General features: G+C 44.6%; 5 protein-coding genes across 10 annotated transcripts; 3 read left to right on the top strand and 2 right to left on the bottom strand.

Annotated features, from left to right (window-relative positions):
- Window positions 1-7380: 7380 nt before the first annotated feature.
- LG04H13orf46 (linkage group 04 C13orf46 homolog) lies at window positions 7381-17475 on the bottom strand. The gene is made up of 7 exons (XM_074331497.1): window positions 17063-17475; window positions 13224-13275; window positions 12392-12611; window positions 12251-12298; window positions 11127-11174; window positions 9852-9919; window positions 7381-7548 (listed from the first exon to the last, which is right to left on the bottom strand). Exons 1-7 carry the CDS (start codon window positions 17388-17390, stop codon window positions 7482-7484), a joined length of 831 nt encoding a protein of 276 aa, XP_074187598.1. The 5' UTR covers window positions 17391-17475; the 3' UTR covers window positions 7381-7481.
- Window positions 17476-18786: 1311 nt separating this feature from the next.
- On the bottom strand, window positions 18787-141146 carry RASA3 (RAS p21 protein activator 3). Its single transcript, XM_019742076.2, has 24 exons — window positions 140989-141146; window positions 101936-102053; window positions 78342-78445; window positions 66533-66627; window positions 60541-60617; window positions 48540-48620; window positions 48081-48153; window positions 45073-45149; window positions 42591-42695; window positions 40840-40996; window positions 40319-40467; window positions 39459-39573; window positions 38492-38566; window positions 37475-37598; window positions 35839-35945; window positions 34925-35002; window positions 32344-32421; window positions 30962-31035; window positions 30009-30115; window positions 29304-29386; window positions 25824-26032; window positions 24536-24639; window positions 21786-21969; window positions 18787-20351 (listed from the first exon to the last, which is right to left on the bottom strand). The coding sequence occupies exons 1-24, from the start codon at window positions 141041-141043 to the stop codon at window positions 20276-20278; spliced, it is 2505 nt and encodes an 834-aa protein (XP_019597635.1). The 5' UTR covers window positions 141044-141146; the 3' UTR covers window positions 18787-20275.
- A 32225-nt stretch (window positions 141147-173371) lies between these two features.
- On the top strand, window positions 173372-191100 carry CFAP97D2 (CFAP97 domain containing 2). Of its 4 annotated transcripts, none has more exons than XM_019742044.2 (5): window positions 173372-173535; window positions 178245-178325; window positions 179276-179394; window positions 182790-182981; window positions 190355-191100. In XM_019742044.2, the coding sequence occupies exons 1-5, from the start codon at window positions 173446-173448 to the stop codon at window positions 190359-190361; spliced, it is 489 nt and encodes a 162-aa protein (XP_019597603.2). In that variant the 5' UTR covers window positions 173372-173445; the 3' UTR covers window positions 190362-191100. The 4 variants fall into 4 exon arrangements, with proteins under 4 accessions (XP_019597603.2, XP_019597602.2, XP_074185671.1 ...); XM_019742043.2 differs by having other exon boundaries at window positions 173379-173535; window positions 190352-191100; XM_074329570.1 differs by having other exon boundaries at window positions 173391-173535; window positions 182799-182981; window positions 190352-191100.
- A 13901-nt stretch (window positions 191101-205001) lies between these two features.
- Window positions 205002-235701, top strand: CDC16 (cell division cycle 16). Its single transcript, XM_019742114.2, has 18 exons — window positions 205002-205208; window positions 207470-207524; window positions 207627-207724; window positions 208662-208700; window positions 209033-209173; window positions 210951-211110; window positions 212096-212187; window positions 212684-212817; window positions 213635-213714; window positions 214801-214850; window positions 215786-215859; window positions 217420-217545; window positions 218592-218744; window positions 220153-220216; window positions 228897-228958; window positions 230026-230161; window positions 231955-232045; window positions 235217-235701. Exons 1-18 carry the CDS (start codon window positions 205161-205163, stop codon window positions 235474-235476), a joined length of 1863 nt encoding a protein of 620 aa, XP_019597673.1. The 5' UTR covers window positions 205002-205160; the 3' UTR covers window positions 235477-235701.
- Window positions 235702-244334: 8633 nt separating this feature from the next.
- Window positions 244335-261651, top strand: UPF3A (UPF3A regulator of nonsense mediated mRNA decay). 3 transcript variants are annotated; one of them, XM_074329573.1, is made up of 10 exons: window positions 244335-244602; window positions 245864-245970; window positions 247848-247954; window positions 250021-250119; window positions 250244-250354; window positions 254172-254227; window positions 254318-254464; window positions 255611-255771; window positions 257780-258074; window positions 260428-261651. In XM_074329573.1, the coding sequence occupies exons 1-10, from the start codon at window positions 244399-244401 to the stop codon at window positions 260578-260580; spliced, it is 1440 nt and encodes a 479-aa protein (XP_074185674.1). In that variant the 5' UTR covers window positions 244335-244398; the 3' UTR covers window positions 260581-261651. The 3 variants fall into 3 exon arrangements, with proteins under 3 accessions (XP_074185674.1, XP_074185673.1, XP_074185675.1); XM_074329572.1 differs by having other exon boundaries at window positions 244336-244602; window positions 254318-254476; XM_074329574.1 differs by lacking the exon at window positions 244335-244602 and adding an exon at window positions 245524-245586 and having other exon boundaries at window positions 254318-254476.
- Window positions 261652-266843: the final 5192 nt, after the last annotated feature.

Consider the following 266843-nt stretch of genomic DNA (forward strand, 5'->3'; position numbering starts at 1 on the left):
GTAACCAGTGAGCCACTGGCCACTAATATAACTGCTATGGCTACCCTAGCAGAAAATGGGGGCTAGCAAGAAGATGGTGGCTGAGCTAGGAAGAGCGGATTGCAGCTAGCAAGTGAGGTTGGTTGGCAGAGAGAAGTGGACAGCAGGCTGTAGATCATGTGGCTCCTGTTTCCTGTGTCTCTAACCCAGCTGCCAGCGAGACTACAGTGGTATGACTCCCCTACCTATGGCTCCGTGGGTGTTCCTTTTTGGCCTCACCATGTCCTGCGTTCTTATGTGGGGAGCGGGACCAGAGACCCCGCATGACACCAACCCTTGCCCAGGGCTGGAGTAGGGCGGAGGAACCTCGGCCTGGGGCATTTACAGGGGAGGAAGAAGGGTACTTGGCAGCAGAAAGCTTAAGTGGCCCCAGCACGATCACATGTCTCCGAGTTGAATGTCGGTTGCATTTTACAAACAAAACCAGCTGCTGAAACAGACATGTGGGCATCTAAGAAACCAAGGAAATCACATTTATTTCCCAATTATTTATTTAGAAAAACCATGCCAAACAGAGGCTGGAGCCCAGATTATAACAGAGCAATCTGGGTACTGAGGGAGAGGTCCCGCTGCTGAGAGGCTGTGTCCCTCGGCCCAGAATTGGACCACAAGGTGAGGAAAACAACGGGATGGAATGTCACGGCCCGTGTGTGGACAGAGAAGTCTCCTTCTGACCTCAGTCTCCCTCCCTTGTCTCCCTGGGACTGCAGGTCCCTGGACCTAGTCACTGGGATTGGCACTCCCTCCTGCCTTGGAAAGTAAACAGCACAAGACATCAAGCAGATTTCCCCGGTCAGCCCTCGGAGGGCCTCACAGGGGAGGCAGCTCCAAATCCAGCACGGGGGTCAGGCATCTTTGGCGACTGAAGGGCCCACGTGGTGCATTCTGACTTGCTGCTGGGGTTTGCGGCCTGGCCTGGGGACGGTCCAAATGACTCCTCCCCTGGGCGTTGTGTGTGTTTGGCCTGAGCAAGCCTGCTCCTTCCTGGGCAATTCCCCAGGACAGATATTTGCAGGGGGCTGGGGAGCAGGGGGAGGGGTCCTTCCCAGGAAGAATTCTGCTCTCAGCCTGCCTAGACTCTTGGGGTATGGACTGGAAACCCCCCTTCCCAAGGTTGCTCAGGCAAAGTTAACGCACTGCTCCACTGGTTTGGGATGCGATGGCAAAGCAAGAACACACACCCCTCCTCCCGCAGATCATCGTGGAAGGTCCCCTACACACAGGTGCTGCAATTCCCAAAGCGGGAGGCCTGCAGAGCTATCTCCTGGAGATAAAAACCTGTCTCCTGACAGGTGAACAGCAGGGAAGTTGCTTCAAAGCAAACAAGGTGGTGACTTGATAGAGCCGAGGGTGCCACCTTAGATGGAGATTTCCTCTAGATAGAATGTGAGGGACAGAGGCAGCTAGCATCCCTCAGGACAGAATAGCTCCTCTGAGGAGAGCAGAGGCTCACCTTGTCCTGAGATGAACCAGGAAGGCAAGTGGGGAGCTTTAGCATTCTGGGTCCTGGGTTTCCTTTGCAGGCAGTGCACATGGCTTGGGGCATGACAGGGCTGATTTCCCAGAGGTCCACGGGTTGTGGGTGGCTGTAGGGAGCAGTGAGGATGGAGAAAGGTGGGTATCGGGTATTTTTTAAGAACTGCATGTGGGGACAGTGGCACAAAGGGTCTGCCTAGGTGGGGTCTCTACTGACAGAAATGGGGGACTGGAGGCCAGTGGAGTTGTCTGGCCCAGCTTGGTGGGAGGTCTTGTAATATGACCCAGGGCTCCCGGCCCCCTGGAGGCAGCATAAGGACTGTGACCAGGCACCCTCAGTACCTGCGCTCCCTGCCTCTGTGCACCTTAGCTTTCTCATCTGTAGAATGGGATCATCCACTCCCTGCCTACTCATATGTCTCAAGGCTTTGTCGGAATGGAATCCATCTAAATCCTGTTCCTTTAGAGGGTGCCAAGCCCCCTACTCCCTGCAGAGAACTCTGGTCTACACAGACACATTTGTCAGAACCAGAAATAACTTTTCCCTTAGACCAGCTCACCCTGGCTGTGTCCTGGGCCCTGGCCGAGCCCATCGTGACCCGAAAGTTGATAACAGGCAGCAAACATCCTGCTTTATGTACATCGCTCTTCCTTGAAAAACCTGTCACAAGTCAACGCAGAAGGAGGGGAAACCCTGGGGGAATCTACTTGTAGTCAGTCCTAATTAGGTTTCCTATAGCTCCACCCACATTACTTACCTTGTTGACCTTTTTTTTTTTTTAAGATTTTATTGGGGAAGGGGAATAGCACTTTTATTGGGGAACAGTGTATATTTCCAGGATTTTTTTAAATTGGGGAAGAGTAGTGTGTTTTTCCCAGGACTCATCAGATCCATCCAGGTCAAGTTGTTGTCCTTTCAATTTTAGTTGTGGAGGGTGCAGCTCAGCTCCAGGTCCAGTCGTCCCTGTTAGTTGCAGGGGGTGCAACCCACCATCCCTTGCGGGAGTCAAACTGGCACCTTGTGGTTGAGAGCCCGAGCTCTCCAACCAACTGAGCCATCTGGCCACCAGGGAGCTCACCTGCAGCTCATTGACTTCATTCTAGTTATGGAGGGCGCAGCTCACTGGCCCATGTGGGAATCGAACCGGCAGCCCCATTGCCCAGAGCTCGCGCTGTAACAAACTGAGCCACCAACTGAGCCACCTGTCCGCCCCTCGTTGACTTTTAAATGCTAGAAAAGTCAGCACCTGGAAGACCTCCCTGACCCAGCACAGGGGTCTCCCTCTGCTCCTGTCCCCAGGATGCCACTCCTGCCTTGCCCCTCCTTCCAGGGCACATGGGTGGAATTCTCAGGGAGGCATGTCTGCGAAAGGGCAATGGGTTTCACAGGGCAGGAGGAGAGAAAGCAGGACACAGGAGTGCCTTCTCTACCCCCCAGGCCCGGGTGGGTCCCAGATCCTCAGAGCACGTTGCCATTGGAGGCCTGTCAGCTCTGTGAGCCTCTCCCAAGGCCTCCGCAGCACCCAGACTTTCATGCACTGGCCAGGCCTTACTTGGCTCCCGTCCTCCTCCAAGGCAGGCCTTCAGTGCCCCAATGTCACCGGGAGCCAGGGACATTGGTGACACCAGGACACATAAGTGCCTCAGGATGTCAGCAATTTGAGGGAGTTTGCTTTTGTTTTTAGTTTTGTGGAGTGAAACAGCTCAGGTCATGGTGGAAAGGATCTATTTGTGGAGTGGGTTTCCACACAAGCCAAGCATCATCAAGCCTTTGGAGCAGGGGCGTCCAAACTGCGGCCCGCGGGCCAACTGCAGCCCGCAATCCATTTTTAATTGGCCCACAGCAAATTCCAAAAATATATTTAGTTTACTTAAATAAACCAGGTGAGGCAATACATACTTCACCTCGAGTGAGTGGCCCAGCTGTTTGTGTATTTTACCGCATATGGCCCTTGGTAAAAAATGTTGAAAAAAGTTTGGACGCCCCTGCTTTGGAGGCACCCAGGGCTTTCCAGATAAGAGTTGCCAAGGAGATCGTCTGTCTGTCTGTTCTACAGAGCTCGTGGGGTCATGGGTCATGAGATCATGGGGCAGGGAGAGTCAGTGGCCTGGGTACTTGACCTTTGGGTGGGTGACATGTATAAGTTCTGAGCCCTGAACTGGTGGGGCTTGGGCGTCCAGTGCACACAGGCCCTGGGTCAAGTTCCTCCCACCCTCGCCCTGCCCACCAACGGATGGCCAACAATGAATTTCAGTTCTAGCCTCTCCTTTAGTGAATTAATTAAATGAGAGTTAAAATTCTCTGAGTGACCAGCATCACTCTGCTGCCTCCTCTTGGTCAAAGAGCTCAGACCCTGGTGACTTCCAGACTGAGAAACAGAAGTTGTGAGGGAGCTGCATCAGACCTACCACCAGAGGGCGCAGCTGGGCAAGCGCTGCCGCTCATTCAGCGTTTCTAGAAAGGGGTGGGCTTCCTGCCGTTGCCACATCCCTTTTATATCGCTTTCCTTGGAGGCAGCAGGAAAAGACTAGAAATAAGCCGCAGTAGCAGCAACAGCATGTGTAGCTTGGCGCTCGGGGAACAGCAACCTCTGAGGGCAGCAGCCAGTGGGGGTGCCCTCCTAGTGACTGGATTGCCCTCGAGTTCCTCAAGCCGCTCCCTCCACACTCAGAAACCAGGCACCTCCTGTGCACCCCGCTCCCCATTTCCTGGGCAAGAAAATAGGTATGATATTAGACCCCGTCTTGCAGGTTGTTGTAGAATTAATGATTTTAAAACATGCAAAACTGCTCAGGACAGTTTACTGTGCCTGGAGCAGAGCAAACACCTCCTCTGCTCTCTAAGTGTTTGCCATTGTTGGCACAGTTGTCATGGCTGTTTGTCCTTTCTCCATATATATCTAGAGAGAGAGAAAACATTTCAGAGAAACATATGAAAATTCTATCAGTGATAATCTGAAGGTAATGAGATGACAAGCTAAACACTTTTTGTTATTTCCCACATTGCCTATAATGAAAATATTGGATTTGAGGGAGAATAATAATATGGGAAAGAATAAGCTGGAGGCATTGCCATGGGGTGTTTGGGAGCCGCAGGAAAGGACATGCATTGTAACTGGTGTTGCTCCATCAGTGGAGGGAACTGGAAGTGGCCGAGGCTGCCTGGGGGCTGCCTGGTCCCTGCCCAGGGAGGGCTCTATTAGCCTCTCTCAACCCCCAGCAGGGACTGAGGAGGAAACTGGGCCAGGCCTGGGGCCTGGGGCAAAGGGAGCCACCACTACCCGGGACCACTGGCTAAGCTTGTTTATGACGGAAAGTGCCACTGGGTGAGCCTGCCTCAGTGCCCCTCCTACTCCCACCCCGTAGGCTGGGTTGATGGGGGACCCAGAGGAAGGAGGAGTCCAGGAGAAAGACAACTCACAGGCAGCCTGGGAAACTTGGCTTCACCCCTCCCTAAATTTAAATGGCCATTTCATTGCCAACTGTTGTGGCCTGTGCAAGAGGTGTTCCATTACGCCCTTGCCTGGTCCACTCCACCTTGACCTCGCCTCTGCGCTGAGATGGGGCAGAAGCAGTTCTGATGGCACCAGGGGCGCTCAGGCTCGAGGCTCTGGTTTCCCTCCTTCTTTGAAGCAAACATGTAGCTGTGGTACATTGTGTCACAGGCGGTGAATAAACAGTTTTCACTGCTCTGTGGGCGGACAGATTCCTCAAGGTCATCTGCTCTTTCTCAGCTCCGAGGCCCACCTCCTCCCCGCATCACCCTTGGGACTGGTGCATTTCTCTGGCAGAAAGGAGGGGTGGGCTGAGCAGGGCTTCAGTCATACTCCTCAGTTAGCAACTGCTCCGTGGGAGCCTCCGAGAGGGCAGAAGGGGCCTTGGCCAGCCTGGGAGCTCCTAGAGTAGAGTCCCAAGACTTTTCTTGCATATCTTCTCCCTCGAGGGTCTCTGGCTTCCAGGGCGTCCCTTGCCCACTGCTCAGGAGCTCAGCATGTGAGCAGGAGGCATGAGCCATAATCACCGCACCTACAAACCAGGCCCCTCTGGGCTCCTGCGGGCAGTTCTTCCCACCCAGGGCTGCCGTGAACTAATTCCCCCTGCAGACACCCCAGAATGATATAGAGCAGCACAGGCAGAACGTGTTTTGGAATGAGGCCAGCCATACGCAGCGTCAAGAGATGGAAGATGGACAAATGGATGGAGAAGGGTGACCTGGCTGGGGCCAGTCACCCTCCTGGTCTGTGGCCGAGGGCTGGGTGCAGAGGAACTAGAGGACGGATGCAGGCCAGGGTTGCTCTGTGGCGAGGGCCCAGGGAGCTGGGGCTCAGTGGCCCCTTCTTCCTGCACTGGCCAAGGGACAAACCAGCTCTTTCTCTAGGAGCTTCCTGGGTGCCTTCCTAGTTGGCAGCAGTTGGTGGTCAGGCGCAGGGACCAGGGCCTCATGTTGCTTGACAGCTCCTTGTCCAAGAAGACGAGCAGTGGCCCCCAGCCCTCGGGTGCGATGAGCACATGGCAGAGCAGCCTTTTCTGTGACCTGCTCATTTGTCAGTGTGTCCACAGCTCAACACCCCTGCCCAGGAAAGCTGATTCCTGGGGCCTGATCTCAGCATGCTGTTTCTGACTGTCGCTGAGCCTGTTTTCATCTAGACAGAGGTCACAGTTGGGGAGGACTGAGACAACAGACCCCTCTCATCCACGTGGGAGGGATTTGAGGGTTTCACCTGTGTTCTCAGGCCTCCGGGCCCAGATTTTCCTCTGTCTCAGAGATGCTGCTTGTCATCTGCTCACGCCTTCCTGCACACTCATGTTGTGCAAGTGTGCTGTGTGTGATATGTGTGCACATGTGTACACATGTACATACACGCACACATGTGCTGTGTACAGAAACGTGCGTGTTTGTGTGTGCACATGTATGAGTGCATGTGTGCACATGGTCGCATGTGAGAAAGTGAGTGTGCGTGCTGGGTGGGGCCTGCTGGGACACGTCTTACAGGAGAAGGCGGGGCCACATGTTCTCAGTCTTAGGCTGAACCACACGGAATTGCATATATTCACCCACTTGGCCTATGGCAGGTTGCCGAGGCCGAGCCAGCTGAGCAAAGGAACTCCAAAGCCCCTAGTCAAGTCTCCCTTTGTGTGGCCCTCTGCTCCTGTTCATTTGTCCCCTGTGAACAGCATCTCCCTGCACCTCGATTTCCTCTGCCTGGCCCTCTTGGCTCCCAATTGGGGTCTATGTGACATGTGTTACCAGGACCTCCTGCACTCAGTTTTAAGGATGTCTTATTTCCAGCAAAGCCCAGCCTCCAGGGCCTCAGGGAACAATGTGCAACGCACCTCAGGTCTCCCAGATTCGCCTTTCATTGGGACAGGACCCCCGGGTGATGTGGGGCCGACCTTGAGAGCCATCTCCAAGAGTAGAGGCCACTCTAGGCCTACGGGGGATTTGACTGCTTCTGGGTGTTCCCAGGTTCTGAAGGGTCATGTGCCCGTGATCTGGGAGGCTCAGCCATCATGCCACCTATCCCTGAGCTCACCTCCCTTCTCCAATTGCATTTCATGGAACAAGATGCACAAAAGGAAGGAACAGGGATCCATTGAGAGGGGCCGAAGAGAGAAAGCATCTTCTGTTCACTCTTTATTGTGTCTCTTTAAAAGACGCATTGTCACTCACCCAGTGGGTCAGTGATTCACATCCGGGTCATTGGTGCCCCTGAAAAAGTTTCGTGTGGCACGTTTTTTAGGGTTCCTTGTCTGCATCACTCAGCCCTCCCTGGTCTGGCCCACCCCAGGAGACAGGAGTGCAGACCCTCGGTTACAGGCCAGAGGCATGGGTCTTGATGGGGACTGAGGAAGTTGGGAGGAGGTCAGGCAGACAGCCTAGCCCCCTCTATTCTACTTCCTGTCACCCCAGGCTCCCCCTGCCCATCCGGCCTGTCTCCATGTGCGAATTACCTCCTCCAGGACTGCTACACACTCTCCTTCACCTTCTTTCTGGTGGAGTATGGAATGCAGCACACCCAGCTGGTCCTGGTCCTGGAGGCCAAGAGGAGGGAGGGGCAGTGAGAGAGGCGTCCCCTGCCCGGCCAGGAGGCCACAGGTTCCTGGAGTGCAGAGCCCCGGCCCCATGCAATACCCCTTTAGCTCCAGACACATGCCAAAGGGTCTCCGCTCCAGCCTCTGCTGTACCCACTTCCTCACATCCTGGGGAGCCCAGTGCTCGCCTCTGCAACTTTAGGGCCCAGCACACAGAATTGGATTCCAGTGCAGAGCCAGGCTTGCCTCCCCACCAGATGCCCACTGCAATGGCTTTTGTCCTCTGTCTCGGAAAGCCTGAGCCAGAAGGGCCCCTTGAAAACGAGAGACCTAAAAGGCCAGCTGAGCCAAGCTGCTTGCAGTGATCCTTAAGTGAGGTATCCCCGGTGATGGTTACCTACACCCAGCCCTGCTCGTTTCCAGAACATCTTAGCCTGTGCTTGTTTCCCTGTGAGGTGGTAGTGGGGTTTCCACTTCCAACCAAGGCTGCCACAAGAATGAGGTGGTGGTCCCCCTCCCTTGGCATGGACCACCACAGCTCGGTGACAAAGCATCCCACTGGACTGCTAACAGGCTGCTAGTGCATGGATGCCTGCCCCAGCCATCTGAACTGGCCCCAGAGGGCTGGACAGGGAAGACTTAGCTCTGAAGTAAGTGAGATTGCAGGTGAGCAGGACAGCAGGACAAACAGGTGACTCCTGCCACACGCTGTAAGTGTCCAGGCCAGGCCCTCTGGGAAGGTCCGCCAGAGACCTCCTTGCCACCAACCTAGTGGCTTCCAGAGGCCAAGGTTTGGTTCTCTGGGTGCTGACCCGTCTCGTAGATTTACTGGGGCAGCTGAGTCAGGGGATTGGGGTTTGAGACCAAGAGACCTAGAGGGTGGACCCGGGATTGTCTGGCCCTTGGGGCAGAAAATAAAGCCGCCAAGCTGTGTCTGGTGTGGCCGAACCCATCGCCATGTCCATTAAGAATTGAAAATATAAAGGTTTGCTTACGATAAGACTACCTATTTTAAGCCTTGATTTGGGAGTGTGACAGAGCCCTCCTCATAGCTTTCACAGCATAAAAGCTGATGTGACTCGCTGTGTAAGTCAAGATCAGGAAAGAGGTGGATCTTCTAAGTAAAGATGGACTCAAACTTCCTGGCAGAAAGTGTCTCCCCAATACATACAAGTCTGGGGGGGAAATGTAGCAATAATAACAATTGCTGAGGGGGCAAAAAGGGCTTTGGCCGGCCTGGGAGCTCCCAGGATGGAGGCTCGAGACTTTCTCTGCACATCCACTTGCTCAAGGTTCAAGTGTCGTTAAGCAATGGGCTATAACGCTACAAACATTCATAGCTGGCTGTGCAGAAAAAGAGCACCCACAGAGGAGCCCATTTTCATGAGCGTGCCTGTCTGTGCGTCCCCAGGTCCAGCCTTTATCCTGAATCTAAACTTCAAAAGCCATGTGCTCCTGTATAGTCCTCACTGTTTCTGAGAGGTGGTACTTGGGTGATTCAAACTTTTCCTCTTAGTTGGACTGTTCCACAGTGTTTATTTTAAATGACCGTGTATCCATCTTATAAAACAAACAGAAAAATTTTTCTTTTAAGAAAATTTGCAAGTGAATAAACCAAGATAATAATGTACTTGTTAATAGTGAGTGGTGGGAAGTTGAAAAAATTGCTATTTTCTTCCTCGTGTGTCTCTATATTGTTTAAATTAAAATAGACCCATGGGTCCTTGGGTGGCATAGAAGTGAGTATCTCACCTTCTCCTAGACCCTTCATGGCCTCAGGAAGTGGGGATGCGTTTCCCTGGCCGTATACAGTCTCCACCCCAATAGGGTGCACGTTGTCAGGACACACATGGCCACTGCTCCAGCTGAGGCCTGGCCTGCTTTGCTGAGAGACCAGCCACGTGTGATGGGTCCTCCCACTGCCTGCAGGGCCAAGATCTGCGACCTCGCCGCCAAAACCCCAAACTGAGAAGCCGGTACAACTCATACGGTGACTCCCCACTCTCACCTTCCCTTCTTCCTCCCTCCTTTCCCTTCTCCATATTCTGGTCATTTTGTTGGCTGATGGGATGGGGAGAGAGGGCCTGGCTATAGACTGAGGTGGGCCTCAAGGTAAAGGTTGTCCCAGACCCCTTAGGCAGTTAGATCCCTTGTTGCCTGCCTCTCACATCCTCCAGACTCAGTAAATGCTTAGATCTCTGCATGTGCCCAGGAGAAGAGGGAAGGCACGTGAGCCACCAGAAGCCATGGTGAGGAAATGTACCCCCCACCTCCCTGAGTGTGAACCCATGAATGTCACTCACTCGTCTTCTGACAAATCGCCCATGTCCATCTGGGACCTCTTCTCTTCTCCCATGGCACACATGACCACCTGTGAAAGCGAAAGGAGCAGTTTAGGGCATGAAAGTGGGAGACGGAGTCAACCACAAGCACCAAGGTTGGGCCTCCTGAACCTGTCCAAAGACCGGATAGGGGCATGGAGACGGCACTGGCCCTGAGCGTCCCCCCACGAGACAGGGCACCATCAAGTGGAAATTTCCAATTAGGGGATCCTGACCAAGGAACTGTGCCCTTAACTTGGGCGACCGTGACCTCCGGACTGTAGATCAGGAGACATGGGCCCTTAGTCCCAAACCGCTCCAGGCTGACCCTCTTTGAGTCCTTAGCACTTGTGGGGCCCCCATGATAACCTCGTCAGGGGTTAATAACCAGCTCTCTTCACTGTACAGCATGTTTTGAGGGCAAAAAGATACAAGGTGCAAGCTGGAAAAAAAAATAAGCCCCAGGCAGAAGCTTAAATTTGCCAAGAGATAACTTCAAAAAACTTCTAAAAAGATGACTTCTTACTACAGCAAAGAAATGGAGAAAGACATCCTAGAATATTTGTGTTAAAAAGACCTCCCAGAGAGGCCACTGAGTCAATCACTTCTTTTTACGGACAATAATAATGATGTGACGGTGATAATGGTGACCATGGTGATGGTGACGATGACGATGGTGATGATGATGGTGGTGTAGGTAGTGACGGTGTGATAATGATAGTGATGATGATGGTCGTGGTGATGGTGGTGGTGGTGATACCTAATACTGAGGCTTCGTGGGTACCAGACACGGGTGTGAGTGCTACTAAGACTCTCATTTTCCAGATGAGATAACTGAGGAGCAGAGAGGTACGGTGACTTGTTTGAGCATTTTCTGGCAGAGCCAGATGTGGAGGCCAGGTCTCCTCACTCCTAAACCTGTGCCCTTTCTACCACCCCAGCATAATCCCACAAGAGGTTTTCAGGGACCATGGGCATCCCAGGGTTGACCCAGGACCTAGAGTCTCTGATGGTGCTGGAATGAATGCAGGCTGGAGTGAAGGAGGATGACAAAGAGGCAAGGGTCCTCTCCAGCTCCCCGCCACCCCCAGGCTAATCCTCAACACCCTGGAGCTTTCTTGATGCTGCTGGTCCCATCTCTGCCTCACCCTCCAACACACAAGTGCATGGAGCAAGTGCCCCGGAAAAGCCTCATGGGCCCTAAACAGAAGCATTTCTGGGTGGGTGGTTTGGCTTTGTTGTGTGAGAGTTTTTTACCTCCTCAGCATGGCCTCCGAGATCAATCTCCACAAACACAGATGGTTTCTGTGAATGGAAACCAAACAGATGTGGATGAAAGCCTGGGTGAGCTGGGTAGAGAGTAGACCTCCTGGGAGGTAGACTGGGATCCCAGCCCTGGGGCAGCCGGGGTCTGAGCAATTACCCTTGGGACCACCACACACTGGCAATGCTCAGTGGGGGCACCTGAAAAGCTGGGTAAAGATCTGCTGGCAGTGTGGATGGCAAGGTATCCACGGGCCATCTGTGGCCAGGGAGAAACAGGGCCTCCCCACTTCTCCCACCTCACCTCCCATCAGGTCCCTGAAACCCCAGAGGGTCTCTTCTATCTTCACCCTCTGAGCATCAGGGCCTCCGGGTAATAAGGTCATGCCCAGAACTGGGGCAGCCCCTCCATGTCCACCCCAGACCTGCTTAATTGGGGAGCACCTGAACTCTGCCTCCACAATCCTGGGGCCCTACCTAACGGGGTCGGTAGATTCACACTGAGATGTGAAAGGACCCAGCAGCTCAGCTGCTGCTGCCCCAAAGTTGCTGCGTGGGCACCTTGGCTCAGCCCGGAATGTATGTGCAATGGTAGCACTTTATTCACCACTAAGAGAAGTATTTTGGGGGTGGGTGAAAGACTTCCCAGAGTCCCTGGAATCACACCAATGTGTTATAAATTCCAGTAAAACACATCCACCAACCTCTCCATTCTGTACCACATGGATTGGGAAGGAGAATGACAGCCACCTTCCCTCAGAAAGTGCTCTTTGCCAATTTCTACTATGGCTGTGATGTGTCATTGACCAATGCATCATGGCCTGGTACTTGGTGATGCTTCCCTGGGCCGAGTGGAGACCGACATGCCTCCCGTCAGGGACCCACATGCCTTTAGCAGCTGTACTATTCGGGGTTAGGATTCTCCAGCATTGGGCCAGGAGCACAGAGCTTGGCGCGGAAGGCTCTCTGGGGGTCAGTGTAGGGCTCGGTCCAGCTTGTACTGTAGCCCTGCCCAGATGACGTGGGGCCATGTGTCCACAGTGTGCTCATGGTCCAGCCGGATGGTGCCTCTCGGGCCTCCCCATCTGACTTCTGTCACCAAAGTAAAAAGCTCTTGCCTCTTTTTCCAGAAGGTCTTCCACCTTTATGGACTCTGACTCCTGTTCCTGTAAGAAGACACCAAACAGGTAAATAAAGGCGGGACTCCGACCGGAGGGGATGGCAAGCAGTACATGGATGTTAAAGGAGCAAGGCCTGACCTTGGCCTCCTGGAGGCATTTGTCCGTGTTCTCTCCTCCTTCCAGCTCCTCCTCACCACTGGCCTCTGAGTCGCTCTTCTCAACCTCTGATTCCATCTTTCCACGCTCGTGGTCTGACTTTCCAAGGCCATCCTGATTCTCTTCCTGATTGTCTTCCTTGAGGTTTACCTGACTATAGAAATGGAAGCAATGGTTTGGAATAGGTGTTGTGGAGACACAGCTTCAAAGTGACACCTTTCTCCCTCTTGGGCATCAGGCAGCTCTGAGAGCAGCTCCAGCTTGGACACATCGGCAGAGAGGGTCCTGGATGTGAAGGGCCTTCCTCCTTCCGGAGGCCAGGAAGGTGGGTAGGTGGACAAAGGCAGAGCTGGGGGCAGAGAGGGATGGCAACGTGCAGAGGTGCCGAGGACGGGGCAGTGCTACTCAGTTGCTTCTGTGCACAGTATAGCACCTCCAGGTTTTCCCCACATGACGCCTCCAGCAAGCTCAGAGATCTGTTAGGTAAGACAATACCTCCTTCTGGAGAGTTGAGTGGGAATATTTGCAGAGGCAGCCATCAGCTCCACGACTCTGGGGCCACAGTGCAGCTGGAAGGGCTGCCTGGGAGGTGGGTGTGGGGGAGGGGAAGAGACTTGCAGCCCTGAGACCCACCTTGGTTTGTCCTACCTCAAACCTCCCATCTGAGTCCCCAGGATCCTCCCAGGACACCCCAGGACCCCTTCAGGGCCTCCAAGTCTCAACTGTGGTACTGGCCCCATGTCCTGCCCCCACCGTCTCCTGTGACCTTCTCATGTCTCTAGAAAACCACCTCTGCTGGGAAAAGCCCACTTACCACATGGTATCTTTGGCATCGCTTCTCAGGTCTTTTCCTTGATCTTCAGATTCTGAGGAGGGAAGAACAGTGTTTGCCATCGGCCCTTCCATCATGTGGGGTGGGAGTGCCACTGGCCAGGGCCCCCGCTCAGCCCTGCGAGGACTGGTGGGACCTCCCCACAGAGCACTGGGTGCTGGACTCCCTGCAGCTCCAGGCACACAGCAGGGCTCTGTGTCCGCCCAATGACTAATGGTTATGACTAAAGTCCGTCTGGATTTCCATCAGGACAGGTTGTCCCCGATTCGCTGCCCACTCTGTACAAACCCCCTACCCACATATAATCACTCCAAGACCTCTGTCCTCTGTAGGCAGAACTTGGGGTGAGGTGTAGGGCATTGTCGTTAAAATAAATGTGCAAGACCCAGGGGAACCCCCATACTGTGAAGTCCTGGTCCCAGCACACTGGACTGCCAGCAGCAGAAGCAGAGGGCAGAGGTGAGAAACCCACCGGGCAGGCCTCCTCTGAGGGGCATTGCTAAGGGGGTTTTAGTGAGTCATTTTTCCAACGAAAGTGCTGATGACACCAGCTAGTAAGGAATTTTGTCCAGGTGTGAGAGACAGCAGGGTACCCAATAGTTCAGAGACGCTGCCTGGCATCCAGGGAGCACTTCTTCCAGCCCCAGCCTCTTCTAAGTAGCGATTGGCAATAAACAGTTAAGATAAAACTGCATTTTGGTGACTGTGGCAGGTCAGAGTATGAGCTTCATGAACTATTTTTACTGAGCACAGACAGACTTCTTGTTTCTGGGAGCTTGCAGAGCAGCAGAGTCTTCAAAGAGGAGTGATTCAGGAGGAGGTTTTCATAACCCTCTTTAGGATCTAAGAGCGAGCCTCCAAGGAGACTTAAGGTCATTGATATTCCAGGTCCCATTTCTGTGTGGCCACATCTGAGCCTGGAATGGCTGAGATGACTGGTTCCCCTGCTCCGCCCACCGACCCCCCAACATAACACAACTCACATCAAGGACCCAGGATGCAAACACAGCAAACGAAGCTTGAAGTAATGCTTTTGATGAACGACCTGACCTGGTGAGGACACCTCTGAGCAGCCCCTGTCCTGGAGGGGTTCCTTTCAGAATTTGGTAGTTGTAGCAGCTACTCCAGGCCTTCCTTTCAGTGTTGTTTTGGCGCACAGGCCTCAGGGGTGGGGACAACTGCCCGACAGAGGAGGTGATGGCTGGCTCCCAGTAGGTGCCCTGTTCCTGCTTCTCTAGGGAGTTCCATCCGGCTGGTCTTTCAATTCTCTCGTGCTGTCTCTCCCCTGGAAGATGTCCCCTGACCTCTGCCGTCCTCCAATGCCATCCTTCCTGGGGACCTGGGGATCCCTGCCCAGTGTTAAGTGACCTGCTTGGAGGGAGCTTTTCGTCACGGCTAGGCCTCCCTGGTGCTCAGCACACACGGCCTTGGGCTTTGTCATTCGGGCACCGTTCCTCGTCTCTGACTGGTCTGAGTTCCCTGAGGATAAGAACTAGGCATTCGTCATCCTCCTCATCTGCAGTACCCACGCAGGATTAGGGGATGTTTGATTTGTGGCTGTGCTGTCACCAAGGCAGAGACTGGCCATGCCAGAGACAAAGCCCTGACGGCAAAGGGCAGGGTGTGAGGGAGCGGGTGGGACAATTGTGTCTTAGAGAATATTTTAAGTAGTGCCCCCTTATCCAGTTTCGCTTTCTGAGGTTTCAGCTACCCAGGGTCAATTGTAATCTGAAAATATTAAATGGAACGTTCCAGAAATAAACAATTCCTACATTTTAAATTGTGTGCTGTTCTCAGTAGCATGGTGAAACCTCTCACTGTCTCTCCCCGTCCTGCCCAGGACGTGAATCACCCCTTACCCCAGTGTATCCACACTGTGCACCCTACCTGCCCCTTAGTCACCTGGTAGCTGTTTTGGTTCTCAGACCCACTGTCATGGTATCGCTGTGCTTGTGTTCAAGTCACCTTTACCTTACTTAGTCACAGCTCCAAAGCACAAGAGCAGTGATGCTAGCAATTCAGAGACGCCAAACAAAAGCTGTAAAGCGCTTCCTTTAAGGAAAAAGGTATGTGTGTACATATACAGGGTTCGGTACTACCCACGGCTTCAGACATCCACTGGGGGTCTTGGGACACTTCCGCTGCGGATAAGGGGGGACTACTGTAGCTCTCAAGACACCCCTCAGGGAAAAAAGACACAGTCCAGCCTCAACCTCCGATAAGAGGACTGGAATGATTCAGAATCAATAGTTTTTCAAGTGGGGATTAAAAAATCGACTTCTTTGGGAAACTCTTCAGCAGCCCCTTAGCCCACGTGTGTGCGTGCTTGTGCTTGCGTTTGCCTGTTTTAGAAGATATGGGGCTGCCCCAGGCAGATCTTCAAACGCTGTTCCTTCTTATATTATGTGTCTGGCAAAAAGAAAAGAATCAGTCAAAAGAGAGACGTGATTTTCCCTTCCCCACATTTGACGATGTGGACAGCAAGGCCTGTGTCAGCTTTCCCTGGCGTGTGGCTGGCGAGGCCTCCTGCTCTCCGTCCTGCAGGCTCTCGAGCTCCAGAGTAGGCTGACCCACTCCAACATGGTCTGGGAACCCCGGTGCCACACAGAAGCCTCCTTGCCATCCATCCAGCCAGTTTGGGGAAGTCCAGGGGCGCTGGGTAGGAATGTCCAGAAATGGTGAGGACTGTGCCTTCCCTCTGACCCCTCACCTTAGTCCCACCTTGTGCGTGGCTCATGGCCCACATTCTTTGAGACATGCCCTTTGTGTCTACTTGCAGTATTTCCTAAGCAGACGTAGGTTGATTTCTTCTTTTGGGAGATTTGCTCCTCTTCAGTGAGTCTGAGAAGTGTGGCCGTGCTCAGAGCTTTAACACAAGGAAGGTGAACACACACAGCTGCCCCGGCGCTGCTGGCTGGCCCGGCATCGCCGCCTTCTCCTCAAACAACAAACATATCTTTGGATTTTTACACTAAAGAAGAACAAATATTTTCACACCTCTACCTCTTCACATCGCCCCTAGGGCTTGAACAAGCAAGCTGTATTTCCTGCTTACTGTGTTTCATTTCTGCAGCCTGATCAACTTCATAAAAGCCCATGTGCTGGTGTGAACTTCCCAGAAGAACCAGACTGCTAAGTGCTCCAGCAAATGACTGAATTAGTCACCGCAGACATTCATCCCACTCAGTGTCCTGCTGCACTGAAGAAACTGTCACGAAATGCCTACGGTGAGGAAGCCCGCGTTAGCTGGCATTCAAGGCACAGGTCCACATAAGGACTAGGGCGTTTCGGGGATGCATCCCCATTTTGGCCACACCATGGCCTCGCTTGGCATGTTTAGAAGTATCCTGGAGTGGCGAACAGGGCCCAACATAACGTATAAACCTACACGCTTTACAACTTAAAAGCCACATTGGTGCCAAGTCTGACCGATAGCACCATCCCCCAGAGGTTCACCGCTGACCCCGTGCTGTGGGAGGTGCCTGGTTCCCGGAAGCAGGAGGCCAGACTCAAAGGTAAAATGCTTCATTAGAAACCTGAGCCACTTCCCATGCAGGCCTTCCCGAGGCAACAATATTTTCCATGTGTCCAGTGACATTGCAGGCCCACGGGGCTCCCTAGGTCCCTGTCCTCATCCCCTTCCTCCTGCCCCCAACAGAACTCCCAGTCATCCATCCATAATGGGTGTCTGGCCCCGTCGGAGCCCCAGCCGGGTTCTGTCGCCTGAAAACTTCAGTGTGTAACACTTGCCACCTTGGCCTTTAGGGTTTTAAGCAGGAGGGCTGGGAGGGACGCGGCTTGTCACCCACTGTGCCCCCTACCTAGCTCCTTGCACAGCTTCCGGATGCTGCTCGGAGGGTCCCCCTTCTGGTGTAAGCCGCCCATGCTCCTGCTCCTCTGGAGATCAGCCATCTCGCTGGCCTTGAGGTGTCCAGAGGCCACCTCCAGAGGTGCCCCGGGGCCCGGCCGGTGCCTCCTATGCATGGTGGTGGCATCCTTTTCCATCTTTCCCTTCCCTTCACGGGAAAGAGGAGGAACCTGGCTCTCAGGCACGCCCTCAGATGGAGGGCATGGCTTCCAACCTCTCTTGCAATGAGCAGTCTGAGTGTGCCCAGGGATGTCCCAGTTGCTAAGTGTCCCCTGTGACATCACTGCAGTCAGAGGTCAGAGGTCTGAGTTCAGCCCTGCACAGCCCTTCACACAGGCTTTGGGTTTGAAGAGTGGGTCTGCTGGGTTCCCTTCCTTCTGGGCCATCATTGGTCTCGCCACTAGAGAAGGCAGAGGAAGAGAGGCCAGGCAGGCCAAGGGGCCTTCTGGTAGGACACCGTGGCACTTCTGGTACTGTGTCTGCTTCGAGCCTTTGGATGATTTTTGAATATTTCAGAATCCTTCTTTCCCTTTCAGGACAAATATGGCACAGACCAGACTCAGGCAAATGGACAAAGGACTCTACTGGAGTCCTGGAGAGGGGCTTCTGGTCCTTCCGCTCCCTAGGGTTTTCTCCTTTCAAGCCCTTCCATGTCTTCCCACGGTGGGCAGAACTTCTTAGCCCTCGATTCCCTCTGCTGGACCCGGTCCTGTGTGTGAATCTGGCTCCTCCATGCTCCTTGGGACTGCCCTGTGGTCCTGGGGTGAATGCTCAATCTGGGCTGCCCGGGGCCATGGCCTCTCCCTCACGGGCAGGCACCCCTGCCTTGACGCCTGTCGCCCCCACCCAGCCCACAGTCGCTCCTGTCCAGAGCAGACAGCGGGGGCTGGAGAGAAGCAGCAACAGCATTTCCCTCCCCAAGTCCACGGCCCCGGGGAAGGAGGCTGACCTCCACCATCCTAAGTCCTGCAGCTACAGCATCCCCAGAAACGTCTGCATCTTCTCAGAACTGATTCAGGTTCAAATTTAAAAAAAAAAAAAAAACAGTGAAGACCAAATGGAGAAAAGAAAGGAACAAGGAAATGAGAAAATGCACTCTTGCCCCTGGGGTGGGATCTCCCCCCAGAACCCCCGCTGTGCATCTAGCTTCTCCCTCTCTACCCCTCTGGGAGGGACAACAGCCTCTGCTCAATGGCACTCGAGGTTCATCACCCTCTGCTCCTCCACTCTTGGGAAGCTGGCCTGTCTGGTCCTCAAGCTCATGGCCCACTGTTGTGCTCTCAGACAGTGGCACACGATGGAGCCTGTCTTTCCCACCCTCCTTGAGCTGGACCCTCATCTCCTTCCACACTGGAGGTTCCCAGCCGTACCTTCCGATGGCCCCTCAGTGCCCGACCCCACAGCTTTCCATCCGAGACTATCACTGTTTCCAGGTCAACCCAAAGCCCCACCATTGGACCTCACCTGTAAAAGAAACCTCACCAGTCATCAGAGGGACCTCACCTGTCATTAGGAGGTCCTCACCTGTCATTAGAGGGACCTCACATGTCAGAGGGACCTCATCTGTCATCACGGGAATGTCATCTAGCTCCCTACCTTCCTGGCTCCACCACACATGCCCCATCTCCCACGTGTGCAATTATCAGTGGGCACTCCTAGGAAAGAAGCAAGTCCACAGAAAGAATAAAACATCTGTTTTAATTGTGCAGTAAAATACATCACAAATCATTAGTATCTTATAAACAGAAACATTAAGTTACAAACCCATGTTAAAAATTTCAGTTTGATACAGCCTAACAGTTGTGTATCCCCAAGTTGATTTTTGTACCAGTTTACTCCAACATTATTGCAGTAAGTCAGGTTCCTATCTGCCATCTAGATTGAGTCTGAAGGACAGTACTTGCAAACAATAACAGAGATGGGCACAAGGGGACAAGGTCCTGCGTGTTTGGACAGTGCTTTCCAATGCCAGCGCCTGCAGCCATGAGGACTGTGGGAAAACGCAACAAACAGCCCCCACCCCACAGAAAGCAGCCTCGCCACTGCCCTGACAGCTTCTAGGGGCTTCACAGAAACACAGCGCACGTAATACTATTCCAGAAGTCTAAGGGTGTCTGCACGGCCAGGCGCCTCCCATTGTAAGCTCAGGATTTCTTCCCTTGTTCAGTTTTCTTTGGAAGACCTGTAACTGGCTTCCCTTAGATGTACCCCATTCCCTTTTCTGCCCTACTGTAGCACTTTCCCCTTTAACAAGCCCAAGTTTGGATGGTCTAAGTTACTTTGTATCAAAGACATGATTAAAAACATTAAAAAAAAAAAAAAAACAGCTTGAAAATGATGCACATTTCTATTTTTAAAATCTTCCCCAAAACTCCACAGGGGGCGGCAAATGTGGATTCTACTTGTAAACCCCACTGACAGCAAAACAACACAACTTGTGTTTGAAGTGGGGGCTGCGCAGACGCCCAGGTCAGCCTGTTGCCAGCGTAAGGGGCATCTGCAGGCTGTGGGTGCGTCTCAGCAGCAGGCAGGACTGGGCCTCTCACCTCCAGGAGAGAAGTCTGGATACCACCGCTGCCAGGAACGCTCTGCAGCACCCCGTACCCCTAAACTATCAAGAGCGTTCTCAAATTGGGATCTCCGCGCAGTTCTGCACATCCCAGCCACAACCCTGACCCTCCAGCCAGGAACAACACCAATATCAAAAGCTGAAACCAGGAGGCCATTGGCCCGTGGCCACCGGGACAGCAGGTTCATAGGAAAAGAGTAATGCTTGTATGTCCCGGCTATGCTGAAGCAGAACATTAGAGTGCCAGAAGGCTCCTGGTGCGGGCACCGAGGAGACCGGCAGAGGCAGTAGTGCACACGACACAGAAGCACACGCTCTGCAGAGGGCGAGGCCTCGCCGGAACGGGTCCAGAATGGCCAGCTCAGGGCACCTGCCCACCAGCGCGAATAAAGTGCATGAAAACCATGAAAACGGCTCCTCGAGAGTCTCAGAAGTTCCATTAGCTTGACCTTTGTTATCTACACAAGCAGATGAAGTGTGGATCCCTTTGCTCACTTGCTCTGCACTCTGGTCTTTCTCCCCCTCTTCCGTTCCAAACACGGTGGCTTTCCTTGTGTAGTTCATAGCGCCATCCTGGGATGGGACGTCCTGCAGGCTTTAAATGGAATGGGTGGAGACCTCCGATTGCTGCCTGATGTAGCTTTGGAAACTTTTATCTCCAATGGGGTGTTCCCTACAAAGGGGAAATGAGAGAGGAGAAAATGAGGCACAGCCTCCCTCCATTGCTGGGGTTCATATGCACTTTTTAAGAGTCTTTTTCCTATCTATCTATGTGAGTTGTATTCTTTGTAAGAAATATGAGAAATTCAGACAAGCAAAGGAAGAATTAGCCTGAAGACGCTTCTGGAAACACCCCTTCATCACAGTGTATATAGGTCATGTGTGCACAAGGGAGCATGCGCGTAGAGCACATGCAGTGCACACGTGTGGAAACCGTGAGCTCCAGGGGGGCACGGTGCCGTCTGCTGAATGCCTGGTCCCCAGGGCCATGCCTGGTGCCTCAGGCGCTCAGTCCTGTTAGCTCCCTGAGCACTTGCACAGCTGCTACCACAGGAAACAAGACCCAGCTTCACTGGCTGTTTTCAATCCATGGCTTTACTATGTTTTTAAAAGGCAACATTTTTAGAACGTTAACGGGGACTCTCAATAGAGGGGTGTTGACGAGGGTGTGGAATGTGCTGTGCATGTTTGTGGAGTCAGGACAGATCACCTAGGAGCAAAGACAGGTCAGCAGCACCTGGTAGGCACTTGCTGGGTGCTCAGCATCCGTGAGCAACCTGATCAAAGCAGGCAACTCCCAGAGCCCTCTTACTTCCCTTCCCAAACCGGAAGGAAGGAAGGAAGGAAGGAGGAAAGGAAGGAAGGAAGGAAGGAAGGGGCAGGGAGGAGGAGGACGTGCCACCACGTGGGGCTGCCCCGTCCAAGACTGTAGGAGTGGGGGGCTCTGCCATAGTGGTCCATGGGCACACCTACCAGATGGGGAAGTCTGGCAGCGACGCCAACGAGGGCAGCCTCTAAGGACTGTTCTAGACCTTAATGTAATTTAACCCAAAGTTCCAACAGCTCATGAGGTTCTCATTACCCTCCGTTCTTAGAGCAGCAGGAGGGACACAGATTGGCTGACGTGTCTCTGGGTGCAGGGCGAGCAGGGGGTGAAAGGGACACAGGTGGCCCGACTGAGTCTGCAATCTCTTAACCCGCACCCCTCCCTCACAAGATGCAGATGGGGGCCAGTCTGGAGCGAGCTCGAGAGAGGGAAAAGGTGCGGAACTTCCTGGGGGCAGGGTTGCTGGCCCAGGAAAGCCTAATTTTGGAAGTGAATGTGTTGCGGAGGCAGGAGGGCAGAGGTCCAGGACAGTCAGGCGGTGGGAGGAAGGAGGAGGCAGGAAAGGAGGATGGCAGAGAGGTGCTGCCCCCAGGACACTGCCCGGGAGAGTCAAGTGAGGCCTGCTTTGAAGGAGCCAGGAAGCCTGCTCAGTCCCAATGCTGCAAACAGGTGGCTCTCGGGCAGGCCTGGCACTGCATACCCCTGGGGCTCCCTGCGGCCCCTTCCCCAGCTACCCACACCCTTGTGAGACCCGCCCAGGTGACCGGGCGCCATACTCACTGGCTCCCGTATTTGGTCTTCTTGAACTTGTCCCTTTTATACTGGGCGTGTTCCTGCTCCAACGCCGCAACTCCCGCGATGACCTGCTTCAGGGTCTTGTAGGTCTCCTGGGGGTCATCAATGACGAACGTGGAGTACTCCTCCTGCTCTGGGCCGTCGTACACAGATCTGCTCCCACAAGCCTCTGCAGCGCGGGGACAGGGCCGGAGGCAGTGTGAGTGGGAGCGCCCACACACGCTGCCCCTGGCCCTCATCTGAAGCAGACTCCTCAGGAAAAGGCTGACCACTCACATGCAAATGCACCCGGAAATAGCACCCATTCCCATCAGTCCAGCCAACACTGAGCAGAATCCTGTGGGGCTAGAAAGCCAGGGCTCAGGAAACTAGGTTTCTCAGCGTCTAGCGCCGAGCGGCAGGGTCCCAGCCCTTGTCCCAGGGGACGGGCATCCGTCCACACCCCACTGGCTCACCAAGCCACAAACAACAGACGTCTATTCCTGGACACTGGGCCAGGCTGGCTCAAAACCCCGTTGGGTCACACACTGGGTCAGTCTGGGGAGATGAGCTGGAGGATGTCACTTCTCGGCCCGTCTGTGCTAGCCGTTTCCTAAAACCTCTGTCACCCCCACCTGCTCAGCAGGTAACTTTCTCATCTCACTCCTGGTAAAGACCATGCAGAAGCCTTTCGTCATCCATAGGGAACACCCAAACACCTGAGCTGGGCCCTACACTCCAGGGCCACAGACAGACTAGGTGGGAAAACAGTACTTTGCAGGGCACCTGGCCCAGGTGAGCCAGCATCAAGGGGGCTCCTTGCCCTAGTTCATTAGCACAGAAAGCGCCCATGTCCACTTTACTGTCTTTACTTCCTAATAAGAATTGAGAGGTTTCCCCTTCCTACTCAGGAGAAATCTCTCAATTCTTATTGAAAAATCCCAAGTCTGTGCAAAGGAAAATTTCAAAGAAAAAGGGAACGTGTTACGAGAACGATAAGGTGATGAAAGCACGAGGGATAACAGAACAAAGAAGAGGAGGAGGAGAGGGGAGATCGGGCCAGGGGCCCCCAGAGCACCGACTGTGAGCTCAGCCTTCCTTCTCTTTCAAGCGAAGCACAGGGTTATGGTCTCTGGAGACAGGTTGCCTACATTTCCTCCCCAAAGCCACTGCTTGTTGTAACTGCTTGCCTTTGGGCAAGTTACTTCAACTCCAAAGCCTCAAGGAACCCTTCTGGGGAATAGGGGTGCTGGCCTGGGGCCCAACAGAAGTGTGAGTCGTGGGTGCTATTGTCATAAAAATAGAGGGAGAGGACTGATGCAAAGGAATGCCACAGTCACCATGGACAGGTCAAGAGGGCTAAGACCTGACTAAGCAAATGGTTGTGAAACATGTGAAAGGCCACAGGAATCCTCATTGCCGGGACATGTGCAGTGTTAGCAGGGAGCAGGCTGACAAGGGGCTCTGCAGTTTTCTACAGCTTAGATGTAGAGCAGGGATCATTGAAGGCTCTGAGAGAAGGGACGAATGGTGGTGCTAGTGAGAAGGATGAAGATACAGGCAGCTAAGACCCAGCCCTTCTCAGCTCCAGGCACTGTGCTCACTGCTTCATGGGGTTTATCTTCACTCAGTCTTTGAACGGACCCAGTGGGGTTGGTGCCACTGCTGCCCCATTTCACAGAAGAAGAAATAAGGGCTTGCCTGGGGTGTGACTTGCCCAATTTGTCTCACAGCGGATGCTAAAGCCGCTTCTGAATTGAGGCCTGCGAATCCCTGAAGAATCCCATCCCAGGGCACCAAAGAGTGTGTTTGGGCCGGTGAGCGATGGGGGAGGCCCAGACCCTGGGGGAGGTCTGAGGACCAATGGTGAGTGAATAGTTTTTAGTGTTGAGAACGTGAAAAAGGAGGAGTCCATAAGCCACATTATCAGATGCAAAATTGTTGACTGGCTTGTTAAATAGATTATGAGCTAAGCTCAGGGAAGAAGAGAAAATAAAACTGGCATCAACTAGAACGGATCACAATAAGCATACTGCATTTCCTCTTTAGTAAGGTTTAAAAAACCAAGGCTTCGGGAAACGCCAGAGTGTGTATGTGCTGATTTCAGTAAGGCAACTGATACACTTCTATGCAACCGCCCATGAGCAAGGAGCAGCACTGCAGACTAGACAACGGGTAGTTTCCGCTGACCATCCACGGTCCCAAGTACTGGATGTTCCCCCAAAGAGATTCCTAACCTGCAGAAAGCTTTTCCCAATCAGTGCTATACACGATAACACCGCACAGACAACAGAGGCTAGAGGGGTTTGCAGGCATATCTTGCAGATACTGGGGCTCCGTTCCAGACCACCGCCATACAACACATAATGCAATAAAGCGAGTCACACAAATTTTTTTGTTTCCCAGTACATACAAAAGTTATGTTTCATTGCACTCTCAGCTATTAAGTATGCAATAGCATTACGTCTAAAATAACAATGTACGTGCCTTAATTAAAATTATTTTATTGCTAAAAAATGCTACCCAACAGCTGAGCCTTCAGCAAGGCATAGTCTTTTTGCTGGTGGAGGGTCTCACCTCAACATTGATAAAAACATATCTTGGAATCGCAACAAGGCGAAGCACAATAAAATGAGGTATGCCTGTACTGGGTCATCTCTGCAGAAAGCTCCATGTGTCATCGGGACCCCTGCCAGGCATCCTCAAAGCTGCCTGTGATCTTGTGTGACAGAGGCTGGACCTCATCCTGTTCTTACCTTGCATCTTCTCAAGTTTGCTCATGTACAAGTTGAACAGGGAGTAGATGCGCTCCGTCTCTCGGTCCCCGTCGATGTCCAGCTGGATGTTTGCTGGGAGGCCACTGCTCAGACACGGTGAGAGGAGCGGAAAGCACAATGCGATTAACCATGATGTTGATTTTTTTTAAAGATCACTAAAGACAATAGAGTGATCTGACATTGAACTTATCCCCAACTGGGGCTGGGACATTTGGTGTGGTCTACGAAATGGTTCATTAGCGTTCAAAAGTAGCCATCCAGTCTTGGAGAACTGCAGGTCTCGCATTACACACAGATCTGCCAACGCAGCACGCAAACAAGGCAGATTTATTTTGCCATGAAAAGAAATAACCCACAATAAAAACAGCTCTGACAGATGAACTTGGGCCGTTCTCCCTGAAGGGTCAGTTGGCTGCCCCAGTGGGGACAGACGGGTCCCTTCTCCTGCCCAAGTACGCAGCAGTGGCCCTTACACCTGACACGGTGCTCAGCCTCTGGGGAGACAGGCTGGGACTCAGTCACAGACTCCTGGGCGGGACCCAACAGGGACTTATGCTGAGTCAGCTCCTGCATCTGTGAAGCCGTGTCTCCTGTTCCCACCTGAGAGCTTTGGGGGACTCGTCACATCCACAACCACAACAAATAGCAGTTGTCACTGTTCTCAAAGTCTCTGGGGCACATGGACCGGCTAAGCACCCAGCCAGGTTTGAGGCACCCAGACCTTCTAGGACTGGCAGAGATGAGCCTCTAATGATTCTCAAGAGGCCCAGGTGGGGCTGGAAGAGAAGGGCTGCCTCAGTTTCCAAAGGAGGGAAGGGTGTATCAGTTGGAGAAATTAAAGGGGGTGTGATCAGGAGGGTGGAATACTTTCAGACTCTTCTTAGAAGAAACAAGACAGGAAAACCTGCCCCTAGGGGGAGGTCTTCCCTCTGCGTGGAACCCCCTCCTTCACTCCCCACCCTGTCCCTCCCTAAGGATGGCTCCAACTCCCAGCAGGGGCAGAAGGACCCCAGAAGACTCAGAGCTCTTGCCAGTCTACACAGAGCCTTCGTGAGGAGGTGCCCAGGGCCGCTCTCTGATGGCGGCTCCTTGATGACTGAGAACAGCCTTGGAAACAGCCTGCATATGTGCAGTTTACCGAGTGGGCAGGGGCTACATTTTAGCCCCAGCTTGACCCCTTGACCAAATTTCCTTGTCGACTGCACAAGCCGGGTAACTGTTTGGCTACACTGGGAGGGTCCAAGAGGCTGGCAAAGCACAGACCTACCCAGTGCAGGGGGAGCAGCCGGGGGCCGTGTCCGAGGAAGCCCTGCAGCACAGCCAGTGGCCGTTGAGGTAGGCGGAGGGATGGTAGACGGTGAGGCGCTTCTGGTTGCACTGGCTCACTTTGGTGAGGATGTCGATCCAGGCCTTGGCCTCCACGCAGTTGTTGGCCTGGATGTACAGCGCGCGCTCAGGCTGGATGACCTGGAACATCTGAGGAGACACAGCACGAGCTCAGGAGGGCCGCCTAGCAAAAGCTGCTGCCGGCAGCAACAAGGCTCACTACCTTTATGCCTATAAGCCCAGGGGCTGCAGTGGGAGGGTCTGGAGCTATCCAGAGCTTAGACAGCCCAGGGGCATCAGGAATCTCCATGTGGAAAGCAAAGGAGTTGCATGGATTATCTTCCCCATGGGACCTACTGAAGTTGACTGTAGCTGTTACATAAATTCACAGCTCATCCTGCTCACTTTCTTGTCCTCATTTCCAGACCTGCCTCAGGGCCTTTGCATGTGCTGTTGTGACACTCCATGTGAAAGGCCCCTTCCTTTCCCATGAACACCTTGGTGACTCTTCCTCCTCATTCCAGGCACGTTTACTTCTTTCATGAGGCTTCAAGCCTGCACTGCCTTTCCTATTTATTATTCACTCAACAAACATTTCTAAGTACCAGGTACTGTCCTAAGACCTGGGAACACACACAGTGTGGACCCAAAATAGTTTCTGCCGTCATGAGCTTCCAGCCAGCAAGAAAGATAAAGTGAACACACAGTGCGGGGGACTGATTGAGGGTGAAGCCTAATGTGGGATCAGTATAGAACCCTCTAAATAAACAATCCTCCAGCTGAGATCTGAGGGTGACTAAGAGTTAATTAAGCTGAGTAGGGGAAAAGCAAGGATGAAAAGTGTCCCAGGCAGCAGGGACAGCAGGTGCACAGGTCAGCAGGGAAGGTCGGTGCTCCCAGCAGGAGCAGGCCAGCTGCACACAGAAGGGGTGAGCAGGGGAGGTGCGCAGACAGAGCCCTGGGAGACTCTCAGGCTGGACTTGTCTGAGGGCATGAGGATGTCACAGAAAGACGACGGCTGGGGGAGAGGGTTAGCACTTTTAGGGGGGTCTAACTTATGTTGCTTTGTACACCTGAAACTAATAAAAATGTTAAAAACAGAAAGATGATGGTTGCCTTTTCCAAGGGGTGGGGTACTATGCACGGAGAGGAGAAAGGAACAGGATTTGATGGGTTCTGGGAAAAGGAGTTGGGAGTCCAAGTTCCTGAGTGAATAGCCAGGGCTCATTTCCAGAGTCTAAAGTCCCTTGTCCCGTCTTGCACTATTGCACAGGCCTCACACGGCACAAATCCGTGTATGGCCTTAGTCCCCAATGGAGGGAGAGTCTTCAGAAGGAGGTATTTTGTCCTGATTGTCTTCACAGGCTAGCCTCTCCAACAGGGCTTGGCACACACCCAACTTTCAAAAATGTCTCCCGAATGCAACAGGACGTTAGCCTAGGAGTGCCATGGGAAGCTGGCTCTGAGGAAGGCAGCAGGAAAAAACAGACCGATGAATAACGATGCTAAAATTAGGGGATTATTCTAAACCTAAATTAAGGGCCTGATGGAACGAAACAGCTCACAGCTGCTTCCAGGACGTTTGCCACACTTGCATCCTTCCGTGGACGTCTGGGAATGCCGCCGACTAAGGGCACAGTGGTCCCAGCCCCCCATCCTGGAGAGGGTGAGGTGCAGACACACGACAGGATGCTGCCTGCAAAGGAGGCAGGCAGGCCTTCCAGCTCCTGGAGCAGGTGCAATGGTGTTAATTAACAGCACTCAGGTCCAGGGAAAGAAAAATCCACATCTGCCACAGGGCCACGTGCTTGCCAAAGAAATGGCCTCAGATAGTCCTGGGGGATGGCTAGGAACTGAGTTAAGAAGACAGGACAGGGTGAGCAGGAACTGCTGTCTGCTGACCAGGGGGCAGGATAGAGCCACCTGGTTGGTTGGTGCAGTGCATGTTGCCCACTTTGGGCCACGGGGCCATTTTCCGACCCGACGGAGATGCGAGGTCCTCGAGACTATTCAGTCCCGTCCCAGCCAGAACAGACCCACAGTGTCCCCCACAGACCTAGTGCGGCCTTAGGCACCTACTGAATACCAGACCATTGAGCTGTGTCAGTGAGTGAGAGGCAGACAGACTCAGGAGAGGGAAGAGGATGGGTGGGAGCCTCGGCCAGTTCCCAGGAGGCAGAGCCTGACTCGGGGTCCTGTTGGATAAACCAGGAACTTGGCACGTCGCAGAGCCTGCCGAGTGAGTGAGGAAATGCCGCTCCATGCAGGGAGGCAGTGTGCTATGGAGAATGCTACGGGCCATCCTCCCAGGGCAACAGGACTCCAGCCTCCAAATAAAATGGGGCCCTGGGCGTCCTTACAGTCCTAACAAATAAATGAACAAATTGTCACAGGGGAGAAGAGAAAGTACGCACAGTAGAAAGCCAAGAAAAAGTGGCGAGGGAGTAATGGAGTCAGAAAGCCATTGTAGATGGGGAAGAATCTGAGGAGGAAAAGGATACTGACATGGTCCACAAGTCACTGATTAACTACAAGCCACACCTCCTGACACCATGCACCCGGGGACGAGGCACCTCAGGTTCCTGACAAAAATTCATCACTCAAACCTACCCGGCCGACCATCTGACATACCCAAATTGATGTATGTGCACAAAAACTGGCCTGTGTGCTTCAAAAATGCCAAGGCCACAACACAGGGGAAAGGCTGAGGAATGTTTCAGATTAAGGAGATGACAGAGAACTAAATGGACCATGCGACCCTGGTTTGCATGCTGGCCTGGGAGAAAACAACGGCTACAGAGAACATTATTGGAGCAACTGGCAAAATTTAAATACGGACTGTGGGTTAGTAAGACTACTACATAAGCGTTGGGTGTCCTGATTTTGGTAACTACATGTGGTTATATAGAAAAATGTCCTTGTTTATAGGCAGTACACGGAAGCATTTATGTGGTTCAGAAAAAAAAAAATGTATATTACACCTGGAGCAAGATGAGGAGGGAGCATGAAGGCATGTGCTCAGTAAATGGGACAAAACCAGTGATTCTGGGTTAGGGGACACGGGAGGTCCTTGGTCTAGTCGTGTAACTTTTCTGTTAAGTTTAAAACTAGATCAAAGTAACAGTTTCAAAGAAATTCCACACAATCCCAGAGCCTGTCCCTGGTGTCCTTTAACAGAGGATTCCTGGATCCCTGGAGCTGCCAGAAAAGCCACCTTCCAGCAGGTTCTGCCCGACCTGGCTGCACCAGGCAGGGACAGCGAGCCAGGCTGCTTTGCTCCAAGGTTCAGATGTAAAATCACACAGAGCCATGTGAACACCCAGGTCATGTGGGGCCCCAAGAGGAGAAGCAGGGGAGGTGGGAAGTTAGTGGAAGAGGAGGGAGACAGCCCCGAAAGAGTGCCTGCAGATGGGACACTCACATTCTTCATCTTGAAGGATTCCTCTTCCAGTTTCTCCACTGCCAGAATGTTCTCGATGGGAATGCTGTAGAGAGGCTGGTCTCCTGTGGCAGAGAGCGGTTAATGAGCCGATCGGCCCAGAGGTAAACGCCGGTTAGGAGGAGGTGTTCAGGTTTCCCCTCCTCAGGTGAGACGGTTAAGAAACTGACAGACCACAGGCATGAGGGGGCCGAGGGGCAGTGGTTAGAAAAGGCCTGAGGAAGGACCCTTTGTGTCCACAGAACACCTCACGCACTCGCTCCCAACAACACCCATTGTCTGTATCTATCACGATGTAAAGCCTCTCATCCCACACGGTCTCCAAGAACCATTTTTTTATGGGGAAAAATTACTTTCTTACCATTCCATGATCTAGATGGGAGTCATTTCAGATCCAGGAGACCACAGCCAAAATGGGACAAGGCTACCACTGTCCGGTGAGACCCCGATTCCTACCCCCGAAGGTATGGGACCTGCCTGGTCCTCTCCACCTGCCACCCAGGCCCCCCTTGTAGACGTCTCTTCTGCTCTCGTTAAAGAAACTGCTCACTCCGAGGGACACACCTTCTCTACTCTCAGTTTCACTCTAGAAAAGCAGACGGTAACCCCAACGGGGCTTAAACAAGGCTCTGGTCCCTCGGAATACAGCTATGTAAAAATAAGGAAAAAGCAAATTTGTCTTGTTACCTTTGCTTTTCTGGTAGGTAAATTCATGGTTTGTCAGGCGGAACCATCTTTTCTTAAAATTCTTCATTCCAAAGCGTTTTCGTCCTTGCGCCCTCTTAATCATGAACCTGTTGTGAACAGGACACGCTGATGGGTGAATGTCCTACGGCTCGGAGGCATGTCCCACAACCCCCTCCCTGTCTGCTGCCCAAAGTCACATCTGCAAAACAAAAAACTTGCCGTTTTTGTATTTGTGATACCCAATGCGGACTGTGGATTTTCAATATCTTATAATTTTATTTCCAAGTGATAAGGTTAACAAATCAAAAGGCCAATGTGTCTACGTTAGAAAAGGTTAGCCCCTGTGCTGGTATTAACTTTAAATTACAAGGTGGTGATATATTCCTAGTGGACTTATCTGACCGCCAACAAAGCAGCCAACCCTTTCCTATCTCCTACACTGAAAATATGGGCAAGAGATGCTCTTTAAGAGAAAATGCTGGCAGCAGAATCACAGAGCCATGCAGGTGTGTTTTGGAAAGCAGAGACCAGCAATGTGAAATAAACACTTATTCTCTGGAAGGTACTGAGTTGTAGTATCTCCTGACCAAAGATGCTTCAGGAGTGGGGCTGATGGAGGGAAAGGTGAGGCCTTGAACATAGGCCTGAATGAGCCCCCTGTGCAGAAATGCCTATTAAGGGGTCGCTGTCTCTCATTCCTCTTTCCTCCCACTGATGCATTTCTGTTCTGCGAATTCAGCAGATAATAAGCACAGAGAAATGAAAGTAAACAAGCCATGTTTAACAGGCCCTGGTTTAGTCTTGGGCAGTTTAAAAGTGATGGACGAAGGCCATGCTTCTCCTAGGTCCCGATGGCCCACAAAGGGTCTGGGTGCCTCCGACCTGGGAGACCACTGGCCCCCCCGCCCGCTGCATTTCTCTCCTGCCTGCCCAGTGGCACTCGCCGGCCTTACCCTTCCTTAAGCAGGATGGGCTGCTCCACGCTCTTGGGGTCTCTTCTCCCAGAGGACGAGATCAAATCTAAGAACTGAAGTGGGAAAGAGACCAGACTATTAAAAGGGGAAATGGCACACTTGAATACATTCGTTCTTACACAGAAATGATGCTACAGGATACTTTGTGCCCCTTTCTGACACAAAGGAGGGAGAAGAATCTGGGAAACAGGTGCCAGGGCAGTGGGTTCTTTTTTGAAAATCGTGGGGATCTTGTGTTGGTCTCCACTGTGGCTGAGAAGCTTCTAGCCCCCACCCAACCTCCTGCTGGCCCCTTGAGGGAAGGTCTCACTGCACTCTCAGCTGTTACTCGGCCTGAAAGGCTGCCAGCCTTCAGGTAACACCTGGAGGTCAACCTGTATTTTAACAGGTGACCCAGAGAATGCATCTCTCATGGAATTTGAAGCAGCACAGGCTTTCCTCCCTGCCATCCTCATCTCCCCGGAGCCCTTGCCCTGGGGTTTGGCCCGGTGGGGGGGTTCCCTGCTCAATTCAACTGTCCCAGGGCCTGTCTAAATTCCTTCTATCAACTGATGGCCACCTCCAGCTCCTCTCCTTTCCTTCTCTTCTAGACAAGGGTTTTTATGATTTCTGAGCAATAAACATTGTATTTCCCCGAAAAGAAGACCTAGCCGGACCATCAGCTCTAATGTGTCTTTAGAGCAAAAATTAATATAAGACCCAGTCTTATATTACATTGTATTATATAAGACTGAGACTTATAGTAAAATAAGACAGGGTCTTATATTAATTTTTGCTCTAAAAGACGCATTAGCGCTGATGGTCCGGCTAAGTCTTCTTTTCGGGGAAACATGGTATGTGTGGTTGATTCTAAACAGAAGAATAAAGCAAAGCTTTAGGATCCAGAAATTTATCCCCAAGCACTGTGTCTCCAGGTCTGGGGTACCAGGGCTCTGTGACTGTGAGGCATTCCACATGGGGGTGCGGGCGGTGGCGGGGGCTGGCACCAAGAGCTGATGGCCGGGGTGGGACAGGACATAAGAATTTGTGGAACAGGGGCAAAATTCTATGAAGGTAGAATATGCAGTCATTTAGAAAGAATGTAGACCTAAAAAGTAAAGCATGAGAGCCCCCAAATGTCAGATTCCGAACAGAAGTGGTGCGGGAGAAGGTTGCAGCAGCTCCGGGGGGAACAGAGTCCTGGCACTCACTGGGGGTCGCACAACACTGCAAACGGACCAAGTGTTCTGAACTGTGTAAAATGGCTAATGGTCGATTTTATGTTTTGTGATTTTTTTTTTTTTTAAAAGCAACTCTGTTTCTTAGAAACAACATATAATACAGGGCACAGCAAGTCTATGTTAATTGATGTTAATACTTACATTTTTTACTGCATCAGCATATTTCTGCTCATTGAAGAATTCATAAAATGCAGCCATGTAGGATTCCTTAAAACTGGCCTAAAATGAAACAGGTCACTTAATGAAGGCCGACAGAGCTCATGGCCCAAATGTGAAAAATCTAGAGGCATGGATTTAGTTACCACAATGGACAAGTCTCAGTTATGATAACTAAACAAAGGGAAGATGCTCGGTGCCGCTGGGTAACTGTACAGGGTATGAGTGCTGCCCCCGAAGGTTACCAGGTACAACAGACCTTAAATCACAGAAGCATGCTACGAAGATCAGAGAAGATGAATTCCACTTAAGCTGTGTTTTGAAAAGCTAACTATATGGGGGTGGGGTCCTCGGTGAGCTCTTTGTTACAAGTGACTCACTTCCCCGTGTGCTCAATAACATCTGTGCTCCAGGCCCACAAGCTTACACTGCACCCAGATGTCGTTGCTGGGATGGAGCCTTGTCTCTGAGCCGGAGGCAGGGATGGGACTCCGGGCAAAGCACAAGAACTCAGGGAGGGGCCTTCAAAACAACCATCCCTAATGCCTCATCCCATTCAGCACTGTTTTCATATTTAGGTCACTTCACTATTTCTGGATGTGAAAATGAGGTGGGTTTTGTGCAGGCTTCAGACCCAGCAGGTGCCTGTACATCTGAGCTTCCAGCAATAAAAACGGGTTGACTGATGGAGAAAAGCGGTCCGTGCACGTTAGCCTGCCTGTTAGCCACCACACACCTTTCACTCTACTCTGATTCAGAGAAAGCCCAGTGTTTGCACTGAAACGGGGCTGCTTCCCTGCAGGGACGACACCCTGGTTCACCCAGGGCTCCACCAAGAGCACAGCGAGGAGGGCTGGCGTGGGGGCTCTAGTAGGGTGCTGCTCAACCCTCTCCAGGCAGAAGGGCAACCCTCTGCCTGGATGAGCCCGTGCAGTGTCGGAGCCAAGCGTGGGCTCCATCCCTAAGGAGCAGGCCGCCTCGGTCTGTGCATCACTATCTGTACCTGCGGGCCCCCAACATCCCCAAAACTGCTCATCAAGAGGCACGTGCTTGGGGCCGCTGCGCCTGAGGCAGACCCTCAGGGGGCCTCAGCACCAACATGCAGTATGAGGTGAGCGACAATGAAGGGGACACACAGATTTGTCACCAAAAGGGGTAAAATGAACAGGGAGCCCCAAAAAGGAAAGGGGCGTGCTGCTGGCTGCGTGTGGATGAGCCCTACCTGCCAGCGGCTCAACCTTCCTAAGACATGGACATCCTCAGGTGCTCAAGGTTGAGGCCACTGCAGGCTCGCGGCAGCGGGGCTGCGCCAGCGATGGCAGCTCAGTCCCTGACTCTGCACACGGGAGTGGATATGTTACCTGTCCTACAGGTGACGGCGACATCCACGTGCCATTCTAATTTCCTCTCAAAAAGCAGTTTCACAGCTAAGCAGGGTAAGGGGCACTTGAAAGGTGCTGGAATATTCTATCTCCCAAGCTGGTGGGTGGGGCTGTCCGGCTGGTTTTACTGTTTTTTTGTCTCATCTTTTAAAATGTTTTTCAATGACATTCAATATTATGTTTCAGGCGTACATGACAGTGGTTAGCCATTTGTTTCACTTACGAAGGGATCCCCCCAGTAAGTCTAGCACCCACCTGGCACCATACATAGTTATTACAATATTATTGACTATATTCCCTATGCTGTACTTTATATCCCTGTGACTATTTCGTAACTTTCAATTTGTATTTCTTAATTTCTTCACCTTTTCAATCCATCCACCAAACCCCCTCCCACCTGGCAACCATCAGTTTCTTCTCAGTATTTATGAGTTTGTTTCTATTTTGATTATTTGTTTTGTTTTTTAGATTTCACATATAAGTAAATCATATGGTATTTGTCTTTCTCTGTCTGACTTCACTCAGCATAATATCCTCTAGGTCTATCCATGCTGTTGCAGATGGTAAAACTTCATTCCTTTTTACGGCTCGGGAATATTCTACTATATCTGTGTATCACACTTTCTGTATGCAATTGTCTGTCGATGGACACTTAGGTTGCTTCCATATCTTGGCTATCGTATATGAAATGTCCTTCTTTGTCTCTTGTTATAGCCTTTGTTTTAAAGTCTATTTTGTCTGATAAAAGTATCGCTACCTCAGCCTTTTTTTCATTTCCATTTGCACGAAATATATTTTTCGATCCCTTTACTTTCAGTCTGTGTCTGTCTTTCAACCTGAAGTGAATTTCTTCTAGGCAGCATATGTATGGGTCTTGTTTTTGTCTCTATTTAACCACTCTGTGTCTTTTGATTAGATCATTTAATCCATTTACATGAAAGTAATTATTGATAGGTATACAGTTATTGCCATTTTATTATTCATATTTTTTAATCTTTTTTTTTTTTCTTCCTGTTTTTCTTAAAGAAGTCTCTTTAACATTTCTTGTAATACTGGTTTGGTTGTGATAAACTCCTTTAGCTTTTTCTTGTCTGGGAATATTGTCCCTTACTCTTATAACTGCATTAAACACACCCTTTTTCTTTTGTGTTAAAAAGAGGAGACAATTACAATAAATGACTTACAGACTTTGACTTGGATAAGCTGCCAAGAGTTTGAATCGTCTTTGAGATAAGTGTCAGCGTCCTAGACGTCTGTGGGTCCTATAAAACAGGAACGGGAAAGAGAAATGCAAGTTTCGTTTCAGTTTTACAAAAATGTGATTGACCCCAGAATTACACAGCCAACAAAATGAAAGACAGCACCTAAAAGCTGGCACGAGCATGCTGCCCGTGAGTAAACAATACACATGCAAACACTAGATCTGGAAAATTTCACCCAGACCCTTGTACTCCGTGTGGTCTGCCGCAGGATCTCAGGCCACTCCAGAGCCCAGACCCCAGCCTTTCCACAAGCTGCCAATGGTTCCCTGAATAGCAAGTGTGAGAAGACCTGCTGGAAATCAGCATTCTGGGCCAACACACAAAAGCAGCATCCTTGCCTGGTTACCAACCCCAGTTCTGCGTCTCCCACGCCACCTCTCTTACCTTCACATGGTTTGGAAGTTTACTTTCACACCAACAAAAAAACAGGGACAGGTCCATCACCCTCAAATCCCCTCACCCTGGGATCTCACATCAGATCCATGAAAGCTCAGAGCTTGGCACATAGTGGATGCTCAATAAACATTTTTTGATGGCTTAAACGACTGAATATGCACCAGATCATAAATACTCCATTTTTCCCAGGGGGGAGGGAGAACATAATAGCAGCCAACTGTTAAAACCCTGGTCACACCTTCCATGTTTTCACGGATACAACTTAGAAAAGTCACTAAACCTTCTTGTAGACAAAGTTATGGGCACGTGGCATTGCCTTTCCCACCTCCACACACCTCACAAGAGACCCTGGCCCAAGCCCAGGGTCACCGGCTGATACAGGAGGACTGCTGGTGCAGGAGGGCTAGCTCACCAGTTTATAAGGGCTGATGCTCACTTACCGTGTGGTGAGGTGTGAGCTGGAAGAGGTTGGGGGACAGAATGGCAGGAGCGAAGAATCTAAGGAAAATGAAGCTGCTCACAGCCGTGTACCTCACGTCAAGGTCATCTGTGGCCAAGACACAGAGAGAGCCAACTCAGTGGGGTTTTCTGGAGATAACAGCAGCGGACCTGGGGAGAGGGCTGCAACCCAGAGCCTCTGCTCCTCCCGAGGGTCTCGTGGAGGCAGAGATACTCGCCTGCAACTGTCTCCTAGACCCTACCATGTCTCTCTCTCTCTCTCCCCCCTTCTCTGTCTCTCTTCCTCTCTCTGTCTCTACCTCTCTCCATCTCTGTTTCTCTTCCCCCCTCTCTGCCTCTCTCCCCCACCCCTCTCCCTCTCTCTTTCTCTCTCCCCGTCTCTGCCTCTCTCCCTCTCTCTTTCTCCCCCTCAAGGTTACTAAAAGCTTAGCACCGTCTCAGCTGGGCTGTAACAGACAGTGCCCACTCACCAGGCCCTAGTGGCATTACAGGGAGATGGCTCATTAATGGATGGTTTATACTCAGCTAGGGTGGGAGGATATGGTTTGTTTATTATTTATTTAATTCTATCTTATTCCTAAGAGAGTCAGAGGCTTGGTGTACTTGGTGACTGCCCCTTCCAGACACTAGATGCTCTTGGGTCCTGGAAGAGCCCAAGCTCTCTGAAAACAAGAGAGCTGGAAGCACACGGCCCAGGCTCCATGGCTGGAGGAGGCTGAGACACCCCGGTGGATAGCGGGAAGGGGCCAGAGCTCACCTCCGGGGCCTTCTGTCGGGGCCCCAGGGACTGCTCTGGGGGCTTGGAGGCCAAGGTTTCAGTGGTACCCCAAGGCAGCAGGTCACAATTGGGTTCATTCACAGGTTCCCAGGGACGGATGGAGAAGGTTGGCAACGGTGCCTATTTGACCAGACAGGGGCCAGGCACCCCGTGGCCCCTTTCTTAGCTCTCTGAGATCTGGTCTAAGCTGGTGCACACCCTGCAGCCAGGTCCTCAGTTAATCTGACCATTCCCGCCAAGGCAGGACACCTATACTTTGCCTGAGAGGTCTTCCCGAGTGACTCCTGGTGCCTCCCTGAGGAATCAGCAAAATTAAAAAAGAGGGGGCTCATTTCTGGGACTCCTCCAATCCCAATTCCCCAAAGGGCTCATCCTGTCTTTTTTGAAAACGCAGCGAGGCAAAGTTTGATGACACAAGGCGCTGAGCAATGCCGCGATTGACCTCAGTTAAGAAACCAGCAGGAGAACCAGGAAGGAAGGGTGGCTTCTCAAACTGCAGAGGCCCAAACTCAGACGAGTTAGCACTCTGTCCCGAATAAACCACTGTGACAAAACTTGGCCAGCTGGTCTTGTCCAGGCATGGGGCACTGATGCACCCAGGGACAAATGCAGACAGGGACGAGGGAACACTGCCCAGCAGGACACAGACGGAGAGCGATGCTGCGTGGGCACTCTGCTCTGCCATCTGAGCCCTGGCTCAGCAGCTGTGTGAGCCGTCTTTACAGGGACTCAGAAACATCACTTCTTTGCTTTAAGGCATCCGGCACAGAGGAAGGGAAACACCCAGGGGAGGGCTATGGTTATTTTCTGTTGCATGAACATATCCACAGAGGACTCACCTTGGAAGCGTTTGGCAGCCGCCTCCCGGAGAGAAAAGAAAATGTCACACATGACAGTCGGGCAGCTCACCCCTGACTTGGTGATGACGTTGAAGATACGGTCGACGTACTGCCGCAGATTCTCCTGCAATGAGATGTGGGTGGGACACCCCAACAATGCTCATTTGGACCCGACTCTCTCCCAAGGCCGCATGGAGCACCACAACTACACTGGGGAGGGAGTGAGCCCCAGGCCGGGGACTGACTCAAAGCAGCCATAGGGAGCCGTGGCCGCAAAGGATAATACTTTCCATCACGATGAAAAGACACCCCTCTTAAAATATGAACTGAGTAGTTATAATAATTCATATGGTGCAAACAGTTGGAGTTCTAGGGTGTGGGGAAAAGCCATGTTGTGTCCCCGCCTCCATCCTGACCTCATTAACTGACCATAGAGGTCAAATTCATTGGACCGTAAGTCCCCAAAGGAGAGAACTCTGTCTCTTTTCTTTAAAGACATGACAAAGACTTTGCATGATCTGAATGAAGAAATCATAAAAAAGACTAAAATATTAGGGTGAAGTGTCAAAATCAGTGAGTTCTGCTGTTTTAAAAAACAGGACTCAGCTCTGAAAACAGCCTGGGGTGGGCCAGGTTTGGGACCTGCGTTTGTTGAGAGGAAGGGAAAGATGGACCAGGAAGACTGGTCAGGATGGTGAGGCCGCCTCCACAGGGGGCTTCTGGGTATCCCAGGGAGAAGGGAAGGAGCAGGAAGAGAGTGTGGCAGGCCATAGAGTGAGGCTAGTCAACAGGAAAGAAATCAAGAGCAAAGAAAGATGGTGGCAAAATTGGCGGCAACAGTTAATCTCTCTACCTCAGCCTCCAGTGAGCACCCTTGCAAAGCATTGCCTAAGTTGGGTCCCCACCCTGTCCTGAATCTTAGAGTGACCCAGAGCGTCTAAGGTGGCCTGTGCCAAAAATGCTCAAGATGGGCAACTGACTCTGGAAAGTGTGAATGAACAAACCGGAACTTCTTACCATGTTGTTTTCAAGGTTTTCGCCATCTTTTAACTTCACAGGGTCAATTTCACAGGATTTGTGGCTCTGGCATACCTGGAAAGAGCATTTGTAACAAGGAGTGAGTGAGGTGGCTTCCAGGAGAACTGATGGGGTGGACATTAGCAGTATCAGACTCAGAGACAAAAGGACATCGTGAGCCTTGTTCAGAAAACAGCTGCCCACAGCGAGCCCCCACGTGGCTGCTGGAAGGAGTGCAGGGGATAGCAGCCGAAGACACTGGGCATCATGCGAGGTCAAAATCCCACGAGGAACAGGACTTTCTTGAGCTAGCTCTGCATTAGCTTATATGGGATCAGGCATCATAAAGCTTAACAATGGTTTTACTTCAAAGTGCTGCCAAGATTTTGCACACAGGTCCAACCAGAATGCTATTTTAAATTTTCTCACATTGCAAAGAGCCTGTTTTTTATGAAACTGTTTTGGGGGAAACGCTGCCTGCCCAGGCAACACATTAAGGGGTCAGGTAAGGAACGCTGAGTCATTTGGAAAGGAAGTATGTTGGTTACTTCAAATGTGTCTGACAACTAGTGAGAAATAACGGAAGGGCCTCCACAGCTGCAGGGGGCTCTAGAGATAACTCTGGACATCACAAATTCAGGAAGACCCAACACGGGTGGGGAAAGAGGTGTCCTCTGAAGAACCGGGTTTTCTCTTGCATGTCCTTCTGTCTTTAGAATGACAGATTTTCTTAAGTATTTTTTTAATTTGAGAAAATGAGGAAGATTCTAGAATACACACAGAAGGTCACTGTAGTGAGGCTGGGAACAAAACTGACATTGAAGTGATAGCTCTTTGTCCAGCTGAATCCTTGTATGCTACATTCTCTGTGAGCATGCATGTCTTTTACGTGGAAATGTGGGCTCCTGGGGAAATTCTTCACCCAGCCACCCCCGGCAATGTTGGGCCCTCAGGGACCCAGACCCACCTCCTCTATGGTGGGCTTCAGGGTGACGTGCAGATAGTGCATCCCTGCCAGCTTCATCGTCTCATCAATGCACTTGGATGTCAATGAGTTGCCTCGGAAAATGGTGTTGGGGTCCCTGGAAAACAGCATTGGGGGTGATTTTTGTCTTCTATATATATAGCAAGGAGAAGGAAGCAGTGTTCTTGAGCGCCCGTCCATTGGATGAAGCAACACGCTCACCCTGAGGAGTCTGCTATCAGGTATTTTAGGAGGAACACGAAACCAGGCCAGACGTTTTGTAGCTGGGGGTCTGAGGGCCCAACTTGCCCCTTTGCGAGGCTTGTTTCTGCAATGAATTAATGCTTCTAAGAACAAAACCTGGGGTCAGCACAGGAGATCCAGCAGGGAAACGGGCAGAATAGGCTGTGCTTTATAACCTCTCTCAACAAGGGTGCGTTCTGGCTCATTCTGAACTGAGAGCACCGGGGAGTGACGCTCAGCAGAAGCCATCTCCACGCAGCAAGCAGAGATCCTGGGTGGGGCAGCAACCTGGTCCTCTGACGTGTGCTTCACACTGAACCGACCCCATTCCTGAGGCAACGGGTGCCACGTTCACCCGCTTCTCGCACACACACATCGGGATTTCCAAATAAAAAAGGTGCATTTTTAAAAACAGTAAGTGTCTCTCTGAAAGAAAACCTGAACCTATATGGTTTCCTTTAGCTGCCCTATCCCTGTGCTCTGATGTTTTGAGGGAGACTTCTGCTGTCTGGGTCCCCCAGACGTCCCTCAGACCCAGACCCATCCCGTCACCAGGCCAGACCCCCCCCCCCGGGGGGGAATATGAGGGGGTCCTGGGCAGGCGTCGCAGCAGCACTTACTGCGTCCGCCGGACCTCGGCATTGGCGATGGCGCTGATGAAGGGCACCACCCGGCCATAGTGCAGGAAGAGCCGCACCAGTGGGATGGCTGCTTCCTGCTTTTCTCTGCAGACCTCGCCCAGGATGTGGGCTGCAGACGCCGAGACAGGCTGTGCAGAGACACAGTGTGACCTGAGGACAGTCCCCTGACCCACAACATAACAGCCCCCCACCAAAGGGAGACGCAGATGTTCCAGGGCACAAAACAGGCCTGGAAGGGCCAGGCTGCAGGGGAAAGTAACCAATCAGGAGAAGGCAGCCCAGGTGCTGGGCCCCAGATGGGCAGGGCCTGGGCAGGGAGGGAAAAGGCTGGCAGATGTGGGGGGCAGCCAGCGGAACAAGGGGGCAGGCGTGGGTCCAGGTGGGGGTAGGTCTGGGTAAGGCGGGGCCAGGCAGGGGCCCAGCTGGAGATACGGGACAGGGGCAGGTCAGTAACTTGCAGGTGGACTGGGCTGCAGGTGGGGGCCCCGGCACAAGAGTACCTCCACATCTGCAGACTTCAGCAGAAGGTCCCGCAGGGGACGATAGTAATCGGAAGAAAAGACATGGTCTTCTGTGTAAACCACATTCAGCCGCAGGGACCCCAGGTCCCCTGGCTTCAGGCTCTTACTGCCGTTGTCTCGGGGCTGCAGGAAGTACCTGGGCACAGGAAACAAGGATAAAACGGTGTGAGGTGGCAGCACCTCCCAGGGGCTGGTCCTCCACAATGGACTCTGTGTGTGTCCAGGTCTAAGGCAGGAGGGGGCTCCAGGACGATTCTGCAGGTCCCACCAGGGCAAGGTCCAGGCGCCTGTCCCCGCCCCGCCCCCCCGGGCTATTCCCCACAGGATGTTTAGTATCAGGGCTGCTTATACCGAGCCATAGACTTAGAAGCTGTGGTGGAAAGAAAGGAGAGGCTGAGAAGGAGGGGAAATGAGTGTAGTAGAGGAAATTCTGCAGTAAAATAATTTACCTGTGAAGATTAACACTCAGCAATGGCTATCAATAAGCAGAGCAAAATTGAAATTATTCTAAGAAACGTGTGGTACAGCTTTTGACATGAGAGGGGATGGTGAGCTTGTGCTGTGAGCGAGGCAGAGGTCACTTTAGTTGTGTTTTCTGACAGGCCACTCTTTTCTCTTTGGTCCTACCCAGTGTGGCCCTGGGGGAGCCCTGTCTATTCTGAGTTTATTAGCCAGGCAGTTAGAGACGCTGTGTGGCTGGAGCTTGTGTCTGGCAGAAGCGCCTGAACATCTGGGGTCCTGGGTGGCCTGCCAGGCAAATATCATAGCCTTGGTTACAAGGTTCGGGGCTGTCAGCTAAGCAATGCCTCCGAGCAGGAACCAGAACCCAGGGGGCTGTGCTGTCCTTGTGGAATTAAAGACATGAATTCCACAGTTTCCTGGAGATAGGAAACCGCCATCAGGCACAACACAAAAATCTATCCACATCTTGAGTCTGTAGACATGCAGGGCTCTGTATGCAGTGTGTGGTGGGGCATGTGACATGTGGCCTATGGTGTGAGATGTGGAGGTGTGACACGTGATGAGCAATGTGTGACCTGCACTTCTCCCCGTCTTGTGTGTCTGTTAAAAAAGGTGCATGAAGTGAGAGGGCCAGTGGCCAGAGTGTCTGCGACTTCGTTGTAATGACATGCACTGTGATCCGACGTGATTTAGGAACTGATCATGGACTAAAACAAAGGCACAAGCAAGAAATAAAGCCATGGGAAGGAGTGACATCTTAGTTTTCTGGAATACGTGAGTGAGGGGTGAGGTAGAACTGGGACCACTCAATTTAGACGAGCAGAATGAAATGGAGATTTGCCTGAAAACTGCAGGCCCCTGCACACCTTTCTGATCGGGTGACACGTCTGACAACAGGCAAAGGTCATGAACACCTGCCTCGGGGCAGAGCCTGGCACGGTGATGTTCTGAGTCTGCCAGATGCCTGCCCTCCACAATCAAGCCCAGAGCTGCTCACGCCCCTGCCCTTCTGTGCTAGGCTCTCAGCCAGCACTTCTCATGCTCTCAGCGTGAGCACTTGCTCCAGGGCCTTGTCTCCTGCTATGCGTCACCTGAAATCTCATCACCACACCAGAGCTCATCAGGACCATGAGTAGGTGGCGAGGGGGAGCTGACTTGTGCCATTTCGCTTTGGCTGCTAAGGGGCAGCTTTGTGTCCTTTGACTTGTTACCTCTGTCCTTCCACCCACCAGCTCACTGACATCAGGCCAGGCGTGCAGTCACCTTACCATGCTTCATAGGAGCTGGACTGCCGCAGCACTTTCAGCGGAATCCTTAGTTCTCCCAGAAACTCATCTCCAAATTTCAAGTTACTGGCATTCCAGAGGTCAATTCTGAAAAACAACGAGCGGTAGAACGACCTAGGGAGGGGCAGCGGCTTTGGAGCAGGATGGAGCCTTCAGCTCCACCACGTCAGTCTGCGTGAAGATCTGCACTGACTAGACACTTAAAATGCGGGACCTGACCCTGGAATGAAGACGTGTATTGTCCCCAGGCTGCAGCAAACAAGAGGAGGTGGAGGCAGAGCCCTGGTGCTGGTGTCAGCGTGAGGGGGGCCTCCTGTCTTTGTAACAGGAGGAACTGCTCCCCTGAAGATAGCAGCATCACTTCCATTTACCCAGCAGATGCCTGGGCGAAGCAGAACCTACTGTTCCTCAAGGCTGGGGAGTGTTTGAGGCAAGAGCGCCCAGTTGGGTGACCTCAGTCTGCAGGGGTTCAACACAATGGAGTGAATAAATGACATCTAGTTTTCCCTGGGCTGCCCCAGAGAATGGTGCCCGCAGGGGACGGAGCAAGCTGCCCAATTTAACAACCAGGATGCGCCCGACCTTCCATCACATGAAAGTACATCTGAGAAGAAAAACTGTCTCAATCCCTCTTTCTCCATCTACACCCAGAACTCACAATCCCAGTGACCTACCAGTGTGACTTGTGACCAAGGCACTCAGACACTCCCAACAGGGAAGGGGAGGCAGTGGCTAGTTGACAGCTGCTACCAAAACACAATTTATCACCATATTTGTGAAAAGTTCCCGCCCACCTTGCTGAAAAGTCTGGTCGCTCACTAATTAACCCTTTTTCCTTGGGTGGAATTCTCACTGTTCCCTCTTATTTGGGGACATGGTGATTATACCTGCCTGACAGATGGAGGCAGACACCATCTCCCGTTGCTAACAAGCAAACATCATGACCGCTCACAGTAAGCAACTTAATCAGAGGTTACTCTATGAGCTAAAAATCTGTCACCGCTTCTCACTACACTTGGCCGTTGAGGGGAAAATTCTAGACGACAGCACCCGCTCTTCGGTTACCCCTGCAAATCCAAGCACGAGCAGTGGACAGCACAGAAGATAAAGAAGTGTCACAGGAACACATGCAGTCAGTACATGAAGACGAACAGTGTCCCACAGCATGTCACAGCAGAAGAGTCTTTAATTTGCCAAGCAACACTTCAGCAATGGAAAAACAAGTTGCCAGGCGCTCTTTTCTTCTTTTCAATAAAAGAAACATTTAAAGACAGTTTAGACTTGTATGCTTAGGAAAAACAAAACAAACTAGGACTTCTCTCATAAATTCAAAGCCCACTCTTTTATAAGCACGTCTTTCTCTGAACAAGAAAGGGGAGCTGCATGTCTGAGGGCAGCTGGTGCACAGCCAAAACGCAAACACGGCCTTCGGACCTTCTGTGGGGACCTTCTCAGACACTCCACTGGGGGTCACTTTGCCTCTGGCTCAGTATTTGACATGGAAGAATTAAATTAACTGGAAACACTTAAAATGGGGCTCAAAACAAGATCTGTGTGGGGAGGCCACAATCCCTCAGGTCTTGAGCCCAGGAGAGGGACGAGGAAAAGAGCCCCAGGGTCCTGCACGCGGGGAAGGGAAGAGCCCTGCCTGCACCCCCATCCGACCCAGAGCGTCCCATGGCCTGGTTACTGCTCAGAGGCCTGGAAAGCTGCTGCAGGTACATGGCAGGGATGCCAGAGTGCCCCCCACCCCAAATGAACGTCTGCAGTATTTCTAGTCAAACCTCATATGCCTCAGGAAACCCTGTCCCTAAGGAAAGTAGATTTTAAACCTGTCCTATCAGAAGCACTCCTACACTTCTCCTGAACAGGGCTAGTCAGACCTGAATGTGGTCACCCTAGCCCAGGACCACAGGAAAGTACACCTGGCTTATGATGTCTCTCCCAGGGTATCTCACACCCGGGGAAGTGCTGTAGGCCAGTGGGGCTTCCTAGGGCCATAGTGGGCCAGAAGAAGGCCTCTGAGTAGATCCTAAAACTGACGCTGATGAACTTCACGCTGTGATGTTCGACTGTGCACACTGAAGGCTGTCTCACGAGGACCCCACGTAGCCGGGACCCGTGGGCTAGGATGGGCGAGGCCACTTGGTGGACACAGCCTTACATGTGCTGAGTGGCAAAAGGTCCTTGACGTTTGATTCTTGGAAGACATTGCAAAGTGAACTATAAAACTGAGTTTGTCCCTTGGGCAAGTGAATGTCCTTTCAGCCACAACCACCCAAACATCTGGGACGATTAGGATTTACTTCAATTTCCGACATCCTTGCGTTAAAATGATCAAGAACACTGAAATTCCTACCTACCGATTCCCCTATTTTTAGAAACAAAACAAAAGACGGACAGGACAGGTGAGTTCAGACTGCCGTCGCCAAGTGGGAACCGCGAAACGCAGATTCTCGCTCACCGGATTTCAAGTTTGTCCACGTCCTCCTCCTCAAAATCAAAGTGGGACTTTCGGCTGTAGCTACAGGGTCTGGTCACCTGGTGGCGCAGAGAGAGGGAGACAGAGTGAGACTGAGCAACTGCAGCTGCGGTGCTAATGACCCCGGGCTCAGGAGAGGAAGCCAGGCATCCCACTCACCGTGGACACTGCCCCACTCACTGTGAAGGAGCAAAGCCTGGAGTGGAGCCCAGTCTCCCGGGAGCTGGGGGTGTGGAGCTTGCCAGGCACTTTCCACGAACTTCCATGTAATCCTCCCAGCACCCACAAGCGCCCTGAGCCCCAGTCCCAAAGCTCCAGAGCCCTCCCCTCCTGACCTCTGCTCCCTTCTGCCTCAAACCAGCTTCCCCTCTCACAGCCTTCACCTGTTGCCTCCACCCTGGTGGCAGCCGGTCCATCTGTCACCCAAGCAGGGCTCCCACCAGCCATAGCCCAGCTGGCCCTAGCCTCATGCCTCATCCACCTTTGGCTAAAGCTTCCGAAGGCCTCCCGGGAGCCCCCTCTTGGTCTCCTCACCCAGCACACAGGGGTTTTTCTACAACCTGCACAACCACCCCACCACCACCACCCAGCTGACCACTGGGTCCCTTCCTCATTCAGGCACACGCTGGGAAGCCTACAAGCATATCTGAAAAGCCACCTCCTCCAGGAAGCCCCCTGGCACGTCCTGCTGCCTGATGTGGCTCACAGGGCCACTATTTTATAAAAGTGTCTGGCTTCCGGGGAGGGGGTGGGGATGGCCACAGGGGTTGGTCTGTTTTCTTCTCTGCTTTATTCCTGCCTGTCACCTAACACATCTGTTGAGTGAATGAAGGTGGCTCTAACAAATTTTTAAATAATTTCCTTTAGGCATTTAAGGGTTTTTACTTAAGACTAACTGTTAACCTGGGGAAAAAATGGTCTGGAGGCTACGTCCTGTTGAAACTCCTGTAGGAGGCCGCCTGTGAGCCAGCCCCCAGCCCACTGCCAGACCATATGCTCCCCCTGCCAGGGGCTCAGCCTCAGGCTGTTTGCCAGCTGAGGCTGAAAGGAGATGAGGAGAACCTGACAGAGGGGATTTGCTGCTAAGCAGGGCTGAGCCCTTTGAGTCAAAGGACATAAACTGCAAATAGGGTATTCCAAGGTCGTATGGTTTGAGGCCTCCAGGGAGGGAGGCGGCCGGCGGGGCTACCCAGCAGCGCTGAGATCCCAGGTCTAAGCCATCCCTGGGCTCCTGCAGGTTTCTGGTCCTGACTATAATTGTACCTGGGGGCCATTAAATTAATCTAGTGAGTTGAGTCCCACGTTTTTAGTGAAACAGAAGCATATGAAATAGAAAATACGCAGCACTCCGTGTGAGTGAGACCTTCGCACAAGTAGATGTAGCTGCTTGAGTGAAGTGTGTGGCAACGTCAAGCCTGTACCTTACTGTGCGTTGCACTAAAAACCAAAGTCTGGGAAGCGCTAGTCTAAGCCATTCTAGACATGGAAGGTTGTTGCTACTTTAATGCACAATTCGTATTAAAAACTTTTCTACCGTTTCTATTCCAGACTTTGTCCCTGCCTTTGGAGACCCAGCGAGTCCCCCTTGAGATCAGCGTGACCGCATCAGCTTCCTGCCTTATCTCGGGTCTCTTGAAAACCATTTTCTTCGCCTGACTATAAAGTGAGAACATCCCTCTGGGATAGAAAAGCGCACTTTTTCTACGCCCTCAGGATCCCACCTCATAGCTGCCGGAACAAGGTCAGCCGGTGGCCTCCTCCACTGAAGGAATATGTGAGCTTCCAGACACGAGGAGGAAAAGGTCCAGGTTCTCTGCCCTTGGTTCTAACTCATCTCTCCAACTTCATTTTCCTAAACTTCCTGTTTTCATCCCAACCTCACTCTACATTCTAGATACAGAATTCCCTCCGGCCTCCCGACACTCCACACACGCACACACCCCCGTACTGGACTCTGCTCAGATGTCACCATTCTGAGAAGCCTGGTCCCACTTCCCAGGCAGGACTGGTGGCTGCCTTGGCTTTCTGGACCCCAAAGCCACTGACTTAACAGTCACTGGACCAAGTGGGACAATCTGCTCACATGTGCTCTCTTCTGCGAGGCTCATGAAGATAGGCGTGGAGGCTTTTGCCACCCTTTACCTATCCATGACCTGGTGCACAGGAAGCGTTCAAGAAACCTTTGTAGACAGAAAGAACACCTGCCTAAACACAGAGGGTGCCAAAAAAATGCATACACATTTTTAAGAAAGGAAAACTGTATTAAAATTGTAATACTCAATATATACTGATAACAAAAGATGAATACAAGTCACGTTTGACTTCTGCAATTACAAGAGGTGCTCAAAGTGGTTGCCATCAGTGTCCAGACACTTCTGATGACGGAGAACTACTGCTTGAGCAACGACCAGTGTCCACTTGTATACATTTTTTTTGGCACCCCTGGTATATTCCAACCGGGCCATCTTAAAACTAAACCAACCATAATTGCTTGTTGTTCGGTTCTGGTCTTCAGCCCTCGTGCCTTCCATCTTACTAATTTTCGTGGCTCACATTCTGAGGGGCAGCCAGGGGCATCTCTGTGCCCGACTTCACTTCCTCTTTTGCTTCAAAACCCTATTTCTAGTGAAACAAGCTTCCCTCCACTGCTCAGAGAAGATGGGGTGGAACGGGCAAAACAAAACAACCCAAACCAAACAATTAGAAAGGACCCCAAAGTCCTAATAATTTGGAAAGTATGAATTTGTCGGTACTCAACTCAAAAATGAGTCATTCTGGAAGCAACAGATGGCCTTTCTTTCTAGGGAGGAGAAATATGTTCAACCCAACCGGCTGCAGGGCAGGAGGGAAAATCTTTTGTGTGGGGAGGAAATCACTCAGAGAACTTTCAGAAGCAAGCAAGTGACTGAGGTCCTTCAAATCTAGACTTTTTGCCAAAGAATCTCGGGTGTAGGGTTTCAACTTAACATTTGTGCCACTGAAATACCAACCTCAAAATAAAACACTTCGTCAAACTGTGGGTTGTTGGTCTTCTTTTTCACTTTCGTCTTCTTTGCTTCCGATCTGTAATCAAGGGAGGAAGAATCAGGATTAAAATGAACACTTTTGATGCCAAATTTCTCAGCCTTAAGACTGAGCTATCAAATGCACAAGTAATTTACTGCCTTTATTTATCTTATAAATATTTCTGTTTGTCTCCAACCCCAGATGGTATGCAAATCAGGAACCTTTACTGAGCCAAAAATACCCAACATTAAGAACATAAAGGCTTTCTTTTTTTATAAAACAATTTTAGGGCAATAAAGGAAACTAAAGGAAGCCAAAACTATACATTCTACCTCACAGCACATCCTGCCTTCGTCTGAGGCATCCGCCCCATCATTCCAGGTGACTGCTACCCACCCTCTAGGGCCAGAGGCTGTGGGCAGGTGAAGGCGATGGCTACTTGCCTGTATGGTCCTGCTAGTGTCACAGTGGCATAAGGGTCACACTGCCCGTTCACAATAGGGAGGCCTTGACACTCGAAGATGCTGAGGAGAGAAGTGGAAGGGAAGGTCAGGAGTAGGACATGAAGGGCCAACAGGCTGTCTCTCAGTGCTACTCCGGGGTCCAAGAGGACACTGTCTCAACAGCTCAGGGTCAAGAGCCACGAATTCTGACCTAGTGTTGGCCACCAACCGCCTGGAAGCTCCCATCTAATAAGGAGTAATGGATGAACTGATTAGCAACCAGAAAACATATGCAGGGTAGGAAGAAGTGTGCATTGCATTCAGTGTAAAGGAGTCTCGGCTGAGGAGGACACGCTTCTGGTAATTTCCATGAACAGTGCAACTGCCTTCACTCCTAGGAGCCAGCCACTGTTTGAGCTTTACACGACTCACACATTGACCTCTCCAACAACCTGACAAAGTTGTACTTTTGTTAAGTGCCTGTTATAGGTGGGTAAACTGAGGCCCTGAAAACTTGAGGGGGTTTACAGCTACAGCCTGTGCATAACCTCCATGCCACACATGCCTCTCAACAGCAAAAGACACTGCCCACCCCCATCCCCACCCCTCCCTCTCGGTCTCAAGCTTTACTCATTCATGCCTGATTCCACCTGCAGGTCTGGGGCCAAGTATCTGGGCTTACGGCTTTGTTTAAATTCTGGAATATAGTTATACTAGCTCTTTGAGTGTCCTTACTAATTCCATCATTTCTGTCACTCCTGGGTCTGTTTCTGTCAAATGTTCCTTCTCCAGGTTGTGGGTCACTGTCTCCTACTACCAGCATGTCAGTTTTGACGGAATGCTGGACATGGTGGATTTCATGTTGTTGGTGTCCAAATTCTGTTGTCATCTATCAAGTAGAGAGCTGCTGGGCTTTGTGCTGCTTGGCAGTTAAAGGTCTCTTGCTTTAGGCTGATCGTGGCAATTCTGGTTTGAAGCTTTGTCCAGGGAGGTGCCAGCAGCCTTTGTCTAGAGACAGGTCAGCCCCACTACACAGGTGTGGCCTTCCCGGGGTCCATGCTGAGTGTCTTGCAAAACAGGGCTCTCCACTGAGCCGGTGGGGATTCAAATGCCTCCCAGCCTCACGAAGGTAGCCCCTTGTCCCACAGCCCCCATGTTCTGCCTCACCCTATGGTGCTTCACCCCCTACACTCACACTGGCTCACGGAGCATCATGAAGTCCCCTCCTCTCCCGAACGTGCCCAAAGTGGCCTCAGACCCTAACTCCAAACTCCATCTCCTCACTCACCTCTGGCCTCTGCTTGGGACACCTCCCTGCCCTATGTCACCAACACGCCTCCAGGACAAAAGCTAGACGCCGAGGTTCACCTCATCTGCTTCCCTTATGAGGGAGAGGGGTGGTCATAGAGAGCTAAGCTGCCAATTGTCCAATGTCCTAAATGGTTCACTCACTCATATAGCGTCCAGCTCTTTAGCTGCTTGTGGTAGGAGAGGGGATCCAGTTCTCACTATTCCAGCGTGGCCAGAAGTGGAAGTTCTAACCCCTATATTTGACCATCAGTTTGGCTACATATAGATGCATAGTAATTTTTCCCTCAAATATCTAAGTGCGCCATTTCCTCCTTGCTGTTAAGAAGTTGGAAGACAATCACATTCTTTCATTGCTTCGTAAGTCAAGTGACCCGAGCTGCTTTGCCCCTCTTGAGAAGCCTTTAGGTTCTAACATTTTACCAGAATATTTCTTTCTGGGTGAGGGGTTTTGTTTCCTTTATTCCTCCTTCATGGAGGGATAAAGAACTAGTGCTACCCCTGTCCTGTACTGGGGAGTTTTCTGTCAATTTTTTCTCTCTCCATTTCTCTACCACTTTTCTTCTGGAACTCCTGTTTGGTCAGGTTGGGCCTCATGGATTGATCCGTTAGTTCTACTAGCTTTCGCTAATACTTTTCAACTCTTTTTCTTTTTACTCTATTTCCTAGAATATGTTTGTGTTTCTCTCTCAGATTACTGACTTGGTCTTTGGTTATCTTCCTCCCTTCATTAACTCATCATTAAACAAATATTTATTCATCCGTTAACTCATTACTAAACAAACATTTGTTGAGCTCTCACATCTCAGGCACATTTCTAGGAACAGGAGTGGAGCTGTGAGAGGAGAAAAGCTCATGTCTGAAGCTCATGTTCCATGAAGCTTAGGATTGTTTGGCTGGCACAGCAGCAAACAGTACAACAATACATAGATACCATGTGATTACTGTGTGAGGTAATGTACGGAGGAAATAAACTAGAAATGACAACAGAAAAATGCAGGGTGGTGGTTGACCCCTTGGGCGGTTCGGGGCCTGTGAGAGAAAGTGGTCCCTCAGGCTGAGGTCTTAAGGACAACAACTCACCCATTATAAGTTGGGGCATAGGGCCCCCAAAGGGCTCTGAGATGGGAAGCCAGAGGCAGGGGTAAGTGCTTGCTCAGGAGGTATGAGGGGAGGCCCATGCTCCCTCGTGCAAATGGTATACATTTAATGTGGACACATTTTTATTACATTCAGTTGGTGAGCAGGAAGAAGGTGTAGATGGTAGGTACATCCCCATTTTGGATCCTTAGAGACAACGGGTTTTCACGGCCAGAAACTTAGATGGCATCGCTGAGCATCTAACAAGAAGCTACTCTTCACACACCTTATGTCTTAGAGAAGAGCTGCCTGGCATGGAGCAGCAGCCACCTAGAGCACCCATTTGGCTACCATGTGGATGTCACTTTCACTTCCTCTCTTAAAGACCAATTTGAGAAATGCTCTGTTCTCTAACTCAGAACAAAGCTGGGCTTCTGATTACAGTTACATGAAGGCATCTCATAGAAAAAGAAAAATCAGTAGTCTACCATCTGGCGTGCAAAGCGCACAAATTGGGGGGGAAACGGTGTTAGCCTCCATCACACCCTCCTCCCGGCAGTGGATGTCACACTTCATTAGCATCCTAACACCTTGCGCAGGATTACAGCTCAGCTGCACAGCCTGGGAGGGAGGGCGGGTGCTCTTGTGGGCTGCTTAGAGCACAGAAAGCCAAAGCTCATTTTATTTGAAAAGGTATATCCACACCTGGTGCATCTGTCTAGGCCTATTCTATGTAGGACAAATTTCACCAACGCTTAGGAATGTTATAGGTAAATAAAGGGGGAAAACACAATATTTACTGCACTGGCCATTCTTATGTCCTGGGAAGGACACTTTGAAATATACCAGGTGACCAAAATAATCAACTAATCTGGAATCTAAAGTACCGGAAATACAATATTTGTATGTATTTTAACTTTTATAGCTTTTGATATTCAACCAGACCGTTAAAAAAGTTATGCCTCACAGCTAGAGTAAGAGCTTGCAGCTGTGAAATCTTGTTTCCATTGTGTTTCTTCCCTGGACATGGGCAAGTCCTGGCACCTCCACTTCCTGACCCACTAGGAGGAAACACAATGTGCCTGCTGAGCTGGGCTGGTGTGCAGGCATGAGACGGAGGTAGTGACCACCGTCGTGGTTGTGTGGTGACAAAGCGCCATCTGTGGTCACCAGCAGAGGGCCCACCTGCTCCCTGCCCAGCTCTCCACCCTTATGTTTTGCTTAGAAAGGCTTCCTGACCTTAGAAAGAGCCACAAATCAAGACCCTGTCAGCTGTTTCTTCTTTTTCTAATTCCTTAATAATAGAAAATAAGATTTTTATTGAATTTGAGATGTGGTTGGAAGCCTGAACCTAGGTAATTTCTCGGTTGGGTGCCCCTCGAGGTGGAGCCACTAGCAGACTGTGCTGCCTTCTCTGGTGACCAGCATCCTGGAGTCTGGCTGCCAAGCAGGGCCCACTGCTCTGACCAGGAGGGGCAGCCCAGTGAGCATTTGCAAGGCTGTCAACAAGTCTCCTGTCAGCTTGCAAAGTGACAGAGCTTGCAAGTGGGAAAGCACAAGAAACCTCACTCTAGGACAAAGCAGGCAGGTACAGGATACCCAAGAGAAAGACTATTTACAGGGACAAGAAAGGAAGGGCTGTGAAAGGAGGCAAGTGATCTCAGCTCCAGCAGTGCTGAGAACCAGCACACGTGTCATCATCCCCCCTTGGTCTTCTGGCACAAACAGCTGCTGCACCAGTGTTCTAAAGGAAGAGACTCAGGGTCCAAAAAAACAGTCACGAACAATCAATTCATCATCAATCCGTAACATGATTCCTGCTCACCCCGGTGTAGACCCCCATGGCTCCAGCACACCTCCGGGTCACACATGTCAAACTACTTAATTCACTCCACAAATGGCTGTGGAACTACTACTCCATGTACAACAGCCTGACCGACAGGCTTACATCCTCCAGGCTTTTCTTAAGTGAAATGAAAGGTTATGTTATGAATGTAATGTGTTAACAGGTCTCTGCCACTAGAATGTACACTCCAGAAGGCCCATCACAGTGCCTGGCACTTAGTAATGGATCATTAAATATTTTTGAATGAATAATTAAAAGTTGTTGTGTTGGGCCGGGCTGGTGGCTCAGGTGGTTAGAGCTCCGTGCTCCTAACTCCGAAGGCTGCCAGTTCGATTCCCACATGGGCCAGTGGGCTCTCAACAACAAGGATGCCAGTTCAATTCCTCAAGTCCCTCAAGGGATGGTAAGCTGTGCCCCCTGCAACTAAGATTGAACACGGCACCTTGAGCTGAGCTGCCACTGAGCTCCTGGGTGGCTCAGAAGGTTGGAGCGCATCCTCTCAACCACAAGGTCGACTCCCACAAGGGATGGTGGGCTGTGCCCCCTGCAACTAACAACAGCAATCGGACCTGGAGCTGAGCTGTGCCCTCCACAACCAAGATTGAAAGGACAACAACTTGACTTGGAAAAAGTCCTGGAAGTACACACTGTTCCCCAATAAAAAAGTCCCATTCCCCTTCCCCAATAAAATCTTTAAAATAAAAAAGTTGTTGTGTTTCTTTGTTGGGAGAAAAAAAAGAAGCATGCTATAGATCCCCTGAGAACCAGCTTGAAATCTAGTTGGAAAGACAAGCCATTCACACATGAACAGGTAACTGTCCAAGGGGGGGTTGGTAGATACCAAGTGCACATACAGACACTAAGAACATCAGGACAGCGGTCACCAAAACACCTGGGCCTCTATCAGGCATCCAGGCCAGTAGACTGGGACATAAGAGAGTAAAACAAGACAAACTGTTGCGTTCTGGCCGGGAAAGCTGTGGTGCGGAAGGAAAGAATGAGATCTCTGGGAGAAAGATGAGGTTCTGGGAGGGTTCTCTCTCTGCAGAACCACAAGAAGGCTCGGTGCTGATGGGCACCAATCAGGCCTAAAGCCTCCTGTTGCTACTTGTGCTGTAAATGTTGCCCACTTCTTACGGCTCCCCCAGCGACCCAGCTTTCACTCACTAATCCAGGCAGGGAAGAGAGAGCTGATGTCCTTCCTGCGATGCAGCTGGGAAAGCCCACAGCCGACATCCGTTATCAGGAACGGGAACAAGGAGTAAGGGCATGAGCCTCCAGCCTCCTGAATGGGGGTTGGGGATGGATTGTAAAAAAAAAAAAAAAAATAGGCAACCTCAGAAAAGGAATTTCAAGAACACACAGGACAACAGGCAGTTTGCTCTTTAGGCCAGCAGGAAAGGATGGGCCTGGCAACAGAGAGGAATGAGCTGGAAGTGGGGAGAGGGAAGGCCTGGAAAGAGAACCCTGCCCAGTCAGAATACCCCTGGGGATCCCACAGTGACTGTCTGGGCCAGGTGAGCGGTGAGGGACCCCAGGGAGGATGTGATGGGTGGGAGGATTGTCTACCTCAGGAGGAACCGCCAGCTGGAGAGAGCTGAGAGGCAGTCCCCAAGATGTTTCTGGAACCTGTGAATGAGACCTTATTTGGAAAAGTGCCTTTCCAGACATTCAAGTTAAGGATCTTGAGATGAAGAGATCATCTTGGATTTAGGGTGGGCTCTAAATCCAGTGACAAATGCCCTCATGTGAGGGAGATTTCACAGACATAGGGCTGTGTGAGGATGGAGACATATGGAAGTGATGCAGCCACAAAGCACAGGAACAAATGCCTGCAGCCCCAGAAGATGGGAGAGGAAGGAAGGGACCCTCCCTTAGGGCCTCCAGAGGGACTGCAGCCCAAGCCAAATTTTAGACTTCTGGTCTCCAGAACTGTGAGAGAATAAATTCCTGTTGTTTTAAGCCACCGAGATTGTAGTATTTTGCTAAGGCAGTTCCAGGAAACTAACACCTGCGATAAGGGAATGACACGCATGAGGGAGGCAAAGACCATGTCCCAGGCTCTAAGCGCAGGCCCTGCTCAATGTCCATCACTTTCTAGTGAGTAAAGTGGGAATAAATCATGGTGCTGTTGGGCAGAAGGGAGGGCATGAGGTGATACTCAGGCAAGGAGAGAAGACTATTGCAATGAACTTGACTTTGCCCAGTTGGCTTCACTTCAGTGTCCCATCATCTCAGCTCTTAATTTCTTCTAAGCCCGTAACACACCACGGGGTTGGCCCAAGCCCTTGCTAACCTTTGAGGCACCAGGCCACGAGGGGAGAGTCCACATACATAACTGCTTGTGTTCCTTTCTACAACCCGGGAAAACGCCAGCATAGAAGCGATTGCTCTCATACTAAACAAGGAAGATGATATGCAGAGACAGTAAGTGGCTGGGCCAATGTCACACAGTTAAGGAAGATTTTGCTAACCTTGGACACCAGGATTTTGGGTCCAGAGCCTTTTGCACCTGATCACAGATGGGGTGCCCAGTGTCTCCTGTTCCATCCCAATTCAGAGCTATTTGTGGAAGGTCTTGGGCATGTGGAATAGACTTATAGAGAGCTCTAAAAAAGAAAGTTATAAAATATAAAAACGACAGTAGTGTTAGTCGGAAATCAGTAGCTTATAAACGCCCACGTTAAAAAAGAAAACAAGATCTCAAATTGATAACCTCAACTCCCACCTTAAGAAACCAGAAGAAGAACAAACTAAACTCCACACAGGCAGAAAGAAGGACATGATGAAGATTAGAGCAGAGATAATGCAATAGAGACTAGAAAAACAATAGAGAAAAAAATCAATGAAACCAAAAGTGGAGTCTTTGAAAAGACCAACAAACTTGACAAATCTTTAGCTAGATGGCCCAAGAAAAAGAGAAGACTCAAATTATTAAAATCAGTAACAAAAGAGGGGGCATTACTAATGACTTTACAAAAACAAAACAGTTTTTAAAGGAATTACAGAATACCAAACTAAATGGAAAGAAACTCTGTTCAGGGGTTGGAAGACTTAGTATTGTTAATTCCCCACGTTGATCTGCACTGAATCTGCAATGCAATCCCTATCAAATACCAGCTGCTATTTTTGCAGAAAATGCTGACCCTCAAATTCACATGGAAATAAAAGAAGCTCAGGATAGCCAAACAATCATGAAAAAGAAGAACCAAGTTGGACGACTCACACTTTCTGATTTCAAAACTTATTACGAATCTGTAGTAATCAAGACTGTGGTACTGGCACAGGGATAGACATATATCATTGAACTAGAACTGATTCTACCCAGAAGCTCACACATTTATAGTCCAGTGATACTCAACAAAATGCCAAGACAATTTGATGGAAAAGAATGGTCTTTTCAACAAATGGTGCTGGGACAACTGGATATTCAAATGCAATAAATAAATAAAATTAATTAAAAAACAAAGAAATAAATAAAACAAGTTAACCCCTACCTCACACCATATATAAATAAAAATTAACTCCAATATATTGAAAACCTAAAGTTAAGAGTTAAAAATATAAAAATTTTAGAAGGAAGACGTAAGTGTAAATCTCTATGATCTTAGATTAGAAAATGATTTTTTAGACAGGTACCGAAAACAGAACCAACCAAAGAAAAAGTAGATAAATTGGATTTCATCAAAATTTATAACTTTTATATTGCAAAGGGCACTATCAAGAAAGTAAAGACAACTAACAAAATAACAGAAAATATTTGGAAATTATATATTTAACAAGTGTCTAGTATCCAGAACATATGAAGAACTCTTACAACTTAATAATAAAAATACTAACAACCCAATTTAAAAAATCAGTGAATTACTTGAATAGACATCCTTCAGAAAAGATGAAGACATAGCCACCGAGGAAAAGAAAGGGTGGTTAACATCTTCAGTTATTCCATTTAGGGAAATGTAAATCAAAACCATTTCACACCCACTAGGATGGCTACAATAAAAAAGACAGCCAATAATAACAAGGGTTAGCAAGGATGTGGAGAAATTGGAGACCTCACACAGCTGGTGGGTGTAAAATGGGGCAGCCACTGTGACTAACAGCCTGGCAGTTTCTCAAAAAGTTAAACATGGAGTTACAATATGACCCACCAATTCTATTCCTAGGTATCTACCCAAAAGAAATGAAAACATAAGTTTGTACAAACACTAGTACAATAGCCAAAAAGTGGAAACAACCCACATGTTCATCAATGGATGATGGATAAACAAAATATGGTATACCTGTACAGTGGAATTTTATTCAGCCTTTAAAGGAATGAAGTTCTGACTCGTGCTACAACATGGAAGAACCTTGAAGACATTATGTTAAGTGAAAGAAGCCAGACAGAAAGGACCACATGGTTCCATTTATATGAAACATCCTGAATAGGCAAATCCATAGACAGAGAGTACGTTACTGGTGCCAGGGGCTGTGGAAGAGGGCTGGGGTGTGACTGCTCATGGGGACGGATTTCCTTTTGGGGCGATGAAAACGTTCTGGAACTAGACAGTGGTTAGTGGTGACGGTTGCACTACCTTGTGAATGTACTAACAGTTATACACTTTAAAATGCTGAATTTGATGGTATGTAAAGGATATTTTTTAGTGAAAAAACCAAACGAAACAATAACACAGGAGGAGGCGAAATGGGGAAAGAAATGTCCTGGTCCCTTAGACACGTCTGATTTCCTCAGCTGGAGAATATGAACCCTGTGGGAGCCTCACTCTTTCTCCCTTACGACATTCCTGTGGGGGGACCCCCAGGACTCTGAACAAAATGCAGTAGTGTGTATACACGTGTATGCTACTGTGTACCAGCATATGTAGTGGCATGTGTGTGGTGCTGTGTACTAGCGTGTGCTCGTGTTTACTAGTGTGTACGCTAGTGTGTGTACAAATGGGTGTGCAAATGGTGGGAGAACTGAGTCCCTCTCACAGCCACAATCCCAATGAACTGCCCTGTGTCCTGTGGGTGAGGGGTACATGTGGGCACACTTACATATGCTGCCACTTCCCAAAAAGTCATGCCCAGGATCCAGCGGGGACCTGGGGGGACAGTCATCACTCAGTCAACAGCTGTGGAGCCCGGAACAGGCTGCCCTGTGGAGGCAGGCGGCTGAGCTGCTGATCAGGGATGGGCAGAGGCCCACGGCCTCCTGAGGTGCCTTCCTGCTGTCCACAGTGTTTAAGGAGCGCCTAGGAGCTCCAGGCCCACCCAACAGCTTCCAGACACATCCCAGCCCCCATGGGGCTGCATTCTACAGAGGAAGTCAGCATGAACAAAGAATGAGGAGATGAGAGGCATCGGGCAAAGGACAGAGCAGCCGAGACCCCCAGCCCCCAAGTCCAGGAGAGCCAAGAGGCAGTGACTGGATGGGGAAGGAGGGGTGCGGTCAGGGAGGCAGGGGACGCGGAAGGTGGTATGGGAGCTGTGGCTCCGAACACAAATCTCATCAGCTGCTTCCCCTTCTCCGGTTGGTCTCAGCAAGCTAAGGCCCTGTGGGGGCCTCCCTGGCCTCTGCTTCTCCCCTAGGCCTCCTCCTCCTCCCACTGGCCCATCAGTCCTGCCCCTCCCCCAGGCCCCAGCTGGTAGCCCTCTCCCGGGAGACTGGCCTCTCCAGAACGATGCCATTTCGGCATGCAGTACGTCTCCTGCATAATGCTTGTTACATGGTGTGTGAGCTGTTTAAAGCCCGTGCCCTGCCAGCATGAGAGCTGGTGCAGTGCTGCTCAGAGCCTACACTAGTCCCCTAGACCAGGCAGGCCCTCAGAGGGACATGCTGCACGAAGGACATGTGTATGGAATAGTGAACAGCTGTGCCTCCCATGGGACGAAGGCCCCCAGGGTGGGCTTGACGTGTCCGAGAACACACAGGGAGGCGTGTCTGGGGCAGTGTGGGCAGAGGGACCCCGGCCCGCTGACCTTAGTTCTTGTCCCTCGTGTGCACACGGGGGAGGGGTCAAACGTCCCCTTGGAGCACTAATGAAAACAGTGTGCAGCCCACGCTGGGGGACACAACCCAGAACGTGGTGACGCAGGTGGTTAACACCCTCCTGACGTTCAGATAGTTGAGCAGGAAAAGTGCCGACAAGAGCCATGTCGGCACACAGATTGAGGAAAGCACTTCAGAACACAGCTCATTTCCTTGCATGAATTTGAACCCAGTTAGATAAACAGTGTCCGTGGGGCCCAGTCTCAACAAGGGCTGCTCTAGCGAGCAGTCGTCTGCAAGGACCCAAGATGGCCCACGCGGCCTGAGGACACCCCGTGCCAGGCTCAGGTCGCACGGCTGGAGGCCTTTCCTCCCAGGAAACACTAGGACGCACGGAACCATCCCAACTCCCACCCTTACATCTTCTCTAAACCAAAGCTCTTGAAAAAAAAACAAAACCAAAATAAATGGGCCTTGGGCACAGCATGCCCCTGTGTTTCATACCAGAACGCCAAGCCCTCAGCCTGAGGTCCAAGTCACCCGCCTCTGGGATTTCGTGTGCCAGCAGTGGGAGTCTGGAAATAGCTGCACACCTACAGTTGGGTGGCTGCTGATGCCAACAGGCGGCCCTGATTTTTAGACACTTGTGTTCCCGGAAACCACAGCCAAGCGTACACTGTAATAAGACGCAGAGACCCGATGATGCGGTGTCCTGCTGAGTCACACGCGGACGCAGCGCTGGGTGGACAAGTTCACCCTCCATCAAACAGATGTGGGTCTGGACGCCACTCTTGGGACAGGGCTCCTGGCCCATGTCTCCTGTGTGTGTCCTCCTGGCTCTGTTCTCTGCCCAGCCTGGTCCATTCTGTCTCCCCACCACTAACCCACACTTTCTTCTTCTGTGAGGCTTGTGATAAACAGCCTTAAGTTCTTTTTTAACAAGGAATAAATCTATAAATAAACAAGAATAGGTAATTCTCTCCTCATAGCTACAGGACCTGAGAGCACTGCAACCATTTTAAGAAGAATAGGAATAACGAAGGAGGAGTTACGGACAAAGCTTCCTGAATTCACCTCCTATGTGTGCCCCAGTCCCCACGTTTCAGATAACAGGCATTGTCACATCCTACACACATACCACACTGTGTCTTTCACCGTGTCCTACATCTGTTCCTGTACTCTGTCCTCCTGCAGGTTCTACAGTGACAGCCCTGTAGCCTGAATTGACCAGCGACCATCTTCCAGCCATCAGGCGATGAATGCAGACTGTGCTGTGGGCAGTTGGGACAGGGCCCTCTTGGACAGTGGCCAATGGGGGATACTCTTTACTGCCTGCTGGCGGGCCAGACGGAATGGCACCTAACGCTGAACTTAGAGTCTTTGCCATCATTGCCTACACCCAAGGAAAGGGCACAGCACCAAGCATTACAGGGTAGAAGGAGCTCTAGGTTCCAGGTTAGAGGTCTGTGCTCAGGCCCTAGCTCTGCCACCTGGCCTCAGGCACACCACTTCACTGTTTCCTCATTTGTAACACGGGAGTGCCACGCCAGCCTCTCTGCCTGAATGTCACACAGGATAACTCTGGCTACTTTTTACAAAAGCCAAATACGCCACCTCTAGGATGAGCGTTTGCTTTATTGAGTACATTAAGAACGTGCCAGAACCTCTAAAAATGATGTCATCTTGGGGAATAAACCAAGTCTGGGAATTCAGATTCATTTGTTTGAAAAACAACAACCTGCCCTACTGCCTGGGGGTCAGAGTTTCTATTTCTGGGCAGACTCGCATCTTACCGTGCAGCCAGCTTGTGGCAGACGACACCGGTGTCAGTGATAACCTCACTCAGCCTCAGCTCCAGGTGGACCTTGCCCTGAAAGGCACAAGGACAGAGGGTCATGGGGGGCATGGCCAAGCACAGTGGAGAGCTGCAATCTCCGTTCACAAACTTGTAGTTCTGCCTGACCCGCATGGCGTCCACCAGCCCCCACTCAGATCCCAGGGACCACGGTGGTGCGTGGCTCCCCCAGAGGGTTAAAGGTTCCAGCCCGTGGGCACACTGGGCTTCCAGTTCCACTGACAGCAGTCTGTTTCAGAAGGAGGAAGTCAAAACGAGCAAGGAAAAGGTACTCGAGAAAGTGCATCCCAAACACGTTTGCTTTAGGTTGTATTCTTTCCAATGACGGGTCTGCAGTCAGACACCCCAAAGCCTCAGGGGTGAGGTTGGAGAACTCTCTGCCTGGACGTCTTGGTGCTTCTGTGTCCTCGGTGAGGACGGGATCAGAGGCCAGGGAATCTCAGTCCTGCTCTTCAGGCAGGAAGTTAATGCTCATGCTTCTAAGGAGGGAGAGCAGAGGTAGCTGGAGCAACAAGGACAGAACTGGCGCTACAGTCTACCTGTGTCTGTGTCTGTGCAAAGGGACACAGCTGGAGGACAAAGCAAATGGGTAAGAAGGACACAACCAGACTATCATCAGGGGCCAGGGGGTCATGAGAGTGAAGAGTAAAAGGGGCCATAAAGAAAATGAGAAGACCCTGCTCCAAAAACAAAACAAAAAACTCAAGTTATATGACTCACTTATATGAGAGTATATAGTATAATGTTAAAATTTAAATTATTTTTGATTAGAAAAGAGAGGCTGAACTGAATAATCTCCAAGGTCCTTTCTGACTAAAACGTCTAGATTCTGCAGCATGGGGAGAGCCTTTGGAAAACTGCCTTGTCTCTGAAGAATGCAGGACCCTGCGATGGGACAGGATGCTGAACGGGGCAGGTAGGACAAATGGGGAGGGTGTGAGCAGGAAGCTCAGCTGGCTCCCCCAGCGGGCTGGGCACTGCTGTCTCTCCTGTACAGCTAGGCTCCTAGGCAGCGTCAGAGACACCTGTTTTGTCTGCCCCACCAGGTGTGCACTACCCGTCCTTCCCGACACCGGGAGCAGCGACTCTCCTCTTCATCCTGCTAGCGCTCCAGCACACTGTCCTGCAGGGCTCCTGTCTCTGCCTCCCCTGTGCCGGACCCACGTGAGATCCTTGGATGAGGTGGATCCAAGGGCCCTGGGGCATCCACAGGAACAATGTGCTGGCCTTTTGCCCACAGAAACCCCTGGCTCTGAACTTAACCTGTGAGAAACCATCTGGCCAACAACAACAGGTTTTTGGATCCATCTCCCCAAGTTACTGCTCTGAAACCTCCCGACTCTTCTGCCTAAGGAAAGCAATTCCCAAGGACCACGCATTTGAAAGAGCACTGCTGTCCTTTCACCTGTTGGACTCTAAGCTCGAAGCTTGAACCACCAGAGAAGCATTTCACCAAAATGATTATGAGAAAAGGATTGGCGCTATCTTGGACATCTCTGGAGGATGAAAGAGAGCTGGGTCATCGAAGGTTCCTCGCACTCGAGAGGTGAGGCGCAGGGAGCACGTCCCACTTAGAGCCTGACCCTGCGTGGAAGCACCACTAGTGTCGTTGGACAAGAGGCACCACAACCCTCTTATTCAGCAAATAAACCAGAACCTAGGATCTGATGAGGAGATAGGTCCGGGGCGACACCTCTCCGGTGTGGGTCTGGGTGCACCCTCTTCACCCAGCCCACCTTGAGTCTCCTCTTGTCCCCTCTGTTCCCCATGCACCCACGTGCCCCTCAAGTACCCCCACTGGGCAGGTACAGTTTTGGAAAGTACATGGTATCGAAAACACCAGCCCACAAGTCCCCCACAAAAGCCTTACTCTAAGCAAACCAGCTCCTCCCTTTGATGGGCTCCAGGATGGCTGAGCTCTGAACCAAGTGGCTGCTCCTGAAGGCCACAGCCGGGCCCTGCTTGCAGCTTGGCGGGCAGCCTCCAGGATTCCCACGAGATGTGGCAGAAGCAGCATCCACGCTCACAACACTGACACAGGAGACCTGACGTGGACGGGGTGCCCCCAGGCTCCCTGTCGATACAAACTGGAGAGCCACCGGCTTCCTCTGGGGAAGACAGGCACTGAGAATCCCAGACCTCGGCCCGGCACACGTGGCAGCAGACTCACCCACACCACTCCCCAGCTCGAGGCAGGGCCGGGGACTGTCCTTTGGGCCTTTTCCTCACCTGCAGGACAGAGTGGCCGCAGGGAGGGCAGGAGCAATGGACGGGCAGGATGCCCAGTGCTAAGTCCTGGACACAGGACCAGGCCACCAGCATCACAACCGTGTGACCCTGGGTAACACCCAGTATCCTGAGCCCAGAGTCAATATCTGCAAAGGGTTTTGACTGGTGTCTGCCACCGGTGGGAACTCTAGGGGCATCTGCTGAGTGACACTGCCTAAAGCAGCTGACTTCCCAAGGGAACCAAAAGCTCTGCCCACACAGAGCCTTTGCGAGTTACCGCCCTGGGAGAGTCCCTCATCTGACAAGTGCCCTGCAGCAGGCTCCATGGTACGGTATTTACCCTCACACGTGTCCGGGCATGGCCCTCCTGGCTGGCCTCGCTGAGCTGTGAGCAAATCCTGAGCCAGTAACTGAGAAAGGTGCCTCAGTGCCCTGCCGGCTCTGCGCAGGTTGCTGGGGAGAGGGAAACGCCCAAAGTGACAGCAATGACGCTGATGAAACTGCTTTCCTGAAGCTCCCTTTCACTGAGCACTGGCCAGGGTTTAGAGCTTTCTGAATTATCCCATAATTCTCTGCACATCCCACAAAGCGGGCACAGTCACCCTCTGCTAAGATGAGGACCCTGAGCCTTATAGCAACTAATAACCTGCCCTCGGAAACCAAACCCAGAACAAAACCTCATGATAAAACAGCATAAGAACTTATCCCAGAACAGACTCCTATAAAGTTTGGTTCTTCACCTGCCTTCTCAAATGCACTGGGTACCAACTCTTACATGGCCTAATTTTTCACATTGGCAGTGGCCATTCAGACTGATACTTTACTAATTCCTTTTAATGGGCTTCTGAGAAGTGGAAGAACATGTCTGGGGTGAGATGGAGCCCCCACTGCAGACGCCCAGGCTCGCCATCCTGTTTCCTGTTTTTCCCACAAGAGGACAACATGTGCACACCAGTAGACCCTGTGACTGCTCATGTTTCCACTCTTAGGACAAACACTTCTTTACCAAGGTGGCAGATATTGTCAGCTAATTCATGTTGGTACCATTTTCTAGTGATTTGGGAGAAGATGGTGTGAGATAAAACAATACAACACTATTTATCACTGAAAGGTCTTCCCCCCCCCCCCCCCCGGAAGCTAACTCAATAGATCTGCAGTTCGTAAAGTCACGTCAGTTGTTACGCAGCGTCACTGACAGTCAGGAGACGACTTACAATGTGGGCATCACACCACCTCCAGCACAAACAACCTAGCCACAAACGCCAACGCCCAGAAGGGCTGAGGGCCACACCCTCCGACTCTGCACAGGCAGGAAATTCGGGTTTTCTAGGCTCAGTCTCTGCACAGCTGGCTTCTGGGCTCACAGAGCACTGGATACAGACATGCTAGTCTGAGCGTCAACCTGCTCAGCCATACACATCGACATAAGTGGAGGGGGAGGAAGGAGGCCTGACCTTGCCCTCTCCTTCCTGCAAGTCCTTAAACCCTTAGGAAGAGTCAAGCTGGGTCCTTGTATGTGGACAGCTGCTGACATGGATTGCTTGGGAAATCCTTCACACAGGATTATCTGACACATGAGTAAAATTCCCAGAGATGATCTGGATATGGCTGCAGGAGTTTGCTGTGATGGTTTGTCTGCATTCTTTTCTGAATATATACTTTCACAACATGTTTACTAAAACAAAACAGAGCACAAAGCAGAGCTCAGTGGCTGCCAAGTGTCCTTGGGGGAGTCGGGAAAGGCGCCCCTGGTGTCTCAGTGAGGGGATTCAATACCAAGAAGTACCAGAGGCATGGAAAGAAGGGAGCCCTTCCTGACTCGAGCATATGTTATGGCAGCCAGCACCGACCACAGCTCAGGCCTTCCCTGCAATCATGTCGTTCTGTTAGCTACCTAGGGTCAGGGAAGGAACAGAAACGATAAATCCTTTTTAATAAAGTGATTTACCAGAGACTTTCCAAAACAGCAATTCCACAAAGAAGCAACACATTTTAAAAATTGTCTTTCCCCCCCATTTCTGTGACCCATTGATCTCTTGTTGACCCCAGTTTTGTGATGCTTTTTTTTTGGACACATGCCTTTTATCGTGAATTATAGAGCAGAGGACTCAAGACACTGTATGCCATCCTCTGCCCTTCTAAAAACCATAAATGTGACATTTCAAAATGAACTGTGGCTTTGGGGGGAAAAATGCACTTTTAAAGGCCAGACTGAATCTAGGAGAGCGCTGCTCCCTTGGAGGTATGACCGCTTTATGAGTGGGCATTTAAGAACTAAGAAAGCAAAGCGCTCATTGTAGAGCCTGGGCCTCAGTGGGGTACCACTGACCACGGTGCTTCCTCCTCCTCTTCAGAGTAATAATGATAGCAATACATTTGCCGCTCATAGTTCACAAACATCTAGGAAACTGGCCCAGCTAGTCAGTATCCCATCTCATAGATAAGAACCAGGCTGAGAAGGACGAGGGACTTGTCCACAGGCACATAAAAGGCGTCAGTTATGACATAGTGAAAAGGAACACAGCACTTTCTTCACTCATTTTAGTCTTTAAGTAGAAGAGCACGCAATTTGCTAATCATTATTCCCTGTGTACTTTTCGTGTGACTTCCTGTGACTCTTTAAGCATTTCAAAATTAAAAGTTAAAAATAAAAAGGGCAAGGAGAAAGAAGTCACACTTGCCAAAAACATCCAACTTAAATATGGGGGTAACACAGGGGGAAGAACATGGTGAAGACACTGGCAGGATGCGTGCAGAAGCCGTTCTGATGACGCTGCCACCGGCTATGTCACTTCAGAATAAAAGTGATGGGGACACTGAGCTCTGAGCCAGGCCTGCCTGTGCTCAGTCACGCACCTCGGCCAAGCCACTGACATCTCCCCCGCCAAGGAAAATGCTCGTGCGTCTCAGCGTAGGAGCCACTGTGCTATCTGGTCTTGGCCCCCAATATGGAAATTACAGACACCGGCTCCGGTTTAGAACAGGCTTAACTGGAAACCACACAAGCCAGGTTCACAAGAGAAGAGAAGATGCGGCCACCCTCCTGATGGGGGTTCAGGCATTCTTTGGCACTCAGCGTGGGGAGTGACCCCGAGTTACGGGCAAGTCCAAGAACAGCCCTTATGGGGAAGAGTTGGGAACCTGGAGCCTCACAGTGTCCCGTGAGATGGGGGAGAAACCCCAAGTCCTGGAGGAAGCTCCTTCCACAGGACAGGGTGGGGGTCAGTCCCAGTTATTGCCCCGGCGAGTCAGGCTGAGCCCAGGATGTTTCACAATGGGAACCTCATCAGAGCGGTCATTTCTTTGAGCTTCAATTAAATTCTCCCTTGCTGAGTGCAGAGAGCTCGCAAACACATTCAGCGACCTCCAGCAAACAGGGACCTGCCGTATGAGGTTCTGTGTGCTGTTCTCACCCCACAGATTTATTTTTTCATACCCATATTTTCTCTTCACCTTTAATTATTGATTTTCACATTGTGTATTTTTAAAGCTGCTTCCATCATGCATGACAAAGTGTGACAATAACCCATTTAATAATAAACAAAATTAATAAGCCTCCACCTGCTATAAATAGGACACAATTTGCTAGTGATCATTCCCTGTTAAGACCAAATCCCTGTATCTATTTCTTTAGCCACAAGCAGAGTCTCTTCCATTCCCAAGGAGCTCCCGTGTCCCCTGAGCCCCACTGACGGTCTCACCTGGACTTCTGAGTCAGCGTCGACGTGCTGCAGCTGGAACCAGGTGTCCCTGTTATGGTATTTCTGCAAGTCTTCCTTCTGAATGGCCACCTTCCCTAAAACACACAAGGCAGAGGAAACACAGTCATGAAAGCGACCCCACAAGGTTCATAAGCAGGAGTCTCTCCATGATCACTACCAATTATTTCAAACAGTATAACCCAAAATAGATAACTGAGCAAGTTGATAACACCATGCTGTCTTCCTTCCAGCAAGATCAATATATGCAACATTTCCTCTTGAAGGTGCCCACGTCCCACCCCATTCATTAGCGGAACACATCTCACACTGAGTTCCCTGGTGGTAGCTGGTCTGCCTGCTCTCACGGTGGGAGCACAGCCTGGGGATGGTCAGGGCCCACCTTTCATGAGCATTTCACTCCCTATATGTTACCCAAGGTGGTTGTAGTGAGGAGGGGGCACTAGATGGGGATATTCCTTACAGACAAGAAAATGGGTCTGCCAGGCGTCTGCACAGCGAACTGCTCAGGACCTGGGAGGAATGTAGCATGGGGGTAAGAGGGTGCGCTCTGAAGGAAATCGCTGGGCCACACGGGCTGGGAGACCGGGCATGCCGCCTCACCATCACCTCCTGCCTCAACCTCCATACTGCCAGCAGGGACAGGGCAATGTCCCCGGCAAGGCTTTGATGAGGATCTTGTGTGTGTGTGCTTGTGTGTGCACTTGTATGAGCTATAGCTTAGCATACATGGGTGTGCATATTTAGGTTATATAGTGTGTGCACACACATGTATGCGTGTTCAGCTTAAATAATGTGCGCACGCACGTGTGCATATGTATATTCAGCTTTCCTAGTGTGTGCATGTTGTGCACGTGTGCACAGTCAGCTTACATAAACGTGTGTGTGTGTGTGTGTGTGTGTGTGTGTGCATGCGCGTGTCAGGCCCACCATCACAAGGGCACACATGTGGACTCAGGTTAGTTCACCACAACAACAGAAACTGAGAATGCAGCTGATGAGCCTCAGCCCTCCTATTGCCCACCTGGGTCTATGAATCAGTGTCTCTCAAAGTAAGATCACAGGCCACCTATGTCAAAACACCTGGAGTTTCCTAAAATGCAGGTTCCTGGGCCCTATCCTAGATGGAGGAAACAAATCTTTGGTGTGGGGTCCTGGAATCTTCGTTTTCACAAGGTCCCAAGGAACTTTTGTAGGCCCCAAAGTTTGAGGGTGTCTACTATAGATCGTTTTATAATCCTTATGCAGGTTTGGTACTTTGGAGCTAGGATTTGAATGAATATATATATAAAATATGCATTATGCATTATATATATACATACATATTTTTATATGCAACTTTTGTTTTCTTGCCTTTCTTCCATTGTTTCTTCTTTCCTAAATGTCCTCACCCCTTGAGGTCCCCCTGCAATGTCGCCTCCTCTTAGGTGTTCCCCTGGGACCTATTCTGTTCCCAAAGGCTCACACAAGACCTTACAGGGGCCCCTGCCCAATCTGTTCCTTGATGAGAGATTTAAGGAAAAGAAGAGAACACTCTTCTGTTTGGTCCTACAGGAGTTCAGGATATGCCACCTCAAAATACGTCGCTTTGCCATAAGGATTATTTGAGCTGGAGACAAATGAGAAGCAACAGATCCAAAACAAAGCCCTCCCAGAGCTTCCCTTTCTAACTACAAGCAGAAACCGCGGAGAAATAAAGGCGGCGCTGAGGCCCGCTCCCGGGAAGCAGTACGGCCACGAAGAAGATGGAAAGTTGGCACCTGCCCCAAAACCTACTCCATTTGTTCCCCCATATATTTACTGTCCCAGTCTGCTACCCTTCAAGGCCTCAAACCTTTTTCCTTCATCTTGTCCCTTCTCTGACACGTATTGTTCCTTCGCTAAGATGCCATAACCAGTCCAAAGTCTACCTAACTCATCGTTGAGGCTTCCCCCACATGATGATGCTACAGGCATTCGTAAGCTGTTTCTCGTCTGTTATCTGTCTTTTTTTTTTTTTTTAAAGTTTTTTTCTTATTGGGGAAGGGGAACAGAACTTTATTGGGGAACAGTGTGTACTTCCAGGACTTTTTTCCAAGTCAAGTTGTTGTCCTTTCAATCCTAGTTGGGGAGGGTGCTGTTCAGCTTCATGTTGTTGTCCTTTCAGTCTTAGCTGTGGAGGGCGCAGCTCAGCTCCAGGTCCAGTTGCCGTTGCTAGTTGCAGGGGGCGCAGCCCACCATTCCTAACGGGAGTCGAACCGGCAACCTTGTGGTTGAGAGGACACGCTCCAACCAACTGAGCCATCCGGGAGGCAGCTCAGCTCAAGGTGCCGTGTTCAATCTTAGTTGCAGGGGGCAGAGCCCACCATCCCTTGCAAGACTCAAGGAATTGAACTGGCAACCTTGTGGTTGAGAGCCCACTGGCCCATGTGGGAATCGAACTGGCAGCCTTCAGAGTTCGGAGCATGGAGCTCTAACTGCCTGAGCCACCAGACCGGCCCCTGTTATCTGTCTTTTGTCAGTCCACTTTACAGAGCCCTGGCCAGAGAACCTCGGTGAGCAGAGAGTAAGATTTCTTCCCTCGAAGTCTTGACATTTTGTTCTGAGGATTCGGTCAACTGAGCTCTGCTCTGGACGCCAGACCCTGTGAAACCAACCCACCAGCACAGATGTGAAGTTGCAAAGGTGAAACAAACATGAAAAAAACTGTTCCAAGTGCCAGAGGGTGACGGCATCCAGGGAGTCAGGACAATTTGCTTCCACCAACACCTGCCTTCAATCTCCATCTATCATTGTGCCGTTCATTATATCAGCAAATTTATATCATCTCATATTCTCAAAGGGAAGGTAACTGTACCTCACACTCCCCATACTGCAGAAGAGGCTTAAGAAAGACTCTGGAATCATTCAACTAGGGCTACTCAGTTCGAGGCCAGGTAATTCCACACAGCCAGTACTTCTGTCCACCTGTGAAGTGGGCACAGCACACGAGCACTCCAAGGGTCAATACCAGGGCCCACGTCCACCTTGTGGCTCCGCTATCACCACACAGAGCCATCGGGAGCCAAATCCTGCCCAGCCACACACTGCATAACTGTTTAAGCCACTGCACGCAAGTCAGCAGGAGAAAGAACAAGAGAGACAGATGCAGGAAACATGTAGTGGACACAGGCTGCAGAAATTCTCCACAGAAATTCAGAGACCCAAGTTACACGCCACTGTAGGATTTCCTCCAACCAGCATCAAGTTACAAGGGCAGGATGGCTCCCTCAGGACTCATCTCAGGCTCCTCCCCACGCCTCGGTCCTCCCCTCACACCAGCACTGCCTTGGTGGGCATCCCGCTGAGGTGCCGACAGTGGGTCCCACTACCTCTGGCCATTCCTCAGCCCACCCCCGTCACTGGGAAGACCGGCCCCCAAGAGAAGACTCCTTCTTCCTCTCTGCTTGGCTCCTGCCAAAGCCCGCACTTTCCTCCCCATGGGAATAGGGTTTTGGATCTTGCAAGAATAATGCTACATGAAACAAGGAATTTCTTGGAATTGAATTGAGTAATGTATTTCATTGAAAAAAGAATAAAGAAATCTTCAGACTCTGTGATTCAGACTCTTATTCAGCTGGATAAGAGGATTACGTTTGAAGTCTGAAATGTTAAGCAATTGCAATGCTTTTATGAACTTTAACTAGACCAGGGAGGAGTCGTGTATTTAATGCTTATATGAATCCCACAACGTACACATCATTATGCTTTATTTTTGGAAGTACTTAATTTAACATTAAGTAGGTAATACAGGAAAATAGTACAAAATTTGAAACATTCAAAAGAATATAAAATACAGCCGAGAATAAGTTTCTCCCCTGCTACACAGCTCCTGACTCAAGCTCACCTCTGTCGCCAGCTTCCAGTTTGTCCTTCTAGAGATCGATCACATTCAAGAATATAAGAATATGTACTTTAAAAAACATGTGTATTAGTGTTTCTGAATGTGTATTAGTGCTTCTAAATTAGTCTTCTGAGAGAATACCTGATCCACAATCATAACATCTACTAAAATGTCTTTGATGTGTCATAATCCACAGAGCTGTCCCAATCTATCTGAGTGACATCAAAAGGTCACTAAACCACTCTGGGCTTCACTTTCTCATTCGGACAGAGGCGGTGCTACCTGGTTTTTCACCACAAAAAACCCCATGTATTATTTTCTCTGATGGGGGTTGTACCTGTCTGGGTCAGAAGAGAGAAGCATGCCCGATAATTCAACAGTGGGCACGTGTTTTAGGGAATCAGGTACAGAGGTGTCAGAGTTTGTGGGTAAAGGTGGACAACCAGGGTGAAAACTACAGGAAGTCTGACTAAGATCAGACTTAATGAGGGATAGCCGAATGCTTCCCCAAGATGGAGCTGGCAGCAGAGACGTTTGTTCTCATCACTCCTGTTCAAACTGGTGTTCTAACTGGTGCACGGAGGTAAGGGAAAGAAACAAGGGCACATAGACTGCAAAGGTAGAAATAAAAGTCTTTATTCACAGAATCCATTGGAAAATCTATAAGAAAAGCTATTAGAATAGGTGTGTTTGGTTAGCAAGACCACAGAATACAAAGCTAATACATAAAAATCAATTGTATTTGTGCATATAAGCAATGACAACGAAAAATTAAATTTTAAAAAGCCCAACAGTCTTTTTCACAAAATGATGCTTTTATGGCTTGAGCTTTTGGTGTTCTATCTTTAAAAATCTTTGTCTGCTCCATCAAAAAAGTACATAAGGATAAATAAAAAATAAGTGTGTGTGTGTGTGTGTGTGCGCACATGTGCACGCGTGTGTATGTGCGTGTGTGTGTACACAAGATATGTATGCTGAAAACATATCACAAAATACTGATGAGAGAAATTAGAGAAGACCCAAGCACATGGAAAGATATGCCATGTTGGAGAGTCTGACTACTCAATTTTGTTAAGACATTAATTTTCCCGAAATTAACCTACAAATCAATGCAATCTCAGTCATTTTGGAAATTAAGAAGCTGCTTTTAAAATGCAAATGAGAATTCAAAGGACCTAGACGAGCAAAACGAGCTTGGAAAAGAACAAAGTTGGCAGCACCCTCACTGGTTACACCCCTCATTCCTAGACTCAAACCCGCAGGGGGCCACACGTGCAGCAGCATGAGCAAAACCTGAAGGTGACTGTGGGCTCCTCCTGGCGTGAAGCCAGCAGATCAGACACAGAACACTGGAGAAGCCCGTGACACTGTGCTCATTTCCATGACACAAATGTACACCCTAGAACTTGGCTTCTCATCCTGGTAACAACATAATTACTAGTCATAACTTTAAATTATTCCTGGAGATCCAGACAGCCACTTATTTTTACAGCTGTAAAAACGATGGTGAAAACATGTAAGTCCAATTGCACACTGACACACCATAATTTTAAAGCCACCAAGAATGGCTAAACCGGGATGTCGCTGGTTATCTTTAAAAATAGCAAGCACCTTAAACAGAATGATTAATAAACATCTTATTTGATTATTTTGAGGGGAAATAACCCCAGAACCAACTTGATCAGTGTCTCTAATTAAAATATGCAAAAATATTTTTAAATTTCCTGTTCCTTAAGATTATTACTCAGAAAAGTTCTCATGTGACTCTAAGGATTAATCAAATTCCTCCTCATTCTAATATAATCTGAGCCAAGTACTAAGACCAGTATTGTATCTCCATATTCACGTTCATCTGTCATCTGGTGTGTCCAATGCAGGCACAGTACCATTGGTAATATGTCAACTGGGAACTGAACAGCTTAGGATTCCACACTTTCGTCCCTCCCTCTCCTGCTTCCTTCCTTCCCTCCATAAACAAACCTTGGCACACCCAGTTGATATTGGATAGAGAGAAACCCGGGCCCTCCCTCATGAAGCTCTAGGCCATGGGAAGTACAATTCAGTGAACATGTGACAAGCAGCAGAAAAGAAAGGTGCCAGCAGGTGAAGCCACGGGAGAACAGCAAAGGGAGAGCTCCCTCAGGTGCCACCTCCAGCTAAGCAGGGTCTCGGGTGGGTGGCAGCAACCACATGGGCATGGGGATGTGGAGAAGGGCCAGAGGTAGGGCGCCGGGCAGAGGAGGCAGTATGAGCCAGGCCAGGGGGCAGGGGGCACCGGGAGAGGAACTGGGAGGGCCTGAGCCCATGTCTAAGGTTGAGGGGAACAGGAAGGACGAATCCTTTGGAAGGGCAGCCGCGAAGGGCTTGAATGCCAAACTAGGAGTTTGGGCATCATCCTGAGGGCAAAGGAAGCCCTGCAGGACCTGAGCAGTGGAGCCCCATGGTCAGATCTGGATTTCAGACCCATCATACCAACGGAGATACCCTGTTTTCCCGAAAATAAGACTTAGCCGGACAATCAGCTGTAATGCGTCTTTTGGAGCAAATATTAATATAAGACCCGGTCTTATAGTAAAATAAGAGTCTTATATTAATTTTTGCTCCAAAAAATGCATTAGAGCTGATTGTCTGGCTAGGTCTTATTTTCAGGGAAACACGGTACATGAGGTATGGCTGCCAGCAAGACTTGGGAAGTGTGCACTGGAAACTTGCAAACCCTTCTTCATCAGCTTCCTTCAGAGTTAAGGATTCAGCTGGGAAGCAATTATGATAGTTCCATCTTAAAATTAAGTCAAACAAGAATTACCGGAGTTCCAATGTGATCTATGCCCATGTATTTCCTGAACAAACCCCAATTATTTCTACTTAAATCGCATCAGTTTCCAAGAATGTTATGTGTTGCGAGTGCAGACTCTCAGACCCTGCCCCTGTCCCACGAATCAGCATCTACATTGTAACAAGTGTGTGAAGCTCTGCTCTACATTGCCATGAACACTACCAGAGGCATGGGTCATTTCTTCATAAGCACCACTTTATGCTACCTCAGCACCAAAGCTGCCTTTACAAGTTTTGAATTTGGATTTCTTGTCATGGGTCAAGCAGAAGCCCACCACCCAGGCATCTTTGCTGGCTTGGGAAATTAGGAAGGGTGGTGGACTCAAGGCGGCTCCTGTCACAGGAGGAACAAGCTACAAGGAGCTTTTGGTAGAAGAAAATGAGTACACTCCTTCAACCAACACGCTTTGCAAAAGTAGGGTGCCCCGGTCTTAGGCCCGCATCTGCCACCCCATTGTCTTGTGTCCAAACAGAGCTGCCATCTTTAGCTGGAAGTAAATCCACTGCAAGCCTCTGGTGTTTAGATGTACATACCCAATAAGAAAGTGTTCTACAGTCACATGGTTCCATTCTAATAAAAGGTAAATGTATGTCAGGGGTTAGAACAGATATAAATGGGGAATCCAGGATGACTCCTGGGTTATGGGTTTGCACCAAGTAAATTCTGAGGCTGACAAATGGTGGACAGTGGTGGTGGAAGGTGGTGGTGGTAGAAGAGAAATAGTAGATCAACAGACAGGATGAGGGCTTGAGGATGGTAGATGGTACGTGATGGGTGGTGGAGAGTGATGGTGGATGGCGGTGGATGGTGAATGGTAAGTGATGAGTGGAGGGTGATGGAGGACAGACAATGGATGATGAACGGTGGGTGGTGGATGGTATATAACGGGAGGATAGTGGATTACAGCTCCTGGGAGGAGATGGTGGTGGTGGGTCATGGAGGATGATATATTGTTCTGATATGTAACTCATTCTTCTGCCATCACCCTTCCTCATCTCATACCACCCTTCACCACCACCACCACCCACATTTTCCAGCCCCATCTATGTACCAACCCCCACAATCTACCTGGTGGTGCAAAACCATAAGTAGGAATCATCCTAGACTTCTCCCTCCCCATCGGCCTGCACATTCAATCAATTATTGTCTCTAAAAACAGACAACGAGGCATAATCTAAAATGAGGTCAAGTGCTCAGTAGCACAGACCTGAGAACCTGGCTGCCAAGGTCTGAGCGCCAGCTCTACCACCTCAAAGCCATGTGACTTGTCTGTACCAGTTTCTTCATCTGAAAAATGCCCTTCCTTACATAGTTATGATGATTAAATGAGTCAATATTTGTAAAGCACCTAGAACAATACCTTGCTCATAGTAAATGCCTCACATTTGTTAAATGAGTAAATAAGCGATATGCACGAGATAATTCAATTTACGTCTCTCCTCCTTTCCTACATGAATTCCTGTAGGACAGTTCCAGAATAAACAGGCAGCACTTATCATTCTTCCAGAGTGAGAGTATGAAAGATGGAAGAAATGACAGAATAAAAGTCAACTCATTGACGCACTGAATGACTCATTAAAGCTGGATGGTGGGTTTAACTTTGTAGGATCAAACACTAATCTCGATCTACACTCATTCAAAGCATTTTTAGCAAGCAACAGAGTTCACTTAAGTCTCAACACATGAATGCCTAATAAAACTTCGATAAAGTTTTATTTTTCAACTAAGCCACCCTAGCCAGAATACAACAAGAATCAACATATCCTGCTCCTGTATAAAGGTTCCTTATTGCCCCGCCTGGTTTTTTTTCATAAGACCTAGATTTGTACTGCCTTGGAAGCTTTATTCACCCAACGTCGATGAGACAGAATAAGAGGCATTGTGATGGCTCAGGGAGATGACTCAGGGGTAGGAAATAAGCCACACGCATGGACTGAAGGAGGACTTCACATGTGGACCAAGATCCTAAAAAAGCAAACGGGGTGAAGGAGAGAAGGAAATGACAGAGCATGAGATCAGAACAGGAGGAAGGGTAGGGGAGGCAGGGAAGAAGTAGGAGAGGGGAGGGGAGGGCAGAGGAGGGGGTTCAAAGGCCCACCACGAAACAACTCAGGAGCAGTGCAACAGAATATGTTTGTGTCACTTTCTCCAGCCCCCATTCCCGCTGTAGATCACAGTGGATCTGATGACTCTGGTGGAAAAGGTGTTACTACTCTCCTTTCCTCTAGTCAGTCCAAATCACTTAGGTTTAGGAATGCTTTCACACTCATACATCCAGTGATTGGTGCCCAAAGTCCCAGGGAAAGCATAAATCTAAAAGCTTGATTAGAATATAAAATGTTGAGACTGGAATTCTATGTAGCCACCTATCACACACCGGGTAGGATAAAAATGAGATTCAGAGTCACAGTGAGATATGGGGTGTTGGGCAGGAAAACCCACCGAAGGGTGTTTGGGGAGGGAGAAGACGTCATGGGATGACCAAAGCAGATGTAAATATACCTTTCTTCTCCCATGTCTCTGCTAACACTGGTTCCCACTTCTCCACAAATATGACAGGAGATGTTTGATTTGTTGGCTCACTACCTGCTAGCTATGCATCTTCAGGCAAGTGTCTTATCCTCAGTGAGCCTCAGTTTCTTCTTCATATAGCAAGTGGAGATAATGTCTACCTCCTGGGATTGATAACAAAGGGTAAATGGCATGCTTTTGTGCCCGTGAAAAGACGCAGCACAGTGCCTGGCATATATAAGATTTCATGTTAGTTTCCTTCTAACTGTAAGAGTCACCCGAGGAACTTGATAAAACTATGGAATTCCAGGTTCAGCCCCAGGAAAATCTGGGTTCACTGGCATGGATGGGGGCCCAGTTACCAGGATTTTAACACACTCCCCAGTAGCAAGGGGAGTGTGCTTGAAGAAAGACAACATTTTGCTCGAGGAAAGATAACACATGAACTTGTCACTGCAGGACTAGTCAGATTTCAGAAAACTGAGATGCATTAAAAAGGCTTCTAGTGTTAGGAGGGTGTAACAGACCACGCAGGTGGAGGCCTGCACAGGTGCACAAGTGGGGTTCTACATGTACGTGTGAATAAACACGTGAGTGTGTTTATGTTGAGATGGATAGAAAGGTCATTGTGGATGATGACAAGTTCAGCTCAGAGAACAATTTGGTCAGATTACGAAAGGTCTTGTATGCATGCTAGGGAGTACAGACTTCCTTCTCCAGGCCAGATCAGGCAGTATGGCCTCAAACTTGGCAATTTTTTTTTTTTTCCAATAAGTTAGGCTCTAAAATGGAAACTCCAGGAAAGTTTCTTCAGATAAAACACAGATTGAATTTCTAAAATGTAATAAATGTAATATGTGGAGGTATTTTAAAAAATCGTCCATTCTTTCAACAAATGTTTAGTGACTGCCACCTGAGCCAAAGGCAGATTTTGGGACAGACACGATGGAGTCATATCTGGGCCCTGACCATGTTTTGAGTTCTTTTGTAGGTGCAGTGGGATACCAGAGGTCAGCTTTAAACTGGGAGGAGGTGCTCAGGGCCCCCATGTAGAAAAGACAGCTCTGGTAGCCCTGGAGTGAAGGGAGAGGTGCAAGGAGCAAGCTCTTAGTCCATGAAGGCTACAGTCCAAGCAAACAAAGGCTCGTTGTAGGGTGACGTGGCTGCCACAGGTACTGAGCTCCAGGTCTTGGCAGGTCAGCTGGGAAGGTGAGAAAGGGGCAGGTATGGGGTTCACCCAGCAATGAGGAACTTTTGGTGGTTACTACGCCTTTAGCATGATGCATCTGAGACAATTATGGGGTCCTCCAGGGCAGCTGGACCTGCAGGCTGAGAGCTGAGGAGGCAGCAGAGAAATTGCCAGAGGGCGTGAGGCTGGGAGACTGAGGGAGGCAGGGGACGTGGCCAACTGTTCTGAGTGATGCTGGGAGCCCTCTGTAGCCTGCGTGGAAATAGCCCTACTGGATGCGTGGGTGACCCCCTCGGCAGGCTGGGCAGTGAGTAGGAGCTGGTCAGAATGCCCCAAGTGTGAGCCAGAGGAAAGTCAACGAACAGTGTGAGTGAGTCAAGGGCACTTCAGATGCAAAGTGCTCTACCCAACAGCTAAGCTCTCAAACGTCTCCCATCCCAGGAAAAGCCAAGGCCACAGCACAAATGGTATATGGTGCTTGGAGTCCAGCAATTACAACTGTGCCCACGTTTGGCTTCTCAATTCTATTTCTGGTGCCACACTGAGCATGAATGCGGCCACAGGTGCACTCCTGAACTCAGGAAGGTTCTTTAATATTCCACACCTCTCCTCCACTGTCAGGCTGGGCCACTCTCTCTCCAGGAGTCCATCACTGAAATGCTAGTTCCTCTGAGAGCACCCCAATACCTCTGAGAGCACCTCAATGCCTCTGAGAGCAACTCAATACCTGAGAGCCCCAGTGTCCCTAAGGCACCCCAATACCTCTGAGAATATCCCAATACTGCTGAGAACACACCCAATACTTTTAAGAGCACCCCAATGCCTTTGAGAGCACCCCTAAACATCTGCGAGCCCCAATGCCTCTCAGTGTCCCAATACCTGAGGGCACCCAAATGCCCCTGAGAGCACCTCCAATACCATCCCATTCTCTATGAGGAGTTTGGGAGTCAGGAAAGGGCGCAGCTTGGGGAAAGGGTGAGGAAACTGCCTTTGCACACTGGCCCCGCAGAGGAGCCCTCAGGAGTCGTTTGAGGACAAGTCTGGGGGTTGCTGTACCCTCACCTTGAAGGAAAGTTCCAAAGCCTTTACTGGCATGTCCTGGTCGCTCCTACATGAGCTTGTGCTGTGAAGCTCCTCCACACGCTGCCAGGGCAGGACTCAGGCAGCATTTCCCAGCCATGGCGGATGCCAGAGCCACGCTAGCCGGGCACCTAGGACCATTTCCTGCCACTGCTCAGCACAGCCAGAAAGGCCAGGCTAAAAATGCTATCTCGACTCTGCTGTCTCAGAACAGAGACACCCCTGCCTGGAAGAGATACCCCACTTCTGCCAGAATGAGACCCCAGTCAGAAGAGATGGAGAAAAAGAAGAAAACATCCATTTAAGTACCTACCTATGATGGAATCCCTCCGGAACACGTCTCTATCGAAAATGTAAAATGACAGGTGACGAAAACTCCGAGGAATTTCACAGTAAAAGTCTTCTCCATAGAAGGGGCTAGATAAATAAATAGAATGAGCACCATTAGATTCTGTGAGGTAATAGCCTTGTCTTTAGTCGTCAGTGGTGAGGCATCGAGGTAGGGCCTGCAGACTAAGCACCGACCTCGGGCACGCAAGTGTAATCTCATTTTAAATGTACCACAAACACGCTATTCTGCATTCCACTTGTGAGATGTGAAATTGCAGTTTCTTAACTGGGGTAAAAAATGAACTCAAGAGTAAGTAGGCTATAAAAATCTTCACAGATGTGGCCCCAGCACCAGAGGCATGTCACGTTAAATGAATGAACTGCTGTGCTGCTTTAGGAACAGCTCAGGGAAACCAGAGAGCTTGACACATATCACGGCATTAACAAAATTATGTCAATTGTGGGTGTCCAGGTTTAGCACAAATATTCCAGAAGTGCTAACCGTTTTGAAGGCCCGGTAGCAGGTGGTAAGCCTCACTCAGCGTTCCAGTTTCAGACAGTACTCCCCTTTCTCCAGAAGTCAGGGTGAAATCCCAATTGGGCAGCCACCTGTGCCTCTGGTGGGGGAGAGGACCCCTTACCCACCCACAGCTCACCCTCCACTCAGACCCCGAGGCTCATTCACCCACAGACAGAACCTCAAAATTAACTGCAAACGCTAATCAAGGGGCAGGAATCCCCGGATTGTTCTGGATGGGGACCGGGCTGGGGTTAGCAGACGCTAGTTCATGGAAATCATAGTGAATGTACACAGAACACAGCACCCACCCGACCTGCATCCACTGGTTAGGAAATGGAGCACGTTACTTCAGCACACACACCTTGTGACTGCCCTGGAATGTGGCATAATTCCATTTTCATGCACATTCATGGCTAAGGTCTAACACAGGAAACATGTAAGAACTAAACAGTATGTTACATTTTGTGAGGAGAAAGAGAGAATATGCTCCTGACCAAGTATGAAAAGGAAGACAGAAAAGAACTGATACCATGAGCGTCTCCTACTGAAAGTTTATTGGGAGTGACAGACATGAGAATAGGAAAGAAACGTAGGGAGAGAGGGACCAGTTCCCAACTAAGAGAGCTCCAGAAACGTATTTTATCAATTCTGAGATGACCTTTCCTCCCACCCTGTATCTTAACATCTTTGAAATCAGAATGTATCCTCCAATCAATGTCAGAAAGTATTGTTTCATAGATTAATTAGCACTGCTTTTCCTTAGTGATGCATAAAATAATGGTACATCAGGAAACTGGCTGGTCTGACAACTCATGTCAGAGACCCAGAAATCAGCCCATGTGCCAATCCTTCCATCTGGAAAGGCAAAGGACCTAAGACATGCTTGAGAAAGGAACAAAAGGAGAGGGCTCACAGTTCCAGGCTTCAAATTTTACTAGAAAGTAATAGTAATTGAGACAGCATGGTCCTGGCCCAAGGACAGAAAGACCCGCTACCTCACACCATACACAGAAATGAACTCAATCACACACCTGAATGTAAGGGTTAAAACTGTAACACTCTTATAAGGAAATACAGAAATAAATCTCTGTAACCTGGAGTCAGGTAAAGATTTCTTAGATATGACACCAAAAGCACAATTTCTGAAAGAAAAATTATCGATAAGCCAGATTTCATCAAAATTAAAAATATTGAAACTTTTATGTTTTAAAAGACACCATTAAGAAACTTAAAAGGCACACTGGGGAAAATATTTGCAAATCACACATCTGATAAAAATAAAAAACAACTTGTATCCAGAATACATAAAAAACACAGCTCAATAATAAGACAAGGAATTCAATTAAAAATGGACAAAAGATTTGAATGGATATATCATCAAAGAAGACAAATGGCCAACAAGCATATTAAAAAAATGCTCAACATCATTAGCCATCAGGAAAATGCAAATTAATTAACAAGATACCACTTCATACCTACTAGGACGGTGATAATAAAAAAGATGACCGATAACAAGTATTGACAAGGATGTAAAAAAATTGGAACCCTCATACATTGCTGGTGGGAATGTAACATGATGCAGCCACTTTGGAAAACAGTTTGGTGGGGTCTTAAAAAGTTAACTACAGAGTGACCACATTACCCAGCAAGACCCCTCCTAGGTATATACCTGAGGGAAACAAAAACATGTGTCTACACAAAAACTTCTACATCCATGTTCATAGCAGCATTAGTCACAAGAGCCAAAAGGTAGAAACAGCCCACGTGTCCATCACGTGACAAATGGAAAAAGAAAATCTGGTAAATCCATATGACAGATTCCTTTTTTGGTGATAAAAAGGAACAAGCACTGATAGATGCTACGATGAACCTCAAAAGCATGCTAAGTGAAAGAATCCAGATGAAAAAACAAAACACGTTTCATATTCCATTTATATGAAATGTCCAGAAAATACAGATATGTATACAAAGCAGGTCAGTGAATGCAGCGAGGCTGAAGGTGGGGCGGGGGGAGGTGTAACGGCTAAGGGCTCTTTCTTACGTGTTCTAAAATGGATTGTGGTGACAGTGACACAACTCTGTATATTTACTAAACATCATTCAATTGGATGCTTTAAAAAATTCCGACAGCATCAAGAGGGCTCTTTAGAGTCCCTTCTCCCAGCTCCTCCCCTCCTCACAGCTCAGCCTCAGAAAGGGAGCAAAAAGAATTTGTGCATTCTGTTCTGAGCACGGGACCCTGCCTCCTGGGAGCCTGCACTCCACTGAGGTGGCCAGCCTCACCTGCATGCCATCCCAGGCCCTGTTCGGAGGCCCAACATGTAGCAAATACACTGAAACCTTGAATAACACGTTTTAAAATTCAAGTATAAGTGGAACCATGCAGTTCAAACCCATGTTGTTCAAGGTCAACTATTAATATATTTTCAATGTGTGGCTGGGAATCTGTGTATGCGGAGGGCCAACAAGTAGTTGTATCAGGATTTGTGACTGTGCTGGGGGTCAGCACCTCTAACCCCCAAGGTATTTAAGAGCCAACTGTATTCAGCCCTCACAACGCCCTCGCAAGGTGGGGAAACTGAGGCACTGGGCAGTTTAGCTTCATGCATGTTTACAAGAAGGAAATAGTGAGGGTTCTGAATTCCAGTGTAGTCTGCAGAATGCACTCTCCCCCCCCCCCCCCACCATGTCCAGGTCCTAATCTCCAGAGCCTGTGCATATGTCACCTCACATGACAAAGGGACTTTGCAGATGGGACTAAGGTAAGGACCTTGAGTTTAAAAGTTACCCTGGATTGTCCAGGTGGGAGCAGTGGAGCACAGGGTCCTCATAAGAGGGCGTCAGAGCCAGAGAAGAACACACGACAGAAGCAGAGGCTACAGTGATATGGGGCCTCGAGACAAGGCCAGAAAACCCCCGACAAGGCCAGGAAACTGATTCTCCCCTGGGGCCTCCAGAAGGAACCAGCCCTGCAGACACCACCTTCAGTGATTTTTGGACTTCTTACCTCTGGGATTGTAGGATAGTAAGTTTGTGTTGTTTTGGCCACTGAGTTTGTGACATTTTGTTACAGCAGCCACAGGACAGTCACACACCAGGCCCGATCCATACAGAACTAGCTAGCTTCTCAAGCTAATGGACGAGCACCTTTCTATGGAGTCAGTAGAATGTGTTAAAAAACAGGACACAGGAGCAAGTATAACATGAAGTGAAATGCAGAAATGCATCACAGAAACAGTAGAAATGAAGGTGTTTTATTCTCCTGCGACCCCACATAGCAGCTCACTAGCAAAGAGGAGTGGGGGGCTCTGGGGTACACGTGCTTTCCCTCCAAAGAGCGGAGCACGGACGATGCTCCAATGGGACCTCCAGACCCAGGCAGACGACCCAGGCTGACAATAGCTTCTAGCCAAGGTCACTAGAAGGACGAGAGGGAGAAAGGGGACAGCCATGCCCCCTGGAGCTGCGGAGCCAGGCCCATGAGGTCAGGCACCATCTACCTTTTCCTGCTCAGACCTACACCTTCATGACAAGACAACTTCGTTTGGCTTTAACTGACTTCACAATTTTTTAAATTTGTCCAGCGACTGGGTGAAGTTTACTTAGAAAATCATTTCTTTGTAACAAAAACCAAAACATCAGCGGGAGATGTAAAATACTAAGCACTTCAGATACGTATTCGTCTAAAAACAACAAGGAATATTCTTGTATCTTTCAATGAAAGCAGAATGCCTGCAGACTTCCACCAGGTGTGACGGGTGCCCTAGTTTAATAAATGCTCATTAAAACAATCCCATTTCAGCATGTTGCCTCCATTGGACTTTTTGCTTCGATGAGCCTTCCTGTGACTCATCTACATTTTGAGGCTACGTCTGATGGCAACAGACCCCACAGGAATGTGATGCGTCGGGTTAACCTCCAGTTCCACCACCCACTCCTCGTGTGACATGCTAACTCTCTCAGTTCCCAGTGATTCTCTCTGTGATGAAGAGCCTAAAACATCAGGAAGATCAATGACATAAGCTACAGGAAACCCTCTGACACTCTGGCGGAAAGACACTAGGTCAGTGTGAGTGTGCGTGTACGTGTGTGTATGTGCATATGGGTGAGCTGTGTGTGTACACATGTATGTGTGCATGCGTGTACACAAATATCCAAAGACACAATCAAACATACACATACTCCTAATAGTACACTATTTTTGCTAATGAGGCGCAATGCCTGCCTGCTTCTCCCGAAAGCTAAAATCACAGTCATGCTGGAAAGCTTAATTAAATTGTAAAGCAGGACTGAGCTTCAGAACACACATTCTCCCCTATTTGGGCCCACGAACCCTCCCAGGCAGAGCCCATCACCACGTCACTCTAGAGATGGTTACATGCTCTACGGCATCATTTCCTTTCCCACAGGGAAAACCACCATTCACCTACAGGCCTGAGAAAGGAAACAAGGGGAAATGGCTTTCCAACTGGAGCGGGGAGTAGGGACCACCTGGGACAAGCACAAGACCTGCAGAGCCTCCAGCAGGGAGTCATTAGAACGAGACGGTGGAAGCGGGGCACGCAACTGTTTTCACAGAATCAACTGCTTCTGTGTTTTCAACGAGACTTCAGGTGCTGAGACACAGCCTGTAATAATTATGAAGTGCTACTACCAGAGATTCAAATATTCCTTCTAGAAGGAGGTCAGTGTGGTCGGCAGCGTGAGAGAAGAGTGGGAAGCTGGGAACTGAGGTCAGGGGTTGGGTGCGGCCTAGACTGGGAAATGGGCTGAGGAGAAATGGTCAGGCCTTCGAAATATTGAGAAGGCAGAGCAGACAGTTTACCCACAGCAGTGACGTGTCTGCAGGTACGTGGGCCCAATGCAGGCTGACCAACAGATAGGTGGTGAGAGCAGAGAGGTGCTTCAATCACCTGTCTCCTCAGGTCAGCAGCTAAGAGCGACAGCAGGCCAGGTGTGAAGGTGTAAGGGGAGAGAGATGTGAACCACCATGGAGGAGAAAGCAAGAGCAGCGGAACAGCAAGTTTGGGTGGGACTGCCTTGCTGAGGGCCCACCAGAGCCCTTACCAAGGGCGGGTTTCTCTCCAGACACAGTGCTATGAAGTGGTCTGGATGCAGAGTGTTTTATCCAGGATGGGGAGGAAAATCAACAGTGTCCCCTTGGGGACCTGAGATGGAAGTTGGTGGTCCTGGCAAGGCCGGACGCACTAATTCAGAGGGATTCAAGGAGGCAGAGTGACTGAGACACAGAAGAACCAGAACATAGTGAGATGAGAAAACAGTCAGGAAAGCAACCAAAAAGCGCAAGTCGTTCTAGTAACCAAGAAGCTGCATTACAGCAAAGCAGAGTGGCCTCAACACAGAAGCATAAGGACGATTTTCACCTTTAGACTTGCCATTAGAAACACCTAAGAGGTTTTGCTTGTTTTACTAATCAGCTCACATCTAGAACAGGATGGGGGAACCCTGACGTCCTGAGGTTCAGAGAATGGAGAGAAAGCTGTGTGTGACCACAGCTACTCCTACGTCGTGTCTTGGGAGACAGGCCCTGAAGCCACTGTCACACAAAAATCAGAACTTCTTCCCAAGGCCTCACAGAGAAGTTACTTGCTTGCACTTTTTTGTTTTTCTAGTGGAAAATATTTCTAGGAAATGCCACAGAAATGGGCAGCCGCAGTCAAGCGCTGACTCTGCTCCTCCTTCACCAATACCCCCATCCCCACAGCCTAGGGCCCCATCTCATTTTGTGAGATTACTACATGGAATTATTTTCACCCCTAAGATTCAGAAGACAATACAGTCATCCAGGCTCAGGGAAGCGACAAGGCACACACAGAGGGTGTGACGGCAGTCTAGACGAAGCATGGGAACCAACCGCAAAGGTCTTGGGGCCATTTATCACGGAGGCTCTGTCTGCAGGGATATCTCCCTATCAACTATGCCTAATCCTTCCCTCCCCCATATTTAGCATATAATCATATATCCCAGGAAGACATTATTTTTCACAGTTGATTCATAATTAGACTTATGTGTAAATATTTAGAATTTCCCCGCTTTTTTACTCCTTTATGATCTGAATTTTGTTTGTTTTTCAAGTGGACACATTCATGGAAAAGAATGCTTCCTTTCATTTTAACTAAAAATAAGAATTTGCTTTTTCTTTTGAAGGATGACAAAAATCCTCAACAAAATATTAGCAAATTGAATTCAGCAATACATCAAAAAGATCATACACCATCATTAAGTGGGATTTATTCCTGGGATGCAAGGTTGGTTCAATATCTGCAAATCAATGAACGTGAACACACCTCATAAACAAAATGAAAGATAAAATATCATATGATCATATCAGTAGATGCAGAAAAAACATATGACAAAATCCAGCATCCATTTCTGATAAAAACTCTCAGCACAGTGGGAATAGAGGGACCATATCTCAACATAATAAAGGCCATATATGACAAACCTACAGCTAACATCCTATTCAATGGGGAAGCATTCTCCTTAAGATCAGGAACAAGGCAAGGATGTTCGCTTTCAACACTTTTATGTAAGACCCGAAACCATAAAATTCCTAGAAGAAAACATAGGCAATAAACTCTCTGATATTGCCTGATATATTGCCTGATTTATTTCTGATATATCTCCTCGGGTAAGGGAAACAGAAGAAAAATAAGCAAATGGGCCTACATCAAATTAAAAGGTTTTTGCTCAACTAAGGAAACCATTCACAAAATGAAAAGACAGCCTACTGAATGGGAGAAGATATTTGCCAATAATACATCTGATAAGCGTTTAATATCCAAAATTTATAAAGAACTCATACAACTCAACACCAAAAAAAATCCAATTAAAAAATGGGCAGAGGACCTCAACAGACAGATATTTCTCCAGAGGACATACAGACAGTCAACTGACTTATGAAAAGATGCTCAACATCACTAATCATCAGAGAAATGCAAATTAAAACCACAATGAGACACCACCTCTCACTTGCCAGAATGGCTATCATCAATAAATCAAAAAACCAGTGTTGGCGAGGATGGGGAGAAATGGAAACCCTCAAGCGCTGTTGGTGGGACTGCAGATTGGTGCAGCCACTATGGAAAACAGTTTGGAGGTTCTTCAAAAAATTAAAAATAGAACTACCTTATGATCTAGCAATTATACTTCTAGGTATTTATCTGAAAAAATCCAAAACACGAATTTGAAAAGATATATGAAAAAAAAGAAAGAAAGAAAGAAAGAAAGAAAAAGAAAAGAAAAGATATATGGACCCCTATATTCACTGCAGCATTATTTACAATAGCCAAGATATGGAAGCAACTGAAATGCCCAGCAATAAACAACTGGATGAAAAAGATGTGGCACATATCTACAATGGAACATTACTCAACCTAAAAAAATGAAATCTTATCATTTGTGACAACATGGATGGGCCTAGAGGGTATTCTGCTAAATGAAATAAGTCAGACAGAGAGAGACAAATATCACATGATCTCATTTATCTGTGGACTCTAAAGAACAAACTAAATAAAACAACAAAACAGAAACAGATTCATGGATACAGAGAAAAAACTGATGGTTACCAGATGGAAGAGGAGTTGTGGGGGCTGGATGAAAAAGATGAAGGGATTAAGAAATACAAATTGGTAGTTACAAAATACTCATGGGGATGAAAAGTACAGCATAGGGAATACTCAATAATATTGTAGTAACTATGTATAGTGCCAGGTGAATACTAGACTTATCAGGGACATCAATTCATAAATTATATAAATGTTTAACCACTATGCTATATACATGAAACTAATATTAATATTGAACGTCAACTATAATTAAAAAATAAAAAAGAATGATAATTTATTGAGGATTTTACATCGCAAAATCAAAACTGGATCCACCAGAATGACTAGAAGAATCAAAAAGATATAACAAGTGTTGGTGAGGACGTGGAGAAATTTGTACCCTCAGGCACTGCTTAGAGGGATGTAAAATGGTGTGTTCGCTTTGTAAAATAGTGGCAGTTCCTCAAAATGGCAAACATTGAGTAACCATATGACCCAACAACCCCACTCCTAGGTATATACCCTGGAGAAATGAAAATACATATTCACACAAAATCTTGTACATACAAGTTAATAGCATTACTCACAATAGACAGTAAGTGGAAACAACCCAAATGTCCATCAACAGATGAATAGATAAACAAAATGTGGTCTGTCTATCCATACAATGGAATATTATCAGTCACAGACAGGGATAAAGCACTGATACATGCTGCAACATGGATGAACCTTGAAAACATTATGTTAAGTGAAAAAAGTCAGACATAAAAGGCCAAATAGTGTATGATTCCATTTACATGAAATGCTCAGAATAGGCAAATCTGTAGAGACAGAAAGTAAATTAGTGCTTGCCAGGTGCTGGGTAGCAGGGTGTTGGTGGGAAATGGGGACAGTTAAAGGGAATGGGTTTCTTTTTAAGGAGATGGAAATGTTCTAAAATTGATTGTGGTGATGGCTGCACAACTCTAAATATACTGAAAACCATAGAAGTGTACATTTTAAATGGGTAAATTATACGGTATGTGAATTATATCTCAATAAAGCTATTTTTTTTTAAAAGAGAATTTTAAAAATGCATAAAGATGTCAGAAAGCAAAAAAGACAAAATTCACATTCTAGGGTTTATCTTCCTAGAGTTTTTTTCCTCTAAAGGTATATGGACAGAGAATAGAAATGGATACAGATAGAGACATATTTTAAAAATAAAAATGAGGGGCGGCCAGTTAGCTCAGTTGGGTGGAGTACGATGCTCGTAACACCAACGTTGCCGGTTCGATTCCCACATGGGCCACTGTGAGCTGCACCCTCCACAACTAGATTGAAACAACTACTTGACTTGGAGCTGATGAGTCCTGGAAAAACACACTTAAAATAAATAAAAGTTTTTAAAAATAAAAAATAAATAAAAATGGGATTACATTATATATCCGGATATATAGTCAGCTTTTTCCTTTAACATCATCCATGGATTATTTTCCAAATAAATTTAAAAAATAGTGGCCGCACAGCACCCGAGGTCTGAATGACCATAGCGGCTCAATTCTCCCCCCATCCTACATTGACTGACAGCTGGTCTGCTCCAACCTTCCCAGTTAGGAGGAGCATGGAGGACGAGCCCCTAGGGTAGGCGGTCTCTGCACAGCTGTCTCATTGTTCCCTTAGAATAAATTCTACTTGGTGGGAGGGTATTCACTATCCTAAGGCTCTGATCCCTCCAAAAAGGGGGGGGGGGGGCAATGTATCCCACACCCTCACCAACGATGAGTCTTACCAATATTTACAAACTTTGCTAAACTGATGGCAAAAAAAAATCTACTGCTTTTATTTGAAAAGTTTAAATTATTGGTGAGGTTGAATATCATATGTGTATGAGTATATTCTGTTTCATTTTCTATTAAATCGCCTTTGGCCCATTTTCGATGAAATGCCCATCTTTTCAGATTATTTTCATGTGGAGAATTTTAATCCACTGAGAACTTGTAAATTTATGTTGCAAATTAAAAGACAACTAACGCACACCATATATCTTTTTTAACTAGAAACACCAAGTTTGTTAACAATATCTGTCATCGACGGGCATGTGCTCCTGCTATTTCAGCCCCAATCATGACATCTCTCAGGACGTCTCAGCCCTCCCAGCTTCAAGGAGAACCCACATGGGGGTTTAAGTAAGTGGGGCCAGCCACACAGTCAATCGTCTTCCCTCCTGCTAGCCCTGCAGACAGAGGACAGAGGTGGGACAAAAGCCCCCCAACCCCAGGCATCAATCACCCCAACTACCAATGTGGTCATCTGGCTGACCTGACGCCCCTTCCGGTGAAAAGAAAAGTTTTCACTTGTCTGTTCATGGGCAGCAGAATTGGAAGTATATTTCCAAAAGTAAAAGGAAACTGTCAGATGATTGGGAGCAGGATGAGTTCTCCCACCCCCACCCTTCTCCATGTGCCTGGCAAGACAATATCTTCTTTCTGGTGGATTCAAAAGGGCTACACAGTCCAGAGCTTCCCTTCCTATTAGAGGCTTAACCTGGGGTATCTCTCCCCACAGGCGCGGCTTTGTCCCCAGCCCAAGGTCAGCAGCAGTCAGATGTGTGATTAATGTCCCTACACAGTTGGCCCCCACTTGCAGCCTTAGGGCTCCAGAACCCTCTTTCCAAATAAAGAAAAAACTGCCACCCAAAGGACTTGGCTTGCCTTAAATACCACTATTTGACAGAAGGAAATTAATGCATGCAGTGGCATCCGCCTCTGAGGCTGGCCAGAGTGACAACCTCTTTTCCCTCAGTAATTACTGGGAGAAGCACAAACGAAGTTTCACAGAATCAAGTGAACTCTATCCTAAGGGGAAAAAAATTAAAAATCTCCTGCAGAAAACCGAGTTGATCTTTCAGGAGTGCTCTGACAAGGGGAAACCATCTGCATTCCTCATTCTCCCAGAGCCCAGATGTGCAGTTGCGTAGTTCAGACAGGGCCCCACTTGGGACCCGAGGAGAAACCTCTGACTTCTCTATGAGTCATTTCCCAGCATCTGCGAGAGGCTGGCATGCCCCATCCCACACCAAGGCTGCTTGCTGCTGCGACAACGATGTTTGCTCATGAGAAAACAGCCGTGAGCCTGGTTTTCCCCCGTTTTGTGCTATTTCGCAAATGTCTGCATCCATTTCCCAACATCTAGGCTCAAGGGAGGAGAGGTGGGGGAGCGGCCAAGCTGCTTCACATTTGGGGTATGTAGAAAGGCTACATGCTGAAGCATAGGGACCCCACACTAAGTCTCTTTGTGATAGGTCTATTCTTAAGATGGTCTTTGTGCCTCAAAGTCTGAACTATTGATACACCACAGAAAAGGCCATAGGCGAGGGCCGAGTGTCCAGGAGCAGTGGATCTGTGGCTCTCTGAGGAAACCCAGGCCTCACTTCCTAGCCCAGTGTGAACTGGAAGCCAAGCAGCCAGGGCCAGTTTTCCAAAAAGGGCACCGATCTCCGATCAGCTCAGTGCTCAGCTAATAAAACATGCATGTGGTTAAGTCATTAACTATCAGCTGGATTAAAATGTCATCAAACCAAATGCTATATTCAAAGGTCCACAGCAGAAGAACTGGGAATGGAAAGGAAGTCGTGTGCCTTGTACCCTCACAGGGACTGTTGGTGCTTGAAGGGTCTGAGTCCCCCACATCTGCAGCAGGCGGTGCTGCCTCTGGCACTGGGAAGACCTGTCAATCAATCCATCGATCAGGCCAGAAAGGAGCCTCCCGCTGACAATGACCCTACAGGCACTCAGAGGCAGGAGGAAAACCTTTTTGATTGCTTCTTAGTCCATCTCTCACTTCCTTTAAGTGATAATTTTAAAACCCCCCAAGCAGCATGGCCCCTTGGCATCTGTGAGCTTTCATTATAAAAGGTTTTGTTTTTTCCCTGAGGTCCCCAGAAAGATACTGCATCTTAGTGGGAGGCAAAATGCTTGGTCTCTCCTACAGAACTCTAACCTTCACTGTATGTCCCTGCCCGAACTATTCACAGCAGCCTCCACAGGGAGGGGGCAACTCCCAGGAGAAAGCCACTCTGTCACAGCAAAGGACAAGATGAAAAAAACGTATGATGTGTCACACAACATCTTGCTAACCTGAAATGGGGGTTGGCGGATGTAGCTGACCCTCCCCTGGGAAGGAGAAAATCTGAGGTCCGATCACAGTTTTGTTCCAAATGCTGGGGTAGAAATGTCCTGTCTGGACCAGCCAGTGGGCTTTTGTCACCTGGGCCAATCACAGCCTGCACTTCAAGGACTCAGCACAAGCACTGGGCCCGCAGGACCTGGCCATGAAGCACTGAAGGGACCACAGTCGCTGCTGCCAGATCACAGCGACACTGAGGGTACCTGGGGGGCCTGGTCTTGAAGGCAAGGCCACAGAATCAGGGTCAGCATTGGGTAGGCATAGGACTAGGGCTGGGAAATGCATTCAGGGAGCTGCTTACGCTATTCCCACAATGCTTGGACCCAAACTGGATGTCTGTGCATCAGAATCAGAGACCACTGGCTGCCCTTTCGGTGGGCAACCTGCAGCTTGTTTTCTAGCCTGACCCAGCTCTGAGGTCAGCCACGTGGCTCAGGCAAGTTACCTGAGTCTCTGATAGGGACTCAGTTTCCCGTCTGCTAAACCCCTACTCACAGGCTTAACCTGGGGTATCTCTCCCCACAGGCGCGGCTTTGTCCCCAGCCCAAGGTCAGCAGCAGTCAGATGTGTGATTAATGTCCCTACACAGTTGGCCCCCACTTGCAGCCTTAGGGCTCCAGAACCCTCTTTCCAAATAAAGAAAAAACTGCCACCCAAAGGACTTGGCTTGCCTTAAATACCACTATTTGACAGAAGGAAATTAATGCATGCAGTGGCATCCGCCTCTGAGGCTGGCCAGAGTGACAACCTCTTTTCCCTCAGTAATTACTGGGAGAAGCACAAACGAAGTTTCACAGAATCAAGTGAACTCTATCCTAAGGGGAAAAAAATTAAAAATCTCCTGCAGAAAACCGAGTTGATCTTTCAGGAGTGCTCTGACAAGGGGAAACCATCTGCATTCCTCATTCTCCCAGAGCCCAGATGTGCAGTTGCGTAGTTCAGACAGGGCCCCACTTGGGACCCGAGGAGATGAGTCATTTCCCAGCATCTGCGAGAGGCTGGCATGCCCCATCCCACACCAAGGCTGCTTGCTGCTGCGACAACGATGTTTGCTCATGAGAAAACAGCCGTGAGCCTGGTTTTCCCCCGTTTTGTGCTATTTCGCAAATGTCTGCATCCATTTCCCAACATCTAGGCTCAAGGGAGGAGAGGTGGGGGAGCGGCCAAGCTGCTTCACATTTGGGGTATGTAGAACGGCTACATGCTGAAGCATAGGGACCCCACACTAAGTCTCTTTGTGATAGGTCTATTCTTAAGATGGTCTTTGTGCCTCAAAGTCTGAACTATTGATACACCACAGAAAAGGCCATAGGCGAGGGCCGAGTGTCCAGGAGCAGTGGATCTGTGGCTCTCAGAGGAAACCCAGGCCTCACTTCCTAGCCCAGTGTGAACTGGAAGCCAAGCAGCCAGGGCCAGTTTTCCAAAAAGGGCACCGATCTCCGATCAGCTCAGTGCTCAGCTAATAAAACATGCATGTGGTTAAGTCATTAACTATCAGCTGGATTAAAATGTCATCAAACCAAATGCTATATTCAAAGGTCCACAGCAGAAGAACTGGGAATGGAAAGGAAGTCGTGTGCCTTGTACCCTCACAGGGACTGTTGGTGCTTGAAGGGTCTGAGTCCCCCACATCTGCAGCAGGCGGTGCTGCCTCTGGCACTGGGAAGACCTGTCAATCAATCCATCGATCAGGCCAGAAAGGAGCCTCCCGCTGACAATGACCCTACAGGCACTCAGAGGCAGGAGGAAAACCTTTTTGATTGCTTCTTAGTCCATCTCTCACTTCCTTTAAGTGATAATTTTAAAACCCCCCAAGCAGCATGGCCCCTTGGCATCTGTGAGCTTTCATTATAAAAGGTTTTGTTTTTTCCCTGAGGTCCCCAGAAAGATACTGCATCTTAGTGGGAGGCAAAATGCTTGGTCTCTCCTACAGAACTCTAACCTTCACTGTATGTCCCTGCCCGAACTATTCACAGCAGCCTCCACAGGGAGGGGGCAACTCCCAGGAGAAAGCCACTCTGTCACAGCAAAGGACAAGATGAAAAAAACGTATGATGTGTCACACAACATCTTGCTAACCTGAAATGGGGGTTGGCGGATGTAGCTGACCCTCCCCTGGGAAGGAGAAAATCTGAGGTCCGATCACAGTTTTGTTCCAAATGCTGGGGTAGAAATGTCCTGTCTGGACCAGCCAGTGGGCTTTTGTCACCTGGGCCAATCACAGCCTGCACTTCAAGGACTCAGCACAAGCACTGGGCCCGCAGGACCTGGCCATGAAGCACTGAAGGGACCACAGTCGCTGCTGCCAGATCACAGCGACACTGAGGGTACCTGGGGGGCCTGGTCTTGAAGGCAAGGCCACAGAATCAGGGTCAGCATTGGGTAGGCATAGGACTAGGGCTGGGAAATGCATTCAGGGAGCTGCTTACGCTATTCCCACAATGCTTGGACCCAAACTGGATGTCTGTGCATCAGAATCAGAGACCACTGGCTGCCCTTTCGGTGGGCAACCTGCAGCTTGTTTTCTAGCCTGACCCAGCTCTGAGGTCAGCCACGTGGCTCAGGCAAGTTACCTGAGTCTCTGATAGGGACTCAGTTTCCCCGTCTGCTAAACCCCTACTCACAGGGTTACGGTGGGTTATGATGCATGGCTCAAACCACTGCACGTAGCTCCCAAAATGTCAGATCCTATTATCTACAGCAGCCGCCTTCCTCTCACCCTGCATGTCCCCCAAATAGAAATCACACGTTCTTACCAACAAATTACAATCAGACCCATCTTTATTGAGGCCTGGCTACGCATTCTAAAGTAACTGAGACAATGATTCTTAGGAGAAGCCAGAGTCACACACCAGCCAGCTGTGAACAACAGAAATGTTTCAAACTCCAAAACCTTCAGAGAGGTCTTGGGCCTGGGGCGACCCTCCCTCCATGTGCAGTAGGCAAGCCAGCCCTCGCCATCCGCTGAGCTTTCCCGTGAAGCTCTGAGATTCCTCACACTCTGACACAAGGCGGGCTCCTGTGCTTTAGGAGAAACTAAGGGAGACATTGAAGCTGGATGTCAGGAAGAGGATGCTTGGAACACTGCAGCCCCACCCTGGACCCAGAGAAGCCCCTCAAGGCGGTCATAAACCCAGGGGACCCACTGGCCACCCCACAGCGAGCTTGGAGCTCCCAGGGCCCACCCCTCTACATGTCAACGTGAGGAGTCCCCAAGGCCACAGCAACTGAGACTACCAGGACCTTGATGTTTGTGGCCGTCACTCACCCATCAAGTTGTGGAGAAAGTCCCTCCCCACTTAGAATACGAAAATCTACACCACTCCTAGACATGGAAAAACCACAGACGGCTCCTTCGGCATAGAATCACCCCGGATGCAAATACCCCTTCACCGGAGACTGGGAGTAAAAAGACAGAAGAGAGAGGATGACGTGGTGGTAAAGAGACGCTCTTACCAACCTCACCCAGCTCTGCCCCTCACTCCTACACTAAAACAAGGCTCCAAGTCTAGGCCATTTTGGTCCAGTGTGAAACACCGTAACTCCATGTAAGAGCGACGCTAATCAGCCCTCTGTCAGAAACCAACATAAAGGATAAAAATAAGTGCTGTTACAGAAAATACATAAGGTCTTCAGAAAATCTGATTTACATACAGCTACCCAAAAAATCCTTTTCACAAGACTCATCCATAGAAACAGCAGTCACAAATAAGATTATGATGACCAACAAGTAGGCCTTTCCGTGAAAACCCACCAAGGACCAGGTCTGTTGTTAGTAAATGGGAATCCTGATTCTCCTAGTCATGCAAATACACTTAGAGGGACCTGTCTCCCTGTGTGGACCACCCCAGGACTATGGGGGAACAGGTCCCCACCTGGAGTACTCTAGCACTATGGAAGGATGGATCTCACCATCTGAGCTAGAGGCCTGCATTTATGTCAAAAAGACTTGGTTTCCCCTAATTTTTAACTTGAGAAATGAGAGAGAAGAGTAAATGTTAGGAGAGAAAATGTTACCTGTATAATAATCTCTTAATTTCAAAGTCAGTGTTTTCTAGTTAACAACTTGGTTTTTGTTAAAAACGTCTCAGAAAAAAAAGTCTGTCTCCCCACACCACAGACTTCCTCCTGTCCTTTCAGATCTAGGCCCAAAGAGTTCACCCCTCTTTAAAAGGGTGGAGTTGTTGAGGTCTTTCTTGGTTTGGTCGTATCTACCACACAACAGTACCACTTTCTGAGGAATTGGCATCTTTCAGTATTGCCAGGAAGACACTCTCATGTCATTGACCCGTATGCTCCTTCTAAATCAGAAGTGTGCACCCATCTGCTTGGAAACAGTCTTTCTTTTGGGTAAGTTCTCAGTAATAATGACAGGAGTTGAGATTCTGTAATTCCTCCCATGTCAAAAAACGAGCCGATGAGTTAGCTCCTCCTCCCTTTGCTCTGGAAAGCAGTTATTTCACTGTCTGGTTTCTAATTTTACGTAAAAAAAAAAAAAATTTGCATACAAACAAAAGAACAAAAATAGTCCCACATAATCCCACTATCCTGAGAAACTAACCACACTGACATTTATGTTCATATATTCCAGATCATTTTTGGAACAATCTCAAATTTTTAAACAAAAGAAATCGTATTATGAACACAGCTTTGTAGCTTGCCGTTATCACTTAGCAGACATCACCAAACTCTGAGAAAGATAAGCACCATTGCAGCCAGAATGTGAGGAGCTGTAAGGGCTTTGCTTTTGGGGAAAGACAAAATGCGGCAGAACGTGCTGTGCATTGGTGGCTTGGGCCAGGAACATGTGGTAGGCCCCTTCCCTTCCAGATGGCAGCACAAATGAAACCAGGTGAGAGGAAGCAGGAGGGAGGGGGCTTCTGGGCTGGCCATGGGGTGGGGGTCCAGGATGGGCTGTGGTTTGGGGGCTCTGCACAGCCTCAGTCAGTGCTGCCACAGGGGAAGGCGAGAGTCGGTTTGGGAACCTTGGGACAGCTCCTCACTTTTTTTAAATATATATTTTGTGGGGATTTTCTAGGGAAAGGTTGCCATAGCCACCTCACAATAATCATTTACATATAGACAACAGGAAATGAAAATACTGATACTTTATGGAATATTCTTGCAAATGACTAGACTAACCCAGCACTTAAGAGCTCTTATTTTTAACTCTTTTGTTCGTGTAACATCAATATGCTCCTTTTACTGGACAGAAGGATGATTTCCTCCATGATGTAACCTTCCCCTCCCAGTTCCCTGTTTTAAAAGCAGAAGGCAGCCTCTCCTGGGAGGGTTGGGGGGGGGGGGGTCTTTGGATGCTCTTGACATACTGTGCAGTCCAGGGCAGGCAGCTGCATCTGCGCGCCCACCCTGCCAACCCAATATTATACAGCCTTTTAGTTTACATAAACATTTAACAAATAATGATTGCCACTTAAGTGACTAAAAACTTATAACTCACTCTCAACATCAGGAAGTTATTTTTCCTAGCAGGGCAGAAACTTTTCCCAAAATCACTCTCCTGGAGAAGGGACAAGGCCAGAGAGAAAGGGCTTGTTCTCCCAAATGTGTCCGAGCCAACGAGTTCTTAAAAACAAATCTGCAACAGATGCTCTCTCTCAACCTCCACTCTCCCACATCAAAAATAAAGAAAAAAGAAAGGAACGCATGAGGGCACTTTTCCTAAGATATTCGCTCAGTAATCAGTAGTGATGCTGCAGACGAGAGTTAATGCTGGGGGACACTCAGCACAGCGTGGTCGGAACCTGGTCTGATCCCACGGACAACCTTCTGCTGGTGAAAAAGAGGGAAGGAAATGTGTGTTCTCCCTCTTCTTTCTCATACACTTGGGCTGCACTTCATGCTGTGTCAGCAGACAGACGATACTGGGAGGCAGCAGCTGAGCTCAAGGCTGACTCTTCTTCGCCCAGAGGTTGTTGGAGGGCGCCTGCTGGAGTGCTCTGTCCCTCGGACAAGGTGCAAGGCCCTGCCAGCTCTGACCAGCAGCCCGCCATGCCACCAAGCCCTCTGACTCTTTTGAGTTCAGAAATGAGGCTCCTTGCTTTCTACAGTGACTTTGTCAAATGAATGATCAAATCTCAAAGGTAAGAGCTGGCCCGGTGGCTCAGGCGGTTGGAGCTCCAGGCTCCTAACTCCAAAGGCTGCCGGTTCGATTCCCACATGGGCCGGTGGGCTCTCAACCACAAGGTTGCCAGTTCAATTCCTCGAGTCCCGCAAGGGATGGTGGGCTCCGCCCCCTGCAACTAAGATTGAACACGGCACCTTGAGCTGAGCTGCCGCTGAGCTCCTGGATGGCTCAGTTGGTTGGAATGCGTCCTCTCAACCACAGGGTTGCTGGTTCGACTCCCGCAAAGGATGGTGGGCTGTGCCCCCTGCAACTAGCAACGGCAACTGGGCCTGGAGCTGAGCTGCGCCCTCCACAACTAAGATTGAAAGGACAACAACTTGACTTGGGGAAAAAAAAAAGGCCTGGAAGTACACACTGTTCCCCAATAAAGTCCTGTTCCCCTTCCCCAATAAATTCTTAAAAAAAAAAAAAAAATCTCAAAGGTGATTCTGAACCTGGAGGAGGCATGCTGGGGAGATGTGAGATTCTGCTCCATGTCAGAGCAAACAGGGAACAGCTGCTTCCTTGGAGGCAACGACTGAACTCTGGGGTGTGGCTGGCTGACAAGTGCCCACGTTGGTGGCCTGGTCCAGTCAGCATCGCCAACCTTGCTTCTCAGGTTTGTCCACTTCCTTCCACTCTCCCAGCTGCAATCTGTGTCTGGACCTTCGTCCTCTTGCCGTGACTCTGGCAGGGGCCCCAGACCAGTCTTCCGTCTCTGGGTTCTGCTCCTCCAATCAAGGCGACTCAAGAATGTAAGCTGGACCTTAACTGTCATCTTCTTACAATCCTCATATTTGGCCTCTACACCATTCTCTCTCCTCTCACCTTTGGAATTTCCATGAGACATATTTAGACATCATTCTCTCTCTATGTCTCTAAACCTCTCTCATACTTTGCCTTTCATTGTGGCTTTGGGGTATATTTCAAATTTACCTTCTAGTTTACCAATTTTTCCTTCAGCTATGTCTAATCAGATATTTAATTCATCCACTGAGTTTTTTATTTAAATTCATGTGTTCCTCATTTCTGGAAATTCTATTTGGTTCTTTTTCAAATTGGTTCAGTCACTGTTTATCATTTCTCACCCTGTTCGTATTTTTCTTTTGTCCCTTATTACTTCAGAGTCATTAAACTATGTTAATTGACATTCTGTAAACTCTGCAGGTCTGATTCTGCTGTTCTTTGTTGTTTCTCAAGGCAAATGCATATGACACTTTATTCCCTTGCCTTCTTTGTGTATTTTTCTCCTCTGAGCTCATGTTCCTTGAAACTTTATATAGGACAATTCTTTGAGACCTGGATTGAAAAAGATGATTGGCTTAAGGAAAAAGAACAATAATGGAGGTATCACACTTCCTGACTTTGGCTTGTACTACAGGGCTACAATAATCAAAACAGCATGGTATTGGCAGAAAAACAGACACATAGACCAATGGAATAGAATTGAGAACCCAGAAATAAAACCACATAAATATGGACAGATAATTTTTGACAAAGAAGCTAAAAACATACAATGGAGCAAAGACAGCCTCTTCAATAAATGGTGCTGGGAGAATTGGATACCACGTGCAAAAGAATGAAACTGGACTGCTATTTGTCACCATGTACCAAACAAAGTTAATTCAAAATGGATCAAAGATTTAAGCATAAGACCTGACACAATAAACTGCACAGAAGAAAACATAGGTACTAAACTTATGGACCTTGGGTTCAAAGAGCATTTTATGAACTTGACTCCAAAGGCAATGGAAGTAAAAGCTAAAATAAACGAATGGGACTATATGAAACTTAAAAGCTTCTGCACAGCAAAAGAAACCATTGACAAAATAAAGAGGCCACCAACTGAATGGGAGAAGATTTTTGCAAACAGTGCCTCCGATAAGGGGCTAGTATCCAGAATATACAAGGAACTCATGCAACTCAACAACAAAAAAACAAACAACCCAATTGAAAAATGGGCAGAGGACTTGAAGAGACATTTCTCCAAAGAGGACATACAAATGGCAAATAGACATATGAAAAAATGCTCAACATTACTAATCATCAGAGAAATGCAAATCAAAACCACAATGAGATATCACCTCACCCCAGTCAGAATGGCTATCATCAACAAGACAAATAATAACAAATGTTGGAGAAGCTGTGGAGAAAAAGGAACCCTCATACACTGTTGGTGGGAATGCAGACTGGTGCAGCCGTTATGGAAGGCAGTGTGGAGGTTCCTCAAAGAATTACGAATAGAATTGCCATATGACCCAGCAATCCCTCTCCTGGGTATCTACCCAAAAAATCTGAAAACATTTATACATAAAGACACATGTGCTCCAATGTTCATTGCCGCTTTGTTTACGGTGGCCAAGACATGGAAACAACCAAAATGTCCTTCGATAGATGAATGGATAAAGAAGTTGTGGTATATATACACAATGGAATACTATTCGGCAGTAAGAAAAGATGATATAGGAACATTTGTGACAACATGGATGGATCTTGAGAGAGTAATGCTGAGCGAAACAAGTCAGACAGAAAAAGCAGAGAACCATGTGATTTCACTGATATGTGGTATATAAACCAAAAACAACAAAAGAACAAGACAAACAAATGAGAAACAGAAACTCATAGACACAGACAATAGTTTAGTGGTTGCCAGAGGGTAACGGGGGCGGGGGGTGGGGGGGGTGGGTATGAGGGTAAGGGGGACCGAATATATGGTGATGGAAGGAGAACTGACTCTGGGTGATGAACACACAATGGGATATATAGATGATGTAATACAGAATTGTACACCTGAAATCTATGTAATTTTACTAACAATTGTCACCCCAATAAATTTAATAAAAAAAAAAAAAGAAGAAAAAAAAAAGAAAAAGATGATTGGATTTGTTTCTGACTGGCCTATCATTGCCTTGGTGACTATTACAAACTACTAATCCAGGCACTACATTAATGTATGAATATTCATGGATTGAGATTTTTCAACCATGGATGTGGCGTGGATTCAGGCTGCAAACTCACAAGAGACAGTTTTTGGTTTCAAGTATTTAGCACTAAGTGGCAGCAGCAACTTTCCCTACTAATTTCTTTTATGAAGTGGGTTTATTTGTCTTCATCCTTACACTATAGAGTAGAGCATTGAGGCTAAGAGCTTCCACAGCCCATCAGGGGAATAGGGGTTTTGCCTGAATACTAAATACTAAAGAAGCTCTTGGAATAATTTTGTGTATGTTTATCTCTTTCTTTGCTGTCAGTTATAACTTTTTGCCTACAGCACCACTCTCCTTATCTGATGTATTAGATAAGCACTCAATAAATTTTCATTGAGTTTATGAATATATTAATGAAGAAAAAAACTAAGCTTATTAAAACTGTCTTTATGGAAAGTGTGAATAATTCGTGAAGGGGTTAGAAGCTCTGGTGAGTTGGGAGTATTACCTCAGGGCCCTCACTAGAGTTAACTGGCTTCTTAGGACAGCGTTTCAGGGGCTACCACCTGATTCTGGCTGTATCACAGATATCTGATTTCCCAGAAAGGACAGTATTACTACATCACTGTTTTTATTTAGCTCTCATCCTCCCTTTCCTGTTCCACAATCACATTTTCCAGTGCCACCAAAACCAGAAACCATAATTTCTACTTCTAAATGTGTCTGAAACATTTTGAAGACAATGGTACCCATTTCTCAACTTCACCCAAAACAGAGGTTTCCAAATGAATTCCCTTCCAGAAATCCTCATTCAGCCCGTCTGGGGAAAGCCCAGCTTTACAGAGACTGACAGTAATTCTCCAAGGTTATGATCCACAGGCCGCTAACATCTACTATTTAAACACAGAAAGGATTTGTCTCACATTAGGCTAACAGAAGTAACCCTTGAGGGTTATAGTAACATCATCATCCCCAATACCATCTTATCATCAACCCAAAGCCAGACTTGCCTCCTGACAAATTCCTCAGGCTTTTCATTTTTCGCCAGCACATTATTTCCGGGAATCTGGAGTATGCATTAAAATAACGCCACAACTGTAGTCGCGTGGCCTCCGAAGCAGCCTTGCCAGCACTGGCAGCAACGGTGCAGATGGAGAATGAACCGTGTCTCCACGTTTTAGGGGCAGGAGATCCTTAACAGTTTTCTAAAAACTAAATTCATTAAGTCATCAGAATGTGTTGTGTGTTCCCACTTAGAAGTATCAATATGCAAAGATAGAATTCATCTGCTAAAAATGTTCTCAAACTCAAAATATCTGTTCGGATGGACCCACACAACCCGTAATTCTAAACCTGAAGGGGGGCTCATTGGCTGCACAGGGGTTCTTCTTTGCTCCACTGACCACTTCGTATAAACAAAACATTCAGGGCCCCACTACTGGCTTTGCTATGCTTCCCCCGGACTGCAAACCACTAACTCCAATCCCACCTGCTGACACGTGTGTAATGCTATGTTCTGCTGCCTCGCCTCCCCGTTCACATTTGTGGTTTCTCTTTTCCTGCCCCTTGTACACTGCTGTGACTTGAGGGTCTATCACTTCCTATCCCTTGGGGTGTGGCTCAGGGCCACAGCAGTAGCATCTCCAGGAAGCTTGTTAGAAATGCAAATCACGGCCCCACCCCTGGCATCCTGGGGCAGACATCTGTGCACTAATGTGTTTATTATACAGCCAACTTCTCATAAATGCTGCTCTTTTTTATCTGAACTCTCTCTTCCTCAAATTCTATCAATAAATGTTTTCTAGATCTCTTGCCTCAGCAGATCGTTACTTCCGTGGCCATCCTCAGCATGCCTCTTTCGGAAAATTTAAAGGAAGTTAGTTAAAAAAAAAACACACAAAGAAAAAGAAAAAAGCTTTCCAAATAGTTACCCTCTCAAAATCCTTGATTTGGACTCTTCTGTTGCAGGATACACTTTCCAGTTCATCTCTAATTAAAAGCACTCAGACCTATCTGGTAGGCAAATAAACAGTGACATACGTACGCGTTAGTCCCTTACGCTGCGCCGTCCTGGGCATTATGAGCATTTAGGGAATATCAATTCACCACCAAGGATGGAAGCTTGTGCTATGACTGTCCTATAAGCTAGAGCCCACATGGCTATTTCCTAATCCTCGCTCAAACTAAACGGCACAAAAAACGGCAAGATGACATTTTCCATATAGAAGAAAACTTATCGGTATCAAATAAAGCAAGAGCAGACATTACCAGAGTGATTTCTCTACGATTTTGGTCCTGAAAACCTCTTCTTGGTCCAGGTTCACGGTACAATAGCAATCTCGCATCTTGTTTGGCCCCGGGTAAGTGGGAAGATTTTTGGCTTCACCTAAAAAACAAGTGTAAGTGTATCATCAACACATCATAGAATTATTTCGTCCCCTTGCTAATCACAGACACATTTCCAAATAATGGATTTATTTCATAGTGATGCACCTGCTTCCACTTTTGTACATTCATTAGATCTTTACAAAGTCTTGGTTTTCTTGCTACCACAAGTCAAAACATTGATGAGAATACCATTTGTACTGTGATTATGCAAAGTGACATACACATTAACCTCTAAAACAAACTGATGAAGTTGGAGTCCATTTGCCTCAGAATTAAAGATTATTTGTTTTGTTTTAACCACATTAGTCCCTCTGATTTTTTTAATGTTTAAATTATGGTAAGATATATATATGAATATAAATTAAAATGTATCATCTTAATCATCTTTAAGTGTACAGTTCAGTAGTGTTAAATATATTTATATTGTTGTGCAACCAATTTCCAGTACTTTTTCATCTTGCAAAACAAAACTCTGTACCTAGGAAACAACAACTCCCCATTTCCTCCCTCCTCCCCACCGGCCATCCCCTGGCAAATGCCCTTCTACTTTCTGTTTCTATGAATTTGACTACTCTAGAAACCTCAAAGAAGTGGAATCATACAGTATTTCTTCTTCTGTCTCTGGGTTATTTCCCTCAGATTAATGTCCTCAAGGTTCATCCATGCCACAGCATGTGTCAGAATTTCCTTCCTTTTCAAGGCTAAATGATATTCCATTGTGTATATGTACTATATTTTGCTTATCCATTTCATCCTCCAGGTCCTTTTTTATTTTGAATTTAATTTAATAGTATTAGATAAAGTTGGGCAATAACTAAGAACTCTTTTTTTTTTATTGACAAGAGTAAATGATGAACTACAGCTGTTTAAAATACAGAGTGATGAGCCAGTTAGGAAAAAGTCAGGAAAGAGAGAACTGCTATAGGCTGTGTCTTCTCTCCCACAAGCCCTTTCCGTCACACAGAAGCCTGATGAAGCATCAAAGCACATTTGAAGAAAAGGGAAGAACTTTCAAGCAAGCCAGCATACCTGGCCAACCCTGCAGAAATGCCCACAAAGTCACAACTCCCTAGTTGACCCTGGGTCTGTCTAGATAGAGATCATTATTAAAACCACAATTGCTGGCATCCTCTGCTAGAAGCTCGAGCAAGCATGAAGGGCAGGTCCAAACAGCCCTGTTCACTTGTGAACTGAGAGCAAGCAGGGATGAATGAGAGCTGGCTTTCAATCCGGACAGCTGATACCCAGGTGAAGTCCATGGAAGAAATGCCTCAAACATACTTTCACCTTCCAGAGCCTTCCTTGTCTCTGAGTGGTAAAGACGCCTGGTCTAAAGGCGTCCACAGGCACCAGACCCAGCACTACGAAAAGGACAGGTCTGAGCACCCAGCACCCTGCCAACAAGCGCCCAGGCACGTGCTGATAATACCTGTTAAGACTACTCACTCTTGTTAACCTACCTCGCTCTTGTTAAAAATGGAAAAAAAGAAAAAAGAAAAACAGAAAGACAGAAAAGAAAAAGAAAAAGAAAACAAACCAAAATCAGCGTAGAAGTTGCTCAGAAGTCCATCTTCAGAGCTCAGTGCTGACCACTCAGCATCAAAGCCCGCTAGTGCGGTCACATCTTTTTTAGCATAACCCCAACAAAAACATACATTATAACTCACGTGGGCAAGTTAGCTTATTTGAAAAGATGTCGGTTTGCAAACCGGCATGCCAGTACCTCCAAAAGGCAGAGATAACCTCGCTTTGACGGTTTTCTTTTTTAACTTTCCATTATTATTATCAGTTCCGAGACCAAGTAGAGCAGCAAGTTAACAGAAGTCATTCAATAAGTGGGTGGATGTTTTCTGTGCCAATAAATGTTATTTCTAATGCAACAACATGTTTTTAGGATTTCTAACAGCACCTGTAGTAATCTGTGTGTGTGATCATTTCCTGCACGTGGCCTAAACAAGAGACCTGCTTCCCGGGCCTCAGATTCCCCAACTATAAAAGCAAGAGGTTTCCAAGGCTCCTCCAGCTCTGGGACTCTTCTAATTCAAAAGATCCTAGATTTATTTTGGGAATCATCAATGATGTATTTTATTGGTTGGTAAGAAAAAGAACTTAACAGATAAATGTCTTCTCATTGCCACTATTCTCCTTAAAATACCTTAACATTCCAATGCTCCCAGAATGTGCCATTTTTACATGAGTTGAGCAAATGAAAACATGGCCAATCTGGTGAGAGGTAATTTGAATCTGAGCCAAGCTTCCAGTCAGTTGTTAAATGTCAAAAGACAGATTCTCTGAAGGCTTCTGGCAGATGTGAAAGGTCATATGTACACATGAATATGCATACAGGGTGAGAGACGAACCCACAGGCAGGAACGGGTGGGGCAGGGCTCAGTGGGCTTCTCTGGAGAGCGAGGGAGAGGTGAGAGGCACGGGAGGAGCAGATGCAGGCGTCCTGGTCACTGGTGCTTCCACTGAGCTGACCCGAAAGGGCAGCCATAGCACACAAGCCACGTCCGAAATGCGCCCTTTCAGCCCTGTCCACTTCTGTTTCTGAAACTGATCATTTCTGCCGTGTGCACAAATCTTTTAACCTCAAAACCAGCCTGACTTTGTTGATTTTCCAGTTGTCACCTTCAGGGTGTGACTTAGGGCTTATCATGTTTCCCTTTGAAAAAATTTTTTTGCAACAAATGAGATATTTAGCTGCAAGTTCCTGTTTCTTAAAAGGAGAAAAAATACTTTATTGAGAGTCCAAAGGAGATGGTCGTTGGTGGAAATACAGAACTGGGATTTCGTTCCTGTTTATCCTCCAAAGAGCCTCAGAACACAAGCCGTAGTAGCTGACACTACTTCAAGGTGGGGGACAGTCAGGATAAAAGAGAAAGAAGAGCCTTCTCTGAACAACAGATGCTTAAAAATGTGAAAACACCAAGTTATCTTGCGCTGGGATGAAGGCAGCCTGATCCACATTCCTCCCACTCCACAGGCCCCCCATCTGGACTGTTACAGAAACATCCTGGTTGCTATGACAATGGTGACACCAGAGAGCCAGCTGGTTGACCTGTGCCAACATGAATAAACCACTCAGACCAGGAGGATTGGGAGCAGTGTCCAGCATCCCGCCCGAGGCCACGTCATCTGCCCAGGGTCCTGACAGATGGGGGCCCCACCTAGGCCAGAAAAGGGCCAAAAGGGCTGAGTTACTCCCAAGTCTCTGCTTGGAGCCCCACAGCAGAGCGGAGGTGGCTGTCCCAACTCTCAGGGGTTGTTTCATCTCAACCATACTCAAAACAGATTTGTTTCTTCCATGTTGATTATTTATGCCAAAGGCTAGAGGCTGCTTCCCTTAACTACATATTATGGTGCCTTTTTATCTCTCTCAGAGAAAAAGCTTTTTTTTTCCTAATAAGTGGAGACATTCACATAAAAATGTAAAGCTGGTCCTCGTATACAATAGGTGCTGAACTGTTTGTTGAATGAATGGATGAATAGAAGACCACAAGGTAAAAGAAAAGTCAACTCTGGTTTCATTCTAAGAACCAAACCAGTAATTATTTTCGTATGATTCCGCCTATAACCGCATCTCCAAAATTTACACTATTCACCAACCATAATTGTCCATGGTAGATCTGATAAAGACAGCAAATTTGGTACCTGATACCATCTCTGAATGCCTAATTTGCTAACAGAAGTGAAAAGGCAGCACTTAAAAAACAGTAACATAAACAGCACTGAAACAGCAAACTCTGATTTCTAATTACAGGAATCAGGCAATGGGTAAGGAAAACAAAGGTTAGGATCTGAAAGCTGTCATCATTCCCTAGCCACCACTGGTAATAATTCCTATGCATGCGCTCAGTGAACTCAGCCAGAAAAACCCAAATCCCCGGGCAGCTGGGTCTCCAGCTTGACCTAGAGAGAGGGAAGAGCCACGAGTAGGCTCCCACACCTCGTTGGAGGGGCCGTGGGAGGTCTCCATACCTCCGCTAGGTTCAGCCCTGATAAAGAAGCCCCTGCCCATCTTGAAAGTCTGGCTTCCCTGGAGGGCACTCAAGAATGCCCTGTGAGCCCCTACAGGGTAGGTCAGGGTCTTCACAGACCCCAGGGTACCCTTGGCAGTGGCTCAAACCCATGTCACCTCCAAGAGGCATCTGATTCGGTTGGCTGCCCTCCAGCACATAACACAGAGGCCAATGTGCTCTCACTCAACCCGCAGAAGAGACGGATGGAGGAAGGAATGAAGGAGGCATTGGAAGGGAAGGAAGGGCGAGGGTCGAGTCCAGGGCTCTAACAGACAAACCACCTTTCTTCCAGCTGTGAGCCTGGACCTGAAGCCAACAGAAATGCCTGGGGACGTACTTGCCGGATGTGCTTGAATCTACCAGGTCTGCACAGCTTTGAAACTTGGTTCTTTCTTACTTAAGTATGGTGGTTTTCAACTCGACTATGGGTCAGCCTCGCTAAAACAATGCATGAACAGGCCCATGAGCCCAGTGCACTAGTCCTGTAAGTGCAATCCCCGTCCTACAAGGAGCCTCTATGTAGGACAGCAGGACATGTGGAAGAATGACCACTTCTAACACTCTACATCTTTAGGCAGTGCTTCAGTCATTCTGATTTAGAACACTGAAGTGGGTCTACGAATTCTGCTGGCCAATATAGATTATTATAACAACATAAAAGTCTATTTCCCCAAAGAGATCAGTTTCATGATTAAAATATTCTACTTCCTTGAATATATTTTTGGCTGCCTTGCTATTTTAGCACTTGATATTAAATACCACAAAACTCCATAAAACCAGCTGAGATTGGATTTCTCAGTCAAATTATAAACAGACTCCTCTACTGCATACAGATTTAGAAGTGCAAAACTGCACCCTGAGCTTTCTGGACCCCCACAGGGCATCACCCCACCACCATCACAGAGAGGACCTCTGCTCCGGAAGGAGCATGGCCCAGGAATAGTTACTTACATCCAGGTTGGATTTCCTCCCATTTCCAAAAAGGACAGATAACATGTTACAGTATAAAAAACAAGTATAAAATATAGCTGTTCAAATGGAAATTAAAAGCTTAAAATATGGTAAAAGGAAAGAAAATTACATCTACCCAACTCCAACGTGTGTGATATAGTGACCAATTGAGTTCTGAGTTTTCCTAGTAGCTAACGTACAGATGGAAATACGGTGGGAACACACAATTCTCATAATTTATTTAAAAAATGAAATCTACCAATTCTTCAGGAGGAAATTCCATTCTATAGCAACTCCATTGCTGGAAGCCTCACACAGGAGACTGGGCACATCTTCTGTGACAATGTCACAAAAGATGCAGAAACGTGCTTTATGTCGTTACTTCTTGTTCAGTCCATCAGGAGAAGTGAGCGCACAATAGGAATTGCAAACCCTGTGAAAGAGTTCTCAGCAGAGGAGGTGGGTGCTAACCAAGGAGGGGCCACTTTCTCTTGCTCCACTTAATTCAAGGCTAGACCTTCACACGCTCAGGACAAATTCCAACTGGCATTTCCATTCCTAATACCACATCTCACAGCCACACCTCACCTCAACTGCCCTGTGTCTCACCTCTTCAGAGCGCTGGTCTGTCAGCCAAGATACAGACGACCCCTAGAAATTCCCATCGCCTCCCACAATCCAAGCAGCATCAGGGATTACCTTGGATAATAGCAATTTCTGGCTGGATAGACAGCCCGGTGGCAGGCTGCCAGTGTGTGTGTGTGTGTGTGTGTGTGTGTGTGTGTGTGTGTTGGGGGGATGGGGGGAGTCGGGGAGATAATTTGGGGCAAAGATTTGTGGCACCTCTACAATTACATAATTGGGCCGACACCCGCCCACCTGGTTCCTGGGGACCTTATGGCCCGCCCCCCACCACCCCCTACACACACCACCACCCCCCTACACACACACCCCATACAGCTTTGGAACTGTGGTCCCCACCTAAACACTCCGGTCTTCTGAACAGGTTACACCCCATGGAGCATCTCCTCCTCCTCCACTGTCCCCACCCCACTATGGCTGTTCCATTACTGTCACTTACGAATAAGTTCCTTGAAGAGCCATACAGACCCCCTGTTCCAGGACAGTCATTAAAATTTGGTGGAGCGTCTTCAGTATTTCTCTGCTTTTACCGAATGATCAGAATTGCCAGGACAGGAGTGGGGCTGGGGGAGGGAGACCTCACAAGTCTAAAGAAAAGTGCATTTTAGGCTCCTAAACAAGAACTAAAAGCCTAACACACTAAGAATGCCAGATCAAAAATCACCCACTTCTCCACTTTCAGATTAATTTTGTAGACAACAGAATAACTCCAGAATTGTTAAGATCTTCAATTTTGAATTGAATTAAATCTATTCAGCACCTTAAAACACACAAACCATTAGCTAACTTTGCTCTCTTTCAAAATCTGGTCTTTTCCCATGGTGGGGGTGGGGGTGGGAATGCATGCTCTAATCTTTTGTGCTTTTCCAATTAAGCTAGAAATGAAAATAACGTTCTTGGGCAATAACTCAATCCTAAATAAAAGCTGTAAAATTAAGTCCAAAAAAGGAAAAAAGACAAGAAAAATTTAAAAAAGGAAAAAAGAAACCACTCGTTTCCTTTTAATTTTTAAAATGTCTTGTATAGGTATTTTTAATTCCTTAGAAACTAAACTTTTGTGTCTCTGTTTATAAAATAATATTTCACCTAATGCTTCATTTTCTGTCTAATGGCTATTAAGACCAAAAAAGAGGAAACCGACCTTCAACCACGCAGGCATTTATTGCTAAGGTGAGGATATTATGGAAACCTCTGAAAGAGTGAGGACCCCTGGAAACTAAAAAGATGAGGGTATGAGCTCTCCCCGGGCAGGCCCTGGGCACTCCCCAGGGCGAGACTCACCAGCATGGAGGCCCCCTGCCCCCTGATCCGCCTGCATGTGGACACTGCATGGGAGGTGCCAGCAAGCCCAGACCACACCAAACAGGAAACGCAGTCGGGGGTTGCAGTCAGGGCTTAGGGAACCTCAGACTAGGACTGCACTTCACCTGTCACTCCCCACTTTCATTAAGAGTGATAATGTGACCCAGAGAAGAACCAGGAAAAGAGAAGAACACCTTGAAAATCGCCTTGGAAAACCACTGGCCAAACATGGCAGAACACCTGGGCTAACAACTGGCGAGCTCCTGGCAGTGGACACCAATCCCACACGGCCACACGTGTAGCCTGCTGTTTTCTCCTGCAGAGGTGTTATTCATTTGTGTGCGTGTGTGTGTGTGTGTGTGTGTGTTTGATTTCTGCTTTTTTTAACAGCTTTATTGAGATAGGATCAGCATACCACAAAACTCAACCCATGTGAAATGTACAATTCAATGCTTTTTAGTATGTTCACAGGGTTGTGCAACTATCACCACAATCAATGTTAAAACATTTTCATCCCCTCTGAAACATACCAGGTTCTATTAACTGTCACATCCCCTTTCTCTTTCCCCCTCACCCCTAGCCCTGGCAACCACTAATCTACTTTCTATCTTTATAGATTTGCCAATTCTAATATTTCATATAAATAGAATCATAGAATATGTGATCTCTGAGTCTGACTTCTTTCACTCAGCATGTTTCAACCACACTGCAGCATGTGTCAGGACATTATTCCTTTTCATGGCTGAATAATATTCCATTGTATGAATGTAGCATGATCTGTTTATCCATTTTTTAGTTGACGGACATTTGGGTTGTTTCCAAGATTTGGCTATTGTGAATAATGCTACTATGACATATGTGTACAAGTTTTTATGTGAATGCATGTTATGAATTCTCTTGGTTACATGTGGGAGTAGAATTGCTGGGTCATATGGTAACTCTATATTTAACTGTTTGAGGAACTTCCAAACTGTATTCCATAGTGACTGCCCCATTTTATATTGCTATCAGCAGTGTAAGAAAGCTCTAATTTCTCCACATCCTCGCTGACACTTATTAGTGTCTGTCTTTTCAATGATACCTTTGCTTTGTATCAGAGAAATACTTGTTCTCAATTTTTTTTATGATGGCCAAATCACGGGGGGTGATTTGTAGCAAGTTTTATTAAGACAGTAAATACTTTTGGCACATGGCCAGGCAGATAATGAAACTGTCTCTGAAGAGCACAGATGGAAGTTCCTTCTGCACAGTGGCAGGTCTGGGATGTATCACTTTGGGTTTCATGTCCCATTTCTGACCAGATGAGCAACCGCCCCAGCCCCTAATCCCACCATGAGCTATTCTGGGTTTATCCGTTCAAGCATTGGCTTTGAAAACACAGAGGAAAACACCTCACACAAGAGCCAGACTTGACAAGCAGGCATGCATGACTGCAAGGGCATCTCTGCTGGAAGCTCGGGTAATAACCACACAAAAATGAAATCCATCTGCTTCCTCTCAGCTCAGCAGAGCTGGCCCTGAGTCGTGGGTAAAAAAAAAAAAAAAAAGAAAAGCCAGTTCCCTTTTCTAGAGAAAATTGGAGAGGTTCCAGAGGCCTGATCTATAACTCTGTTTCACATTTTTATTTGTATACATATTTTTTGTTGTTATTATTCAGTAGTACCACTAATGTATGGTAGAAAATTTCCAGCTGTAGGAGTCCAAAATTAAACGTTAAGAGTCACTAAAAAAGAGTCACTCCATAGCCTCATGCGCAGCCATAGATCCAGTCTCTAGAAATAGCCTTGTTTACGAATTCCTGTTTCTTAGTTCTTTGAGCAAACATTATAAATTTAACAACCTCTTTGACAGTTCTTGGTTTATTAATTTAAACTCACCTATCTGAACACACAGTGTGATATATAGATGATGTAATAGAATTATACACTTGAAACCTATGTAATTTTAAAAACCATTCTTAACCCAGTAAATTTTAATTTAAAAAAAAACCAACTCACCCATCGACTCCCTGCTCTGAAAGACAAATAATTTAAGGCCATGTACATCGCCCACCCCCACCACTCAATTTCTGTTGTTGTACTGTCTTTACATGGTCAAGTATTTAACATTTCATTCTGTTCTGTACCTATTAGCTAACAGTCTTACCCATTTTCTTTATAATTTGATTCTAAATCTTTTAATCCCACAGATGTCCATTTACAACAAGATTGTGCAACTATTTACTATGACTCAGCCCCTTTCAGCAGGGCACTTCTTGTCCCTAGAGTGTTCTGGCCTCTTCCGTGTCATATCCAGACACTACTTCTTATACCGTGTCACCCTTTGCTTCATTCCTTTTTCATTTGGCCTGAGTACCTCCTCCAGTCACCTTATCCTGGGGTACAAGGAGGAGCCATCTTTGCCTGCCCAAGTGTCCTTCTAGTTTGACTAAATAGAAATTCAGGGTTCAAATTAACTTTCCTTCATATCTTTAAGGCAATGCTCTATTTGTAAGAGCTCTTGAAACACATCAAAGGTCCAAATGTCAGTTCTGTTTTGAAGCCTCCTTCACTACAATGACTCTTGTTCCTCCTGGAGGTTTGGGGAGCAAATATAAGCCAACATATTACATACGTGGCAGCATACTAGTCTAATGATTGCTTCTTAAAAATTGGTATTAATGATATACCTTGAGGAGATTATCAGTATATTAAGAACTCCCTACTCTTTTAGGGCTGCAGTTTTTGATTAAGTGAACACACCACGGTCTAGTTAACCTTCCCTAAGAATGGGAACTTTGGTTATTTTCACTCTTTTGCTACTGTGTTTCCTCAAAAATAAGATCTAGCCAGACCATCAGCTCTAATGCATCTTTTGGAGCAAAAATTCATATAAGACCCAGTCTTATTTTAATATACTATAAGACCAGGTCTGATTAATATAATTATATATATATATATATATATATATATATATATATATATATATATATATATAATATAATATAAATAATATAATAATATAATACTGGGTCTTGTATGAATTTTTGCTCCAAAAGACGCATTAGAGCTGATGGTACGGTTAGGCATTATTTTCAGGGAAACACGGTAGTACCAAGAATGCAGCAATAAATAACCTTGTATAGATTCCATTTCTGTATGATAAACAATAAACTCCTAGAATTACAATTTCTGGTACAAAGGGGAATTTGTAATTTTCATATAAATTTATCATATTGTCAAACAGCTCTCCATAGTAGCAATTTACATTCCCACCACGTTTGAAAATGCTGTTTTCCTATATCCTTGCTGGTACTGAATTATCAAAATTGTGGATCTTTGCTAATCTGAGGTGAAAACTGATGTGTGTATGTGTGTTCTGCACTCTTTGTTACAAAGGATTCTTTTTACAGGATCTAATTTTATTCCATTTGTTCGACAGCTAAAGCTATGCCCAGAACACCTGCACAGCTTTCCTGTCCTCTGTTCTGCATAAAACAAGGTCCCCACAAACCAGCCCTGACAGAAGCTGGGCAGACACTACTCTGATGGAATCCATGGAAACAAAATTTAGGGGACCTGAACTCATCTTTGCTGTCAAGTTCTAATTTTTCCAACTGTGTCTGGATCTACTGCTTCTAACCCTAAAACATCCAGCTGTGCACTTAAGGAGCTGAGACCTCAGCTTGACCAGACACCCCGGCATCCCAAGCAGCCCAGATGCTGTGGCGGGTGGGAGGGGTCTCCCCATCTTCCAACCAGAATCCTCTCTGGTCAAGGTGACCTTAAACCCTGACCAGTTTAAGGACTGGCTGTCACCACCACAGTGCAGGTTCCTGGATTCTAGCAGCAAAAATTCTTCATAGTTTGCATTAAGTGTTATTTTGAAGTCAAGGAAGGAAGACAATCTGGAAAATATCAAATTTGGGGAAAGTCGTTATGCATACTGCTGCCATAAGCCACTGACTGGGCTTGATGCGTAAAATAAGATGCCTAACCTGGCCAAAGACAGCCATTCCCAATTTGTGGTGGAAAGAGAATCTTCACTTTCAAGATCTAGGTTTATTTTTCGGAAACAGTCAACATACGATTTCACTCTGCTCTTTTCCACCCTGTATATTTTGATACTATTTTTGCTTTTCTTTCTTTTTCCCACACCATTCTGTGAAAGAGTCCTAGCATGACCTTGAGAAAGAAAATTTCTTAGATGTTAACAAAAGAGTAGAAAAACCATTTTCTTCCTTACAAAATCAGAGCCTGCCATTAATACATCTAGTGAAAAACACAAGTTCTGGAAAGAATTTTGGATGGTGCAGGTCCTTTGTTCATTCACATCTGACCTGAAAGGGAAACTGCCTAAATACTTTCAGATATACTGTGGAATATTCCAGGTCCACCTAACTACTAAAACAAGACCTCACACGGAATTAGCTCTTTCATATGTTAATATTATTCTGGAACTAAATGGGACTCTGACAGCCTTTCCTGATCAAAGCTTAAAATTTTCATATGTAATTTATTATCTTTGTGGTTGATTAAATACACAACAGGTTTAGTTTCTCAAGCAGTTCATATGCTGTAGTCAGGATTATCTTTGATTCTTCCTGGGGGGCGGTTTCCCCAAGAGTGAAGGCAGATATGACACGGCCAGCTTAATGCAGGGCTATCTGCTCACATGACTCCATGTGTAGGTAAGTGTAGCATCTGTGAAGATGCTTGTGTGTAACAAGCCTGTTACTTACTGTGCTTGTGTGGGCAGGCGTGGCATCTATGAGGATGCACGTGCGTAACACACCTGTCATTGGTCTTCTCTAAGTAAGGCTGCCATTTACAAAAGCTCTAGCGATACTCTAACTTTCATTTGCGCAAAGCAGAGAGACTGCTCCCTCCTAACAAAAACGTGTACATGAATGTTCATAACAGCTTCACTGCCAGGAGCAAGCACCTCAAGACGGAAGACAATTGTCAGGCAGGCAATTTCAGGAAGAGCCAGGGGCCAGGCAGGCGTGTGTGTCCTGCATGAGTGCCATGCATGGGTCAGCACAGCTGGGGTGGGGGCAATAAGGATGCTCACAGGAGCCCCAGGCCCCTACCCTGAGGACCTGCAGGTTAACTGTGCATGTGCCGGCCACAAACTGTCCTTGGAGACTGCAGACTGGGCACAGGAACATGTGGCAAGAGCTAGTTCTGGCTGGGAAGGCAATGGCTTCATGTGAGGTTTGGGGTGGTCCCACTGCAGGGACGAAGAAGATGCAGGAAGGGCAGGTGAGATGGAGGCTGACTTAGATCCAGAGGAGACATGAAACACCATGGAATGTTCCAGAATGCAGGCTTTCTTGGGACTGAGGCCAGCAAGGAAAGAGGCAGTTGGAAGGCACATGGGTGGGGCGGAGGCAGGACCTTTGGAGGACTTTATAGAATGAAGTAATAAAAGCTTTAAAATTATTTCTAATGGGCTGTGGGCTGCTCTCTTAGCTGTGGCTCGTATACATGCACGAGAGGAGAAAAACTCAGCATACTATTCCCCAACTGCAAGGAGGAAACACTGTGGAGATTCTAGACCCACCCGCACATCTGGATAGAGTATACCCAGCGTGACTCATGCCACCAGCATCCCACGCTTAGTGACCTCTCCCTCCATGGCCTAAACATGCTGTTTCAATCCCGGCACCAGCTGTAGGAGACCCTCCTCCCCGCAGCCCCTTGGCACTCCAGCATCTCACACAGGATGTCAGAGTTCTCTTTGCTGAGAGAACTCTCAAGAGCTCTTTAAAACTCCAAAATTATTTTAAACATCACCATTAGTCTAATTAGGCAAGAAACACTGCCACGTTTATAAGCTGACTGCACTGGAAGAAAGTGGGCCATTTGAGTGAGACCATGACGAATGAGACCATATTGACACACCTAAGCACCGGATGGTTTTCAACTTTGCTGAAATAAGAAAGAAACTAAAAAGCAAACAAAAGAACTTGCAGGAGACAAGACTCTGATTTTATCTCCCCATTCAGATCATCCTTTTGGAGAGGGAGCACAGCCAGCAGAGCACCACGTGGGACTTGTGTGCCACCCAACCCTCCCCCCGCCACTCTGCACGCCCCCTCCCCTCCAGTCCCTCTGCCCCTTCTCTCTCCTGGCTCCTCACTCCCTCCTCCTCACTGTCTTCCCTGCTGGCTCCCCCTGCCCCTCCCCGCCTCACCCCTTTATGAGATGTGCCCAGCCACCTTATCATTTAAAACAGAGAGCTGTGGAGAACTCCTAACCTCCAGCACGTACACCAGGAGTGAGGGATCCACCACTGATCAGATGCACCAGATCACCCGCAACAATGCTGCTGACCTCACAGACCTCCCCAGGCACAGGCACTGCTTTAGGCTGTCCCGCAACACCCCTTTCACAGCTGGAGAACCGAGGTCCAGGGCGATTAAACACCTGGCCCACTGGCACGAGCAGTAGAGGCACAAACAGCCTCTACTTCTACCCAGGGGTCGTCTGGGCTCCTCACCACGCTGTGGGGTGGCATCGTGGTCAGAAGTCCTGTGTGTTTCTAAGACACAGGCCGATGCTGCTTTCCCCTCTGAGATAAACCTGAGCCTCGGAGGGCCCTGTGGGCACAAACGCACTTACTTCCTCATGCAAATGAACTGAGATTCCCAGAGGATTCCTGACACAGGGCCCATTTCCTTCCACTGGTGGAGGTTCCCCCCCAGGAAGAGCCCTAAGAGACCCGGGTGCTAGATGCCCAGTCCTCAGAATGAAATCAAGTGATCATCCTGAACGTCTAGCGTAAGGCAGGGCTAGGTATTAATGACTGGCCCGGCAGGGTGGACCTTCACACCTGGATGTGGGTCTTCCAGAGTTGGGCTTCTGATCTAAACCATTCCTGCTGCATAGACTCACCAGGACTGAGGGCGGGAGGGGCCCCTGTGCTGGCCTGAAGGGGACAAAGCCCAGCTGCAATGTCCTGCACTGTGGACCATGGCGACACGAGTGATGCTCCCCCTGCCGGCCCTCACACCTGTTGCCCTCTGAGCACCAAGGGATGCGCTGACCCCTCTCCTTTCCACGGCACTACCCAAGGGAGCCACGCGTCATCCTTTCAGGGTCTGGGAGGGGTGCAATCCCTTCGAGTGACGAAACTGAGATCACACAAAACAAACAAACAGCAAAAGACAAGTCTGCGGACTGGCTTCACACAGAAGGTGTATGTTACTCTGGGTTCTCCAGCGGCCAACAGCATGGCCCAGAGCAAGGACCAGAGTCGTTGGAACCCACTCACGGTGTCCTCACATGTCACAGCAAGGGCAACCACGTCCTTCTGAGACAAACACACCTGGCACAGAGAGCAAACTAAATTCACCTGTCGCCATCGTTGCGGTGGTATTTGGCAAAAAGAGAAGTGGGTTTACCAACTCGTTGATGAGAAAAGACTTAAGGGTCCCACAGGATGCTTCGTGGGACCTGTGCCTGTTTGCCTGGCACCTACCGGACTTTCGGTCTGAGTAGACGCTCTCAGAGCAGACTTGGCCGGTGCTGGGGTGTATCCAGAAGAACTTAGTGCCCTCCTTTGGGGTAGCTCTTCTCCAATCAAAGTGCAATAGTCTAAAGGCTCAAAGGCACCAACGAATGCACAAAGAATCCCAGAAGCACACTGGACTTATTCCAGAGACTTCCATTCTTCAAAGGGACCTGCAGGCTGGCTCACAGCACAAGGGACGGAGCCCTGGAGAGAGCTTCTGCCATGGAGGCAGGGTCCACAAGGCTGGCTAACTGCTGAATGTGGCCAAACCTCAAGATGCGCCCATGCTGCCCACAGTCACCCATCACCCAGGCCAGAGAGCACCCTCCCCTTCAAGGGGCTACTGGAATCAACAAGCCCAGCACAGGCCATGAAACCCTGCAGGAAGCCCAGTGCCTCTGGGTTGTTTTCACATGAAACTGCAGCCAGCAGAAATGGACCTCTCTGCCTGACCCTGGTTATCAGGGGATAACACGCCAGGGCACCCACCCCCCACCCAACTGTGGTGTAAGCATCTGGACCTACTTCAGTGAACCCAGCCACAAGACGGTCTCTAATCTGCTGTCCCCTGCGGAGAACCACAAACCAAAAGCCTGATCTGGCCCCTGGATTTGAGTCTTAATGGCAATTTTAGAATATAAGGAAACTACAAAATTAAAACTTTGGTTTTTCCTTCCTTATTTATTATGGTGAAAGATTGCCTGAGAGGGAGAGATCAGATTCTAAGTACAGAGACTGTCGTGTGCTGGTTGGTTCTGCTGCAATGTCCCTTCCTCCTCAGTCCTAAAGTCACAAACATGAGCAAACACAGAAATGTACCAGGTCACCAGCATCCTCTCCAATCAGAGGCCACTGCAGTGACAAGCCCTCACCTGTCCCCGATGCTCAAACCCCAGGCCCTCATTAGAGCACTTTCCTCCCCATCCAGGGCAGGTAGCGGCTGCCCTGCAGGCCTCACCGAGGGGCCTTCCCAGCCCACAGATGAAGGAAAACCGGACAGCTGCAGTGGGCTCCCCTGGGTGGAGGGGGTGGGAGACAGACCCCCACGCGAGAGCCTAAGCCCCCACCCCAGTAGGCTCCCGGCCACATCCCCAGAGGGCCATCAACCATCTGATAAACCTGTCCCAGGTGCTGTCCTCCCACCAAAGGGGGAGGAGGAAGGGGCTCACCTTTTGAGGCTTTATAACCGGTGAGTGGCAGGTTTATTTATAACAGCAGCTGAGGCTCTCAGAGCATAGCCAACAGGTGTTGGTGAGGCAGCAACCCCTTCAGGAGGGGCACCCAGTGTGAGGGGCTGTGGGGGAAAGGGGCTCTGTAGCCCCTCAGACACAAGTGGAGCAGCCCCTAGGCCCCCACATGGGGACAAGGACCCCTCCCCACCTGCCTCCCACCTCCCGAAAAAACACCAGCACATCTAGGGCCAAAGGCTGACAAAACAGAAATTCACGTTCCACATTTTCACTGACCTTCAGCTTGACAGTGTGGCACCTGTTTTTTCACCAGAGCCACACGTGTACAGGAAAAATGAAAGCACCCGCGGGCCTCAAGATTGCTCTTCTGTCCTCCCCTTATGCCTGGCTATGATTTCCAAAGTTGACAGTTCTCAATCTCTTAAAAATACTTTTAAAAGACCATGAATAAATCAATATCTGGGTCTCCTACGGAAACAATCCATAAAACAAAGATTTATGAATGATCAATGTTTCTTATAACAATATTTATGTTGACCCAAAAAAGGAAACAAATGAATGTTCAGCAATGGGAGATTCCGACAGAGTGCCGGCGGCAACACTGAGCCAGGATGTGGGGTCCAAATTGTGACACATGCTACAAAATCACCTATCCTGTGTCTGGGCATACAGCACGTATGGTCAGTGAATGATAGCGCATAGTTCCTTTTAGAAAGTTCTATGTTTAAAATGAAGAGTTTTATAAGGAAACTCATTTTTTTCTATACCTATTTCTAAACGTTTTTAATTATGACAGAAGCACATACTCATTGTAACCAGTAACGCTCCATAAGTATAGTATACAGAAAAACTTTATTATCTTTCTCTCCCGTCAACCAGCCCCACACCTGTGAGCACTAATGCTGACCATTTGGTGCGGATACTTCATGACCTTTCAGTGATCTTAAGAGCCATACAAGGAATAAATGTATTGATATCTGGGAGGGTGGAGTTCTGAACTTGCTTACCAAAATAGGATCATACTGTATACGACTCTTCGACTAGCTTCTCTTTACTACATGACAAGTGTATTCCTGCCTATGGATTTATCTCAGTCCTTTGTAAGAAAGCCAGTGTTTTCCATAGGATGAAGGCACAAACACAGATGTATTCACCCAACTGCTCTCTGAAAACTCAACCTGCCGGCACCAAGTTCAAGCTGCTGCTGCCACCTGGCAGCCCAGGGCACAGCTCCCACACGGAGGCTACTTGACTCTCTGGTGGGGACAGAGCACAGCTACTCCAAGGGGTGAGGGTGCAGGCCCAATACCAGAGAAATGTCGCTGCTGGGGGTCTGCACTTCCCTTCCCTGGTTAGTGGTGGTGGGCCTGGTGGGACATTGTGTATTTCCTCTTCTGTCGTTTCACGGCCCTTGTGCCTCTCGATGGTTGGTTTGTCCTAGTGTGTGAGCGTTCCGGGTCTACTGTGAGCAGGTTGGTCATGAATGTGTGCCACAGACATTTCCTTCAGGTCTGCCAATTGTCATTTAGTGTCTTCTGCCACACAGAAATGTTTAACGCTTATGTAATCAATTCTGCTGTCGTTTCCTCTTCAGCTTTTTCATTGACTGATGACTTAGAAAGTTCTCCCACGTTCCAGAGGTTATTCACAATACTCTCCAAAATGTTCCTGATATTTTTGTTTTATTTTTTCACATTGTAACTTTTAATCCATATGGAATTTGTTGTACATGGTGTGGTAGGAAGTAGTTCTTTTTCAAGATAAACAATTAAGCCAACTCCATTTATTCAAGGTATCACCCTTTCCTCAGTAAACTAAAATGCCATCAGGTTCCCATATATATTTTGATCTGCTTCTGTAGTCTCAATTATATGATTTGTCTATTAGAAACCTAAGAATATCCTGCTTAACACTTGAAAAAGTTGACTACATAAATTAAAAGATGATATATATAAGTAAACATCTATTTAACAACTGTGTCACTTTTGTTAGTCTCCAAGTTATAATCTTATTTCCACGTATTAACATATATACAAAGCAGGCACCTGGCCCTTACACTTTCTGAATAAACTTTTTCTGGTTTAAAGTCTAGCTACAGCTAATAAACCAACATTGAAAATTCCACATGTATTCTTTTTTTTTTTAAATTAAAGTTTATTGTGGTGACAATGGTTAGTAAAGTTACATAGGTTTCAGGTGTACAATTCTGTAACACATCATCTATATCTCACATTGTGTGTTCATCACCCAGAGTCAGTTCTCCTTCCATCACCATATATTTGATCCTTTTTACCTTCATCTACTATCTCCCTCCCTCCTTACCCTCTGGTAACCACTAAACTATTATCTATGTCTATGAGCTTTTGTTTCTTTATTTGTTTGTCTTATTACTTTGTTGCTTTCAGCTTTACATCCCACATATCAGTGAAGTCATATGGTTCTTGACTTTTTCTGTCTGACTTACTTTGCTTAGCATAATAATCTCAAGATCCATCCATGTTGTCGCAAATGGGACTATTTCATCTTTTCTTATGGCAGAATAATATTCCATTGTGTATATGGAAGGCAGTGTGGAGGTTCCTCAAAAAATTAATACAATTACCATATGACCCACCAATCCCTCTCCTGGGTATATACCCAAAAAATCTGAAAACATTTATCTGTAAAGATATATGCACTCCAATGTTCGCTGCAGCTTTAGTTATGGTGGCCAAGATACGGAAACAACCAGTGTCCTTCAACATATGATTGGATAAAGAAGATGTGCTCTATATACACAATGAAATACTATTCTGCCATGTGTATAGTTTAATTTATTGTAATTTAAATTTAAACTGTCTACACCCCTCTTAAAGTACACTACTGCTGCTTGATTAAAACACGTAACTTTAAAGAAAGTTCTCTAGCAAAACTTGGCCTTGCTATACTGTTTCTGTCAGCTCTATTTGGAGTTTTGGATCTACCAGTTGTTTACCTATGAAAACTCGCTCACTTCAGCTTCATGTTGAGTTTTTATCCTTACAAAGTTGTTCCTTTTCCCCACCACTTCTATTTTTGGCCTCCAGAATCTGAGCCGTTGGTTGGTCTAGACGGCCTGTAATTCAATCAAGGGGCAAGTCACAATTTTCCATGAATTATTAAATTCATAGAAAAATCCTCAGTTCTAGTTTCTACCATTATGTCTAAGAAATGTAAAGTACTTTGAGCCACCTTCTGTCAGTCCCTCGTCGCCATAACCCTGGGAGGCAAGAGTCAGGGGACCAGGAGGCAGAGGAATGGAAAGAATGGAGGTCAGGCCAGGCAGAGACAAAGGCGGTGAGGTCAGAGGGCAGAGGGTGGGGGTGTCAGGGGAGGTGGTGGCAAAGGGCAGAGAGAACTTTCCAAATGTTTTGCACAGGGGCCTGAATTAGAAACAGGCAACAGCTAACTCTGTGTGTGTGTGTAAAATGACTGCCTAGAACATCTAAAATACAGAAAAAAATGAGGAAAAATCACACATAAGCCTAGGGCCCTAGCACAGCCCTGTATGTTTTTCTGATACTTTTTACACACCTTTGATGAGTAGATGTAACATTTTGTACTCTGCCTTCTTATAACATGATTCCAGGGGTTTAACTTTCCATCCTCATAACCTGTTCTTTGAATGTCAGCATCGCACGTCAGCACAAAGCATGCAAGGCTATTTCTTTGCATGCCCATGTTCATGCCCCTCGAGACCTGGGCTCCTTTTCCCCACGTGGCTGGGTCTGGAGCTGGGCCTCCCATGACCTGGACATCCACCTGGGCAGGGAGCGGGGCCTCCTCAGGGCTCCTCCAGGAGCTGCGTGTGGCAGCTCCGCTTCTGGCTGAAAGGGTGTCCTGGCCACCACCACCTGCGTCTCAGTCCTCCCCGGGAAGCTCAAAGCTCCAGGCTCAGAGGGTGAGCCAGGTCCTACAAAGGTAGAATGAACGTTGATGTCATCTGAGAGGGGCTCAAATTACTGCTGAGTTTTCCAGAATGGAGCCAAGCACAGTTCTCTCTCAACCAGAGGCTTACACCCATGGCCCAGCACCCAGTCAAACTGCTCTCCTCCGTTGTCATCTCAGATCAGGTATGAGTCTCTCGCCCACTAAGCCTCAGTTTTGCCAGTACAATGGGGACAATAGTGCCTGTGGAAAGCCATGGTTCCTGGCACACTCACAGAGTAAACCGTCAACAATAACAATTTTGAGCCTTTTTATTCCCACTCAACCCCCCACCACCCGACAAAGAGTTTGAACAATCACTGTCATCACCATACAGCTTTCTTGCTCAAAAACACTAGGGAATAACAACACCTGCTGAGCGTACGTTCAGGATCAAGACTAGAGAGGTGTTGGTCTGTCGGGGTACAACCTGACTCTGAGGGCTGGGATCCACAGAGCGCTGAGCCAATGATTACCCCAATCACAATAACAACTATTCAGCTTGACTTATTCTAAATTGTCCCCAAACGTCTCCATAGTAAATTACAGTCTTTCCGTCAAAATCTGATTCCACTAAATTATCACAGTGAATGAATATTCAATTTATCAGAGAGGTATTCCACAATAACACAACTGGCAGCAATTCAACTTAGAGCTCAGGAGAAGGAGGCCGCTGGGGCTGCAACGGGCGAGGGGCTGCGTGGAGAGTTAGAGCACAGCCAGATTCAGAACCAAACGCGGTCTCCACCTCCATATGCTTACAACCTTCAACACGGTCAAAATCCCGAGAGTTTCCCAAGGGAAACTTTTCTGAGAAACTGTCAATTCCTGGGGTCAGACAAGAGGCAGCACAGAGCCAGGCCTGACAAATGAGTTCTCAGAACCTCATCTCGGTCATGGGACGTTCAGCTGGCTTTATTTCAGTCCAAACCACTGGCACTGCGGTCTCATCTTGAGAAACATGTAAACAGCACCAAGCATCTTTTTCTTCGCTCCCTTCAGGTCTCTAATTCAGTCCGTTTACCTCTCTGTTCTTCCCCATCCGTCCACACTAGAACCCTGCTCACGGCCTCCCGTCTCCAACACCAGTTCCAAAGCTCAGCACCAGTCTACACTCCAGTCACGTTTAAATAATCCCAAACCCATGACAGCTCAAGATGACAGGATAAAGCCCACCGACTTTTACACGGTACAAACCTGGGCACTTTACACTCACGATCCTCCTGTTCCATTATCTCCCAAGGAGATTGGTTGTGCGGACACCAGGCAGAGAAGTGACATTACTGTTCTCTCAAAGTGCGCAACTAGTCAACGTCAAAGCTAAAATTGAACCTGGGACCATCTGACTTTAAACTTGTCCTCTTGACACGACACCAAGGTCTTGCTGAGACCAGGCCCTCAAATCTCTAAATGCTTCCATCTCCAGCTTCCAAAGTAGAGAACGTGACAAGCTCCATGTACCGTGCTCTTTGATAAAGGGGGACCCTCCAGTTTAAGCACAGGACTAACAGATTTGAAGTAACAGGATGTTCGCGTTCAAAGCATCCTTGCAGCAGGTATCCCATAAACGTGCCCCATGTCTTAACCAGCCACAGACATAGTGACAGTCCAGTCTTGCCTGCAGAAAGGGAGTTTCTGGGGTTTACCCATGCAAAAGGCACCCCATGTGCAATTACAATTTTTCATATTCTAACTTTGCTTTTCTATATTCCCCAAACCTTCTTCAGTGAAAACATTTACTTTTATAAACACACACACACACACACACACACACACACACACGGCACCCAAAAGGCTCAAAGCCAACAGTTGCTGGCAATCCTTAGGAGACAAGAATGAGGAGCATCTGTGCCGGAGACCCTTACGGCAGAAATACGAGGGGAGACCAGGGGAGGGTGACATGGCAGAAGACCCCCCCATTCCACCCTCATTGCCTTATTCCTCCTCCTCTCAACCCTGGCAGAGATTAGATCCCCCACTCCCAGAGGAGGGTGCTGTGAAAGTGTGCAGGAACCCCATTCTAGACCCATGGAATCGGGTCAGTCAGTGGACCAACCACTGACGCTTTAAAGCCTCCAGGGAACTGCACTGTGCACCCAGCTTGAGTACCACGGCCTGACTGGCCACCAGCAGCTTCCGTGCTGGGTTAAGTGGTCCTGCAACATGTTTTGCACATGAACACTACAGAGTGTGTCTGAGTGTGACTCTCTCACACTACAGGTCAGCCACTCTGTCGGGGCTGGCAGCATGGGCCTGCACCCTGCACCACATGTGACACATCCCCTCAGCCACTTCGCCCCACATGCCCCAAGGGGGCCTGGATAGGGCCTCACCCCACAGGGACGTCCTCCTCTCATAACTCACAAACCGACCCCTGGTTGATGCTTGTCTGGCAATAGTTTAAATCCGCCCTAAAATACTGATCGGCCAATAGGGCTGATAGGAGAGGTTCTGGCGCTGAGCCTGTAAACGTGGGACTCCCACCGTGAGAGACATCAGGCTGCCATGAATCACCATTCAGGGCTGCTCAAGGTGAAACAATCACAACTATAATACAGAACAGCAAATTGTTGATGCCACAAATGTGCTGTAGACAAAATCCTAGTAGGTTGTTGTCTTGAGGAGAGAAGCATCACTTCCCACACCCCACACTCCCACGCAGAACCAGCCTCTCCACAACACACATAAGAAGAAGGCTCAGTATTTTCAACTACATATGTGACAAACTTTCCAAAATAGCCTCTAATCACACAAGCTGGTCAAAAAACCTCAAACATAATAACAGAGTACATAAACCTCCATCCAAGGTCAGTAATTAGAGTTCTCCCTGATGCAATCTGAGCAAAGCCGGTACTTCTAGGGGCCTGTCAAATCCCAAATTGTGGTTGGGGTAACAACACATGACAGCAGTAATTCCAAATAGAACATGATCAACTTAAAATATCTTCCATTTATGCTGTTGGAAGAGGTACAGGTTTCACCCTACCCTTTAATTCCAAAGGTTAAGCAGGGAGTGGGGGTTTTAGTGGAAGAAACAAAAGCATAAAGCAGACAAGCCCCTGTGTGTGGTCGGGTATGTGGCACTGTCCCACCCTGTCCTGTAAACCCTGGGCCCCACACACTCCACCGGGCATGAAAGACTGGAGCACATCGGGCAGTCTGTATGGCAAATGCCAGTACGTAATCAGACCAGCACAGATAAGGGCACAAAACCCTCCATCTACTGCTAATGGATGTTGGCATAGCCCCCAAAGGGGGCTCCTGGTAAGGGGCTCCTATCCTGAGCTGCTGCAGCTGAGCTGGGCCATCTCTCCCTGCGGGAGCCGGAACGTGGCAGTGGATGGAGGATTTTCACCCAGGAAAGTAAGAACCCATCTCCTCAGAGTGAGAGCAAAGCACGTGATGAGGAGCACTTTCCACTGATGACAACGCAGAAGCGCTGCTGGATGCTCAGCTCAGCTAGAAAGGAACAGCGTGCCTTAGCCCAGGGGCCCAGACTTCCGTGGCTCTGGGAACCCCCTGGAAACAAAGCCCGCTAGGCCTTGCCCGGATTACTGATTCTGTAGGTCTGGGGTGGAACCTGAACATCTGCACATCGAACAAGTTCCCAGGTGGTGCTGTGGGTGTGGGGAACCCACCTGAGAGCCAAGTTGAGGGGAAGAATTCAAGGAGGGGACGGTGGGCATGTCAGCTTTTCCTGCCATGGCAAAGCTCCCACCTCCAGACAGAACCAACAGCCTCCTCCCTTAACGACAGCTGAGGTGAAGGGAGCCCAGGCTGTGTGCAATGGGTTTCAAAGAGGAGTCCCAGCAGGAAGGAGAACCTGTCCCTCAGAGGGGGGATTGGGACATGCAAAGGGACAGGAAGGCAGGCTGGGAGGGCATAGGATAGGAGCTGGAGGGGTTCAGGGAGCTGGGGGAGGCACAGAGCAGGGGTGCTAAGGGGGCACAGGGAGGAACTAAGGCCAGAGGACAGTCAGGCTTTCTTGGAGGAGGCTAGCGAGGAGCTGAGAGAGGGACACACTGGGAAGCCTTTCCTAGGGGAAGGGGGTAGGTGTGGTCCTGGGACAGCCCACATGAGCAACACTGGGTCACAGCCACACCAACTCCAGGACCCAGAGGCAGCTTCCTTCCCTGCTCAGCTATTCACGGAGAGAGCTCATTCATGGAAGTCATCTCCTTCCTCGGTGGGGCTTCAGAGCTCCACCCCCAGTCCTGGCCCGTCCCCAGCACACCAGACACCGTAACCCAGCAGTTGTGGCTTTGGGTCTTCCCGGCACAGCCCCACACATTTGCCAAGCATTCAGCGACAACCTGACACGTCACTTGGACAGACAGACGGCACATTACTTGTGACTGCAGAGCAGTGACAAGGAACAAAAGAAACATCCAATAAATAGATTTGAAAGGTAATGCAGATCCCTGCTAACCCCATCTGGAATAACCAAGTGGCAAACTGACAAACTTCTATAAAAGAGGAAAACACGTTAATGAGAAAACCAGATTGGTAGCCTTTGTTACCCAAATTTCAAGATGGTGAAACAGTTTCTATGTATTACGGATTTGTCAGCTTGCACAGCATTCCTTAATGTACTCCACAACCCATTTTCAGGCGATTACAATGCACTGAGCATGCACCGTGTCTGGGGCTGGGGCCACCTGAAGACACCGTGTGCTGACATTTGTTGTGATATTAGAAAGCCAAACCACAAATTTATCTGTGAAGCTTCAAATGAATTTCCTCTTGTCATGTGCTAACTTTCTATTCTGGATTTCCTGGGGTTTCCTTTATTAGACTTGAGTCCAAAACTGTCTTGGAAAGGACTCTGTGTCATCTCGGCCTTGCACACGTAAGGGGGGGGTGAGGAGAAAGGGGTGGGAAGATGGGAATGAAATGAGGTAATCACCAATCGCTCCTGGCCAGAAGGAGACAGAGAAGTAAGCATTTCCTAGCTCTGGCAACATGTGAGGTCCAGCCACAAAACCTAGCCGTTCACTGGCTAAATGGAGCAAAATGAGCCAGGACCCTCATTCTACCTTTGAAAATATAGTACCCTATTCTTGGCTGGCCTTTAAACTGCACAGGCCAAAATGAGTGGAACATGATTGTGTACTGCATTTTACTTATAAAAGCAACTTGGTTTTCTTCACCCTTCACTAATCTTTGTTTACTCTTACCCATTAATAATATGTGGTCAAGTTTTCAGTATAAACCTGGGAGTAGTTTAAACATACTCCCTCCAAAACTTGTTTGGTGTTGATTTCTCAGCAGCCCCATTTATTTCCATGTGCACAGAGAAGGCAGGCTTTCTAACTCACCAATGAAATTATCCAGAACTCCCAATTAATCCTGAGGAGTAGAGAAGGGAGCTAAACTAGTATGATTCTCCTGCTCAGCTGGTGTCCTTGTGCAGAAAGCACCTCGGGCACGCAGCCCAGCTCAATGAATAGGTCACTGCTACAGGAAACAGAGGGCAAGGCCTAGCCACTTACAGAAACCTCCAGCCCACTGAAGGCTTCCCTTGCTAGGGGATAATCTGTAACTCAAACTTGCATCCAGTGACCTAATATTTAGAGACCTGTCACACTTTGAGAGAAGTAACAGTTTTCTCTAGTGTCTCCTGGCCATACTTAGCATAGGACTATAGTGCCTCAATGACCAGGCACCCAGGATGCAAGAAAGACAGCTGGGGGTTAGAGCAATTATACCCCCACCTAGCTTGTGCAAGGCAGCTCAGCACACAAAAGCAATGCTTGTATTTTAGTGTCTGTGTTGGAGAGTTTGGGGAGCCCTGTGTGCTCTAAGTACAGGCTCATCACAAGATAACTTCCTATAGTTTCTAAAATAGTTCATTGATTCATTAATACCCACTTCCTGTCAAAACAGCCTTGTGCCATAGAGATAAAACCATAGAATGATCCAGAAAAAAATTTACAGAATTCAAAACAACATGCTAAAGAATTTCAATTGTTACCTAAAGTCCAAATGAGGTGGTGTGGCCCGCTGTTTTTCCAGTTTCTTCCATAACACACGCAGCTTTGTATGAATTTTTTAACTACACTAAATGCTTTGTAACTAGCCCAGGAGTCAGAAACACCTCCTATGTCCTACTTCTATTGCATTCCACAGGGACACACAGCTTCCTAGTTACTGTGTTGCTGCTACAGACATACCTGTTCAGCAAAACGGCGATTTATATGTGTGATTATACTTCTTGGTTAATATTTTACTTTTAAAGCCATAAACAGCATGCTTAAAGAAGCAGCAAGACGCTATCTATGAAGAGAACACGCGGGCTCGGAAGCAGGTGACAAGCTGTCAAGCTGGCGACATCCTGGGGTCCCCTTGGAGGGCAACCTGATGAATCAAGCTGGGTCCCTGAGTCAGGCCTGCTCCCCCCAGCCCATGTCCAAAAGGCTCTATTTTACCTGAAGGTAATTTACAACCATGAAACACACACATAAACATAAACATACAAAATAGAGTCCTGCCATCCTGTTAATCTAGACCCTAGCCCTCCTTACTTCTGCTCTCCACGGAAAATGTCACCTTTCAAGGAACCCAAGAAGCCTCTGTTGTAAGACAACCATTGTCACCTGCCACTAAGAAAGGGGAAACAATGACTCAGGGCGGGTCAGCAGCATCCCTTCTTCAGAGCTGTTAAAACGTGGGGAAATTGCACCTAAGAATAGACAATGAGCATTTGAGATCTTGCTCCCTGCCATTATCGTGTCAGTTTGCCACAAATAAATTCTTATAAAAATTCGTAAAACAAACAAACAAAAAAATAGATGAAACCTTAGAATAGGTAAAACACTGAGTTAATGTTTAATTTACTTCTAATGACAAAAGTGCTGCTCTTATTCAGCGGGGGCCACTTTATGTAATTAAAAATTAATTCTGCATATATAGCTTGTTATTGCTGAGAATTTTCTGGTTTGGAAAATACATTGCATGCAGTGCGTGTTTGTGTGTTCCTGGGAGAATAGGAAGAGCAGCTTAGAGCCACGTCAATCTGCCTGAGTACAAAGGACAGCGCGTCTCCGTAAGACCCAGTTACTATTCCCAGACATACATGACTATGTCAGTAAGTTTGTCTTGTTTATCCTTTAGGCTGTAACACCTTGGAAGGCAAGGCCTACATTTTCTTTGTGTCCTTTTTAATCCCCAGTTTATGGTTCTACAGGTCCACGTGCAGCATGTGATGGTGGCATCCAAGTAGGGGAAACACAGTGGTAATCGTCCGAGTCCCCTGGGGCTGGCTTCAGCTAATGGTCAGCCTGTGTGATTTGGAATCCTTTTTAGCAGGAGAAGAGCTTTTGAAAACGAACTTTTCCCAACTATATTTGCGATTAACGCTGCAAGTCAATCGCAAGTTCCTGCCATTGCTTTGTGGCGACCCTCAATAGTCATCTGCGTATCTTACACTGACTTCTGAATGCTACCCTATCCTGGCCCACCCCCAACCTTAACACACAAAATCTTCACATATTTACACGAGCCACAATACTTCCCCAATTAGATGCATATAAAAATTCCCCTCATAGCTCTGAAACATTGTATTTAAAAAACAATGCCATCACCACTTTTAGGCCATGGTGATACTAAAGTCTGGACTAGCTTCTACAGCAAGAGGCAGAGCTTTGGAGATCCATGTGCCAGGTGACCATTCGCCACTCTGTGATAGATTAGTGACCCAGCGAGGCCATTACCTGACCCTCTTCACTGAAAATTAGCACATACATCCTACTTTAAAAACACCAATATTCTTATATTCACAAAACTAGCAGATTCTAGTGCAGCGACCAATAGGAAAGCTGAGCAGAGCCAAGGAGAGGGTAGTAGTAATACCACCGCTCAGGTGTTCCAGAAAGAAAAAAAAACAGGAGACACAGAACTAAATCATTACTGATTACAGTGAATAATGATCGGGTGAAAAAGGAATAAAAGGCCATTCTAATCCAGGGGATGCGACACTCTGCCTGCTCCCTCCTCTTCCCTCCTGACTTCCCTCCTCAGCTCCCTGACAACACCGTCTGCTTGTCCAAGAAGGGTACAAGGAAGAGAGAAAGGCTGCCCTGAACAGAACACTGCAATATACCCTTTATGAAACAAAATAAATAGAAAATCAAGATATTGAGCAAAAACGTAATGACAAGTGGTTTTTCTCTTTTCACGCGACCCTTTATTTCCAGTCAGGACATGTATAAACACATTCTTGAGTCCAAATACTGAGAAACTCTTTCTCCAAATACTTGACACAGAGCTAAGCGGAGCAGGAAATGATGAACAGAGAAAGGAATGCCACAGATTCAGGATGGACGGAGCCAGCTGGGGGGGCTCCGGAAGCCGCACAAGGTCTTCTGACCATAACTTCCCATGATTTCTTAAGGAGTCATCACCATGTAACTGCAACTGCAAGGGGACAATTGAGCCATTTGTAGCCCACCCAGCTCTGAAGGAATCCCACCAGGCAAGGCCTCCCCCTTTCCAGGGAGGCATCAGCCATCTGGGGCTGCCAAATTGGGGGGTCTCACAGAAGCAAGCCAGTTAGTTCCTAGGGTTTACGCCAATAAAGCCTGGTATGAAAAACAGCCCATATACAAAGTTCCTCTGAGTCTGCCTCAAATTAACATGTGGAAGGAACTTCTCATCAAAACCTACAGAATCATCCAAGGATTGCCTTCCCTTTACTGTCACCTGACCAAGTTCCCCTGCAAGGAGCAGACTTCCGTGAGGGAAGGGCCACTGGTCACGCCTAACGGACTACAGCACACGTCCAATGTTTGCAGTGGTTTTCTTTTCACATTTTCCCTAGAATAACATCCCCCTCACTTGAATTCCAGTATATTCTCCTGAGCATTACAGCCCAGCCCAGCCCGGGGTCGTTGGAGCTGGTCAAAGACTGGGAACTCCCACCTGAATGCAGCCAACTGAGAAAACAGGCCAGAAACAAATAGGGAAAAAAAGCTATAAGAAAAACCCCAAGTTGTGGGACGGCCTAAAAAGTGAAATGTTTCTGACAAACATAAAATATTAAAAAATCAAAAATAATTACAGAAAAAGTCCTCAAATCATAGAAAGTGGAAAGGCATGTGTCACAGCAGCGAGGTCCCAGGGCAGGCAGTAGGGGCCTCTCCAAGCAGCCCCCAGGGCTCTCAGACTGCAGGTGTTCCCAAACACACACCCACAGACCCCCTGGGGATCAGGACCACGAGCCACGTGACTATCTGCAGTGTCTCTTGCAGCCTCTGCCATGTAGGACAGACGAAAAAAGATTAAGGCTTTCTTGAGAAACAGGGAGCATTTTTAAACTCCACACACCTTACTCTGAGACCCAAGGCCGGATCCCTGGTGCCAGGAATCTCAGCAACCGGGAAATAGCCGGAAACAGCCAGCAGCAGCCGCTGTGAGCCTCCCTTACGCTTCCATCCCACCACCACATGGGCACACAGCATTGTGCACCTCTACCTGAGACAGGCCCCTGAGCCTGTGTGCATGTGTGGGTGTGTGTGCCCATGCCTGTGTGCATATTTGTGTGTACACATGTGTGCCCTGTGTATATATGCATGTGTGCACATGTGCCTCTGTGTGCCCGTGTGTGCAGATGTGCACGTTTGTGTATGTGTGTGCATCTGTGTGTGTACCTACGTGTGTACTGTGTGCATGTGCTTATGTGTGTGTGGACAGCAAGCGGAGACCGAGTAAGAAAGTAAAGATGAATGACCCTCTCCATCAACTAAACCCTCTGCCTCACAGGGTGCAGCCCGGAGTGGAGACCTTGAACACTTCGTTCCTGTGAGCCTGACCAACTCCTGGACATACTGCATGTGGGTGGTGTGTATTTTCCATGTGAACATCATATAGGAAGAGTTTACTGCCCTTGAAACTCATCCCTATAATGTAGATAAAATACATACTTGTTTGATCTTAAGGTAAAAACCATTTATGGCAGTTGGCCCCAGGACAGGCCAGCAGGGCCTCCTGAGAAGGCTGAGCTTGCCTGCCCAGCCCCCAGTGATCTGGAATTCCCCAGCCCAGCCCCCCTCCATGGGAAAACCAGCCAGTCACAGCATCCCACCCAGACCTCTGAACAAGAAGCCAGCTTGGCCAGGTCCCCTGGGGTCTATACACTGATAGAGTTTCCGGGACTAGTTTATAGTCCTGGATCTCTGCTAATAGCCCTATACCACGGTCTTATCCCAGCCTTGGAAAGCCCCTGTTTAGCTCGGCCAACACAAGCAGATGCCCAAAGGCTTGGGGGCCTGGGGCTGAACCACCCTCCTGAATGCCCGAGTTTAAATGCCCCACTCCAACCCTTCTTGTCTGTCCCGCTGAAGACCCTCCATTTGAATCACAGTCTCAGGTGAAGTTGCTCAGGCCTTCCAGGCAGCTCAAGACACTCAGCTGGGAAGTGGGTCAGCAGGCTCTAACCCCCAGCTGCCCTTGCCCCTCCAGGACCACAGGTTCATGTGAAGGTGTCGCTCTGCTAAGTCCCATAAATGCTCATTTCAAGATTCACTAAGAAGGAGAAGGCCTCGGGTGGGAAGCTAGCTATCTCCTGTTTGAGGAAGTGATTTGATACACACCCAAGCAGCAGGCTGTTCCTCGCTAACCACAGAAGAGCGTGAGCCTGGGTAATTACAAGTTCATCACAGAATAACTTAGGCAGTCACAAACTCTCTTGCTGTGTGACTTTGGGAGGTGCCCTGCATCGCATCTGTACAAGAGTCTGACGGCACAACGTCTTACAGGAGCCATCTCTGTTTCATTCAGGATGTCCATGGCTCCCTGGGCAATGGTTGATCTGGCAGAGTGAAAATGGACAGAGTACACAAAAATCAAACAAACTGGCCATTCTGGTACCTCCCAGGAGTGGCTTTAGAACCAAAAGGAGAAACCACAAGAGCTAAAAAGGAAAACGAAACCTTTTTCCTCAGAAGAAAATAACATATGCAGACAGACACACACACAACAAAGCTAAAGAGAAGATTCCAGGGCATGTGTAGCATCCACCACTATTTAAAAGGCTTGACTGTGTGCAGCTCACTGGGGGTTATTCTGTGTGGCTTCTTATAATGGACATGACAAGGAAAGAAACCAGCCCTGACTCCAGTGTCCTGCACACAGATCACACCCACTTGGACCCACCCTGTAACTTACGAAACTATGAGTCCAAAAACAAATCTCCAGAAAGAGACACACTAATACTTAGCACCCTCAACTCTGTTAAATGTCCTGAAGAACCCAGAAGCCTGAGCCCAATCCCAGAACCCCGTCAGCCCCCGAGGCCGGGAAAGGGAACGACGGCTCTCAGGAAAGGCCTGGTGACCTGGTCCTGGTGCTGACGGAGGCACCAGCGGGCACTTGCGGCAGCTGAGCAGAAAGCACTGAGCTTCCCGTGCTCAGGGGGTGGCATCGGCTGGTTAGGAAAGAACCTCCGACACGAGTCTCCGGGCTCTGAGTCACCCTGAGTCTAAGAAAGACACAGCGACTTTGTTTACCTTTGGATTGTATCCCATTGGCAACTGGGGGCCATAATAGAACAATTCTTTACATTTTGGAAATTATTCCGATAACAGGAACAGAAACAATGTGAAGAGGAAAACACAGGCACAAGAGTCATTCATTCCTCGACCGACTGAGGACTGCAGCGCACTGTGTTCTGTTTCTAGAAAAGGTTCTGATTAACAGGGGAACCCTGAGTGCGGCTTCCAACCTCCCAACCCTCCTAGGAGCACGCTGACCTGTACAGCGTGTTCCAGATGTTGGAGATGCAGCACTTGCCAACTGTGCTCTTATACCAGGGTGCTGACTGACCCCGATATGGGGCTCAAGCTTACTCAAAAACTGAAACAAACAATGCCAGATTTCAGGACAGACAGAGCTACAGCCCCGGGGGAATCCAGCCCTGCGTGCAGAAACATGCCTAGTATTTTCAGACTCATAGAACAAGGAATCACTGTATTTGATCCCACGGTCATCTTGAGGATCCATCATTTCCATGAAAAATATAATAAAAACACTCAACCCAAAGCTCCCCAGACACTCTGATCCCTGGGTGGGCCTTAAGTTTGACCCAACAGCCCTCATGTGAGAACCATTTCCTGGGTTCCAGCCTGGAGCGAGTTGGGAAGCCAAGAATTATGAGATGCTCATCTCCTCATCTCTAAGGATGATCACGGGACTTGCATTTATACCAAAGTTTGAATGTGTTAACTGTTAGTTTTGGAAGCTGCCCCTCACATTTAAAGGAAAGCACCGGGTCATCTGCTGTGGATGACGTGACTTGAAGTTCCCTTTCACCCGTGTCAGAGTTTCCTGAACACAGCAGCTGCAGTGCCCACCCCACTCTGCATGTCTGAGCTGGTTCAATGCCCCTCTCACAAGCCAAACCCGTGCCCTCTGCTCCGACAGCTTCTCTGGGCTCCAGCTTGTTATTCACTCATTGCTGGACTCCGAGGGCAGCCCCACTCCCATCTCTCCCACACTTTTCCTGCACAGGCGAGCCCTTTGCCATCCAAAGAAATCACTGTATCTTTCTGGGCCGTGGTTCCTCTATGTTGTTCTTTCCATCTCTAAAGTTGTGTTTTAAATCCTCCATTTACCTATCTATATACAAATTTCACATACATGCATGATAGTATTGTCCTTGCTTTTTCAAAACAGACCTTTTATTTCTTCTTACTTGCTTCCCGCTTCCTACAGAAGCATTTCCACATCCCCACACAGGGAGTCCGACTGACGGGCTTATGTAGGTTTTTCTTTCCACGTGTGCACACATTTATCTGGGTTTTATTATTCTTTAAGGGGATGATCTGAGACAGACTTTCTGCACTTTGCTTTTCTTTCTAGTCCTACCCCATGGAACTTCCTGCACGTCACGTGGCCTGGCCTGGCTCTCACTCCCTTGAACTCTGTATAATATTCCATGCTGTGGAAGCACCATAATATAATCACCCTTTCAGTTGGCATTTACTTTGTTTTCACTTTTGCTCTCTGTTCATTTAACTCCTCACTGTGGTGGTGCTGCAATGAACGTTCCTGGACATCTCTAACGCCTGGTCCCAGTTAGATCATGTGGTCATGCTGTAAGCGCCTCTTTTCCTGTGCTGAGTACAAATCCCCACCTGACATAGGATGCAGAACACCAGACAGCCACTGAGGACCCCCGGCGCAAGTGCCGGGGTCTTACATCTGCTCTGTCACGTCAGACCCCCCAGGGGTGACCAGCACCTGCAGGACATGATGTCCAAGTCCCCATGAAGCCAAGTCCCCACGAAGTGCACCACTCCACCCACCCAAACACTACAGGCCCGTCTGCACGCCTCACTGGTCACTCCAGCCACTCATTGCTGTGTATCCGCCACCCCTGAGCCCCGCTTCGTCCATTGCCCAGCTCTGCATCACACAGCGACACCGCCCTTCTCCAAACTCTTCACAGCAGGTTCAAGGTTGCTTTTCCAGGATGCCTGACTTCACCCGACACAAGTGCAACTGTCTCTTCCTGATGGATTTGTCCAGTGGGAACTAATTTGTTACAAAATTAACATAACAAATAGCTTTAAATTGTACTAGCAGAACACCTATCAATAAAGATCTGAGTAGTGGAAGTGCCTTTGTTCACTCCAGCTCATTAAGCTCCACAAAAAAGGTCTTAACTCTCCACTTTGACAACAAAAAAAACTGAGGCAGAGAGAACTTAGATTTGTCTGAAGTTTCAGAATTAGCAAGAAACATGGCCGTGACTCAGGCTTGAGTCTCCAATTCCAAGTGTGGTTATTTACATCCTCCTCTCCTCAGCTGTCTCTCAGGGGCTCTTGTCCCCACAGCAGCCTGACGGCTCCAAGAGTGACCACAGCAGTCTGACCATCTTCAAGGTCACTTGGAAGCAGGAAGTTCGACTTGCAACCCTCACTGCTCAGGCGTTAGCAGCTACCACTTTTGGTTGTTCCCAGTGAATGTATCCATCTCCTTTCTAAACATGTGCACAACTTATGACTAAGATATGACGCGCCCATATTCTCATTCCCCAAGTACCTTCACGAAGGTGTGAGTGTTTATACACTCAAGTGTCTCACTAGTTTCAGAGAATTCTCAACGTTTTCTACAAAATGCCATATCCCAGTCAAGTGATTGTCTACAGGGCCACCTCAGGAGCCCATCCTCTGCTCACCTACCCAACACCTTTTCCTTATGTGCCAGGGGGGCCATATGCTGGTGGCCCTGCTCGAAGAATCATTTCTGGATTTCTGCATTCTGTTCCAGATGGCGTCTTCACGATGTCTCTCCTCTCCAGCTCCCACCTCGGCACCCCCTGGTCAGGAACTGCAGCGTCTCAGAGTGACAAAGCCCCGCTGTCCACCCATAGGAGCCAATAGCCCCATTCCCTCCCCATCATGAAAACTGACCACCCCTTGTCCCTAAAAGTAGCCCCTTCTCTCCTTCCCAGCCCTTCACAACGATCAACATTACCACCACCATTCGAATCCAAGATCATGAAGAAAGAAAAGACAGACAGTATTAAGTGGTGAGGAGAATAAGAATGTTGGCATTACACAAACGTGCTTTCCAATCCCAGTTCTGCTCTTACAGGTGGGGTGATTTGGGGCAGGTCATTTCATAAGCTCTATGAACCCCCCTTCCTCAATGTCAATGTCATGGAATTGACATTTAAGTTAAAATTAAAATAAGATAATGATTAAATTAAAATAAGATAATACATATAAACTAGATACTTAAAATCTGTATCTCTATCCACCCCCACACACACGCACAGCAAACCCACACCCCCTCCCAGGCAGAACCTGGGACCACGGCTGAAATCACCCTTGGCCCCGAGCCCGGCTGCTCCCCAGGCACAGCCCCGTTTTGCTCATTAGTCCTTAGGGGTTAAAAATAGCACAGGCAGCTAGCTGAGCTCGGTTAATAAAATATCCAGGTTAATTTTAGCATCAAAAAGCTCAAGAGAATATAAAATCCCTGATGCCATGAAGCACGTGTGCCCAGCACGGCTCCTCCTTACAGTCAAATAACCTGCCCAAAGTCACCCAGCCTGTAAGAGCGGGACTTACACACACACAAGCTAATGTAACTTGTATCACTCCCTGAAATTCACAAAATACGTTCTCTAATTGAGAAAACAACTTCTTCGCCCTGTAAAGACTCTACCACTAACAATAACATTTTAGCTGACTAAGCAGGACAACCACCTCATCTGATCCTTATAGGACCCTGTTAAGGGGCACATACTGTTTCCCATGCAGGAAATCAGGTTAAAGATAACACTTTTAGCAGAGTGGACCTAGAACCCTGAGCTCCCGACCCGTGGTCTGGGCTTTTTCACCATGCCCCCCTTCTCGCCAGAGAAGGGAGGCACAGACTAGGGACCCTCCACCACCATTCCCTGGTCTTCTCTCACCTGGCACCCTGCCAGGGACCTCCTGGTTCTGTGATTCTGTTTGCATCTAGGTGGAGGGAGGAGAGAGGCGGGAGCAGGGCCACACACAGGGCCACATTTTGCTGAATGGGAGGAACTGTCAGTTCCAATGTGCTTGTGCTGGACCCAGACTGTCATCGCCCTTCTTGGTGGACACGCTCTAATCTTACAGAGAAGGAACATGAGAGCTTGCTCTGAGCCCAGTTAGCACAAGAGAAGCGGCTCCAAGGAGAAGGAAGGGAGATGGGGTCAGAGGAAGGCCTACAGCAAGGAACACAGGCCAACACACCAAACATATCCAAACTGCACCCTCAGACCCAGGATGAAAATTACTAACAGAGCAAGAGGGCTTTTCTCACTCTGAAGTGCAAGGCTAGGATATTTTTTTAGCTTAAGCGAAATGCCTTTGTATATTGCTCTTAATTAAACACTTTTATTGAGATAAGATGGACACTTAAAAATGAGTAGTAACTATTATGGAAAAAAGGAAAAGATCCCTGGGATGTGAAGCTATCTCACAATGCCTATAGGAGTGTTGGGTCCAAAATAACACTGCCCAGCAGAAGTGCTCTCCTTGTGGGTTTTTCCCCCAATCAGCGCCTACAAATCTTCCAGTTGCTTCCTTTCCAGCTCTAAGTCCTGACTCATGGAAAGTCAAAAGAACACACTTCCTCAAATAGCCATCTCATAGGAAGTGCATTCAGTCTTACATGACATGAAATACTGGTGTAAAAACAGTAATAACTGGTAGACAATGTTTAAGATTTTTGTGTCCAGAAGAACCCTTAAAAATAACTGATATTTAAGTAGGGAAAACAACAGGTCCTTCAAGACAAGGACTCAAAATACTTACAGTAAAAATACCTCACTTTTATTTGTCACTTTCTTATGCATTATCTCATCAGCAAAAGGTAGAAGAAAAAAGAAAGGGGAGGAAGAAAAAAAGGAAGAGATTCTTCCCATTTTCCCCAACTTTAGCTCTCAATGAAACCAAGTACCATCACGCTTTCCAAAACTATTTAAGAACTAAAAAGCCAAGGCTTCCACACCTAATAAACTCTTCATCTGCCCCCCCCCCCAAATGTTCTGCCTTTTTTCTTAGCAACAGTAGTGATATTGCTTACTGGTATAACTTTAGGGAGAATTTTTTATTTTGTCTTTTTCTAGGACTGAGGGGGCGGGTATAATGTAAGCCTGAACAACACTGTCTTATAAGCTCCCACCGGATGCAGTAGACTATAATAGCCTGCATTTTGCAAATGGAAAAATGAGGCTATGAAAGGGGAGGACACTTGCCCTGGGTCATCCAGCAGGCCAACAACAGACATGGGGCATGCAGCCAGCTAGCCTGGAAATAAGGCTCAAAGATGAATGGACGGCTTGGCCAGTGTCTCCGAACAAGGAGAGGCAAGTGTGCATGTGACCGGGTGTGCAGTGACTCATGCACGTCTGCCCCTCCTCCAACTATTATACACTCACACAAGCTAATGTAACTTATTGCATCCCTCATCATCAGGCCTTCAAGCTCAGGGCATTCAGGCAAGTCAGAGCCAAGACCGGCCACAAACAGAGGGCAAAGGAAAGAAATCAGCACACCACCTACCATGCTTGGCATCATGGTCATCCTGTTCTACTAACAGGTTTTCCCTCAAGTTAAATGAGACTTAGCACCAAACCAGCCTGCCCACAGTTCATCTTCCAGTTCTCCAGCCCATGCTCAGACACAGGAGGATGCCCTGTCTGTGCCACGTATAGGCCCTACCTCCCTGCACACACCCCCCAATACAAAGGAGGGACGCCTCTCCAGCCTAGCACTGTAGGTGAAAACCCCCTGACAGGAGAGAATACAGGAGCTTCTCAGAGATGGAACCATGTCCAGTAAGTTGGACGGCTGGTGCACAGGCATTTCTGCCTCACTGCTATAGCCCCCAAATGTAGGAGGGAGATGGGGAGGCTCCAAAGGTTCTAACAATACCCAGACCCCACGTGGGGTTAGAGACGGCAGATGTTCCAGTCACTGCACTAATCCTCAGCAGAGGCGGGTGTTTCTCTCACTTGTTTAAAGTGAAGCACACTTTAGGAGAGAATACCTAACCAAGCAGCGTCTTCTAACCCCCTTCCTTCCACACGAGATCCCTCCGTGTTGGGGCCCAGAACCCTTCCACGAGCATGCACTGACAGGCCAGCATGGCTGCTCTCCTAGACCATCGGGTGTCTCCCTGCCCTACTGTTTCACATCCTATCCTGGAAAGAAATCAATGCTCTCTGCCTAACAAACCACCATTCCTGAACCCTCCTTGAGTACAGTCTCAGACAGCCTGGCTGTGCTGGGACTGGACCACATAGTCCCCAGACCCTTTCCTGCCTGCTGCACCCAGAAGCCTGACACACTCCCCCACAGCCACACCGCCACTCCAATGTTACCCTCCTGTTCCCTTGATTAAGCAATCTCCTCGAATCCTCCAGGGTGACATCTGCCACACAACTGGACCCAGGCATTGGGTTAGGGTTCTTGGCTGAGGAGACCCTAACAGAGGCACTTTTCCCTGCCCTCACTTCAGATGGAATCTCTCAGTATGAAAGTGCAACAGATTTCAATCAAGTAAACAAGAGAAACCCCCCATCTCCAGACAGACTCCTCAAGGCTGAAGTGCTGTCATATCCTATCCGCAGTACTTCTGAGCCAAATATCAACAGCATCTCCGCGATGATCCATAAACCAAAATAAAGCAGACAGGAAACAACACGCTGATTTGGGGTAGCTGGAATTCCTCAGGCAGCATCAAATGTCAGCAACAACTGACACTTCAACAGTCACTGGGTGCCTGGCACGGTTCCCTGGAGCCCTTTTTCATGTGGGAATAGATGAGACTGTGGAGCACTCCCAGAGACAGGGAGGCAAGAAGAACCCCTGAGGATGGAGACACTCTGGGCCCTCAGAAGCCCTCTCCGACACGAACTGCCCTCTTACCCTGCACATTTATGGCATTAATGTGTAACAGTCATTCCAGGCACCGATCTTGTTTTGTTTTGTTTTTGTTGTGGTTTTTTTTTTTTTTTTTTTTTTTGGTGTCGGGGGACTTGTACATCACCCTCCCAAGATAAAACAACTAGGAAAAAGCAAATCTCTCCAGATAAACCCAGGAAGTCCAGATATAGCCCTCCAGCCCACTCCAGAATCTGCATTTCATTTCCCTCCCCCAGCTCTTGAGTCCAGCAAGACAGGCGGAATCCTCCCGGGTGACACGGCCTGAATGGCAGGCCCTGGTGGCCAAAAGCTCCCTCCTGCAGCCATTTCTCAATGGAAGGTGGGGGAGGGGTGGCTCCAGTGTCTCCCTGGGCCACAGTGCGCTTCACACATTCACGCTGACATATGCACACACAAACACATTTATCTCCAGATGTGTGCACACACAGATTTATACACACACAAAAACAGACACATCCACCCACACAGACGTATGGAAACACAGGCACCAGTCAGCAGCAGGACCCGGCCCCACACCCCTGGGGGAACATGTGGAAGAGCTTACACATTCCCAGAAAAGGAAGTTTCTGGGTGCAGCAGCTGGGGGGGAGATGCATTTGGCACCTGAAATGCACGCACCCAGAGAATCCTCACACGCACGCACTCGTTTATGCACACACAGGAACGCACACAGGCACACACCCCTAGCGGGTACGGGATCTGCGTCCTGCACCGCGCCTCCCCCAACGTAGAAAGACCCCAACCCCTGCACTGTGTCTCCAGTAACTTGGGGCCGCTCGCGGCGCAGGAGAGGTGCAGAGCTGCGTTCCCTGAGCCTCGAGACCAACCATCCCCAGAAAGTGGGGAGGGGCCTCGACCCGGGAGTGCGCATCTCCAGGAGCGGATGGGGGACCTGGGGGCGCCCACCCCAAGACCCGCGAAGACCCCGCCGTCCCCGCCGGCTCCCGAGAGCTCACCGATCTTGATCTTCACGCTCTGGAAAACTCGGAGCCCCTCTTCCTCCACCGCCATGCTGATTGGAATTCGCGCGCAGAGCCCCGCGGAACAGCCGGAGCCGGAGCCGGAGCGGCCGCGCAGTACCCGCGCTCTGCGCCCTACCCTGCACGGGGCTAGTCCCGGGAGCCTCCGCCCTAGGGCTCCGCCCATGTGCCCGCCCATTAGCCCTGCCCAGCTGTCCATTGGCGGAGGCTCTTAGAGGGGCAAGGACATTACAGCTCCGCCCACAGCGCGACCCCCAACTACCCATTGGCTGAGGGCTAGGAGGCGGGAGCGAAACTGCTCCGCCCACAGCCCAACCCCAGCTCCCCATTGGCCAAGCCCCTGAGAGGAGCAGGGAGGGGACCGAGAAAACGGGTTTGGGGGGCTGCGGGGAGCGGCGGGGGAGCAGCAGGAGGGTCCGGGGGTGTGGAGAAGCAGCGCGGCATGGAGGCAAAGCGCCGGGGATACTTGGCGGGGCTGGGGGAGGAAACAGGGCGGACGGGGGAGGAGGGGATGGAGACAAGGGGCGGGGTGGGGGGGAGACTAGGCCAAGTGAAGTGCTGTCTGCCCTCGCTGACCCCCAGGCATTTTCAGGGTCCTTACTGACCTCATTTACTTGTCTGTCTCAAGGTCTTCTGACTTCCTCTCCATTTCCCGCCTCTCGTCTTCATAGGAGCCTACATCACACACACACACACACACTCCTGCGTATATAAGATTAATGAAGATAGGGGCCTGTTCTTTTCACTGCCTTATCCTCACTTCCTATGAAAGGAATTAAGGACCATTCTTCACCCTAACTACTTTAGCCTCCTTCCAGGTCTTCAATCATCTGCTTGAGTTTATTCTCTCGAGACCTTAATAATGTGGTGTTTATTGGTGGTTTAACAAGGAGGTTAGGAAAGCACCATCTCCTTGGTTCAAACCCCAGTGTTGCTGTCTCTAACTCCAGGACCATGGGAGGTTTCTATAGTGCATGCTGCTGAGTGCCATCCAGACTTCCCCCTTAAGACCAAGGCTTTGTTGCCGTCTGTCGGGATAACCGAATAGCAACCCCAGCTCCTGAGCTTCTCAGAGCATTGGCTGAGGCCTCCGTAGCAACTGCACTGTGGTTAAGCTGCCTCTCTGCTGGATTCTTCTTCCCTTGAATACTCACAGGATTTTTTCCTAAGAACACTACTGATAAACTCCGGCTCGCAGATCTCTGCCTTGGAGTCTGTATCTAGGGGAACCCAGCATAAGACTAGTGGGCCCCGGAGTGTCTAAGAGCAGCCTCTATGATGGGGTTTGAGAGCTGAAGGCCCACTGACACATCACTGGTGGCACAGCAGCCCTGCCATGCTGTAGCAGTGGTGAGCCAGAATGAAAGTCTGTGGAAGGAAACACAGGCTGGTGCAGTGTCTCAGGCATTGGAAAGGTTGGGAAGGCAGTAAGTAATTATCTAAACTGTGGAATCAGATAGCTCGTGCTGAGGGTAAGGCAATGGAAAGATTACCAATTTAAAGAAAAGTGTGACAAAAAGAGGCTCCCTTGGTACCATATAAAGACACTCTCATCTCCTACAAGCAGAGAACAAAAACAAAGCCACGGATCAGAGCCAGGACTTAACCACGAAGACAGCAATGCTCAAAGAGAAAGTTGAAGGCTCAATCCAAGGAAGGTTGCTATACCAAGGTCAGAACCCTGGTTGGGAAGAAGGGAGACCCTGAGGCTTGGGGCAGGGTCATCTGGATGAATGTACTCAAAAATCCTGAATCCTAGATTTCCCTAAATCTTCTGGATCTGAAGAGGTGTCCCACCTCTCCCTGACAAAGGCAAGAACTCTCTATGGTTGAAGGTGATGCAGAGACCTCTGAAAGACAATGCATACACCTCAGGGGCCTACCTCCAGCTCACTCTGCATTTGCATCACCCAGCTGGAGAAGTGCTGAGCCTCAAGAGGGACAAAGGTCTTACCTGCAAAGGAGTTTCAGGACTTGGTAAACCTGTGCCAGTGGGAGCTGGGAGCTGGGAGAGTAAATGCAGAACTAGATCAAAGAATGTTGGGGACAGGGGAGGCAGAACATAAAGGTAGATCAGGTTAGAGTTTATTGATATGGGATCATTCAATCATGATACAGGATTTGGCACCCTGGCAAGTACTGAATGCTACCTAGTGCATTTTGGAACTACCTTTTGGAAGTTCGTAGAAAGCAATGTTGCACACTAAATGGAATGGGAATGCCAAATGGGCATGGCAGACAGCAGAGGAAGGCATTCAAATGCTCTGAGAAGAGGCACAAGGAAGTAAATATACTCCATAAAACCAGGAACCCTAGTTGCTGACTTGGAAAGTCAGAGGACTCTCCATTTACAAAAGTGATGAAGAATGTCTGGTGAGATCCCCAGCTGGGGCTGGCCACTGCAGGACTGGGCTGAGGATAGAGATGCCGTTACAGGGAGCATTAGGCTCCCTGATAACAATGAGGATGATCAGACAGTGACATAATAGAGGCCAGGTGGTAACATTTAACCATCAGAAGCAAAGTAGGTGTAATTATTGTAGTGAGCAGCAAGACTGGAGTGGCAGTCTGGGTACCCTGAACTGCAAAGAGCTATAGAGGTGGTCAGCCAAACAAAGCATAAGGTGCAGGACAAATTGAGCAAGAGTGTTGCTCAATTTATACAATCAAAGAAAATCACAGCTAGGTATCAGGAGGCTGGAGAAAGTTGTCCCAATAAAACTTCACAATAATTTTTCCCAGTTTCCAGACATGAGTCAGTTCTCATCCTCAGAACCCACTGACTGAAAGAGAGGGCCTGGTTGCAAGTATATATGGTAAGGATTCCCCTAGGTCTTAGATATTTTGAGGGCTGTTGGGCTCGGGGTCTGAGTCGACATTGGTACCCGGGGACCCAAAGAGTCGTCATGTCCCTGATAGAGTGGAACTTGTGAGGTCCAGGAAATGAATGGAGTTCTGGTCCAGGAGTGGTTCACACTGGGCCCACTGGATCCATTGGCCAACCAAGTGACCATTTCCCCTGGCACTGTAGGTAGAATTGGTATGGACATATGTGACAATTGTCAGAACACCCACATTGGCTCCTTGGTGTTTGGATTAAGAGTCATCCCAACAGGGAAGGCCAAGATGGAAAATCAAAAACAATAGCATATCCTTGGGGGAAAAACAGAGAACAAGACTGCCCTTAGAGACCTAAAGGGTCATTTCATTCACCAGTCCCTCCTCTGATACCAGATAGGTTCTAGAGGATGGCAATGGACCACCACAAACTCAACCACACATTAGCCCCAATTGCAGTTGCAGTGCCAATTGTGGTGCCACTGCCAGGCCATATCAACACAGCCTCTGGTCCATGGTATATGGCCATACAGCTGACAAATACACTCTTCTCCATCACAAATACTGTGTTTCCCCGAAAATAAGACCTAGCTGGACCATCAGCTCTAATGTGTCTTTTGGAGCAAAACTTAATATAAGCCCCAGTATTATATTACATTATATTATATTATAGACCCAGTCTTATATTAAAATAAGATCGGGTCTTATATTAATTTTTGCTCCAAAAGACGCATTAGAGCTGATGGTCCTGCTAGATCTTATTTTCGAGGAAACACGGTACAAAGGAGAATCAGAAGCAGTTTACCTCACATGGCATAGACTCTAGCACACACTTACAATCTCATCCTAGCAGGCTTTCCTGTCTTCTGTTATCATACAGTCCAAAGAGATCTGGACCATCTGGACAGTCTGCAGAGCATCAGTTTGGTTCTCTATATTGATGACATCATATTAATCAGCTAGATGAGCAAGAAGTTGGCAGTTCATTGGAGGTTTTGACAAGACATGTGTACTCTAAGACACATGTGCTCAGAGGGTAAGAAATACATTTGTGAAGATTCAGGGGCTCCGCACATCAGTGAGCAAGATGATCCTGATCTTAGGCCTCTCTTTCCCTCTAAGAAGCATGGAGCCTGTGTAGCATACTGCTGGGATTACTTCCTTAACGAAACTCAACCTCCACAGAGCTGTGCAAGCACCGTGCCTTGTCAAATCTATGTTCAGCACACACAAAAAATTGACCATTAGTTTTCTAAATTAGACTCTATTCCCTTAGAGGGATGATAATAAGAGACAGGAAAATATTGAGGGATTAAAATAAAAGGTGATGGCTTCATAGAAAGTATCTATAATCTCTGGTTTATAACTCACAGTTACATTTTTCTCTCTTTGATAGAATCCTCTGTGGCACCCTCCAAAAAAAATTTCATGAGAAGTAGCAACCTATCAACAAGTGGATATTTATTTATTGCTAAGACAGCATCATTAGATCATTATTATTAATATCTGATCAATCTATTTTCAAAGGATCTGAAGTGACATAAATGACCAGTGTACAATAGAATAATTTGTAAAGGGTACCAAAAAAGTATTGAAGGAAGGAATTATTGTATCAAACTTATACAGGTGAAAACATTAACCACAGTGAATAGATAGCTCAGCTTTGAGTTTCCTAATAGTCAAGGTGAAAAGGGAAAGATGGAAATATGGTATCTTACAAAAGTTACAGTATATTATTTAACAAAAGGAAGTGTTGAATCATAAGTCTCTGATTAAATTTATTCGGGCATTTAAGAGTGAAGGAATGTAGCTCTCGAATGACCTGATAGACTACGAGAGAAAGCATTTAGGGAATTTAGAAAAATGAGTAATATGCCTTTGAATAATCTTTCTCAAATATTAGTTGCATGGGCCACACAGAAGAGAGAAGCTGAACAGTGAACACATCTACACTAAGGTTCCTTTTGGACGCTTGAAATCCAGTTGTGCTGTACTGCTGCTGGTGGAAAGGAGGCCCAGCACTCCCTGGGCGAGTGACTCCAGCCGATCCACTGCAACAAGACGTCAATAGACCCTGTTGGTGTTCACCAATTCCTTCTTCTTGTATGTGTGAGGGCCATACTGCCTACCCTCTGCCAGATCATGAGGAACTATGTGCTTAGAAGTGTAAAGCAAGTGACATTACATCTGGTTGGAAGCTGAGGAAAGCCACTGTGATATTCTCCAGTTTCTCCTTTCTGCTGTGGCAATTGAGAGGACTTCTGTTAAAACTCGGAGATAAGATAGAATCAGCCTAGACCCTGAGTCACTACATGGAGGACAGCTGCCCTGGGAAGCAACTGGGATCTGCAGCTGTCTTTGTAAAAGTGGGAAATGAACTCCTGGTGTGTAGAGCCAATAAAATTTGGGAATCATTGGGATAGCCTAAGCCTGTCCTATCCTCATTAATAAAAAACCCTAATAGAGTTTATATGGGATGCTATTTAATTAATATTGATGAACCTGTCAATTTGAGTTAATAATGAAATATAAGCCCAGATATCTAATGGATTTACCTGTTGAATAGATTTGTGTAATGCTTTGATTGCTTATTATGAATAACATTAGCTAAAAATGACTATTTCTTTTTTATCATAATAAAGTTTAACTTGTTATTTTTGACCCTAAGTAGCCAAATAGCAAGGTGATTTTTAAAGACACCTGAAATCAGCAATTAACTAGACTCCAAATCTTGTCTTCTTAGCTGTGACAGGAAGGTATGTATTTTTTTCTTCTAAAATCTCCATTGAATTATCCCAGAAGTTAAAAAGGAGAGGGGTACCTGATTCACATTATTTAGGAAAAGGATTTGCCATAAGACTCTATTCTGACATTTGATTCTCACAGTAGAATCACAACACAAGCCCTAGAAAATCCCGTATCTGACTCACAGATGCCTCCTGTCCTGGAGACCAGACACTGGAGACCCAGCGATAAATAGAATAAATTTGCAACAAATCCCAAACTGGTCTTCATTATTGTCACAACCAAGCAAAACAGATTTTATCAGTGGCCAGTTAGAGGTGTTCCTTTCGTAAAACATTTGATTGAGGGACCCACATAAAAATAAGGGCAAAAATGTACTTGTATGCCCACCATTCTAATGTAAATATTTTCATTTCTCTTAGTTTCCTTCAAGGTTTTGTTGATATTAATATACAATTTTACACAGTGGCCAGCCATGCAATTTTTCTGAATGAGTATTTACTCTGTTTCATGATTTATTTATTTAGTAAACTTTAATGAGCACTTAGCACGTGTCCAGAACCTGCCAGGTCCTGTGGGAATACCAGAGAAATACAACACACACCCCTTCACCTCAGGACACTCACATGAGTTGTGTAGTTGCCACTAAATAACTGGAGAGTTTACCTTCTCCACAGCGTTCCCTACACTTGCAGTTAGTTCAGTCTGCAGTGATACGGCAAAAAAGATAAATAGAAGAGGAAATCCCAAAAGTAGACCTGGTCTCTAAGGTATACTCGTAGATGCAATGACAGGACTGCATGAAAAACTGCAAGTCCATTTCTGAGGATGTGATGACTCTGGGAAACTGAAGAGCCCCCTTGGGTGGTCCCTCTCAGGGGACTGCCCTCACCTCTTCACATAGCTTCGTTGCCATAACTCCCAGCTTCAGGGATGTGGGTGGCACAGAAGGGAGTGAGTAGGTGGTGGCAGCTGGCTGGGAAGGAAATTTGCCAGATTGTGCATTGTGAGGAGGTCTGATGACCACAGAGAAGGAGAAAGACAAAGGTGGGGCTCAGGAGTAAACACAGCATCTGTCTGTGCACATTAATACATTTTATTTAACTTTGAGTATGATAAATGATTGACTGGCACTGCTTTTATTGTATCTGTGGTCTGTGATACACCACTTAAATCCCTTTCTATTCCTTCCAAATAATGTGTTGTGAACATCACTCTTCTCCCCTGATTATCTCGAAGTGTTTTTGTCTGTGAAATGGGATAACAGCAGCACCTTGTTGTAGGAACCACAAGTTGGTATGTGGTATGTGGTGCCGTAATTAGGCCAGTGTTGGGCAAATAAGAAAAGTCAGTTTAGGTGGTTTCTCACCCAGCGTGCCCCCAGGGCAAGGGTGGGGCTATTTCCTCTTACACTCTTCTGACCCCACAAACCCCTCCCTGAGCACCTGGTGGATGCTGGCTCTCCTGTAACCTGTGCAGGGCCTGGAGCTGTTGTTAAAGCACAGATGCCAGGCTCTGGCATCTCTGGGATCTCCAGATGTGGGTCTGTGCAGGTTCCCACACCTGGAAGTCAGCTGCCTCCATACCCCCACCTGCTCTCAAGCACAACGGCCTCTGGAGCTAAGCAGAGGGAGGCCTCTGGTGACCTGAGGTAACAATGGACCCATGTTCACACTGAGATCCTTGCTTCCTTTGTAGGAAGAAAATGTCCTTCAAACGATACTGTGCACATAAAACTACCACTGTTCACTGCAGCGTCATTTGTGAAAGCCCAAACCCAAAAAGAGCCTTCAGCCTGCCCTTTGACAAGTAGCTGGTTAAACTCTACTCAGCAACAACAAGGGACAACTACTGATACACAACAACCTGGTGGGTCTCACGGCTCAGTGAGACGAGTCCATCACACGCACACTGTAAGATTCCATTTACACAACATTCTTGAAATGGCAAACCATAGAGACAGGGGACAGATAGTGGTTGTCAGGGGTCAGGCAAGGGGGAGGAGGTGGCTGTGACTAGAACAAGGCAGCAGGAGGGACCCTGTGGGACAGAAATGTTCCATGTCTTGACAGTGGTGGTGGCCACACAAATCTACGCATGTGATAGAATTGCACAGAACTGATACACACACAAATGCATGTAAAACCAGTGCAATCTGAATAAGGTGGATGGATTGTATCAATGCAATCTCCTGACTATGATCTAGTCCCATAGTCACCACGTTCATGCACGATGTCACTACTGGAAGAAACAGGGTGAAGGGGATGTGGGCTTTCTGTATTACTCCTCATAATTGCATGTGACTGTACAATTAACTGGAAAAAAATTGTTTTAAGGACAATATGGTGGTAGATACCAACTCCTGCTGTTCTTGCTGCAGCCCCATATGGGCCCACATCCTCTCCTGCGGGGGAGACTAAAATTTGACTACCCACAGGAAGGGCGTGACCTCATGTTTATTCACCTTGCCCTGCGAAGAAACTGTTCTCTTGTTGTCATAAGAGGAAGGCTGAGGCCAGAAGAAACCTCAAGGTCCTCACTTACAAACACCCTGTCATCCGGGTTTGACCTCGGAAGACTCAGCCACGACTGAAGACTGCGATTCGCACCTACAGATTCAGGGAATCCAAGGACAAACCTGGCTCCTGCTGCATTCTTTTCTTTCAAGGGTCTCCCTTTCCAGAATCTTCTCAACCTCTCTGGGCTTCGTTTATCCCTGTTTTCCTCTGGAAGCCAGCAAGCTTTCAGTAGCCCAATCGCTCTCTTAACTCTGAGATTTGGGGCTATTTTAAGGGGCAGCGAGGCTCTCCCAACAGTCACTCTCAAACCACAATTGGATAGAAAAGCAGCTGGAGGTCCTGATTCCAGAACTGCTGAAACTTCTTATTAAAAGACTCATATAAGTAAATACACTTTAGGTCATGACTCACACAAATTTTATGAAACAATACTTATCCTGACTAATACAATGTGTTCTAAAATTTTATGTTCTATTCTGGCTTCATGTTTAACTAATCTGGTTTATTTAATTTTAAAAATCAATTTCAGGAACCTCAGTTAGATAGTGTGCCACTGGTGTACTGGAGGTATCAGCTCACGAGATCCAATGATTAAATTTTCAGGAACTTTGCCAGCTGGTTAAACAGGACCATTATTGAAAATTAAATTCTATAGTCTTACAAACTTTATAAAATTGTATAAACCCATGCTCTTGAGGTTATCGCTATCTGTTATATGGTGGAAATACTATATAATGACCTGCCCTTTTCATCTCTTCCAAACTTGGAGTATTTATGCTATGGAAATTGGGACATTTACACACTCCCTCCCCCCTTTCTCTCCAGTCAATTGTTAAGCATTTACCTGCACTTTGCTGGTTGTGACCCACACTTAGAAATGCCCTATTCAAGTCAATTCCCCTTACCTGTCCCCTCCCACCTTTGTGTTGTATGTGAAGAGACTCAAAGACAGTTGTGAGGGAGCCCAGGACGCAGAACTAGTTAGTGTTCAAGCTGGGTGAGGTACCCTCTCTTTTCTGATTCTGGTCCGATGCTGTCACCCCCACAAAGTTCTGCCTCTTGACTCTCACCCCACCCTGGAGGTAAGGGCTGTCTGCACACCATGGGGCTGAGAGGCTCTGGGGCTAGAGGCAGGATCCCCCCCACCGCGTCCCCAGGACTGATCATGTCCTTCAGAGACAGGACATAGAAAGATGGGGAGCAGATCCCTATTGCAGGCACATTCACTCTGCCCCCCTGTGTCTCAGGACCTGCAACCAGCTGGGCACCAGTGTTCTCGGTCAGGCAGCTGGTGCGTAGCACAGAACAGGGTGCTGAGAGAGGGGGGCAGTTGTGGAAACCCAGTGCCCAACTTTGGGGAGGTGTGGGATCTTTGCTCTGTCTGTCCTGCTGATACGGTCCTCTCCTCTGGTGTGCTTCTTCATTTGCCCTTCCACACTTGCTGCTGACACGTTATTTAGGAGGTGGGGGAAGAGAACCCAGAGTGACTAAGAAACATTAGCCCTCAGAACTGTTCCTCCCAGGCTGCCTCTAACTTAGAAAGTGTCTGACAGGGAAACGGCATGCAGGTGTGTGTTGCTGGATGTGATGGGTCCTCGCTGCCCTTACAAAATATGTTTGGTTACAATACTCCCAAGTGTGTCGCTCCCATCATCAATTGCAATTGCTATAAAAGCACCAATTAGGGAAATTTAAAAGAGTGCACTCATAATCCCACCTCTCTTACATGAAAGCTATTTTTATGGTGCTGTTCTCATCTCCAGCAGTCTTGTCCTGACATTTGATTTTCACACAGTTGTAACCAAGGTCCTAGACAGCGACAGCCCCACACCGTCTCTTGGGAAGCTATTGTGTATCCCTTTCCATATTTTAGCTGAATGGGCACTGAGGCCCTGAGGCTTTGCCCTGGGCCATGGGACCCCTAAACTGGGCTCTGTTAGCCTCCTTTGCATATTTGAAGGGGATGAGGTAAGTGAGGCCACAATTGATTTCATGCTTCTATCACAACACTTTCCCTGCATTTTTCAGATTAAAGTAAGAACAGACACAACTGGGGGGGCCTTGTTTCCTTGGGAGGAAGAATAACTGCAAATTGCAGTGTGCCTCTAATGAGAACCCCAGGCACCCTAAAGTTCTCCAGCCTTTATTGTCACTGCCTGCCTCTCCGACTCCACCCCACCACCCCCACCGACTGCTATCAAGACAGCAGTTTTATGAAGCCTGGACAGAAGAAAGGAAAGGCAACTGGATGATTCCACAGGACAGATGGGGCTCCTCGGCTAAACCACCATGTTTGGGAACCAGCTGTAACAGGAAGCCCTGAGGCTCCCAGCTGGATTACCTTCTGTAATTGTAGTTCAATTCTGGCTCACACAGTCAAAGGGACGCAGAATATAAATTTGTGGTGATGAATTAACTAACTCCTGGGATGTTACCTGATCCTGTGACCCCTTGGAAGTTATCTTTACAATAAATATGTGGAGTCTTAGAAGAGGCCTCAGTCTCATGAGGTGGATTTTTAAAACATAAATTTCTATTTTATCAGGCTAGAAATTTGGGCTGAACTAGAGCACAGTCACTGCGAGTTACCCGGCACAGGAATAAAGATCTATTCTTTACTTCCCAGTGGGAGGAATCCTCTGGAGACTTGATTCAGGCCATGTCACTTCTCTGCCCAACCCTGGACTGGCCTCCTGTCTAAAATCTCACACCCCTACCACGCAAACCAGACCCAGTGTGAATTGCCTGTGCTCGTCTTCTGCCCTCACCTCCCACCGCTCCTCTCCTCACTGCTCCCAGCCGCTGGCCTCCTTGCTGTTCCTTCAAGCTCTCTCTGCCTCAGGACTTGCACTTGCTGTTCTCTGTGCTGGAATGCTCTGTCCCTAGATAGCTGCATGTTGCTCTCTCTTCTTACTTTGGGACTTTGCTGAAATGATACCTGTCAGAGAGGTTTCTCTGACTACCTCATATCAAATAACTGCCCTCTTCACCTTCATTTATTCTCTCTCTTCACTCTGCCTTATTTTTCTTCATAACCTTTATCACGAACTGACCTATTATATATATAATTAATTGCTTATTGTCTGTCTCTCTCAGACTCGGTGAAGTGAAAATATCTAATTTAAAAATCACTTTGCAGTCATAAACAAAACACTAATCTGCATTCAGACAGATGACGCTTTTGTAGTTTTTATTCACATCCTTCAGAATTTGCTTCATGGAAAAATTGGCGTATCCAACCAGTAATAAGAATCATACTGCTGATGGAATTGCAAGCTGCCACCTGCTATGAGTCATGCTGTGCTAGCATGGCACACTCTCAACCTCACTGGACACTCACAGCAAGGGGGTGAGTTTCTTATGACCCCACCCACAGACAGAACAGAGGTTCGGTGAATTTCCCAAAGCCACACAGCTAATCTATGAACTTTTAAATAGCAGTTCTTCATTGTAAGAAGAAAAAAATGTCCAGTATTTACTGGGCACCCTTTCTACTCACTCTGAGAATCAAAAGTCAGGCTTTTTGAACTTCATACACTGTAGTTTTTAAACCCTGGTGAATATAAATCTGAAAACAGAAAGCACTGAAATTCAGGGATGCTTGGGTACTGGTCCTAGCTTCCCAAGCTAACCAACATTCTCAGTGTTTTATATGCCATCCCTCCCTGAAGAGGTTCTCAGCCTGAGCTGGATGACTCATTGCCGCCCAGCCAGTCACTTCCTTCCTGCTCTCTGGAAGAGAGCCTCCCACAAGAGAGACAAGAAGAATTGCCACTCCAGCCTCCTCAGTACAGTTGCAGAAGCCAGCAAGCAAGTCTTCCATCTGTGGCCTGTTTTCCTGGTCTGACCTCCCTTTACACACACACACACACACACACACACACACACACACACACACACACACAGGTTACTTTCACATCCATTTAAATAAGCAGCTTAAAAGGAAACTGAAAAAAGAAAAGTTATTAGACTCAAAAGGTGGGTCAGAATGAGAATAAAAATCTGTGGCGTCATAATTGTTATTGTTGTTGTAATTGAGGATTTTTTCTAATTTTGCAGTTGTCTGAACCTGATGACCAATGCCTGTTTTAAGTAGTGAGTCAAGCGTCCCAGAATTAGTTTGGTGGGTTTTGTCGGGTGCTGAGGAGGTGACCGTGTTTCCCCGAAAATAAGACCTAGCCAGACAATCAGCTCTAATGCGTCTTTTGGAGCAAACATTGATATAAGACCTGGTATTATATTATATTATATTAAGATCCACTCTTACATTGTAGTAAAATAAGACCAGGTCTTATATTAATTTTTGCTCCAAAAGATGCATTAGAGCTGATTGTCCGGCTAGGTCTTATTTTCAGGGAAACATGGGAGAAGCCACAAGCACAATCTCTGAACCACTAACCCAATGGCAACACCTTGTTGGTGGATTTCCCCAAATTCCTTTCCAGCTCTCAATGTTCAGTTTACAAGACTCATTTCAGAAAACATGCACAGATTTATTTTCTTTTACTTTTAACTGGGTTTAAGGCAGAGAGTTGGGAAAAGTAAGCAGAAACAACTACTCCAGTTCAAAATGAGAATCTAAGATTGACATTTCATTCCTGGCTCTATTCTTACTTGTTAAGTGTATATTAGCATTGTCTGTGTCTTTTCTTATGAAATAGTCAGGAATAAAAAAAAAAAATGATTGTATAGAATTTTGAAATTTCTGTTCAAAAGGACAGTATTTGGTTCTTTTTTTTGAGATCTTATGTTTTGTTTCATCTTTGTTTTCATATATATTTTTTTGTTCTCTAAACTAAATGCCAGCATTTAGACTGTATGTAGACAGGCACAGTTGTGTGATTATCAGCATCAGACTCTCTTTAAGATAGACTTAGATATTCAAAGGCCTTTGCACTAACAGAATTTTTTTTAAACTCCCAACCATATTCATAATGCCCTTGAAAGTTTGACTTTTCTGTGAGACTTTCAGAGCTAATTGGCAAGACCCAGCTCAAACCAGAGCATTGGCGAGAATCACCAGCTATATTTAACTTCCTGGGGCTATACTGAAATACTTAATTCCTGGCTAAGTTCCTGGGATGAGTTACAAGACCATCTATTCAAAACTCTGAGAGGCCCATGTTACTGCGAATCCCAATGCTAACTTTTCTCCAAGAATCCAAGAAGTAATGAGAGCAGCCAAGGTTTCTGAGGTTCCACGCGCAGCAGACGCTGTGGTGAGAGCAGTCAGCAAACTGACTCTGCATTTCTCAGTGGTGCTGGTTGTGGGGTGGGACTTGCACTGTTTCTGTCATGGCCCCAACAAGCTACTGTGACCCACCAAGGTTCTTTTGCTGGCTGGTGGCAAAGCTGAGGGTCAGGGCCCACATTGCATCTGCTCTGTCTTCTGTAACTCACGGTCATGCTCAGAGCAGCCCCTAAATCATTGTTCTCAACTGTTTTTTGCCAAAGACACCAATCCCCAGACTACAGACAATCACATATAGAAGTCACCAGAAGTCAACGTCCCGTGGGTAACAGAAAATAACCTGTACGATGTGCTTTTTATTTTAAGTCATCTGTGAAATAATAGGGATATAGCAAAAATTTATGGGGCCCTTCTCTTTACTTTGCCTCAAATTTTCTCCTTATTAATGAAAAAGAGATTGCATTTTCTGTTACACACACACACACACACACACACACACACACACACACCCCACTCAATCATCTTATTTTCTTCTCTGTCCCAGTAAAGGCATTTCAAAGACTTTTATCAGGACTGGGCAACACTGGCAAATCACTGACAAAGCTCAGAAAATTTAAAAATGTAATTGAGCAAATAGGTGCTGATTTCAGAACATCATCTTTTATTTTATTTCTTTCTAAAAAAAAAAAAAAAAATCTGTGCTTACCATTATCAACGTTACTGGAGCTGAAGAGAGCATTCTTTCTAATGACACAGTACTGCATTCAAGTACTAATTATGCCAATTACAAGTTTCTCTTCATCACTGCTGATGGCATAATTTAACTGCAAGTGCTTTGCAAATATATACACCTGGTGTTTCAGTAACTCAATCAGGCATTGGGTTTACTCAGACAGCTAATGAAGGTGATTAGCATGTGCCACCTGCTGGAAATCATGACAATGTCCTTAAGTCAAAAAGACAAGCCCAGAAGGTGGCCCCAGAGCAACCCTGGGAAACTCAGGCTCCTGAGTCTTGGCAGATCTGGGGCTGAGTCAGGGTCCCCCCCCTTTGGTCAGACCACAGCCCCGCCAGCCAACTGGAGTTACTCCAGATCCTGCCCAGCCTCTGGGTTACAGAGGTACTTACTTTAACTCAAGGCCTCCCTGGGCCCTTGCCAGACTAGCCTGGATCCCGGCACCTCCTGGAACAGGTTCTCAACCCTTAGCTGAATCGTCAAGGCCTGAAAGGCCATTAAAATCAGCTACCATGTTTCCCAAAAAATAAGACCTACCCCAAAAATAAGCCCCAGTTAAGATCATCAGCCAGACAGACGCGTTTAGTACGTTATGACGATGTTCCAGAAGATGACATGACTGTACTTGAATAAATGTAGACTGTTGCACATGAAAAAATAAGACATCCCCTGAAAAGATACCCTTTTGGGGCAAAAATTAATATAAGACCCGGTATTATTTTCAGGGAAATACGGTAGCTGGGCCCCAGCCCCTTAGGTTCTGATTCAGCAGCTCCAAGGCAGGCCCAGAATTTGCATTTCTATCAAGTTCCCAAATGATGCTTCCCTGTTGTTCCCTGCAAGAAGTGACCAACAGTCCCACTCTGCAAAGGACTAAGGGGTGGGGGGGGAGGGTTTCTGGAGCAGTCCTGGGGCCAACGGGATAAGTCTCTCACCTGAGGACCACACTTTGAGAAACCCCACCCAAAATATCTACTCCAGTGATGGAGTTATACTTCTAGTATTGATTGTTCAGACTGTTGTATTTTTATTACAGACTTCTTTCTTTGAGATGTAAATGCACAAGGAAGATAGAATAAGTCTCCAACACCTAATTTGAATTTGTTTACAAGATATTTTCTCTTATAAAGAGGAAATTTGAAAGAAGTAGCTGTTCAAACAGGGAAGAAAAAACAGAGATCATTGTGCATCCAAGCTAAAGATGAACTTTATAAACTTTACTTCTTTAGTCTTAGCTCTAAATTTTATAAAATGTTATGTTGTTTTCTAATGTCAGTACATAGAATTATTTCTACATCTTAATCTTATGCACTAAACAGTTTAGCTTCATTCATTAACTTTTCAACAAAAACATCTCCCAGTTATATAACAAATCCCCACATGCCTAGTCATTAAAGTAGCCAGCATCATTCTCCTGGTTCTGAGGGTTGTCCGGGTGCTTCTCCTGGGGCTGGGGCGCTGGGAGGGCCTCACTCACTGGTGTGAGTGGGGCAGCCAGGATCTCCTGCCATTCGCTCACTTATTCTCAAGCAAGTAAATCGGGTTTTTTCATGCTGTGGCAAAAGGGTTCCCCATAGTAAGAGTGGCAAACCCCAAGATCCATGCACTTTTTAAGAGTCTTGGCTTGCTGTTGGTCAAACCAAGTCACGTGGCAGAGCCCAGAGGTGGTGTGGAAGGGGGTCACACAGGCTCAGACACACGCCACTGTTCAGTCTGTCACGGTCTCATTGTTTCTTTTAACATAAAACTTCATTAATGATTTCTGGATTGTCTTTAAAAGTAACTTGCGAGAAATGGGGAAGACTAACTAACAGTGTCCTTACAAGTGTCGTGTTGACAAGGCTTCTCTAATTCTAGATTCTAGGAGGTCAACTAGCCAAGTTGCTCAGGACTATCCCTGTTCTAGTGTCCAAGGAGACCCTCCACCCTGGGCAAACTGATACACTTGGTCACCCTGTAATCGCCTCATGAGATTCAAACTACTGTCACTCCATTTTACGGATGAGGAAATCGTGACTTGAAGATATGAAGTGATTATCCCAGATGTTCTTGTAAGTGAGCAGTTAGGACTGAGGTTTGAACCTGGGCCGTCCAACGTCAGAGCTGTAGCTGCCACACTATATCACTCTAATAGCTAAAAGGCACAGTTTAACGTTTAGGTAAGTGCTTTGGCCCTGTCTTAATCACTCGCTACATTTAACGATTCCAAATTACTTTGGTCTGTGTTGAAAATTTTTAATTTACCTTCAAATTCAAAGATTTGCCATATTTAAGAATAGTCCAAAGAATGCCACTGGCTCTGAAGAAGCACAAAAAACGCTCTGAAGAATGTCATCATCACCACGTAAGCAGGTAGTCTTCTAAGTGACCCTTAGTGCAGTGTTAGCAAGAATGGCCATGCTGTCCTTCATCAAGGCCCATGGCCAGCGCTGAGCTTGCACTTCCTGTGGTGGTTGCTGACTATACATATAGGCACTGTCTTAGGTACTTAGCTGTAGTAGCCACTCAATTCTTCTACAACCCATGAAATAGATGCTATTGCTAGCATTCTTTCTTTACAGAGTTTAAGTGTCTTGCCCAAGGTGACATAGCCAGTAAGCAGAACCATGATTGCAACCTGTCCCCTAGCCCAAACCCATGCTTAATCACCACCCACAGGGGCCCCTCTGCTTAGGCATAAAGGTCCAAGATAGGTCCCAGGCCCCAGCGCACAAGCGCTTTCCACTACGCTGCAGTACCTCCCATGCTTGAAAGAACCATCCTGATTTGGCTAAATAAGTTCTTATTGGTTGGTTGAAAATCAAGTGACCTACCACTTCCCACCAGGTATTCTTTTGATGGAGCTAGGACAGTTTAATGGCCAGTCCTGGTCCCTGCCCAAGGAAAGGGTGGAGGAGGCAAATTCATGATCCAAAGGCCTACACCTAGAAAAAGCATGTGTCTCATCCACTCCCATTTCCCTGGCAAGGAGTTAACCAATGGCCACTGCCAACTGCAAGGGGGAGACGCAGATGAATTTAGCCATATGTTCAAGAAGAAAGAGAGAATGGATTTTGGTGGAAAACTTGCAGACTTCACCACAGAATTTGTTGTAATGTGAATTTGCATTTCTTGGTGTCGTGAATCCTTTCATAATTTTAAGGCCAATGTATTTCTTTTACTGTGAAATGTCTATTGATCTTTATTGCTCATTTTTCTACTGGGTCTGAATCTTTTGTATTGATTTGTTGGTACTCCTTATTTATTAAAGAAATTAATCTTTTGGGGTGGCCGGTTAGCTCAGTTGGTTAGAGCACGGTGTTCTTAACAATAAGGTTGCCATTTCGATCCCCACATGGGGCCACTGTGAGCTGCGCCCTCCACAACTACCATCTTTCCCCCAAAATAAGACCTAGCATGATTTTTTCAGGATGACATCCCCTGAACATAAGTCCTAATGCGTCCTTTGGAGCAAAAATTAATATAAGACCTGGTCTTATTTTCGGGGAACATGGTAGAGTGAAACAACTACTTGACTTGGAGATGATGGGTCCTGGAAAAACACACTTAGATAAATAAAAGTTTTAAAAAAAAGAAATTAATCTTTCGTCTATGATTACAGGTTGCAAATACTCATCCCAGTTTGGTTATTTAGTTTTTGGATTGTGTTTACATTGTTTTTTTTGTTGATGATATATTCTATGTTTATGTAATCAAACTTATTAATCTTTTATTTTATTTTGTTTATTTTATTTTAAAATTGTTCTTATTAAATATATTACCTTCTGGAGTTTAGTATCATACTTAGAAAGACCTTCCTCTCTCATATTATTTTTAAAATCACTCATATTTTCATTTACTACTTTCATGCTTTAAAAGTTTTCCAGTTAAAGTGTGACTGATATAGAATTTATTTTGGTGTAGAGTGTGAGGTATGTATTAAAGTTAATTTTTCAGTTGGCTATTTAGTTGTCTCAAGACCACATATGTGGATGAATCCTTTCCCTAAAGATTTGAACTGTCATTTTTATCAGTAGATTCCTGTATAAACTTGAGCGTATTTCTGGGCTTTCTAATTTGTTTGTTGATCTATATACATCGACCAGCACTACCCCATCACCACGAGTCCTTTTTCTTAGATATTTTTGTAGCTTTTTTTTTTTTTTAAGATTTTATTGGGGAAGGGGAACAGGACTTCACTGGGGAACAGTGTGTACTTCCAGGCCTTTTTTCCAAGTCAAGTTGTTGTCATTTCAATCTTAGTTGTGGAGGGTGCCGTTCAGCTTCAAGTTGTTGTCCTTTCAGTCTTAGTTGTGGAGGGCGCAGCTCAGCTCCAGGTCCAGTTGCCGTTGCTAGTTGCAGGGGACGCAGCCCACCATCCCTTGCGGGACTTGAGGAATTGAACCAGCAACCTTGTGGTTGAGAGCCCACTGGCCCATGTGGGAATCGAACCAGCAGCCTTCGGAGTTAGGAGCATGGAGCTCCAACGCCTGAGCCACCGGGCCAGCCCCTTTGTAGCTATTTTTGATTCTTTATCTCATCTAGTTAAAAGAATACCACATATTGATGGTTTTGATTGATGGTCATTTGCCTGGCATGGATTTGCCCATCCTTTTATCATAAATCCTCTGAATCCCTCTGTTTTAGGTGTGTTCTTACGCACAGTATAAAGCTGGGTTTTCCTTTGTGATTCAGCCCGGTTTTTATTTTAATCAGTGATTTGAGCTTATTTATGGACATTCACAGATAGGAAGGACCCAGTTGGTCTTAGTTTTGTCATCATATTTCACGCTATAATTTCTAGTTATAATTGCTTCTCCTTAAATAATTCACTGTGTTCTTTTGCTTGCTATGTGCGTTTCTTAGCTTGGAAGGGCAACAATTTGTTCTGGGAGATGTTCGGTCACAGTTTTCATTCCCTTCATGCCACAATATTCTGCTTCTTTGGCTATGTCTTTTACTTGTTCCTTTCCCTTTATGTTATACTTTTTATTCTTACTCTATCTTTGTATAGGTCCTGTCCCGGTTTCTTTCTGATTGTGACTCATCTTTGAGTGTGGTGAGTCCTCCCTGATCAGCTATTTATAGGAGGTTCCGCCGGGGGCACAGGACCCTGTCCTCTCGGCACAACTCCCTGAAGACCAGGGTGGGCATGAGGAATTGTCCCCCACCTCCCCCAGCCATAGGCCAGTGTGGGTCATTCACAGTGCAACACGCTGCTTCCTGCAGGTGCGTCTTAGCTGTAGGCTCTATCCCTACTTCTTTGTCATGACAAGCAAGGCCTTATGCCCACATTTTTCCCTGAAGATGTGACACTTACTCTGAAGCCTTGTGACCTACAGTTTCTTAGGGTCTTCCTGTCCCTTTGTACCTGCCTACACTGCCTCCCCATGAGCATTTGAGACTCGTGCTGTCTCCTATTACACTGGAGGTAGAATGTGTTTCTTTCTCCTTGTTTGTTTTTGTTCCCAGAAGAGAAGGGGGAAATGTCATTTTCACTCTGCGTTTTACATGTGAAGTCTCAAGTGCTCTAGTATCATCTAGAATGAAGCTGGTATGGTTTTAGATCCTTGCAGGTAAACCTAGTCTTTTCTTGCTGCAGCTTTCAGATGGTTCCTCATCCAGATACTCTGAGAGTCCCGCTGCCGGGTCTCTGTGTGTTCATTACACCCTGACACCCTCAGCCCTGGATGGGATCATCTCATGAGTCATGTCTTCTTTCTGCTCTGGGAAATTTTCCTCTGTTATGTCTCAGGGATTACTCACCCTTCTTTTTTATTTATTTTTTTCCCTGTCTGACGCTCCTAGTGGTCAGACATTTTACTCCCCAGCTGATCACCTATGCCTCTTCTCCCTCTTGTGTGTTTCTTTCTCTCTCCATTTGGTGGAGATATGTTCTAGAGATTCATTTGGCTCCAGCCTCCATCTATTCCATGGGATTTTAAGTTCAACAATCATATTTTTAATTTCTTTACTGTTCTCTGCTTGTTCATAAATAGTACCCTGTTCTTACCTTATGGAGATGCAATATTTTCTTGAATATTTCTGAAGACAATAATTAGTCTTTTAATTTAATTTTCTGTTGTTTTCTAAATTAGCTGTTTCCTCCAAGGTCAGTTGTCTTTGTGTATCTTCATTATCCTCCTCTATATTGTTTATTTTCTTCTGGAAGTTGGGGTTTACTTGGTTGTTCATGTATATTAAGAATCTGTGGTTTGTTCTGATGAGCTACTGTGGGTTTTCCACGGACTTCTCTGAATGGAAAGGGAAACTGCAAGTTCTGCATCCACAGATGGGGTGTGATGGCTGTTCTTTAGTTAGGATAGATGGGTGAAAAGCAGGGCAGCCGCCTGGCCATTCTTTCTCTTCTTCCCTTGATATATCCCAACACAAGCCAGAATAAGGAAGATTTCAGTCTGAAGCCTCAGACCCTTGCTAGAAGCTGTAGCCCAACCCAGGATGTTAATTCAAAGTCTTTGAAGAAATGCCCTCTGGCGTCTGCCTACTAGGAACATGCCCGCTGTGAGCAGTTGCTGCTAGTTTGTTCACAGACACATGCCAGTTACACCCCACATCTTAGCACCTCTCTAGGGTTCCTTCAGCAAGATGACACCAGCCTCCACTGTCACCCTTCTTTGCCCTTCCCACCCACCAATACTTTCCATCCCCTTTCCACCTTCAGAATTGTCATCCTAATTTCCATATCTTTACCATTACAGGCTTATGTTCCCCTGGCATTTGTTTTCTTCCAATCCAGTGGGGCCTAAGAAGGAAGGAGGCCATGACGGGTTCAGTGCACTTAGCAGCACACTCCTAAACTCAAGCATCACACTTGGCTTGAGTTTAGAACAGATGCCCTAGTCCAGTGCCCAAACCTTTGGGGGCATTCTGCCATCTCAAGACACCTCCTACATAGTATTCCCAGGGGCCATCTTAAAATACAGAAGGGAAAATTAGACCTATTTCTCTTCTAAGATCTTGAATCATGCTGAGAACAGAGGGTAAGTTACTCTCTTTAGTCATGCTCTTGTAAATAGTATCCTGTTACAGGTTAGCTTTTTAAAGATCAAAAAGAAAAGAAATTAAAATTACAAAGGGAAAATGACTGGGGTCTTCCCAAGGCCCTAAGGACCTGTGCAGGTGGGGGCTCTGAATTTAAGCTTCTTTAGCTTCAGGGTAAATCTGCTTTTTTCCTGCAGAGGGGCCAGTGGTGCAGCAGCAGGTGAGAGAGCCTGCAGAATCCGAAGAAGCAAGGAAGGGGGGGAGGGGGCTGGTATGGGCATATTAGGAATCTTTGGGTTTGGCAGTGAGCAAGCAAGATTTTGGAAATCTTCCTTAGTGTGGTCTCCATGAAGACTAGAGGCCAGGAACCTAATTGGAAAGAGTCCAGTGAGCATTAGTTTTTGGGAAGCTCACACAGTGGAGGAAACAGCTCACAGTAGCCGGTGAACCAGAGGAAGGAATGGAGGACACAGCAGCCCCTGACCAGCCCTGCCCCTTCCCTCACCTTCCCAGGCTGGTGTATTAGTGACACTCAGAAATGAAAGCCTTTTGCCTGTAATCTCATTACCTCAAAGAAAGCAATCGCTTGTCCTCAACTAGAGACCTGATCAAAACTTCTAACTTTTTTATGTCCTTGAAACTAAGATGTCCATTACGCTGTTTACAGAAGAAGGTGAATTACCACCATTGAAACACCTCAGGTCTGTTTCACCAGGACATCTCCAACACAAAGGCCTAAACAGAGAGAGATGTGTCATTGGACAAGAATCAGAACACCCGGGTTCCAGCTCTCTCCACCCGAGCTGGGCCTACTTTGTAAGGTTGGAACAATTATTATTACTACTTATTGGATCTGGGTGCTGTTTTGACAATAATCATTTCTCTCTCTCTCTCTCTCTCCCTCCCTCCCTCCCTCCCTCCCTCCCTCCCTTCCTTCCTTCCTTTCTTTTTTTTTTTTTTAATTAAGTAGCCCAAGAGTGTCTCTGGCCCAAAGATAAGATGACTATAGAACGCTTTTCTGACATTTAAAACTCAGCTTTGTCCTGAGAGGAATAGCTTTAAGGACTTATCAACTTACTATTAATGAAGTGACGAGTAGTAGGGAGAGTGTAAAAGGTCTTCAGAGCAAGACTAGGGTCCTATTTTTAAACTAAACATAACCATTTAAACCTATATAACTATAAACCAATATAACTGTGTTTCTAGCTGAGAGACTCACTATATTTTCCAGATTTTTTTTTTTAAGATTTTATTGGGGAAGGGGAACAGGACTTTATTGGGGGAACAGTGTGCACTTCCAGGACTTTTTTCCAAGTCAAGTTGTTGTCCTTCCAATCTTAGTTGTGGAGGGTGCCTTCAGCTTCAAGTTGTTGTCCTTTCAGTCTTAGTTGTGGAGGGTGCAGCTCAGTGCCAGGTCCAGTTGCCGTTGCTAGTTGCAGGGGGCACAGCCCACCATCCCTTGCAGGAGTCAAACTGGCAACCTTGTGGTTGAGAGGACGTGCTCCAACCAACTGAGCCATCCAGGAGCTCAGTGGCAGCTCAGCCCAAGGTGCCGTGTTCAATCTTAGTTGCAGGGGGTGCTGCCCACTATCCCTTGTGGGACTCGAGGAGTTGAACCAGCAACCTTGTGGTTGAGAGCCCACTGGCCCATGTGGGAATCGAACCGGCAGCCTTTGGAGTTAGAAGCACGGAGCTCCAACTGCCTGAGCCACCGGGCCGGCCCTATTTTCCAGATTTTAATTAAGCAATGACTGTTTAGTTATCGAGGCTTATCAGAGCACTCTTATTCCAGAAAGTTCAAGCACTTCAAAAATTCTCCAAGTGGCAACATGAACCTAAATCTCTTCCAAGTAGTTCTTAGTTTTTCTAAGGGTGAAATTAAACACAGAAGGCCAGTCAACTAGAAACCTGCAGACTTTTCTATTGAACAAGCTGAGTCACCTCTATATTGTCCTGGAAGGACAACTATCAATAATACATAACACTAGGTAGAAACAGGAATTACTTTACCTTATGGTTTTAGATTCTCCAGGTTAGTCTCTGTCCACTCTAGACAGCTCAAGACAGAAGAGGAATTTACCAGAAGGAGATTCTGAGTCTATCATTAACTCAAAAGATACTGGACTTCTTGCAGATCTCAACTTGTGCCTGGAAAGCCAACACGAGCCCTTCAGTGTCTGGGTGCCCCTTCTCTGCCCTCCTCTTTACATCTTTCAATCTTCTCTACTCTGAAGGCTGTTTCTCCCTGATTCTGTGTCTGTAAGATAGAAGACGGCTCCCTCCCTTGTCTCCCAAGGTCTGTGGGTGTCTCAGTGACAGCACATCCTGAGACAGACTAACTGAATTCAAATACCAATTCCAATTTCTAAACAGATCATTCTATTGATCCAATCAACTGGGATCCAAGCCAAGGGCAGGGGTGGGGTCATGATATGGTAAGAACATGGCAGCAAGGGCCAGGTCTAGAGAGCTGGGGGAAGGTCATAAGAGCTGGGCAGACACCCCAAAAGATGTCTACAACACCCATGTATAAGAATATAATTGGAAGAGGGCAGAGATGATGAGACCTCTCCACAGATTCGGGGAAGGCATAAGAACCGAAGAAGCCCATATTCTAACCATCCCAGGACTAAGGAGCTGAGTTCTGTCAACCTCCCTAAGACACAGTTTCCTATTGAAAATATGAGACTGGACTAGGACTAACAATCTATCCACGCTTCTCAGCCATTCATTGTTCACATGACCAATCACTTCCACGCTAGCAGGGCTGAATTTCAAATGGCCGTGTCAAGGAAGGGAGATGGAGGATGGATGACACTTAGAGGGAACCACCAGAACTAAGGGCTCATCAGCATCTTCTGTGGAGAGGGTTGGGTGCACGGTTTGAACTCTACCCATCAGATTCTGATCCACATGGGGACCTCTCCTCCCTCGCCCCTACCCCCCCTTTTGAATCACTGTTCTGAGGGATGCTCATTCATCATATGAAAAAATAACTACAGGAATTGAAACAGCTTAGCCTAAGGAAGGGATGAATAGGGGAGGGGAATACACACTACAGCCACTTCAAACACAGAAAGGGCTGTCATGTACAAAAGGACATCCATTTCTTCAGCATGACTTCAATTGACAGAATTAGATTCAAAAGATAAAGGTTATGAAAAGGCAAATTTCAGATCATTTCAATTATTTTCTCTGAATTCATGTTGTCCTAAATTGAATGTGCTTCCTCTGGGAGTCTGAATTCTCCATACCTGTGGTTATTCATGTATGAAAAATCTGTAAGGAGGATCAAAGTAGAGAGCACCAACATCCTCCATCTTTCAATCCTGCGATTTGGGGAGCATGTTTGTTTCAAAGTGTTGCTACCTGTGGTCTGATTCGCCTCTTGCAACTAGTCTAAGGTATCATGTCCCTGTGTCTCACTTATAAGGGCACTGAGGTCCAGAAAGTGAATGGCATGGCCAAACACAGCATCAAATGGCAGTGATGGGATTCGACTCTGCGTCTTGGACTCCTGGCCCAGGACTTGTGCCACTTGCCCTGCTTCCAGAACAAGTGTTTCTAATTGCCATCAGAGGTGCACTCTTCAGCATACACTTTGTTGCCATATATACCTACAGATAGAAAGGGTGCTGTGCGCCAATAATAAAATAGTTTGCCATTTGGGTTCTCGATTTATCTTTCTCACCAGTTTTGGTAAACTTGGCCCACATTTCCAAAAGCATAGTTTGTGGGAGTTATTACCGTATCCTTGATTTCTGTGAATTTCCAGTCTTCCTACCTTCAGGACCCCTTGTCTCTGCTGCCATGTCCATAAATGCTTCCTCAGTTTGGTCTTGAGCTAGCAGGCACACACTACAATGTCCCACAAGGAAACCTACTTGTAATTTGGTTTTGCGAGCTAAGTAACTTTACGTGATAAGTATGGGGAGGAATTGCACTGCACACCACACCATTGTCTGCCAGATTCCTGGCTTGCTCCTCACGTCCTCCATCTTCCTTAACCTGACCCACCCTCACAGCCCCTTCGCACGCACAGATCCTTCAAAAGGGCAGGCAACCCTTCACTCTGCCTTCTCACGGGTACCGACCCTTCAGTCCAGTCTTCCCTCCCTGCCTGCCTGGACTTAATAATAGTAATTAATAATAGCCCCCCTTTCACCACACACAAAAGCCAACTCTCTGTTCTGATTCTACAAATCTCCCTCAAAATTAACCTAGTTACCATGCTTGAAGTTTCACAGATTAAACAGATTAGTGGTTCACAGCTGAGGGCCACTTAGCCCCCAGCTTACCCCAGGGGACAACTGGCAGCATCTGGAGGCATTTTTGGTTGTCACTCTGGGAGAGAGGGGTTGTTGCTGGCATCGAGTGTGTAGAGGTCAGAAATGCTACTCAGTGTCTTACCATGACAGGACAGAGAATTGTTCTGCCACAGAGACCCGTTCAGCCCAAAATGTCAATAGCGCTGAGGTTAAGAAACCCTGAATTAGACCATTTTTCTAGTTGCCTTGCTTGAAGTTCTTCCAATTATGCAATAAGCAATCTTATTAAAGCATGGGAAGGGGTGGGGAGCATAACTCTAATCAGATTGCTTTCCACCCAGAACACCAAGCAGAAATCAGTGTCTTCAAAATAACGGGAATCCTTATAGGCAATTCTGGGGGAAGGAAGAGGAGAAAGCGTGGAGGAGACTGTGGTGGGCATGAGGCACCTTAAGATGGGACAGACTGAGGTGCTAAGTGAATAGCTTTGCCAGAGAGAAGGCTCTGCAGGCATCAAGCGGGACCGAAATGAAGCCTCTTATTCACAGCCTCCTCCTGGCCACTGAAAATGTGCCAGGAGAGCAGCTTCCCACAGTGACGTGTCACATGTGACACAAAACCCTGTAGTGATTCCCATCCACAACTGCTATCCCACTAGAAGGTCAAGACTCTTCATTTCTGTTCAAGTGAATATTATACTCGTCTCACATTTCATTTTCCTCTAAATTGGAAAAGAGGGTGTAGTTTGTTTTTCAGTTTCATTTTCTCCTTTTTTCTTGAAGGGAAGGATGTGTTGCCAAAAATACTCATAAACTGCTTCCTTGTTTTTATGATCGAGAAAATGGTTTATTTATTTTACAGTTACATCCGCATTAAAATGGCAGCAAGGGACAGTGGGGTTGAGAGCCTGGGGCCCTGTTCCTTCCCTGGGTTCCTGAAGTGCTCACGGGCATCTGGAGTGTCTCCAGGACACGGCTCCCCCAGGGCGCAGAACACACACACATCCTGTTTAGTTTGTGCCCCCTGCAGAGCCCAAACTTCAAGGGCTGCTGAGACAGGGTCCAATCAAAGACGTCTCCCGGCAGCCTTCCTGGCAGGCAGTGCCTGCTGGTTTTTCTCCAGGGACTGGCTGCTCTGCTGACTCCTCTGTTCCACCCAGCACCCGCATCCCTGTCCCCTGACCCCCAGGGAGCAGCCCTCCCATGCAGATCACATGAGCTCTGCCAAAGGCCAGACTTGAGGACCAATAACTAGTGACAAAAAATAGCTGCTTTAAAATAGCACAAAAGCTCTGAAGGTCTCACTGCCTCCTATAGCCAGATTTTAAAAAAATAAATTGAATGGAGATCCTGGCAGGATAGGCTGCTGTTGCAAACGAGAGAGCCTTTCAGTGAGGGAAAGAGCTCCCAAGCTCTGCAGCCGTTCTGGTCATAGTGGGTCCTGAGCCCTTGCCATCTCTCCACACTGAGAGCTGGGAGCCCTTGGCACACTGCCTTAGGGTCAGCTTTGCTGGGTTTCCCAATAAGAGCAGACTGAAAATTAAAATAGCTCTCCATTCAACCTGCCTTGGAAAAGGGAGAAAGGCAAAAGAAGGAATAGTGCCCTTAGGATCGTTTGCAAACAATACTCTGTGGCCCTCAAATGTTCAGTGTTTAGTGCCTTCTTGCTACGTAGTCTCCCCTCTCCAGATGCCTTAAGACAGTCAGACGCCATGAAAACAGTGTGGGGCTGATTAAGCAAAGATGCATTTACTGGCCACATGACCAGAAAATGTGAGGACCCAGGAATGCACTGTTTAGACATCAGAGGCCAAGGAGATTCTTGTTTGATTTACAAGAGAATCTGTCTTGTGAAGAGAATAAGTGGGGGCAGGAAGGGGGTGGTGCTGGTGTTATGTGTCAGCTGAATTCTCTAAGCTCATAACAGAAGTGGGGCCAGGGGAAAGGACGTGGGCTGTAAATGGTGTAATCAAGGCCTAATTTGCACATCAAATGGATTTTAAAAAAATTAACCACACAAATATGATAAAATCCATTTTCAAAATTAAAGATCTTTTCACTCCTGCTTAAAACAAATTAACTTTTCTAGAAGGTTTTCTAGGCTCTGTGAACACTCCTGATGCTTACGTATTGTAAGAGGAACAATTCTGTATTTGCTTTATTGGGTTTATAATCAATCTTTCTAATCATAATAGTATTGGCTGTACTGTATTGTATCATGTTAATATGCACTGGTGACCTTCTCCCACAGTGGACACTGCAGGCCCAGCTCTCCACTAGCGGTGAATAAATAACACTGAAAGTCATCATTTGTGGATGCAGCTTTTGCTCTCTTGTGGATTAATTCTCTAAAAACAACCCCAAATAAGGATTAATAGACCTCAATGAAACTTCTCAGGACAAACATCTTGAGAATTGATTGCATAACTAAAGCTACCAGTTAACACCACCATTACTAATTACTGGCAACTAGAATTCCTTATCCTCAAACAAAAAACACATACAGAGGGTGCCAAAAACATGCACATGGATTTTAAGAAAGGGAAAAAACTGTATTAAAATTACACTGATGGTAACCACTTTGAGCGCCTCTTGTAACTGCAGACGTGACTTGTAGTCACTTTTTTTATTGGTTATATTTATTAAGTATTACAATTTTAATTGTTTTTCCTTTTCTTAAAATGTGTATACATTTTTTTGGCACCCTCTGCATGTCCCATTTGTACTAAAAGCGCCTTGTGAAGGTCACAGGGACATCCCCATCTTGTTCTTTACCTTACAACTGCATTGCTTCATTTCCAAATACATGGGATTCCAAGTTATTGTTTGTTGTTAATTCGTAGCTCCGATCCCACTGCCAACATTATCTGTGTGATTGCAATCCTTTAAAACTTAAAAGACTGTTTTACAGTTCAGCATATGGTCAAATTTTGCAAATTTTGTAAATGGTCCTGTATTGAAAATGTTTGTGGTTTCCTGTACCCTACAGCTATTTCTACTTTCATCTTATTTTTTTCCTTAGAAGATAGTAAGTGTAGTTTGTTGTCCTGTAATCTGTGTCTCGTGATTTCAGTATCTGTTATCTCTAGGAGTCTGTTCTGAGGTTCCTGCTGATTCTGGTTGTGCTCGATTTACTTTGCAAGATGCTCATGCCATGAGCACTGGGAAAGTCTGGGGCCTTTTCTTCGGTATCTTGGGACATCATCGATCCAGGACTGCTTTAGCCAATTTCACTATTTGAGGATGTTTTGGTTGCCTAGGCAATGTGAATGTGGGATGCAGGAAATTTCCACCATTTTGCCACTGCTCTGCGGTAATCTGGCAGTTGCTTTTGGGGGGTGGGGAAGGATCATTTCTGATTCACTTCTTCCTAAGTGTGCAGCCTTTGTTTCCTATTAGTTTCCACACCTGTCTCTCTCACCGGCAAAGACCCCATTTTTTCAGGACAGTGACCACCCCCAGGAAGAGCCCCTATGTCCTGGCTCAGGATTCTGATTTCTTTGAATATAGCCTGGAAATTCCTGACACATCTGTCAGCTTCTTGATGCATTTAAGACAATGTCCAAGATTTCCAGCTGTTTTCAGTGGAAGGAGACTAGCCTGGCCCACAGTTACTGGAAGTATGCATCTGGGTTCTTTAGTTAAGGTTCTTGAGTAAACCACACTCAACAGAGGGCACTGGAGACGCATTCATTTTTTCTGTCACTCAACATTGAGGAGCAGATTTGTCCTCCAGAAATTGAATGAATCTGAAGTAATCTGAGTTTGTTTTTAAACTGCTCTGTTTTGTGGAACAAGAATGAAGTGCATTGCTCTGTTTTGATTTCATTGCTCTTGTGGGAAGGCAGAGGAACATAAAAACCAAAGCTTGAACTTAAAGTTATAGTCATGGGACATATAAAAAGGATTATGAATATTAAAGATTTAATTAATATATATTATATCACAAAGGTTTTATACCATATATTATGTACTATGTAATAATCAATTCTATGTAATAACCTTCACATATTTAGGTATCTATCGCTTAGTAACATTTCAAATCATTTCTAATAAACTCAATATTCAGGTCAACATTGGGCCAAAACACTGATTAAGGCTAGAGCTGAACATGCAGTTATTATCTGGTGTTTCTTTTCTGCAGGATATGGGTAGAAACTGTGTAATGTTAAACATTCAAACCTTAGCCAATATATAAAAAATTATTCTCTATCTAACAATCCACAAAATGTAAAGTGGTATCATGGATTGGATCTTGGAACAAGAACAAGAACATTAGTGGAAACTAACATTGACACTTACTATTAATTAAACTTCAGACTTTTCAATTTCCCACTTTTATGAGTAGTTCTTCAATGTGTGTGAATCCTGGTCAGTGTTTCAGATTATTTCCTCAGGATAGATACCAAGGAGCCACTGGTTAACTGACTTTTCTGGTCTGATCTTGTTAAGAACATGGTAAGAAGCAAAACTTAGTTTGAGCAGGGGTGGGTGGGTGCATTGAAATCCAAACCATGCAGTTGATGATTGTTTTTCTGGTTCACGGGGGACATATCTTATTTTTCCAGATCCTCTGCCTGGACCCTACCATCAAGTCAATGCAAATGTGAATTGACTGGTTAGTTAGTTAAGAATAAACATAGATGAGTGAGTGGTAGGTACACAGCTAAGACTCTTACTTGAGGTCACTTATTTGACAGGGGCTATCAATAACAATGCGTGTATCAAAACACTATGAGACAACCAAAATGCCCATTGGTAGACAACTGGATTAAGAAACTGTGGTACATTTATATAATGGAGTATTACTCAGCCATAAAGAAGAATGAAATCTTACTATTTGCAACGATATGGATGGACCTAGAGAATATTACGTTAAGTGAAATAAGTCAGTCAGAGAAAGACAAATACCATATGATCTCACTTATATGTGGAAGCTAAAGAACTGAATAAATGAGCAAAATAAACAGAAATAGTCTCAAAGATATAGAGGAAAAACTGATGGTAGCTAGATCGGAGTGGGGATGTGGATGAGGGAGAAGCGGAAGGGATTAGACAGCATAAATTGGTAACTACAATATTGCCACGGGGATACAAAAGACAGTTTGGGGAATATAATCAATAATGTTGTAAAGATTTTGTAGGGGGTCAGATGGGCACATGTCTTATCAGGGAGACTGCTTCATGGATGGTGTAGATACCTAACCAGTGCAGTGTACATCTGAAGCTGAAGCTGAATAATATTGTATGTCACCCACAATTTAATATATATATATATATATATATATATATATATATATATATATATAGTCATGAGATACAGAGTACAGCATAGGGAATAGAGTCAATGGAGTTGTAATAGATATATACGATGTCAGAGGGGCAATAGATTGGGGGAGGAGGGTTATCACTTTGTGAGGGGTGAAATGTCTAACTATTGCATTGTTTTGTATACCTGAAACTAATTAAAAAACAAAAACAAAAAACACTATGAGGACTCCAATTATAAAAAGTCAACAACAAAAAAACCGCTTTAAATATCATTTATTCTGTCCACTTTTGGCTTTGCCCTCAATCCACGGTCTATCCACATGAGTGTGAGCAGGCTGGACCGAAAGCTGCCTCCTCCACCCCTCAATTGACTGGCCGTGACCCTGAGCATTGTCAGAAATTTCTCATCATGTGTGGCAGACAGGCTTCAGAAAAAGAGAAAGACAAAACTCATATAAAACCAGCCCTATCATCTGAACAAAAAACATCTCAGAGTACCAGTTGGGGAATCATTCATTAATATCAATATCATTATTTCCATCATCATTAATAGCAGATATTTATTGAGCATCTACTGAATATTGGGCTTGACGAATGACAATAACCAGGTAAAATTAATTATTTTAATGGAATTTCTCTGAATATGATGTGTAGATTTTATAGGCTAAGGAATCTTAATGAAGCCTTATGTCTTAAAGTGTTGAGTATAATTTTTTAAGTAAGAATTCTTATCTCTATCTTCTATTGTATGTGCATAGTTTTCTCAAGTTAATACTTGTGAACAATTGTGAACTAAAATAAATTACTTCTTAGAAAAATCCAGACAAATTTTTAACTGTCAGTACACCAACAATTTTACCAGCCTGTAAAGTTTTCTGCCAAATTTTTTAAGATCATTAGAACCTATTAAGTACAGTGTAACCAGCCGCCTAAAGGCAAACTGGAGAGAATCATAATCTCATTTTATTCACATCTTATTTTTCCCAAGTCTGATTCAATTTAAGCTTGGCTAATTCTCTTTCAGATTGACAGCCACTGAATCCTGCTAATAGGCAGAACACAATTCCTCACAAAATGCCCCTACTTTATTCTTTATTTACACATAGCTGAACGAGTTCCCATTCACAGCTTCTGCACTACAGCATTTTCTGTAATGGATACTGCAATGTAATGAAGACTAGAATTCTGAAGTGAAAATAATATTGCTATTTTGTCACTAACCAATTCCTCCAGTCATGTCATCTCCAAAATTATGCTGATAATTTCAACAAGGATGTATGACTCAACAGATATCCCATAATTACTTTTACTTCATTTGTCTCACAGAAAACCCGATCCAACCAGATGAAAGCCACTGAGCCAGAAATGGCTTAAAATGGTGAAAACTTTCTATCACTAATCTTGTCAACTGAAAAAAAAAACAATTTAATGAATTTGTGACACCTAAGCTGCAAATAAAAATATTTGCAGTTATCCAAATTATTATAAATTATTCAAAGATAGGGGGAAAGGGGACAAGGAAGGAAGGAAGGAAAGAAGTAAAAGATAGGGTGAGAGGGAAGGAAGAGAACAAGGAAAGAAGAAGAGAAAAAGTTAGTTGAAGGAGAAATTCTTTGACCTTATTCATGAGTATGGGAGAGGGAAGGGGTGGCCATCAAAATGGCATCACTAAGCCATTCAAGATCGCTGAGAAAATACCCATTGGAGTGGAAAAATATTCAATTCTTTGTTAAGCACACACAGGCGATCCTCTTGCCCTCTTTCTTTCCCCCTTGGATGCCATGACGACTGTCATGTGATCCAGCAAACACAGACCTCTCTAGGGTTGCACCGAGGCCTGAACCATCCGCTCTCTGAAGGGAGCAGGTTGCATTTGTTGATTGAGATGCACAGGGCACCCCAGCTGACTCTTCCCCGTGGCAGTAAGTACCTGCAGAGCACCTGGGAGAAAGCCTACCAGGATCACAGGAAAAAGGTAGGAAAGGCACGGGCCAGGCCCTGGCAGCTCAGGGTGAGGCCCCCAGAGCAGAACCCACAAAATGCCAGGGCTTTCCCTGGAAACCAAAAGCTAATTTTCTTTTCAGAGATGGAATGGTTGAAATGACATTTCCTTAAAAGGCTGGTCATATATGCTGCCATACACTGAAAATTTTATTAAATAGATTACGGTTTTCATGTGCCATCTTTTAGGACTATCCTTCCTCAATTAAGGCATATGTTTATAAAGTACTTAATTTTTCGTAAATGACTCAAAAATTATCATAAGACTCAAAGATCCGAGGGAACTTCTCCCCTCTCAAAACAGCATATTCCAGTGGGGCTGAAAAGCTGATTTTATCTCCATTAGAAGATATATGATTATTTCCATTTTATTTGATGCAAATGTGGATGTCTTTTGAGAAGGTCACCATGTGGTTCCAAAATGGCCTGCTGTGTCTTCTGCCTGTGAGACCTCCGCGGAGCCATCCAATGGCTCAGCGCTCGGCTGGGCATGTCTCTCCACATCTGTGTTCATTCAGTTTGAGAAATGTTCTTAAGAAGAGGTCGCTCTGGCACAGGCTTGCTCTGTGATGATCTGAAGTAATCCCCCCAGGCAGAGGACCCAAGGTTTCTGCAGGATAAGGGGACCCACGCAAGCCTTTCTAGTGCTTGGGTTATGGTGGCACGGTGGCCTCAGGGAGGCTTGGGTGGCACTTACAGCAAGGCTGGCCTGGTTCCCCCATATACACGCTTGGGCCCTGCACCCACTATCCCCTTGAGAGCCTTGCTGAGCGCTCTTCAGCTGTCCCAGGGCTCACCCTCACTTCCTTAGACCTCCGGTCTCCCTAGAAATCTTGTCTGTGTCCTCTAGAAAATGCTCTGTAGCCCCTTTTTCTGCAGTCTCATATCACTGTATGATTAATGTAACAGATTTATTATTTTATCCAGTCTGTGAGTGTGGTGGCTGTGTCCTGTCACCGTGATATTCTCAGTAGCTAGAGCACACAGTACGCACTTAGCTAATAGGTGTTGCTAGAGAAAGATTGTAAAGGGTGTGCATGACAATAATAAATATAAGTCACTTAGCATCAACTCTTTCAATAATAGATAAGGATGTAAACACCCGTGGGTGTTTTGTTGATCATTTTTGTGTACCAGGGACTAGAATCTTGCCCTGGTAAGAGATAGGTGGTCAATAAACAGCCCCAGGTTAAGTGAGTAACCGGGTTCTGTGCTGAGAAACTGTAAGAGAAAGAAGATTTGACACAGTCATTATGGAAAGTGGAGAGCCGATTGAATGGAGAGAGTCAGTGTGTTGACAGTTGGCATGGGCCCCAGGTGTGGTTGGAGAGCATAAATACACACAGCACTGCTGCATGCAGCTCTGCAATGTCCCAGAAACACATGGCCGCTGGGTCTAACAATGGAGTGCTGGCACACCCCATTATGGCTTGTGGCCATCAGCAGGGTGTGGGGCTAGGGAACAGATGAGCCTGGTGCAAGGTGTTAAAGGGAAGGCCACACATCTCACATGGAAGGGAATGAAGTGAAGATGGGGAGCCAGTCAAGGAGAGACCCTGGGAGCCACATAAAGTCGATGAGTCACTGTTGGGCATGGTTGACTAAGGAAGCTTTAAAAAAAAGGGGGGGGGGTACTGTGGGTGAGGAACACTGAAGTACAGCTTCCCAAAGGGGTGGTTTCAAGGGAGGACAATACCTGGAGTCCTGGCAGGGGTTTCCTGGAGAGGAGAGGTCAGGACTTGAGGAAGTCAGAGAATGGAGGGTAAAGGGAGCTGGCAGGCTGCCCCTATGGCATAGAACTTATTTAGGGGAAGACAGGGCTGTGGAGCAGACACTAAAGGCCCCGGTAACGAGGGAAAACATGTGCCTGCAGCAGAATGAAGGGTGAGGAGGAGCAAGGACGGTGAGTGCGGGTGCCACCCCGCTCTTCCTGGAAGCAGCAGTAAATAACCAGCAAGACCCTTTTTACCGCTCCAAGCCTCACCAGTAGGCACGTTCAAACTTGGCTCAGGACAAATTCTTCTACCATGTGAAGAGTAGTGGGGGGTCAGCTCTTTAGAGTAATTTCATTTCTTGGTGCTTAACTGAGAACCCTGGGAATCAAACAAAGGGTCTTTGATGCAGTAGAGGGGAGCAAACAGACTTGGAAGAGAACACTGTGCCCAAAACCAGCTCCAGAAATCAAGTACCTCATCCTCAGCCTGGCATCTCAACAGAGCCTTGTACCTTTCTCCTGAACACACATTTATGCTGAAATAAAATAACCTTAATAAAATACGATTGCTATTGATGTTTCCCTAACTAATAAAATATACATATCTCATCCCTAAACCAGTATCTTAATTAATATGAGAAACTCTAAAGGTGTTCTCTATAAAGTAAGAAATAAGACAAGGACGCCTACTATCTCTTACACCGTTTTAAACTGCGTTGGAGATATTAATCAATGCAAGTAGACAAGACAAATCCACTAGGCAAGAAAATAGGTATCTTTTTCTATTTGTAGATAAAATGATTAAAAATGTGGAGAACCCAAAAGAACCAATGGAAAAACATATAAATTGGGAAAAATAATTGATAACTTCACGTGTATCACAGAAAAAAGATTAATATCCGTGTGTATAAAAAAACTTCTACAAATAAGAAAAATGCAAATAACCCCATATGAAAATGGGCAAGTGATAGGAACAAAAAGTTCACAGAAAAAGAATTGCAAATAGTTCTTAACCTATAAGAAGATTATTAACTTCATTTATAATAGAAAAACGCAAAGTAAACTTGCACTCTAATACCATTTCTCAACTATCAGATTGTCAAAAATCTCCAAACTTGTTGGCAGTGATCTGGTGAGTAAAAGGGCACAGCTCTGGGGCGGGGTTGATTTAGCAATATCTAATAAAATTATATACCCTTTTCCCTTTATCCAGCAGTCCCATTTCTAAGTATCCATTCTAAAGGTACACTGGCAAAAATAGGAAAAGAAATTGCAAAAGATTCTAATTCAGCAGTATTATTTGTCATAGCAAAATTGAACCCAAATGTCCCTCAAAAGTGAGCCAGGTGAAGAAATTACGATGTTTTCATACAGTGAAGTACTATGCAGCTATAAAAAGGAATGGAAAACATCTATATATAGTGATTTCTAGAATATACTATGAAATGAAAAAAACAACGGGGTGAAAAATGTGTAAAATATGCTATGTTTACCTAAAAAAGAGAGGGTGAAAATGTATATATACAGAGGGTGCCAAAAAAATGTATACACATTTTAAGAAAGGAAAAAACTGTATTAAAATTATAATACTGATAACAAAAGATGAATATAAGTCATGTGTATACATTTTTTTGGCATCCCCGGTATATATACATACACCGATAAATATATTTACACATACACACATTATATATGCCTGGGGTGCCAAAAAAATGTATACAAATGGACACTTTGCTCAACGTTGCTCAAACAGTAGTTCTCAGTAATCAGAAGTGTCTGGACACTGATGGTAACCACTTGGAGCATCTCTTGTAATTGCAGAAGTCAAACGTGACTTGTATTCATATTTTGTCATTTGTATTTATTACAATTTTAATACAGTTTTCCTTTCTTAAAATGTGTATACTTTTTTTGGCACCCTCTGTATATACATATACACACACCTATAAATATATTTATACATACACTCATTATATGTATATTCTTATATTTTCAGAAATGAAAGAAATAACTAAAGTTAGAAGATTTGTCAATAGGGAATAGGGTAAAGATGATATAGATAGGTCCCAGACCACTTAGAAAAACAAGTTGACAGATTTGACTTTGAAGCCATGTAAATATTTTACATATTATAAAACAAAATTAAATTTTGAAAGCATTCCAGAATGAGGGTGTTATTCAAACCCTCTCACAATCTAGGCCATTTGCCATCTCCCAGCTCTCCCCATACGTGTTCCATCACCACACACTCCATGGCTTTGATTCCCAGATGCTCATGCATTCATTTTAGACAGACTCAGCTGGTGGAGCTTCCCAATGCTGTCATTTTCAGATTATTAGCTAATAGGTCCCAGTAATTAGTGATCTATAAACAAGTATCTATATAGAAGATGGGGGAATTCCTTTTTATTGCAAATGATAATATATATATATAGCCCTCGTGCACTTATTTCATCACATTTTAAAACATAAATTTCTTTTTTTTGTTTGTACATCTTCTGATAGGAAACGCTGCAGGAATCATTTTGCAGTTAATCAAGGTTTAAGGCACTCATCCTGAAAATATTGCTGGAGGCTCAGAGATGAGAGTGAGGTGGATACAGGGACATAATTCACTGTCTTAAAGGCCTTTGGCAACAGAATACAGAATAGAAATGTCAGCTGGTGGTTACGGTTAATGAATTCTCATTCCTCAGTACCCACTTAATTTTCTGTCTCCACTTGGAAATGACAATGTAGGCTCATTTTTGAGGCCTGCCTGGTTCCTCTAGGGTATATTCACATTTTGAATGAAGTCCTGAGCCTCATTCAGAACTTTCTGCCACAGGCTGACTGGGAATCTTTGGTGCCATGAATAATGACCTATACATGTCCCCAGTGCAAGCAACCCAGAAACTGGGTGGTCTAAGCTCACATTAATTATCCACTAAAAGTGTGCCTGGGGTCCTACCGCCCGCTCTGTGCCGTAGGTCCAGGATGCCCAGCCGCTCGTGGACACCCGTGCCCCGCTGTGTCTCCGCCACCTCCACCTTAACGTCAAGAAGCTGAAGGTACCTTTCAGTGCTACCTCCCAGTTAACTGTCATAGCTAACTAGAAAATGTCAGCTTAAAAACCCACATAAATAGTAAAGAAAGACTCAATAAGGAATAAACAAATGGCCATCAAAGGTAAAATGCTGTGTAGGCAACCAATCAACCTCGTTTCGCCCCAAATGGAGCTGGTGGGTAATTGCATGAGAAATCTTTCTGTAGTCTTCCATCATGTCTTAAGGAAAAGGGAGAGAGGGAGGAGAGGAAATTTGCAGTGGCAATTTATTCAGTGCAGTTCTAGAGTAATTAATTAGCATCATTTGTTAATCTAGACCGTTTCATGACCACCTCAGAATATTTATTTCTTGGACCTTAAGCCATCTAGTGAGAGTAAGAATCACACAGTTATGATGATACTAATGCCTCCAAAAGCAAAATGCTGTGTGCTTTTCATGTGCCTGTTAAGCAGTCATTTCCTAAATGGGCAGAACAAAAGCTAAGTAACAAGTTTTGAGCAAATCAGCAGATCAATCAACTTAAAATCCTAAAGCAAGAGAATTGTTATTTCCTCTGGGTTTAAATCTTTTCTTCTGCTGAACAGTATAAAATATCTCTCTTACAATATAAAGTGACTTCCTCATTAGCCTCCCTGTCATAGGTCAGAGTTTGAGAGGATGACCTAATTTCACAAAGAATTCTATCATCCTCGCTGTTACTTCCACTCTGAGCATATGAAATTTGGCCCCATCCTAATGTCTTTCAATTCCTGGACAAAGGAGCCCACACACGTCACCCTCGTTGCTGAAGCTTGCCACAGCAGCGTTGATGATATTTGAGGAGGCAATGTAAAACCCACAGGGTGCTCAAGTCAAAGGAAGGGTGGGGTGAAGGAATCCTCTGAATAAATGTGTGCGGCAATAGCATGGACACAGCTGGTGCCTCTAAAGGCTCCTTGTGTGTCTGCCCGCAGCTGGAAGAGGAGCGGCTCTCTGTCATTGACAAGGACAACTATCTGCTGCTGGAGAAGGTGTCCTGCATCATGAGGACCAGGGGACAGACGGACAATAGAAATGACTACACACACAGGAGGTAACTGGGGCCCCTGCCACCGGTCAGCGCCATACCTGGAAGGACCTAGAGCACTTGGCTCCAAGGCCTGAGCAGAAGAGTTGCCCATGAACCAGAGTGAGACGTTTCTGTCCTCTCTCAAGCGAGGCATATGCCAGAGAAATCCCTTTTCCACTGTGGTCCATGAATCAAAGTTTTACCAAAGACTTGGCTTCACTCTGGAGGGTTTGGGGCGGGTGGAGTGGGGTTGGGTGCGCCCACTATCCAGTCCTGTGATTAAAACCTGGAGCTCTGGGTCAATCTCCATTTTCCTGGGACAGACGACATTAGATCTAGAATCACTCTCTACCTTAAAGACAGATATTTAACCTGAGTGTAAATCGTTGTTCAGTGCTGCTTACTTTAAAGCTGTAATGAAGGGGCCTACGATTAACAGTTAATCTGAGTTTAATAGTTAATCTGAGGTGTCACTCGGGGAGAAGCTTACCATGCCTCTACTCCTAGCTCCAGAGCTCTGAGATTTTGGCCAGGGGGAGAAGCAGGCCATAAAACAGAGGCTCCTGATCTCTCCCCAAAGGAAGTGACTTCATTTGCAGCAGAGTGTGGAGAAGTCCAAGCCTCATTGGACATGAAGTCAAAGGTATTCAAATTGGGAAGAAGTGAACTGTCCCTATTCACAGATGGTATGATCTTGCATACAGAAAATCCTAAGGAAACCACCTTAAAAAAAGAAAAAGCTATTAGAACTAATACACAAATTCAATAAGGTAACAGGATATAAGATCAATTGTAAGATACAAAAGGTAAGATACAAAAGTCAATTGTATTTTTATATACTTGCAATGAACAATGTAAAATTGAAATTAAGAAACTGACTTCTTAATTTAGAAAGAAATTAAGTTTAATTAAGTTTCTTAATTAAATTAAGAAACTGATTTCACAAAAGCATCAAAATAAACAAAATATTGGGGATAAATTTAACAAAGGAAGTGAAAAACTTATATTCTGAAAACTACAAAATATTTTGAAAGAAATTAAAGAAGATCCAAATAAATGGAAAAAAATCCCTTGTTCGTGGATCAGAAGACTTAATTTTGTTAAGATGGCAATATTCCCCAAACTGAGCTACAGATTCAATGCTATCAGAATCCCAGCTTACTTCTATGTAAAAATTGACAAACTGGTTCTAAAATTCATATGGAATTGAAAGGGACACCAAATAGTCAAAACAATCTTGGAAAAGAAGAACAAAATAGGAGGGGTCATGTTTCCTGATTTCAACTTACTACAAAGCAGTGGTAAGCAAGACAATGTGATACTGGCCTAAGGGCAGACGTGTAGATCAATGGAATAGAATTGAGAGTCCAGAAATAAACCCATGTGTCTACAGCCAATTTATTTTCAACAAAGGTTCCAAGACCATTGAACAGGGAAAGAATAGTGTTTTCAATAAACGGTGCAGGGACAACTCTATATTAATATGCAAAAGAATGAAGGTGGACTCTTACCTCACAGGATATACAAGAATTAACTCAAAATAAATAAAAAACCAGAGGGTAAGGGCAGAGGGGGGGTGGGAGACGAGGGTAAGGGGGATCAAATATATGGTGATGGAAGAACTGACTCTGGGTGGTGAACACACAGTGTGATTTATATATGATGTGATACAGAATTGTACGCCTGAAATCTATGTAATTTTACTAACAATTGTCACCCCAATAAATTTAAAAATAAATAAATGAATAAATAAATAACCTAAATGTAAGAGCTGAAACTATTAAACTCTCAGAAGAAAACATACAGGTGAAGCTTCCTCTTTGACAATGGTCTTAGATATGACACCAAAAGCACAAAAAACAAAAGAGAAAATAGATAAATTGTACTTAATCAAAATTCAAAACTTTTGTGTTTCAAAATCACACTCAAGAAAGTGAAAAGACAACCCACGAAGTGGGAGGAAATATTTGAAAGCCATATATCTAATAATGGAATTGCATGTAGAAAAATGAAGAACACTTCCAGACCAATGATAAAAAGACAAATAACTCAATCAAAAGATGGGCAAAGGATCTGAATAGATATTTCAAAAGACTAATAAGCACATGAAAAATACTCAACATCATTAGTCATCAGAGAATGCAGGTCAAAATCTCAGTGTGATACCATTTCACACCCAATAGGTTAGCTAGAATCAGAAAGGCCTTTTAGGGCAGCCGGTTGGCTCAGTTGGTTAGAGTGTGGTGCTCTTAACAACAAGGTTGCTGGTTCGATCCCCACATGGGCCACTGTGAGCTGCACCCTCCACAACTAGATTGAAACAACTACTTGACTTGGAGCTGATGGGTCCTGGAAAGACACACTTAAAATAAATAACAGTTTTAAAAAAAGACACAACTCGGCAACCTTGTGGTTGAGAGGACGCACTCTAACCAACTGAGCCATCCGGAAGTGGGATTCGGGGAATTGAACTGGCAACCTTGTGGTTGAGGACCCACTGGCCCATGTGGGAATCGAACCGGCAGCCTTTGGAGTTAGGAGCACAGAGCTCTAACCGCCTGAGCCACGGGGCTGGCCCGACAAACAGACCTTTTGACTGAAAGTCACTTGATCCTAAAACCTGTGCTCCATTCTTCTCTCCTTGCTCCTCTGCTCTCCCCTAGCTGATGGGGACCCAGCTTCTCTTGGTCCTTCCTCTCCAGTAGCTCCTTCCTGCATCCAGATGCAGCCACCCGATTCAGTCCTTCTTCACCTCTCACTTGGACCACTGCAGTTGGGCTCCAAGTCGATACCCCTCCAGTCTCATTTCCTCCAATCTGTTCTTCTTCTATTCTCCACAGTGATCTTTCTAAAACGTACGTCTGAATGTGGTTTAAAGCCTTTTGGTGGTCCCCATTACCTTCAAGATAAGTCAGAACTCACTGAGTTGCACACAAGCCCTCCCAAGTCCAGCCTCTGTCAACCTTGCACTGCGCTTCTTTAGACATGTCATGCCACCTGGGATGTTCTTCCTCTCTGTGCTTGCTTGGTGACACCAACTATTCTTTCAAGGCTCTGTTTCAGTGTCACTTCTGATTGCGATCTTGTGCCTGCAGGAAGCCCTGAGCATTCCCATCTCTGTATCCTCAATGCATCTACAATGCCATGTTGCATTTTCTCCTCTACATGTCATCTCCCCTAACTGGGCCATAAGGTCCCTGAGTTCAGGGCTGAAGCCCAGCACCTCTCAATCTGGGCACCTGGAGAAGGATGGGCTCCTAAGTGTTTGTAAAACAAGTAAACAAGAGCAAACACACCTTCTCTGGGAGCCTTTCCTGTCCTGTTGGCACTCAGCCTCATCCTCTTGAATGCAGAATGAAGACTCTGTCACAAGCTTTAACTCTCAGTATTTCAATAAATATCTATGCTGTTTTTTGGAGTTTAAACAGAGGGAACAGAGAACAGGAACTTCACAGAGTGCAAAGAAAAAACAAAATCATTCTGGGAAGGATCACAAACTCAGAGCCGTTGTATCAAGCTCGAAACTGGCAAGAAGACTGGGCAAGAACTGAGAAGTACCAGGACACTCTCATGAAGCATCACGGGAGACAGCAGACATGCAAAGGGAAAAGGTACCTGTGGTTTCTTCTTCATTTTAAATCCATAGCTATCTGAAATTTCTATCCACTTCCTCAGATTCATTAAACATATGGGCTCACTAATTCTTTGCTGTTTTAGGACACTTTATTCTATTGTCAACAAGCGTATGCCAAATGGTCACATCCTAATAATAGAAGACACAGAACAATGACTCAACTGATGAATTCATCCACTATTTACACACACACACACACACACACACACACACACACTTATGAGGAGATAAAAATGATCTCAGCTGATTGATTATAGGTTGTAGGGAAAGATTTGGTGAAAAATAATAACTTGTCAGGATAGTATGCATAAAACTTCATTAGGAAATCATGTGATAATCCTGAATTAGCTGTCACCCACTGTATCCAGAAAAGCAAAGAAAATCAGTAATTTGAAAGAGGTTGCCAGATAATTTAAACTCTAAACTCGCTCTCTTTATCTTATCCTTGTTTCTGGCAACATCATAATTCTGAATGAAGAAAAACGTAATTTTAATTTTGTCATAAATTATCCTGCTTATGACTGTCCCAATGAATCAACTTAGAGTTGTAAAATCTTCATTCAGTTCCTTTAGAGCCATTATGTTGTGGAACATTTTCTCAAATTGCTCGCTTTCCCTTGAAATCTGGTCCCTCGTAGGGGAAAATGCATGATATCAAAGTTTAAATAACCACTCCTGGCCCCAAGCCCCCACCCCTGAGCATGCTACAGGCCCACAGTCTACAATCCCACTATCCTCCCCCAAGGGGTTCTGCCCCAGAGGTCCATGCTGGCCCCACAGGCATTGGAGTTGGTGTTGGCTCTCCCAGAGCTTTTCTCCTTGCCTGGTAGGGACATCGAGAAACCCCAGCCTTCCTGCCTCCTTGCCTTGGACATTTCTTACAGAATCTTGAGGCATGGAAAGAACAAGTGTCTTTGCAAAGATGCATAACTAATAAGCAATTACTGATTACTAAGGCATTCAGTAAATTTAGTTTGTTTCGCAATTTGCATCGAAAACTTGAGCACGTTTCAAATCTTTAGTTTTAATTATGAAACAAATATTTCTTTACTGTAAAAAATAAAACATCATGCAGTACAGAATGTCTAAGTAAAAGGCAGGGTTTCTCTTGGACTGAACTCCCTAGAAGTAATCAGTTACCAACTTGTTTGTGAACATTGACTTTATGCATTATTTGTTTAAACAAAAATGGGATCAGACTCTATGTAGTTTTCTGTAAATTGCTCATTTTATTCAATAATGTATCAAGGGAATAGTTTCCTGTCAGTACATAAAGATCTTTTCCATTCTTTTTTAGCAGTTAGAAAGTATTTTTGTTCAGATGTGTCCTAATTTATTTAATTAGTCCCCTAACTATAGAAATTTAGGTTGTTTCTAGTTTTTCACTATTCCAAATGAAACTATGACAATCATCCTAACTCATATGTATCTTTGTACATATTATTTCTGTAATTTATATTCCTAGAAGTAAAATTGTTAAATCAAAAGGTATGCACATTTAGTTTTTTGATACTGCCAAATTGCTCTCCAAAATGGTTTAGCAATTTGTACCTCTAACTTGCAGTGGCATCAAAATGTCTGTTTCCTCACACTCTTGCCAACACTCAATATTATGCATATTTTAGAATCTCACTCCATCTGATTTCTTCTATAATTGTCTGTTCATACCCTTTGATGAATTTCCTATGGGTGTGTCTCTTTTTGGTATTAATATGTACTAGTAACTGTTTATATATTACCAATGTATACATTTTTCTATTACTGATGTCACAAATTTTTTCCCACCTTATTACTTGTCATATTACCTAAGTTTATTTTTATTTATTTATTGTCATTTATTTATTTTTTTAATTGGGGAACAGTGTGTTTTTCCAGGGCCCATCAGCTCCAAGTCAAGTTGTTGTCCTTCAATCTAGTTGTGAAGGGTGCAGCTCAGCTCCAGGTCCATTTGCCATTTTCAATCTTAGTTGCACAACCCACCATCCCATGCGAGAATTGAACAGGCAACCTTGTTGTTAAGAGCTCTGGCTCTAACCAACAGATCCATCCAGCTGCCTTACCTAAGTTTATTTTTAGATCATCAGATCTGTCACTGTTTTCCTTTATTGCATCTGGTTCTTGGGCCATACACACCCAGAAGGGGCTCTCTCAAGATAAGATTGGGAAAATATCCTCTTATATTTTCTCCTAATACTTTTATAGTTTTCTTGATGAATTTAAAATCTTTAACTAAATTAATATAGAATTTAATAAATACGGAATTTTTATACATTGTATAAGTTAGAGATCACAGTTCATTTTTTTCCTAAATGTATTGCAAGTTACAAATTCAGTTTGCAATATCAAAAATTTTCATATTCTTCATACTTTATGCAAACTGTATCCCAGAGGTTTACAGCAGCTTCCACTACCCGCTTCCTTCCCCCGTTCCCCCAGGCTTACACAAAGGCATTACTTAAGTCCTCACCAGCACAGAAGAAGGAATCACCACCTTGATTGCCAGTAAAATTATGTCTCTTCCTGTGAGTTCTCTTCATCATGAGGCCTTTTTCCATTGGGATCTCATGTTATTTGCATTGCTACCTCTGCTGTTGTCCTTCAGTTTATACCTGTCTGATTTGTTTTTTGACATCATTTTATTTTTCATACAGAGGGTGCCAAAAAATGTATACACATTTTAAGAAAGGAAAAAACTGTATTAAAATTGTAATACTCAATTTATACCGATAACAAAAGATGGATACAAGTCATGTGTATACATATTTTTGGCATCCCTAGTGTTTCTGTGTCCTTTTATTTCAGGTTTGTGTCTTCTAAACAGAACACTGTAATTTTTCTATCTTATCTGAGAGGCTTCCCCCCCTCAGTTTTATCCGTTTACATTTATTGACATAAGTATTGTGTTTGCTTTCATTTCTGGTTTTTTGCTTGTTTTTGTTTTTTTACCCTCTCCCACACCCTCGAGTTTATATTGTTTTCTTTAGCAAATGTCAAGAAAATGCCTGGAGCCTATGGTTCAAATCCAGCCTTCATTCATTTACTTTGACTCTCTTGAAAGTCCTCTTTCATATAACAGGAAATAGATAAAGCCCAACAGATGTTAAGATAAAGCAAAACAAAGAAAGGGAAAACAGAAGCCTCTAGAAATAGGGTTTCCTGCAGCGGACAGCCCAGAGAAGGCGCTTTATTTGAAGTGTCACCAGCTTTGCTGAAGCATTTCGGGCTCGGCCCCTGTGAGGCAGCCCTTAGGAATGGTGCCTTGGCGAAGACGTGCTCAGTGCTTACAAAGACCAGACGGCAGGGAGCCAGGCCAGCCCACTGCCCAGTGCTGGGCCTCCTGCTGAGATTATCACTGCTCTGTGCTTTCCTTCCTCAGGAAAAGACAAACATGGAAACGCATAAGGAAAAAACTGCCAACTCATTGCTTCTGGATCCCTAGTCAGAATTGTGATCTGAGTGTCCCAAATCAAAAGGCAGTTCTGTCACCAACGGCTCTCATGCCCTGTAATAAGTTTCGAAGGCCTTCTGCTTCTGTGTGTCTGTGAGGGAGGAAGGTGGTAACAGGTACGGGACAGAGGGACAGGCTATGGAGTTCCTGTGTCCAAAATCCCCTTCCCTGCTGTTGGGTCTGAGGGCTGTGAATTAGCAGGGCTTGCTCTTTTCCTCCAGGAGCCTCCTGCCTCCCAGCCTTCGAAACATCAGGGGCTTAGTCAGCGTTGAGGTGGTGGTGGTGGTGGGGGGGTGGGTAGCAGAACACATTTTTAGGGGTAGGGCACTTCCCTTTCGAAAGAAAAGCCAAACCAAACTACGCATTTAAAAACTGTAGCTTTAGGGAGGAAAGAACTCAGTTTTATAGGACAAGAAAGTTGGAAAGTGGTCCAAAGAAACTCTAGTAGCTAGCTGCCCTTGACCATGGGTCTGAAGGTCAAATGCCCTCTCCCAGATGTCCTGTCTGCTGCGTCAGGGACCATGCTAGTCCAGTACAGACAGGATATGCTACAGTTTACCCTTAAATTTCCAGCAAATATGCCTCTCATCAGCTTGATAACTGTCAATGCAAAAACTGTCCTTCCCTAGAGCCCAGATCCCTTCTCCTCTCCCCGAGTAGCTCCTCCCAAGGGAACACTACACTTTTCTTAATTTGCTGAAGGGCTACCCTGTCAGCTCTCCTGGATGTCTCAATCATTTGCTTTTTTTAAATTTTTTGCTAGTTTAAATATTAACTTGAAAAATATCTCAAATATTTTGAAGAAAGCGTTTCAACTTTCCTTCCTCCTAATCCTTTTCAAATCATCCTCTTTTATCCCTAACTCCAAAGTGAGCCATTACTTAACTAATTTGGTAACTGCTTTTTACTGAGGGATGATAAGATTTCTATAAGATCATCCAACAAAATCCATTAGGCATCCTGGAATTTACTGGAGCCCTCAGCGAACAGGAAGTATGTATTACTCTAATCTAGGGCTTCAGCCCCAAATACCCCCCCCACACACACACACACATGAGGGAAATAAAAATAAAACAAACACAAATGATCTCCAGGAGCAGCAGTTAAATGTTTATGTGGTTAGTGCAGCATGGCACCACGGGGACGCAGGGCCATGAGACTCACTCCAGGCTCAATCAGCCCCGTTGAACCTCCATTGCTAGTTTGTAAAGAGGGGACATGAACCACCACCTAGAACTCATGTCAGGGTTAAATGAGTAGCGTGTGCAAAAATGATTTTAAAAGTGCCTGGCATTTACTTGGCAAGCAATTAATTGTTTCTTTCTTTCCTTCTTCACTGTATGCATCTGCCACACCGAATAAAAACACTAAATAAAAACACAGACTAGAAAAGATATCTGAACCCTGTGTTCTTTGCAGCACTATGTATAATAGCCAAGACATGGAAACAATCTGAGTGTCCATTGACGGATGAATGGATAAAGACACTGTGGTATATATATATATATATATATATATATATATATCTGTGTGTGTATATATATATATATATATATATATATCTGTATATATATATATATATATATATATATATATATATATATATATATATATGAATATTATTCAACCCAAATCATAGTGAAACCTTGCCATTATAGATGGACCTCAAGGGCATTATGCTAAGTGAAATAAGTCAGACAGAGAAAAACAAATACTGTATGATCTTTCCTATATGTCAAATCTTACAAAAAACCCCCCCAAAACACAGAAAACAGATTAGTGGTTGCCAGAGGCAGGGGGAGGCGGTGGGTGGTTGAAAAAATGGGTGAAGAGGTTCAAAAGGTTAAAAAAAAAAAGTAAAGACAGAGCCTTTAACATTTATGCAAACCCTAAATTTCTGTTTATTGAAAATCATTGATTAAGAACATGTGAGCAAGTAGTATCTTAAGACATTTACCCACCTTAAGGATTTAGTGTGTATGGTGTGTGTGTGTGTGTGTGTGTGTGTGTGTGTGTGTGTGTTGGAGAAGTGGGTGTGGAAATAAATGGGATAATGAAAAAGTAGAGGATGCTGTTAAAGTTATTTCCATTCTTTCATGACAGTATAGAACCAGGATTAGAGTTACATTTTTACATAAGTAGTTGGAATTAAGAGTTTAATTATTAAAATATTCCTATATCATCAGTTAACAAGTTTCATTGAGAACCTACTATACATTGAGCACTCAGCATAGCTCCCAACAGGGATTTGTTATTTTAGGCTTATAGTTAGAGCTGAAAGAGAATCTAATAGGTTCTATTTAAAGGTTTTAACCATTTAAGATAATGGAAACATCTTTAATGTGGCTTATTTTAAGCCACAGGAATCCATCACTGTGTTTACTGAGGTGGCTTTTCAATTTACACCTTGAGCAATATACAGGCTTTGGGAATATTTTTGATTATATTGGCCACTCCTTGATGGGTTGTTTGCCTGATTATATCTTAACTATATTGTGCAAATAAATAAAACTCTAAGAATTTACCTAGTACTTTAGTATGTGCGTCACAGCCACCATACACTGTGGAAGTTAAGGTAAGCAGATAGTCTCTGGTGGAGGAGAGGGCAGTGAGCCTTAATTCTTTTCATGTGCAAATGATTTCATAGCAGAGAAAAGAACTCTAATCTACCTCTTTCCCTGATAGACATGCAAAACTAGTTCTCACTACCCTAGACTTTATTCATAGATGATTCCCAGAACAGCCTTCAGAGAGGGATGAGGGAAATAAAAGAAAAGAAAAACCAACAACAACTAGGGTTTGGGTGACATTCTGAAGGCACTGTACATCCAACACCAACAAGCAAACAAGGTTTAAAGTGCAAGTGTAGAAGCACTGATTTAGTGTAAAAGTACTACGATGCATTTTAGAAAGATTTTCAACAACAAAACTGTAATAATAAAAGATTTTCTGATTATTTAAATAGACATTTCTCCACAGAAGATGTATCAATGGCCAATAAACCTACGAGAATGTGCTCAATATTATTAGGGAAATGTAACTCAAACCCACAAGACCTAACTTCATACCCACTAGTTGACTTGAATCAAAAGACAGAAAATAACAAGTGTTGAGGAGGGATGTGGAGAAAGTAGAACCCTCATCCTCTGCTGGTGGAAATGTAAAATGGTGCAGCCACTTTGTGAAACAGGCTGGTTGTTCCTCAAAAAGTTAAACATAAAGTTACCGTATAACCTAACAATTCCACTCCTACCCGAGAGAATTGAAAACATACATAAAAACTTGTATCAGAATGTTTATAGCATTATTTGTAATATCCAAATAGTAGAAACAACCCAAATTTCAATCAACTGAAGAACAAATAAACAAAATGAGATATAACCATACAATGGAATATTATAAAATCATAAAAAGGAATAAAGTTCTGACACATGTTACGTTAGATAAGGTAAACCTTAAAATCATTATGCTTAAAGAACCTGGGTACAAAAGGCCGCATATTGTATGATGCCATTTACATGAAATGTCCAGAATAGGCAAATCCATAGAGACACAAAGTAGATTCATAATTGCCAGGGGTTGTGGGAAGACGAATTGGGAAATGATAGCTAAGGAGTATGGGTTTTGGGAGGGAGGGGTGATAAATTCTAAAATTGAATTTGGTGAAAGTACACAACTCTGAATATACCAAGAACCACTGAAATATGCACTTTAAAAGGGTGAATTTTATAGCATAGAATTACATCTCAATGAAGCTATTTTTTTTAATTGTATAATTCTAAATAAAGTAGAATTATCAATGAATTGAAATACTCCATTTCCCATGCACTTTAGTACACTGATATTTTACTGTCCTTGCCTAAGGAAGGTGTTTGTTCCAATTTGTGTTTTTGATCCAGCAGGAACTGAAACTGAACTTCAGCAAGGCCACATCCAAACCTGGACCCAAAAAGTGAAGCAGGAAGGGAGGACTCAGAACAAAAATTGGAAAAAGAAGACAAGTCTGAGAAGTGATGATGGGGAAATGGCCAGGTTGCCATGGGCTCCCAATGCCCAAGCCACTGCTGGTCCCCAGGGGTGCTGGCCAGGTCATCTCCACTGTTATCACACTGAGGACAGCTGTACATGTGCATGAGGCAGCACTCTAAAATGGTGTGTGTTTACACAATGTACTCGACCAGATGATTTAGCAAAACTATTTTTGTGCTTCTTAGGCTGATAGCTGGAAACAAATTATGCACAGTAACATTGGGAATTCAAGGATTTTGAATTTAATTCATTTTCTCTAGCTAATATTTATTCTGTTTCCATATTTTGTGCTGTTGTGGATGTGTTCATAATTCCCAGATGGATTTGTATAATTTACCTTTAAAAAGCTGTGATTATTACCTTAACACATATCTAAGTAAATCAGATGAAAACTCTTTAATATGATAAAACTAAAAGCTAACTCCAGAATACATAACCTAAGATGTAAAAGGAGTCAGTGGGTCCTGGTTAGAGTAATTAAGTGTGGCTAAGAGTATCTCAGAAACTGTTTACTTTCTCAGTTATGCCCAGGTAAGATCATTCTTAACCTATTCCACAACAATTAATATCTATCTTATTGTTAGTGCCTCAAAAACTGATTAAAAGACTCATATAACCTTCATTCATTTATTCAACAATCTCTGTGTATGTGCCAGGCACTAGGGCAGCCTGGGACTCAAGATGAGAAAGACAGATGTGGTCCCTGCCTCATGGACCAAGAGGTCCCTGCCTCTTGGTAAGGTCACAATACCTAATTACTCTTCACTATATTTAACTCATGCTATAGATTTAAGTTGAATTTGCTACTAAAAACATAAAGGAGAGGGAGATCTAAGATGGCGGAATATATACACACTATGCCTGATTCCTTCCATGAACAAATTAAAATTACAAATAAATTATAGAACAATCAACCTGAGAACCACAGAAGTTTTATAGCTAAAGATATAAAGATGCCACATTGAGACTGGTAGGAGGGGCAGAGATGCGGAACTGCTAACCCCAAACCTCTGTGTGGCGGTTGAGAACCAGGAGGGATATCTCAGCTGTGGAGTTTCCCCCCAGAGGAGCGAGGGAACCCAGGCCCACACTGGCCTCTCCAGCCCAGAGTACTGGTGCTTGGAAAAGGAGCTACCACAACATCTGGCTGTGAAAAACAGTGGGGATTTCAGCCATCTAGGTGGGACGGAAGACTACAGGAAACCCAGGCATCCTCTTAAAGGGCCCGTGCATAGACTCTTTCACTCCCAGGCACTCACCTTGGGTTCCAACGGAGGGAGAGTAACTCGGGGGGTGTCAGAGACATATGGAGGAGGCAGGCTGAGTTGTGTGGCTGCAGGAAGAGGGCTGGAGGACAGTCACTATTTTCCCTGTGTGAAGTCCCACTCCCATGCAGCCAGGGAGGCAGCCATCATCTTTAATGCGTTAATCCCAACCCCTACGTTTACGGCCAAATCTGAATCTGATTGGTCTGGTGAACTCTGGGGCTCCACCCTGTTGATTCACTGGGACTCCGCCCCACTCAACTTCCCTAACACCCAACACCAGAGGCACTTTCTCCAGGAGCAACCAATCCTGCCCGAATTGCACTCTTTCCAGGAAAACTCTCAGAGTCTGACAGAGCCCAAGCAGGTAGCGACTGGCCTCAGTGTGTTTTGAGACTTTTGCTGAGTAGCTTCAGGCTCAGTACTGGCACCAAACCAGAATTTACATTAACCTGGTGACCACAACTCTTCCCAGTCTAGTGACTCCCCGAGGCTCTGCCTCACTTAACTCGTATACTACATAAGGCTTTATCAGTGGCTGAACCTTAAGGTGGCAACAGGTGTTGGGGTGTTTTGGAATTTTTGTAGAGCTACCCCGACCCAATACCAGTGGCAGACATCTTCAGTTCAAAGCATGGCCTCTCCCACACACCTCCAGGGTTAACACAGGCAGTGAACAATCACAGATCACTTTGTAGATTTTACCAGGTAGTCCCTGGCTGGTCACAGGCAGTGGGTGACCTGGGCCTGCACTGGAGCCCCTCCCAAGAGGCCCCAGAACCAACATACTTAGAAGTTGGCTTCAGACCATAGCAGAGCACTTCCCAATTAGCCCCACAAGTGGCACACACAAAGGGTGGTCTCAACAGGAACCGGGGCCCTCTGGGGCAAATCCCACTCAGTGGGGGTAAGCCCCTGTACAGCTGCCTGTAAGCTGTGGATGTAGCCAAACCCCACAGTCAATCAGACTGAGGGTTAATCCCTCCTATTGACATGCAAACAGTAACCAAGGCTCAACTATAACAGGAGGGCCCACAGAACCCACACAAGGGACACTCTTAGAGCACCCGGTGCAGGTGACTAGGAAGACTGTGTCCCATAGGGCACCTACTACATAAGGCCACCTGGCCAAGACTGGGGGACGTAGCAGATCTACCTAATACATAGAAACAAACAGAGAGGCAGCCAAAATGAGGAAACAAAGAAACATCCTAAATGAAAGAACAGGAGAAAACTAAAAAAAAAAAAAAAGAACTAAACAAAATGGAGACAAGTAAACTATCAGATACATAGTTCAAAGCAATGATTATAAGGATGCTCAAAGAACTTATTGAGAACTTCAACAAAGAGATAGCAAGAATAAAACAAGACATAGAAACCATAAAAAAAAAACCACTCAGAAGTGAAGAATACAATAACTGAAATGAAGAATGCACTAGAAGGAATCACCACCAGCAGACTAGATGAAACAGAGGATCAAATCAGTGATTTGAAAGACAAGACAGCACAAAACACCAAATCAGAGCGGCAAAAATAAAAAAGAATCCAAAAAAATGAGGATTTTATCTGAAGAAATCCAAATGCTACCTCGAGGGGATGTATGCAACCATATGTTCATTGTTTCCAATGGCCAACATGTGGAGGCAGCCTGGGTGTCTATCAATGAATGAATAGATACAGAGGAGATAGTACATATATACAACGGAATATTGCTTGGCCAGGGAAGGGAAGGGTTCTTGCCATCAGCAGCGGCATGGATGGACCTGGAGGGAATTGTGCTGAGTGGAGTATGTCAGACAGAGAAAGACAGACGCAGTGAGATTTCGCTTATATGTGGAAGCTAAAGGGCAAAATAAACAAAACAGAAATAAACTCATAGATATAAAGAACATTTTGATGGTTACCAGATGGGAGGAGAGTTGGGGATAAGTGAAAAAGAGAAAGGGATTAAGAAGTACAAATTGTTTGTTACAGAGTAACCAAGGGGATGTAGGGTACAGCATAAGGAACATAGTCAATAATACTGTAATAACTATGTGTGGTGTCAGATGGGTACTAGATTTGTTGGGGTGATAGATGGGAAGGGGTTGGGGGGCACGGTGTAAAAAGTGAAGGGATTAAGAAGTACAAACTGATAGTTACAAAAAAAGTCATGGGGATGCAAAGTACAGCACAGGGAATATAGTCAATAGTATGGTAATAACTATGTGTAGTGTTAGGTGGGTACTAGACCAATGAAGGACCACTTCTTAAATTATATAAATGTCTAACCACTATGCTGTACACCTGAAATTAATTAACATAATATTGATTGTCAATTGTAATTGAAAAATTGAAAAAGGGGGAGAGCAAGGTGAAGGGGAGTAAGAGGATCAAATCTCCAGGTATGAAACAAGTAAGTCACGGGGATGTGATGTGCAGCCTAAGAAACATAGTCAGTAATACTGTTACAGGGTGATAAGATGTCTGATGGTTGTTGGGCTTATCATGGTGATCACTTCTTTAAGTGTATAAATGTTGAATAACTGTGGTGTACACTTGAAACTAATATAATGTTGTATGTTAGCTATATTTTAACAAAAACCTTTTTAAAAATAAAATAAAGGAGAAGAAAAAGAAACTACTTTCATTCCTTTATGCACAAAGCCTTCAAAACATACTGAAAGGTGAAAAATGAGTCTTGTTTCAGGTTTCTGTATCTAAACAGAATCATCCCAGGTCTGTTACTGCTCCTTGCAGGCAGGCCTTTTACTCAATGGCGTTTAAAATCATGGACCTGGAGTCAGACAGACATGGATGTGAATTTTGACTCTTCAGGTGAATCACCAAGTACCTTTGAGCAGATGACCCACCCTCTCTGAAACCCTCATCCCTAGAGCAAGGTACTGCTAGAACCTGGCTGGCACCTGGGCGCTCGGCCTTCGGTGCACTGTGGGCTGATCCTCAGGACTTCTCCAGGTTCCCATTGTGAAGCCTCAAAACGGGCACACTACTGTATTAAGAGTCCACATCAGGGCGAAACTGGTTAGAAAAACGGCCTCTCAGTAGCAATTGTAAACTTGGTTGAAAGCCCTCATATTTGTGCCTCCTTATTAACCGTGGCGATCTGGGGTTCACAGCAGCAGCACTTTCTGACTGTATTGTCTGTGCTTTTTGTGCCTTGATCCTCACCCCAATGACCACATGACTCCCAGAGTTGTGTTTTAGACTGGTCTTGTCCTGAAAACCCCCAATGCAATGAAATTTAAACAATCTATCACAGATACGGAAATGTTGCTATTTGGTCATGAGAATATTATTCTCTTTTTCCACCTGCCACTTCCCAGAGAACCACTTTGTAAAGACTGCTGAATTACTCCAGGTGGTCAAGAAGTAGCTCTCTTTGTTGGATAACAGACATTTTTACAAGTCTTCCCGTTACAGGGTGATTTCAGCTCTTTCCTCTCTGAACTTTGCTCAGAGAGTATGTAGTCAGCAAAAGGGTCTTATTCCAGACATACCCCTTAGAGTGAAAACTGGCCATTCAGGAGCTCTGATTTTTGAAGATAGCTTGAGAAAGCAAAGTACATACCGGGTATGTTTTCAGGTAAAGAGATGTGTTTGTCCCATATTACACTGTGCATCAAATTAGTTTAAATGTATCAAGTTTTGAAATACTTTTACATCCACAGGCATATAATGAATGAGAACAGTGTGGGGGGAGGAAAGGAGGAGGAGGAGACAGGAGGAGGGGAAGGGGAGAAGACGGGAGAGCGGGAGATGGAAGACGAGAAGGGGGAGCCATGCTGGGCCAGCCTGTGCTGGGTGCTGTGGCCCAGGCTGGCACTGGGTGAGGCAAGGAGAGGCCTTGTGCAGAACGGACAAGCTGCTCCCCTCAGGGTATGGAGGGCCTGACTGCACTTGGGGACCTAAGAGTGAATGCCTCCTTCCTTCATGGCCCCTGGGCCCCTCTGTATTACCCAGCCCCCAGTGAGAGCTCCACAATGCAGTGGCCACGCTTCCTTTTCTCAAGGACAGTGAGATACGGGCCTGCCAGAAACTCCAAAGTCTATTTGGGGCCAATTTTGTCAAGTTTTACATTACTCACCCTCTTACTTGCTGCTAAACCAGCCAAAGTTGCCTGAAAGGACCATATAAGGCTGCCTTTGGGGTTCCTGTATCTCAAATGAAAAAGAAGGAGGTCACTATAAAGGGCAGTCCCCTCTCTTTTGGCCTTGGAATACATGTAGGCCAAGTAGATAGAGTCCTGAATGTGAGGGAATATTTCAGAAATGCAGATGTGGGCAGCTGGATGAAGTATCCAGGCCCTTTCAGTGCTGAAAGTCTGTAACTTCTTATTTCACAGAATGGTCATCTGGCCTGGAGATTAGCAGAGAAAGCAAACTCCTGTGAGCTAAACTCAAGTTCCACAAACTGGGTTGTGTAGAACACCAATGGTGTACGTTGGAACTGAATTAAAACTGGAAACTGTGACATGGACTTTAACCAGGAAACAAGAACAGCTGATTTTGAAGATAACTTTTAAAAAGCAAACGGCAGCATTTGCAGGTCTGTAGATGAGCCTGTCCTGTGTCATGTTGAGGTTGAGCCACTCAATGAGGCCTTGTTTTGTTCATGAAACTGCTATAGCTTACAGTATTTATCAACAAAGATTGTTGTTGTGTAGCTATTTAATTGTCTTCTCCCCTCACCATTTACTATAATGTCCTAAAACATTGTAGACACATAATAATACTTCTTCAGGGACCACATTAATTTTTGTGTAACCCAAAGATTAGGGAACACCACAAATAGGACAGACCCTCAAAACAGAAGCTAAAACAGGAAACCCTGTGTGTCTGTAGGGTCAGCTCTGACTCCGGGCGACCTTATGAATAAGTGTGATGTCCACCACGTCCTGTCCTCACAGCCCAGCTCAGCTCCTGGAGACTCATGCCAATGGCTTCTTTTATGGAGTCAGTCCATCTCATATTTGCTTTCCTCTTTTCTTCTCTTTTTCCCAACAGTATTGTCTTTTCCAAAGAACCCCTCCTTCTCGTGATGTGCATGAAGTAGGACAGCTTCAGTTTTGTCGTTTTTGCCTCCAGGGATCTTTCAGGCTTAATTTGCTCTAGGACCCCCTTGTTCATCTTTCTAGTGGTCCAGGGTATGTGTAGAACTCTCCTCCAATGCCATATTTCATATGAATTAATTATTTTCCTATTGGCCTTCTTCACTGTCCAACTTTCTCATCTGTACACAGTAATTGTGAATACAAGAGTGTAGATGATCTTAACCTTGGTCTCTAATGACACACCTTTGCTCTTGGTGATCTTTCCTAATTCTTCCATTGCTACCCTTCTGAGTCTCAGCCTTCTCTTGATTTCTTGGCTGCAGTCTCTGTTTGAATTAATGAATGAATTCCAAGGTAAGCAAAATCTTTAACAATGTCAATTCAAATTCAAAAGAACCCTAGCAATTCTTAAACTGACGCCCTGGTCTCAAGGTTTATGACCTCGACCTCATGACAGTTTTCTGACGTCCCTTACATGACCTGGTCAAGGACTTCCACAAAAGTCAATCAACCCAGGCCAGACCTAGTCCTCCACAAACCTTAGAGAAAAGCCAATGGATGAATGGAGAAGTGGTGCCCACTAGTGGTGTTCTCTGTAACTGCAGCTACAACTCCAGGAACAAAGATGCCAGGAGGGACAGAGGGACAAACCACAGAGCACTTCCAAATTACTCAAGGACACTAAGTTAAGATTTCTCTCTTTCTACGAATTTGAGGAGAAATTTTAAGAAGCCCACAACTCTAACTCACCTAATTATCACTCTTTTCTAACGTTTCCCCCCAATATTTTCGTCAAATATTGTAGCAAAATAATTGATTGTTCTCAACCAATATGTACTAGGAATATGTATTCCTAGTACATATTGGTTGAGATATGAACTAGAATACTGTGACCTGAGTAAGAAGAATGTATCCAGTCACCAAGTGCTCCATCCACTGAAATCAGCAATTCTTCAGCAGGGTACAGTTTTATGGGCTGTTGTTTTATAACGTGATTCTATAAATGATAAAATTAAATTTGGGAAAATATTAGATTCCCCAAGAATCTTAACAGAATTGTGTTTAAGAAGCAGTAGCGGTAAGAGCTGCAGGGGAGGAAAAAACTCCCTTTTATTCTTCTAGGCTCTGTGGCTGGCCCAAGAATTGAACTGACATAAGATAGATAACCAGGAGAAAAGTATACAGATGTATTTAACATGCTTTTCTGTGTGCATGAGAATCTTCAAAAGGAAAATGAAAATCTAAGGAAACCATTAGATCCAAAAGCTTGTAGACCTTTTAAAAAAAGAACGATAAATTGTGGGGACGTGCTAGGACAAAGGGGCTTGGAGCTAGGAGCAGTAAATTGTGGGACAGTGACTAAAACGTATGAGGAAAATTAATGGAAGATAAGGGTTATTTTAGTGGGTTGCTAGAGATCCATCTTGCATTGACTCCCGTTGCTGGTGATAAGAATATTCTCTTTTTGATGCAGGGAGGGCATCTTTCTCATGGGAATTTATGAACCCACCCCCCCTACCCAAACCCCCTATGAACAAGACATGCCAGGCCTTGTTCCCAGGGTCCACTGGCTGATTCCTTTATGATGCCTAACACTCTGTAAGGCCCTTCTTTTACTGCCTCTCTCCTGCTGAGCTATAGATTTTGCAGCTCCATTCTCTCTTTGTCATCCCAGCTCCTGGCACAACAACGGGAACAGGAGACTAAAACATACACGTGAATGAATCAATAGTAGAATACATTATATTAAAAGGTGCTTTCCTGAATTTGAGATCAAAACTGAGACTGAGGACCACTCCTTGGCTAATAATGTGGTCCATGCCTGCTTAACATAAAATCGCAGACTTACTCAGTGAATGTGATACGTTTAGACCAGGGGTGTCCAAACTGCGGCCCGTGGGCCAACTGCAGCCCGCGATCCATTTTTAATAGGCCTGCAGCAAATTCCAAAAATATATTTACTTTACTTAAACAAACCAGGTGAGGCAACACGTACTTCACCTCGAGAGAGTGGCCTGGCTGTTTGTGTATTTTACCGCATATGGCCCTTGGTGAAAAACGTTGAAAGAAGTTTGGACACCCCTGGTTTAGACAGATAATCAGGTAACCAGATAGAGAAGACATTTGTGAATTGGATGTTCATCCTGATGTAAAGGCCGAGTCATGCCTGTCACCTCTGGATGATCAGCTGCCGTGTCCACAACTGGCTGTCTTTGCAAAGCTGCAGTGAAGCACCTGAACGATGACGGCTCATCGTTATGTCCCGCAGACGGTGAGGCAGGATGTACTGGTTGCTAGGAAGAAAAAACGTCCGGAAGGAGATGTTATGCCCCAGTGGCATGGCTTGCTGCAGACAGCTTTGTGGTCACATCATGCTGCAGTCACATAATGGTGATGGTTACAGACACAAGGGACATTGTAAATCCTCTCAATGTGTCCCTTCACCTGGCAGAATTTCACCTGCACAGGCAGAATACAATCACCCCTAACCTGAGAACATTTTCCCTGGAGAATCTGCCCCTGCACAGAGCAAACACCTTGTGGAGACATCAGGGGGCTCATTTTCCCAAGCCCGAAAGCCATTCCCTGGCAGGGGGACTCCCTACCCATAGACTCAGCAATTCCTGTTGTTCCTGTAAAGTCCTGTGCTCGTGAGTTAGCTGTGACTCCCACCGACACAGAAATGTGACATGCCCCCAATCACATGCCCTGACTTCGACCAACTGAGTAAATCAATCAATAAACCAATAGCATTCCATAATACAAATATGCTCAAAATAATGTACCACATACTCAACTGTGATAGGCCCAGCAAAACCAAGAAGGAATTGATTTCCCAGGGCTCTAGTGAACACAGGGTCACAGAAGCAAGCAATCGGCAAGACTCTGAAGATTCTGAGATGATCTTTTGCCCCAAAATATTTCCCTCAGAACCTGCACTTGCCGTAAAACCCCACAGTTAGAATCATTACTGAATTAGACAATACAAGTCATGTTAGTTCAACGTCCATGTTTAGCTGTGGCCTTTGGTACTGATTGACGCTATGACCTTGCACAGGTAACTTATCCTTTCAGGGTCTCATTTTCCACATGGGTAAGCCTCACAAGCTATACATTTATAAACCAACCAAAAGCCTCAATTTAAATGAACAAACATTTATTAATCAAATGTTATTTATCTGGCTAGAGGATGATTCAGACAGTTATTAAGAAGATTTTGTTTTCTTCTTAAGAGCCCGTCTTCCTTGCATTATCAAACAGAGCCTTCTTGCAGAGCTGATGTCTGGGCAGGTGGAAGTGCTGGTAAACTGAGCTTCCACTGCCTGCCTCTGCTGGAGACACGGACAGCCCATCAGAGCCCGAATGGGTTCAACTGACCGTTTCTAAGTAGGTGTTTGGTGCAGACCCTTAGCATCCTACAGCAAGCACAGCAGGACACAGAGAAACGTATAGTAAATCAAGATTTGATGTTCAGGTAGAGGTTATTTCCAAATTTGTAGAATTGTCATTGGAAAATGACAACAGAGATGTTTACAGATCATTGACTTCTTAATAATTATTTATGTCCTTTCAAAGCCTCAGTATTTTTCCAATTGCAGCCAACAGGAGTCTACCAATTCTTAAAGTACTCTCCTGTAGTGACAATGTCACATCACTTCTCAATCCGATGAGCAAGAGAGCAAGATTATTGTTCTCTCTTCTTTCAGAGTAATTTAAATTGTTGAGCAATTACTTGAGATGTTTAATTTTCTGTTCATACTGAAAACCTATGCTTTGTTTTCCTGACTGTATTTCATGAACAAGATTAAGGAAGGAATCATTACAATAATAAACACTAAACCAGAGATTTATACATATGCAATTTTACAAAATTTAGTATTGCATAAAAATACAAATATGCAACTGTTCCCCGGTATTTGGCTGACTTCAGACTAGTTAACACACTAAAAAAAAGTTAAGGATTTAGAACTCCTTGGATGAAAATTTATTACTGTCTAACATAATATGTGACTTGACTGATGATATTACTGTCCTCTTCTCTTTCTACACATGATTCTTCATTGTCTCATGTTGAAGGCATTGGAAATTTCTCCTGCAGAAACACAGGGAATTTGAGGAGCGTAAGGTAGGCCACCATGCCCATTGCACCTTGTCATTCTGCAGGCACTTGCAAGGGGTCTCTCGCTGTCCCTTGGCCTTTACCATCCCTTTAGACACCTGAGCAGTGATATCTGGTGCATTCAGGTCATGGGTGTAGGTGTGAGGGAGCAAGTAGAGGGAATATCATGCCCAACACACACACACACACACACACACACACACACACACACACACACACACCTTGGTTGTACATCTTAAATTACACTACCTAAAATAACGTGACTATACCTGCACATGGTGAGCCCCCAGTGAGCCCTGTGGGCATTGGCTACTGTTTTATTTCACATTCTTGGTTAGAGAAGACAAATGCAGTAGTTACGAATTTCACAGATGGTGATCTGACAAAACATGAAAGTCAGACACAGCAAATCCAGATTAAGTTGTTATTCTAGGAAGATAAAGGTGCTACTCCTTCCATGGTGGGAATCCGATGTAGTCACCCTGCCATGCAGTAGCTGTCTGGGCCTTGGTACCCAGGACCCATGAGGGCCAAGGACTGCAGGCCGGGTTGCTAAGCAATGGAGCATCCGAGGTGAGGGGAGGCCATGCCACCTCTCACTGCCACAGTGGCCACAGAAGGAGAAGAAGGGGTGGTTCTGGATAGCTGACAAGTTTGCTGCTCAGTGTGGCTGAGGATGGCCTGGAGTTGCTGGGCAAATAACAAGCCACACTACCAAGGGCAGGTTGGGAACAGGCATTTGTAATACCCAATTCTTTGTTAGGATTCTACATATGAATCGGGGGGCACACAAACATTCAGTGTATAGAAGCCACTTAATTTTTTCTTGTGCTTATTTTCCTTGCATATCTACTATAACCAATTGTCACATTATCAACATTGATCTTAGAATGACGCTCCTTAGGTTAAACCTTCCATCATTATATTAATATTTATTCTACCACACTTATTAACTCATTAAAATAAACTGATATGGCTTATAACTATTTCCGGCAACAACATTTGAAAAAAGAAATGATATTAACTAGAAAGTTCTGAGACTCATTCATTGAAATTTTACTATAGCCAAGAACACTGCATGCCCCTTTAGTGGGGTGACTTGAAAGAGCAAAAGATTCAGAATGAGCCAGCCCCCGGGTGCTGAGTCTCAGCAAATCCCCGAGACTCAGAGCCCATCCTAACAATGAGGCTGATACCACCACAACGCAGCAAGGTGGGAGGTGAGCGACATGCTACACGGGAAGGTACTTTGAAAAGGGAGAAGACACATGTGGATGGATATTGGTTATTATTTAAAGATTCTTGGAACTTTGAAATGAAATGTTCCAAAGTTTAGCTCTTCAGATAGTCAAATGTCACAGCAATTGTCTTGATTTGAGTGTAGTGGAGAAGATTCTGGAGCTGCCATTAAGAACAGGAAAGAACAAATAGTAAAAAGGTAATAAATTGTGCTCTCAAGGGTATGTGTTTACTTTATTCAATCGTTTTGCAACAAAGCTTTTAAGACATGAAGACATTTGGAGAGCCTGGTCGCATGGAATGAAATAAAAGATGTGTGCACTTCAAACACATCTGGGAAATGTCAACATGATTCAGTTACTTAGGGCTTGTATTCCAAACTAAGTTCATTATTTTATTTTGTCTTTTTAAAAAGGAGTTTGACGGTAAGGAAAATTTTAGACTATATTTGTGATTTTACTATTTACTCGTCTCAAATATATGATTTTAACTAGTACATATAGGTTAATAAAATTTTTTAGTCAAGATTCTAAACATGAATTCAGATATGACAAATCTCCCAGCCAATCTTACCACAATAGAGAAACTCCAGACCTATCCGAGGTTCCAGAAACTTTGTTCAGCAGCCCGGTCAGTGCTTTTTAGGAATTCTACATAGTCAAGCAGGCCAGAGGTAAACAAGAACTGCCTTGACGTAGAGACCTCATAATGGAACTGGAACAAACTGTCTAATCTCGAGATGGACCCTGAGCAATGGCGAAGACAGATTTCCATGCTGCTAGTTTATGTGTTTTAGATTTGTTGGCAAGACTTGTACAACTGCTATCACTACTAATAAATGCCATTAACAATGTAACATAATGCAATGCAATATATACTGATATATTAATTATAATTACAATAATAAGTTTAGCATTATTCTAAGCACTTTCCATGAACTATCTCATTGAATCCTTACATGCATCAATCCCAGGAAGTATGAGCTATTATCATTCCCATTTTATAGCTGAGGAAAATAACATAGAGAGATTGGCGTACTTGCCTAAAAGCTGAACCAACGTGGTCTAACTCCAGCACCCCCTTTCTCAACAGACAGCACACTTATTGCCTCCTCCATGGTGTGGCTCTGCAGGATGGTCTCGAGGCCTTCCTTGGCCTTCACTTTTGTTACTCTTCTACCTCTGCCTGCCATATGGAGGTCTGCCCACCCCACCCCATGGCTACCCTCCAGTGGGTAAATCACTTGACTATGGTGTCAGAAAGAAGAGACCGTCCTGGGGAAGGTGGTCCAGGTACTTTGAGTTGGTTTCCAGTAGGAAGGGTGAATTTTCTCTGATCCTCTATATTTTTTTACCTTGTTGTAATAAAGGCTTGCCTTTGGGTGGCTAGCTTGGTTAGGCAATGTGGTGGGCAGAATAACAGCCCCTAAGATGACCATGCCTGATTCCTGAACTTGTGACTATGTTAACTCAAATGGCAAAAAGGAATTCACAGAAGTGATTAAGGATTTTGAATAAGGCAAAATTACCCTGGGTTATTTGGGTAGGTGCAATGTAATCACAAAGATCCTTGTAAGTGAAAGGGAGAGGCAGAGGGAGGATCAGTATCAGAGAGAGATCTGAAGATGCTACTCTGCTGGCTTTGAAGATGGTGGAAGAAGCCATGAGCCAAGGAATGCAGGCAACTTCTAGTAGCTGGAAAAGACAAGGCATTGGCTTCTTCCCTAGAGTCTCTTGCAGGAAAACAGCCCTGCCAACACCTTGACATTAGCCTGGTGAGACCCATTTTAGGTAGTGATTGGAGATTAGTAAACAAAATTAGAACTCTGCCAAATATTTACATGCTCATGCGTGGTTTGACTAATAGAGAAAATTCTATTTCCTTTCCTTTCCTCACATTCTCCCCCATTATTTGCCCTCAGATTCTGTCTAAACTGACCTAATAGGATTTTTTGCTGAAGGCTGGCCAGGGTGATCAGACATTACCTGGGGGATAGTGGGGAGTAAGCAATTTGGTCATATTTTGAGGGTGATTAGATATTGAGGGTGGAGGATTCTGGCTAAACTGACTTATCAGAATTCGTGCTAAAATTGGACAATGCATAAAGAAACGCGCAAGTTCAACAGTCAGGACTGGTTGAAAAAGAGTTCAGCTTGTTTCTTGATAAGGGAGCCTGGGTAGCATTTAGTCCATGAGAGAATCTGGGTCAATGATATCGTACATTATGTGATCATTTGTTCCTGGCTTCTTTCAGGAAACATAAGGTTCATCTGTGTTGCAGCATGTGTCAACACTTAATTCATTTTTATTGCTGAATAATATTCCATTGTATAGATTCAAAGTTTTACTACATCAGATTTTCAGTTTTTACCTTTTTTTGACCACAGCTTCCTCTACCCAAAGTTGAGGAAGGAGCCTTTTGGTTTTTCCAAGACCATCTGAAAGGGACACTTGGGCGTGGTGATAATACAACTTATCATCATGTCCCAGGACTTGGTGTGTGTGCTCATTTAACCCTCACAACCGCCTCTGAGGTGAGTATCCTCATTTTTACACATCAGAAAAAGGAGGCGCATTTGGAACCAAGGTCCCACACGAGGGAAGTGGGGCTGAACTCCAGGGAGGCCCAGGCCCTGGTGGCCGACGCCCCACCAAGAACGGGTCAGTGAGCGAACGGCGCAGGGACACGTACATGGGCTGCGCGTCCTAGGGAACTCGAATCAGAGAGGAAAGTCGTCTAGGGCCCCCCAAGAAGCCCTGACACCCGAGGGCCAAGACAGCACCTCAGAACCAAGGGCACGACTCCCGTTTCAGGCGCCGGAGGGGACACGTTTGCGGAGGACTTCCGGGGCGGGGTCTGGCGGGAGCGGAAGAGCCGGGCGATTGCAGCCGAGCGCTGTCTGGGCCGGTCCGGGACGCGGGACGCCGCGGCGCGGGGTGGGGATCCAGGTGCGCCCAGCCGGCAGTGGGAACGCTCGGCCGGACCCGGCGCCCGTGCGGCCATGAACCTGGAGCGGCTGCGGAAGCGAGTCCGGCAGTACCTTGATCAGGTGGGTGGCCCGACCTGTGAGCCTGGCCCCGGGACTCGTAAGTTACACTTTTGTCGGCGAGGGTAACTGTCATCAGGGGCTTGGTGGTGGGTGGCCCGGACGAGCCTGGGCTTTCGTTCTAGGGTAAAGCTCTCGAAGGGCGGGATCCAGCGCCCAGCAGCCCTCTCTGCAGCCGGGAGGACGAGGGACACTAAAACTGAAAGCCACCTAAACGTAGAGTGAAACTTACATGTGCTTAAATTAAGGTCGCGCCCTGCAGCCGGCCTAATTCCTGGGCACATTGCAGGTGCTCAATACAGACACAGTGCTAAGTGGAAGTTGAAGGATTACTTTAGGAGGAAAATTACAGGGTGGCCTTTGAATTTAGCTAGCTAATAGAAAATTTTCGAGAAGTTGTAATTCTTATTTGGCCGAATTTACGTGAATAAAAATACAAACAAGCCTGTTGTCTCAAATCAGTACTTTAAAAAATTTGTATTAACTACATCTGCGTTCCCTGCACTGCCCTTCAGTGAACAGCAAACAATGTTTAAGGAAAGAAATGTCTCCAGAATGAGATCAGTTTAATCTATGATGTCGCTTAGTTTTAGTAAAATGCAGGCTCTCCCAATAAATTGGAAACCAAGGAAGGAAAGCAAAAGCATGTCAATGTTCAGAACTGGATGTGAAAAGATGCTGCCAAATGTTTGCAGTGCATAGGAGGGCTGTATTTTGGTTTACCATTAGTTGAATTGAACAAATGTTTCCTGAGCACTTTTTCTTTGGCACTTGGAGATGCGGTGAGGAATAAGACAGGCCTGGTTTCCACCCTGGGGGCACTTACATTGAGCAGATTTGTAACCATCCCATAAGCATTCCTTTGCCTGTATTGACTGGCAGCGGAGTTCCTGGTTTGCATCCAGGAGGACTGAGGCAAAGATTGTAGAAAAATGAGAACCATTGCTAAACATATTGCAAAATAATCACTTAAATTATCTACTGTTTTAGATACCTGCTATCTATTTCGTAGATATATCTCGATGGATACCTAGATTGCTTCCATGTCTTGGTTATTGTAAGTAATGCTGCAGTGAACATAGGGGTGCATATATCTTTTCGAATTAGTGTTTTTATTTTCTTCTGCTAAATACCCAGAAGTGGAATTGCTGAATTGAATGGCAGTTCTGTTTTTAATTTTTTGAGGAATCTCCATTCTGTTTTCCATAGTGGCTGTATCAATTTACGATCCTAATTGTGCACAAGGGTTCCCTTCACATCCTCACCAGCACTTGTTGTTTGTTGATTTTTTCATGATAGACATCCTGATAGGTGTAAGGTGATATCTCATTCTTGTTTTAATTTGCATTTCCCTGATTAGTGATGTTGAGCATCTTTCCATATGTCTGTTGATCATCTCTATGTCCTCTTTTGGGAAATGTCTTTTCAAGTCCTCTGACCGTGTTTTAATTGGCTTGTTCGTGTTTTTGGTTTTAAGTTGTATGAGTTCCTTTTATATTTTGGATATTAACTCCTTATTGGATGTATCATTTGTGAATATCTTCTCCCATTCAGTAGGTCATCTTTTTGTTTTGCTGATGGTTTCCTTCGCTATGCAAAACCTTTTTAGTTTGATTACTCCCATTTATTTTTCCTTTTGTTGTCCTTGCCTGAGACATATTAAAAAAGATATTGATTGGTAAGTGTGATGTCAAGAGTTTACTGCTTATGTTTTCTTCCAGGAGTTTTATGGTTTCGGGTCTTACATTTAAGTCTTTAATCCATTTTGACTTTATTTTTGTGCATGGTGTAAGAAAGTGGTCCCATTTCATATTTTACATGTATCTGTCCAGTTTTCCTAGCACCATTTTTTGAAGAGGTGGTCTTCACTCCATTGTATATCCTAGCCTCCTTTGTCATAGATTAATTGACCATCTAACCTAGGATTTATTTCTGGGCTTTCTATTCTATTTCATTGATCTATATATCTGTTTTTATGCCAGTACCTGCTGATACACTTTTGCAATATATAGTTTAAAATAATAGCTACCTTCTTAAACGGTATATATCAAAGATCTTATAATGGTGTTCTTATTGTACCAATGAACTAAAACTCTAGCTGAGATATAAGATAGAGATATGATTGATAGACCCCTACTACATGTAAAAATAAAATATATTGTACTGAGACGTTGACTTATTATATAGCATTCTAATAATATTAGATATGTTTAAAACTTGAAATAACAGGGAAATTACCACTTTTTTGTTTTGTTTTGATATAGCAACAGTATCAAAGTGCTCTATTTTGGGCAGATAAAGTAGCTTCACTCTCTCATGGTAAGTGACAAATTCTAATTTTTTTTTCTGATTCCTCTATTTAAAAAAAGCTTTCTATTTTACCATGCATCTCTGACCATTTGTGTGATTTTTTTCCTCCAGAGGAACCCCAGGACATTTATTGGTTGGCTCAGTGTCTTTACCTGACAGCACAGTATCATAGAGCAGCCCATGCACTTCGGTCACGAAAACTGGACAAAGTAAGTGATTATATGAACTCTGAAGTCTTTCAAAGCTTAAAAAAATGTCATTAGATTAGTATTAGCTGTATGCTTTCTTTATGTCAAAATTATTTAAAAGGATTCAATTTTCTTATGGAAGTAAAGAGAAAATTTTTATTCCTAAGCTCAGTCATCTTGTCCTTCCCTCCTCCCGTCACTAAGTTTTGAAAATTCTGTTTTCTAAATAGCTCTGAAGTTATGGATATTCCTTTCCATCTCATTACCACTCATACATGTCAGGCCGTTAATTTGTTGTTTTCACCTCTCTTCTTTCTCTTTTCTCTGGTAACATCTTTCCCACTTCCCACCTTCCCAGTTCATCTTGCAAACTATCTCAGGGGTGGTCTTCCTAAAACACAGATCTGATTATATCATTCACAGTATCAGTGATTTCCCATTACCTACAAGATAAAATCAGATGCTTTAATAGACACCCAGAGTCCTTTATGATTTCTTGCCATTCTGCTTCTAACCCCCCACTGCCAATACATGTATTATGTACTCCAGTTATGCTGACTACTTTCACTTCCTTAGACATGTGGTGATTTTTCAGACTCAGTGCCTGGAATGCTGACCCATGCCTCACTCACCCTCTCCCCTGCAGCTGTTTTCTTCTTCAAGTGGCTAGTACTTTTTCTGCCTTTCTTTCATAGTTTCTGAAAGATACTGTGTGCCATGTCTATGTCTCCCCTGCTATAACCTTCTAGAGAGCAGGTTCTTATGCCTTTTTGAATCCTCAGTGTCTAGTAAACAGTAGGTTATGGTGAATGTGGGTTAAAAAGACTGGATATTTTTCTCTGCAAGAGTAAAAGGAGAAATTATGAAAATAGCTTTCTTTATTTTGTCCTCATAGTTTTCTTTTAGAGTGACGATGCATATCATCTTGACTTTTTTAATGAATTAATTTATTTTCTAGTTGTATGAATCATGTCGCTACCTTGCAGCCAGATGCCATGTAAGTATGCACTCAGTTTCATTTTTATTTGATAAAACTTTAATTATGTGAATGTCATGCATCTGTCACATATGTGTGAGAATCCTAATGAGGGAGCTCGGCAGATTAATATCTTGTGAAGAAATGGTCTGTTCTAGTATTATTGACTATAAAATATTGATTCTCCATTTACTAAAAGATGACACGCATGAAGAAAATTCTACTTTAGACATTTTAAATTTAAGTAATGTGTACATATAACATTCATTACCCTTTAAAAATCTACAGTATTTCTTTGTATACCTAGTTTTAGAGGTCATGGCTGATGAACGGTATTTCTGTGTCCTACATAGTATGCTGCGAAAGAACATCAGCAGGCTCTCGATATTCTTGATATGGAGGAGCCAATCAACAAAAGATTATTTGAGAAGTACTTGAAGGATGAAAGTGGCTTGAAAGACCCCTCCAATGACTGGGAAATGTCACAGTCCTCAGTAAGTAATACTATAAGGAGCATGCTTCAGTAACAGTTCAGAATTACCCACTCGACATGGCAAGCATAAATCTTTTGTTTTTCTTTCTTTCTTTTTTTTTTTTTTACTTGAGGATAACCATGTTAAAACAGTTTGGTTGCCAACTTATTTAATTTGCCCACCAAAACCAAAAAGATTCAAGACATTTCTGAGCCATGGTTGGAAGCTGTAATTATGTCCCCAGATGCTTGAATCTGAGATCTTCCTTCTCATATTTGATGCCTTAAGCTAACTAGTTCCTCTATAGGTTGAATCATCTTTACGCTTCTTACTGTGTTTCAATACTGTTTATACCTACCACCAAGAAACCTTGATTACCTTAGATTGTTTTTTTCCAGGAAGTGGTTTGGTGTTACTATTTATGATATATTGTACATTTTAGTATGTATACTTCATATCAATGAAATTGCGAATTCCTTGCTGGCAGAGATTATATGATAATAAATGATATCCACAGACATTAACAGTTTTTTTTAGCTATCGTTCATATGCCGTGCAATTCATTTATTTAAAGTATACAGTTGGTTGGCTTTTAGTATATTCACTGAGCTGTACAACCCTCACCGTAATCAACTTCAGAACATTGTTGTTACTTCAGAAAGAAACCGTGTACCCTTTAGCTGTCACCATCAATTCCCCCATTTTCCCAGTTATTCTTTATAACATATTTATGAAGGAATTTGGTTACTGTATTTTTCACCTCAAAAAGGTAGGAATACTATACATTCTTAGATGTTTTCTTTTTCCATTTTTTTTGATCATTTGTCTATTAATTTATGTGCTAGGAAGCGCACATTCATTTTTCTGCAAAGAAATGCATTTCTGAGGGATATTGGTATTATCATTATTACTTTTGGATCTTTTATCCATTAACTTATCTGCTAAGAAATATGTGATTTAGTATTATTTTATGAAATCACTTTTTTTTTTACAATTTATCAGATACTACATAGGTCCAAGATTCTCATAATGTCCTCCAGTATATTATAATTTTGATTTTATGATGAATCTTCTTCAGCCCTTTGCCAATTTAAGCTGCCCATCTCTAGATCATCTTTCGGCTCAGTTATGTTTTTTGAGGTTCAGAGTCTGGAATATCAATCTGATTTTCCTATCCTTTTGTTAATGATTGTAGTGAGGTGGCTACTGTGTGAACAGCTTACCATGTGCTAGCTCTACGAAGAGTATCACCTCTACTCCTCACAGAGTGCTGTAAGTTAGATGAGGAAAAGAAACTGAAGCCAAGAGAGGTTATTTCACTTGTCGAAGGTCACTAGTAAGTGTCAGAGCTGGGATTTGAAGTAAAGTCTGCCTAATTCCAGAAAGCCATGCTCCTAACCATAGCGCTACATTGCTGCCAGTTTTCTAATATTTACTAAGATGGTTTCATTAAGATCTAGCTATCAAACTGTATCAAAGTTTGATTTAATATATGTATGTATGCTATTCGCTGGCTCTAAATCATTACCTTGTTTGAGACAGAACTAATGAACAAAGTAGCAGTGACATGTACACTAGTTGTAAAGATTTGTTGAAGTGAGGAGAGCCTAGGGAAGATAGACTAGAGAAGTTTTATTTGCTTTCATGTTTCTATTAATTTATAACTGTGTCTGACAGTTGGGATGGAACCAGTTCGTTTAGATGTAAAAAATAGTCTCAGCCTTCAGGTAATTATAATTTTTGATAAAAAATTAAGTTTAAAAGTATTGACTTAGTATGTGACTCATTTTCCTAACAGATAAAGAGTTCTATTTGTCTTTTACGAGGGAAAATTTATGATGCTCTAGATAACCGAACCCTAGCTACCTACAGCTATAAAGAAGCTTTGAAGCTCGATGTCTACTGTTTTGAAGCATTTGATCTTTTGACATCACATCACATGTTGACAGCCCAAGAAGGTTTGGAAACTCAGGTGTTTTTATGTTTAGCACCATTGATATTGTTTGCATTGGGTTTTTTTTCTCTGAAATCTGTAGAATCAAAAGCAGGCCATGTACAGGTTTAAACCAGCCTATTAACTTCCTTAATGTCTTCAAAAGTGAAGTGCATTTCAGAATACAGTATTGTGCAGTGTCTCTTGCAATCAGAATCTTTAGGGATTGTGATAGAAGGAGGCTATATTTTTGAAAAGTGATTTGCAATAGTATAAACCAAGATTTCTGATTCAGTGATTCTCAACCTGGCTGCACTTTAAATCCCCGAGGAGCTTTAAAAACATCAGTGTGTAGGTCCCATCTCCAGACCAACTGAATCAGAATCTCTGGTGGTGAGACCCTGGCATCAGATAGTTTTAAGCTCCCAAATGGTACAGCAAGGGCTGAGAACCATTGACCTAGTACGTCAACAGTGATGTGAGGTGGAGAAACAAGAGAAACAGAGAGAAAATGGAGATGTTGCATTAATGTGATTCAAACATTTTAGCCCAGTGGTTCTCATACAGGGTGATTTTGCCCCCTAGGGGACTCCCATTGGGCAACATGTGGAGACATTTTTGATTGTTACAACTTGGGGACGGCGAAGGAGGGTGGGACATTGCTGCTGGTTGCTAGTGGCCAGAGATCTTGCTAAACACCGTGTGGTGCATAGGACAGCCAACGCAGCAGAGAATTATCTACACGAAGTGTCAATAGAGCTGAGGTTGGGAAACTGGCCTGGTGCTCTATTAGTCTGGTGATGACCAGATTCACCTGGAAGGCAGCCCTCCAAGTGGTTCTTATCACCTGGAAGCACCATCTAGTTTTCTCTAGTACATTTTGATCTTGTTATTTTCATTTTGAATTTGATTTACTTGCACTAGGAACTATAGAAGAATATTTTTCATTGCTGACTTTCCCCCCCATAAATATTGTTAGAACATTCTTTTTTTTTCTCAATGTTTTTAAGAAAAAGAACTTCTTGAATCACTACCTCTTAGCAAGCTCTGTACTGAAGAACAAGAATTGTTACGTTTTCTATTTGAGAATAAATTAAAAAAGGTAAGTAGAAACAAAGTTAGTATTTGCTTTATGTAAATATCTTACTTCTTTCACTCAGATTGGCCTCTGTATTTTTACTAGTTAAATTAATTTTTTTTATTAACTTAGCATATTTGCAAGAATAGATTTAGATTATTTAAAATATATATGATTCCCTAAAAAACTTCTGAAAATATCTGTCTTCTTCCTCCCAAGCACTCCTTATACTAAAAGATTGAACTATCAGATAAATGGAATGATGTTGCGTGAAAATGAGGATTTTTTCTTATGTTTCCTGAACTTCTACTTTGTGAAATACTTCCAACCAGGGAATTCTGTGATATAAAAAATTGAGAAGAGAAACTTACTGAGAAGGGTACTCATGAGTCTTGAAATTCACAGTTTCCAGAGGCTCACATATGTCCTTGTGTCAATCCTTGAAATATTTGGGTCAAATTGAGCCTGCCTTTTGATTGGTGTTGCTCGTTGAGTTTATGTTCACCTTTCTCTGTTTCAGTATAATAAACCTAGTGAAACTGTCATCCCCGAGTCTGTCGATGGCTTGCAAGAGAATCTGGATGTTGTAGTGTCTTTAGCTGAAAGACATTATTATAACTGTGATTTTAAAATGTGCTACAAGCTTACATCTGTGTAAGTATATCTGCTTATTTTTGTGTAGGAACATAGAATTCAGTCCATTTCACTTAAGAAATGCATGGGATGTGCTTTCTGAGTAATCTGGAACTAATTGATGATAATTTAAGTGGCCTTTACCAATTTGCAGCTGTCTTCAAAGAGCATTTACAGACACAGGTTTATGCATATTTGTAGGATTATTCCATTAACTTGGGAGTGTATATGCGTATGTTCCTCATTCCAGTTTTTGATAATTTGCAAGTTTGAAAATACGATTCTGGCACATAGTTTCATAAAATCCCTACTTTGGTAAGGTACAGACTAATAAAACACTATAGATGCTGGGTGCTTCGTCAGGCTTACTAGCTGGCCAAGCCATCTCCCCGCATACCAGTTTTCCAGTGTACGTAGCTCAAACTTAGCTAAATTACATGTGCTATCTTTAATGGATCTTTAAGGTTGCCTAAATCCTTGAATTCACAAAAATTTTAATTGACAAATAATTGTGATCTATTTTATATTTTATATTATCTTTGATCCTTGTAAATAATTGGACAACTTATTTTATGTGTTACAGTTCTATTGATTTAAAGTAAATGTACATGATGTTTATTTTTATTCTTTCCCCCCAAAAAGCAGAATTTTCCCTTTCATTTATAACCTAATCATTGCCTTAACTGAACCAACATGAAGATAATGGAGTTAAAGTAAAAAAATAGTGAAACTCACAGTATTGTACATAATGCTGTAATGACTACTCAAACACAGCTAATTATAATGGGTGCTGTTATGTACTATTTCTGGGGTAGTAATGTGTTGCTTTAACTTTCAGAGTAATGGAAAAAGATCCTTTCCATGCAAATTGTTTACCTGTACACATAGGGACACTTGTGGAGCTGAATAAAGCAAATGGTAAGAATTTTTGTAATATAATGTTTAAGATAAAAAATTTTCGGTAACTCTTGAAATTTTATCTCACAAATCCTGGATAATTGAGATTGCAGGTAATAACATAATGGAGTTATACAATAAAAGTAACAACTGGGGGAAGAAATCCTTATCAAAGTGACCGGGTGGTCTATCCTATTGTCACAACAGAACACTGTTTCTTTATCCCTGCTTCCTGCTTCCTTTTCTCAAACATAATTTGTGGTTTAAGTGTTGGATGGCAGTTTTGCCTTTTTTCTATTTTTTTTGTAAAATCCATAAGCAAACTGATATGACAAGAGTCAGAACTGTTTAGAAGTTGGAAGTGAGCAGATTTTTTTGCTCATGTTTTCTGTATTTTAACATTTTAGAAACATTTAGTTGTGTTTGGACTGTATTTACCCTTAAATCTTTAAACTGAATGATGAGCTCTGTCCAAAGGCAAAAAGCTAGTCACTCCAGCTCCAAACACCTGCTGCTCTAAGTGTGTCTGTCACCAACAGCATCATGTCTCCTGGCAGCTTGGAGATACAGACTCTCTACTTGCCCTGATCTAATGAACTCAGATCTGGAAACGTCATTGTGATATGCTAGGACTCACCCGTATTACTCAAGAGGAAATCATCTTGCTGATTCGATAAACTTGAGAGTTTAGTCAGCCAAATTGGTGGTGGATGGTTAAGATGGTCCATGATAGGCTCATGGAGTAAGAGATATGGGTTTTTAAGATAGATGAGGTGCTTTCAAGTAATCTCTTAAGCACCATGAAGTGCTCTGTCATGTGCCATTCATCCAATTTTCCAGTCACTCAGCACTCAGGGCCCACTTATGAGTCTGGCACCGGGTGAGGAGCTGTGGGGTTTGAATGAGACACTGTAATACCTGCTCCCTGGAGTTTCTATATTTTATTAGGTAAATGAATTTTGTATCCAGAAAGAAAGAAAAGTATTAAATTATTGCTGTGAGAACAAACTATATGATTGTGAAGAGTTGTGACTCCTGGGGGAAAGTCATATCTTACAATTCATTTGATGTGAATAATTGTATTTATTTATTTTTTCCCCAATGTAGAACTTTTCTACCTTTCTCATAAATTGGTGGATTTATACCCTAGTAATCCTGTAAGTAAATATAAACCTTTTTTTTTTCTTATAGTGTTTTTTCTTACTTGAACTTAAAGAAAATGCTTTACTAATATTTAGATAGTACCTTATATTTAAGTTTAAGCAAATATGTTTTATCTTAAGTTGTTGGAGCAGAATTTCCTAGTGCTTATGGTAATTAGAAGCAGCATTAACTTTCTCAATCCACGAAGGTATTTTTTTTGTCTACTGAAATATAACTTAAAATCTCCATTTTTTTCTGATTATAGGAATTAGGTATGCTTATTATTAAAAACACTTAACATACAGAAAAATAAAGTATTGAAAGTCAAACTCACACTCCCAGTTCTCCTAAGTAATGTTAGTTATTGCTTAGTAGCTTCCTCACATTACATATATAAGGTAACTTATTAAATTGCGCACTGTTTGAATCATTGTGTCTTCCAAACTGCCATGGATCAGAACTAAGACCTAGAAATTGAAAATGGAATCAGGAACTGAGTCTGTAAAGACAAAAGTCAGGAAACAAGGTCTCAGTGTCCAGTGAGACTCTGCACCCTAGACCAGTGTGAAATAATTTACAAAGAGGTAAAACTAGTGTAAGAGAAGTCAGCTAACGATACAGAACCTGGTAGAACCAGTGTCAAGCCAGGGAAGACACACAGTGCAGGTGGCAGGCCAGGACTCAGGCTGGATTTGAAATAGGAAGTGTTTAGGATCCTTGTCTTGTATCAAATGTTGCAGGGATGTGATTGAAGGTATCTTGAGGAAGAGCTTTGGACAGTCTGTCCTTTTTTCATCTAGGACCCCAATAGACAGCCTGTCTCAGAGAAGTTTCTAACTTGAACTAGAATATGGGATGGAACACTTAGCCCACCCTCTTGCTTAATGTGTTAGAGATTTCCAATTCAAAGTTCAGCATCTTTCGTCATGGTAAATTTTGAACTTTGTAGGTATCTTGGTTTGCAGTGGGATGCTATTATCTCATGGTTGGACATAAGAATGAACATGCCAGAAGATATCTCAGGTATGAATGTATTATCTTACTCCCTTTGTGGTGAACCTGTAGGAAGAGATTTCTTGCTCATGTGCTTTAATGCAATAAATAATACTTTAACAGTGATGTAAAAGCATTGTTTTCTTCAGCAGATTCAGTTCAGTTGCATCAGTTATGAACCTTGCTCTTTATGAGATGTCGTGAGAGGAGATAAGAGTAATCAGTGGTGTAGAACTTGAGGAGCTTATATTTAAATTTTTATTTATAAAAGAATAATGAAACTGTAGAGAATAACATAAAGTAGTTTCAAAGGTTCTGTTTTTCATTAACAGAGATAGTATTAACTTTTTACTTTTAGGATTTCTTTTTTCATAGTTGTGAAATTACATAAAACTTTACACGCAATTAGGGTTACTAATGTGACTATAAAACAGAATTCTTGGCCTAAAGAGCCTGCTGTGGTTTTAATTTAAGGCACATGCAGCCCAATCAAGCTACTTCACCCCTATAATTCAGTTCAAGTACAGGAAAATATCTAGTATGTGAAGAATTAATTACTAAAGATTTAAAATATAATAATACTTGTGATTTCCTCCATGCACACAAAATGGAAAATGGATCTGAGGGAAAGCACGTGAACTTTGGACACTGAATTGAATTCTAATCCAAGTTCTGTCACTTACTAGCCATAATTCCTTGGGAAAGTCAATTTATCCGTTTAATTTTCCCTAAAAATGGAGTGATGTAACACTTGTATCCTAGGATTTTTGGGAAAATTGATAAGTTGATACGAAAGGATCCTGTACTAGGAAGAAAATAGGGAGAGCGCTCTGGCTGGTTGTGTTAAGCAGTTTAGAAAAGCTCGCATGTGCTTTTTCCTGGAGTAGGACGAAGATTTGTATTGTAATAGTTCTTTGAGCTGTGTTTCTTTGATTTAGTGTGCTTAATCAGTGACGGACTCCACATGGAACATTTGGATGAAAGAATATTTAGAAAATAAAATGCTAGGAAGTGTGAAACTCACCCTTCATATTTGCCATGTTTTGTGATATGTTCTCTTTGTTCCTTGTTGTGGGTCACCAGTGGGACACTGGTTGAAAACTATTTATGACTATTTAAATAGACTATGTAGTCCAGTTCGTGGAACCAGGGTGTAGGATGTCACCCTCTGTAGGATGTCACTTAATATTTCCAGCCTCAGTATACGTACTTATGTTTAAAATATAAATAATAATTTATCTTGTAAGTTATTAGGATTAGACGATGCATATAAGGCTTCTAACATGGAGCGTGACACAAAACAGGTTGCAAAATGAAGCTCCTGGATTAAGTAATATTTGTAAATTCTACACAGATTGCTACTGGATTTAACTAGTACCTAAAAAGTTGTGTACCTCTTCTAATAGTTCTTAAAATTTTGATTGTACTCCTAAACACTCTTATCTCAAATAAATTAACAGAAATGTTACATTAGTGTTTAATATGTTGACAACTCATTTATTTAATTTGAATGTACTTGAAGCCATCAACTTACATAAAATTAACTTAAGAATAAATATTATATTAATTGAATGAAATCCCTTGTTTTAGTAAAGCTACAACACTTGAGAAGACCTACGGACCTGCGTGGATAGCATATGGGCATTCGTTTGCAGTTGAGAGTGAACATGACCAAGCAATGGCTGCTTACTTCACAGCAGCACAGCTGATGAAAGGGTATGGCAGAGCAATTTTCTGGTTTTTAGGCTAATGTGGAGCTGGGGAAAGGGAGCAGGAAATAGGACAAGTTAAAACGTCATAAAGTTTGCTGTTCTTACTGAGACTCAGCTGTTCTTCTAGAATAAACACTCCTCAGATTGTTGTAAGCATTTGGCCAACTTCCAAAGTTCTGAAAACGTTTATTTTGACAATTTTTGGCCGTGTTCTTATTGTTTTTATGGAGGAATGGATTTTTGGAGGTCCTTACTCTGCCATTTCGAAAGTACCTCCTCCAGGTAAATACTTTGAAAGGGTTCTTTGTGACCCTTCTGTAGAAGATAGAATCATGATTCTAGATTAGAACCAAAGCACATACCAACCAGTCAAGTCAGTGTTGATTGACATCCTTAGAGCCATCTTCAAAGAAAGACTATCATAACTGTGTTTGCTTTCATGTAATCACTGGTTTGACAATGTGAGGAGATCAAAATTTAAAAAGGGATTAGTACTTTGTGCTTAGAACTGTCTCAGAGGGTATGAAAATGGAATATACATGACATGATTCAGAACTCGGGTGTAGAATTGATAATAACTCATATGATGGGAATCCACACAAGGGAGAGCCGTTAGCTTAGAAAGTCAGAAGCAGCTTCATAAAGGGAAGTGGAACTTGAACACAAGCATGAAGGATAAATGGTGCTGAATCCATAAAGGAGAAGGTGAAGCTCGTCTAGGCGAGGGGCATGAGTTAGCCTAGTGGAGGAAGACAGGCAGCTAGAGCTGCCCTTGTGCTTTAAAGGATTTTTATTTTGGTTTTTCTGTGGAGTAATGAAAAATAAAGGTGAATAGGCTGCTGATATGTGTTAAAAGTGGCAGTTGATTAGTCTAAAAGCCCATTCGACATTCATTAAATATTAGTAAGTGAAATGTTAGAACAAAAGTAAATGCTCTGTTTTGGGCTATGTTTAAATTATTTTACAGGCAGACTTTGAAGTCGTTAGATTAATTTCTGCTGAGTTATAAAGTCTTTGGTGTTGAATATGTGAAATTTTCCAATATTTTAGGTGTCATTTGCCAATGCTCTATATCGGATTAGAGTATGGATTGACCAATAACTCAAAATTGGCTGAAAGATTCTTCGGCCAAGCTCTAAGCATTGCACCGGAAGATCCTTTCGTTATGCATGAGGTTGGTGTGGTTGCATTTCAAAATGGAGAGTAAGTACTGAACGGCCCAAAGCCCTCTGTTGCCTTTTGTAACTAGAATAATATCTCAATTGCTAGGGTTTAACCGATCAAAATGACTATTCAGTAGATTTTTATTTTTAAATGTGTTCTATCTTAAGAGAAGAAGGTGGACAGTTAAAAAAGGAAATAGAAAGTGTTATCTTGGATTTCTTTTGAAATATTAAACCCCGGGTTTTGGTCCTCTTTGATGTAGGCTCTCACAAACTCTTACTTTCCAGGACTGGACAGTTGTTGCCAATCGGTCCAAAGTCACTGAACCCCACAGGGTGGCCTGAAGGCACCGCAGAACCCTCAGTCATCTATCTCCTTGTCAATGAGGAGTTGGATTCATACATTTGAGAAAAATTTTCCACATTTTGAAACAAAAATGTTTTCTGTTTAGATACCAGGTAATTCGAAAATTAAACTAATTAGAATGACCCAATCTGAGTTTCCTGGTAAATTTAGGTGTTACTAAAGCCTTGGATATTTATAGAATAAGGAATTCAGTGTCATGCTCAAACAGAAAAATATCTGTAGTCCTTTACACTAAATTATACATAAATTTAAAAACAATAAATTATACTACTGTAGTGGTTTGTTGTTGCGTGTATGTGTATTCTGAAAATTGGATTATCTAGTATTTATAAAAGAAAGTTTGGAGCTTTTTAAAAATAATGTATAGTAATATTTTAATATACAGTCAGTTTATTTTTAACCCCAGAGTCATTCAAGGTGCTTTCCCATACGCAGACACATGCGTATTCCCAGTTAAGGTCAAACAAATGATGTTCTGCTTCTTACATCTACTCTCCTACTGTAAACACGTGTTTTTTTTACAGTCTGTTTGTGCCACATTTTTGTGCTTTTAGTTGGTGATTTCACTGTTTAAAATGATCCCCAACTGTAGTATTAAAACGTTGTCTACGGGAACGCTGTGTTGTGCCTCGGAGAAAATACTTTAATTAGATAAGGCATGAGTTCTAGGGCCCGTGAGTTCAATGTTAATGGAAAAACAATATACGCTAAGTTAGGCATCACTAACCAGAAGCACATATAAAACAGGTTATATGTTGAACAGTTGGTGAAAAAATGTGACCAGAGGTTTGTAGGAACCTAACCCTCTATTTCCACTGGGAGAAGTGGTTCAGTATTCACTGAAGCCTTGGTTATGGTGACTGTAGAACATAATTACCGAGAATGAGAATAATTACGATCTTGAACTCTGATGTTAATGCCACAAAATGAATCATTTAGCATCTGACTTAAAGTTGAATTGTAATAAACTATTTACAGAAGTTTACCTCATTTCTTTTTACTATTACTAGAAAGACATATTCAGATTTCTTTATACTTGCTAACTTTGAATAACCTGCAACCTTTTTTCCTTCTATTTTAGATGGAAAACAGCAGAAAAATGGTTTCTTGATGCTTTGGAAAAAATTAAAGCAATTGGAAATGAGGTATTTTATGTAATATCTGTAAATATACACATATACTCCTAAGTGTGTTTATTATTGAACGAGGAAAATGATAGACAAAAATATCTGTCTTGCTTAGACTGTAATAACTTAATATTTATCATAACAAATGACTTGTTAATGTTTGAACTGTCAGGCAATTAACTGTTTTACTACATGGTACAAAATGAGTTTCTTTCTAATTGAGAGGGCAGGTGTTGGCTGTTTGCTTTGATATGTGTTGCTCTTGTTTTGATATGTGGGAGTAATCAATATATTTGATGATTATCTGATTCAGTCAATATGTGATGGTTAGAGGAAACTGGTGGTCACTGTAGCATCTAACAGTATGTTCTTTTGTAGAACCCAAAAGAAACTCATCTTTGATCACTGGGTAAATATTGTAGCAGATAACACTTTTGCAGAAATAGGGCTAGGTGTCCTTCAAATTCAGACCTATTATTGTTCTTCCTTACCTTGTACTTACCGTGTTTCCCTGAAAATAAGACCTAGCCAGACCATCAGCTTTAATGCGTCTTTTGGAGCAAAAATTAATATATATTAATTATATTTATATAATGTAAGACCTGGCATTATATTATATAAGACCCGGTATTATATTTATATTATATTATATTATATTATATTATATTATATTATATTATATTATATTATATTATTTTATATTATATTATATTATTATACCTGGTCTTATATAAGACCCGGTCTTATTTTAATACAATATTATATATTAATATAATATCTTATATTAAATAAGACTGGGTCTTATATAATATAATACTGGATCTTATATTAATTTTTGCTCCAAAAGACATTAGAGCTGATGGTCCGGCTAGGTCTTACTTTTGGGGAAACATGGTAGTATATATTTATACCTTTCAGTATTTGAAATATTTAACGAAGTTCTGTTGTATCAAAGGTGTATCCCATGACTGTGCTCATGAATGAACTGTCCAGCTAGCATGGATGCGTACACATTGGTATTATTTTAAAATAATAACACTTTTAGATATTAATAGACTTCTATAGGTAAGCATGTTGCTCCTCTTGTGGTTCCTGATTCTTTTTATTCATATGTATTTTGTTTTATTCTGTTCTGATTGTTACTTCCCAGTTTCCTTCTGTTTCTGTTTGGGCATATTTGCTCACGGCCCACATCTTCTTTGGCTGTTAGTTCCTCTACACTGAGACAGACACAGCTCCCTTGGGCTCCCTGCTAGGTGGCTGTCCGCCTATCCTCATAGACATGGCTTTGTATATTTTGGTCTCTTCTTGTTTATCATATGAACTTAAAAACACTACACTTCTATGTGTTTGTGCCTGTATGTGTATAAACAGGTTCTTCCACAGCTCAGTCTTGGATGGTCTGGATAATGCATGTGTTTTTGTTAATACAGGCTTGCCACTTATCACCTTGTCAATTTTCAAAGAATTGAATGCCTTAGGACCTTGCTACTCAAAGTGGACCAGTCGCATCAGCATCACCTGCGAGCTTGTTAGAAGTGCAGACTCTTAGACTTACTGAGTCAAATCTGCAGTTTTAGCAAGATCCCCAGGTGATTCTTGTGCACAGGAAAGTTTGAGATGCACTGTCATACATGATTAAATTTGAAACTATATTTTAAAATTGAAACTATATTTTTTGATAATCAGAAGGCACTTTGGGAGTCTTGCAGAAATTTGAAGTAATGATTTTAAGTTCAAAAGCACAATGCTATTAACTGTCAAAATGCCCATTAAAAAGTTATATGAAGAGAGGAAAATATTGTTTGACTTTAGTTTTCAACTGCAGCAAATGTCAAAATAGCCACAGCAAAATAGGACAGCAGTCATGCCTAAGAATCATAAAGGATTTGTTTTCATTCACATGGGCTGTGCCACTGAGAGCCAGGCTCAGGAGAGTTAGAGAGTGAGGCTCAGGTCTGTTTGTTCATTTAGTTCAGACTTATTTAATGCATGTCAATGATGTCCTAAGCTCTGAGCTAGGCATTGGGAGGCCAGAGGGAATTGGTTTGGTATTTCCTGCCCTCAGATCTGTTGGGAATGCAGATCAGTAAATTGGTGGTAATAATACAGTGCACAGAAAGGGCTGTGATTGAAGAAATAAAGGAGCCCACACAAAGGGGTAGACTTGGGGATGGGTCCAGAAGGCCTTCTGGATACAACATCACATTCCTCAGTTCTAAAGGATGATCAGTGTTAACCAGGCAAAAGTGAGGAAAAGGGTATTTTAGTTATAGAAAACAGTGTGGGCAAAGTTGGAGCTAATGCATATGGCTTGGATGTTTGAGAGAATGTCAAGAAATGGACAGGAGGTTTAAGTGTGGATCATTAAGGGCCTTAAAGATGACGTTAAAGTTTACACCTTATCCTGAGGGGATGAGACAACAAAAGGATTAAGAAGGGCATCATGGTTAGACTTATCTGATTGGGGCCCAGCCAAGATGTATTAATGAGGTGTTGGAGTTATGCCAGGGAGGCTGATAAGCCCTGGTAGTTCCTGGAGGGGTACATGGGTGCTATGTACTGAGTGGCAGCATACTCAGAAAGAAGTGAGGTTAGGGAGCTAAGATGGCAGGAGAAGAGACAAGAGTTTCATGTGTGGCACATTGAATTTGAAGTGCTTGTGAGATTTCTAGGTAGAAATATTAAGTAGGTAGGTGGAAAGCTCTGGAAAGGAGATACAAAATTTGAACTTCTTCAACTAGATGGGTTCTTTGACAAAATTGTGCTTATAAAATGATAACATCCTCAGGAAGTCTCATCTAGTAGGAAAGAGAAATGGAAAACCGACACACACTCTTGGTTGGTGCTGAGCAAGTACCAGGAGAGAGCCCAACTCTCACAGATACATGAAATAATGCAGTGCAAACAGGTCAAGTTAAAAAGTGACATAGGGAGATGTCATAGGAATGGCGACAGTGAGGTGGTCTTCTTGACTTCTCCTCCGGAACTTACCACAAATTGAACATCTATAACCCATCAAAGGACTCTCTGCTCAACAGCTAAGAGACTCATACGAGGATTACTTGAAGGCCCCAGCCCAAGAGGCACAAGATCAACACACCCAGAGGCCAACTCCAGACCAAACCAGAGTATTACTGGGTTTGACCTACAAGTGACACACAAGAACCCATAGGGGCCAAGCCTCATTTGAGTGGTCAACCCTCACGCAGCAGATCATCCATTGTGGGCAGAGCCAAGTCTCACAACTAGTCAGCCTAGGAGTCAATCCCACCTACTGATAAGCCAAAAGCAATTAAAGCTCAACTTTAACAGGACAATATACACAACACAAGGGTCACTTTTGGAGCACTCGCACAGGAGAATAGGGAAGTGATGCAAGTCAAATATAAAGGACACTTGCTACATAAGATAACCCAGCAAAAACCAAGAAACCTAGGGGATCTACCTAATACATTGAAGCAAACACAGAGAGTCAGCCAGAATGGGGAAACAAAGAAACATGTCCCAAATAAAAAAAACAGAAGAATCCTCCAGAATTGGAACAAAATGAAATAGAGAGGTAACCAACCAATCAGAGAGAGAGTTCAGAACACTGATGATAAGAATGTTTAAAGAGCTTAGTGATGACATAAAGAAGGATAGAGAAATCATAATGAACAACCAGTTAGAACTAAATATTACAATAAGTGAAATAAAGAACACACTTAACGAAATTACCAGCAGGTTAGATGAGGCAGAGGATCGAATCAGCAACTTAGAAGACAAGTTAGCAGAGATCACCCAAACGGAACAACAAAAAGAAAAAAGAATAAAAAACAATGAAAATGGTTTAAGAGACCTCTGGGATAACATCAAGCGCAACAACATGCGCATCATAGGAATACCAGAAGGTGAAGAGAGGGAACAAGGGATCGAGAACATAATTGAAGTAATAATGACCGAAAACTTCCCTAATCTGTTGAAGGAAACCGACATACAAGCCCAGGAAGTGCAGCGAGTTCCACACCAAGACACATTATAGTTAAAATGGCAAATGATAAAGACAAAGAGAGAATCCTAAAAGCAACAAGAGAAAGACAGCGGGTTACATACAAGGGAACTCCTATAAGACTATCAAATGACTTTTCTACAGGAACTTTGCAGGCCAGGAGGGAGTGGCAACAGATATTCACAGTGATTGAAAACAAAGGCCAAACTAGATTGCTTTATCCAGCAAAGCTATCATTTAAAATTGAAGGAGAGATAAAGAGCTTCCCAGAAAATAATAAGCTAAAGGAATTTATTACCATCAAGCCAGCATTGCAGGAAATATTAAAAGGGCTTCTGTAAGCAGAAGAAAGATGAAAACAATCTAACTATAAATAATAAAATGGAAATAACTGTGTACCTATCAATAATCACTTTAAATGTAAATGGATTAAATGCTCCAATCAAAAGACATAGGGTGGCTGAGTGAATAAGAAAGCAAGACTCTGCATATGCTGTATATGAGAGACTCACCTCAGATCAAAAGACACACACAGGCTGAAAGTGAAAGGTTGGAGTAAGATATTTCATGCAAATGGAAATGAGAAAAAAGCTGGAGTTGCAATACCTATATCTGACAAAATAGACTTTAAAATGAAGAATATATTTAAAGACAAAGATGGGCACTACGTAATAATAAAGGGATCGATCCGACAAGAAGACGTAACCCTAGTAAACATCTATGCGCCCAACATAGGAGAACCTAAATATATAAAACAGATATTGACTGACATAAAGACAGAGATCAACGGTAACACTGTCATAGTAGGGGACTTCAACACACCTCTGACAACAAGGGATAGGTCTTCCAGACAGAAAATCAGTATGGAAACAATGGCCTTAAATGACACATTGGACCAGTTGGATTTAATTGATATTTTCAGAGCATTTCACCCCAAAGCTGCAGAATACACGTTCTTCTCAAGCTCATGTGGAACACGATAGGCCACATGTTAGGCCACAAAAGAAGTCTTGATAAATTTAAGAAAATCAAAATCATACCAATTGTCTTCTCTGACCACAGTGCTATGAAATTAGAAATCAACTATGGGAAAAAAACTGGAAGACACATAAATACATGGAGGCTGAATAACATGTTACTAAATAATGAATGGGTCAACAATGAGATGAAGGAAGAAATCAAAAGATATCTTGAGACAAACGAAAATGAAAACACGACAACCCAAAAATCTATGGGATGCAGCGAAAGCAGTCCTAAGAGGGAAATTCACAGAAATGCAGGCCGACCTAAAGAAACAAGAAAAATCACTGATCAACAGTTTATCTTTACACTTAAGGGATCTGGAAAAAGAACAGCAAAACAAGCCCAAAGGGAGTACAAGGAAGAAGATAATAAAGATCAGAGTGGAAATAAATGAAATAGAAACCAAATAAACAATAGAAAAGATCGATGAATCCAAGAGCTGGTTTTTAGAGAAGATAAACATAATCGACAAATTTTTAGCCAGACTCATCAAAAAAAGAGAGAGAGGACCCAAATTAATAAAATCAGAAATGAAAGAGAAGTGACAACAGACACCACAGAAATACAAAAAAAATTAAGAAATTACTATGAGCAACTATATGCCAACAAATTAGACAATCTGGAAGAAATGGACAATTTTCTAGAAGCATACAACCTTCCAAGGCTAACTCAAGAAGAAACGGAAAACCCGAATAGACTGATTATCACCAGGAAAATTGAATCAGTAATCAACGAGCTCCCAACAAACAAAAGCCCTGTACAAAATGGCTTTACAGGTAAATTTTACAAAACAATCAAAAAAGTATTATCACCTATTCTCAAATTATTCCAAAAAATCCAGCAGGGAAGGATCCTAAAAACTTTTTATGAGGCCACTATCACCCTGATCCCAAAATCAGACGAAGACATTACAAAAAAGAAAACTACAGGCCAATATCCTTTATGAACATAGGTGCAAAAATCCTCAACAAAATATTAGTGAACAGAATTCAGCAATACATTAAAAAGATCATACACCATGATCAAGTGGAATTCATTCCTGGTATGCAAGGGTGGTTCAACATCTGCAAATCAATCAATGTGATACACCACATTAACAAAATGAAAAATAAAAATCATATGATCATATCAATAGTTGCAGAAAAGGCATTTGACAAAATCCAGCAACGATTTATGATAAAAACTCTTAAGAAAGTGGGAATAGAGGGACCATATCTCAACATAATAACAGCCATATATGATAAACCCACAGCTAACATCATACTCAATGGGGAAAAGCTAAAACCATTCCCCTTAAGATCAGGAACGAGGCAAGGTTGCCCACTTTCTCCACTTCTATTCACCATAGTGCTGGAAGTTCTAGCCATAGCAATCAGATAATAAAAAGAAACAAAAGGCATCCAAATGGGTAAGGAGGAAGTAACAGTGTCATTATATGCAGATGACATGATATTATATAAAGAGAACCCTAAAGACTCCTCCAAAAAACTATTAGAACTGATAAATGAATTTAGTAGAGTAGCAGGATACAAAATTAATATTCAGAAATCAGTTGCATTTGTATATACCAATAATAAAACATCAGGAGAAATTACGAAAACAATCCCATTTACAATTGCTTCAAAGACTATAATATACCTAGGAATAAATTTAACCAAAGAAGTAAAAGATCTGTTCTCAGAAAATTATAAGACACTGAAGAGAGACATTAAAGAAGATACAAATAGATGGAAACCGCATATCTTGCTCATGGATAGGAAGAATTAATATCATTAAAATGTCCATACTGCCTAGGGCAATATACAGATTCAATGCAATTCCTATCAAACTACCAAGCACAGTTTTCACAGAAATAGAATATACAATCCTAAAATTTATGTGGAACCATTAAAGACCCCGGATAGCCTCAGCAATCTTGAGAAATAAGAACAAAGTGGGAGGTGTAATGATACCTGACATCAAATTATACTACAAGGCTACAGTAATCAAAACAGCATGGTACTGGCATAAGAACAGACACATAGATGAATGGAACAGAATAGAGAGCCCAGAAATAAATCCATGCCTATATGGTCATTTAATCTATGAAAATGGAAGCAAGAATTTACGGTGGGGTAAAGACAGTCTACTCAATAAATGGTGCTGGGAAACCTGGACAGACACATGCGAAAAAATGAAGCCGGACCGCCTCCTCACACCATATACAAGAATAAGTTCAAAATGGATTAAAGACTTAAATGTAAGATCTGAAACCATCAAACTCCTAGAAGAAAATATAGGGAAAAATTTACAGACATTACCCGGAGTAAGATTTTTACTGATATATCCCCTCGGGCAAGGGAAGTAAGAGAAAAAATGAACATGTGGGATTACGTCAAACTGAAAAGTTTTTTCTCAGAAAAGGAAACCATCAAACAAAAAGGGATCCTACTGAATGGGAGAAGATATTTGCCAATGATATATCCGATATCATTGGATAAGGGATTAATACCCCAAATTTATAAAAAACTCACTCAACTCCGAAAAAACAAACAACCCAATTAAAAAATGGGCAGAGGACAGGAAGAGACATTTTTCTAAAGAGGACATACAGATGGCAAACAGACATATGAAAAAATGCTCAACCTCACTAATCATTAGAGAAATGCAAATAAAAACCTCAATGAGATACCACCTCACCCCAGTCAAAATGGCTATCATCAATAAATCAAACCACAAGTGCTGGTGAGGATGTGGAGAAAAGGGAACCCTTGTGCACTGTTGGTGGGATTGCAGATTGGTGCAGCCACTATGGAAAACAGTATGGAGGTATCTTGAAAAACTGAAAATGGAACTACCTTATGACCTAGCAATTCCACTCCTAGGTATCTATCCGGAGAAATTCAAAACTGTAATTCGAAGAAATGTATGCACCCCTATGTTTATTGCAGCACTATACACAATAGCGAAGACATGGAAACAACCGAAATGCCCATCAGTACACTACTGGATTAAGAAACAGTAGTACATTTATACAACGGAGTATTACGCAGCCATAAAGAAGAATGAAATCTTACCATTTGCAACAATATGGGTGGACCTAGAGAACATTATGCTAAGTGAAATAAGTCAGACAGAGAAAGACAAAACCATATGATCTCACTTATATGTGGAATCTAAAGAAAAGAATAAATGAACGAACGAATCAGAAACAGTCTCAGAGACACAGAGGAAAAATTGAGGGTTGCTAGATGGGAGTGGGAAAGGGGTTAAGGGAGAAGGTGAGGGGATTAGAAAGCACAATCAGTCTCATTAGGGAGACCACCTCAGGGATGATGTAGATGCCTGATCACTGCACCGTACACCTGAAGCTGAAGCTGAACAATAATGAATGTCAACTACAATTATTATATGTATATAATTGTAGTTGACATTCATTATTGTAAATATATATGTATGTGTGTGTGTGTATATATATATGTAGATATATTTACAAGAAGTGGAGTACAGCATTAGGAATATAGGCAGTGGAAATGTGACGGCTGTATGCGATGTCAGAGGGGTAGTAGATTGGGAGAGGGTGGTTATAACTTTGTGAGGGATATACATGATAAATGTCTATTACATTGTTTTGTATTCTTGAAGCTAATAAAAGAAGAAAAAGTGACGTAGGTAAATCATGGGTTTGATGTTGCTGTGTTTCAGGTAACTGTTGACAAGTGGGAACCTTTGTTGAACAACTTGGGGCATGTCTGCAGAAAACTTAAGTAAGTGAAGTAGAGCATTTTCAGAAATATTCTTTGTGAGTACAAGTTTACTTAATTTTGTGTAGCTTTTTCCGTATTTTTATTTTATGACATCCTCCATCTTTCTTGTACTTGGCTGTTCAGGTATAACAAGCATCAAAGTAATTGTTTTTATTATCTCTGTTGGTGTAATTTTATTTTAGTAATATATTGAAAATTATAGTAACTTTTATTTTCTTATATTGAAGAGAATTTAGTGTTCAAAATTAATTTAGAAGAATTAGGACAGTAGGATTTAATTAAAATCATATCTATATTCTAACTCACTACTTTCCTCTAGATACCGGTTTTCTGATATGATAAACAGATGGTAGTTGTAAAATAGATTCTTTTGATAAATAAGAAGTTTTTAATTAATGTCAATAGCCATGGAAAAGCAGTCAAAGTTTAAAATTAATAAGCAATTTTAGGGAACTCTAGGTTACTCAAAATTTAACAGGTTTTTCTATTTCAGGATTTCTTGGAGTCTTTATTATGCATTATGAGCTGTAGCATTTCCTAAACTTTATTAAGCACAAACCCTTTTTTTCATATTCACAAAAAATTTTACAGGAAATGTATTCCAGAGAACTTTGGGAAATGCTATTTCAAGTAACTCCTTTCAACCTAAAAGCAGAACTTTTTGGTTGCCTTTAACCACCCCTGGTGTGGGAGGTTTGACTTCACATAAAGAGGCCTTACCCTGAGATAGGGCACAGGCCCAACAGTCAAGGTTAGATTCTGGTTCCGATCACCTGCCACGCACGGCAAAAGGATGCAGCTAACATCCCTGCAGGACTACCCTCAGCTACCTGAGTGAGCGAGGCAGGAAAATACATTTCATGGAGGTGCTGAGATACACAAAAGTGGATGTAAAGGCACGTTATCAGTCTCAACTGTTATTCTGATATAGGAAAGTGTTTCTTATGTGTTTACATAGATGAATAGTTATCTTGGGCTTAGGAATTTAGTACTTTTACTGTACCCACTAATTGTTTTCTTTATTCCCATTCTCTGTCCCTCTCCCGACTCCCTCTCATCTCTCACAGAAAGTATGCGGAGGCATTGGACTATCACCGTCAGGCATTGGTGTTAATTCCTCAAAACGCATCCACCTATTCTGCCATAGGGTATATCCATAGTCTGATGGGCAACTTTGAAAATGCTGTGGACTATTTCCACACAGTATGTCTTTTGTTTTACCTACCTTTAAATCTGGTTGACATTTACCACTTCTTTTTTTAAAAAGATCTTTTCTAGATAGTGTTTTGTTACTTTACCATTTAAAAAATTTTTAGGGGGCCTTGTGTCTTATTCTTCTTTGCAGAGAAAAGCATGTGCATGTTGTGTATTAGAAACAAATGTGAGACTTGTCGTGTGTGTGTGTAGTGAGACGTAATAGTATCCAGTGATGTTTGTCAGCCCAGTCCAAGCTGGGCGTTACATCTTGGCGGGGAGTACAGAAATTCATGTTGCACAATGAGAGACCTTCGAGAATTTTAGTCTATTTATGATGTAGACTTAATTCCCTTAGATCACTTTAATAGATGAACAAAACAATCTGCGTTCATTACAAGGAAGGAGTCTCTCCTTAATCCATACACTGTATTTCATCAAATCAAAGACATCATTAGTAAGCAAGATGACCACGCACAAAAAAATACACTGCCATTTAAACTTTAACATAATTGTTTCCTTTCACTTTGTTTTTTTGTAATTAGAAAACATGCTCTTTTGGACATATTACAGTATAGATTTTACCAGGGATCACTCTAATACCTACATAAAAAAGAAAGTATAAGTGAAATAAATAGTTAAGTTATTCAGTTCTTCACAATCAGAGTTTGGTTCCTCTAAATCACTTTTGTACCATGTGGTGAATATCCCTGTTTTCCTAAAGTATTGTCCTGGTGCCAGCATACACACCCTGCTTTTGAATCAGGTTCCTTCCAGCCAAAGACATTGGCCCTGCAAATCTTATGCTGCCAGAAGGTTTTTAGACAACAACCACAAGTCACGTATCTTCTGTGTGTTCCTCGCATGGTTTGTGGTCTAGTCTGTGCCATCCATGTGGCCACTAAGTCTGCGCTGCTTTCACAGACACCCTTATCATGACTGTGCCAGCTGACAGCAATAGTAAGAACCCACCAGTTGTAGGACATCCCAAGTTCAGAAATATTAGAATTTGAAAAAATTGTGGGTCTTAGAATCAATGAGATAATGATGTTTGGCGAAAGATGAAAAATGAGGAAATGCAGTATTTCAAAGATAAATTCATAAGTGATAGATTCCTAACTGATTTTCAAGGGTTGGTTAGAGATTTTCAGGCAAGATGATGTCTTCAAGGTGCCACTGATAACTAGAATGCTGAGCTAGTCGAGGCGTAGGCTAAGCAACTTTTCTGGTTTGTGTCATCTTTCAAATACAGAGGGTGCCAAAAAAATGTATACACATTTTAAGAAAAGAAAAAGCTGTACTAAATTATGCTGATGGTAACCACTTTGAGCACTTTTTGTAATTGCAGAAGTGAAACGTGACTTGTGTTCATCTTTTGTTATCAGTATATATTGAGTATTATAATTTTAATACAGTTTTTCCTTTCTTAAAATGTGTATACATTTTTTTTGGCACACTCTGTATGCATATTTGAATATTATATAATTTATTTCTTTTCTGTGATTTAATACCAAGGCTTAGAGGGCTCTCTGTAGCGATACAGTTTTTAAAATCTTATTGGAGGTGGAGGATTTTAAACATAAAAATAGAATAGTGTAATGGCCCTTTATGTACCCATTACCCAACTTCAACAATCACTAACTCACGGCCACTCTTGTTTTAGCTGTGTCCCCATTCACCTCCCTCTAGCCCCAACCTGGATTCCCTGGAGTATATTGAATTGAGTTTTGCAGGAATATTTTTAAACAAAAGAGAAGGAAATACATTTTCTTATGATAACCATGCTGAATCTTTTCTGGCAGGCCCTTGGTCTTAGGCGCGATGATACATTCTCTGTTACAATGCTTGGTCATTGCATTGAAATGTACATTGGTGATTCTGAAGCTTATATTGGTAAGATTATAATTATTCTCATTGACATTACATTACATTTTTCAGATTGTTGTATGTCTCTGTTAAGGTTTCTTAAATTTTTATGTAAGATTCTAAGTTTATCTTTCTAACCATTCTAATTACATTAATATAAGAAACTCCATTTATTCTGCTGGAACAATGCTGTGGGAATTAATGACTCATTAAGTATTCATTCACTTTAAATTCGAGTACTTGCTATATGCAAAATACTATTATAGAATATGGTTTAAGCACTGTGATATCAAGAATCAATCTAATTGCATCATGGAAAAATCTTGGAGACATTTTTCTAATAAACAAGAAAAGGGCTCTGGCCTTAATATTTTATAAGACAGGGATGGCATATTAATCTTTATATTTCAGTGGAATATTAAGTTGGCTTGCATTCCCATTACAGTGCTCTATAATTCTTCAAATTTTTTAAATGATAAGCATGTCATAAGACAAGTTTGGGTGGAATTGCTGTACTTGGACACTCATTTAGTTAGGAACATTGTAAGGTAAGGAAGGTGCAGCGAGACCTGGACTTTGGGGCGGACAAAGAGTTCTTTAACAGGACGTAAAACCATAGAGGCAAAAAATGTTATATTAGCCTTCAATAGAAGAACTGTTCATTAAAAACACGCATATTAAGAGAGTCAAAAGGCGTATCATACACTGGGAGAAGTTCCTCACAACACAGACTCATCAAATAACCTGTGTCTGTAATACAAAAAAATCCTACAAATCAATAAGAAAAAGTTCAGTCAAAAATGGACAAAATACTGGAACAGGAGCTTCACAAAAGGATATCCAGATAGTTACAGAGCAAATTAAGGTGCTTAATATCATTACTTATTAGGGAAATGAAATTAAAACCATAATGAGATACCATTGCACACCTGTCAGAATGGCTAAAACTTAGAAATACTGATAGTGCCTCATGTTGGCAATGATACAGAGCTGCTGGAACGCTCATATATTACTGATTATTGGTGGGGTTATGAGCGGTAAAATTCTCTGGAAAATTGTTCAACGTATTTACTAAAGTTAAACAGGCCTATTATATCAGTCATCTGTTGCTGCCTAACAACCCACTCCAACCAACAAAGATGTGTTATTTCTCCCAGTTCTGTGGGTTATTGGCTCATTTGCTGGTCTCATTCACTTATGCTACTGTGGTTGGCAAGCAGTTGGTGGGGCTTATGGTCTAAGGTGTTACACACAGGTGGGGACTTTAGCTGACACAGCTGGGCCTTTCCATGGGTCTTTTATCCCAGGCTTGGAATAGCGTGGTGGTTGCAGGGTTCTAAAGGATAAGAACTAAAGCTTCAAGACCTCTTGAAAGCTGGACGTTGCACAAAATCACTTCTATCACATTCTAATCATCAAGATGAGTAATGTGATTAAGTACAGTCAACATGGGAAGAAGTTATTCAAGGGCATAGGTGCTGGGAGGTGCAATTCTCTGGGGGGGGTGGTATTAGGGTAGTGATCTACTGTACTGACCTTATGATGCAGCTGTTCTACTACCAGGTTTATGCCCAACAGAAACATGTTTCAGCCTCCGTAAGCCAAAGTTCACACACAAGATTGTTCATAGCAGCTTTAATCATAATAGCATCTAACTAGAAATAACTGAATGCCCACCAATAGTAGAATGGAGAAATAAATTGTGGCATACTGATACAGTAGAACACTACACAATTAAAAGGACTAACTTCTGAGTCATGTTGTGACATAGGTGAAGTCTCACAATTTTTGACCAAGAATATATACTGATTAGTTCCATTTATATGAAGATTAGTATAAAGCATAACTAAGTAGTGATAGAAAAATCAAAGCAGTGATTACGTCTGGCTTGGAAGAAAGAAGCATTCACTAGAAGGGGCATGAAGTGGTTTTTTTTAGGAGCTGGAAATGTTCCAGTTTGGTCTGGTGCTAATTTTGTGGGTATATGCATATGTGAGAATTCATCCATGTGTGTATACTTTACAGTTTGTAGGTTGTGACTCAGCTTTTAAAAGTTAAAAAAAAACAAAGAAAAAGAAGCTTGAGTTCTGGCATCCTGAAGACCCTTGGTTGAAATCTTAGCTTTGCCACTCAGTAGCTGTGTGACTTGGGGCAAGTCTGAGCCTGAGTTCCCTCATTTGTTCAAGGAAGAGTTGTGGGGATTACATGCAGAATTTTCCTATACAACTAAGTAAAGTCTGGAGACAGGACACTGAGTAGGACAGACATTTTGCCTGTCCTCACAAAGGTAATGGTCTTACAGAGAAGATTTCCAAGTGTATCGTTCATTATGTGCTACTTTTTATTTTACTGAGGTATAATTGACATATAACATTGTATTCGTTTCAGGTATATACAGAAAGATTTGATATTTGGGTATATTGTAAAATGAACACCACAGTAAGCCTAGCTAAGGTTCATCACTATACATAGAAAATTTTTTTCTTGTGATGATGAGAATTTTTAAGATCTACTCTCTGAGCAACTTTCAGATATGCAATACAGTATTATTAACTATAGTCACCATGCGGTACTGTTTTCATTTTAGAAGGCTTGTATGTCATTATCTGTCAGAACACCTATTACTGAAAACTGTTAGTTTGAACTGTGTAAAATTGTCATTTTGTTTATATCAGAAATGATTGAACCTTATACATCTGTTGAAAGTCTTTTCCATTCTTAAGATTTTGATATGTGGAAAATGTATTTCCCTTTACTGTGGTTTTTATGTGCATAAGACCTGTGACTATACCAACGCCAACAGGCAGTTGTTGTTTGTAACAGCTGAGAAAAAGTCACCCACAGGTTCCTATCCGTATTTAAGGGGCTTTGAAAATGGGGTGGCTATTGAGCCATGCTGCAGCTGAAACTGCATGTGCTTCTATTAGGTTGGTGCAAAAGTTATTGCAGTTTTTGCATTTTTTAACCTGTTAAACCGCAATTACTTTTGCACCAACCTGATAGAAGTCTTCCCAGCAGTCTCCCTTGGTAATAAAAACGGAAGAGAAGGAAAATGATTGGAACATTTTTTTCTTTCTGAGCTATACTTGTGCTCTTAAAAGTACCATTTGCTTTAATGATAGAGACAGTGTTATGTAACAATGGATTTAACAGATAAGTGACGGAATTTCTTATTATGGTGTTTTGTTTTTTTTTTAGGCGCAGACATTAAAGACAAATTAAAATGTTATGACTTTGATGTGCATACAATGAAGACACTAAAAAACATTATTTCACCTCCGTGGGATTTCAGGGAATTTGAAGTAGAAAAACAGACTACAGAAGAAACAGGGCTTGCACCACTGGAAACCTCAAGGAAAACTCCAGATTCTAGACCTTCCTTGGAAGAAACCTTTGAAATTGAAATGAATGAGAGTGACATGATGTTAGAGACATCTATGTCAGACCACAGTACGTGAGTCCAAATCGGTCCTGATTTCATTTTGTCCTAGAGTAGAGTAGGTCAGTGTTCACATTCTTGTCATGTCTTAAGAATTTCCCATTTCTTAAAATGAATCTGGACTACATCTCTACGTTTAGGAATGGAGACCTGCCTTAAAAGACTGGATAACACACCTTTGCAACAGATGTTTTCTGATCCTACAAAATAATTATACATAGTGAAATAAAGAAGGTAAACTATCTGTTACGTCTTTTTATTCTTTTTAAATAAACTTTTATTTTGGACTAATTTTAGATTCACAGAAAAGCTGCAAAGATAGTACAGAGAGCTTCCATATGCCCCTCACCCAGTTTCTTCCCATTGTTAACATCTTACATTACCATGAAACCTTTGTTATAACTAAGAAACCTGTACTGGTATGTTACTAGTAACCAAACTCCAGACATTATTTGGATTTCACCAGTTTTCTACTAATGTCCTCTTGCTGCCCCAGCATCCCATCTAGAGTCACACTGCACTTAGTTGTCTCCTTAAGCTCCTCTTGCCTGACAGTGTCTCAGACTTCTCTTATCTGTCATGACCTGGATGGTTTTGAGGAGGAGTGGTCAGATATTTTGTAGAATATGCTTCAATTTGAATTTGCCTGATGTATTTCTCATGATTGGATTGGGGTTGTAGGTTTAGGGGAAAAAATACGACAGACATGAGTATCTTTCTCATTACATGTCGGGGGTACATGATATTAACTTGAGTTATCAAAAATGGTGTTAACCTTGATCACTTGGTTACAATGGTGTCTGCTCACTTTCTCCGCTATAAAGTTACTGTTTTTCCCTTTCCATACTGTATTCTTTAGAAGCAATCACTAAGTACGGGCTACCCTTGATGGAATCAGGGTTTAAGCTGCACCCTCTGGAAGGGAGTATATCTGCACATATTATTTGGAATTATTCCCTAATGAAAAGTTGTCTCTTCCATTTATTTAATCATCAGTATGGACTCACATATATGGATTTTATATTTTAGGTTAAAAAATATGTATAAAAGAAAACTACAGGCCTATATCCCTAATGAACATAGATGCAGAAATCCTCTACAAAATAGCGAACAGAATTCAGCAATACATTAAAAAGATCATACACCATGATCAAGTGGGATTCATTCCTGGTATGCAAGGGTGGTTCAACCACCACAAATCAATCAATGTGATACACCACATTAACAAAATGAAAAATAAAAATCATATGATCATATCAATAGATGCAGAAAAAGCATTTGACAAAATCCAGCAACGATTTATGATAAAAACTCTTAAGAAAGTGGGAATAGAGGGACCATATCTCAACATAAAGGCCATATATGATAAACCCACAGCTAACATCATACTCAATGGGGAAAAGCTAAAACCATTCCCCTTAAGATCAGGAGCAAGGCAAGGTTGCCCACTTTCTCCACTTCTATTCACCATAGTTCTGGAAGTTCTAGCCACAGCAATCAGACAATAAAAAGAAATAAAAGGCATCCAAATGGGTAAGGAGGAAGTAACTGTCATTATATGCAGATGACATGATATATATAGAGAGAACCCTAAAGACTCCACCAAAAATCTATTGGAACTGATAAATGTATTTAGTAAAGTAGCAGGATTCAAAATTATTCAGAAATCAGTTGCATTTGTATATACCAATAATAAAATATCAGAAGGAGAAATTAAGAAAGCAATCCCATTTACAATTGCTTCAAAGACTATAAAAAACCTAGGAATAAATTTAACCAAAGAAGTGAAAGATCTGTTCTCAGAAAATTATAAGACACTGAAGAAAGAAATGAAAGAAGATACAGATAGATGGAAACACACCATGCTCATGGATAGGAAGAATTAATATCATTAAAATGTCCATACTGCCTAAGGCAATATACAGATTAAATGCAATTCATATCAAACTACCAAGGACTTTTTTCACAGAAATAGAACAAATAATCCTAAAATTTGTATTGAAATATAAAAGACCCCAGATAGCCTCAGCAATCTTGAGAAATAAGAACAAAGTGGGAGGTATAATGATACCTGACATCAAATTATACTACAGGGCTACAGTAATGAAAACAGCATGGTACTGGCATAAGAACAGACACATAGATCAATGGAACAGAACAGAGAGCCCAGAAATAAATCCGTGCCTATATGGTCATTTAATCTATGAAAATGGAAGCAAGAATTTACGGTGGGGTGAAGACAGTCTATTCAATAAATGGTGCTGGGAAACCTGGACAGACACATGCAAAAAAATGAAGCTGGACCGCCTCCTTACACCATATACAAGAATAAATTCACAATGGATTAAAGACTTAAATGTAGGATCTGAAACCATCAAACTCCTAGAAGAAAATATAGGGAAAAAATTTACAGACATTACCTGGAGTAAGATTTTTACTGATATATCAGTAGACAACTGGATTAAGAAACAGTGGTACATTAATACAATGGAGTATTATGCAGCCATAAAGAAGAATGAAATCTTACCATTTGCAACAATATGGATGGACCTAGAGAACATTATGCTAAGTGAAATAAGTCAGATAGAGAAAGACAAATACTATATGATGTCACTTACATGTGGAATCTAAAGAAAAGAATAAATGAATGAGCGAATCAGAAACAGTCTCAGAGACATAGAGGAAAAATTGAGGATTGCTAGATGGGAGGGGGGTGGGGATAAGGGGGAAGGTGAGGGGATTAGAAAGCACAATCGGTAACCACAAGATCGCCACAGGGATATGAAAGTCAATTTGGGGAATGTAATCAATGTAAAGATTTTGTAGGGTATCCAATGGACACTTGTCTTATTAGGGAGACCACCTCAGGGAAGATGTAGATGCCTGATTACTGCACTGTATACCTGAAGCTGAACAATAATGAATGTCAACTATAATTTTATATATATATATATATGGTTACATATATATATATACAATTTTATATATATATATATATATGGTTACAAGAAGCGGAGTACAGCATTAGGAATAGAGACAGTGGAAATGTAATGACTACGCGATGTCAGAGGGATAGTAGATTGAGGGAGGGGGTTATCACTTTGTGGAGGATATAAATGATAAATGTCTATTACATTGTTTTGTATACCTGAAACTAATAAAAAATTAAGAAACAACATACATATATACATATATAGATACATATATACATATATACACACATATATATGTATATATATATATATATAAAATTTTGTTTATTGTATGGCTTTCAGGTTGGTTCCTGTGTCCCTGTGACAGGCCCCATCCATTTGTGTTTTTCATTGTTTTGTCTTTTCTTTATTATGGTCATGTGCACACATGATATATATATTATATGTATATAATATATATCACTTTTGGTAACGAATGTACGATACCAGTTCAAGATGGAATATGGGGGAAGGGGGAGGCAGAGAGTATATGGAAATTCTGCTTTCTGTTCCATTTTGCTGTAAACCTGAATTGCTCTAAGAAATGATTGTGTGTATGTGTGGACATAGCCGTTTTAATCATTTTGAAGTGTGTGATTCAGTGGCATTATTTCCCTTTTTTTCCATCATCCCAAACAGAAACTTTGTATTGATTAAGCAGTAACTCCCTACTCATCCCTCCCCCCAGCCGGTAACCTCTAATCTATTTCCTGTCTATGAATTTGCTCGTTCTAGATAATTTCATATAAGTGGAGTCATACAATATTTGTCATTTTGTGTCTGGTTTTATTTTACTTAGTGCAATATTTTTAAGGTTTATCCATGTTATAGCTTTTATCAGAACTTCATTCTCTTTTTATGGCTGAATAATATTGCATTATATGTATTTTACATATTCATGTGTTGATGGACACTTGAGTTGTTTCCACCTTTTGGTTATTGTGAATAATCCTGCTAGGAACATGGGCGTATAAATATCTGTGTCCCTGTTTTGAATTCTTTGGGTATATACCTAGGAGTGGAATTGTTTTGTCGTGATAATTCTGTGCTTAACTCTTTGAGAAACTGGCAACTTTATTCATGTGGCTGTACCACTTTACATTTCCCACCACCAAGCACAAGGGTTTCAATTTCTCTGCACCCTTACCAAAGCTTTTTCCTGTTCTTTTTAATTTTATTATGTGCTTATTATCATTTATTTATCTTTTTGGACAAATGTCTATTCAAGTCTTTTGCCCATTTTGAAATTGAGTTGTTTATCTTTCTGTTGTTGAGTTGTAGGAGTTCTTTTACAGATTTTGGATGTTAAACCCTTACCAGATACATGTTTTACACATATTTTCTCCCATTCTTTGGGTTGTCTATTCACTCTCTTGATAGTGTTCTTTCATACACAAAAGGTTTTAATTTAATGAAGTCCAGTTTATCTAGTTTTTCTTTTGTTGACTGCTTTTGGTGTCATATTTATGTAACTATTGCTAAAGCCAAGGTTATGCAGATTTTCACTTATGTTTTCTTATAAGATTTCTTTTTTATAGTTTTAGCTCTTAGTTGTCGGTCTTTGATCCATTTTGAGTTAATTTTTGTAAATGTAAGTTAAAGGTCCAACTTCATTCTTTTGCATGTGGATATTCAGTTTTCCCAGCACCATTTCTTGAAGAGACTGTCCTTTCCCAGTTGAATAGTCTTGGCACCCATGTCAAAAAATAAGAGAGTTTATTTCTGGGCTCTGAATTCTATTCCATTGGTCCATATGTATATCCTTTGTGCTAGTATCACACTGTTTTGATTGCTGTAACTTTGTAGAAAGTTTTGAAATTGGGAAGTGTGAGTCCTCCAAACGTGATCTTTTCCAAGATTGTTTTGGATATTGTGAGTCACTTGAATTTTCATATGAATTTTGGGGTAGTTTTTTCCATTTCTGGGGGTGGGGGGGAAGCCATTGGGATTTTGATAGGGATTTTACTGAATTTTTATGTCTTAATATTATGTCATCTAATCCATGAACAGGATGTCTTTCCATTTATTTATGTCTTTAATTTCTTTCATTGTTTTGCAGTTTTCATTTACAAGTCTTTCACCTCCTTGGTTAAATTTATTCCTCAGTATTCTTTTCGATGTTATTGTAAATAGAATTGTTTTTTTAGTTTCCTTTTTGGATTGTTCATTCCTAGTGTATAGAAATACAACTGATTTTTGTATATTGACTTTGTATCCTGAATGTATCTATTAGCTTTAACATTGTGCGTGTGTGTGTGTGTGTGTGTGTGTGTGTGTACATTGTATTATTTAGAGTTTTCTCAATAATAGGATCATGTCATCTACGAATAGAGATAGTTTTATTTCTTCCTTCCAATTTGGATTCTTTTCATTTCTTTTCTTTGTGTAACTGCTCTGGCTAGAATTCCACTATTGTTTTGAATAGAAGTGGCAGAAGTAGGCATCCTTGTCTAATTCCTGATCTTGTAGGGAAAGCTTTCAGTTTTCACCATTGAGTATGACGATAGCTGTGAGTTTTTCAGATATTCTTTGTGGTGTTAGAGAAGTTCCCTTCTTTTCCTAATATATTGAGTGTGTGGTGGGTTTTTTTGTTTGTTTTTAATCAGGAAAGGGTGCAGATTTTATCAAATGCTTTGTTTTTGATCAATTGAGATGGTCAGATGTAATGAGTTCTAGATTTTCAGGTCTGTTCAAGGAAAAGACATGACCATGAGGTGGCAGTAGCACATTTTGTTTGGGGTAGCTTTCTTTAAGCTGTGCTTTGACAAGTTGTAGGAGGGGGTAGCCCCTTCCAAAGACAGCAGTGTGGGACCTCCACCCAGAAGGGGACCACGGCAAGGGAACTCCTGGGGGAGGGGAATTACAGAGGGGGTTCACATGTCTTGGTGATGTAGTAGTAGCAACATGGCAGGGAGTCCCTGCATTAGAGAAATCCTCAGTGCAGCAGCAGCTTGGAGTCTTCTGTAGCCCGGGGTTTTTCTTATTTATGCTAGTGGATGCTGGGTGTAGTTTTGCCAGGCATGCAGAACAGGCAGGCTCTAAATGGCTAAAGATATCTTGTTTGGGCTATATTTAAAATAATTGCGAGTGTAAAAATTTGATTTGGTGCCAGTGGACTGGAGCTAACCATTCCAGCCCGCTGTGAAGAAGTAAACAGCATAGAGAGCAGTATACAAGAGCCATCTTTGGTTCATTTATATAACATCTTGCAGGTGTTTTTTCCTTCATTCTATTAATATTGTATATTACATTGATTTTTGTGTATTGAACCACCCTTACAATTCTGGGATAAATCCTACATGGTCATGGTGTATGATCCTTTTAATATAATGCTGAATTCAATTTGCTAATATTTTGTTGAGATGTTTATATTCATTAGAGGTATTGGTCTGTAGTTTTCTTGTAGTATCTTTGGCTTTGGTATTGGGGTAATACTGGCCTCATAGAATGAATTAGGAAGTGTTCCTCCTTTTCAATTGTTTAGAAATGTTTGAGAATTGGTGGTAATTCTTTAAACGTTTGGTAAACTTCACCACTGAGGTCATCTTGTCCTGGGCTTTCCTATTATATGTTTGGAGGTTTTTGATTACTAATACTACCTCCTTACTTGTTATAGCTATTTCTTCTTGAGTCAGTTTTGGTAATTTGTATGTATCTGGGAGTTTGTCCATTTTATTTAGGTTATTCAATTTGTTGGTGTATAGTTGTTCATATTATCCTGTTATAATCCATTTTATTTCTCTAAAGTCAGTAACAATTTCCCTTCTATGATTTTAGTAATTTGAGTCTCTTGTCTCTTTTTTACTTTTCTTAGTCAATCTGGCTAAAAGTTTGTCAATTTTGTATACCTTTTCAAAGAACCAACTTTTGATCTTGTTGACTTTCTCTGTTGTTTTTCTAGTCTCTATTTCATTTCTACTCTAATCTTTATTATTTCCTTCCTTCTGCTACCCTTGGATTAAGTTTGGTGTTATTTTTCTAGCTCCTGTAAGATATGCAGTGAGGTTATTAAGATTTTTTCCTTCTGTGCACTGTTTTTGCTTCAACCTATAAGTTTTGGTATGTTGTGTTTTCATTTTCATTTGTCTTAAGATATTTTCTAATTTTTCTCGTGATTTTGTACCCATTGGCCGTTTGAGTGTGTAGTTTAATTTCCACATATTTGTGAGTTTTCCAGATTCCCTTCTATTATTAATTTCCAGTTTCATTCCATTGTGTTGGAAAAGATACTTGGTGTGATTTCAATCTTTCTAAGTGTATTGACTTATCTTGTGGACTAATTTGTGCTCCATCCTGCAGAAAGTGCCCTATTTGCTTGATAAGTATATTCTTGTTGGGTGGAGTGACTCCCTTGATCTCTGTTTTATTTGTTTGTTTAAAGATTTTATTGGGGAAGGGGAACAGGACTTTTATTGGGGAACAGTGTGTACTTCCAGGCCTTTTTTCCAAGTCAAGTTGTTCTCCTATCAATCTTAGTTGTGGAGGGTGCGGTTCAGCTTCAAGTTGTTGTCCTTTCAGTCTTAGTTGTGGAGGGCGCAGCTCAGCTCCAGATCCAGTTGCTGTTTCTAGTTGCAGGGGGCACAGCCCACCAGGGAGTCGAACCGGCAACCTTGTGGTTGAGAGGATGCACTCCAACCAACTGAGCCATCAGGGAGCTCAGCAGCAGCTCAGGTCAAGGTGCCGTGTTCAATCTTAGTTGCAGGGTGTGGAGCCCACCATCCTTTGCGGGACTCCAGGAATCGAACTGGCAACCTTGTGGTTGAGAGCCCACTGGCCCATGTGGGAATCGAACCGGCAGCCTTCGGAGTTAGGAGCATGGAGCCCTAACCGCCTGAGCCACCAGCCAGCCCCTCCCTTCATCTCTTAATGCCCCACTTACTCCATTTTCTGGTTTCTTTTTTGATTTCTACTTGAAATTCTTGGGATAAAAGTGCTGTGAATAAAATATGGCCAACATGCATAAAGAAAAGTGAGAAAGTATGAAATATAGCATTTAAAAATGAAAAACTTCCATATATGTTATTCTAACCAAAAGTGTCACTGCCTGCATGTTTGTAAAAGAAAAGTATACAAACGTGAATCTGGCTTGGTTGCTGTCCCATTAATTGAGAGCCCCAAAAAGCTGAGTAAAAGTCGTATTGGAAAACCTTCTGAAGGCCCTGTTTTGTGGGTGCTGTGGGTCTATTAGTTACTCTAACCCAGCCTGTAACGCCATCCAGAAGATAGTCAGCCTTGACACCTGAGCGCCTAAAGACAGCTGAAGTGAACCTACCATGCTGGCCAATTTCTGCTCTCTATTCTGGTACATTTATTCTATTCCGAATAGCAAAGCCATGTACCCATTTGTTTGTCAATCGGTTAATTTTTCTTGAGTACAATTGCTATTCTATGTTAAAACTTTCAGATTTCTTTGGAAAAGAATAGCTGTAAATAGTTTATGAAGCCCGTGAATGTAATTAGTTCTCAGGAATGTTTAGCTAAAGGACCAGCTCTCCTCCGTGGGAAACAGATCAGCCCTTCAGAGTTTTATCAAAGGCTCCTGCTGGAGCCAAACGTCCTCTGGCGCTGAATTTCCCGCTGACCTCCAAGGCCTTGGAACCCTCGTCCGACCCAAGACCCTACTAAGTCCGGGCTGCAGGAGAGTGCGGGCAGTCTCGACACACAATAGAGCGCTGGTCGGAGGTGCGGGTCCAGGGGCACCCCGTGTACCGGGACACCAGGCTCCAGGCTTGGGACCCGGGCCCAGTCGGACAGCCCCTTCTTCCTGGGAGTCTCCAACCCCGTGAGAGGGGCGGGCTCGGAGGTCGTGGGCCAGAACCGGACGTGGGTAACAGGGACCGTAGCGGAGAGAGAGGGGCGGGCGGCATCTGAACCAGGGGGTGGGGGTGGCAGTGGGGGCGGCGGCATTCCAGTTCTCGCGAAGTTTAGGCCTGGGCGGGAGGCGGCGGCGACTCTGCGGCGGGTGCGGAATGCGCTCGGAAAGGGAGTGTGCCGGCGGCCCCGGGGCGGCCGTTGCTGCGCGGGGCCAGGGCTGGAGGGAGAAGCCGTCGGCTGCGGAGGTTCAGTTCCGCCGAGAGTCGCCGCGGCGAGAGCCAGCATCGCCGCTGGCTTTGTCCTCCAGCTGTGGGAGCAGCACAGGCAAACCTCGCGAGAAGAGGACAGTCCTGAGCAAGGTAGGTGTGCGACAAGGAGCGGGGGCGGGGTGAGGACGGGGCGATGCAAGCAAACTTCGCGAAAGGAGGAACGTGCTTCGCAGGATAGAGCGGAGCGAGAACAGGTTGTGCGTGAAACCCCGGAGGAGAGGAGTTGACTCCTACGCAGGACCGGGGTGTGCGAGGACAGGAGCGGGGTGGGCTGAGAGGTGCAGGCAAACCCCGCCAGAGAAGGAGGGATTTCCGCGAGCTGAGGCGGGACGAGGACGGGGTGGTACGAGCAAACGTCTGGAGAAGAGATTGGTCCAGACCAAGAGGTGGAGGCGGGGCGAGTGGAAGTGCGGGGTGGTGATCGGGAGAGAGAGAGAGTGGGCGAGGCCAAGGGGTGGAGTTACAGTGGAGGGGGGGAGACCCAGGGTGGTGCGTTCCGTGGGTGGGTGGGTGGTGTCCAGAGCTGGGCAGGTGGGCGGAGCCGGGGCGGGGCCGCTGGCGGGGGAATCAGCACCGCGGACAGCGGCCGGGCAGCGCTGCCGCGAGCAACTCTTACCGCCGGAGACAAGAGTTTTCAGCACCCTCTGAAACGTTAGTTCTTTATGGATTGGGAAGGAAGAAAAGTCTTTTCCGCATGTGGAGCTGAGACACTGGGTTCACCAGCGAGGGGCAGTACTGTCCACAGAGCTTTGGACCGCGGCCTGAGGGGGCACGAAAGGGGAGCGGCGGCTCGCCAAAGGTCCTTTCCAGTATAGTGAAGCCAAGAGAGCCTGGAAAGCTAGGTGGCGCGGTGGGAGAGGACCCGCGATGTGGACACTGTGGACCGGAGGCGAAAGGTGTCCAGTGCAGGCGGAGTTCCTCTTGGCAGAACCAGCAAATACACCGTTGGTTTGCTACTGTTGGTAACAAAAAATTCCAACATACATACATTCCCTGCGTGGATCTTATCTTCTACTGTGGGTTATCATGCAGAGAGAATGCAGGAGCTGTTATGTTTCACTGGGGGCACAGACAGTACCTGTCATGTGAAGAGTTGTCTTGTAGTAATGACATGATTGCATGAAAAAGAACTGTTATGCTCAGCCTTTTCTGACCTCACTGATCCCTTTTCAATTATTCAACTCCCATTAACCTTTTGACAGCCATGTTGTCCATATATGTGTTCCTAAAATGTGTGCTTTTGAAGGTTTATATTTTCCTCTGAGCATACACATAGGTCACCAAGCATTGAAATAATTGAAGGTTAGTACAGTAAGAGTGAAACAAAACCCAGCCAGCCTCCTTTCCCCAGGTGGTGATCCGGCGCCTTCCTCCCAGCCTCACCAAAGAGCAGCTGGAAGAGCAGCTACACCCGCTGCCTGCACACGATTACTTTGAGTTCTTTACTGCAGATCTCAGGTGAGCAGCTGTTTACCAACATTAAGAATCTGACAGGGTCGGACGGGTGGCTCAGTTGGTTAGAGTGCGAGCTCCAGGAAATGGGGCTGCCGGTTCAATTGCCACATGAGCCAGCGAGCTGTGCCCTCCTCAACTAGAATGAAGTCAATGAGCTGCCAGTCAGCTCCTGGGTGGCCAGATGGCTCAGTTGGTTGGAGCCCCGGCTCTAAACCACAAGCTTGCTGGTTTGACTACCTCAAGGGATGGTGGGTTGTGCCCCCTGCAACTAACAGTGGCAACTGGATCTGGAGCTGAGCTGTGCCCTCCACAACTAAGATTGAAAGGACAACAACTTGACTTGGAAAAGTCCTGGAGATACACACTGTTCCCCAATAAACTCCTGTTTCCCTTCCCCAGTAATAAAGCTGAGAGACATTGTCACTTGCTGGCAAATTACTATAGATAATAGAAGCCATCTCCACTTCCATTTTTTTCCCCACAGGTACCCAGAAATTAGTGCAGACCTTTATTTCTGCAAGTTATTTCTAAGTAGGCAGATCATTAAATTCCTGTAAAATAGATTTAAAATATGCCTCCACTAGCACCACCATAGTCTAAAAAGAAACACATACCATTAACAACATACTATTTCCTTATTGTATTTTGCACATCAATAAACCTTATTTCATAAAGCTTTTTAAAGTAAATTGTATTGAGGTATAAAAAAGTGAATATAATGGATATATAACTCATGAATTTTCACAAATGAGCATGCCCATGTAACTTAACACCAGATAAAGAAACAGAATATTCCAGACCCTAGAAGCCCCTTGTACTCCCTTCCATCACTAACACCCAGACCCCACTCCGCCCCTCTCAAGTTGTATCTTTTTTAATTCCCTTTTACAGCTTTGTAGTTAGATGACTCTGACAAAACTTCTTACTTCCAAATCTCTCTTCATTAACAGGGAGCACCAACCTCAGGTTAGACCTTCAACAGGTGACAGTTCATCAGTGATTTAGTGATTTTTCACTATGTTTGTATCATTCTTTATTATCATTATTATTTTTATTTTCAATATCATGAGTTCCCATTTATGGTAGCCAAATAAACTTTCCTTTTGAATACATTTAAGTAAAAAATGTCAGTCCATTCAACAAAAAATACCACTAATAGGTAAATATAGATATGGTTAAAAAAAACATAAAGATGATTTTCAAATGACTAAAGTTTAGGAAAACTGGTACAATTAAAGGAGAACAGATGCTGGACTAACAGAGTGACTCAGATTGGAATCCTAGTCCCACCTTTTAACTAACTGCACTCCCTGCAAGTACCTAGTTTCTCTGAACCTCAGTGTTCTCATCTGTGAAATGGGTTTGAAAGTTTTGCCAGTGAAGGAAATTGGTAGGTCAGAGATACCAGAGAAAAGTTTAGTTCTTCTGTAAACCCTGTAATATGTGCTACAGTAAATCATCCTATAAAACTAAAACTGTTCGCTAAATCAGTAAAGACTATTTTACAATATAACATTTTCTTCTATGCTTGAATCATAAGTAGGTTGTTTTGCAGCCATGATGAATGATTAGGCATGACCGTTGAAGAACCTTGCTTTTGGTTTTCAACCCCTGAGGACTAACTAGTATTTTAGCTCTGGCTCTGTGCAGTAGAGAAAGTGACCTAAAGTGTCTCTCCTAAATCATTAAAGAGATCTCAGTTAATGTTTTGTTTGCTTTTGCTCAAGAATATCCAGATTGTTGTGATTTGTGGTGAGATGATTCTTTGGCATAAAGGTTTTATCTGAAGTACTTTGTTATATTTAGACAAGGAAAAACATGGCAAAATTAAAGAAGCCATATTTTTTACTAACCATTTTCACTGTTATTTCTTATTTCAGTCTTTATCCTCATCTCTACTCAAGAGCATACATTAATTTTAGAAATCCTGATGACATCCTCCTTTTTAGAGATCGTTTTGATGGATATATCTTCATTGACAATAAAGGTTGGGTCAGCTTTTTTAAAACTCTGTTGTAATCTCTAAGTACATTAAGTTTTGCTGGAATGTTTGTGAGTTTTAATTATGAAGTTCTCAATCTAAAATAATTGCGTAAATTTAGATTGTTATTGTGATGGTGTGCTTATGTTAAAAATTAAAATTCTATAAGCCAAAGAGTTCAGCAATTGTGTAATAGTGACAGCCTATTTATGTATTATTGTCACAAGTTTTTCATATAAATGAGCTTTCTGGATAAGTGACCTTTACTTTTTGATGACCCCACACTAAATTATTTTACCCATGTTTGATAAAAATTTTCTAAAATGTGTTATTTACTTATATTAAACAGAGTTAGCTTCATAATTGTACCATGTCTGTCTGGTTTCATGGGGGAGGGGATTGTAATAAAGAACATCAGCTTTTGATCCTGTTGAACAGCATTTCCTGCTGAGACAGTGATATTTACCTCTACACTAAATATTTCAAATTCTCTTATTTTTGGGTTCTGCTTTTGATACGTATTTTTTCTTTTTCCTCCTTCCCCTCCTTCCTTCTGCGTCCCCCCACCACTCCGGTTCAAGCTCTTGTTTCTCAGTTTAGTTGTGTAGGACACAGCTCCCTGCGAATCGGCGACCTTGGCGTTAGGAGCACGGCGCTCCAACCACCTGAGCCACCAGGCCGGCCCTCTTTTTCCTCCTTTTTTGTCAGGCTGTCAACTGTTGTGTTCTCTGCTATAAAATCTGTACACTTGTAATAGCACATTATTTTCTGTACACCCCTCTCCAACCAAACTCGTCCTACTCTATCCCACACCCACTACTGATGTGTTTCCTTTCCCTCCACTGAGGGGTCACAAACTAAAAAAAGTGGTTAAAAGAGTGACTCGGCTGAGGCCAAGAGATTTTTCCTGTGAGTCAAAACAAGTTTAATGCTTGAACTATAAGACATTTGTGTTGAATACTCTTTCAGTAATTCATTAAAGTGCCTTTTTTCTTTCTTTTTAAAAATTGTTATAATACATGTAACAGAAATTCACCATCTATATTTTTAAGTGTACAACTCAATTTTTTTAAGTATATTCATGTTATACAACCAATCTCCAGAACTCTTTTCTTCTTGTAAAACTGAAACTCTGTACTCATTACACAACAACTCCCCATTTCACCGGCTCCCCAGCCCCTGGCAACCATCTTTCTACTTTCTGTTTCTATGAATTTGACTACTCTAGGTAGACCTCATAAAAGTGTAATCATACAATATGTGTCTTTTTGTGACTGGCTTATTTGATTTAGCATAAAGTCCTCAAGGTGTATCATTATTATTCTAGCATGTGTTTTCCAGATAAATGAGAGTTACAATATCATAGTCACCTGGTTATTCCTGATAAGACTAAAAGTGATTATTCAGTGGGTTTGGTACGGAGGTAGAGTGTTTCATTTGTTGGTAAGCATATAGCAGCTGTCTTGGTGGCTATTACTGTGTGTATATTCCCCCCACATGACTACAAAATGAATTTCTAGTGACTTTTATTCTAAACTTTCTTATTTGAAGCAAATCTTACCTGAATATTATGTATACCCTTTGAAGCCCCCTCTTTTAGCCAAGTGTCTCTTCTAAGCAAAGTAATTTCTTTGCACTCATATAACAGATCGATAATTGAATTAATCTTTTAAAAATTAAACATTTTCTGTGGGACTAAGAAACCTATTTGTAGGTATTCTATGATAAACTTTTTGGAGGGGAGATCAGGTTTATTGAGGTATAGGTTACATATGGTAAAACTTACCATTCTAAGGTATATAATTTCATGAATTTTGAACATAGTCTGTCATATAGTTACCACTACAACAGAAGGAATTGTTTTATTTAATAAATAATTGCTCCTCCTCTGTTCAAATCATGATTTTGACATGCTAAGGTTGCAGTAACTTGAAAGTATAATTAAATTATAGTTTAAACAGTAACATTATCATTGTTATGCTCACTCCTTCATTATGCTAGATCATATTTTGTTTTCCAAAATGAATATAGTAGAATTTCAAAATGGTTTTTGGAATTGTTCCCTGTGATAGGCCTAGAATACCCTGCAGTGGTAGAGTTGGCTCCGTTCCAGAAGATAGCCAAAAGGAAGCTAAAGAAAAAAGATGCCAAAACAGGAAGCATTGAAGATGGTGAGTCCTTTCTCAAAGGCTGGATTATGGAGCTACTGAGTTAAATATACTGATCAATTGTGAGTTCTCGCCTATATATGCGGAAGAATGTATGTTTTTTCTTTTTTTCTTTTTATATTTACAGATCTAGAATATAAGAAGTTTTTAGAAACTTACTGTGTGGAGGAAGAGAAAACTAGTACCAATCCCGAAACTCTTCTGGGAGACATAGAGGCAAAGACAAGAGAACTTATTGGTGTGTTTTCCTCATTTCTTTTCTTTACTTTATTAAGGCATGGATTTATAGAGTATGCATTTATTTCCTCTTTTCACGATTATCATAAAAAATTGACACTTGTGACAGGCTTGGTAGAAATGTAGACTATTTCTTAGTTTTGAGAAAAGGATGGCAAGATGGAGGCTTGGGAAAACATTCTGAGCGTCTGTTGATGGAGCGCACCTGAGTTATCAGTGAATTCGTTTGTTTCAAAGCTATGGCGAATGAACAGTAGAGAAGATATTTGAGTGCTCTGTGCCTGGCTGCATCGGGAAGGAACATTATGTCTCAAAGTTGAAGTCCGTCATCTTTGCAAAGAGCAGTCACAGAAATCAGATGCTTGATTAAGTAGAAGGTTATCTTGCTGCTGCTATTCAAAAAAAAAAAAATAAGCCTCCCAAGCAAGCCAAGCAAACAAGATAAACGCAACCAGATCATAGAACCCGGTTTGAAACAGGCCTTTACCTGCAAGTGGTGTATTTTAGAAATGGTTATCTCCTAGGAGCAGTCCCCCAAAAGTCAAGAGTAGACATGAGACACCTTTTTCTGTCATCAGACACTTTGATTGTAGCTCCCAAACATACCTGTAGTGTCTCCTGTCCTGTCTGACTCCACTGAGTGCCAGGCCTCCCCACAAGGCCCCGTCTGTGCTCACCCGTGAAGAATTGTAGAATAGACATTACACTGTTCATAATTTATCTTCTTATTTGTCCATCTCCCTCTACATAAACTCTCTTCTCATTTTGTCTCCCCGCTCCCCATCAGAACTGTATTTTTGTCTTTGTAGTCCCAGTACATTGCTTGGACAAGTTTAGGTATGTAGTAAATGTTTGTTGAGTAAATTAGTAAGAAAGGTCAACATTATTGAAATATTCTTTATTTGTCTAATAATGAAGTTTTTCTTTTATAATAGTGGATTTAACATGTTGGTCCAAAGGACTTTTAATCACTAAAGTAAATACTTATTAAGATGCGCTTAGGACGCATTTGCTCATTTTTATTTATCGTATGTTGACTGGGTACCGACTCTGATCCTGGGCCTGGGGACAGAACATAAATAGGATGCACGAGGCCTCTGCCCTCAGGTACCTGCCTTTCTAGTGGGGCTGCCTATGGTAAACACATGCAGAAATCATCGAGCTTCAAGCCAGAACATTTCCATACGTGGTAAGTGCCACAAAGGTCATGAAATGGATGATGGGATAGCGAGTAAGGCCCGTATTTGAGCTGAGACCAGCTGTGCTAAGGTTGGAAGTAGAGGGAACTTCCAAAGGCAGGGGCTAGAAGCTGGCGCTTTGGGCCTGTAGGAGCAGGATGCACCCCTGTATGGTTAATACATGGTGGACAATATGCAGGCAGGTGGGCACATCACGTTGGGCTGGAGGATAAGAGGTTTGGATTTTATTTGTGTGACACCAAGAAACCACTGAGGGAGTGACATGGCCTGATTTATTTTGCCCATCACTCTGATTGCTCCATATATGATGGATTGTGGATACTGAGAGGAAAACCTGGGACTCAGGTTAGGAGGCTCTGGCTATAGTCCAGGGAAGCTGCTTGAATGAGGCCGCAGAATCAGCATATATTTTGGAGGGAGAACTGACAGGACTGAGTGATGGATTGGATGTGGGAGGTAAGGACACAGAAAGAATCAAGGCCTCCAGGAGTTTGACTTGAGATTGGTGGGTTATGGCATCGTTACTGACATGGGGAGAAATAGTATTGTAGGCAAATGGAGTTTTCACTGTCAAACATGTTAAATTTAAGAAGAGGTAAAAGAAGCAGCAAGTTACAAATTATATACAGAACTTGCCTTCCTCCCCGGTCCCATTTGGTTCCCACTTTGTTTTAAATGCCCTCATAGACGATAGCGCAGGAGAGTGGCAGGATCTTTCACTTTGGGCAGTTTTGAGACATCCTCGTAGTGGTCAGACACACACCTTCCAGCAGATTCCAGCTGTCCTCCTGCAGAGGAGGGACAAGTCTGGCCCACTTCCTGATGCACAGTAGATGTATCTTAATTATTTACTGAATGAAATAAATGTGACTTATTATCCACTAGCCCAGGACGAGGCTACAGAGCCTTGTTTCTGTGATTCCTGTTTCTGCTCATTTAGATTTGCTTAATCAGGCAACTCATGGTGAATTGCTTCTTTCTTTTCTTAGATTTTGGCTTTCAATGGATTCTTATGATTAAGGGTAATCAAGCAGGGTTAAATGGAAATATTCACTCTGAAGTTACGGGTTAGTGCAGTGGCATATCAGGATATTTAGAGCAGACAGACCTCCCAGCTCTGAATCCTGCCAACTATGTGGCCTCATCCCGAGCCTCAGTTTCCCTGTGTCCTCATGCATTGTTTTGACAGTGCTTAGTGAGCAACGGCTCTCTGCTCATGGTAACAGTTGCACTGTTGCTTAAATTAGTATTACATCATATGGTCATGGATCCTCTATATAGTAAATATACACTTTTTCTGGTTTGTAAAGCTCTTTCTTATACAGGGTCTCATTTTTCCTTCACATCGATATTTTGAGGGTAACAAGGCAGGTGTTTTTTGGGAGAGGAGGGAAGGCAGCTGGGGGTTCGGTGTCAACTGCTTCACCCACCAAGGTAGGTCTCGCCCTTTCCTTTGCAGAACTTCCACAGTGCAAAGCAGACTTCTCACTAATTGTGACTTGCCTGTTACAAAGGGAATTATCTGTGCTAATCCTAAGCCAGAGTTGGTGGTTAACGAGTATCCAGGAAGGGAGTGGGCCCTTCTTGGCCACCGTACCTGTGACGAAACCTGGGCATCTGCACCGTGTCAGCTCTTCACTGTGGCCGGGAACCTTGGGCAAAGCTCCCCTGCTGGATGTCATTTGATACATGATGTTGGGGTGTTCAGGGGTCCTCAGTTCCAAGTTAGAAACCCCTAATTTGAGAGCCAGGGGCTCTCTTATAATTTCTGATTCATTCCTTATCCTCAGAATTCCGGAAGTGACATGTGGGTCTTCACATGTGCACCCAGGGATTCTTCCTTCCTCCATTTAATCTGAGGTCTCGTTGACCTGTGGAATAGACCCAAACCACATTTCACCTTCCCACCTAGGTCCTCAACCAGCGCTATGGGCAACACATGCCTCTCGGCGCGTGTCCCTCGGGCAGGAGCACCTAGAGGCCTGCCTTACCTTTTGGCACCGCACATCCAGGTCCGGTCAGACAGGTCAGGGGCATGAAATTGAGGATCCAGTTAGAGCTTGTGGGGACCTTCATTCCTGGGTAGTTGGTGCTTTTTAGATCAGCAATGCCACATGGAGTCATTTTTTAAACTTTTTTGCCTGGTTATTCTGATTTATAGAGTATATATTGTAAGAAATTACTGGAATCTGCATTGCTTAAAGCCATTGTCTGGAGAGCAGAAAAGGAAAAAATTACAGAATATGTGTTGAATCAATGTGAATATATAAAATATGTAATGATTTAAAATATCTACAAAAATATGAAAATATCCATAACATTTGGGAAGTTTAATGTACTCATTTTTACTTTTATACCATCTTTGTGAGTAATGTGTAAGACTCCATTAAGAAGCAAAAATTAAATGCCTACAGTGTGGAAAACTGTTAGTACCTCTAAATTACTTGACTTTGTCGTGAGAAGAAGACCCACACACCTAAAATGTATGCTCATGTAAAGGTGAAAATGATAATATTCTTCCCCTAATTATTTTAAAGGTTACATTGAAAACAAGTATTTAAAATAAAGGAAAAATCTTATTTTCAAGTTAAATACTGCCTTACAATTTTTGTGTTTTAGCTAGAAGAACCACACCTCTTTTGGAATACATTAAAAATAGAAAATTAGAAAAGCAGGTAGGTCTGGCCTTTTTCCTGATGAATATCCTTCCTGTTTCCACCACATCCATGCAGACAATTTATACACATACTTTTCTACCTATTTAGAGAATTCGAGAAGAGAAGCGAGAAGAGCGAAGGAGGAGGGAGTTGGAAAAGAAACGTTTACGGGAAGAAGAAAAAAGAAAGAGAAGAGAAGAAGAAAAATGTAAGAGAAAAGAAGCAGACAAACAAAAGAAAACTGCTGAGAAAGAAGTAAGGATTAAGGTAATTTATAGGAGACCTTTCAGTGTCAGGACTGAATTGAATTGTAGGACACCAGCCTGTATTGAGCTGGGGGAGTAGTGTTGGAAGAGACACCACACACGTGGTTTCAGAAGTGTTATGAGTAAGAACAGTTCATAGTTGCACGAATTATCTATTGGATGGATGGATGGAGACACGTACTATTGCACTTCCCTATGGTTTGCATTTATTATAAGCGTATGTTACTTCTATAATTTTGTAAAAAAGATCGATAGTTATCTGAAATGAAATGTTTAAATTCACAGATCCCACATAGACAGAATAAGAACATATACACTGGTAATATAATACATACTTTTGATGAGAAGAAGCTTTTAGTCTTTTGCCTTACATTATATGTGTTTCTTAAATGAACTCATTTAGTCCAAATATGTCTGTTTATAATTTTGCTGTACTGCAATTTAAAATGTGTTTACTTTTGTGAGAACAAAGTTCTCAGAAGTAGAGCTTCGTTTATGTTCTACAAACTGAGTCTACCTGTGGTACTTAAATTTCAAAGAGTAAGCGATATAGGGAACTGGGAGGAAGGGCCAAATAAAAGGCATAGCAACCTGATAAGTCTGTTTCAAGAAAGAGAATAACAAGACTTTTTAAAACTCTAAAACTGTTCCAAAATTCATCAATATAAAGCAGCCTTTTAAAAATTGGCTTTTTCCCTTATTACAAAAGTAATATGTGTTCACTAAAAAAACCACTAGAACCTATATATGAAAGAAAATCATTTCAATTTTGCCACCTAAAAATAATCATTACCATAGTGTTGCAAACATTCCAGACATTTTTCTCTGTGTGTGTATCAACGTAGAAATAGAAATCAGAGCATTCTTTTTGTAACACTCCTTTATTCGTTAATACGAGCGTCGATTCATCACATTAACTATTCTAAATCATTTTTCTTAAGTACAAAGTCTTTAATTGACTGAATGTTGCCCTAGGTATTTAACCAAAAACCTGTTCATTGGACCTTTATCTTACATTTTTTTGCTGTTCAAACATTTGGGCTCAATATTGTTATATATTTTTAATTATTTATTAAACACCCTCTTTTATGATATTCTCTTGAAGTGATATTTTATTAACATTGTAATTTCTCAGCTTCTTAAGAAACCAGAAAAAGGAGAGGAAGCAGCCACTGAGAAGCCAAAAGAACGAGGAGAGGAAATTGACACTGGAGCTGGGCAACGGGAAGCCTGTGCTGGCTGTGCCGTCGTGAAGGCCAGGCCCTGGGAGAGCAGGTTGGAGGAGCGCAGGGAAAAGTGAGCCCCACGCTTTTGTTCCTTTGACCACATTAAGTGTTGCTGGATTGTCATCAAGTCATACTCATCTGTCCTTTGTCAGCACGAGTGCTTGTATTTCATAATAGTCTTGGAATTCTTGAATGCTTGTCCTTGCTTTTGTCTCTCTGTGGTCATGCTGGGAACTTGTTAAACCCATGTAGTCTGCAGCCTCAAGTCTGTGTTCGAACCAGGGGGAAATATATCCTTCTTTTATTTCTCTAACTATGGCTTCTCCTTGCCTCTTCCTTTGGATTCCTGTTATTACACTTGAGGTTTTCAGGATCTTCTTCCCAGTCTCTTTTCCTTCATGATTTTTATTGGTTTATAATTTTGCTCTGTGTTTTGAGATACCTTGCCCATTTGATCTTGCAGACCTCCTTCAATTTGTCTATAGAATTGTCAATTTGAGAACCCAGTCTTTTAGATGCTGAAAGTTTTTTATGCTACAGGTACAGAATTCTAAGTGCTGTCATTCCTTTGTTGGAGTTGTCACCCCTGTAGTCCCACCGTGGAGTCTTTAAAACTTTTTTGTTTATTTAAGTGTGTTTCTCCAGGACCCATCAACTCCAAGTCAAGTAGTTGTTTCAATCTAGTTGTGGAAGGTGCAGCTCACAGTGGCCCATGGGGGGATCGAACAGGCAACCTTGTTAAGAGCACAGCGCTCTAACCAACTGAGCTAACTGGCCACCCCCCACTGTGGAATTTGACCCACAGCTATGGATCCCGGTGTTTCACTAGCCTTGCCTCTCTTTCTTTGGGGGGTCCTTAGACACACAGGTCTTTGCCTGTTCGTGACATGAGCTCATGGAAGGAGCTTAGGCAGGGCTTCTCTGGGAATGGGACGGAAACAGCAGGGTCCTGAGAGAGACTAGCCAGATGCTTGTCAGGAGGGGGCCCAACCTCCCCTCCTGCCCCTGCCCATGTCCACAGGGTTTGGTCACCTTCCCATAGTCAGTGGGGCCACATGCAGATAGGCTTCTTGTCCCCCTGACCCAGGGCCCATGCACTGCATCTGGACACCCTCAGAGCTTCCTGGAGCCCAGGCTGCTCTGCTCACAGGGATGGCTTGGAAGATTCGACTCAAGGGGAGATGGCAAGCTCATGGGATTAGGCTGCTGCTTGCCCAGGATCACGTGAATCTGAATGACTTCTTACTGCATTTCTTGCACACATGGTTATGTTAAAATTTTTTTGTTTTTCTCTTTTTGGCAGTTCTGGTTTATTGGTTTGTTTATAATATTATGCATGATTATCAAGTCGGTGATCTGTTAGCACTGTGGTTTATGTTACAGGTATTATTTTTATTGCTGCCGATACAGCAGTGCCTTTATCATGTTTCTGGCACCAATTCATGCTTTGCTTACAGATGTTTTATCCCTACCGGTCCTGCTGCTTCTGTGTATGGGGAGCTACAGATGGTGTGTGAGGACTTTTGCCTGTGGTTTGGGGAAGGAAAGACTTTAAGAACTAAATGAGCTTACCTCTCACTTATTTATTTACTATGCACTTAATAGTTTGACATATGCGTAAATATTATTAAATTTCAGTTAATTTTAGCTATGTTTGGAGCAGAAACTAAGCTGTCAGTATCAGCTCTGTGTCATGATGGATGTGCATATGGGCAACTGGGATAGTCAGTCGTCCCCTTGTCATCTGATCTACTTTATCTGTCAAAAGGGGTGATTATATTTACTTTGGAGGGTTACTGAGGATTAGAAAAATATGTATATGTGGTACCTTAGCATAGCACCGAATACATATGTGTTATTCAAGTATAATGATACATATTGTTAGTACTATTTATTCATCTTTTCAACTTTTTTTATTGAATGCCTGTGGTGTGCCCATCATGTGCAAACTTGGCATAAAGTGATGGGTGTGGATTTACATATTCTCTGCCTTTTCTGGAGTTTACAATCTGGAGTGGAAGACAGGTAATTGACAAGCGGTTTACATAAAGTTACTGATAATTTGTATTAAATCACAGGTCACAAAATGACAGTGATAAAGAGCAAAAGGATATGGAGAGAAAATTGCGAGAAAAAGAACTTGAAACACAAAGATATCACGTGGATGACAGCAGAAAGCTTAGAGCTCACTATGAGTCTGACAAGCTTTCAAGAAGAAACGAAGAGCCGAAATGGGGGAAAGGATTCACCCCCGACAGAGGGAAGACCGGGAACCAGGACAGTGGCACCCCTGTGGAAGCGGCAGAGAGACCAGGGAGAGAGCAGAAGAGTGAAGATGGCCTGGCACCCAAAAAGGAGCGCGTGGGAAACAAGGTTCTTTTATTCATTTAGGATAATCCCTCATTTATCCGTCTGTACTAAAAGTAAAAACTGTACTTCTGTAGGCTTATGACTGCTTTTCCAAACAGAAATTCTTTTATTTAACCAAAAAAGGAAAATCTACACCCGTGTCTGAGGTCCAGGATCTCACACTCTGACAGTGAGAAGCCTGCCCTCCTCACTGGATCCTGCCTTGGCTTAAGGAAGTCGGCTGCCCTAAGAGTCTGCGTTTGCTAAAGCGGTTATTCTTGTCTACTCAGTGGGCACCAAGTGCTGAATGTCAAATCCAAAGATAGAACCAGCCATCATCTTTTCTCAGAGAATCAAATAGTTTTCACCAGGCAAAAAAAAAAAAAAAGCTTTAACTTAGTATAAAACTAGCACATTCATATCATTTGCTTGAGAATACATAATGGTATATTATCAGATTTACCCCTAAGACAGTAAGAAAAATATTAATGACATTTCATGGATCTTTCTTTTCCATTATGAACAACATCTGATTATTAATGGACTGTCAAATGGCTCACAAACACCCATAAGTTAGATCAGCACAATCGACACAGGGCTGAGCTTGTGCACTTAGCCCAACAAAACAGCTTTTCTTTCCTAAGTTGGAGGTTAATTTGTATTCAGGTCACTTTGTCACAGAGAATCACTATCAGTGGGATCATCTCCCTTCCTGGGCCAGGCCCCATGGTGGTGCCACCCCCACAGCCTCACCTCCAGGGGAGCCCAGGGGACCGAAGCTGCCTGGGTTGCAGGTCACGCCCACCTCCCACCCTGGCCCTGACCACCACTCTCTGTTCTCTGTCACAATGACTTTGTCATTTCAGGAATGTTGTACAAGTGGAAATAAGAGTAGGTAACCTTTTGAGGTTGGCTTTTTCACTCAGCGTGATTCCCTTCAGATCCATCCACTTTCTTACGGTATCAGTGATGTAGATTTTCTAAATGTTTTCAGTAAAGGCGAGGGGGAGCTCCAGAAAAGCCAGAACCTTCTAACTTCACCCTTGACTAGTCATGTCTGTATCACAAACGGTTTCTGTAGTTGCCTTAACCTCAGGTACATCAAGGACAACCATGGGTCTCATTGGTGGCGGTTGTTCCCATGAATCCGTGTTTTTCAACTGCCTTTTTATTTAGCAGGAGTGAGTAATTTGGGTATTTGCACGGCTTTAGATGTGGGCGCTCATGGTGACTCCTGTCAATTAAATCTGCAGTGCTATAAAGATGATAATGGGCTTTGTGAGTGATAACGCCTTTCTTACCAGGCCTGGCTCTAGGGTCAGTTTCAAGCACTGTCTGTACACACAATTACCCTGGTGAGAAGCAGAGCCGCGCTTGTTGGCTGGGAGAAGGTGGCCTGTGGAGCCTGCGTCTCTGCCTACACGGGTTCAGATCCATGGGGCCTGCTGAGCCCTTTCCCACTCCTGTCATTGACTGGGCTTGTATTAAGGAAAAGAACATTCTGATAAGCACAGGTGGTTACGGTGGGGCCTCCACACACATCCCAGGAGTGGGTAAAGGTGAAACATCACTGTCCTTGCACTCTAGGTGGTGTGGAAAGGCTAAGGCTGCACGGCTGTCACACTCACAGGAGGAAGGAGTGCTGGGGCTGAGGCGGGGCTTCCTGCCTGAGCTGCACACTGCTCTCCACTGAGCTGGTGGGAGGCGTTGCTCCCCCACTCTCCTTGAGCACTGGTTTCCCTGAGAGGAGGAGTGGTTCCCATTGGGACGACAGGTCTCAGCCTTCAGAATCATTCTGGCCTTCCCTGGCTTCACTGGCTTCATGCCCGGAAGCTATTTAATTGCATTTCATATACTTTAGTCTTTTTTTTTTTAATCCCACCACCTCTAAGAGTTTATTTGTTGATGGGTTAGTATTTTCTATACAGGAGACAGTTCAGAAATAATCCACACAGAAATTGCTTCTTGTGAATGTTAATAACTGTTTAGTTTAGCACTCTAAAAGCTAGCTCTCTCTCAGGCGCCATGCCTCATTTTGTTTCAGACCTCAGGTTCGCTGCTTGGCAAGTTTGAGGGATTGAGATATGTGTTTGACTTGTCGTCTCTCAAACTGGGAGGAGAGTGCCATGACTGTACTATTTCCAGAGAGTGTTCTAAGTTTGAGCAATTAACGTATTAACTGTCTTTATTTTCATGGATTTTTTTTTTTTTGGCCTCAAAATGATTGGTTTTTGAGATAGTGCTGTGAAAAAAAGGCTGATTTTTAGCTGCAAGACTGATAGTCTTTAGATAATTGGGATCCTCAGGCCCTAGAAATAGAAGTGTTGCTCCTTCATTGCCAGCGTTGGAAGAGTAACCCACCCTTCTGTTATGGCAGGACCGGCCGGCCTTGCAGCTGTACCAGCCAGGGGCTTGCATGAGAACACGTGAACGTGCTGGAAGATCGTCCGAGGAGGGCCATGATGGGAGGAGGGCTGCCGCAGAAGATGCAACAGGGGCTGGTGCCAAGAAGAATGAAGAGGCCGAGTGAGTCAGCTTGCATGCTGTGCTTGTGACAGGGGTGAGCTCCCATTCCAGACTCCATGGATTAGAAAGAGCATTCCAGAAATACATAAATTAGCTTGGAATACAACCGGCAAGGTGAATTTACTCCCTACAAAGACATTAGAAACTAGAAATACAACGGTGGCATAGAAACAGTCTTTTAAAAATTTGAGCAGAGTTTTCTTAGATTTTACCATTTGTGGTGTAACCAGTGTATATCATTTAGCCAAAACAGAAAATGATCTCCTTCAGAAAGTAGAAAAGTGTGACCAAACCAGGGAAGAACTTGAGTATTGTGTCAGTATGAATTCTGAAGCACTTTAAACGTGTTGTAGGAATAACTTGCATTTTACATTTTACACATTCTATGGGAATCTGTATCATTGTGCTTCTTGTTGGTTTTATGTGAGCCATCGTTTCTGGGAAGTGAGCAGCTCTCATTCCATTATAACCTTTGTAATTCAGCCACTTATGCGCCTTCTGTCATAAGATTCCAGGAAGTCTATTGTGTTGTATTCCCTCTGATAGGAGACTTAACACTATGTAAAGCCCAACAGCTTTAATTGTTGCTCTTTTAACAACTTGGCTACTGATTTGGTGAAAATAGTTTCACAGTCTTTTGATGTGTGTGCTCGATGATGGCTTAAGGATTACTGAGAAAACATAAATAGCATGACTTTGGGACATGGATCACTTAGGTGCAGCATCTAGGGTTTTCCTTTTTGTAGTCTGAGGTAGTTTTCAAGTGACATGGAGCTTTCTGCAACTGCATTCTACAGTATTGTTTCCTTTTAGTCAAATTTTTAAATGTTATTCTTGGCACCATGCTTTGAACCATTTAGTAAATAAAAATTTTAGTAGTTGTGGATTTGAAGTCCAGTTATGGTACTTTTCCTACATAGAATTTTACACAATGAAATTTTGCTTTTTAAAACATAGCTTTAATTATCTGAATATTTTGTTGATTACATCTGTTCCTTATTAAATATGAAATGATTGTAAAAAAACTAAGAATTACTCACTTGTCATTAAAAACATCTGTGATTGTTGGACAGTTTTATGGCATTGTTGTGTTCTTGCTCTTGACTCCTGAGCTCCAAGAATTTGGCGGGGGAAGGGAGAGAAGGACTTGCTGTGGACTCAGCAAGGTCCTGTGATCCAGTGGCGCCAACCCTGCCTGAAAAGGGCTGGATAGTGTGTATTTTACACTTTGCAGGCCATGTGGTCTCTGTTACACAATTTACACTAAATTGCTGTTGTTATGAGAAAGCAGCCTTAGACAATATATAAATGAATGGGCAGGGCTGGTTCCAATAAAACTTTATTTATAAAAACAAGGAGCAGGCCATATTTGACCTGTAGATCATATTTGCTGACCCCTGCTTAGAGTATGAATCAGACTGGATCTCATGAATAGTGAACTGCTGTGGTCCTCGCTGCTTATTTTGGCTTTGGCCTTGAGATTTCCAGACCTGAAAGTCTGGGAAGTAGTAAATCTCATTTCTAAGGCCCCCATTTTTGTTCTGTTGGTTTGTCGGCTTACTTTTTTTGGGTGGTGGGGGGTGGTGATCAAAGACCTGCAGGTCTTAGTTCTCATTTTCAAAATTTGTGGTGTAAAACAATGATACTTATACATTTTGGTCTTAGGAACTCTTTACAATCTTAAAAATTTTTGGCAACCCCAAGGAACTTTTTATCAACTAGCTTATATCTATTGATATTATGGTATTCAGAAATGTTTAAAGCACAAGAATACATAAACACATGTTCCATTTACTGGCAGAGTAATAACATCACTGAACATCAGGTAACCTCTGGAAAACTCAACTATACACCCACGAGAGGACCAGAGCGAAAGGTGAATAATGTCTTAGTCTTACTGTAAAAGTAGTTTTGCCATGGGAGGGACCAAGAGGGTGACAGGTAGGTTAACACACTCTTGCCATAAACCCCAATCCTGGTAACACACTGTGCAATCAGAAGGGAACCCCAGTTCTCAGGTGTCCTTCAGGAGAAACCTAGAATCCTCACACCTATCATCCAACGGTTAAGGCTCCCACCTGAGGGATGAGCCCCCAAAACACCTAGCTGTGTAAGCCAGTGGGGCTTGCATCATTGAGACCCACAGAGCTATTGCAAACACAGAAGCAGTAATGGGTGCTGTGAGTACTTGCTGCTGTTATCACCCCAGGGCTCCGTGCAGAGGGAGCAGAAAAACATGTCCATCTCCTAGTATTTCCCTGGAAGAACTTTGACTCAATACAAGCTGCTGCCAGAGGGGGGCCACTTCTAATTGGCACACATCTAGGTACCAACTGCAATCCTCCCTGGAGCCTGACGCAGCTGGTGGGCACTCTCCCTCCCTCCTCCCTCCAGCTTGCTCCAATGATAAAACCAAGTCTCCAGCATCTCTCTGGATGAAGCTTGTACATTTTTCTGGTGCATCAGCTTTTGTAGCTGCTGCCTGAGGGACAGCCCTTGGAACACCTAGCTGTGATATACAACTGGGGGCTTGCATTCACAAGTCCCACAGGACAATAGCAAACAAAGAAGCAGTTTTTTTACAGATGTGCACCAATGCGCTCTCTGTGGCTATCCCTCCAGGGCTCAGTGCAGACCAGAGCAGGCAAAAACACTGATCTCTCAGTTCCTTCCTGCAAGGATTTGACTGCATACTCTCACAGTTGCTACCAGAGGTTCCAGCTTCTAATCAGTCTGCATGTGGAAGCTGACTGAGATTGTAATATAACCCTATACTTACAGCCTGGTAGGTAGCCTAGCACAGGCTAACTTATATTTAGAATGCATAACCTTAATTTAGAATTCATCTACAGGTTAACCTGTAGACCCACTTAGATCACCCTAGATTTTACAAGGTTTGTATAACCATATCCTGTAATTTGTTAAGAGTTTAACAGAAAGGCTGAGACTTAAGTAGTTAAACTCCTTCCATACCCATGCCATCTCTGAAACTGATGATTGCCAGAGCTGTTTTTCAGGAACAGGCTCAGGGTGTTTTGCAGAACTAGGGGTTGATTGGGCTGGAACCAGCTCAGACTGGCCTAAGTGGCTTGGAGGACCCTATAGCGACCTCCTCTTGAACTTTTCTCATTATACCCTCATTATAATACTAAAATCTCTCAGGGGTGGAGATTTTCTGCCATTTTTGATGGAAGTATATGCCACATGTGATAGAAGTATAACCATGTTTTCAAACTGCTCATGTGCAGTAATGTTTCCACCTATACATGCAATGGGGAAATTCACCTTGATGTTTATGTATGATTTCCCTGAATAAAGCCATATCTGATTCTTTGTTTGGGGATGCACTGCGTTGGGACTGATCCCGGTGTGTCTGTACTTGCTGGCTCATAGTAAAGTTCCTTTTCATAAAATCATCTCGGAGTTGTCTTTTGGCTGGCAGCAACTGAGTAATTGGACCTGGTTTGGTCTGATAACAGGATCCTCCCCTTTGGGACACTGATGGATCCTGGCATACTCTCAACTACTGGGAGCCACTAAGAACAAAGACAGGCTTGGACAATCACAAAGGTTTGAGAGGCAACCAGCTGTTTGGGCCGAGTTGACTGACAAGGTTCACCTTCTACATGAGAACAATCTTTCAAGACTGGGAGAGATGTTTTATCTAATGCACAGAAACCAACACAGAGCGTCATGGAAAATGAAGAAATAGGGAATATGTGCCAAACAAACAAACAAACAAAAAACCCATAAATTTCCAGAAACAGACCTTAATGAAAAGGAAATAAATGATTTACCCAACAGAGTTCAAACTAATGGTCATAAAGATTGTCATTGAGATCAGGAGAGCAACGCATGAACAAAGAATTTCAACAAAGAAATAGAAAATATTAAAAAGTACCAAACAACTCATAATAGAGCTGAACAATACAATAACTGAAAAATTCAATATAGGGGTTCAACAGCAGATTAAATCAAGTGGAAGGAAGGGTCAACAAACTGGAAGGCAGAGCAGTAGAATTCATCCAATTAGAGGAGCAAGAAGAAAAAAGAATGAAAAAGAGTGAAGTCCCTTATAAGGGACTTATAGGACAGGATCAAGCAGATCAATGTATGCATTGTGGGGGTCACAGAAGATGAGAGAGGGAGAGGGGCATAATTTCAATTCAAAATAATAGCAGAAGGTGTTTTGTGTTTTGTTATTTTGCTGTTTACAGAGAAAACACCAATGAAAAAGAGCCAGAGCTAGTGCCACATCACAATGTAGATTTTGGCTTCCAAGAGTTGCCCTATAAGGGAGGTTTTTTGAAAGTTCAGTTGAGATAGTTAACTCATTCTAACACTTCAGGAAAAAACAAAGTAATGCAGCCTTACAAATGATGGCCTGCAGCCACAATGAACCTGTTTCTAAAAGTAGATTTCACAACAGAAGTTAAAAAGCTTCAAAGCAGCTTCTTAATGAAATCTAGAACTCCAGTGCTCCAGACGCTCCCCACACTCCACAACCACCTCTAGACCCAAGGGACTCTCTTCTGCCGGTAAGAAAGCACAACATACCAAAGGAACAAGTAAGTACGGATCTGCAAGTTGATAAATTTCATTGACAAATAACCCCAGAACAGCTCATCTTTACCAAACTGCAGAAATAATAAACTGATATATTTCTACCAGTTTCTGTATTCTAACCAATACTTTAACTGGAAATTTTGATGACATTAAACTACCTTCCAGGAGGTAACTTTAGGAGTAACCACTATGATAATAACAATATAACAATAAAATTGCAAGTTATTTTGGTAATGCTGATATAGCAGCAACACATGTAATAAAGTTATTACAAGACTTTTACAATACAGACTTAAAATAAGAAAAATAGCACTCTCTACAGATGCCCTTACTGAATTTCACAACGTAATTTCACTTTAAAGGTAACAATCGCAAAAGTTAATATATAACACTTGATGTTCAAAGAAAAGATCCTCTTATTTCTTCATGCAAAATACAGAGCTTAAAAAGTGCTTTTATTTGCATTTTTATTAATGCTGAGGATTTTTGTGTTTATTGTACATTTGTCTCTTTTGTAAATAAGTTGTATCTTTGCCTGTATTTCTAGTTCAACTTTTCTTTTTCATAAAGAACTTTTTGATGTTAGGAAATTAGAGTTCATTTCAAAGCTGCGCCTACAAGGATGGGAAGAGTTTGCCTAGGTAAGGATGAATGGTGTTCAGGGCATGCCCGGTGGCTCAGGCGGTTAGAGCTCCATGCTCCTAACTCCGAAGGCTGCTGGTTCAATTCCCACAAGGGCCAGTGGGCTCTCAACTACAAGGTTGCCAGTTCGATTCCTCGACTCCCACAAGGGATGGTGGGCTGTGCCCCCTGCAACTAGCAATGGCAACTGGACCTGGCGCTGAGCTGCTGGACCTGGAGCTGAGCTGCGTCCTCCACAACTAAGATTGAAAGGACAACTTGACTTGGAAAAAAGTCCTGGAAGTACACACTGTTCCCCAATAAAGTCCCGTACCCCTTTCCCAATAATAATAATAATAATAATAATAATAATAATAATAATAAGGTGTTAATTTATTTGTGGTCCCTCTGGCCCCTTCCCCCTCCCAGCAGTGAGTTTAGTGTACCTGAATAAGGACACCGGTTAAGCCCACGCAGGCGCCTCCATCCATCCGGGAGGAGCCCATGAAGCTCAAGTGGAAAAGATAACTTTTAAAACCTTTAGTTATGGGGAAGTTTTCTTTTAAATCTATTAAACCTAATCAAAATGAATGGATCACTTTGCTACAAAAACGAAAATCTGGAAATGTCCTAAAGTGCACCCGTTACTACATAAACATTAGAAGTCAGAATGTTTCCAGAAATTAAAGAACGCAGGATCTTAAATTCGGCGTGAAAAGGAGCTGGAACAAAGAACGGCAGAACTGGAGATGCCTGCAACTGAGGTCGAGTGGATGCTGTTTGCTCGCACAGGTGAAGCTGGCGGCGATGCCCTCTTGCTCACAAGGGGGAACCTAGCGGCGATGCCGTTTGCTCCTGCAGGTGCACCTGGAGGGAATACCGTTTGCTCACACAGGAGAAGCTACTTTGACCGGGGCAGGAATGCAGGGTGAAGATCTGCTTCTTTTACCCTAAACACATTCTACCGGCTTTCGGGCAGCAAATCTGAAACTCCAGTGCTCTTCCTTTCGCGGCACCTTCACGGCTGAGCGACCCCAAGCTGGGGCTCGGCCCCTTGACCCGCAGGAAGGCAACGGAGGG

The sequence above is a fragment of the Rhinolophus sinicus genome, linkage group LG04, assembly GCF_036562045.2.
Source record: "Rhinolophus sinicus isolate RSC01 linkage group LG04, ASM3656204v1, whole genome shotgun sequence".
Taxonomy (NCBI): domain Eukaryota; kingdom Metazoa; phylum Chordata; class Mammalia; order Chiroptera; family Rhinolophidae; genus Rhinolophus; species Rhinolophus sinicus.

Coding starts and splice junctions, on each gene's coding strand:
- UPF3A (XM_074329572.1), top strand. CDS start 244,399: ATGCGCTCGGAAAGGGAGTGTGCCGGCGGCCCCGGGGCGGCCGTTGCT. Junction 254,477..255,610: donor AGAAAGAAGTAAGGATTAAG/GTAATTTATAGG, acceptor GTAATTTCTCAG/CTTCTTAAGAAACCAGAAAA. Junction 258,075..260,427: donor AGGAGCGCGTGGGAAACAAG/GTTCTTTTATTC, acceptor CTGTTATGGCAG/GACCGGCCGGCCTTGCAGCT.
- CFAP97D2 (XM_019742043.2), top strand. CDS start 173,446: ATGCACAGGGCACCCCAGCTGACTCTTCCCCGTGGCAGTAAGTACCTG. Junction 173,536..178,244: donor ACCAGGATCACAGGAAAAAG/GTAGGAAAGGCA, acceptor TCTGTGCCGTAG/GTCCAGGATGCCCAGCCGCT. Junction 179,395..182,789: donor AATGACTACACACACAGGAG/GTAACTGGGGCC, acceptor TGTTTTTTGGAG/TTTAAACAGAGGGAACAGAG.
- RASA3 (XM_019742076.2), bottom strand. CDS start 141,043: ATGGCGGTGGAGGAAGAGGGGCTCCGAGTTTTCCAGAGCGTGAAGATC. Junction 39,574..40,318: donor GCCGAGGTCCGGCGGACGCA/GTAAGTGCTGCT, acceptor GCTGTTTTCCAG/GGACCCCAACACCATTTTCC. Junction 38,567..39,458: donor TGAAGCCCACCATAGAGGAG/GTGGGTCTGGGT, acceptor TGCTCTTTCCAG/GTATGCCAGAGCCACAAATC.
- LG04H13orf46 (XM_074331497.1), bottom strand. CDS start 17,390: ATGTCACAGGGGACACTTAGCAACTGGGACATCCCTGGGCACACTCAG. Junction 11,175..12,250: donor AAGACCTTCTGGAAAAAGAG/GCAAGAGCTTTT, acceptor TTCCATTCACAG/AAACCATCTGTGTTTGTGGA. Junction 7,549..9,851: donor GGCGATTTGTCAGAAGACGA/GTGAGTGACATT, acceptor CTTGGCCTCCAG/GACCAGGACCAGCTGGGTGT.
- CDC16 (XM_019742114.2), top strand. CDS start 205,161: ATGAACCTGGAGCGGCTGCGGAAGCGAGTCCGGCAGTACCTTGATCAG. Junction 230,162..231,954: donor CTGTGGACTATTTCCACACA/GTATGTCTTTTG, acceptor CTTTTCTGGCAG/GCCCTTGGTCTTAGGCGCGA. Junction 232,046..235,216: donor TGATTCTGAAGCTTATATTG/GTAAGATTATAA, acceptor TTTTTTTTTTAG/GCGCAGACATTAAAGACAAA.